A 288,358-nucleotide genomic window follows, 5' to 3' on the forward strand; every position below is an offset into this window, starting at 1 on the left:
CAAGCATTAAGCATTTTTAAGTGAGATTTATTAGTTTCCATTTCTCACTTTTCCACTCATCTCGGGTGAAACAAAAAACAAAACCCACAGAAGATGTCACTGAAAAAAACTGCCACTTTAAAAACAAGCATTTGCAATGCAATAGGTCTCGCATTAATTAAGTTTGAGCTATTGGCATTGCTAAATATTGCAACACCAATTGCAATAAAAGTCTATACATTTTAGGCCAAAAAAATGTGAATTCATTTTTGTAGCAGTGGTGGCATGCTGCGCTTTAGATTAATATGTTTAAAAGTAAAGTGCGCCATACTGCGATTGCTACAATAGTTAATTGTGGATGCGTTAACAATTGATGCGTGCACTGACGGCCGGTGGTGTGTGTGCCTGGTGGAAGTGTGCACTGCCGGCTGGTGGTGTGTATGCCTGGTGGAAGCATGCACTGATGTCTGGTGGTGTGTGTGCCTGGTGGAAGTGTGCAATGACGGCTGGTGGTGTGTGTGCCTGGTGGAAGTGTGCACTGCCGGCTGGTGGTGTGTGTGCCTGGTGGAAGTGTGCACTGACAGCTGATGTTGTGTGTGCCTGGTGAAAGCGTGCACTGATGGCTGGTGGTGTGTGCCTGGTAAAAGCATGCACTGACGGCTGGTGGTGTATGTGTGTGTGCCTGGTGAAAGCGTGCACTGACGTCTGGTGGCGTGTGCCTGGTGGAAGCGTGCACTGACGGCTGGTGGTGTGTGTGCCTGGCGAAAGTGTGCACTGACGGCTGGTGGTGTACGCGATCATGGTCCTGAGGAAAGTCATACTGACCCCCTGAGGCAGCAAAGACATTATGGCTGAAACATAGCTACCTTTATAAAGGATGTGAGAGGTCATTAATTCCTTGCCATGCATCCACCACTAATTTTTATCTTGGCTAAGGGCACCATTATTAGAAAAAAAGATACACTACGTTGGAGGGTAACCCAGAAGACAATTTTAATTCACTCCCTCATTGTCTCATTTGAAGTAAAGAAACAACCCCCCCAAAAAAAACTCTGCTGAACTCAGGCGTGAGGCGTCGAACTACACCTGTGATGTGCTAAGTGTGTCGGTGGGACGTCCGGCGCTGAAGAATGACACCAACCAGGTTGGTAAGGACCTAGGTAGCTTTCTCGCTGCTCTTTGATTAGGGGTCCAGTAATATTAGCCACTTTCTACCCACTCATAGCTAGTCTCATTAATATTACTGGTAGAAGCAATGAACCAAAGAAGCCATCAAACAGCTTTTGAAAAGACTGCAAGTAAGAATCAATAGGTCTGAAAAAGTATCTGAAGATCTGCAATCCTGGGCCTTTTCTTTACTACATGTAGATACATGTGCTTTAACTGAACTCTGACCAAGTTTCCGCCATGGAGGACAGGGCTGCAGAGGTTGTATCGCAATGGCATATATTGCTAATACACTAATTGATGTAAACCCTTTTTCCCATCCCTTGGTAGACATGTTTCACAGCAAACTCTAGATGTAAAGGATAAAAACTGGAGTCATAAAAATGAACTGCTAACAAACACAACAAGAATTGGCAGTCAACATATTTGGCTCGAGCAACAGGAATGCACAAATGCTCTTCTCATATTATGCCCAACCTATCGCCTTTGTAAATGCTTCTTTTACATAGAGCTTAGTGACAGCCTTGTGGTTCTGTGGCACTGCAGGTAAGTTCAGCTGTTCAGTGTTACTTATTTTATCAACCTTAAAAGAATGAAAGGCTAAGTTGCGAAGTTCAAGCTCAAACGTATTGTGCCAGCAAGTGCATATTTTACAGATTTCCTCACCAAATATTGACCCACTGAACCATTGCAAGATATTAACAGGCTTGCTGCCTTGCTCATAGGCCTCACAGTTGGTAGTTATCAGTCCAGAAGATAGGTGAGAATGCCTCAAGTTATGCCAGCAGCGTCTGCTCAGTGCAAACAGAAGCAGTGCTGTCCATTGCACTTGTATATACGCAACACTTCATATTGGTAATGAGGCACTGAAGTGCACTTGTTGATGGCAAGCATGATACTCCAGGTGATTGCTTGGATGAAAAGTGTTTCTTAAATGGATTATTTGGGTAGTATTTCAATGCTGTGCTTGAGCACCAGAGGTGTACTCTCCAGTTATCATTACAAGCTGAGCGAAACAGGGTGGGATATTTACCACAGGCGATAAAAACCATTACTGTAGGGTTAGGTGTTTGCTGCTTCAAACGTTCAGCGCCAGTGCTGAACGTTCGAAGAAACTGGTGCGGCCGCATCGGCCGTTGGACGTGCGCAGCACCAGGGAGATAGCTCGCGCGACGTCTAACGGCCGACGGCAGCAGTGAACGGGTTAAAATACTTGGTAAATGCTGCTTAGTCCTAGTTTTCAACAAGAAAACAACGCACAACAGAATCGTTTTCCAACACACCAAATTGCAAACGTTTTGCCTTTTTTCCCCCAGCCATTTTCCCCTGAAACATTTCAGCAAGTTGACTTGTTACTGTTTTTTTAGTGTAAGAGCTAAAGTACAGCTCAAAGACCTAAATTTGGATCATTGTAATTAATCCCGATAATCTTAGTTTAAAAATAGCTATACCGTATATGCATATATTTTACACCAAAATCCATCAGGAAAATGTTCTAAAAAAACAGAAGGGATCCCAGGTTTAGGATGTTCTTTTGGATAGATTTTAGATTTTAATTTCAGATTCCAGTTGTACTGGAAAGTAGAATGTGAAAAACGTGTCAGGACAATTTCACCCACTTACTGAAAACAGCAGTTCTTTAATAACATGTTAAACATCACCCCAAGCTGTCGCTTGGGAGTAACCTTCCACCTGCCACAACTGTGGTTCCCCTTATTTCCCTAGAAAAACTAGAGTTAGACCTCTACTTTTTCTGGTAAAGATTTCAGGGTTGTACTTATTATATTGAAAACGAATACAGAAAACGACAAGGAACATACCTCCAGATTCATCAAAGTCCTGTTTTGCGAGTGCTTAATAGCGATTTTTAAGGAATCGCTTTTAAAGACTCGCAAAACGGGATGCATGTAGAAATCGCAATATTTTTTGCGATTTCTACTGCTTCCTTATTTGCGATTCGCTAATTGCTAATCGCAAATAAGGAATGGCTTTCCCATTATTCCTATGGGCCTAAAGGCCCATAGGAATGAATGGGGAGTCATTCCTTATTTGCGATTAGCAATTAGCGAATCGCAAATAAGGAAGCGATTTCAAGGGTGCCAGGGTGTCCAAAGGACACCCACCCTGTAGCACCCCTGAAATGGAAATGTACACTGGTGTTGCGCACACACATGTCCAAAGGACATGTGTGTGTGGAACATACAACTTAGAAAAATGCACTGAAGTGCATTTTTCTAAGTTTTTGCTATTTACCACGTAGTTAGACTTCGCGGTAAATAGCGACCCCAGATTGCGAATTTGCAATTTTAAAATGGTTCATGAATTGCATTTAAGGAATCTCAAATTGAGATTCCTTAAATGCAATTATTCGCAACTTAGCGATTTCTAGATTTGCGATTTTTGCATTTTGGGATGATGAATCCCAAATGCAAAAATAGCGCTCGCAAAGGGCCAGATTCTCAGAATCTGGCCCTTTGCGAGCCGATTATGGCTTGATGAATCTGGCTGCTAATCCACAGGTAGCAATGCCATGGTATTACCTTAACAGAAAACAATAAAGCCAAAAGTTTTTTTTTCTGTGTATCTTCATACATGCAAGCTGCATACAGACACACATGCACCAAAACAGAATCCACTTGACACACATACAGACACCTATTTTTTTACAAAGTCAAACAGGCAGAAGCACTTGAGCACAAACACTCATAAACAAAAGATATCAATGCACACAGGCCAATAGTCAAAAACCAAGAGACAGGGTGGTGTTGTGTATTAGTGGTAGCAAGATGCAGGTGATGTAGAAGAAACAAGGGAGGAGCACCGAAGCAACACAGGGAAGGAGGACATTGAAGCAGCATATGAGGACAGGACAGACGGGGAAGCAACACAGGGGTTATTGTAAAGGAACACACAGGATACAGGTTGGGGGCCAGAAGACGGAGGGCATGGGAAGGCAATGGCGAGAAAAACACACGCCAACACAAATAGGGTGAGGTGAAGAACTCGGGCAACAGATAGCAACACAGACTGCAGATAGAGAAAAGTAGCCTACGGAGACGGTAAAAACACATGCACTCTCATAGAGTGCTTCACACAAAAGAAACAAGACAATAAAAGTGCTAAGTGGAACGGTCAACACCTGCAAAGGTCTGCGGATGTTCGTGTTTATTTGTGACTGGATACAACTGACACTAGGAGTCCGGGTCCGAAATTTTCTACCAACACTGGGCTCAGAGGTACACAGTGGGTTAACCATTATGTTTCACAGCATAACCACTGCCGAAGTATTGCAACCGTTTAAGGCAGTTTTCCAGACCCTTGCAGTCCACATGAGGAGTGTTTCTCTGGTTCCGACTTACTGGGCAGAGTCACACAAAGTGTGAAATAAAAAACGTTGAAATGTCGCAAAGAAGAACCGTCAAACATGGAATCAGAGAGCTTGACAGCTCTGTGTGAGCCTGCACAATGAACTGAGTTCCAGCCTTGCTCTACATCAACCAGGGTCCCCAAGCTCAGTGTCAGACAGTGAACTGAAGTCCTGTTCAGGGTCGGTCAGTGAGAATACAGCTTGTTTTGGGTCACTGCGATAGCTTGATCTGGCTGGCGTCCGAAGTTTGGTTGATGACCATCTTGCCTAGGGTTAGAGTCACTCAGCGACATCATAGTCAGTCATGGGCACCACTGTCTTTCTGGCCACATAAGACTTTAGAGGATCGATTATCTTTGAAGGATTCCAACTGGTGCTCTCACGGGTCAGACGGTAGTGGGTTTTCATTCTGGCTCGTGGGTAATATTAGCGCTTTACAAACTGCGCCAATGTGCATTCTGCGTAGTTTGTGTCAGCGCTTTACCATACCGATGCATTACGAATACTGACCTGAGGGTGGCACTTTAGATACAGTACCTGTGCCGGACCTGTTGGCTTCGCTGCTGGTCTGTGAGGGGTGTGACGGTGTTTCTGGTACGGTCTGACTTCCAGCATGTGAGGAGAGTGAAAGGATGTTAGTGGTGTGAGAGTGCTACTGGTAGTGCAGGACTGTTAGTTTGGGAGGCGTGTGAGAGTGGTGTCTGTGAAAGGGGTGTGAGAGTGTTTGAGAGAGTGTGAGACTGTTAGTCTATGAACGGTGTGCGAGTGTTCTACGTAGTGTGAAGGTGTGAGAGGGCTGTTGCTAGTGTGAGACTGCTACTTTATGAGCTGTGTGCAAGTGTTGTTGGTAGCGTGACTGCTAATTTGTGAGGGATGTTATAATGGTGTTGGTAATCTGGAACTGATATATTGTGAGAGAGTTATGAGAGGCTGTCTGTAGCGTGAGGATAAAACAGTGGTGCCAGTAGTGTTAGGTTGCTACTTTATGGGTTGTGCGTGTCACTTGTGTGAGACTGCTACTCCACGAGGCTATGTGAGTGTCTTCGGCAGTGTGATTCTGCTAGTCCCTGAGGGGTGCAAGAGGGTTGGCAGTGTCTGGCTAAACCCCACCTCGCTGGAAGGAACAGTGGGTGGGGGCGGCGGACACTCTCGGCCCGAGCTTAGCCCAGCCCTCCCCTCCTCACCCTGATGGAATGCAGCTGAAGACACGCGGACACAAACATGAGCATCACCACCCCTTGTTGTAAATAATTTTGTCCACCCTAAGCGTGGAAGGGTATACTCAGATGTGAGTCCCTTGCTCATTGCACCATCAGGATTCAAGCAAGCCGGGCCGAAGACGCCTGAAATGGCAGAAACCGGTCCCCGGAAGCTTGTTTCCTTCCCAGTGTAAGAATTGGCTTTTGTAGTCTGGTCTGCCCTGTTCCCATGATGCACTGGGCCAGGGACAGACTAATTTGCATACAGCCAGGTTCTGAAACTGGGATGGTGCAATGAGCTAAAAAACGGTGTTGGATCTAGCCCTGATCTCTTGACTGGGTGAGAGTACTCTGCTTTATTCAGAGACTCTGTCCATCACCACCCCTTGTTGTAAATAATTTTGTCCACCCTAAGCGTGGAAGGGTATACTCAGATGTGAGTCCCTTGCTCATTGCACCATCAGGATTCAAGCAAGCCGGGCCGAAGACGCCTGAAATGGCAGAAACCGGTCCCCGGAAGCTTGTTTCCTTCCCAGTGTAAGAATTGGCTTTTGTAGTCTGGTCTGCCCTGTTCCCATGATGCACTGGGCCAGGGACAGACTAATTTGCATACAGCCAGGTTCTGAAACTGGGATGGTGCAATGAGCTAAAAAACGGTGTTGGATCTAGCCCTGATCTCTTGACTGGGTGAGAGTACTCTGCTTAATTCAGAGACTCTGTCCATCACCACCCCTTGTTGTAAATAACAAACATGAGCACAGGCACAGAGCGTTCCCGCCTTTTGTGCAGCAATAATTCCGATGTGTGGACGGGGTAAAACAAGTTCTGATCAAGGGAGGCCGAACTTCTTAAGCTTGAATGAGGTCAGGAGTAAAAACAGCAAGCAAATGCCTAGCGCGATCGGAAAAAAAAAGTGGTGATGCGGGTGGAGTGCACGTGCATCACCGCAAGTGCTACTTTGCCGGCGATCAGCTTGTTATAACGCGCATGCGTGCGCACTCTTGTGCGCGTTCTAGCAAGCTGATCGCCGGCAAAGTAGCATTTCTCAGAGCTACTAAATGTCTCGGCCGAGACCAGCGCATGCGCTTGATCAGGCCGAGACCTAAAAACTCCATTAAGGTAGTGTGCGGGGTTGGGATGAGAGTGAAGGGGGATTGTACAATGCAAATAAAGAATTGAATAGTCAGGCAGATTCAAGCATGACATTAGGAATTAAAGATGAGCACTTTAAGCAAAAACAAGGGTTGTGATAGTAGTACTTTCTCAGCCCTTTATCACTGAACATGGGCTTGAATGAATCAATGATGCGGAGTCACCGTCTGCTGGTCCATTGCTGAAGATGCAGCGCTCAGCTGTCTGCTCAACAAGATCTGACCCTACTCTTTCCAAATGGACAGGGCTCACAAAAGATCCTAGCACACTACTACGAAATACAGTTACTACGGCACAGTAAACACACAAAAACTCATCTACATGTCATGACTTTCAATTAAAAAACTTTTAAGTGGAAAACAATTTTAAAAACTTTTTAAAAATGCCCAGCATGTCTGGAAAATTCAGGAAAATATTGAATGCTTCCAAGCAAAGGGTATGTGACTTGTATCCGATGGGGCAGAGCTCCACCCCCTGAGCCTGGTCAGTGAATCTGGGGAAATTATTATTCAATCCACCTACTAAAGCAACTTTCGTCGACAACTGATCTGGGGCCTTTATTCAAAGCTAAACCACGTGACATGCATCCCACCAGAAACCGAGTTGGTGGGTCTGTACTACAATAAGTCTTTGAGGAGTGCATCTGAGCCAGAGTGATCACTGGGGGAGTTGCCTAATTTCCATGCAGGTGTGGCCTGATGTAAATGAGTAAATATTTTGCCTCTGTACCCGTGCCATATTACAGATGTGGGTGCAGAGACCATTAGGACGGACACAGAATGTGCACCACAGAAAGGTACCACATTGTCAGTGCGTCCCGAGAGACTGCCCCTTAAAATGGGGGGAAAAGGGTCCCATACCTCCCCTGCTGGGAGATCACTGCTCACCCCGCCCCCCTTTCGAATGCAGGTCAGTTGCTGCCTGCACAGTGAAAAGCAGGCTGGTGACTTCAATCAGGCAACCTGCCTTCCACCAGTGCTGGGTCCAGAGTTTATAAGAGTTTGCAGCTGCGGACAGTGTATGTACTGTAATTGGGAACACTGTTCTGGCCTGCTCCTGACACACCAAGTTAAAGATGCGCAGTGACGTAGAGCAGGGAGTGCATCCTATATGTAACATCAGCCCAGGTGTTCTGTGACAAGTACTGAAGAGCTACAGAAATACTCCTGATAACACGTTTTGGGTGAAAACAGAGGAGGATTCACTACTACTCGGCTTAACCCCTTCCGTGCGGGGCTGTTTCCCCCACTGTGCTGGGGGCGGGCGCGTACAGCGCCCCCATGCTCATGACGAGGTCAGCTCGTCATGAGCTACGGCGCTCCGGTGCTCATGACGAACTGAGCTCGTCATGGCCACACCCGTTCCAATGGAATGCTCAGCACTGCAGGGGAATCAGCCCAGCATGCGAGCGCTCCACGGAACGGGCGAGGTCATGACGAGCTGACCTCGTCATGAGCACTCAAAGGGTTAAGAGCAGGTTGCAAAATTCAACCCAATCTCAGGAAAGGAAGCAGCATCTATTGCAGTCAAAATCTCCAAAAATCTTCATTAAGAAAACAAATCCCCTGACAGTGAAAGTATTCAGTCTTTACATATGGGTTACAAGATGCAGAGACCATGAGAAACCCACCAACACATTACATTAATCTGTTATAAAAGAATTTATTTATAAACTAATCAAAGAAATGGGACCCAGTGGAAAACCCAAATACAGACAATAGGCCAATCGAATTGTCACAAACTACTCAGACAGAAACTAAAGCCTAGTATTTGTTCACTGTGAACCATTCCACATGCATGCAACTAGCAACGGATGTATGTCAAAATATAAACTGCAGAAATATCGAACTACATATATATCAACTCCAAAATATCGACTACCACTACACTGTGATGGTAACCCACCACAGGGGGGGAATAGATGTACTACTCCAACTCCCCATCTACTTATTTGGAAGGTGAGGTAGTCGATATTGAGGTGTCGACGTATGCGCGTGTCGATATTGATAACTTATGGGCAGATTTACTGTTTGGTAGACAGGGTAATTAATAAGAAACGTGTCAGGGTACCCTGTTTACCAAACTTACTGTCTGCGGGCCATATTTTGGATCAGGGGAATAACAAACTCTGGGGCATTTTATCAAGAACAGACAATAAAATTATCGCCGCTTGATCGGCAGGAAACTGCCGCTAAAGCGGCAATAATGGGCTTGATAATATGCCCTTGTTAACTCCATAGCAGCCCAGGTTCTGGTGTTAACCTGGCCTGCAATGGGAATTCACAAGGGCATATTAACAAACCCTTTATCGACGCTTTAGCGGCAGTTTCCTGCCGATAAAGCGGCGATAATTTTATCGCCTGTTCTTGATAATATGCCCCCCTATCTTTCTGAGTTTTTTTTAAAAAAAAGCAAAAACTTTGGTACGGTTTGGTGTTTGGTCCTCAAAACTGACCGCAGCACGACTAACTTAACGTTGCACCTTGACGGGAACCGCCATGACATTGGTCCTATCAAAGTACAAAGATCACGCGCGGGCTGGCGGTGGTCTCTAAACTAAAGTTGAAGGGTAGTAGTCTATAGTGGAGGCAGGCGTAATGCCCTCCCCCACCCTGACAGACTGTACCCCATCCACCAAACTACATCAGGCCCTTAATATATTGGTACCACAGGAGTAAACAGACAGAAGGTCAGAGAGAACAAAGTACAGATTGAAAGGGGATGGGGGGAGCACAAGCAGACCTGGGGAGCACAACAAACCAAACTTGTCAAAAGCATCACCTCAAACAATAGGAGCTACAACTCCCCATAAAATATCCTAAGTTTGAGGAACTCTAGAGCTGCTACTGAATGACTTCTGCTGCAGGATGACTGACTTCCTAAGCCTTGTAAATGCACACACCTTCTGTAGTCCACTGTTTAAACCCCAAGATTTGGCATAAAAAGCAGCAGAACACTTGTCAGGCTATTACATCATTAGTAAATCAGAAATCCATATGTACAGTGCTTATCATAACTGAAAACCCATCACTTGTACACCACAGGTCAAGCCAATGAAACCTTAATGAGGTGAATGGTATTTCAAGGACCAGAGAAAGGCACTGTAACTTATGAGGATCAACAAACAATGTCCTTTTAAACGTCCATGAATCTTTTTAATAAGGTAATGCTAACAGACACAACAGACTCAATGTGTGAAACATATGTAATGCAGTTTAGTAGCACATATCCTCCTTTGTGGGCTAATGTGTTGGCCAGCGTTATTCATCGTAACTTCTTTCAAAGCCACTGGTCTTACCTTAAATTCACAAATATATTGGTACATTGAGTAGGCCTAGGCACAATTTTAATGACACTACTGAAGTTTACGTAATATCTAACTTACGCATTCCACGAAATTCATGAAATTCCGCATTATGTTATTACGCAACATTTTTGCATGCAGGGGGCTCACTCCCAAAGAAACATCTTGACAAGGGACATTTTCTACTCCATCCAGGTTCCTGCCAGTATCTTGCAGGGCTTTTATTTTTCTACATGAAGTACATGTTCCTATGAAATCAATCACATGAGATACCCACAAACACATTTTGCACCTAAAGTGTAACTTCTCAAGCCTTTTGTGGAATTTTATGAAATAATTAGGCTAATTCACCCACTCCTTCATTGTTGAAGGTGTATTATATGTTTACCAATGCAAAGCCATAATGTAACCAGGACTCAGAGCCATCCACTTCCATATCCTCTTTTTCACCTCTATCCTGCCATGGAAGTGATTTGCTGCAATACAATCCTTTTAACATTTATTCAATCTATTCAATCTAAACTCTCAAGTATTTCATTGGACTGCAGACACAATGGCTATGCTTTTTTAAATAAATAATATACTATATTGTTTCCACGGTTTATGTTTGACAATTTGTCCATCAGCATTGTAAGGGGGGATGTAAAAACAAAAATGATTGACATGTGCTTAAGCCAACCCTAATTCCATTATTGATATTTCCAGTTCTTGGGCAGAGGGTGTGTGGAATAGCAATTACGGATGGTTTGCACTTCCGGGGAGGGGCAAAAGCTGATTTGCATGTTTTGACCTCTTTCTGCAGGGCACACACAAACTAAAAAACAAGCATTGCTACTCATTGGATTTGTGAGTGGGCACGAAGTGCTGGATTAAGCATTTCCATCCATCTTTTGTATTGTCTCAGTGAGTTGCCCTAAGTCACAGGGGTATGTGTCATGGCGGCCATGAGCCCCGTCTGCCGTAGAGTTCCAAGGCATACATCACTGGCAGGACCCAATCAGCCTGAAATGTTTGCCTGAAAGTAAAACCACCATCTCTACCAGGTTGCCCCCACAGTCTATGAAGCGGTTAGTAACTCTGGTGATTGCATTTAGTGACTCATACTTTCCAAGGACCTCTCTAAGTTAAATTAACAATTTACTCCAGTATAGAGTCACATCTTTGCATGGTAAGAGGTTATCTCCTGCTCTTCTGTTGTCTGATGCAAGGCAATGTCTTGCTATAATCTGAGGAAACTAACTGAAACATCAACGAGAGCCATACTTGGCAATTTCCAGAAAAGATCAGGGAGCACAATTACTAGAGGACAGAAAGTGAAAGTGTTGCTCTTGAGAGTACCACAATTCAAATTCAACTTGAAGGGAAGGGAACCTACACCATTCCGGTGCTTGGGGACAAGGTTCAGAGCATCAAGCACCAATCACGACCATCTAGTAGAATTGACTATTCACACACTTTGCTCATTTCACATTTAGAGGTGGTCTGGTCTACAGAGAAAGGGCGCGGTTGACCAGCAAGCCTCTCTGCCTGATAGAAATTGTGGTTGGAGCAGAGTCAGTCGTATATAAGCTGGTTACAGGCATTTGGCCGAATCTGCCCGGTCCTATCGGCTTGGCAAGTCAATCTATTGATCTACAAAAAGGTCATCCTGGGCTCTGTCCAATTGTTCATGGGCTAACAATCGAAAGACTAAGAATGAATGAGTTACTCACTGGCAGGAGACGGGGTGCTACAGTCGCTGCTCGGCGGGCGTCCCTGCACCCTATGGTGAGGCGGAAGGGATAGACGTCGAATGACTTGCGGGAACATGAGCGGGTAGGAGGCCGCTGGAATGCCATTCATGATGCCGGTCACTGTAAGTCCGTGGCATGCGTGGCTGCGTATCGCCATGGCAGTTCCATAAGTGAGTAAAACACGTACTGTTAGAAAACCAAACTTACTCCAGTCTAAGAAGGGAGGATCCAGATATGTGGGAGGATCAGAATTAAAATAACGCAGGCATATATGTCAGCAGATCTAATTATAAGAAGAGCAGAAAGGCATGGTAGTGGATCCAGTGACAAAGAGATCTTCCAGGCATGCCGCGAAACCGATTGCAGCGCAAGCATCAGGGCATGTGACCAGGCCAATCAGAAAGGGAGCATCCTGGCAGGTGAGTAGTTAAATCAGAAAGGGAGCATCCTGGCAGGTGATCAGTCCAATTAGAAAGGGAGCATTCTGACAGGTGAGCCGTCCAATCAGAAAAGGATCATTTTGGCACGCGAGAAATCCAACTTAGAAATTGAGCATCCTGGCTATTGAGCAGTCCTAATTAGACAAGAAGCATCCTGGGATCCCAGCAGTCTCAATTAGAAAGAAAGCATCCAGACATTTGAGCCAATCCACTTAAAAAGGGGTCATCCAGGCATGGGTGGATCCAAGTACAAATGAAGAAGCCAAACATGATGGTGGATCTGATGGTGTCAATGGCACCGGCACTGAGCCTGACTGCACCTGCTGAAAAGTATAATTTACAGGCTGCACCAGTGAAGGGGTCAGCTCAAGCTTTCAAGACTCAAAGGCCCACTCAAGTGGGGTTATATCCATTCATTGAAGTGAAATCCTAAAAGAAAACAGAAAAAACAATATTAATCTCTTCTAAGAAAATATGCTAGTAAGAAACATCAGTAGAAAATCTATGTGCAGACTTCTTGGATCAGAGCGGGTAAGAGGCTATTCCCAGGGGATGGCAATGTTTGGGAGTTAATGGGGTGAAAGAATGAAACAAGAAAAAGGTTTTCAGAAGATGGGTGATGCAAGAAGACCTAAGGAGGCTGGGCGAAGGTTCTGAGTAGGTTGGCAAGTTAACCAGAGATCAGAGAGATAATGGCAAGCAAAGGGGTAAAGACACTGAGTGCAATATATGGGAAATTAAATTGCAAACCATTGGACACAATGAGCCAACTGAGTAACAGGACGGGGAATTGATGAAGAGCAGTTGAGGTATAATAAACTACAAACTAATAATAAAGTATGGATTAAGAAATGAATAATGAAATGTGAGAAACACCCAAAGAAAGTGAGCCACATTTATTTAGACACACTATTCTCAAAGTCTGTAGAAAAGGGCTGTCTCTTCAAAAAGACAGAAACTCAAATCTACATGACCCTAAAGGTTCTACGATAAGAAACCAACAAACCGCATATGGCCATACTAGAACTCTTGATTATGAGGATGTCTTACATTACTGTAGAGGCCAGACAGCCCTACATTGGGTTCTGGGCATTCTTTCAAACTAGAAACCAATATGTTGGCTCTGGAGGCACTCTAAGTAAAGAATCCAGACTGTTCTGCCAAGTCTCCCATGGAGAAGCCCTCTCACCAACATGTGCCCATGCCTACTTAAGACCGCAGGCTTCCATCAACAAAAAGATGTAAACACACATTTTGTTTTTCTCTGTTTACAAACACATTCTAAATTGATTGACCAGATTTAGAGCTCTGCCTTGACACAAACATAGCAGAATGTATATGGTTTGAATAGGGCCTTGCATGACAACTGCCTAACAATGTAACGGAACCGTTGGCCCCTAGAAGTTTGGATTGGCAGTAATTAGTTGTTGGGGAAGTTGGTTGCCAGATCGCTAAAGTGCTAGATGGTGGATGGTGATAGGATGGGCTCTGTAGGTGGTCAACTGGCAGAATGGTTGTGCAGCCAGTCATTGGGCTTTGGGGGTTGTTGACTCCTAATGAGGTTGGGTGGGGGAATAGTGATTTGCTAGGTGATTATGCAGTTCATTGATTGGATGATTAAATCATGTATGGTTGGTTAGTGGAGCAGTTGCATGTTGATGCGGTGTAATAAAACAGAAGGGGGTTAACCAGCGGGTGGGAATGCACAAGGGTTCTGGCTCATGGAAGTTTGTGTCGGTGATTGTTTTCCGAGCAGGTGGATGAATGACTGAAAACTTGTGCTCTATGATCTTGCATAGGTTATGTACTACAACAAGCATGCTATGAACAAAATAGCCCACCATTGCATTAGCATTTGCTCAGAAACATGGCACCCCACAACAACTCCACAAACATTTTACCTGCTAATTACTCCACCCACCAAGAACATAAAAATCCATCAGCTATTCCCCAAAACCCTCAACCATCTAACCACTACACAACACCCACAAAACATCCAACCACTATTAACACACTACAATCATCCATGGAATTAACATGCCTACCTTGCATCCAATCACCCCAACAACATAGTACATAAACTGCAGTGAGGATTGTAGAGTGAACTAAACAAGTGCCAATGAGATATGAAATAGTATGAAAGTCATGAGCTTGAATGTTAGAAAGGACTTTCATCCTTCCCAGTTTACTAAACATAGCACCAATTCACTGGGTATCAGTACGACCTGTAACTTACAGTACTTAGAAACCAGAGAAACGCAGTTTGAAGCCCTATATAAAAGGTACTCATGTTATGGTCAATCACTCATTGTTACTAATGTACTCTAAAAGCAGTGGTGGCCGGCACAGTTAAGAGCGGTATGGGGGTGGGTAAGTCGACATACGACGGGATAAGTTCTATTACATTTTTTTTTTAGTGATCAACCTTGCATTCGCCGCATTGCCGACTCGGCAATGCGGTGAATGCACGGCAAGTGGATTTTTTTTAAAATTTCATTTAATTTATCCCATTGTATGTCGACTTCCCCGCCTCCCATCCCATCCCATCCCACCCCGCCTCACCGCTCTTACCTGTGCCGGCCGCCACTGTCTGAAAGTGGATGAGTACACAAGTATATAGCAGCCTCAAAGCAATGCAGTCACCTTCAACATGAGAGGGGGATCAGTGGATGTCAAGGAGAATCGTTCGTGTAATTTTATCATCATCTCCTTAGCGAGAAGGATGAGGTGTGCACCTCTGCAGAGGGATGTATGACGGTACAACCCGGGCTATTACCACGCGTACCGTTACAACGCGTGTTTTACAACGCAAGTCGTTACCACGACTTGCGCTGTAGGGTGCGGACTTAGGAATAGTTTAATTTACTATTCCAACACGAGTCCCCATGGATAGTAGGGAAGGTGTTGGAATAGTAAATTAACTATTCCTTGTCCTTAAGCGCCCTCCAGCGCAAGTCGTGGTTACGACTTGCATTGTAAGAGACGCGTCGTAATGGTAGTGCGGGGTAACATCCGCGTCGTAAACGATGTTCCCCCTGCAGAGTAATAGGTACCCCTCAACAAAGGAGCACTAAAGCAGGTGAAATGTGTTTACCTTCAGCAGAGGCTGGATGGTGGTGGAAACTATGTACAAATTAAGGTCCCATGAATGTGGAGGAATGGAATAGATTTCTCATTATTCTTTCTGAGAGGTGTCTTATGATGGATCGCGACTTTCAAAAGCATTATCCCTATTATGTTAAAGTTTGATCCTCAGTACGCTTGCCAGATCACCCGCCAACCAACTTGGGTAGTATGGCGTCTTCCATACACTTTAGTGTTTACCTTGGGTTGTGAATCAAAATATTATCCATGAAAATATTGTTTACATAAATATCCCCCTGTTGGGTCTAGATTCTCTGTTATAAAGTCCAATGGGGCAATAATTTTGTAGATGTATGTAGCACATACACATATTTGTAGTATGCTCATCCCTAGTGCCCTCCACATAAGTGGTGTGACAACACCTCTTGCTCCAGACAATACCACTTCTGATATCTGTACCTCATCATTAATGGTGTTCAACTATGTGGCATGTTTTTCAACATAGCTCGCCTACATATACTTGTGGCTTATCTTCACAGATTACATTCGCATTTTATTCACTGACAAATGTTATTAACAAATGTATTATTGCTGCACAAAGGTTGGATCATTCACATGAAATGCTACTACTCCCAGTGGAAGGCTTTGCAAACACAGTGAAAAATACAACATGGAAGGTCTGAGGAAACACATGATTTAATGTACTGCAGGGTTTGAATACAGAATTTAGTTAATAGAAGAAAGACAACCATTCAAGCATCTAATCTTCATTAAAATGGAGAGGGCCAGTTCAACTGGAAGATGGGGCTTGACTTCTTCTAAGAGTGCCCTAGCCTTGCCATGTGATATGGGAAACCACAGTACATAAAAAACAGCTACTCAACCAAGGTACAGTTCAATGCCACCTAGAAACAAGCACTAGCATGTTCTGTGTGTGGATTACAGGAGTACACTTTTATTTACTCTTATATGCCATTGTGAATCAGCCCCGAAACATCCAAACTCCCCATTAGTACAAATATAAAGTGGACGCTGTCCTTTCTATTTGTGCGAATTGTTTATAAATAATCTGTTAACATTCCCAATTTATTCCCCTTTTAGATGTTTTTGGAACAATTTATAAAGGCATGTGAGAGTATGTAAATGAGTACTACAGGAGTACTACTTTACATGCTCCAAAATGCCATTGTGAATAGGCCCCATAGATTTGGACAAGCAAAACAGAAATTTAGCAGAGGCTTTGCTAAATGAATTTGAGGTAAGCTTCATGAAATATCCCAAAAATATTTAGTTTAGCAGTGTAAGTTTCTATTTTTTTTTTTTTACACAAATTTGTATTGATTTTCCAAACAACCAAAAAGGGGTTCTGGTTACATACTCCAGATAGGCAGTAAAATCACAGTGCAAATCAGGTTATTTATGGCACAGTTGAAGCATCATATGATGTCCATGCCGACTTTTCAGGCGCTGCATACAGTCATCACGGCAAATATTTGCAATCAATGAAAATTCCCATCCCCAACTAACCCTCCACCTTTCTCCCACCCCACCCCCTCCCAGGTGTGTCATTTAACCCCTTCCCTGCTGCAGTCGGCCGTTGGACGTCGCGCGCGCTACCTCCCTGGTGCTGCGCATGTCCAACGGCCGACGCGGCTCCGCCCACCCTTTAGAACGCCCGCACCGCGGCGGAAAAACCTCCGCGGTTAAGTTGTTAAGGGCAGGCTGCAAGAAGCCAGCAGAACTGTTATCTCAGTGGGGCGACTAATTTGAATAGGAGGCTGCTGCAGCTGAGTGTCACCTGGCTTGCTTGTCGAGCACCACTACTAAACGTGGGGCTACAGATTGAGGTGGTCTTAGACCTGCTTAGGCCTTAGTCCATGGCTGCCACAGGGTCAACTACAGATGGGTCATCCCTCTCTGCTTCTGGAGATTTAATTGCCACAGCGAGCACCTCCCGAGCTCTCGCCCGTTCCAGGGCCTTTTCACTCTCGGTTCGCTTCGCTATAATCACTCCCTTACACTCTGCCCACTTTAGGAACTCTGCTTTCCACTTTGCCATGCTAGGGCCCTGTTTCGCCTTCCAATGGGTGGTAATGTTCCCTTTGACCAGGAGCCGACCCAGATCTATAAATTTGCTAGAAAGCAGTGTAAATTTCTGTGGGCCTATTCACAAAGGTAAATTTACAGATCAGTAAATCTACACATGTAAATCTCCTCTTAAATATTGAGTAAAATTCCTGCTTTGTCTATTTATCATTTCCAGATGTAAATGTACTCAAAAGTGAAGACTTTTCTACAATCCCAGAAACTAGGAGGTGGAGATTCATTTATAACTATAAACTTACTGATAGTAACTTTCCAACTGTATTTTACATTTCTGCAATTTTGGAAGAGATTTTCGTCACCGGGCTAGAGATCTACCTAGGTTAATGTATAGGGAAAAGTTTATTAAACTTTTAGAATTTTTTTATGTTAAACATTAATGTTAAATAAAGGTATACATTAATTGTAAGCCTAGAACAAATTAAATAAAATGGTCTAGTTTTTTTTAACTTAATTGCAGATTAAATAAATAACTAAGGTTAATATACTAAATTAATTTAAAATATATTTATGTAAGTATTATTCATAATAAAAAAGTCCACCAACAGTAAAATGTTTAGGTGTATTCACTATGTGCAAAACATTAATATACATAACATTAATAACAGATACTTTTAAATATTTATCTTATAGTCAGAAAAATCTATTTTTAATTTTGAAAAGTTAATGAATACATTGGATACAATTAAAACATTAGGTTTACAATTGACTAGACTACTTTTAATATTAAACTCTGGGTCTGAGCTGGAGATCATTTACTACTGTTTTGGAATCTTTGAACTGTAGTAGATTGAGAAGTGTAATTTGTGTATAGAAATGGGCTTTCTCTTTTATACAGGGGTGTCTAACCCTCCTTAAACCCTCTTTAACCCCCTCTTACCTCACCTTACTCCTAAAACCCCCCACTTATTTTGTACTAAGTATACCTCATTTTTCACTACTCCCTCGGTACCTCACACATTTATTACTAAGTAGTGAACTTACTTGTGTGCAGATCTCCTCAAAGAAAAGTTAGAAGAGGTGGAGATTTACACTCATAGGTTTGTGGTTAACATTTTGTTGTACTTTAGTAGTACTATTGTAGTACTACATAATTTAGTTTGTGAATTGGGCATTCTTCCAAAGTAAACAGAATTTGACGATAGATAAGGGTATCTAGGCCAACTGTTATGCAACAGTACTTCAATTTGAAAACAAAATAATCTAAAATGGAGACAAAGACAGATAGAGCTGCTGAGTGTTGAGGACATTTATACTGGATCAGGAAATAAGCAGTTCCCCTTAGGGAGTCTGGTATAAAACAGTGGAGACAACAGAGAACTGTTGTAAGGTGGAATTTACTCGGATACAAAAAGCAGCTTAAGAATCCCATGTGGCTGCTGTAGCAATCTCTTCAAAACGGAACCTCACTCAATCCGAGACGAGGAACTACCTGGGACTTGTGGCCTAGGGATCTTAATAGAAAAGTTGAATTATTGCTGCAACTGTTGACGAACAATTAAGATGCTTTGTGCGGAGTGAATACTTGTTTCCATCTTGTTCAGTTACATTGTGCTTATTGACCAGTCTGAACAGAGTTTTGATACATAGTAAACTTGTAAGAGAATGTGGGGATGAAAAGATACGACTGATCTTTCTGTGATTTGATGAGGAACAAGCAAACAAAATGATGGTGACGCCAAGGGAACATAGAGGATAAGAGAATAGGGAGAAGGTGTTCAAGTGTTAGCTGTTGGACCTCCCTGAAGGTAATGACTGTCACAGGAAAAAGATGGCTCCCAGTGGTTCATCAATTTTTTATCACTTATGTGGATTACATTGTCGGCTATTTAATGTTATTTCTGAGCTCCTTCCCTTCACTGGCTTAATGGAACTTGACGGGGCCCCCTAGAAGGTGCTTTAAAGTGTCCTCTCCAGACTCAATCGGGAGCTCCCCGGCCAGAGTACTGTGTTGAGGGCCCCCCCCTGGAGCTTGGGGCCACCCCGCACAGCGGGTGCTGCGGGGGCCTGTGTTATGCCACTGCTTCCCTTCTTGTCACCTCCCCAGCATCTGACTGCTCTCAGGTGCCTTGTAAAGAAGGCCCCTGATGTGGTCTCATAACCAGGGATGTGGTACCATAACGTGTAGGTAACATCAGACGACTCGACAGATGATGGCGAGGGGACGCTAAATATTTATTTGATGCTCCCTCGTCGTCGTCTGTTGCATCCCCCATTCCTCGCCATCCCGCCCCGTGCTCTTACCTGCACAGGCCGCTCCTGCTCAGAACTAACTTTCTGGTCTTCGACTTTTCTGTTGGCTTCAGCACTGGACCAAAAATCGTAGTGATGGAGAGCGGTAATTTCTTCTGGTAGTTTCTCAATGCAAAACCCTCATGCTACCTCTAATTTACCGCTCAAAAGGTGTTGGGCCCTTCACACCATGTATTACCTTCAGGAGACTTTAAATAAAGATGAACAGTCAAAATACAATTATTATTGTAAGCCAAAAAAGAGAGTTGTTGAGTATTTTAAAGGGTTTTATTTTCTTAGTCAAAAAGTTAATTTTTCTCTGACCCTTTATTCATTAGTAAAATATCAATCAGGTTACAGAATTTGGAAAACAGTAAAAATATCAATAATACAGAACACATTACAGTCTGCATATAAGCATTACATGTAGTTATGAAAATTGTGGCGCAAAAGTCTTAAAGAGTTTCTAAGAAAAATAGTCTTGCAAAGCTAATCAGTACTTAAATAGTTTGCAAAAATATGCTATTAAGAGAAATAAATGCATAAATCAAATAAATCTTTTCAGACCTAATTAATTAGTCAAAACATAAACTTAAAGTTTAGCATCTAATCCTATCCTGATCCACTGCACTCTCTGTCTGTCTGTGTCTAAAGAGGAAAGCAGCCCGCCCTTCACAGGCCTCAAAGGAATGTGGCATGAAGTGCCAAGATATGACGTGGAAGCAAAAAACCTCCCCCTGACACTCCTCGGACGCAAGCCCGCCCTTCAGCAATCTCCCGGGACGTTTCTCGTACCTAACCCATAGAAGCCAGCTGAGCTGAGAAAAAAGAAGAAGTGCCAGCCCCCATCCAGAGAGGACAGTATTTATACCATAATTATTGGCAGAGTACACAAAGATGTAACATTTTTCAGTAAAACCTTTACGTGATTGGTCAGTCATGATGCATGAGGTCAGACTTCCCTGACTCATTCTAAAAACCTGACTTCACTAGTCTTAACAAAAGAAGCATACATGAATAACTACATTTATAAACATTTGCAACATTTACTAGGAAAAATGTTTCAATCTAATTCATCCTTCCTTCCTTCTCAGCGCAGTAGATGGACACTTTTAACTAACTGGTACATTGGCACAGTTACAAAAATTCAGGTTGTCCTTGACTTTTTGTCATGAGGAAAGCTGCCACAGTCTGCGCATGCTCCCTTCTCATTAAATTGCAAGCCATAGCCTTGATGGATTCACAGGCAGCCATGTTTTGTGTAGGCCCCAAAAATAAAACAAACACAAAGATAATATTAATTTCATGTAAATCAGTCCATTATGTTTCCCAAGTGCATTATTAATTCACACACACATTATAAAAAGAGGTGTTATTAACTGAAAATGTTTATCAAAATATGCAACAAGTCAAAGTCTATTAAGACAGGAATAATACATCTAGATTACATGGATGAGCTGGGAAGAGAGAAACACATTCTATTAATCTTCAAAGCTAAAAAGGCCACTTTTCTCTACACTGTAAAACACATGTTAATTCAGCAAAACATTTTCACACTGAAGTGAATAGGCCTCACTTTCATGTTTTTCATGTGCCATGTTTTTAACCTGCACCAAAATGTGCGTTGCAATTTAAATGCAGCCTGTCTGAAGCACAAAAAAATAAACAATGCATGACTGCAGATGAAATCTGCTCCATCAAATCCACCCTTCTGATAATTCAAATCATAATAAAATGATTTATAATTCATCACACATATTTAATTTCACAAGTGAAAGTTTTTTTTTTTGTTTTTTTTTAAATTGCAAAAGCTGAGCATATAACAATGTTACTTCTATTTCTAAGGCAAACACAAGTTTGGTCTGTAATCAGATCATATATAGCCAAGTTCAATTGTTTTAGTGCAGAGTTCTGTAAGTAGCTTTTTGGAACAGTTAGTCTTCTTTAAAATAAGTAACTAAAATAATAAAAAAGGAATTCAACATGACAGTTTCAGCATTTCTTTGCTCTGTGTCATCAGCTTGCCATCAGAATGGCTCATAAAGTGTGGCATTCTGTACTTTTTCCATGCAAATTAGACTACTTAGGTGCTGAGAAACTCTGGCAGAGCACCATCAATCCTTTGCACTTTTTCAACCAAGGCCTTTCACTCTTATTTTCATTTTGATCAGATTCAGATGTTTCACCACAGCATCTCTCAGATCAAAACAGTTGCACCATCCATTATGCAGATCTTGTGTAGCAGCTGCAATCTGGTGAGAAACTGCACACTGTACATCAACCAGACCTACACAGCAATGGCTAGTGTTCTCCTCAGTGTTTTCCACAAGTGCATTTGCATATGCATTTTCAAGCCACTTTAGTGTTGCTGAAACACAGTCTTTTGCAAAAGGTAACTCAGTGCTGCCATTGTGTTGCTTTATTATGCGTGACACTTCAGGCAGATAGCTGCAATCCATTCCTTGTCCAATCTGTTGTTCTGCACTCATTACTTTTGAGACCGAATTATGATCTGATTTCAGAGAAACTGGCAATCTATACCTGGGCATCAGTCTTTGCAATAACACTTTTGTCACTTTGCAGTTGTCATTTTTTTCAAAAATAGTTCTGATGCAACCCTGTTGTGCTGCCTCAAAAACATTTTCTTGAGCCTCTTTTAATTCAACTGTGAAGATTCCATTGAATGTACATGCTAACAGAACACAAATTTGTCCAACTGAATTAGCATTTCTCTCTCCCATGACTACAGTGACTCCCAATTGAGCAGATATACTGCATGTTATGGTAAGGGCAATCAATTTTGAATTTTGGGCTGAGGTAATTACTAAAAGCCATGAAGCTTTGACAACCTCATGTATAAGGAGCACAGCATGTGCTGCTTTTAATGTGTCACCTTTTAAACATGGGCCATCTACAAAATGGACATTGTTGGGCTGACTCAGGTGTTCATCCTTAAAGTCTGAATTTGGCTTTATGCATATTTTCATGATATTTAGACACTCATATTCATTTTCATCATAATCCAATTCATTTGCTGACATTTCTGTGAAGTTAGGGTCAAGGGCCATTGGGCAATACATCACAGACCTTTGAAAACATTCATCTTTTTGAATAAGCAATGAGAGAGCGCAGCCCTCCCTCTCACTGCAAATTAGTGTATTTTCTTTCAAATAAACTTTCATTCCTAGTGCTGGGGCGCGCCATTTTTTCTCTTTCAACTCTAGGAATGCTTTTGTGCAGTTGTTGTCCAATGGAAGCGGATCAGACACACCTGAGTGTGTCAGCCTCAGTAAAGGCTTAGCCACTAGGGAAAGGTTTAGTAACCACTCTCTACAGCAGCCAACCATTCCCAAAAAGTTCCGGACTTCTTTCTGAATCTGAGGTGTATTCATCTTGGAAATTATTTCCACCTTCTCTGGTGACACCTTTCTACCTCCCTTTCCAATTTTGTGTCCCAGACATTCATCTTCTTTTTAACAGTACTCCTGACTATTCTCATGCAATGGCACTGTGACATGAGCTTTGCAAAAATCAATAAAAATAAGCCATTCTTCACCACATGGAATGTGAAAAAATATATTGGCTGGATTCGGTACCACAGGACAACATGGAAAAAATATTCTTTTAATCTCCTGCACTATTCTGTTCTTTTTATTTGGTTTCTGTGAACCTGTGATCAGAAAGTTACATAAACTTCCAATCAATTCCATCAAAAATCCTTTTACTGGTAAAATTCCTGCAACTGATTGTGTTCCTGAATGCATGTCATCTGGTTCAAATTTTAATAAGACATGTTCTGCACATGTTATTAACCTGGCATCCTTCTCTGTGAACTCTCTTATTTCTGTGCTTAATATTTTTTCCAAAGCAGAAGGTAATTTTTCAACTGTCTTTTCTGAAAATAATGCTACAGCTGTCTCTTGTTGGGCCATTTTAAAATGTACATCCTCATCAGGAATCTGAAAAATAGCATTATCTGATGTACAGTAATCTGTGCTGCTTAATTTGCAAAATAATTGTTTTCCTGGTAGGCCTGAGTCACAGAAAACAGTTTTGCAGTTTTCCTCAAATGGGCCTATTTTTGGTGCACATTTTTCTAATACTTGGTTTGTAATTTCTTTCTTTAAAACTCCTGCAACTAAATCTGGACTTTCCACTGCCTTCACAATGGAATTGGTAAATTCAGAATTGTGAGTGTTAAAACTCTCATTTGCAAAAAGAGCAACCTGTTGGACTGGGTTCTGTTTTTGTCTCTGGAAACAATTCACATTTACTCTGGGCAACTTATTTAAATTAATTTTAGCATTTTCCATATTTTGTGGGACCATTTGTGCTTGACAAATTCCTGCCATTGGTACCTGTTTCTGAACTGACATTTGCATTTGCTTAACTGGCATATTTTGCACCTGCATTTCTCCATGTTTTTGTGCATCATGTTTAAATTTATTTTTCTTCTTCCAATGCTCAAATCTGTTATAAAGATGGCAAAAGGACACATTTTCCAGCAGTACAACATCCATACCTGAATTTGCACAAACCAAAACACCTTTACTTCCATCCTGTGTTCTTTTAATCTGTACCCAATCAACATCCTTTGCTGGCACTCTGCCCTTCAGGAAAGTAATCACTGCTATATTTTCCTCCATTACAACAGAAAATGATGGTGCATTCATGCAAACCCTTTCACTGTCTCCTCACCTGGCCCTTGAACAACAACTTGAGATTCAAACCACAATTTAGTCTGCATGGCAATGTAAAAGAACATTTCCAAATTAATGCACAACTCTTTTAAAAAGGCATCAAATCCATCAACTTGTGGGTACCACAGCACAATTCTGTCTCTCAATTGTGGGAATGTGTTCAGAAATGCTGCAAGTTCACTTTTATTCTGTGGCATATGAACATACATTTCTCCCACCTTTTCTCTCAATGAGTAAGCAAAAGCTTCTCCCTCATTCTGCTTATTCTTTTTCTCAATTATATCTGGTGGCTTCTTTTCCTTATCCATTTTCCTTGCTAGATCTGGTGGTTTCTTTTTCTTCTCATGTTTTCTTGCCCACTTGTCTCCTAATTTCTCAAACCCATTGCATTTAAACATACATTTTATTTCTGCAATGTGCAAATGCATTTCTGAAGAATACATTTTCTCATTTGCTTCATCATCCATGTGTACCCTGAAACTTTTCTGAAATGGAAAACTTCCTGAAACATCAGTTTTATATTTTTGAGCCAAATCTGTCAGTCCATTATGTGTAGTTAATGCACATACAGCTGTTTCCTTACTCAGGGAAATTAATTCTTTTTCCTGACACTGGTTCACATTTTCATTATTTAAACAGCAGGGACAGTTAATTTCTTCATGTTCACATGTTGAATTTAAAACACTAAGCTGTTTCTCTTTTTCAGGGCCTGTGTTAATATGTTCCCCTATGTTCTCTATCTTTTTAATTACTGCTGCTTCCTCAGAACAGGTTTGAAAAATCCCATTTTCAAATATATTTATTTTATCCTGGGCTGCAGATGTTGTAAATACCATTTTTCTCTCACCTTTCAGTGCTTGGTGTACTTTCTGTTCAATAATCTGTGTGTTCTGAGTTTCTGAAATAAACCCTGCCATAATCACTCCTTCTGCTGCCCTTTGCACCTTTTCACTAGGGCCCATATTAATTGGGACAGTCATAATTTTTCTAGGCATTATCTGTGCATCTGCAGTTTTCAATTCTTGAACTAAATCAGTCATATTTGAAGCAGTAACACCTGGAGGTATCACTGTCAGTACTGAATCAACAGGTAATGGGTCAATATAAAATGTCTGCACAGTTTTCTCAGTCTGTATTTCTCTCTGTTCAACAGAAGCAGTAACCCCTGTAGTATTTACTGGTGCACTATTTTCAGTATTTTTCATGGGAACCACATAAAGTGGTGGACACTCAGTTAACAATTCATCCACCATTTCATCCCCTGAATTATTTATTTGAAGCTCTTTATCATCATTAATTCCATTCTCCTGCATCTGGCGCTTTACCTTTTTATCCTCACTTGCTTTTTCTCTTGCTTTCTTTTCCCACAGGCTTAAGGCCTCAAATTGTGCAGCTTTAGATGGTGTCTTTATTTCACATAACACTTCCCTTAATTTGTCAATAATTTGCAATTCAAAAGTACCATCTTTTGGAAACCTCAAAGCACCCTCTTTTTCAGTAATCTTGCACCATTGGTGAAACCACATACATGTGTTTTGTCCCAAACTGGTAGACATAAAATGCACAGGTGTTCCTTCAGGGGCATCACCAATAAAAAACGAATTTTTCACTTTACCTCCTAACAGCTTCTTTAAACCTTCAAACAGTTTCATTTTTGCAATAGTTCAATGCAACTTCTTTTCTCCAAAGCTGTCAGTGTCAATTTTGGTCAGTTTTACTCCTGCCACTAACACTCCACAAAATCTTACTTCAATATTTCTCTTAATCAATAACTCTGTTAGTAACAACATAAATACATTCGCTACTCTGTCTATTGTGCTAAATAAAGGATAGATTTATATTCACTGCGAGTAACACATTCCGCTTACCCATCACAAAGTAAGACTTTCCGTTTACTCTTCAAACACTACAGGTAAATCCCTTCCGCTTACCTTTCACTCAAGCTCAGAAGAACCTGCTACTCCTTTGGACTTATCCTTCAGGATATATCTAAGGCCAAAGTTTCACCAGCGAACCCTTTTGCTATCAATCAAGCTCAGAAGAACCTGCTACTCCTTTAGTGTGACCCTTTCTAGGTGATATCAGACCAAAGTTTCACCAGCGAACTCTTTGCTATTAATCACTCACACAGAAAATAGTCCCTAATTTAACACTGCCAGCCCTCCTTAGCTTCTCGGTGTTATTCCAACAGACGAGTAACCTCAGTGCAGTGTGGCTTCCATTTACCACCCGCTATTCCTTCCCGGGATTCCACAGGTGTGCATACCTGCGTGTTCCAGACAACACAGAACAAAACACTAACTTAACATGAAGAGTTAAAACATGTAATCAATAACCAAAAAAATTATGTCCTATGAAATTACCAATATAATCAATAACACCATCAATTCAAAATGAGCAAAATATCACCAACAGTAAAAAATCCTTACTATTTTCAACACCTCAAAAAACATGCTAGCATATTAACAACATTTCACAACCCTATTGATACTCACACCACTTCTTGCATCACCTGCCAGTACTGCTTTGCCAGTCTTCAGGTTCTGAGCATTGGAGTCAGGAATCAGGACTTGGACATTTATCTAACTTGGGCAATTATTTTATTTCCCTCTTAAGGTCAATGATCCATTAGTTGAGTAGTTGATGGTGAAATCAATAATTACTAATCACCAAACTAATCAATAATAACCATCCTCTGCTTACCAAAAACTGATGGAGAGCGGTAATTTCTTCTGGTAGTTTCTCAATGCAAAACCCTCATGCTACCTCTAATTTACCGCTCAAAAGGTGTTGGGCCCTTCACACCATGTATTACCTTCAGGAGACTTTAAATAAAGATGAACAGTCAAAATACAATTATTATTGTAAGCCAAAAAAGAGAGTTGTTGAGTATTTTAAAGGGTTTTATTTTCTTAGTCAAAAAGTTAATTTTTCTCTGACCCTTTATTCATTAGTAAAATATCAATCAGGTTACAGAATTTGGAAAACAGTAAAAATATCAATAATACAGAACACATTACAGTCTGCATATAAGCATTACATGTAGTTATGAAAAATGTGGCGCAAAAGTCTTAAAGAGTTTCTAAGAAAAATAGTCTTGCAAAGCTAATCAGTACTTAAATAGTTTGCAAAAATATGCTATTAAGAGAAATAAATGCATAAATCAAAAAAATCTTTTCAGACCTAATTAATTAGTCAAAACATAAACTTAAAGTTTAGCATCTAATCCTATCCTGATCCACTGCACTCTCTGTCTGTCTGTGTCTAAAGAGGAAAGCAGCCCGCCCTTCACAGGCCTCAAAGGAATGTGGCATGAAGTGCCAAGATATGACGTGGAAGCAAGAAACCTCCCCCTGACACTCCTCGGACGCAAGCCCGCCCTTCAGCAATCTCCCGGGACGTTTCTCGTACCTAACCCATAGAAGCCAGCTGAGCTGAGAAAAAAGAAGAAGTGCCAGCCCCCATCCAGAGAGGACAGTATTTATACCATAATTATTGGCAGAGTACACAAAGATGTAACATTTTTCAGTAAAACCTTTACGTGATTGGTCAGTCATGATGCATGAGGTCAGACTTCCCTGACTCATTCTAAAAACCTGACTACACTAGTCTTAACAAAAGAAGCATACATGAATAACTACATTTATAAACATTTGCAACATTTACTAGGAAAAATGTTTCAATCTAATTCATCCTTCCTTCCTTCTCAGCGAAGTAGATGGACACTTTTAACTAACTGGTACATTGGCACAGTTACAAAAATTCAGGTTGTCCTTGACTTTTTGTCATGAGGAAAGCTGCCACAGTCTGCGCATGCTCCCTTCTCATTAAATTGAAAGTCAAAGCCTTGATGGATTCACAGGCAGCCATGTTTTGTGTAGGCCCCAAAAATAAAACAAACACAAAGATAATATTAATTTCATGTAAATCAGTCCATTATGTTTCCCAAGTGCATTATTAATTCACACAAACATTATAAAAAGAGGTGTTATTAACTGAAAATGTTTATCAAAATATGCAACAAGTCAAAGTCTATTAAGACAGGAATAATACATCTAGATTACATGGATGAGCTGGGAAGAGAGAAACACATTCTATTAATCTTCAAAGCTAAAAAGGCCACTTTTCTCTACACTGTAAAACACATGTTAATTCAGCAAAAGCATTTTCACACTGAAGTGAATAGGCCTCACTTTCATGTTTTTCATGTGCCATGTTTTTAACCTGCACCAAAATGTGCTTTGCAATTTAAATGCAGCCTGTCTGAAGCACAAAAAAATAAACAATGCATGACTGCAGATGAAATCTGCTCCATCAGTAGGATTCTAGTCAAGTTTTTGACCCTCCCTGCGCTTCAAACCGTGAAGCTATATAATGTTAAACACGAGTAATCCAAATACGTAAATCCCCAGTGGGTTTCCGTTGTATAAATACCATGCATACATGCCTGATTTGAAATGAGTACCTTAATATATTTAGCAACCAAGAGCTATGGAAAATCCCAGACATTAGAGCGAGCGGTGGATTGTCCAACACATGATAACGTATCATCCAAGTGAAAGCTACACTGAAGGGTTTAGGGAACTCAGCAGTTTAACCAAACTTGTGTCATGCTCTTTCCAAAAACAAGCCATAATTTATCCAAAAGTTTCATTCCTCAAAGGAAAAAGGAGTATGGTCCCAAAAAGCCTGGTGGGGTATTGTAAGTCATGTGAACCACGGAATACTGTTATGCGCGGTTGTCTTTGACTATGGGAGTAACTGGGAGACAGTGGTAGGGACTATCGCTGTTTTCCAAATGCGATAAAAGCAGTGTCTGACACTGCCCCAAACCTACCGAGCTTTTGTGGCAGAAAGGCTCCTATTTCCGTGTGGACCAGTCCACTTCTAGTCGTCTTGTTTCCATCTCTACTTTTGCGACCTTCTTTTAACCCACAGTGCTCTTCAAAACATGAAGTATATTCCTTCAAAATGTTGGAAAATATCTTTAAAAGTAGGGTTCTCATTTCACTTTGCAATTCAAAACCCCATTTCCTTCATGGAATTTATGGTCTAATGTCCTAACGATATACTCCTAGCTTAAGTGAGCATCTATTAATCAAGAGAATACATTTTTCAGACTGTCTGAAGCCAGGAAACATGGTCGTAAGATTGTGTTGAGCCAGGACCGATCCTCACATCAACCAGACTCATCTCAGCTGGCTTAATAAATGATTTAGGACTAGGTGTAGGCCACAGATCAGATCAGGAATCACGACTGCAACAGGGGTATTTGTTACTACTGCTCCTAAGTGTTTGGCGAGACCATCATCGCTGGACCCCCCCATACGAAGGGTCAAAGGGGACATTCGGTGTAGACAAAAAATAGCTCTCTTAGGGGCATATTACCAAGGGCCTTATCGCCACGTTAGAGGCACTTTTTGCCTCTAAAGCGGCGATTTTTTTATCACCCTATCAGCAAGCTGTCGCTAACAAGCGTTAGCGACAGCTTTCTGGCGATAGCGGCCAGTTTGGGTGCCACTTTGCATGTCAGCGATATTCATCGCTAATGACATGCAAGGTAGGTGTTCCCGACCAACAGACCTAGTAAACATCAGCTAACAGGCCTATCGCCTATTAGCAAGGAGGCCCTGGCCCCAGTTAGCGACGTGAAAAGTCGCACTAACCGGGGTCATTGCCGGTTTTTTAACACCTGCTATTTTTCTGACTTCACCATACCTAACATGGGGGTGGATTATGCTGATACGACCACAGGGTCGTATCAGCAAGGTTTTCCCCCTTCCCCATGTAACATCGCTGGTTTTGTCGAGATGTTGGCCCATCCCTCCCGCTATCGCTGGAATATATTTCACCATAGCGCTAATTGTTGCTAATACAGCGTTAGCGTGGCGATATATTCCAGCAATAGCTGGGGATGAAAATGCTTGTGCTAAGCTCACTCTGCGATATTTTTCGCAAATTCTTGCTAATATGGCCCTAAGTTCTCCTGCACCTTTAACAATCACGAACAATAGGCTTCTAGAATGTTCTTTGTTTGATGATGTCACCTAGTAGTTTGAGACCTATTTTGACAACATTCACCGAATGGCCCCTTTAAACGTCCAGAGAATGTGTCTCAGCCAAACTCTCATTGCCTAGTTCGTGGGAGTCTCCGTTCGGGTTGGTTCAGACCCCAAACACTTCCCGCCTCTTGATGGCTTTCACAAACTTCAAGAATGTGTCAGCACACTGATGAACCGGGGGTGTGAAATAACGTAGCCTTCACTACTTTTAGATTGGAACTGAATTGAATTTAGACCCCTTCCAAGCACTCCTGACGCCTGTGCACAAAGGTAGAAGCAGGTTTTGAAGCCTTTTCTCCGGGCTCCGTGTTGTGGTGTTTACCGGTGGGTACCACTGGTGGATACTGTAGATTACAGTCCGTGCCCCATGGCATCGGTCAGTCTGGCCCCCTGGCACTGCCAGCCGGCCTGCTTGAAAGGGCCAGGGCGAGACTGGATTTTTGGTCGCGTCCCAGCCCACAGGACCAAGAAACGGTGCTCTGTACCTCCATTCTTTAGTCAAGCACTGACTACTGCAACGACTGATGCACGCAGCAGGTTCACAAAATGGGGGGGGAGAGCCTCTTCGCAGTAGAGCCCTCTGCCCTAAAATATTCTGTCTGAACATTTAGGGTGGGAGAACATATTCGCCCTTTTGTAAAAAAAAATGAAACACCAGGCAATTAACTCATTTCTAATATGTTGCTTGTTTCTAGCGCCAAGACACCCATTGGACAGCTGTTCGCGCTTAAGAATTCATTGTTATTCATTCATCTTGGGAAAGCAGCTGGAAGCTGTAGGATGGGGGGGCTGAAAAAGGGGGCAGGAGTCATCGTGGTGTTATGTGAAAATGTGGACACCTCACTGAAAAATCGATTACAGTCCCTTGCGCCACCCGTAAGTCACTTTTCCCATAAAAATGACGCAAAAGTGGCGCAAGGCGCTTGTAAATAAGTCCCCAAAAATGTACTGATGACCTGTAGTGAGACTCGGGGCATATAGTAAACAGGGTTGGGGTGAGGGGGAAAGAGATACAGGTCTTTCTTGCGCGGGAAATATGTGATTTTGAGTAAAGTAGTAAGGGGACCCTGGACCCCGTGCAAACAGGTTAAAAGCCCCCCTCCTGTCGAGGTTTTATAGTGGGAGGAAGCTATAGCTGGGACGCAGTGGACTCTTTGCCTCCCTGGAATCGGTGCCACCATACCCGCTGCACCTTTGATAGCTAGGCCCCTGGGATTTTACGTTCGCGAAGCAGACAATCTTCCCTCCAAGCATCTAGGCGCTTTATAAACATTTCTCCTGTCGACGTCCATCTTCATTCGAGCTTGTGACCCACAGTTCACCCCATGATCCCTGGAGTAAGTGCATGAACTCACTGAGCTATCTCGCCAGCACGCTCAAAGATGAAATATGCTCTGCATTTTTAATTCCGGAGCTTTGTTTAATTTACATTTTATTGTCAGACGTTGTACAGTAAAAAAGTATAAAAACAGCTGCACAGTTTGACGTTTATTAGACTTGCAGTCGAGTCTCCGACACCGCGGGACCCCGCCGGGCTCCGGAGCCGCATCGGTGTTAAATGTATAATTAATACGGACTCTGTGGAGCACACAGGTTTTCATTGCGGAGAAAATGCACCGCTGTTACTTACTTTATACGTGTGCCATTCAGAGGCCGTAAAAAAATGAAACTGCAAGAGGAAACACCTGCGCTAAACAAAATCTCAGTGTGGAGGGCGCCTCGTTCTCCTGCTCGCTGCGCTCAGGGCCAGTGACGAGGCGAGCACGTGCCACGTGCAGCACGTTTTACACCTCTTGGCCACAGTCAAAGCACCCCTCCCTCACCTGGAGTTTGAGGAACCTCGGGAGATATTGTTAGATGTGCAGCCTTGTCACGTGATGCCCAGCTCCGGCGAACATAAATCAGTAGGGGGTCTGTTGGCTTAGAGGACCAATGCAAAAGACACACAATTGATGGACGGAATGCATAACAAATCAAAACATTCACCACAGTCAAGAGATCTGGGTTAATTCCATTGCTCTTTTGCTCACCACGCCACCCCAGTTTTGACCTGGCCACATGCAAATCAGTCTTGACCCTGTGCCTCATTGGAACAGTCCAGCCCGAACTGCCAAGCCAGGTCCTCCCTGGACCGTAATCAAGCATCCTAGGACCGGTTTCATTGGGTTAAATCCATCGTTCTTTTGCTCACCGTGCCACCCCAGTTTAGACCTGACCATATGCAAATCAGTCTGGACCCTGTGCCTCATGGGAACAGTCCAGCCTGAACTGCCAAGCCATGCCCTCCCTAGACCGGAAACAAGCTTCAGAGGACAGGTTTCATTGGGTTAAATCCATCATTCTTTTGCTCACCATGCCACCCCATTTAGAGGACTAATACACCCTCTGTAGGGGCCTCCTGTCTGGCCCAAAGAATGAAACTGTGCCCAACAAGCCAAACACTAACCATATTATATTTAATAACTTGTGCCTCATCTAAAATGTCCTTTAAATCGTGCACCTCAGTACACAATGATATGAACTCGCAAGCCACACTACATTAACTATAACTCACACCATCCTTGTCCATGCACTGCTTATACAGTGGTTAATTTGTAAAAAGTAAGTGCCGGGACTCTCGTCAGGAGACAGCTTGCACCAGCCCCTGTCTGCTCTTCCCACTGCCTAACACAGAAACAACTACTGAATCAATCACAAATGTGGATTGCACCACCAATTTAGAGTTCCAGAATGGTTATGGCCTTCCAATAGTCGTAATTCCAAAATTCTTTTATTCTTCACATCAAAATTGTTAAAACAGCCAAACAGCCAACGCAACAAGTTTTGTCCAAATTCCGTGGACTTCCTCACGGCTGTGGAACATACAAAACATTTAGTGTATAATACAACAAATACAACATTTAAGGACAATGAAAGTAACATGTTCATATATACAAACCACCTCAGTATTTGGACCAAAAAATCACGTACAAAAACAGGGACAATTTTGACACTTAAACAATCAACTCGGGACATTGTATAATAACTGAGTGGCAAGGTAATGGGAATAGACAAAGAGGAAAAAGAAAAGAGAGTACAGAGGGATAGTGGTGAGAAGAATGGACCATCCTATATCGTGCATTCCACGTTTGTGATTGATTCCGCATTGGTCTTTGTGACTGCTCTCGAAACAGCGAGAGTGGTGGGTGTGCACACACCATGATCACAATACTTGGAACATTGGACTTATTGTGCGGGATTCTTTTTGGGGAGGTGCGTTTCATGTGCATTTTTATGTGCCTTTTTTGGCTTGTTGTTTCAGCTTGGTAGTGTACAGAAACAACTACTAACCATGAAACCTCAAAAGTAGGTAGACGATGTGGTGTAATGGGCAGAGTTGCCGACTTCGGAGCTGCGGAACCAGGTTCGAATCTTGGCGTCGGCTCAACATCTTGGAATTCTGGGCAAGTCATTTAACTCCATGCGTGCGGCTCATTTTCCCGCTGTGCGCTGAAGTTTGCAAAAACCCGCGGTTCATGACGAGCTGAGCTCGTCATGAGCGTACGAGAGGTGTACCTCATGACGAGCTGAGCTCATCATGAGCGTCGAAGGGGTTAATCTCTCTGTGCCCACCAAAAATGAATGTGTCCTTAACTGGTGCTCAAGCATCGGTGTTGATGATAACGTCCTGGTGTGAGCACCAAAAACCACCTCCTCAAATTAAGCACTGCTTTCATATGACATCACTTATAGCATGTTAAATGATAGCATTCCTAACAGGACACAGGGCATTTCCAATGCAATCATTTATGAGAATGCTGTGCATGGAAGCAGGTCGAGTTATAGTTAATGTCGTGTGGATGGCGAGTTCACAACATTGTTTGGAGGTGCGCAAGTATGGGACATTTTGGATGGGCACATGATATAACTATAGGTTTTGAATTTCTAATGTTATTACAGTTTAAGTTGGTTAAGTACAGAATGAATAAAGAGCATTTTCCTAACTATAACTAAGCTTTAACCTTTGTTTTTTCAATTTTTTCAATTATATTTGGCCACGGGTGAAGAGGTCCTGGGGGCCTGATAAGGCTTAGGGAGGGGGGCCATATGACTCCCCTCCCCTCTTAAATATGGCACGACCCCGGGGATTGGGGTCCCCTAGGGTCTATAAAGGATCGGGGGATGGGGGAGTATGTCCCCTCCCCTTTTATTTACATTTTGACCCCAAAGGAATGGGTCCTGGGGCCTAATTAGGCTCAGGGAGACGAGCTGGTTGCCACCTCCCTTTGTTAATTACTTGTCCCTAGGGGACGGGGTTCCTGAGGCTTAATAAGGCTCAGGAGGGGGCTGCACGCCCTCTCTCCTTTGTTTAGTAGATTTGGCCCCTCCGTATGGGGTTTCTGGGGCTTGGTAAAGTTCAGAAATGGGGGCCATACATCGCCACGCGCAATGACAGGCCTTGTGTAAAGTGGGGACGGCTGCCAGTGGGGGCAGTTGTCTGCCTCCGGGTGTGCTGACCACAGGGTATGGCCACAGGCCAGGCTCTGTTGCCAACCCCTGCTGTGCACAGCCAAAGGCCAAGCACAGCATGGTGTTAGCTGCCTGTGGGGGGGGGGGAGGGGGTATGAGTGTATTGCCAGGGGTGGGCTGTTTGTATGGTAATAAAATATTATTTTACGTGAAAAAAACCTTGGAAATTGACTAAAAAAACCAAAAGTTAAAGTAATTATAGTTAGGTGAATCTCATTGAGAGCATTAACGTTTTAAACTAAAAAAACACAGACATGTACTAATTTGCGCACCCTCCTGGCACTGCTCACGACCTCACATATTACTTCACTCATGACATGTTCTATGAAATCATTTATGACATCACTTATGATATTTTAAATGACATCATTGATGGCAGCATTGATGACATCTCAAATGACATAATTGATGACATCACTGCTTCTTTGTTCCCAGCCAGACCTTCCACACGGATGTATGACATTTCAACGCATGCTTTTACAACGCATGCCATTACGATGCAGGCTTTACAAAGCAAGTTGTTACAACGACTTGCGTTGGGGGGCGCTAGATAGTGAATAGTTTAATTTACTATTCCAACTCCAGTCCCCGTGGATAGTAGGGAAGATGTTGGATAGTAATTAAACTATTCTCTATCCTAGAGCGCCCCCCAGCGCAATGCGTTGTAATAACTTGCGTTGTAAAAGTTGCGTCTTAATGGTAGTGCGTTGTAAAAGTTGCGTTGTAAAGGATGTTCCCCCTTCCACACTGTTACTCTGCTGAACCTCCCTAAAATGTCTAGTCCAAGGATGTGATAAGTCTACATTTCTGACGGCCATTTTTTGCTCTAGTTTCTGTATACTAGTAAAATTGGTGACTTCTACACTATGGAAAAATTCACACAGAAAATTGGTACTTCCTACCTTTATGCATTTTCTTACATGACATTTCCAGGGCATGAACACAAAAATCCAATGCACATGTGATGAAATTAGAGACTTTTCTTGGCTTTTTATTTGGAAAATGATAAGAACTGTGGGCTGGACTGTGCTATCAGGCTTTGCACTTTCCAGAGAGTATAAAGCTCTTTTGAGCATCGAACCAACGCAATTTGTAAGGATTCTATCTGCCAACATATGCCTTGGAACATGGGTTTCTTGGTAGTAATGACCCATTTCAGACCCAGTTGGTAAGCAGCCATCTGAAGAGTCCTCAGAAAGTGAGTAGTTACTCTCCTCTCTGGCATCACTTTGGCCAGGTAGCTATGGGTGCAAGATGCCAGAAAGATGGATAGATTTTTAGGATTTTTTACTATATTTTGCTGCTTTTATTTGAGAATGAGAAGTTATTAAAAAGCTGTCTGAGCCCAGTGGTGCCCCCTGCAACATCCAGCCACTATCTTTCAACTTGAAATGTCATACACCCCTGTAGACAATTACCCTGTGGTAGAGCCCAATCTGATAAATTCACCATTTAACTAATTCTTATTGCGGCCATAACAAGGGGGCTTTTTGTATCGCCCAGAATTTAAAAAAAGCATAGCTCATCAAATATGAGGCCAATATGGGCCAGAAAGGGCAGGTGTTGTTCTGTTCCCTACCAGGCCACTGACTTCAGATTTTTTCACTTGCACCTCTGAGTTAATATTGAACATAAACCTTACCCTGGGATATTATTGCCTACTCTACGTAGCTTAATGAGCACCATTATTTCTATCTGGTTAGGAGGTCCTTTCAAGATTTTAATTGGCAATATCGTAGAGGGGACTCTTACGATTGAATCGCAGCTGAGTCGAGACTTACTTTGCAGACCGCGAACCGACTTCGATCCAACCGCTCAAAAAGAGTGATTCCCAGACTCTGGAATGAGAGTACTCAAAGACAGCCAAGATATATCATACACAAAAATGCCCTTTTGGGGCATCTCACTCCCTGTGGATCAAGCTGCTTTCGTCTTCTTCAAGGCTACCCTTGTGTTGGGGCCAAACGCTGTCATGGAGCCCAGAGTGCCGCGTGTTCTCCAGCGATACTTCGCTTTCTTGCCTGTATAGAACAGCGCGTTCCCCTAAGAAGCCAAAGGAAATAAGGATCTGCCCAACAATAGCCCAGATGTCAATCAAGCCTACGCTTTGAGAGCCGCTGAAAGAAGCCGACGCCGCAGCTGCGGCAGCCTTGACTATGAATGCGCCTGGAACATGGCTGCATTCTTTGCATGTGTTATCACACAATGCCACTCAATTAACTGTGACCATGAGGGAGTGAGAACAGTGAGAACAGTTCAGCAGTAACCTGTTCAATCTAGAAACTTACTTCTATGTCTTAGGGCTGACTTTTTAGAGCTCTTTATTCTTTGTAGTAATAATATGATAGCTCAGTAGATTAATGCATTCATTATAGAGCTCTGGGTGTAATTTGAATGTTACCGGCTTGGCTATGAGCTGGTCTGCTTAATTTCTCATCTTCTGAGGTAGATAAAGTAGGTTCTATTGAGATTTATATTTAATAATTGTTATCAATGCCCAGAGATGAGACAGTTTGTATATATATATATATATCAGCAAAAATCTTCAAAACCTCCTCCATGGCGAAATGAAGAGACAGACCCCTTGCCTTCAGGCAAGGCAATGTTTTTATTCTTGCAACCTTTCAAGGACATATATGTATATATATATATATATATATTTTTTTTTTCCCACACAAGTTACCCCTACGAGGAGAGCATTACCCAAGATCACTCCATTATCACAGGTAAGTTTCCAACATCACATGCTCTAAGTGTTGCCGACGCCTTTCGGGCAGAGAACGCCCTTCATCATGGCAGGATGTGAAGAAATGACGGCAAACAAAACCACACCAGTGAGATCCTTCTTTTATTTCAATCAACACCAAAATGGATGATACCGCTGCATTCTGGGACCGGTAGTTGATAATTATATTCTCACATTTTTAAGTGGGAGGTGTGGCCTCTATGCCTAAATGACTGTCGCGCCGCTGAAGAATGCAATGAGCACGAAACGCGTCTGGCGTGAATCGACAGGCATGCTGTGAAGTGGATACGCCCGCCGATTCGGCTTTTACCTATTGAAGGTTGCTGCAGAGCATGTCAGAGTGCATCCCCAACAGGTGGGAACCTTGGAGCTTTGATTTATACACGGCCTCCCAGCCGCGGGAGATGCACCACCCGGAAATTTGGGGCCACGGAGCGCCGAATCACGGAGTCTCAATGTGGAGCCATCCATGGAGGATTGACAAGCCGGATGTGCGAGTGGAGGCCCATTGGCGGGCTTGAAACTTCTCAGACAGCGGCACATACCTGAAGCACACACTATAAGACCCACAAACCAACGCTGACTCATTTGAGTTGCCCATTGGAGGGCTCATATTTTTAAGTGGGAGGTGTGGCCTCTATGCCAAAATGACTTTTGCGCTGCTGAAGAGTGCAATGAGCACGAAACGTGTCCGGCGTGAATCGACAAGCATGCTGTGAACTGGATCCGCCTGCCGATCCGGCTTTTACCTCTTGAAGGTTGCAGCAGTGGATGTCAGAGTGAGTCTCCAACAGGTGGGAACCTTGGAGATTTGATTTATACGCGGCCTCCTAGCCGTGGGTGATGCACCACCCAGAAATTTGGGGCCACGGAGCTTCGAATCACGTAGTCTCAATGTGGAAGCATCCATGGAGGATTGACAAGCCGGATGTGCGAGTGGAGGCCCATTGGTGGGCTTGAAACATCTCAGACAGCGGCACATGACTGAAGCACACACTATAAGACTCACAAAGCAATGCTGACTCATTTGAGTTGCCCACTGGAGGGCTCATATTTTTAAGTAGGATGTGTGGCCTCTATGCCAAAATGACTGTCGCGCTCCTGAAGAGTGCACTGAGCACGAAACGCGTCCGGCGTGAATCGACAGGCATGCTGTGAACTGGATCCGCCCGCCGATTCGACTTTTACCTCTTGAAGGTTGCTGCAGTGGGTGTCAGAGTGCGTCTCCAACAGGTGGGAGCCTTGGAGCTTTGATTTATACGTGGCCTCCCAGCCGCGGGAGATGCACCACCCGGAAATTTGGGGCCACGGAGCTCCGAATAACGGAGTCTCAATGTGGAGGCATCCATGGAGGCATCCATGGAGGGCGGGTTGCCCTGGTCGCAAGGCGACCGGGGCGGAAATGTGGCGGATGGTCTTTCCGTCCGCCGTGGACCCCCAGCCATGTTAATATGGTGGTGAATCATTCTGGTTAGCATGGCGGGCGGATTGCCCCTGCCAGGTCGGCGGTGGCTACCGCCAGCCTGGCGGGGCAATCCGCCCGCCATCCTAATGGGCCCCTAAGTGTTTTGGGACACACTGGCGCCAAAGGATTTTAATGTCTCACACTATCTAGGGTTGGTCCCTATCTGGAGCCATGGTGATCAACAAAGGGATGGACTGGTCTACTGCATGGAGCATTTACCAACTGCACAATGTATTCAATCTTTTCTCCCAACACTATTTTTCAATTTTGGCCCATGCAAAACTTTATTTTCCTATGTACAAAGACCTTTAAGGAATTGCAAAAATGCTATTATTATGCAGAAATCGCATTTTTTCCATTCCCTAAATAGGAAATCGTAAATAGGGATTTCCTATTTGCAGTTTTTGGCACATGTCCAAAGCATTTATTAAACGCATTATGAGCATTTACGAAATGGAATTACCAGTGACTTAAAGTCAATAGTAACCATGTGTAATTTAAAAAAAGCACCCCAAGATGCTTTCCTTAAAGTGCGATATAGTGCACACCTGCCTAAATGGGGCATTTGTGTGCTCTACTGTGCATCACTGTTTATGGGGTGCATTACGCGGGGGCCTTAAGCCCATAGCCATCCTTGGTTTAGCATTTCCAAAATAGAGATTTAAAATCTATTTTGGAAATGTAAAACCGGCCCATTGGTATGAATACCATGGGATTTCCTGATTGCAATTTCCAAATAGTGATTCCTACTCGGCAAGACTCGCTATTAGGAAATCGGTAAATTCATACATATCATTTCTCATTTCCTGAATACCTATTTTTATGGAGCCGCTATTTAGAAATGAAATGAAATGAAAAGAAAATGTATAAAGCGCGATAGTTGCCCTAGGGCGTCCAAGCGCTAAAGCTAGGAAATGCACAATTGCATTTTTGTACATCTGGCCATAGCTGATTTTGCCAAAGTCCTCCCACCTCGCTACATCTTTAAGATGCTGAACATTATTCTGCTAGTCAGAGCAGATGATAGCTACATAAGCTCCAGGTCACATACTCATTTCTTGCCTCGTTCTCTCTGCTGGTCATTTTTATGCAATATGATGACAGCTTGAGTTGTACATTTCCCATAGGTTTGGTTCACTTAGTTAATTCATTTGCTTTTCAGTCTTAAATGGCGAATCTTCATTCACTGAATCACAATAAGTTGATATTTTGGGAAGAGGTGTGGTGCAGCAGCCAGGCGACTGACTCCGGAACACGGGAGCTTACGGTTCGATCGCCGGCAACAAGTTAGCCCAGCACCATGTGACTCTGGGCAATAGCTTGTTTTATCTTCCCGACGGCCCCCAGCACTGGGACACCTCGTCTGAGGTACCTGCGTGCTTTACCAAATGCTTGAATTAATGCTATTATTATTCATACATGAAAATTGAATTTGCCTCTAGATTCTTAGTAATCCTATGTCTGGGGATAGTGGTGGGAACATGGTTGCTCCCAAGGGGGTGCAAAGCGGCAACAAACAATTGGGTGGGAAGCAATGCCCAAAAGCATGCCATAAGATGCTAGGGGCATATTAACAACGGCCAGCGATAATTATCGCTGGCCGTTCTTAGCAATAATTATATTATCGCAGGGTATCTCTGGAATTTATCGCCCTGGTAGCGCGTTATTAACAACGCGTTACTCCAGGGCGATAAAACTTCCAGAGATAGTGAAGTTATCGCCCCTTTGCAGGGAACATCACTGGGTTTCCAGCGATGTTCCCTGCAAAACGGCGATAACCTTGTGATACGACCGTATCAGCATAATCCACCCCCTATGTTAGGGATGGCTAAATTAGGATTTTAGCAGACGTTAGATTTGGCGATGTAAACATCAGCAATATTTGCAAGGTAGTCCATCCGGGGTACGCCCAGTAACACCCATTTTGCATCTCATTGGAGATGCAAAGGGAGGCGTTGGGAAAAAGGGTGCTAACATGCGATTATGCAAGTTAGCACCCTCTTTTAAATAGGGCACTAGTTTTATCTCTGCTTTTTTGGCTTTGTAAGCCAAAAAAGCAGAGATAAAGCCATTGTAAATATGCCCCATAGTTTGTGGACAGTCAAAAGGACAAATTATATAACTCCCAAAAAGGTTTGATTATGTGCTCAAGTGAGGTGGAACTAGCATCTGGCCCCATACCGTGCCCGCAGGGACAGGGAAAGCTGCATTTCTGACAAAGAACCAATTATACGGGTTGAGTCTGCTAATGCACATCTCCAGTACATTTCCTTGTATGGGTTGTCTGCCATGATGGGTGTGGAGGAGGAATAGCATGGAAGGCAATCTACAATGTGCACAGATTTCCAGGCACACTTACCACCTTTTTGTCAAAACACTTACAGATTCCCAGAGCCGTTTCCATAAACAGTTTTAATTTACACATCGATGGCATACTTATGAGTCCGAAGACACATTTGTGATTGAAAAATGATTTACTAACATGCACTTTTTCTTTGAATAAAACCTGGGCCATATTATCAAGGCGGGCGATATGAAATTATCGCCGCTTGGCTGCAAAGCGACGATAATTTCATCGCCCTATTAGCAAGCTGTCGCTAACATCAGTTAACGACAGCTTTGAGGCGATAGCGAGCAGCTTCGGGCCCACTTTGCATGTCAGCGATATTTATCGCTAATCATATGCAAAGTGGGCGTACCCAACCTGTTAGCGACTGAAAGCAGTCCCTAACATCGCTATCGCCTATTATCAACGCAGGCGCAGTGATAAAAAAATTTGTGCTAAGCGCAAATATCGCTGAAAACGAACGCCTGCTCAGACCAGTTCTTAACCTGTCTATCCAATGGGAGTTGGATATTCAGGTTAAGACCCTATTGGCGTTAATGCCTGAACATTGCTGGATTCCCAGCAATATTCACGCATTTCCGCTATCGCCGGATATTTTATCGCTTTAGAGATAAACGTTGCTTATAGCACGTTATCTCTGCGATAAAATCCGGCGATGCGCGGCGCTAAAAAAAATATCGCTAAGCCCATTTAGCGATAAATATCGCTAGTTGTTGATAATATGCCCCCTAATGACAGGAAAGCCCTAAATAGTTACTTTTTTTCAATAGTCACAAACTTCTCCTCCCATTCTCAATGAATGTTTGGAGATTTACCCTGGTCAATGTCAGGAATACATACGTCTACTTCCAGGATAAAGAAGGAACAGGAACACCCCCATAACTGGTGGTGGTGTGCAAAAAAATCCTCCTTGGAGAGAGAAATGGTGACACTGAATGAATCGGAGACAGTTTCCAGTTCATAAATGTACTGCATTTACTTTTATGGAGAAGGAAATGCCTTTAGGTTGTAAATGGAAATTTAAAAAGGTTTTTTCAGCCGTGTCTCTTGCAGCTTCCCATGTGTACATATATTTGAGAACTAAAAAAGGACTTATGAGGAAACCTAAGGGAGTAAATTTACCTTTTATGAATTGGGCCATTAATGTCAGATCTATGCAAAGCACAGTAGGAAACCTATGATCGTTCTGAGAATATTCTTTGCATCCTCGACCAATATTCGTATTGTTTGTTTTTTCGTCTTGATATCTCTGCAGCCTTCGTTGGTCTTTGCATGTCACTTATCCTAACAGTATCCTCTCATTTTATGTAGTGGTACCCAAAGCTTACAGAACACTTTTTTGCATAAAACCAAGCATGAGCATATCCCATCCCATATCTGCAAGCAGAGCATGAATACCGTTTACTTTTTTGGGGGGAGTTTTAACTTGACCCAAAGGTATCAAAGCGCTTTACATGCGCACCTGTTGCGATACAGATGGACACATTCATTTTTTGTTAAGGATGGGGAGATTAAGTGATTTGGCCAGAATCACAGGATGTTGAGCGTCCCTGCCGAGACTAGAGCCCGGTTCCCCAGCTTCAAGGTCGACCGTTCTTGCCATAAGGCCACATCCTCTCCCCACTTAACAGGAAGTCATCCTAAACAGAATACCAGAATTTAATGTTAACCCCTTCCATGCGCGAGCACTACCTCCGTAGTGCTGTGCACGTCAGTTGGCCAACGCGGCCCGCCCACTCCGCTGAACCGCCGCACCGCGGCGTAATTGCCGCTGCGGTTAAGCGGTTAACAGAAGTCTCTACAGAGAGAGTCCCTAAGGTGCAAAGTCAATGAATTGACCTGGTCCAATGCTCCAAATTTGTGGGGTGTGGTGCTTCTCCTTTGGGGAACATCTGAAAAGGATATTTTTCTTGACGCCTTTCAGCAGCTACCCTCGAAACCCAACTTGCTCCGAACCAAGTCCCAGACCACCATTGTCAAGCTCCCACCTGATGGTTCTTCTGAAAAAAGACAAACAAAATGATGGTCACAGTGGTTCACACAAGGCCATCCAGATGTAGTTCTACTTGCAGGATGTAAATGTAAATGTAAATGTACAGGAATTTATATAGCGCAAATCACCAAGCGGTTTCTAAGCGCTTGCTTAGGGAACCCGTCCTGGTATTCCCCTGTGAGATAACCCCGGCAGGGTATCCGCAAGGTGAAAGCCAGGCATCCCGCCGCGAGGGGCCGTTGTGGAGATTAAGCAAGCTATTGCCCAGAGTCGCAGAGTGTGAACCCGTGAATCGAGTAGGCACCGGAGCAAGAATTGTCGAGTCCATGGACATTTTAGGACTCAAGACCCTGCCGAGCCGGGAATTGAACCCTGGTCCCGGGCTGACCTCTGCTTCCAGGTCTGCCTTCTCTAACCAGTGAGCCACACTTCTCCACCAGGATGAATCTATAGCTCTTGTCTTCATAACATTTAAAGAGGTTACTCGATCGTTTCTAATGGCAGGACGCCGTCATTCAGAATCACCCTTTTACACGTGTCATCAAAATGAATTAAAGTCCTACGTGAACTTCATTTAAGAGTGCTGATATTAAATAATCGGTTCTCTAAGTGCTGTATACAAGGTCAGTCTTTTATAGTCCAGGGTGTTTCATATTTTTTTTTTAGAGTTTTATATAGCGCAAACTAGACCCAATGATATCAAGTATCAGAGCGCTTTACATGAGCACCTGTTTAGTTACATAATGACACATTCATTTTTGTCAGGCACGGGGAAATAAATCCGTATTTGTAAAGCGCGAACTGCTCACCCTTACGGGTCTCAAGGCGCTGGGGGCCATCGTGGAAATTATCGCCAGGAAACTGCCGCTAAAGTGGCGATAATGGGCTTGATAATATGCCCTTGTGAATTCCAATAGCAGCCCAGGTTCTGGTGTTAACCTGGGCTGCTATGGGAATTCACAATCCGATAAAAGCGGCGATAATGTATCGCCCTTTCTTGATAATATGGCCCTAAGTGAGCTATTGCCCAGAGTCACATGGTGCTGAGCTGAGCTGCCACTGGAGCTGGGGATCGAACCGTGAATCCTGTGCTCCAAAGTCAGCTGCCCCACACCTCTCCACAAGATGGAAATGAAGTGATTTGCCCAGAATCACAGGATCATTTATCATTAACCGTTCTTCTTAGGTTATTCTGCTGCTCACAAGAGGGACGGTGGGAGTCTAAAACGTTACCAGGTTACAAAGTAAGTTACCCCATTGTGTTTGCGACGGAGTACCCTGTCTGCCAAACTCAAAATCATCCCCTTAGCTTTATATGCTCCCTATAGATACGTACCACATAGTTCGTGTGTTCAAGCCTTCACATACTCACACTCTGCACATTAAAATTAATAAAGTTGAAATTTTACTGAATAGGTTTGTGCTTGATTCAAGATATGCCTTGAGATCGAAAGTTGGGAATCTAGAACAAACGTAAAGGACTAGACAATATGATCATGGTGGGGGGTGGGGGGAGAAAATAAGAGAAACTCAGTCTTGAAAGGGTTAAGTTGAAAAGGGAAGGCTGGCATCCATCCTCCTATGGAGTGAGAAGGTCACAAAGTGTGCCAATGGTACCCAGCAGATACGTCTTCCGATAGAATGAGGGGCTGACCCTTTATTGATGGATCGCCTTTCTCTCGTCTGCCGTATGTCTCTCTCGAGGTGGTGATCCATTAGGGCTACCATTAAGGGTACCCCATAACTCAATATCTCTTTAGCGACCCTGTTCCAGGGCTGGAGCTCTATTTAAAAACGGGATGCATTCTGGGAGTTGTTTTCATGATTCACTCCAATTGCAGTAAAGTATCCTATTACAATGTGTACATTGAAAGCCTAGGACTGGAACAGGGCTCACTCGGTGTAAATCTAATGGAGATGCTCAGCATTACAGGCAAGATGGAAGCTTAAAGAGCAGAGTTATAGGTCCTTCCAGCATCTCTCCAAGCTCGTTTAATATCCTAAGATGTAGCACAACTGCTACTTTTGCCTTATCCACTTAAAGATGTGTAAACACCCTGAGAGCTTCTTGTGTAAGTGGGCACAAATCCATCTCATGCCTTTCATTCTTTGCAGCCGAGCTGGGATCCTTCAACTCTGCCCTTTGTTGTGAGACGAATCATAACAATGTCTCAGATATGTCTGGTTAAATTAGGTATTGGCTGCTCTAAACAGTTCGAGCATGCTTCCCTGGGACATGTTCCAATGTCTCTTATTATTTTAGTTAGATTTGTTTTGTTTCATTCCTTCTTACATAATTCTTGTCTGGTTTTTTTTTACATTTAGTATACTGCAAGATGGGTATGTTTTGTAAGGTGAGAATTTCTGGGTCTAGTGGCACAGCTATTTAATTTAATACGTTTTAAAAAAACAATGGTAAAATAGTCGTGCGTTTTGTTTGCTTTCTACACCTCCACCCCCTTGTCGAATAATGTTTTGAATCGCACCCCTGCTATTTCGTCCCATTCTGACACCCCTCGGTTGTGACTTCTTTCATTGTGGATTTCGGAATCTTTTCTTTTGTTTGCGCCTTTACTGTCCTGACTGACGTCACTACTCCAAGTGCTTTGAAAAATCTCTCTGTCTGCGTTTAACTTTGGAGTGTGTGAAAATAGTTTTTTGTCAGATTCGTGACTTTTACAGAATTGTTGCTAATTTCTCCAATTTTGCAACAAGGTCTGGTCTTGGCAAGCGTGCAATTTTTTTAATTGTACTTTTATTTTTTTGCAAAAATATGCAATGCAAAAATGTTAAAAATATAAAAATAATGGGTGGCCCGTCGGCCCTGACTTTGAAGTACATTACTTTTCAGGCAGCTGCGCACGTGAACCGGGTAATTGCCATCACGCACAGTGCAAGAGAGCAAATGAATGAAGTGAGTTGACCCATTGCCTCATGTTGTATGCTGTGGTTGGCAAAATCAGAATGCGAAAGCCACTGGAAGAGGCCAGTGAATGAAGGAGGGTGACTGAAGGCCCCTGTCTGCATGCCTGTATATATGATCTCATTTTTATTATGATTGATTTTAAATATGAGGCGGGTGGGGTAAAAAAAAAAGTACAGCGGATGGGAGGTCCTTACAAGAAGCAGATTTTGCAGGAAATAAACTTTAAATATTCGGTTTTTTGACGAAGAATTGTCTTTCCAAAATAGGTTCAAGGGGGGAAATCTCCACTAAAACATTTTGCTTTAAATTTTTACTCGCATGCAAAGTGTGGTTAATACACTTTGCAGTTTTATAAAGTTGTGAAGTTTATCAGCATCTTAACACTTTTCAAAACTGGAAGTGAATAAAGTACATTCCAGGGTTCCATTTTCACAACTGAAAATGTATTCATTTTCACAACTGGAAATGTATTCAGAATGTGGAAACAATTCCTAGTTTACAATCCCAGAGCTTAAATCTAAGAAGGGCTTGCTGCAATCTCTGTGTTCACTAAGTATTGTACATTAAGTGCAAGTGGACTGCCATTGGAACACTTAGGGGTCGATTCCGATCTCGCTCAGAAGGCCAACAAATCGGATATGGCATTAACGGATCTGATTTGTGGCCCTTTTTCCTGACCTATTCGTACACTGGTCCGAACAACCACGTACGATGCGAAGTTCGCGTACGCGTCGAGCGTATCGTCTCCCAACCCGATCCAGTCTGTACGACTCGTACGCAGACACTTCATACAGCTCAATGGACTCTGTTTCCAAGCGAGCAAGTACGATGCACTATTCGGACAGCCTTCACGATTCGGTATGTCAGGATCGAAAAAGCTGCCGAAATCATACTTTTGTGATCCGTAGCAGACCCACTATCACCTGGAGCCCTCCGATTCAGACCTGTGGGGGTACCCATGGGTCCCACCTTCCCATGCATGCACAGTGTGGTGGGCACCATAGGATGCCTGCCACAGAGTTTACGCTTTTCCCTACCCACCCCTTTTTGCTAAGGGAGCCTGTGCATGCGTCCAGTATATAGGCTTCCACAGAGTTCAATGGGAGTCTGAGCGAACCGAGTCCGTAAGCATAAGAATGTGTCGTACTCGCTCATTCGGACTCCAGTTGCACTAATCGGTCGTAAAGCCCTATGGATCTGAGTTGTATGGAGGGCTTTACTAACGAGATTGGAATCGGGCCCTTAGGCGGATGAGCATCGCCCCACTGAGTTTAAAAGGAAAAAGAAAATGATAATAACGCAGCATTAATAACATTACTTTATTATAAAAAAAAGTTCTCTATGGAGCCCGAGTCAGGTTGGGGCTGGGCTGTATCACAGGGAGAGGGAGAAGGAGGAGTGGTATAATGTGGACTTAAGGGCGCATGACAGTTTTTCCAGCCATCTTGGGCCGGCCGAACTGCCATGCGCACTTAGAATGTTCACCACCCGGCTGTATTGAACAGCTAGGTGGAGAACATGCACAGGCTACCACTCCCTGTCTTAGCGCCAAAGTAGGCTGCTCAGACCAATCACAATGATGCTGTCATGCTGGTGACAGCAGCATCATGATTGGCTATGGGGAGCCTGGGAGCCTATTTGCTTCCTGTTTCATGCGTTGGATGGATTTAAAAAAAAAATGTTTTACCCTCTTTCCCCGCATCACCACTACTTTTCAAAAGCGGCCGCCACTGCATTAGAAAGACCTCTACTCACCTCACATTTCAAAATAAACAAGGAACAAAATTGTCTTACACAATCGTGTTACAGCAATAATTGAGAGTCTCGGTGGACCATGCCTTTTCCACTCAAGTGGGACCTGCTTCGCCTTTGCTGCAGCCCAGGCAGTACACATAGAATTTGTGAACTAAGACTACTCCCTCAGGTATTTTTTTTTTTTAAAGCAAGACAAAACTATAGTCCAGAGCAAACTGGCTCCACCCTCTTCTCCACAATAAGATCCTTAGTTTCGCGCAGTAATTTATGCAAATTCAAAACTGCCTATGAAATACCATGAATTCTCTCCTTAAGACTTACATTTTGACATTGATTTAATTTTTTATTTTTTTTGGGAGGAGGGTAACAATTTGCTTTTCAGAGCATGCTCCAGCGGATGAGGCGCGTGCTTGTGCTGCACCCACCAGACCGCTGTCGAGGTCAATCTTCGGGCATCTGAGGAGAAGGCGCGTTCAACAGAAAGATGGCGTCCCCGGTATTTACGACTGCCAATAACTGTGAGAAGGGAAGAGTGTTATCCACTAAGCACAGCAGGGACAAACACTGCTGACTGTGTTACCGACCTGCTTATCAGGCCTAGGTGCAGAAAAATACTATTTATGATTTAATTATCTCAGCTCTGCAGAGTTCTGCTGGGGCCCGACCTACAGTGTGTGATGTAGGATCTATCCATGGCCAGGAGCATGCCAGAGCAGAAGAAGAGAGCTTTGGTCCTGCAGAGGGCCTGTAGGCTTAATTCTCAGCTTCAACACACACTCTCTTTTTCTTTTTTTGTACGCTTGTTTCTTTAATGATGCGTTTGACTGTATATTTGATCTACGTTCCCATAAAACGTTGTGCATTATTTCCAGTATATATATGTTATGCATTTGAGCCTGAGGATGCAACGGCGAGGATGAGTGCTGAGCTTCACAAAACTCATAATTAAATTGAGCATAAAGTATGGTAAGGAAGGACAAGGCCAGCGTGCCACTGACGCCGGGTCCGCGCGGCTCCAGAAGAGCAAGTGACAGGAGAAGTTCTAGAACCTTGGTAGAAATAGAGGAACCAGTGTTTGGTCACCTTCCTGGACCTTCTGGGTTTACCTGTGCTCCAGCAGGAGAGGGAGGCACATGGAAGGGAGAACCAAAGAAGTCGCTCCTTCTGCCATGGAAGGTACGCGTAGCGCGTAGGAGTGAGAAGCAAAGATGGTGTCCGCTCTGCTCCAGCAGAAGTGGGGAGATTGAGACGTGGGAACCGATGATGGTGTAACCTCTTCTCCCAAGCGAATGGGGGGGGGAGGAGTGAGAACTAAACAAGTCACTCCTTCTGCCGCGGCGGGTGGGCCTGGAGTGTAGGAGTGAGAAGTGAAGACGGTGGCCCCTCTGCTCCAGCAGAAGTGGGGAGATTGAGGGAGGGGGAACCAACTCCAGCAGATGGGGAGAGGGAGTGTAAGAATCAAAGAAGATGGTCCCTCTGCCCCAGCCAGAGAGCAAAGCATGAGGAGGTAAGAACCAAAGACAGCATTTCCTCTGTACCCAACAGGAGGGTTGAGAGTGAGGGAGTGGCAAGCGAAGGTGGTGCTCTCTCTGCCCAATAGGAGGGGGTAGAGTGAGGGAGTGACAAGCCGAGGTGGTGTTCCTTCAGCCTAGAAGGAGGGGGCAGTAGAGTGCAGGAATGACAAGGGAAGGTGGTGCTTTTTCTGCCCAATAGGAGAAGAGTGAGGAAGTAACAAGCGAAGGTGGCGCTCCCTCGGCCCAGTAGGGGGTGGTAGAGTGAGGGAGTGACAAGCAAAGGCGGAGCTCCCTTTGCCCAGTAGGGGCGGTAGAGAGAGGGAGTGACAAGCGAAGGGGGCACTCCCTCTGCCCAGTAAGGACGGTAGAGTGAGGGAGTGACAGGCGAAGGTGGCGCTCCCTCTGCCCAGAAGGAGGGGGTAGAGTGAGGGAGTGACAAGTGAAGGTGGTGCTCCCTCTGCCCAGTAGGGGTGGTAGAGTGAGGGAGCGACAAGCAAAGGCGACGCTCCCTCTGCCCAGTAGGGGTTGTCGAGTAAGGGAGCGACAAGCAAAGGTGACGCTCCCTCTGCCCAGAAAGATGGGGTAGAGTGAGGGAATAACAAGCGAAGGTGGCCCTCCCTTTGCCCATTAGGTGGGGGGAGAGTGAGGGAGTGAAAAGCTAAGGTGGTGCTCCCTTTGCCCAGTAGGGGGTGGTAAAGTGAGGGAGTGACAAGCGAAGGCGGTGCTCCCTCTGCCCAGTAGGGGGTGGTAGAGTGAGGGAGTGACAAGCGAAGGTGGCGCTCCCTCTGCCCAGTAGGGGGTGGTAAAGTGAGGGAGTGACAAGCAAAGGCGGTGCTCCCTCTTCCCAGTAGGGGGTAGTAAAGTGAGGGAGTGACAAGTGAATGCGGTGCTCCCTAAGCCCAGTAGGGCGTGGTAGAGTGAGGGAGTGTCAGGCAAAGGTGGCACTCCCTCTGCCCAGTAGAGGATGGTAGAGTGAGGGATTAAGAACCGAAAGTGGTGTCCTTATGTGAGTTATTCGTGTGGATAGCGTGCTACAGAACCCGTGGGGCTGGACTAAGCCAGTGAACCATATGTTGGTGTGGAAAAATACAAACTGGGGGGGCACTACCAACCAGAATATAAGATCCTTAATTATTGCCCGGCGATGTCGCCTCTTGAACCCACACAGAAGTTAAACTATTGAAGAGGCAGGCGCTGGAGACTGGAAGGCAGGAAACAAGGTTTTTATTCTCTCCGGAGGAGAACACAACGAAACGGACAGAAGGTATCGTTCTGAGGTGCTCTAACTGCATCCCTGAGGCCTGGCCTCTTATACACACGTTTATCTGTTTATTGCATGTAACACATTTTCGTCGATACTTTGATGTACGGAAAGACATCCTTAGAATCCCCCCCTTCCCAGCCCGTTCCCACGCAAGATTACAGTGGAAGTCCCCGCCCCGTTCACAACAGGTGATGATCATCGCGCAGCTGGATATTCCGCCGGTCCACGGAGTGTGTGGGTTTCGATCGGATCTCGTGGGATGGGGGGGGGGCTTTGATCACCTCGGGGGTCCTTTGAGGAGGGAAGCTTTCTATTGTACGGGGAGGGGCAAGGGATTGGTATCGGCAGAGCTGGGTGCCGGCCTGGGAACGGGGAAGACAAACGGGCACACGGGGAAATGGGGTTTGCATCAAAGGGCCGGGGATCATAAATGGGAAGAGGGGAGGTGTCGCGCTGGGAACAGGACGAGGGTGCTGGGAACAGGACGAGGGTCTGGGGCAGGGCAGCGCTGAAGAGGGGTTTTATGATTCGCGGCAGGTGCAGGCAGGGGGGTTGCTAGCGAAGTTAGGAGAGAGAGAGACGCGCTGGCTCTCGGCGAGAGCAGGGAAGCCATGGTGTCCAAAATGGCGGCTGTTTTACGCGCACAAAAGGTTTAAGGAGAGCAAGAGGGCGCCGATAATGTTGACGGTTTTCAGCCTAACTTTTAACAGTCCTCCCTTTTCAACATATCTAGCCAACTTGCTTACTCAATGTCAATTTTCATCAAATTCCTAACTTCGGTATCATATAATGCCCTCATATGTTCGCTTCCAATGTCCACAGTTTTGGGAAAAATACAACTCGCACATAAAGAACACATAGGTGGCAAACATTGAATTCCTAAGCATAGACCACATATTACAACTACAGGAATCAGGATAATGGTGAGCAGTCTCCAGCCCCAGCTTTTGACGGTGTCCCAGAACCAACCACCAAGCGACCATTCTTCTTGCTCTTGGTGGACTTCCGAAGAGAGTCTGTGAAGATGTTCGATGGCTTTGTACACTGAGGGTGAGTTGTCCGGTATGTACGTACAACAGCTGGCCCCAATAATGCGGCATGCTCCTCCACGGTCCGCCAGAACTACATCTAGGACGAGGCGGTTCTGAAGGGCCACCAAACGGACCGCTTGGAGCTCGGCAGTGTTGTTGGCAAAGATGCCCGCTGTGATGTTCATGGTTGTCTCGACTGCCTGAGTCAAATGTCGGATGGCACGGCTGTTTGCCATCGGGCCCCAGAGGGGGACGAGTCCTTTCATAGCATCGAGGAACTGTGCTCCTGTCGAGTCGGCTTGCTCAACGTCTTTTGCTCGTTTTTGCCTGTGGTGATTCGCTGGGGCCACATAAGTTGGAGGAAGGACGAAGGAGATGTAGCAAGTGCCCCCCCAGCCTTTGGGGAGCCAGGTGTAGGCCTTCGTGCCACAGATGAAATACATGTTTGGGGATGACACAAAGGAAGGTGGATCCGTGGAGTCCAAAGTTCTGGTAAAGCGGCAAGCGCTGTGACCCACCAGCTGTGTCCCAAGTCCTTCTACACACATGTGGCCGGTGACGTTGATGACCGTCAGGGCTACAGTCAGAGTGGCAGCCGCTCGTTTCCGCAGATAGGAGAAGGTGGGTCTGGTTGGATTGTTGAACACCTGCATTTCGATTCGTTCTTTGGCCGGAATGTCCATTTGGATTGAGTCGCTGGGGGTCAGCGGGCAGAAGTGTGTCTTTGTCTTGTTTCGCCCGGTCCCATGAGAAGAATGTGCTGCAGCTCTGCTGGAGGTGGCATTTTCCGTATAGCTCTCTCGCAGGAGGATCAGCCAGGCAAGGCAGGAGCCGTGGACGGAGAAGGGTGAAGGGATGAATGGTATTGAATGTCCAGTGGCATGGGGTAGCAACCCACAGATCCAGCAGTTGGTGGGGTTGGTGGCAAGATTGTGCTGGTGAAGTAGCTGTACGAAAGAGTTGTTCCAAAACTCCTTTCGCCTCTCTCTTAGTTGAGGAGAGAGCGAAATTAGATAATGTTCCTTCATGGTGGTAGGCTGAGCAGTGGTTAGGAATGTTTCGTGAGCAGGTGCGTGTTCTTCCATAATCCAGAGCGTAGTCATGAGGAGAAAACAGAGGAGGATTACGATGAAGAGTGCAATTGTCTTTGAGCTATGGAGTCTGTCTGTTCTCGGATTTCTGTAGTGGGTATTTCCTGTTATCTCAGTCGGCTTCTTGTTTGGCGCTTCCATCATCTTCTTATCTGGCGCTTCCATCATCTTCGTCTTCAAGGTGCTCGGTAGTGGGCAGGACCACAGACTCAGTTTTAGCTTCTCTCCAGGTAACCCTTGGTAGTTTGGGTCGCCGTTCTGAGATTCTTTAACCTAGTCCGTGGCCTACTTAGCCGAAGCTCCCTCCTTTCGACGCAGGAAATACCCTTCTCGAGATGGCACAGTGGGGTCAGGATGTTTTGAAAGTTCAAGTGTCTCTGTATCAGGGTAGCAGTTCAACGATGGTCGGTCCCGGTTCAGGAGCTCTTCTTGGGTGTTGACGGTGTCTGTCGTGGCCAGGGCTGGAGAGACCTTTTTGCAGTGATGGGCGTGCAGCCAGTGTTTCTTCCCCTCCACTCGAAGTGCGGTCCGAGTGGTGATCAGCACTTGCCAGGGGCCCGTCCACCGGGGTTCCAAACTCTTTGATCGCTGAAAGTTTCGGATCAGCACGAAGTCCCCCGGCTGGATGGCGTGACCCGGACCCCTGGAAGCATCGGGGATGGCCTGCCGCACCTGCTGATGAAGGACAGACAAAGTTTCAGTCAATTTGTACAGATAATCAGACATTAGGACATCCGGAACGTCATGAATGGACGTTGGTTTCGGGGCAGACCAGACGCTCATGGGTCGACCGAAGACAACTTCATAAGGGGTTAAGTGATGTCGGGTGGGGGTAGAGCGCATCGATAGCAATGCCAATGGGAGGGCGTCTGGCCATTTCAGGCCCGTCGTAGCCACTATTTTGGCCAGTTTAAGCTTTAGTGTGGCGTTGTGTCGTTCGACCAGCCCAGCAGATTGAGGGTGGAAGACTGCGTGGAATTTCTGTTTGATACCCAGCCCATTTAGGATGAGCTGGATAACGTTGGCTACAAAGTGGGGGCCATTATCACTCCATAAAACACGACAGAGGCCATAACGGGGGAAAAACTCTTTTAACAGGACCTTTGCAGTGGCCATAGCGGTGTTGTCACGGGTCGGATATGCTTCCACCCATTTGCTAAATGCGCACACCACGACAAGTACATATTTCAGGCCTTGGCATCTGTCTAGCTGGATGTAGTCCATCTGCAGGACTTCAAATGGGTGGTTTGGGACCCCAAATCCCCCCCGGGGTACTACAGTTCCCTTCCCGGGGTTGTGTTGCAGGCATATTAAGCATTGTTGGACCAGGCGTTTGGCGGAATCTGGGATCTTGTCATTGTGCCAAACCCTGGAGACAAGTTCGATCATGGGGGCTGATCCTATGTGGGCTGGGGAGTGTGCCATGGATAATATGGGAATCAGGTATGAATCAGGTAGCAACCATCTGTTCGTGTCCTTTGTCCGCCAGCAGCCTTCATCGTCTTTCAACCCCACCCGTGCCCATTCAGTCAATTCGTGTTGTGTGCTAGCCATTTGTATGTCTCTAATTGTGTCCTTGGCGTCAGTCCAGTTTTCTGCTTGTGACCTGGTCACGTACATACGTGTTGTCGTTCTATTTTCAGCTGTCGTTCGGGCGGTGATGTCGGCTAGTGCATTTCCCTGTCCAATAATGTCTGTCACCTTCTTGTGTGCCTGGCATTTGATAACGGCAAGTTTGTTGGGGAGGAGGACAGCTTCGATTAAGGCGGAGACTAAATCCCCGTGCAGGATGGGTGTGCCGTGTGAGGTCAAGTATCCTCTCTCCCTCCAGAGGAGCCCAAAATGGTGAACCACCCCGAAGGCATACTGGCTGTCGGTGTAAATGTTCGCCGTGGTTCCTGTTGCCAGGATGCAGGCTCTCGTCAAAGCAATCAGTTCCGCTGCCTGGGCAGATCGCTGGGTGATGCGGGCTGTTTCTACTACAGTTCGAGCCGTGGTGACTGCATAGGCAGCGGAAGTGGTACCATCGGAGAGTTTGATGCAAGAACCGTCCACCCACAACTCCCCGTCGGGGTCAGGGAAAGCTGTGTCTCTGAGATCGACCCTACTCCTGGTCTGTTCGTCCGTAAGAGTCACGCAGTCATGTACGGGGTGCACATTGGGGTCGTTCTCTGGCAAGGGTAACAGAGTCGCTGGGTTCAGTGTGGTGCATCTTTTCAGAGTGATATGAGGGGCAAGCAAGGTTAGTTCGTATCCAGTCAGTCGTGCACTCGTCAGATGTTGCGTCTTGGTTTGGTTCAGGAGGGTGTCGACTGCATGGGGTACCAGTACCGTGAGGGAATTCGAGAGTACAATCCCCTCACTCTGTCGGATAGAGACTGCAGCAGCAGCTACAGCTCGAAGGCAGGCAGGCAAGGCTCTGGCGACAGGGTCAAGAGTGGCAGAGAAGTAAGCGCACGGTCGTTGCTTAGGACCTATGGCCTGGGTCAGGACAGATAAAGCGCACCCCTCCCTTTCGTGAGTGTAAAGGGAGAAGGGCTTTCTGTAATCAGGGGTACCCAGGACAGGGGCTGAGCAAAGGGCATCTCGTAGTTCTGTGAAGGAGGTTTGACACTCAGGAGTCCAAGGGAGTGGGAAAGGGACATCTTTGTTTAGGAGAGAGAGCAGTGGTTTTACAACGAGGCTGAAGTTTGGCAACCATTGTCGGCAGAAGGAGGTGAGGCCTAATAGGGAGCGGACCTGCTTCTGTGTTTTAGGGACAGGGGTGTCTAGAATGGTCTGGATTCGATCAGGGGTGAGTTTCCTTCCATCTTTGGACAGAAGGTGGCCTAGGTAAGTGACCTGGGGTAGGCAGAATTGCAACTTCTTCTTGGAGACCTTGTGGCCATTTTCCGCAAGGAAGTGCAAGAGTTGAATGGTGGCGGTAACCGCTAGAGGGGTTGTGTCGGCTGCCAAAAGGATGTCATCGACATATTGTACCAACACCACCCCGTCGGGTAACCGGACTTGGTCTAGTTGCCTTTTGAGGGCCTGGCTGTAGATGCTAGGGCTCTCCGTGTAGCCTTGAGGGGCTCGGCAAAACCTATATGAGCGGGATTTTAGGGTAAAGCCGAAGAGATATCGGCTGTCTGGGTGGATGGGGATGGAGAAGAATGCGTTCTTGAGGTCGATGACGGAAAAGGTGGTGGCAGTGGATGGAATCAAGGTCAGGATGGTGGTGATGTCTGAGACCACAGGGTACTGGGGTACCACCACTTTGTTGACCTCTCGGAGGTCGATGATGAAACGGTATGCTTTCTCATCTCCCTCTCCCTGCTTCTTGATAATGGGCAAGATAGGGCTGTTGCAAACGTTGCTAACCACTTCCTCTACCACTCCTGCGTCTATCAGTGACTGGATAATCATTACCAATGCCTTCTCGCCCTCTGGCGATATCCGATATTGGGGGAGTTTTGGGAGTGTTGCGTCTGGTCGGACAGTAATGTGCACTGGGTCAATTAACATACGCCCTACGTCCGAATCCGCTTTGGCCCACAGATACGGAGGTAGGGTGTCAAGCAGGGACGCGTCGACGTCGGTGATGGAAAACATGTGTCAGGGGGAACAATGTTTAAGCAGAACGGGGTTGTCGTAAAGAAACACTCGAACTCCATCTTGAGAACACCTAATCGTCGCTCGGAAGTGTTTCAGTAAGTCAAGTCCCATAATGGCGTCAGGGCTATTGGAGGAAAGCAAGAACGTGGTGTCGGTGGTGTTGTTTTCTACGTCAAAGAGAATCGGGGCAGACAAAGGGTTGGTGGAGGGCGTTCCATCGAAACCTGTCGATGTTATGAGTGAGCCAGACAAGGGTGCCCTTGGAATCAGTCGTTTAGATAACGCACTACGTGTTGCGCCAGTGTCTACCAGAAATGGAGACTTGGTACCCAGGACCTTAGCAGTGACATAAGGGCCCTGCTGATCAACATAGAGCTCGACTGGATCCCTCCCTCGCCCTTGGCTGTCCTATGCAAAGGTGTGAGTGTCGTCATAGTCAAATTGTTGATATTGGTTCTGTCTGGGTCGATCGAACGTATTCGGTCTGCTTGATCTGTCATTAGTCGCGTCATTTGGGGGCCCTCGTTGTGGTCCCTTAGGTCTCGGTCCGTTTGCTACATCCCTGGGGTCTCTGTTCCTGATCATTTCCAGGAGAACTGGGCACTGGGATTTCCAATGGCCAGTCCCTTTGCAGAAAGCGCACTGGTCATCTCTAAGGTCTGTGCGTCCACTGTAGGGAGTCAGAGTGCGGTCCTGGGGGAATGCAGTCTTAGGGACGTTTGTCTGGTAGTTTCCCCGGTATTGGTCTCGTCCTATAGTCACCCCTTGCAGTTTGGCAATCATCACCCTCTCTTTTAAGTCTTTCTTCTTTTTCTCTGTCGCCCTATCGTTTTCATTTTTCTGATGCTCATAATATTGGGCCATTTGGAGAATCGCTGTAGGTTTGGAGGCTGCCCAACTACTCTCGCTGGCCTGTAGTTTCTGGGAGATGTCCAATGATAGGCCCTTAACATAATTCTGGACAAACAGATGGTGTCCGGTTGCAGTGGTCATGTCCTGGCCGCTGTAATCGGAGAACACCGTTTCAAACCGGGAGAAGTATTCCGATACATCCTCCTGGGGTTTTTGGCGACAGGCTGTTACTATCGACCAGTCCACTTTCTTTTCTGGGATTAGGGTTTTTAATTTCTCTACGATTTTATCTGGGAGGTCTAGAATGGATTTCAACGGCTTTTGTCCTGGTCCCCGTTGTTTGTCCAAGTCATCGAGTTGTGGCCAGGTATGTCCGAACAGCTCAAGGTGGTCGACTTTCCGGATTTGCTTCCACACATCAGCTGGTAGACATAACCCGAAGAACAAGTCGATGTCAGCCAGGGTCATGATAGTTGAACCCAGGGCTGTACCTAATTCAGTATAGAAGGCAGTGGGGTTTTTACGTAGGTCGGGTAGAGATTTCCGGAAAGTCAGTATCTCTTGCCGGTCCCATGGCTGGTAGACCCAGTTGTATACTACCCTTCCCTTCGCATCTTGGTTGTTTGCATCATCGTGAGTCCCTGTACCCCGAGGAGGAACCCAGTAAGGGGCAGCCTCACGTATCGGCATCATGGTGTTAGATTGCTCGGTTGGCGGTTCGGTCACTACGGGGGCCGCGGATTTAGCTCCCGGCTTTCGTTCAGTGAGGTGGCGGAAAACCTCAAGCGTACGCGTAAGGAGGTCCGACACATCACACTCGCCCTCATTCCCGATATCGACCTTCCGGTACAGAGTCCTTAGGCTCTCGGGACCTTTGTCTCGATATCGGTCCTCGTATGCATTCAAGACATGATAACACAGTCGTACGGTAAAATGTCGTCTGTGACTCCCTGTATACGAGCTGAACATATCTGTGATGTACTCTTCATCATCCTTCCTTTCTACCAGTGTCCTTGCTATTTTGTCGATCCCCGCTCGCTCATCTTTGTCTAGCCTGTTTGTTCTTGCAAGGCCAGCCCCTCGAGTCTCATGCTCGTCTAACGTTGTCGTTGATGCAGGTTTTAATACAAGGGGTTCGGCTGGCACAGAGGCCATTGGGGCCGACGCTGCGGCGGTACCTTCGTTTGTACCTGGGGGTGGCGCGTGCTGCGCCAAGGGTCGAGAAGGGGCGTATGGAGGGGGCATGTAGATGATAGGAGGACCTAACAGCAGGTCCTCATTGGCTTGTCGTTTCGAGGGTAAATCAGGGTAGAGCATGGAGGGGGTTCTAACCGGACACTGGCTTGGCGTTTCCCTTTCTAGTTTCTGTTTAGCTTTCTCTCTTTCCTCTATCTCCCTTTTTAGTTTCTGAGCAGCTAGGTGGGCTGCTTTTTGCAGCTCTTTTTCCAACCTACTCTCAGTTTTCTTTTTACGCTGTTCAGTTTCTTTTCGCCACATGCCGAAGCTATCAAGCATAGTGGGTGTTGTCTTGTTTTTACCTAGGGCAGTTTCTAGCATTTTTATTTTATCATCATCGAAGGATCCTGTCAGGGGCCATTGACTTTCTTGACCCTGTTTTGTATATTTATGCCATAGTTTACTATAGGCAATAGCGGTCAATCCATGCTTCATGAACATGTCCTTATTAGGGGTGCCTTCCAGTGGGGCTGGATGGTCCATCTCTAATAAGCGGTCCGGGCTAAACAGGCTGCCAATCAATGGGGAGAAGACAGACATGACGGCTCGTAACGAGGGACTAAAAAGTCAGCACTGCCTATCTTATCACTAGGTGCAAAGACTAGACAGAATATTTCTATTCTACGTTGTTTGCAGGCAGTGAATACCTCATGGGTCACAATAACCAAAGACCAACAAATAACAATGGGGAGAATGAGTAGGTCCGCAAAGATCTGCGTTACCTACCTTTTTCGCTATCTGCAAAAACGGTGGTCTCTTCCCTGTTTGCAGACAGGGAATCTCCAGGAAACAATAATTTTGCGAACAACAGTTCAGTTTCAAGCAATTATAGGGTGAGGGAGAAAAAAATAAGCACGGCTGCTACCCTACCTATCCTCCACTGCTTGCAAAGAGAGAGACCTTTGTTTCTCCGTTTGCAGACAGTGAATCCCTCATAGATCAAGATAACAAAAGACCGACAAATAACAATGGGGAGAATGAGTAGGTCCGCAAAGATCTGCGTTACCTACCTTTTTCGCTATCTGCAAAAAGGGTGGTCTCTTCCCTGTTTGCAGACAGGGAATCTCCAGGAAACAATAGTTTGTGAACAACAGCTCAGTTTCAGGTGACTATTGAGTGGGGGAGAAAAATAAGCACGGTTGTCTGCCCTACCTATCCTCCACTGCTTGCAAAGAGAGAGCCTGTTGTTTCTCCGTTTGCAGACAGTGAGTCTCCAAATAAACAAAAAAGAGCAATACTAGTATTTAACAATCAAGCAAATTTTTCGCAATTTGTCGTGGTAACACGACCTTACCCGGACCGCATGGACAGTTTCCTGACTTCCGAATCCAGCGCCCGATCGTCCTCTCTTCTTCGTTATCCTCGCGGCACTCCTGATGGTTCCCAGTCAGGACCGTAGATCACTCGAGAGAGGTCTGTTCGGAACCAGTGAAGTTCGGATGATCGGCTGTCAGACGAGGGTCTATCGGACAGACGCGTTCCCGATCGTTGCAGTCGTTCACTTTGTCGTCAGGACCTCTCCCACTGGATCCATGGGTCGCTGATGGGCCCCACGTTGGGCGCCAATTGTGGAAAAATACAAACTGGGGGGGCACTACCAACCAGAATATAAGATCCTTAATTATTGCCCGGCGATGTCGCCTCTTGAACCCACACAGAAGTTAAACTATTGAAGAGGCAGGCGCTGGAGACTGGAAGGCAGGAAACAAGGTTTTTATTCTCTCCGGAGGAGAACACAACGAAACGGACAGAAGGTATCGTTCTGAGGTGCTCTAACTGCATCCCTGAGGCCTGGCCTCTTATACACACGTTTATCTGTTTATTGCATGTAACACATTTTCGTCGATACTTTGATGTACGGAAAGACATCCTTAGAATCCCCCCCTTCCCAGCCCGTTCCCACGCAAGATTACAGTGGAAGTCCCCGCCCCGTTCACAACAGGTGATGATCATCGCGCAGCTGGATATTCCGCCGGTCCACGGAGTGTGTGGGTTTCGATCGGATCTCGTGGGATGGGGGGGGGGCTTTGATCACCTCGGGGGTCCTTTGAGGAGGGAAGCTTTCTATTGTACGGGGAGGGGCAAGGGATTGGTATCGGCAGAGCTGGGTGCCGGCCTGGGAACGGGGAAGACAAACGGGCACACGGGGAAATGGGGTTTGCATCAAAGGGCCGGGGATCATAAATGGGAAGAGGGGAGGTGTCGCGCTGGGAACAGGACGAGGGTGCTGGATCCAGGACGAGGGTCTGGGGCAGGGCAGCGCTGAAGAGGGGTTTTATGATTCACGGCAGGTGCAGGCAGGGGGGTTGCTAGAGAAATTAGGAGAGAGAGAGACGCGCTGGCTCTCGGCGAGAGCAGGGAAGCCATGGTGTCCAAAATGGCGGCTGTTTTACGCGCACAAAAGGTTTAAGGAGAGCAAGAGGGCGCCGATAATGTTGACGGTTTTCAGCCTAACTTTTAACAGTGGTGCCAATTTATTAAAGGCGACTGACAGTTTACTCATGAATAAACGCCTGTAATTATGTGATCTACTAACACTGATGTCAATTAATTTGGCTTCTTAAAATTATTTGAAGGAATAGGCTGTTCCATTATTTCACTTAATCTTGGAGCCTTTGAATTTATGCATAAGCTCCTACGATTTAAATTCAGCATTTCCTTTTGAGCTTCATTCTACAGTGTCATTTTCCGGGTGGACTCCATACGATTGTTGCACCTTCGGTTGGGTCTACTTTAACAATAGATGTTTTATTGAAACTGGTACGGACGCTCATATAATTACCATGTGTCCTGATGATGACCATTTAGTTTCACTATAGTCGAAACGCCGTTGACGCCCATATGTGGCCGAAATTGAAGGGGACGCATTGTTTGCTTTGTGTTTTCTTCAGTTTTGTCCGGAACTTTTGATTTTTGTAAACCTTTTTTCCTCAGCAACTTGGCTAGTTACACATTGCACTGTTTACACATTGCTTTGTTTGTGGATTGTGTTGAGCGCCTTTTGTCTTATATGTTGTAAGATTGAATTATTTATTATTGTTAATAAAACTTTTTCTATGAATTGTATATATTAAAACATGGGTTTTCTCTTTTTTCTCCTTTTTCGCTTTCCTTTTTCCTTTTCTGTGACTTCATTGGTATAATTTTCCATATTCTTTATATTATAATGTTTTCTTTCGTTTTTTTGATTTTTTGTTTAAACTGTGATGCACGTATTGTGTTAGCTTGAACCCGTGTTAGGATTCTAGTATGTCCGAATAGGCGGTGGAGAGTGATAATGTGAATTTGTTTGGTAGATTTGCACCTCACGGCTGCTATTGAGTGAGAAAGAGGGACTCTGAGTAAAGAATTCCATCCAGCATCATGAATATGGCCCTCTGTCAACACAGTAAACACAGGCAGCACATTGCTACAAACAGAACAAGAGTACCATCTGACATAAATAGTTTGGCCTAAATATCTCCATTGGTCGCAGTTTTCTATTATTTACTCCAATGGGTGATATTTTTGTAAATGATATTTAGGACATACAATTTTTGTCTGGTATCATTTAGGCCACATTATTCTGGTACCAAATACTAAAACCTGTATAAGACTAGCAGGCTGACGGCAGCAGACTCTACAGGACACTTCTCTGGCCACTAAAATGAAACGTGGCTTGGCACTAAAATCCTCCCAGTAGTGGATAAAATACATCTGCAGGCGACCACCACTGACTTTAATGCGTGCACAATGCAACCTGTTTTTGACCTATTTTTACTGATCAGTATTTTACACCTGGCTTCATGAACATCATTTGGAGGTCACCAGGGGTTGCAGTTGCAACCCGTGGCATGCCCTTGTGACTCCTGGTACTGCCTATGTGATGCTTGATCTCAGAAATAGCAAACACAGCACCAAAAACACAGGGGTAGGTCCACACTAGCCTTCTTGTTTTTTGTCAATTTTTTATTATACTAATAGTGAATGACACTCCATTTTCACTATTACTGGAATTAAAAAGTGTAATGCCAGGAGCGGGGATTTGACTTCTGCTGAGAGCTGCGGGAAGTTAAAAAAAATGTGTGTGTTTGCAGGTGAGACTGTGTGAGAGAGAGAGTGTGGGTATTTGTGAGTGTGTGTCTTTATGTGTTAGCATGTGTGTGTGAGTGAACGTGAGAGACAGTAAGTGATGGCTACTAAGTGAGAATTAGTGAGACTGACTGTCAGTAAATGAGTGTAGGTCATACTGAGTAAGATTGAGCGAGGGAGGTAAATGTGACTGCAATGAGTGAGTAAGAATGAATTAGTGTGAGGCAGTGTTGGAGAGTGTGAGACTGGTTAAGAGTGAACGACAGCCATTGAGTTTTACAAACCATCACATTAACCTTTGTTTTTTTCAGTGAAAATATTTATAATCCAGAGGTAAGCTCAGGAATGAATGCCCAGCTAACAGTGGGGCTATGCTTAGGGGTCCAGACTCTCATTCACATATTCATTCGGTTCCCTTCTCCAAGAATTAATAACAAAGTAGGGCAAGCTATGCCGAGGGAAGGTTATGCTTCAATATTGTTTTCTTTCAGGCAGAGAAATAACACATTTTCGCTCAACAGAGTCTTGTTCACATAAACTTTCTTTCAAGGTACAGCGTACATATAAAGAAACAAAATCGAAGCTGGACTAGTGAGAAACTACGTAAAACCACCCAAGTGCACATAACAACAGTGATTGTTACTAAATCAAGATAAGTTCATGTACAATGTTATCACATGGATTATTTGTATACATATTTATCTATATCCAAACACTAATCAAGAAAAGAAAAGAATTGTCATAATAAATGTATGATAGTCAAGGAAGATAGAATGATCAGTTCCCTGCAAGTGTATTTCATCTTGCGTCATATATTTTCCAGTCCCAGCTATAGTAGCCATATTCTGTTCGCCAGCAGTCCAATTCATAGCCACTAATTGTATATTTATAATCCAATAAATTCATATTTAAGGTGGGCCATAGATATGGAAGAAAAATGTGGTGTGATTACACATCCTTGCAATATTGAATATAATAACAAAATATTGCTATTATAGCATATTATAACCAGTAAAAGAATATGCATACTTTGATTACACATGACTAGTAATACAAATCCTCCATTCTTTTTTCACAAATTAAAAGTTGTAATAATTCATCATTGGAATATGATTGGAAACAATATAAAAACATCAATAAGACTTAACTGAGAATTAAATCAATATATCGTTGGGTGCAAGATTGTCAACATAAGATTGAACATACATTTCTTGTCATTATCTGATAATTGTATCCACATAAAATCTCCCTGGTTTTTAAGTGCATTTTCACACAATAGATACATTCCTAGAATTGAAACAAAACAATTCATGTCAGTGAACAATCCATTTCATAAAAACATTTGAATAAGTCACCAACACCAATAAAAAAAACATTAAAACCATCATGTATGCATACATTCAAGATCGAACTAAAGATCATACATGGTGATTCTGTCATAGGTGGACATGCATTTCCTCATCCAGATTCACCCACTTAGGGGCCGGACATCCAGCCTCAAGGATAGATTCCATTCTACGGAGTGCCCAAGATCTGTCACCCCTCTTGGATTTTTTTAGAATAGAATCAATCTCAAAGCAAGTTATTGCTTTCCATTCACTTATATGCAAATCATTGGAATGTTGCGCCATGCTGTAAGTCATTATTAGTAATCAGATTCAGGTGCTCAAGGATATTTAATTTTGTATGAAAAGTAGGGGTGCCTCCATACCACTTATTGCAAGGGCATACTATAGCGTTTGCTCCATATTCTGGTTTACAGGTGATGGGTATAAGATTATCAATTCATGATTGCCCGTTACATGGAGCCCCAATTTTTTCTCAGTGTCCCCTAAAAATATTTGTAGAGATGCCAGTGATCATAACTCCTTCAACTTATCTATGGCCAGAGAATGAAAGGGTTGTGTAGTCCTATAGTGAAGGCTTTTTGTTTACAAAGCTGCAATCCAGCATGCATCTAGTCGCCTTGTACAATTTCTTTCAAAAGGGAGAGGCACCATGATAGTGGCATATACATGTATCTGGGAACGTGGCTCTCTTGTTTCCTCAATGCATGATCTCTCCTGAGCGGAGCTGTACGTCTGTCTTTGAGGTGGAACGGTAACAGGATTGTAATGTCTTGAGTATGCATCCCTATTGGAGTAGAAGCATCCCACTCCCTGCACAGATCCTCCAAAAATGGAACTGCTCCTTTCTTGAGGTAGTGTAGATATGCTCAGCTTGAAGCAGTTCTACGGTTGCTCAGAGGTCGCAATTTTGGGTTTGGTTGTACGTAACGCATCTGAAAATTATCGGATGTATTTAATTACTCAATCGTCCTTAAATTTCTACAGGTCAAACCTGCTGAAATTTATCAGCGGAAAAGCATATGGTATTTACTGTATTATGCAGATTTTGTTTGGTTGAAAACCAAATCTGCATGTTATTACCCACAAACTCATAATAGGTACTATTTATTGCACCCGATAAATAATATAACCCATGGTATTGTTATTCATAATGTGTCATAAGTAGAACCTATGATCATTATCAGGGCCTTCAAAGATCATTGTATTTTCTAATTGCAGTACTGCTTCGGCTATCTTATGCTGGGCTCTGCAACCCTATTGCTCATCAAATCCCATCAATTAGAGAGTAAAATTGTACTCTGATAATTTGCTGTGCTCAGGTATTTCATAAAGGTTATCCCAAAGCCTGCTGATAGAACGTTTCTGACAGTAACGTTATACATTCAACGCTCCATCATATAGCTCACTCCTCGTTCACTTAGGACTTATAAATGAGCTGTTATGTGTGCACCATTTGATTCAATGCCTATTATACTCCCCATGTTAGACTCATGTTTTTGATTGTTACCTTTCCCTATATTTGTAAAGCGCTCTGATATCCTTCGGGATCAAGTTCGCGCTATATAAAACTTTATAAATAAATAAAATAAAATAGTATGTATTAAAGCTCTACCCAAAAGTTGAGTGAGGGGGGGAGCAATATTTCTCTCCATTCTACATGAAAATGAAAATGAGTACAAATAGTAGAACTCTTTCTACACACAGCCTACAGCACTGTTTGTCTGAATGGAATTTCCAGCAAGGATGTCTCAAAACCCAGAGTTATGGTCTTTCACTTGCCGAGGCTAGGTTCTCCATCAGTGACTTCTTTACCAGTGTTTAGGATTGGCGTCAACCAAGACCTTTTGATTTTAAGAAAATTATATGTATAATATACTTAGCTAAAAGAACTTTCAGTCACCTCTCCCCATCTATAAGCTGTTGTTGTATCGTTCACATTTTGCTTCCGTCTACTACAATATGCAGCACGGAGCAATGGGTCAGCCGACTTCAGTCACTAATTAAATTTGCTTTGAGTGAGTGCATTTTGCTCTCTCACAATGAGCACATCTACACACAAGGTAGTTCCCTTCAGTGCCAGTGTTTTCGTTTCTACTATATAATTACTTTAGTGTTTGCGTTGTGTTTGGAGTCTGAGGTGAGAACAGGATTCTTATGCCAGATATGAGCACAGGCCACGTTCCCCAATTTATCAGTTTCTATCTCCTACCAATGCTGCTGTAAGTTCCTTTTGGAGTGTCTGACTACTGCTATTTTACTGCATAATAGATTGTGTCCATTTGAAACTGTTCTGCATTAAGTTGTCCTTTTTGTACTCGGTACACAAATCAAAAGCTTCAATATTAGACATGTGGATTTATAAGTGGACAACTCTTCGGAGCACTTTTATTCTGGACTCTATTTCCCTAATGGTTCTTTAATAAACTTTGCCTAGGAAGAAAACTAGCCCCCCCCCCCCTGCAAGATGCTGGAAGCCAATGGCAGAATGCTTGGCTTTTTTAGGTTTGTCTTGCCCAAGATCTTTTTTTTTTCAAAAATTATCTGTATGACATACTTACTCATAGGTTTTTATAGCTACACTGCATCCGTTTGTCTGTGGTTGTGTCATTCACATTTTACTCTAACCCACTTGACCATGTAACAAGGGGAAATGCATCAGCCATTGGTTGACTTCACTATGAGTTACTGCATGCTGCACTTTCACAAGACGCATATCATCACATAAAGTAGGTCCTTTCAGTGCCAGAGAGTACTATGGTAATGTATGCTCTTTTGTGACCCATTTTTTAAAAATCTTTAATCAATGTTTTCCTTTAGATTGACAAATGCCTGTTAGCTCTTGAAACAACAATGTTTTGCAAAAACCATGAGAAAACAAAATAAAAAATTTGAAAAGGCTGGCAGGCAACACCAGACCGATTGACTTTGCCAATGGTTGTTGTTGTCTATTGTGTCTACAATGGTTTCTGGTCTTTTTTACCGCCTGCCTGTGATGGTTTTCAGCCCTACTGTAATATCACTCGTGCTATGGCCTGCTTTCAAGATGGTCAGAGGGTTTGTTGCCAGCGTGGGTGATGTACAGAGCCCTCAATCACTCCTCTCGCACGGATGACGCACCAGCGCGTGAATGGGTGGATGACGTGTGCGTCCTTGCCTGTCCACGTGAGTCAGGAGTGGGAACGTTCCTTCAAGCTCTGAGAGATACATGTGGCTCGTGAGTGCCATTCAAAAATAAGTCTACACAACGCGGCTTTAAAGATAGGTATGCACAGCAGCGTCACTTCCGGTAGTTGCCCACTGACCTCACTGACGTGGGAGATGTGGGAAGGAGGAAGGCGGCCCGTGCTAGGGCAAGGTCAAAGGTGGCAGGGCTCTTCTGGGCTCCGCCTCCCCAGCTGTTTGTTTCATCTGTCTCTGCTTTGAAGACATTCTGACAGTGAGTCACTGAAGATGAATCTTACAACTGTGCATTATTTAGCATTCTTGTCGCCATGGAAGTGTGCAGCGCCCCTTAACATGATACAGCTTTGAGTTCTACAAGAACAACACATTTTCACCCTCAAACTTTACACTGTGGCCTGATGCTGCTTTGTTCATAGATATGTGCCGGGTTCTCTGCAGCATTAGGTAATGTTGTAGCCAATGTAAAGCAGCATTTATTTGATCAGGTCCCTGAATCTCACCTTTGCATCTTGTTTGAGTTGTGCTACGGCAAATGGACACCGATAATATCAAGATGGAAGAATACTATAGCGAGAAGAGAAGACAATATATTAAAACGTAATAGTCCTAGCTTTTATCTACATACCTTGAAGATGTATGTACCACATAGGTACATATTTGTGGAAATAGGTATAGAAAATCTAGACTTATTTACCTGTTGATATTTTTTCCTCGATCTTCTATCCCACTGACATTATGGGTTCGATCTTCAGGGTGCAAACCGTGTGTTTGCATCCTTGTGCGTAACAGAATGCAAAGACAAAAAAGTGGTGAATTCATCACTTTAAGTTGCGCCTGGATACCCTCGCAGGCGACAAGCAGCACTGTACAAATACCACTTGATTGACTGACTGTGTGCCACTCCCAGCACGATAGCTCAGTGAGATAAGGTTCCCTGCAGCTCACTGCACTGAGTGTTTATTCTGCCAAGAGAGCAGCCGCGGGCCGTGGAGGGAGTTACGGTGGGGCAGGGAGGCGGGGAGGGGGAGGGGCGGGGTGGAGGGTGCTAAAAACAGGCATATGGATCATTGCAGGTAAGTACACAATTTAATTAATAAAACGAAATTCGTAGCGCGCACAGCATGGCAAAAAGCAATGCTGTGCGCACTACGAATTTCGTTTTATTAATTAAATTGTGTACTTACCTGCAATGATCCATATGCCTGTTATTAGCACCCTCCACCCCGCCCCTCCCCCTCCCCGCCTCCCTGCCCCACCGTAACTCCCTCCACGGCCCGCGGCTGCAAGAGAGAGTTGTTTTTGTTGTGAGCCTATGTGGGAAGGATGTTGGTGCCAGGTGTGACAAGCCAGTGCGATACTTTTGTCTTGAATGCACAGAATAGCGGCTGAATGGAAGAGTTGTAAAGCCTGCTGCTAGGGGTGGGCGGAACTTCGTGGAATTCCGTGGAGTGAAATGAAAACTCTGCGAGATTCAATGGAGTTCCGCAAGCGGGCAGAAATAATCATGTTGCGCTGATTTTGATGCCGAGAGTTGTTCCGCACTGTTTCAGTTTCAAAGACTTTATTCGAATTAAATTCACAATTCATAAAAGTATACAAATAAAATCACAATTAAAGTTCCATCTTTGCCATTCAGAATTAAACATTACTAAAAATTGATTTTTAAAATTAATAAAAATTAATAAAAAAGAGTTAAAAAAGGATAAAACAATGGAGTCAATAAAAATACATAGTAGTTAAAAATACTTAATTAACTCTTGCTATCCCATGACCATGGTCCTTCTCACTCTTAAAATTGTGTTCAAGTAGAGGCTCACTGTGCTGATGGTAAAACAATCGTCTAGAGACCTGAGTTTATTACAGGCGTCTCTTGCTTTCCTTAGGCCCCAGGTTAACAGGAGGGGTTTTAAGATTTGTCGTCTAGAGTGGCTGTATAAAGTGCAAAAAAGTGTGCAGTGTATATTTGATTGGAATGATTTGTCATCACAAGGACACCGCCTGTTTACTCTCGCCCAGTCATTGCAGTTCGGAAATGATACAAGTCTATAAAAGGTTTCCAGGCGAAAGTATGTCAGGAGCCTACGATGCTGTAGGGGATGATCTATTACAAGATACAACTGAGGGCCCCTCTGAGATGTCACTTCGTCGTGGCTCATGACAGATTTGATATTCCTTTCACCCTTCCACCTTTGCAATTCCAAATGTTTCGCACTGTAAAACCAGCTCGAATGGCATGCGCCAGAGGGCTCTGCTTCTTTGCTACCACTCAAACAGATTTTCTACTCAAGTGGCAGCTTTCTCATCGTCAACGATTGCGACCACCTGACACTACCCATGTTGGGAGAATCTAACCGGGTGCCCTCCTAGCTCACGAAAATGGCACTAGAGTATGCTAATTCTCACTCCCCAACTTACAGTTGGCAAGTCGCGCACACAAAAACAACTCCGCTACACAGCAGTTGGCAGAGTTGGGCCAGAACTTCATGATACAAGTGTAACGCGGAGTGCTAAAACTCTGTTAACTGCCGGCAGAGCAGAATTTATCTCCCACTCCTAATAGCTACACACAATATTATTCGCGGTTAGCTGGTGCTTTTAATTCAAGCTGCAGGTCCTGTTTATGGATTTCATTATATTTTCCAATTCAGATCTGGTGCTGACTGCAGCAGTTGAGTCAATCTCTCTGTAAAGTCTTGTGGGTCTGGAACTATTAGCAGAAGCTGTCAAATCTCATTCCATAGAGAAAACAAGCATTGGAAAATCTAAAAATTCTGCCCACGGCAAGTCGGTGCAAGGGTTATATATATATATATATATATATATATAGATATATATATATATATATCTATATAGATATATATATATATATATATCTATATAGATATATATATATATATATCTATATATATATATATATATATATATATATATATATATATAGATATATATATATATATATATATATAGATATATATATATATATATATCTATATAGATATATATATATATATATCTATATATATATATATATATATATATATAGATATATATATATATATATATATTGTTTTACTGCAGCACACACCACATGCCAGTACCTAAAACCTGATGGTCATAAGCGTGCAATTGAAATTTTACATTTAAAAAAAATAGCCATCCTGAATAAATTTAATGGAACAGAATGGCATAGCATAGAAATGATAATTTCTGCTTGCTCACAAAAAGGCATTATTGGCCTTAAATGACCACGACCTTAAAGACATAGTTTAAAAAATAAGGATCTCTTAAAAAATATAAATGGCAAACGAGAGTAAGAAAGAGTAAGAACAAATAATTGGCAAAAGATTGGCCTACTGGCACTGACACTAAATGGTAATTCATTTGAGATGGATATGTCATGTGATCACGAAAAATTACATCACACACAGAATATGAGAGTTTAGGTATATATCAGTGCCCATAGATCAATCCAGGGGCGGCTCATCCGTTCTCGCGATGAGTGAAGTTCGCTACTTTAGAGAACTTTGCACAATGGGATAGTATCTTGTTGGAAATGGCAATTAACATTCCCAGGAATACACATGGAAGCATGCTTCTGGTGCAGGTGTCTTGACGGGGCGGGGCCGCTGCTGCAGCAGGGAGGAGTGGTTGGCTGGCTGTGCACTTAGGTTTAGTCTGCATTTCTCTTTGGCCTCCTGTCTTGCGACGGCCAGCCAGACATGCACATTTTAAAGCTCCCTAACCAAGATGTCTAGACAGCGGAGTTATAGAAAGCACAGGCCTCCAGTGCTCTTGAGAGCGCTGAGAGAGAGAGGCTGCTCCCACCAATGCTTGTGCTTCTCCCAGGCTGGTTACCAGCATGAGAGAAGCACCAGGATTGGTTATATGGGAAATGGCTGTAGCCTGCGGAGACTGGAGAAGACAGAAGTAGAAGACGGACCCGAGCGAGGAGTGTGTTGGACGTAGTGCAGCAGGCAGGGTAAGTGGCTATTTCTTTTTATTTATAATTGCCACTCACATTGCATGCATGCACCCACCCACCACCCATTTGCTCGCCCCCCCACTCATCCGAGTTAGTCAGTCAGTCAGTCAGTCACTCATCCGAGTTGACAACAGCTGCTTCCAGATTCCTGTTATATATGGATCAAAAGTTTAGTCTATTAAATAAAAATGATGAATTTGCTTTGTACAGCAGAAATGCTGAACTTGCAGATTAGAAGGTGCTCTCATATGTGATAATGAGGAAAAAGGCAGATCCATTAAATAAAATATGTGTCTAGGATCACACAATTTGAGGCCGGTTTACGAGTCAAGTACATTACATTCAGGTCTAGTAACGTGTACAGGTCTGGTAAACTTGTTATGATTTTTCAAAGCCAAGGGATGATGTTGCAGCAACTGCAAAGAAAGGCGAGCCTGGAAGGGATGGACTATCAGGGGGCTCATCATAGACAGGATGGAGGGCCAGAATACTAGAAAAGAGACTAGAGCAGGGATTGGTGTTATGTTTGCCAGACTTAGGGGCAATTTGGCCAAAATTGGAAAAGTTATGAAGGGAGAGATAATAGCAGCCGCGGCTGGTCCATTGGGGCGAAGGAGCCACACTCCCCTCCTTTTGCCCCTCATGAACAGTGTCTGTCAGCCTGAACAAAGGTCAGACTGACAGACACTGTTAATTTTAAGGTCAGGCAGCCTGGTGCCAGACATGCCCTAAGTGCACAGGCTCCTGGCTGCCTGAGCTGAACTTTGCTGGGATGAGGAAGTCACAGCTCCTGTGGGCGTGACCTCCTCAGCTTAGCAAATGTCACAGAGGCCCTCCCCTCAGTGACGAGGGGTAGCATCACTGATTGCCTCGCACTTGGGCGCTTCCGTTTTAAGCCTTGAAACGCTCAGGGTTGAGTGTCAATCAGTGACACTTCATCACGGAGTGGGGTGGGGTCTGCAGTCTCACTGACCCCATCCCACTCTCAGATGACATAGGTACTGCTGCCTTCCCTCATTTGCTCACATTAGGTCAGCCAATGAGGGTAGGCAGCAGTCCCAAGCCTCCTGGGACCTCCTAGGCAGAGCTGCAGGTAAGTGAGTGTGTTTTTTTTTTTAATTAATGTTTGGTGCGTGCGTGTATGTATGAATGTTTGGTAATGAGTGTTGTGAATGGATGTGTTTGTTTGTGTGTGAGCGTGTGTGAATGCATGGCTGTGAGTGTGTATTTGTGTGTGTGCGTGTGTGTCTCGTATGCCCCTCTCCCACATAAACTTACTGGCCCCCACTGGATAATAGGTGAAAAAGATGGGATAATAACAGAAATGATAGAAATGACAGGCTTGACAGGGATGAGGTACAGCGTTCAGGACCACTCATGCCCAGACACTTCCAGGAGACAACTCCAGAAGGAACCCTTTCTGGGGACAACAAGTATCAGCAGGGGACAACATGGAGAGAGAGACGGTGACCACAAATTTCATCAACCCCAGCCCATTGTTTTACGATGAAGGTATTAGGCATGCCCGAGGAGAATTCCATGTTTCCAATTAAGGTAGAAGGTAAAGAGATCAATTTTTTAATTTTAATATCAGCAGTGAGGACCAAGACGGCACCCAGCAGTGGCGAGAAAGTGACCATCATTGTAGTTGTGAATGGAATGCTGGTGCATAAAGAGTTAACAGAACCCCTACCAAGTTCTGTTGATGATTATAAAATGACCAGATTCACTTGTCACCGGATGCACCCATAACTTTGCTGGGGAGTGACCTCCACTGCAATATGAACGCAACAATATATTTTTCACAAAATGGTATTTACTTACAAGTACCTGAAGACAGGATAGAATTGGCTAATAGAGCGCTAACTGCTTTCAAATTAAGTGAGGATTCTGTGTTATGTGCACCCCCGTCTTGACTCTCTCTACACCATGAAACAAATGGACTCCGCTACAGGGAGATTTCTATAATGTCATGTTTAAAGAACTGTTTAAATATAGCTCTGACGTTGCGGTGATTTGGTCACTCAAATAGTGCATTTGACACTACCAGGGCCCGTACATTGTACTGCAGCATTTTTCGCAGGGTCAGTGCCTGAATGGTACGCCTCCATGGCGGAGGACAAACATATGTACTGGACAATGGAGTTGCTAGAAGACACATTGTGTGTAGGTAAGGAAGGGTGTGCAGTGAGAATTGAGGTAGGACTGCAGGAAGAAAGGTACTTTCAAGTGCCAGCTTCTGAACCACATGTCTGTAGCTGTAGCACAACACTTAATAAGAATGAATGATTTTACATCACTGGGAGTTCTGTCTGTGTTGGGAGAGGGTGAAGGATGATGTTGAACTTTGTACATGTTCAGAAAACACTGGGCTACAGTTTTTGATAAGCTTGAAGGGAGTATGGCATTACAGGTGACTAAAAACAAGGTTCTAGAAAAAGGGAATTGAGTGGTATGAGCATAACACAAAAATGAGGTAGGTTTGTTGAAAAAGTGCCCTCCCTATAAAGTGAAACTTAAGGAGAAGGGAGAATAACTTTATGTGCATCAGTACAGACTGTCAGCTCAGGCAGAGGAGGGAATAAAACATGTAATTGAGTCTCTCTTCTAACAGGGTATCGTTAAAAAGACAACAAGCCCCTGTAATAGTCCTGTTATTCCACTGCCCAAGGATAATGCAGGACAATATAGGTTCATACAGGATTTACGACAAACAAACAACATTATGGTTCCCTTACCAGCTATTGTGCCTGACACCAATATACTATTATCTTCTACACATGTAGAGGCAGAGTATTATTCATCATGGCTCTCTCCTCAGCGTTTTTCAGCATTTGAAGGAAAAGACAGACTGTCACCTCATCCTCGGTCTTTAGCAAATACATATATTTTTTTTAAATGACTGAACCAAGTGGGTATGAATTTCACTTGGCAATTAATAAAATAGGTGATTTTACAAAGTCAAACTGAATGGGAACCTGCAGAGTGCCAAAAAACATATTTAAAAAACCTGCCCCACAGGGAAAACTAGTAGCAAATGCTACATTAGCACTTAAGGAACTCTATAAAGTCAAAGAGAAATATTCCTTTATGCTGCCCATAGAATTTTGGGCCATATTCTCCCAAATACTTCTAAACCAGAAGCTTACAATGCTCAGATTTGGGCCATTTTCAACCACCTAGAGATTTTGGTGGTAGGTGGTGGCGATATGCCCTCACTATCACCCCACGCATGTCCTACCTTTTAGTTTTACTTGCTTCGACTCATCAGTTCTTGTAGTCGTTGATGCAGCCTAGGCAGTAAAATTGTTGCTGTTCCACCTCCGGCACTGAGCTTGTCAGATAACTTGGAACGGCGCTGCATTGCAAAGTGCGATGCATGAGACAAAATGTGTTTAGCATCATTAATATTTACCATGTAAAATCATGACAGGTAAAGTGTCCCAATCACACTTTGCCATGATTAAAATAATGAAGACAGGAGAAAGAGACAAATAATAATAATCCACATTTGTTAAGCGCACAATCACCCGTAAGGGTCTCTAGGCACTGGGGGCCGTCGGGAAGATTAAGCAAGCTATTGCCCAGAGTCACATGGTGCTGGGCTAATCTGCCACCGGTGCCGGGAAACAAACCGTGATCCCCAGATTCCGGAGTCAGTCGCCCTAGCCGCGGTGCCACACCTCTTCCTTGACAAAGGACAAAATATACCAATATTAGTCCTCGGAACCGTGTTCTGGACTGAATTTAGAATGTATAAGGTGGAGAAGCACAGGCATCTCAGATTCAATCTAGATTCGGTTGCAAGACCCATAGAGGCATCCATGTTTTGGTTCAAAGTTCTGGAATTCGCTTAGCTCCTACCAAACAAAAACCAAATCTGGCAGATTTCTAAACAAACTGAAGTGAAGTCTCTTCAAATAGGCGTTCCTCTCAACTAAAAGCCACTGGGTTCAAGTCCCCTTCGAAAGGGAGCACATCCCTTTGAGTTCAGTGCTAGCCTCGTAGAAGCCAGAACTGAAGTCCCACATGCTGCTTAGCTTAAAGTAACAGAAATATGATATGATGTGGCCAGACTGCATCATAGGTCTTTTTTTACTTAAAGATATGCACATAAAAACAAGTTAAAATAACTAAATCTCCTTGTGCATGTAAATTGTAGTGTGTCCTTGTGAGATGTAACTAACGCTCATGTAAAGCACTCTAAGTTCTTCCAGTCAACTTTGAGCTATATAAAACAATGTATGACTTGTGACGGGTGAGGAAAGGGACAGCAACGAACAGGGAAGGGGCAACCTGGAAATGGGCAGGCAGCGATGGAAGTGAAGCGGGGCTAGAGATGGGCAAGCAATGAACAAAATGTGGACCCTGGAAAGTAACTAAAATAAAGTATGTTACATGTGCATGACCAGTGGAAGGACCTTGGCTGCCGTAAGCAGTACTTGGTCCAAGCTCCACAGCAAGGACAAAGAAGTGAAGCCGAGCAGGAAGCTGGAGGCAGGAGGAGGCGCTGACCAACAAGAAGAAAGGAAAAAAGAGTAACGTGGGAGCCAAACAATGGTAAGTAAAGGTAAGAAATAGGTGAGCTCCAAAACCCTTTCAGATTTTTTTTTCATTACTAGAGATTTCGTAAGCACGGCACAAATGCAGTGTAGCCAAACCCTAAAAATGGAACTCCTTACAAAACAGTCACAAGTGCTGCAGAATCAGCTCTTTACAAAACATTTAAATAAATTAATTAATAAATAAATACACTGGGTTATATAATTGGACATTTATGTAGCGCTAGCCAAGAATAAATTATATACATTTCAGTGCCTCTGTAATGCCATGGCCCAGCCTGTTAAGTAAAAAGACATCCTATCTTTGAACCCAAGATGAGGACACCCTGGCTACAAGGTGGAGCTAGAACTTGTACTGAAAAGTTTTGGTATCATGTTTAATTGAATAACGTGTGAAATTAGTAGAAGGATCCTATCGAGATTTAACCCTGAAAGAAATGTTATGCTCATCGTATTAACTCATGTTAGGAATTGATAAAGACATTATTCTTGGCAAAAAGGATCCAAGATTACTTTTTCTCCCTGAGCCTGTTGTATCCAGGGTCGGATTGGTAAGGAGGGCACTCGGGCAATGGCCGAAGGACCGGTATCCAAGTTCCAGCTGTGGGCAGCTTTTTTGGGCAGCCTGGGGGGCTGATTTGGGTGGTGTCTCTGTTGTCGGATGCCGTCAGGGGCCCAGTGGGTGCCTGAATTGCCTTTCTGGGGGCAGATGGGTGTCCATTACCTCCCTTTTATCAACGGGCAGAGGTGTCATTCCCTTTCTCTCGCTTGGCTAGCCCATGAATGTATGCATATTGAGCGGGGCAGGGGGCCTGAGCAGAAGTGGCCTCACTTGTTTTCAGGTGTGTTTCACCAGTGTGAACTAATCCATGCATTTTTTTTAAATCTAAGGAAAGCTAAGAAAACATGCCTCTGTCAGGGATCCCCCCCTTCTTTTTATAAAACTTCACTGAAGCAGTGTTTTGCGGAAAGGTAATATGCAAATGTGGGCCACTTTTTTTTAGCGTGCCCGGGCCGATTTTTTATCCAAATCCAACCCTGGTTGTATCCTCCTCTGTTGTTTATTTCTATTGTCACTATAGGAAATTACTAATAAAACAAGTTCTCTCCACATTGGGCAACACCATGAGTAAGAACTTTTAGACTTGTGTCTACGAGTAATGTATTCTGCAAAGTTGCCTTATTTATAAATGTACATACTCACTCGGAAAGTATAAAGCATACTGGAGAATGAGTGGGGACCAACTTCACAAAGAAATACAAGCTTCACACTTGTAGCTTTTAACTTTGTTCGTATTTTTATTGACTTTTGGAGTTTCCAAAGATGACTAGGTGCTCACCTGATGGGCTTTGATAAGCAAGGGTTTCCATTTATGCTAGGGCAAGGGTATTTCTACATTCATGATTGTATGAGTGTGCATGCAAAAGTGCCTTGCATCAGTGCACTTGGACTTTGTTACCTTTTCCATTATGTGTAAACTATTTAATTCCCCCTGGAGAATACTGTTCAGTACACCTCCAACTTTTAGGGTTCTCATTGCCACCATGGGAAAAAACATACTTTTGACCTTGACAGCAGTAAATCTTCAACCATTTCCAGAAAAGGAATAGGCCCAGAACCCCCTGGTGAATACCCACGTACAGGTTTGTGGATACTTCCGAATTATCAGGGCATTGCCTTCGAGAAATTCCCACTCCCCACCCCTGGAGAAGATTCAGGGCCCGATTATGAGTCTGGTGGTCCACAGACCACCAGATTCACGGCGGCACAGCGATGGCGGTCTTCCGACCGCCCTTTTACAACTAGGGCGGTCGGCCCACCATTGCACTGTACAACTGGTGGTGCAGCAGTCTTGAGGCCGCACTATGCTTGGCGGACCACTGCTGCTCTGCCAAGCATATTACGAGTTTCCTCTCTGCCGCGGTTTTCATGGGGGTTCCTGCTCCATGGAACAGTGGCAGAGAGGAAACAAAGCAGGCCCTACAAGGCCGCCTTTGCCTCAAGGCCATGGGGTGCTTGCAGAGGGATACATGTTGTGCACCCCTGTGTGCAGGTACTGCCTTTGACCTTCCCATTGCAATGCCTATGTCATAGCCACCGCCAAAGAACCGCCTGCCAGTGGAAAAAAAGTCATAATCTGGCAGGCGGTGCATATATAGGTGTTGCGGTGCGGGAATGGGGCAGCGGCATGGTGGTCCCGCACCACCAAACTCATAATCGGACCCTAAGTTACATAAAAAATTGGTTGAGTAAATCTTTTTGTGAATGTAAAACCATGTTATGTGCATAGAAAAAGGGACTTTACAATAGGTAAAAAGGCTATTTGAACTTACGGCCACAAAACCTTTCCAAAGCAGCCATCAAATATCTATTACTAAGAGTATTCTGAGATTGCATCATAGTCAACCAGTGAGTGGGTGTTGGATAAAATATTGATTTAAAAGTATTTGGAGAAAGAAATGGGGGAAATTAAATATTGTGACATACACATAGAATGATGCACACATATTGTTGACAGCAATGTTGTTTTGTGAATTAAGTTATATTGTTGTAAATAATATCAATGTTTTTAAATTCGTTTTCACTAACGTAGTGGTTATAAATATAGTTTTTAAATTATTTTAATCTTTTTAGTTGATATAATAATTTTATGTGCTATGATTGGTTATATAAATCTTATTAATTGTTTTTAAAATATAGTTTGTCATTTGAGTTAGATTTTTTGGTACATTGTTAATAGTAGTTGATAGTGTTGTAACGGGTTTTTAAGTTTGGAGGGAAATATGTTGGGAAGGTAATTAGTAATAATTGATTAAGAATTCTCAAATAAATAACATTTTAATGTATGATTGATATTTATTATTTAATTTAAGTAATGCTGATATATTTTCATTATGAGATATTTATGGACTTGTTAGGTTTGTAGGGTAATTGATTTTTAATTATGTACAATGTGGAATATTGATTTATTTTACTTATAGTTTAGTTATGAGATGCTAGGTTTGTAAGGGTACAGGGTGGGATGTTAAGTAATAATATTAATTATTATTTTTAAATGTATTATTTAATTGAGTTCTAAACATGTAGATTATAGATACTTATTTAATTTAATTTAATTTTAGTTTTGGATGCTAGATCTGTAGAGATGTAGGGTGGGATGTTAATAAAGTAATAATTAATTAACAAATATTAATGGTTAATTAATTATTTAATTTATTTTAAATATGTAGTTATGGAATAGTTATTTTTTAGTCATGTTTTATCCGTGGGCTACTAGGTTTGCAGTGGCAGAGGGTGGGAAGGTAATTCATAATTTTATAACAATTATTTATTAATTAATTATTTTATGCAATAGTAATTATGTAAATTGATTAATTGTTTTAATATTTTACTGCATTACATTCATGGGGTTATTCATATATGTAATGTGCTTGAAGTGCTTTCCTTATTCTTGCTTAGACTGCAGTATGAATAGCAAAATTAACCTTTTTACAGTTTAGCACTGTAACTAATGTTGTGATGTTTGCAGTAGGATTACTACATTTCACCCCTGCAAAATGCAAAGCCTTCTCTACTGCTTCAAAGACTGGAGTGGGAATATTAATTTTCACCCCTCCGAAGTCCAACACTTTCCCTACTGTTGTACAGATTGGAGTGGGAATAGTAAATGTTACCCCTCCATAGTTCAACACTTTTCCTACTGTTGTGCTGTTTGGAGTGGGAATAGCACATTGTATCCCTCCGAAATCCAATGCTTTCCTTACTGTTGCACTGTTTGGAATGGGAATAGTAAACTTCATCCCTCTTAAGTCCAACGCTTTTTCCACTGTTGCACTGACTGGAGTAGGAATAGTAAATCTAACTCCAATTCTTTTCCTAATATTGTGGTGACCAGAGTAGGAACAGTAACTCTAACCGTTCCGAAGTCCAGCACTTTCCCTACTGTTGCATAAACTAGAGTGGGAATAGTACATTTAATATTTTTTAACTCCAATAATTTTCATCACATTGGTTAAATAGATTTTATAACATTAATTGTTTTATCTTTTTATATGTTATATTTGTTTTTATTTTTAATTTGATTTTCCTGTTTATATTAATGTTTATAAATGTGTTTTTGGGATTTTTCATTTTTTTAAAATATTTCATTTATTGTCTACTAGTTAATCTATTTTTTATTATTTAATTGCTTATATTTTTATATTTTTAGTGTGTGTGTATGTTTTACATATCTATATCTATCTACATATATGAAAATAAGAAGTAGAGAACTCTGGGCAGTTCTCAAGTTTAGGTGGAAAGCAGATCCTGTATAGAGCACTGTCAACACCAGGGACACTCTCGATCTGCTCACCTCAAATGTCTGTTTTTCTATCAAAATCTTTAAGCATAGGATTAGCAAAGTGCTATCCATGCGGAGATAGAAAAAGACACAGCCTTTTGCCATTTCTACAGCAAAGTCTTTAAGCATAGGACTAGCACAGTGCTGCCTTGCAGAACTGTAAAATGACAAAAGCCATTCATCACTCCAGGCACAGTATTACAGCTTTGAATTGGTAAAATACCAACCAAGCCAACCTCAAATGAGCGAAAGCAACCCCTGACACAGTGTTTCGCTCTAATTAGAGCTCTTCAGAGAGGTATAGATTTGTCCAGACACAAGGGAGCACCCAGTATAAGTCAAAACAAAACCCTTTCAGGCATAGAGTGACGCATAAATTATGCAAAAAAGAAGGAGAGAACTCTGGGTAGTTCTCAAGTTTAGGTGGAAAGCAGCTCCTGTTAGAGCACTTTCAACACCAGCGACACTCTAGATCTGCTCACCTCAAATGTCTGTTTTTCTATCAAAGATAGATAGATTATATACTTTTTTCACACATATACTCATTCTTTTAAACTGAGTTTGTCTGGGCGTCACAATTTCTGCAGATAAAGTCTTGTGAGATCTGGGCTCAGGATGTGGATATCTTTTATCCTGCTTTGCAAAACCTCCCATCTTGATTATGAATTGTCCTGGAGGCAGCTGTGCATCTATTTTGTGACACTTAGAAGCCTATAGATCCTACTCTTCTATTGAAGATCTCACACTAGCAGCCACTTGTTATCCCGATTACCTTCTAGCTCGGTGTGCAGAATGACGTATGATATTGTGCCAGGTTCCCTCTGGGACAAAATGATATCCTATGTTATTCCCTCATCCCTGAGCTCAGCCTATCTCGATGTTCAATGGTTCTATGCTCTGGCACATACTATAAGATGGCGCTGTCTTGCTCATCCTACCCCCAGACCTTTCAAACTCCTTGACGTAGCCTCAGATGGTTGAACCCCTCCTGTATACTTTTTCAAGAACTCTTAAAAATTGTTATTCACAGTTCAAGAATAATTCTTTCTGGCAATTTGTTATCACCCTAGCCAGCACATCTAAAGGGTGGACTGGTACTATGTTTGTATTTACTGTATGTGCCTTTATTGTAAAGATAATGACACTTTTAGTTAAAGTGATGTACAAAGCAAAGAAAAGTGCACTAGAGTTAAAAAATAAAATAATGACAGAAACATCTTTCAATCATTTGAATGGGTTTAGACCTGAATAGGGTTGATCTACTCATGGTGTGTACCGGCTGTTCCTTCCACAGTTCATGTGCTAAGGGAATGAACAAAAGAAAGCAGGATGAAGGACACTGAGCTGCTGGAACTACAATAGCTGATTAAGAGCTTGCAAGGATGAATATAACACAACTAGAGAACAAAATCCATTCAGAGGCAGTCGCTTAACATATTTCAACACAAAGCAGGAAGTGACCCCTAAATTGAACATGCAAAGTAGACATGTGTGAGGGTGCATATGTGATTGCTACAGAAAATAAAATAAAAGACGAACTTTGACGTTTTTGAAAATCTGGAGTTGTACAGTTAAATATTTAGGGAAATGGAACTAGAGAGAGCAACAGTAAATACAATAAGACAAAACAAAAGCTTGAATCAGAAGTTCAAAGAAGAGCAACCATTGGTAAAGCCAATAGGTCTGGCTTTGAAGTAATGTTACATGGTAATATGAAGCATTACAAAAAAAATAGCATGGGAATGGATGTGTATTTGTATAGAAGCAAAGAACTGAAGAAGGATATTGGATAGGATAAAAGGTCAGGTGTCAGATGCTTTGAAGCTTTGTTTACAACAGTTTGATAGTTAGAGGGCAAGTTTTAGGTGATAAACTTGGCCAAAACATAGGCTTGCAATAAATTAATTCTACATCAAAGGTCATATAGTTTTGTCTTTCTGATGTTAAGGAGATCCTGACTCAGGGGCGAGGTGTGTAGTCACTGTATTTGAAAATGATTAACTCTACAATCACACCTGATGGGAGCTTATAGAAAGCAAGCTGTGTTGTTGAAAGGCGTGGACATTTTCATGGCAGAGTCAGCCTATGGCAGACCAGATTATGAGGGAAATGCGAGACAACATTTTAATTTGGCTATTTAATGAGGGTGTTTGGTTGTTGTCCAGAATATAGGCAACAGACAATATCTGAGATGTATCCGCTTGGAGTTTCAGTCTCTGGGCACTGTTGTTGGCATGCAGAATTGCTGATGAGGGCATTTGTGAACTGTGATTGACACATAGGGCCTAATTACGATGTTGGAAGCTTTCCAACCAACACTGTATGTTTAAACTCCGACCGCCATATTATAATGACAGCGGTCGGAGTTTAAACCGCCCGGGGAATCTGATGCGGTGCTGACGGACTCAAGTAGCCGGTCAGCCAGTGGGAAAGGCCTCATAATCCCTTAAGGATCGCGTTTCTGCCATTGGGATTATGATGGCACTTTCCAACAGCAGTCCCATGTCGGCCTTTCCGACATGAAACACCTGTCGGAAAGTGTCTTTGGGGGTCGCTAGCATCGCAGATTTCAAGCTAGCCTGTCCCGTGCTCTCCATGTCACTGGAGTCAAGCTAGCCTAGCTGATGAGGGGTAATGCCCCAAAACAGGTCCCAGGCTGCTTGTTTTCCGGTCCAGGGAGGACCTGGTCTGGCAGTTCGCGTTGGACTGTGCCCATGAGGAACAGGGAGCTAGCTGAGTTGCAAATGGCTGGGTCAAAATTGAAATGGCGTGGCGAGCAAAATAACAATGGATTAAACCCAGACCTGTGACTGGGGGTGAATGTTTGACAATGTTCAACATTCCAGCCATCATCTTTTGTATTGCATTTTCACCCTAAGTGCCCAGACGTGGGTCCCCTGCTCTCTATGCTACTGGTTTCAAACTAGCCTGGCTAATGAGAGGTGATCCCCTGAAACCGGTCACAGGATGCTTGTTTTATGGTCCAGGGAGGACCTGGCTTGGCAGTTTGGGCTGGACTGTTCCCATGAAGAACAGGGTCAAAGCTGATTTGCATATGACTGGGTCCAAACTGGAATGGCGTGGCGAGCAAAATATGGCGTGGCAAGCAAAATAATGATGGAATAAATCCCAGATCTGTGACTGGGGGAGAATGTGTGACAATATTCAACATTCCGTCCATCATCTTTTTGTGTTGCATTTTTGCCTCTAGCAGGGCCCCATCCCTCCGTGGCCTCCGTATACTACCCTGGGGTCACCTGTGGTGCCCCCTCAGCATCCCTGCACTGTGTGCCACACGGTGCAAGGATGTTCGGAAACATCTATTTTTCTATGGTAGCTTATGCTGTGGGCGTTTTCCGCCCTCCACACAAGCTCCCATAGAAAAATTGATATTTCCGACTGCATTGTGTGCAGTCGTATCCAAATGATGCGGTCGGTCAGTTCCCATTCCGCAATAGTGTCGGCACCATTATAATCAGGGCCATGGTGAACTATGGTTGATACTGCCACATTATGAACTGTGATTGATACTGCCACATTGTGAACTATGATTGATGATGCAGCATAGTGACCAGTGATTGATGAGGCTGCATAGTGACCTGTGATTGATACTGCCACATTGTGAACTGTGATTGATCTTCTCACATATTGAACTATGATTGATAGAGCTACAATGTGAACTCTGATTGATACTGTCACATAGTGAATTGTAATTGATCCTGTCACCTAGTGACCTGTGATATTCACGGGGACACAGCTATAACCCTCCAAACACCTTGGATTGACTGCTGTGTCCTTGTATTTGTATGTGTATTCTCTTTGAAAATTATGCTTTGAGTATAATTCTGTTTCACTATGCATTTATTTGCTTGGTGGGGAACGAGTTATCCATTTTCATTTTATAATGTATAATTTTAACATACAGCAGAGTTTCTTCATAGCAGTGTTGTACTTCCTGGACTCAGTAGTAGCTGTGTGACCAGTATTCGGACAAAATATCAAGTTAAACATTTCGAGGCACACAAATATCAAATTTTTAATATTGTGATACACAAATATTGTGATGCAGGAATATTGTTGAAAAAAACATTTCCTAAGATAAGTAATATAGATGTAAAAAATATCTATGTTGTTAATAACATTTACAAAAATATGTTTGTTAATAACATTGTTTTTTAATAATCTTTTGGTATTTTATTAAATGTTTTAATTGTATATGTTATAAATTGTTTGAAGTTTGATCATTTTTTTAACCCTTTCTATGCTGATGACGGAACCGCTCAGTCATCATCAGCTGCGGTGGCGCTGTGCTGATGACGGAGCGGTTCCGTCATGGCCCTGCCGCCGTGCCTGCGCGGCGCGGATTCCGCGCCTGCGCTGGGCGTTCTATTGAGCGGGCGGGGCCATGACGGAACCGCTCCGTCATGAGCACAGCCCAACCGTGGCTGATGACGGAGCGGTTCCATCACCAGCATGCGGCCGCCCCGCCCCCTTAGCAATGTGGCGGAATAGCCGCCGCAGTGAAGGGGTTAATATAGTTTGTGTACATTTTTAGCTGGTTTTAAATTTAATTTAATTGGTATTTGTATTTTTTGTGTCACAGCGGGTTGTGGGGTTTTTAGGGACACATGGTGGGAAGTATATTAATACTCAATTGTAAATATTTTTCATTTTTTAATTGATAATTATGCAAATTGTGTAATTTATTTTTTGAGTTATATTTTAAGTGCAGGTTGTGCGTTTGTAGGGTAAAGGGTGGATAGTTAATTATAATTAAAAAATAATTAATTTGTAATTGATAATTAATTATGTAAATTGTTTAATTCATGTCCTTTTTTACAGTATATTTTAGATTGAGATTATGTAGTTTGTAGGGGTAAAGGGTGTGGAGTTAATTAATTATAATTAATTGATAATTACTTTTCAAAAATAATTACCGCCTTCATTCAGAATCATGATTCCAACTGCCGACCCGTCGGGATCAGTAGACCCTCTCGGAGGTGACAGTCCGTCCCACTACAGTCAAGGGTCCAACCGCCTGCATCAGAATGCGGCAGTCAGACCGAAGGGCTGTCTGTCGGTGGGGCTGCCACCGATGGCCTGTTGGTGGAAGTCACACCGGCATCGGAATGATGCCCATAGACACATACGTATATATGTGCGTGCTTAAATAAGTAGATATCCATTCAAGTTTTAACATATTTTTTCGACATACCTAATTTATATTATATTAATGTTAAAATATTTAAGATATACTATTTATATATATATATATATATATATATATATATATATATATATATATATATATATATATATATATATATATATATATATGTATATATATATATATATATATATATATATATATATATATATTGCAGTATTTCATCCAAGAAAACAATCCAGTAGATTCGGAAAGATGAATTGCGGACCCAAAGTTCTTTGTGCCATAATGCGTTTATTTTAGAGCACCCTGCATCGCCGCCATGACGCGTTTCAGACCCAATGGCTATTTGTTTCCCTCTACGGGATTTCAAGGGGTAAGTGACAGGGTTGGGCTCTCCCAGCTAAACGTATGCAGGCAACCTGGGGCATTTCGTGTCTAAGTGTCTGTCTATCTCATCGAGTACATGTGTCCAATAGGGTTGAACGGGTGGGCAGTACCTTAGAATATGAAACAAAGAACCTTTCTGTCTCCATCCTCTCCAACAGTCGGAGCAGTGGGTGGGGTCATCCTGGTGTAATCTCTCTGGAGTGTAGCACTAATAATATACAAGTTTAGTGAAAGTTTCAGTTAGGCCTACGTGCGTAGCTGTGTGGCGAGCCCTATAACATGCCCCGTCCCATTCCTGCGAGGAAAGATCCTGACCCAGATCTCTCTCCCACCTTGCCCGACCGGCGTGGTAGGTGTGAGTGTATCTGGATTGGACCATTTTGTAGAGATCAGAGATAAGTTTCTTGTCAGAGGGTCTTGTGATGAGCCAGCGCTCATACTGGGTGAGAAGCCACAATGCTTGTGCCCGATTGTCGGGTTGGAGGGCCCTATGTCGTACCTGTAAGCAGTGCAGACGCTCCGTTTCTGGGAGACGAAGAACAAACCGAGCACCATGGATTTTGTAAGATTGATTTTAAAGCCGGAGGCCCGCCCAAAGTTCTCTATTTCCTCCCAAAAACATCCTAAGGCGGTCGCAGGCTGTGTGAAGGTGGCCACACGTCATCCGCAAAGAGGCTTACCATATGAGTATCCCCACCAAAGCGAATACCAGTGATCCAAGGATGATCTTGGACCCTCTGAGTGAAAGGCTCCATGTATAGTGCAAAGAGCAGGGGGGACAGAGGACACCCCTGTCTAGTGCCCCTACTGATAGAGAACGGTGTGGCGGTGTGGCCATTCACCCGGACTGTGGCATTGGGGGAAACAGTAGTAATTCAAAATGCTTGTTCACATCTTCTCTTGAGATACCAGCATGTATCAGTGTCTGTTCCAGATATGGCGAGTGGACCAAATCGAAAGCCTTTTCCGCATCCACCGTCAATAACATGTACTCTCCAGGGATACGGGAGGCCTTTTCAATCAAGTGTGAGACTCTTTTGGTGTTATCGCTCGTCTGGCGCTGCGATATAAAACCGGTTTGATCAGCGTCCACTAGTCCCTGCATATGAGGACATAGACGAGCAGCCAGAATCCCAGTATATAGTTTCAAATCAATGTTTCACAGTGAAATGGGTCGATAAGACCCACAAGGTGTTTTATCGTTCCCCGGTTTTGAGATAACCACTACCGCTGCCTCCAACATGGATGCCGGTATTGCTCCTGGCTCGGCGAAGGAGTTAAAAAGCCGAGTGAGGAGGGGGGCCAGCGTGTGACAAAATTGCTTGTACAAAGCAGCAGTTTAGCCATCAGGGCCAGGCGAATTACCCGGTTTAAAGCAGGCTATGGCGGCTGTGACCTCCTCAACCCTAATCTATCTCTCAATGTATGCCACTTGGTCTGGTGACAAGCGGGGAAGACCATCTTGTGTCATATAAGAGTCGATATCCGGTGTCTCCAAGGGCTGCTCTGTATACAACTGTGCGTAAAATTCCCGGAATGTCTCGCCGATGGCCGAGTCATCTGTATATAGTGCTCCTGTGGGATCCTTGACCTCCCGTACTCAATCACGTAGTCGGGCCTCCCGTAGTCTGTGTAAGTTGGCATGTCCTGTCGGGGAAAGGGAACCCACTTGTCTAGTGCGTTGTGCAGAGCGGCCTTTGACTTTGTCAAACACTAAATTAAGGTCCCCCCTGACCAGAATCTGACGGTCCTGGGTGGCCATTGTCTCCAGTAGTACTTCACCTAGGAAGCGTTCTTGGCCTTCATTTGGTGCGTAAAAGGAGCCCACTGTGAATGTACGTCCCCCCACCATGAATTGATATGTGAGGAGCCTGCCCCGTATTTGAGACACTTTTTGCACCGGTCACCCCATACAAAATAAATAAAATGAAAAAACCCCAATAAGCGCAACCAGCACTAAAAATTGTTCAAACTTCGAACATCGTCTGTCATCCAAGGATGAGCAGAAAGGGAGTCCATCGGGAGCTCGCGTGGCCAAAGTCAACTCTTCCCTCCCCCTCCTCCACCCACTCATAATAATAAAGAAAGGATACAGCCATGTAACCAGGAGGTCTTAGTCAGTCAATGCTTTGGCCAAGGCCCCCGGCAATGCTTCCAAAGCCACCTGCTGCTCCTTCTTAATCACTGCAGGGTCTGAACGGCGGGCCCTTCGACACCGCTTTTGCTGCTTCCACTGAGGTCTTCCATCTCTGGAACCTTGATCACAACGAGCCCCTTCGCCCGCCCCCTCCGGAAGGGTGCTCCCGAGGAGCTTGCGAACTTCTTGCAGAGAGCGAAGCTGGAATAGTTTACCATTGTGCCGAAACACAAGGCGGAATGGGTGTGCCCAGGAATAAGGTATATTGCATTGTCTGAGGACGTCAGTGATGGGCCGGAAGGATCTACACTTCTGAAGGATAATTGCTGCAAGGTCCTGGTACAAGGAGAGTGTCTGATAGCAAAAATATATTTGTTGCAGGGAGAGCGCCTTACGCAAGATCTCTTCCTTGGTGTGGAAGTCTTGACCACTATGTCCACGGGAGGTGCCGTCACCCTGTGGGCGTGGTCCACTTTCAACGGAGTGTCCAGAGGATTACCCGGGATGTGATTAAACAACTCCTGGACATCAGCAAATATGTCCCCGACTTCTTCGTTAGTGCCCACTCCTCGGATCCTGATGTTGTGGCGCCGGGTGTGATTTTCCAGGTCCTCCAGATGCGACTGGTGGTCCACCTGTTGCTCGTGAATACGGCAGAATGCCTGTTGTAGGGCCGCCATCTCAGTGTCACGGGAGTCACTTTTGTCTTCCAATGTCGCCACTCTTTCCCCTATGTCATCCACATCTTTGCGGACCTCTCTAAGATCCGCGGGTAAGTCACACTTAACAGTTTGGAGGTCCTCACGCAGGGTCACCGATAGAGACTCCAAGAAGCCCCTTGTCACAGGAGCGTCCGGCGAGGTCGCCATCTGCGATGCTGAGGTCAAGTGGTCCGAGTCGCCAGACCCCCCCACTTTGGGCCTTGGCGAACAGGTCCTTCAAGGCGTTTTTTCTCCCTAGTGACAGATTTGTCCTTCTGACTCCTGGCGGTGGCCATAGTCAGGGTCCATTCCGCCTCTTACCGCACCTGAAGAGATGGAGCAAGGTCTAGGTATGTGTCGAGGCCGGGTGGGCTGGTGAGACAGTGCAGCCCCTCAATGAGCTGTCCCGGGGATGAAGAACAGGGATGATTTGCTGAGTCCAGGAATGCTCGGGAGTGGTTATCAGAGGACCTCACTAGGGGGACCCGTGTCCAAGTGACCGCAGCTGGGCATCAGCGTATCGCAGAAGCAGTGAGATGGGAAGGCTGCCCCGGAGTGGACGCCAGGCTCAAGATATGTGGGGAGGGTGGCCATGGCGAGGCGGGCCCAGGTCCTGGGCCTGCATAGTTGGCCCGGGCAATGCCGCACACCCCAGGAACACCCCCGCCGGGGGAGGACTGTCCTCAGGCACACTAAGTCAGAGGAGGCAGGCAGCAGGGGCCGTGAAGCCTAAGTTAGGCCAGGGGTCGGCCCAGGGAAGGCCAGCACACTCGAGGGAATCACCAATGGGGGCCACAGGACCGGAGGCCGACCTGCCCACCGATCAGCCGTACCCCATGCTGCAATATTGCCATCATCTGGGCCAGGGATATCGCCAGCACTAAGGAGCCGAGACACGCCGACTGCAAGATGGTGCCTTGTGCTGAAGCAGTCCGCTCTGCCCATGCGCCGCGATCCAAGCTGCAGCAGCCCGTCTGGGAATTCCTGTTCCATGCGGGTGCGTGGCAGGCCCATCACGGCAGAAGTCTGTGCGAGACCCCTAGGCTCAGCAGGCCCAGTGGGACGGAGGGGTACGCTGGGCTCACCTCATGGGCTCCGGTGGCCCAGCGATGACGTAGCTCCGCTGGCCCTCTTGGCATCGCCACACTTCCGGCCGCACTCTCCAAGGGGCCCCAGCTATCAGGCTACTTGGCGTGCCCCCTCCTAAGTCACAGGTCAAAGCCCCGGGTGCGTCACCTTCTCTTCAGCGCCGTCAATGAGGCCGCCAGACCCCGTTGCTCAAGGCCAGGGCCGCAGCGCCCACACGCTTCTCCTCGATCCTCTCCGGCACCACTCAAGGGGTATGGGGCGGGCCCGGGATCGCAGTCACCGAGACCTCCGCAGGAACGCAGGAATCACCCGGTAGGTCACCTGATGCCCTTTAGTACCCCGGGCAGCTCGATAGCCGGTCCGTGTGCTTTGAAGGCCAAAGGCCGATGCTGGAGATCGGGGGCGGAGAAGCAAAGACAAAACACGTCTTAGCTCGACGCCATGTTGGCCACAACCCCGTGCTCGATATTTTTGAGACAATATTTCTGTAGCATGATATTTATGGTTTTGATATTATGTCAGTGAACCATGTGACCTTGGCAATGCTCTTTCTGCTTGGTAGAGAGCTAAAATCCTTCCTTATTAGAGCTCAGCTGCCTCTTGATTAATAAACAATAGTATCGTAGCTTTACAATATGAGCACATTTATCTGGTTATAATACAAGCTCCCTCTGGCTTTTAACTAACAGTATTTAAGCTTAATAATATAAACACGTTTATCTCTTCATTATGCAAATTGCTTCTTGCCTGTTAACCAGCAGTCTTGAAAATATGATAATTTTAAGCGCCCAGACACCCAGGAGAAGCATCAGTGCAGAAGAGCCTATGCTGCTCTCCTGGATATCACCAAACTGGAGACAAAACATTGCAGGAAGGAAAAAAACATCATGCAAGCCTTAACTGTTCTTGCTCCCTTGGTCCGAAAGACCAACCTCATCGACACTAGATCTGCACCCACTCTACAGAAATTCAGAAAAAAGCCCAAAACACATCTCTTCCAAGAGCACTACTATCCAGTGCTTAATTTGTGAAAATAATCTGTGCCAGGGCCCTCGTCAGGAAGCACTGCAGCTTGCACTGCCCGTTTCCCCTGCCAGAGCTGCCTTAATGCCCTGCCCTACTTACAACCAAGTTGGATACAAAGAATAAAACAGCCCTGATGAGAGATCAGCGGCCTGATCTCGAAACGTGTCGGCACTTTCATACTAGGGTGGAATAAAATGTCATCTCTACGATACTAGGACCGGCTGGTCCAGCATTGATTGGTTTAAGAGCCATTAATTTGCTTATAATTCCCCCTAGGATTTTTTTTTCCTATTTTTCTCATTTTTTGATTGTAATGTTTGTTCTAATGTTGTTTGTGATGTATTCTTAGTTTTTTGTAATGTTTGATGCAAGAAATTTTCTTTTTGTACTGTGTAAAGAATTTGTTTTTCATGTATGTACAAAGTATATATAGGTGTGTAAATATTTAATGTATTGTTGTTTTCTGTCATATAGCTTGTCATAACTTGAAAAAGATAAAAAACATTGACACTAAGTAGGATGTCGAGGGGGATCACAATAAATTGATCTTTTCCCTCTTAATAAGCTTGTGAAGATTTTGTGGTTCGGGCAATTTGTGTTATATAGAGCTGCCAATGACAGCACCAACACACTACTAATCACCACATTCTTAAAAGCGTAACAATATTGGACCCCAAAGGCTATCAAAACTGCGTGGGTGGTAGGTATTAGTTATGGTGTATTGAATGAATAAACAGCTGTTGTACTTATCTCTAAATTTGGGTGACAGTGCCACCATGTGGCAGACTGTCATAAATGCCAGTGTTGACAATTAAGTGACGGTGTTGAACACCAGAAATCACTGGCTCAAATTAAGCACTGCTCTGACCTAACAGTCTACTTTTCCCCTTCCCCTATGATCTATCTTCCCGAGGCCATGATTCGTAGATTCACTCTCTACAAATACCGACCCCTACATACGTACGCACATACTGGACTCTTGAGCAAGTCACCCACTGCTCTCTGCAACAAAGCAAAGCCATGTAGGCAGTGATGATTATCATAGAAAAGGGTGCCGTGCACACAAAGAAAAACAAAATGAGCTGGTTCAGTACTGAGCGTAGATATAAGAACTGTAACGATAACAGGCAAGAACACATTGGAAAAGAAGTGGGTTTTGAGATTCTTATGAAATTTGAGATGGTCCTTCTCAGAGCGAAGATGGAAGGGGAGGGTGTTGCAGGCTTTTGATATGATCACAGTGGTACAAAAGGGGGTGGTGATGGACGGAGCATCTGAACCAATCAAACACTCACACCCAGTCAACATATCTTTTGATATGATCACAGCAAAAGCTCGCCTATCAGCAGGAGAATTTCCAATTTTCAGAATTCGAAATAGAAAAGGCACCCTAGAGTGAAGATATACAGCTGGAAGTGTAGTGAGAGAAATGAGAGGAAAGGAAGTTTTTTCCTGATGTACCATGTTGGGTTTGATGACAGAAATGGAGAGCTTTGAAAAGACAACTTTTGTGCACCGGAATCCAATGTAAATTGCTTGGATAAAGGAAAATGTGGTCCTCCACTGATTCTAAGAAGGAGGTTGGTGGCTGCATTTTCATTTGACATAAATTGAAGCCTGTTCCTGAGGAATGCTGGGAGGCCAGTGAAGAGAGCATTGCAGGAATCTAATTTGGATAGGATAAGAACCTGCTCTAAAGTTAGCTTTGATGTTTCTGCTAAAGATTAAATGCTTTTCTTAATGGCTTTCATCAAAAGACAGAAGCTTGAGGTAAGTTTAATTATATGAATATCAAAGTTCCATTTATTATCAAAAGTTATGCTCAGATTGTGGGCGGAAGTCACTGGAGAAGGGAATGGCCCTGAAGCAGGTGGAAGACCAGGCAGAAAACAGTCCAAGAACGGTGACTGCAGTTTTGATTGTCTTCAAAGAGAGAGAATGGGAATCCATTCAGTTAGTCACTAGTCGCCACCAACGTGTAAGCTGGTTTTGGAGCACAGATTATCATTTAGTCTGAGCATCAGCTGCGTGTCATCAGTAGACATGTAGAAGTGAAGACCAAACGGTTGGATCATGTCTTCCAAAGGAGATACATATATATTAAAAAGTGTGGGACTCAGGGAAGACCCCCGAGAGATTCTGCAAGTGTTTATCCTAAAAGAGGAACAGGGCTAGCGAGCCGGCTTGCTCACGATCCATTCGGAAGGAAGTCAACCATGAGAGCGCGGTGCCGGTGACTCTAACGTCTTAGAGATGATCCACCAGAATGCTGTGTGACACTGTTTCAAAGAGATCCAGTAAAACAAGTGCCGCGGCACCCCTTCATTCACAGTTATTCTGATGTCATTGACAACCACAGCCAGAACAGTCCCAGTGCCAAGACTGGGAATGAAGCCTGATTATCGACAGAGCAGGAAGTAATTTTCTTGGATGTAGGGAAACAGTTGCTGAATAACAATCCTTTCCATAAATTTGGCCACCAATGGGAGAAGGGAAATAGGACAGTAGTGGGGTCTTTACCAGAGGTACAATGATGGCTTTCTTCCACGAGTCAGCAACACTGGTCTTTCTTCCACGACTCAGCAACACCGGTCTTCACATTAGCCTGCAACACTGTGCTTTCTTCCATGAGTCAGCAACACTGGTCTTTCTTCCATTAGTCAGCAACACTGGTCTTTCTTCCATTAGCCTGCAACACTGTGCTTTCTTCCATGAGTCAGCAACACTGGTCTTTCTTCCACGACTCAGCAACACCGGTCTTTCTACCATTATCCTGCAACACTGTGCTTTTTTCCATGAGTCAGCAACACTGGTCTTTCTTCCATTCGTCAGCAACACTGGTCTTTCTTCCATGAGTCAGCAACACTGTCAGATGTAAGAGAGGCATGGCAGAGAGTGGGAAGTTGCAAGACTATGAAGGAGGCTATGACTGATAATCATCAGAGGACACTGGTCGAGCAGTGAGCTCAGGGAGGTATTTTTGTGCCTGATCACGCAGTTTTTTATAAATGCTTTTACTATCGTGGCAGAATGTTTGATGGCAGTAATACAGTGTGCAGTAATTAGAATCAGGCAGACAATGTTCTCCTCGCCTACTGTTTAACAATATCTTCATCAGGGCTGCATTCTTGATGGCACTGATTAGTCCCTCTCATTCTGCATAAATTATTTTCTTGAATAACCAACAGTTATAATTCAGAAGATATCGCTAATTGTTATCTTTAGGTGTGTGGGATTGTGAAAATATATCAATGGATTGTTTTATTTCACATTTCTTGACTTTGGTGATTCTTAGACATAAATCATGTTGCAAATCTAATATAGCCTTATAGCCCGCCATAGAGGGCTATACCAGCTATTAAAGGCCCTCTCCAGCGTTAAAGGCCCCGAGCCGAAGGCGAGGGCCTTTAACAAGGGAGAGGGACTTTATTAGCGGTATAGCCCATCTACGAAGGGCTATAAGGCTATTAGAACATTCTGCCACTAGAGGCTAGAATGTTCTAACAAAAAAGAACAAAGCCTTTTGGGAGCGTGAGGGGATTGGAATCCCCTCAGGCTCCTTGAAGCCTTTGTTCACATCCAGAGCTGTGAACAAAGAAACATTGGAATAATGGAGCTCCAGGCTTATACCAGCCATTGTAAGCCCGGAGCACCCCATTGTTTTCAATGGAGCTCCCAACATTCCAATGTTCTAATAAGCCAATATACAATTTGTTAAACTCTCTCGTATTCTTTTTCAAAGCATTTTTTAACTGGATTATTCAGAAAGTGTAATAGAAACCTAGTATTATGATTTTGTGTATTGGGCCTGCTTGTCAGTTCAGTTCAAATAACGTTATTCGATTCAAAGAGAATCATAAAAGTATGCTTGTCCAATAGTATAAATTAATAGGTGCATTTAGAGAGCGCACCCAGACCCCTGGAAGAGTCGTTTGGAGCTATTCCTATACAGAATATGTTTGCAGTTGCCCAGCTCACTTGTACTCGATGTCTGAAGGATGAAAGGCTAATTACACCCACCTCAGTATTCAAACATGTGTCCAGGAGGGCAAATACAGATCTCTAGAGTGGATGCTTTAGTCCACTGAGGCTCCAACCCTGACAGTGTTAGTCTATGATGGGGACATTTGTGCAGAAACCTTCCTGTGACGTTGATGCGCATTAATGGGGGAGGTAAAGTATTCTTACATGTCCACCGTACGCCACGTGCACCACGGGTATGCAGTAAGTTTGACGGGTCCAGGAGGCATGCTTGGACCACCTACATAAGTTAACACTACTGTTATTGTTGCAGTGCCCTTATTTTACATAATACAGCTAATTCTATAGCTACATGCCAAATGTCTTTCCTAGTGCCCTGCAGTAAAAAGAAATTGTGCAACACATTTATCCATACAAAATATTATTTTATTCTCTGTGAGACCCAAGTCTTTTTTTTGCCAAACTACATATTCATTTACCCACAGTTAGGAGCAGGTCTTTGGATTCTGGACTAATATATGTGTACAGTGTGCTTAGTGAAAGGAAACCCCTGGCAAGTGGTAGGCAAACATATTCAAAACCTTTAAATTAGACAAGAAATTTGCTGACATTCTAACCTGAGCCAAGAGAATAAGGTGGTTGCGAGATATACTGTCGTGAGCTCGGAAAAGCCCCCTCTCAGGGCATCACCCTGTTTGCTACCATTGCACCTAAAAAATGATCGCTTTATGACAAGTTTGTTTGACAAGAGACTTCTCCAAGCAGCACCTTCTCTAACTTCCCAGTTGGTGCCACAGGTCCACATCTTCCATGCTTCGAGCATGGCTCCCCCCTCCACTGGTTCTTTTACAGACTCCTACCAGCATCTTTTAACCATCTGCAAAATGGAGACGACAAATGGTGGGTGCAATGGAGGTCTTTGGGGGGAGGTGTGGCACATGGCCTATTTCCCGCTCTCAGTGGACCGGTAAGATCTGCAGACCGAGTGACCCGTGCAGGTGAGGTGAGGCGGGAGAAGAAGGAGGACAAGGAGCCTCAACACCCCTCTATAGGGGATGTTGTGAAGACTCAGGGCCCTCTCATTGAAACCGCTCGGTGTCTGCACACAAGCACAGAAGGGAGCAGTTTCTTCATTGATAAAGACATTGTGCTGCCTACTGCGCATGTCCTTTCTCAGTAAATCTGTCTCACTGCAAAGATTGTGGATGCTAACATCGCCCTACTTCATAGCCAACATATCAAATACCAAAATATCATCAAGGTTATTATATGCTGCAGGTAGAGGTTTACTATTCTTAACCTCTATGATAGGTGGCTAAAGATATATGTGTGCGTATGTATGCATGTCCCCTTATTAAATTGATTTGGTACTGGGGTCCCGGGGGCAAAAACTGCTCGGGAGAGGGGCCGCGCACCCTCACCCCTTATTAAATATATTAGGCTACAGAGTATGGAGTACCCAGGGCTGCAAAAGCATGCACCCTAACCTGTCCCATTATATGTTTTTTTAATTTTCACTCCAAGACAGGGGACCAAGTCCCAGAGTCTTGTAATGGCTGCCAGCATCATTTTTCCCATGTTGTTGCCAGCCAATCAGAGCGCTCGCTCCTGTGGAAGTAAGCAAGATGGCCCAAAGGAAAAAGAGATCTCTGGGCCAATCGGAACATTCTATTGTTAAATGTGTGCTCCCGTGAGCCTCTCTTACACCCAACCTTCCAGATATACAAATATCAGTTAGCAGGTACCACCTTTTTTTCTCAGCCCCCACTTGACTGATCACCCCGAACATTCCAGAAAGGAGCTAAAGTGAATTGGCTTTATTTGGAAAGTTTTGTGAAGATTTGTCAAATAGCACCAAAGTTATTAGCACACAAAAAATGAATATCCTATGGAAAAGCAATCCTAACTATAACTACCTAGTGGAGGTTGTTATAGTTAGGACCACAAATCCATAGAAAAAGCATTTTTTGTTTTGCTAATAACTTTGGCGTTGTTTGACAAATCTTCATGAAACTTTAAAAAGAACAGACTCCCCCACCTAAAGTCGCTCTTGGTGTGATCCATCAAGCGGGGTCAAGAAAAAGGGGGCTTCGCAAAATGCTTTCTCTCCATGCAATTTTTCATAGCAAAGTGAACAGCAATATCACAAAAGTTGCTCAATTGAATTAAACAAAATTTAGGACAAAGCTAGATCTTCATCAAGAAAGTATTGGCAAAATTTGCGAATTCGCCTCATGTGAATTCGCGTGATAGTGAATTTGCGGTCCGCGAAATCCGCTAATTTGCGATTTTTTTTTGCGCGTTCGCGGAGCTTTTTGCGTGTTCGCGGGGCTTTTTGTGTGTTTGCGGGGCTTTTTGCGTGTTTGCGGGATTTTTTCAGCGCGGCTACCGCGAGGTTACCCATGCGGTCGTACATGGGCTAGTTGCATGCTCGCGTTGTGCAATTGCGTGTTCGCGTCCGTTTTTGCGTGCTCGCGGACAAAAAGACTCGAGACCAAGCAAAAAAATCCACAAGCTTGCGAATTGCAAATTTTTTGACAAATTCCCGCGATTCACGGAACGAAAATTCTTCGAAAATTCGCAAATTCCACAAGCGGAACAGATTTTACGCCCATGCTTAAGAAAGAGTGCTTTTTATGATTTGGTGTAAATTCTTAAAGTAGTTTTTGAGGAATTAAGGTTCAAGTTTTGTGCATATTACACCCTGTGGATACACCACGGATCCCTTATGGTGGATCTGTAGATCCTGCCATGCTTTGATTGGTTGACCACAAAGATCCACTGTGGATCTGCAAAGCTGACAGCGGGATCCCATTGGCTGGCTGCAACCTGAACAAAAATGTTTCTGCCGTAATCTGAGAACTCAGGGACTCGGTGCCCAAGTCTTAGAACTATTTAGAAAAAAACATATAAGTGGGAGGATAGGAGTACCATGACCCCTCAGCCGTGTAGGGCGGGGTACCATATATTATTTTCACTGTTAAGTGGATCCACGGATACAACGCATAGCACAGTGTGGTCCATTAGAGAATCACAGTGAGTCCACGGAGTCAGGGAACTGCAAAATAAATAAATTAATAAAGGGGGTTGGGTGCCAACAAGGGTGATTGATATCTTACTTTACATTAAAAAAATATAGAAATTCAATGAAAAAAAACAAAAGTTAAAGTGATGTTATATTTAGGGATTGTAATAATATCTTATTTACATTGAAAAAAACATACAAAGTCACAAAAAAACAATGGTTAAAGGATGTTATAGTTCAGTGAAATTGTCAGTTAAAACATACCATTTTTAACTAAAAAAGCACTGAAATTCACCAGTTATAGTTATCTCAAGTGACTGTAACTCATTCCCTGAAGTAACTATAACTCGTGCCCTTGCAATGCACTGGTAATTATCTATGGCCAGGCCCTGTGCTTAAACACTTATCAGGCGGCTGTACGGCTTAGGGTTGGCTGCAAAGCCTGGCCTACAGCCAGACACAGTGTCCAATCCCAAGCCCAACGCATGACTGAACCCTTGCCATGCACGCCTTTGGCACGGTGTGTTCTGTGCATAGTAAGGTTTGGTGAGGTACTGGCCTCTCCCAAAAGACCTCCATACAGGGTAAAGGCTATGCATGTTAATTAGTAAAGTAATGTGGGTACTGCGCTGAGTCCCAGGGGACCATGACAACAATCTATTCATTTCTCTTTTTATTATGGCCTCTCGGACACCTCTATAAGGGCCAGGAGGTCAGGGAATGCCAACTGTGAGCCCTTATGTGCCTTTTTATAAAACATTTCCAGACTCGGGGACTGAGCCCTAGAGTCTTGTAATGGCAGGTGTAACATTTTTCTCCTTTTCATTCTGCCAATCACATTAATCAGTCCCACAGGACCAGCCAATCAGATCGCTTTTTGTTCATACCGACCCGCAGGAGTACCTCTGGATTATTGTTTCGTTAGATATCTATACATTTTGAACCTTAATATCTCAAAAAATACTGAAAAGATTTACATCAAATCACTAAACAACTTTCTTTCTGTGTAAAGATTTAGCTTTCTACCAAATTTGGGGTAATTCTGTTCAGCCATGTTGGCTATAGTTGTGTCTAAAGTTCCTATGGAAAACTGCATGGGGAAAATGCATTGTGGGACTCCCCGTTTTCTTGGCCCCTGCTGGAAGGAACAGCCAAAACATTCCAAGAAGAAGCTAAGATGGGTGAACCTTTCTTTTTAGAAAGTTTTGTGAAGATTTGTCAAACAGAGCCAAAATTATTAGTTGATCAGAGTTGTAAGTTAGTGCAACTCAAGTGTGATTCACTTATTCTTGGATGACTGCCCCTTCTGTGTATTGGAGTGCATGCAAACAGAGGGAGTCGGGCAACCAGTAGATATTTAGAAGCCCCGAGGATTATTAAAAGCACATCCAATGGGAAATAAAAGAGTTTAGTCAGATTCCCAGTGAATTGTATAACATGTATCCTCTTTGAAGTAAGACAACTCACAATACAGTATTTTTAACCCCTCGGCTGCGCCGCCGATTTTGCGGAAGTGCGGCACTTCCGTAAAACGGCTGGGGCCGCGTCTGCCATTGGCCGACGGCAGCACCAGCGAGGTAGTGCAGCCGTCGGCCAAGGGCCGACGGCAGCATGGAAGGGGTTAAAATAGATTGTCACCACTGTTTACCGCATCATTTCACCTGGAATCCCTTTTAAATCTGAATATTAGTAGGTCTGCATACCTGCCCTGCTTGACTCACCAAGATAGTAAGCAGTCTAACTTCACTTAACAAAGATGGTTTTGTTTCAGGGTGTGATACACCAACTAATGGGACAACAGCTGGCTCATTCATCAATTAAGTAGATCATTTCACCCACTCTCTGGTTCCATTCTTTTAGACAAAGTCTTTAATAGGGTTGAGTGGTGAATCCTCTGGACATCGCAAAGCATTCAGCCTGGATTTTATCTTTTGGGTACATGTTTTATGTTCATCCATCAATTTGATTGTTTCTGTCAATGAAGGTACTTCCCCAAGCTTTTGTATCCATTAGGGATACGTCATGGTTGATCTCTTGCCCGGTGTGTTATGTTTTTTTCAAGGAGCCCTGGAACACGTCTTCAAACCTGCGTACACCCCTCTACCACTCCCAAAAACAAACACCAGCTGCTGTGTAGAATTGATGTGTCTATTTATTATCTGGATCCCCAAGTGACTGTCCTAGCAATTGAGAAAATTACGCCTCCTTTGGATCTTCCTCCTGATGCCTCCAATACCCAAATTGCACAGAGCGGGTGGTGATTTAAGGAGTTTAATCAAAATGACAATATTGGGATCACACTGGCTTACTAAAATGATACTAGGTTTAGCACTAACTACACCTCTGGTTAAGGGAGTGCCTTCAAATTTTAAAGAAGTAGGATTAACTTACCCTTTTGATGATTCATTCAACTGAGGTTACGTGGTTTTCGGGACCGGACTCCATTTTGTTTTGCGTTGCTCGAGACGCCATTTTATGTTGCCGTGGAAGTAAACGAACGAACAAAGTTGCATGGGCTTCGTTGTTCACGTACATATTAACATGGCCTTTTCGACTTGCGAGTGACCTGCAAGATGCTGACCCCGGTCCCTGAAACTGACCCTTTCCCGAAGCCAATTTCTCTAGCTGATCGTTGTCTGAGTTTTCCAATCACTGTTCAGGAAATTGTTAATCTTTAGTTTCTTGCACATATCTTATCCTATTCAACATCTGAATTGCTCCTTTCCTTATGTCTTTTCATTACATGGGTAGTGCTTTCAATTATGGGTTTGTCCGGCTCGTGGTAATCGAATTTGGGTCAGTCCTAATAATTAACTCGTGGGTTGGTACGATGTAAAGTGAGCTTTTTGGAATGTAATAATGTATGTGAAATGTACTTGATTCGTCAGAATTTGCCTCAATGGGTGTGCATTTGTAATGGGATGAAAATGTTAATATAAGGTGATGTCTTGCTCTACGAAAATTGAGCAGTTTCCTGAGTTGTACACCGTGTTGTATCGCTTGGTTTACTGTTACTAGCGGCAGCTAATAAATTTGATCTTTGACGCCACCTAGAAGTATTCCGTGTCTCTGTAGTCCAAGACAGGTGAACTCGAAGACTTCGGGTGGCACTGCTGGGTTCTAAGAAAACCTGGTTCTTCAGTTGGCGCCCTACGTGGGGCGACATCAAGCGGTACCGGTCCAAGCCCGAGGATCGTGAGGAGCCACGTGAGAAAATTCCGGACGAAGGCCGCCACTTCATCGACCCCTGTATGTCGACGTGGACCGAAGGTATTTGCTGCGAGGCTTCCCGCTTTCCGACGGCTACGAAGGACTGCTGCCCTGACTGTCGCCCTGTTTTGGACACTCGATTGATCCTTTGTAGAGGGAGACGATAGACGGTCTTCTGGTGGCGTGACAGATATTTGGTTAAGTATAAGTGGGTCGCTCCCACTATTTTGTTTTGGTTCTTGGTTTTGATTCGGATGTTGCAATAGCCGAAGCCGAGGGGCTCGTATATTTGCGAGTGTATCGATAGTTGATAACCCCTTGAAGTTTGAAGATAGATTAGTGAGCTATAAGATGCCTGGTCTTAGCAAAATTAGGAAATGGTTTAGTTCTGGTTGCAACAGGGATTCCCGAAATGAGGATTCGTGTCCGATACCTCCGGTTGGAACTCCAACTTATGAGCTCTATTCAAAACACGGAGTGGGTCCTATTACTTATAATGAAGTGTGGGTCCGCTATACTAGGAAAGACGGTGTCTTACGATGGCCCCAACATGGTAGTTTCGAACTAAATATTTTAGATAATCTGGAAGTTGCGCTATTTAAGAAGAAAGCCTGGCAATGTTTGACTCTTTCCGCCTCTGGCGAAAGGAAGCCAAACAGCGAGAAATTAAGCAAGCAAAAAGAGATGAGAAAGATAAGAATATGTCAGTACTACAAGCTGCTAGGCAGTTTAAGGAAGATGGAGATGAGCGTGTGAGTGAAGTCTCAGATAGACAGCGTTGCATGGCCATAGATAAATGTTATCCGGCCTTGCCATCTTCTCCTCCGAAAGTGATTGAAGACCTTGAAAAAGATCCTTTGATCTCTCATTTACTGAGATTGCCACCTCCTTATGTGCAGGGTGCTACTGCGCCTCCGTTACCCCCGGTTGTTCCACCCTTTGTCGTTCAACCTCCTGCTGTTGTTCAGCCACCCGTTGTTCCCCAGATGGTTCTCCCTCCTACTGCGCAACCCACTCTAGGGTCGCAAGCTTTGCTTCCAGATTTGCCTCAACCTCCTTTGCCTTCTACTTCTGCATCTCAGACTCCTACTGTTCCTGTTCCTACTTTGTCTCAAGATTTTAATTTTCCTGTTTTTACGCCTACTTCTTCTCCTTCTGCTCGAAAACGAATGACTGAAACTGTTGCTAATCTGTTGTTTCCGTTGTTTGGGTCATTGGATATGACCCCTGTTTCGGAACGTAAGCAGAGTCGCAGTCAGCTTCCCAGTTCCGAGGAACGGTAAGTGTTGGATTTATTGGCTCGTAGATGGATTATAAATGCTTCCAGGTATACTTTGCCTGCGGTTATGGATGTTTTCTTTCAATGGGAGCCGTCTAAGCAAAGGTATGTTTTTGATGTAATGTGTACTTTTCTGGGTCAGGAATGAGAAGATAATAAGTTGGGTCCGATTCCACAGGATGTGCTCGATGTTCAGTCAGAGTTTGCTAAATGGACAATAGTAGAATCTGATGTTACAGATGCCGTAGAGACGATACTTGCTTTCAGATCTAGGTTACCGCCTCAGACATTGTACGAACCTGATTCCTCCGTTAGGAGAAAAGTGAAGCAGTATCCTATGAGAGAAGTTCCTCCTATATGGAGAGAGGCAGTTCAGGCCAAAGTTAATCAGGGTATTCAAGCTGCAGAGGCACATTTTCAGCGTGTATGGGTACATGTTCCTTGGAAGAGAGCAGAGGTCTTGGCTCTTAAGCAGACCTTACCTGACCCTCGTAAGAATCCTGCTGGTTATTATAAAGAATTGTCTCAGACAGTAGATGCGTGTATTTAGCTGACATAGATATGTTGATGGGTAATGTAGTCCCTCAACCTTTGTGGGCTAAGATTCGTCATGAGAATCATGCGCAAGAATTAGGAGATACGTTGGCGAATATTGTTGCAGCAGATGGTCGACAGGTGGGAGGTGCCAAACCTGAACCCTTAGTTGCAGAATTACCTGGTAGAATTATTAATTTGATGAAAACGATGATGCCCCCTCTACGAGTGAATTGGGATAAGTTAGCAGCATGTAAGCAGAAGAAAGACGAGAGTGTACCTGATTTCTTCACTAGGTTTGAGGAAACGTTTCTCGATCATAGTGGTCAGGATATGAGTACGGAAGGTGGTCAAAGGTTATTCGTGGACAAATTTGTCTTTAATTTGCTTCCCGAACTTTCTAATAAGTTGAAGGACTCTGAGAGTTCATGGGCTGTTTCTTCGTCAGCCCAGATATTGGCTACTGCACAATATTACGAAAATAGGGATAAAGATGAGAAGGATAAAGCGGAGAAGAAAACTAAAGATCTAAAGACGAAAGTTCTTTTGCAGCAAGCTTATCCGCCTCGTACGAATCAGCCTCAGTTTCAGCAACCTCCACAGTTTCAAAGATTGCTACAGAACCCTGAGCCTTATGCTCAGCGATTCTTTCCTGGTCCTAATCAGTGTGCTTATTGCAGAGAGGAAGGTCATTTCAAGAATAGTTGCCCGGCTTTGCTACAGCGTGCGAATGGTGTACTTGGTCCGAGAGGTCGTGGTGGTTTCCAGCAAACTCCTAGCAGTAGGGGACGTGGTGTGCTTCCCCAAAATGAGCGTTCCTCTTCCTTACAGAATTCTGCGAATTATTTTGATAGACAAACTGTTCCGAGTGGTCAGTCTGCCCAGTACTATGTTGAGGATTACTGTGTTGAAGGTGAGTGTGTTGGTTATAATGATAACTAGGATAGCCAAGGACAAAGTGAGGGAGTAGTGTCAGTTCCAGTAGACCAGAGTGGACCTTATGTTGCGGTGAATACATACGGTGTGGTAGAACCTTTTCTTTTGGATACTGGAGCGATGAAGAGTTCTATTATGCACTGTAAACTTCCTGGCGCACCTTTGTCTGGCTTGACCAATGTTTCAGTAGGATTTTCAGGCGCCCCAGTTCGTAATCCGGTTTCTAGTCCTTTGTCTCTGTCTATTGGTCCTTGTGAATTGGAAGCTCCACTTATTCTAACGACTGGTTGTGGTGAGAATCTGTTGGGTTTAGACTTACTGAAAAGATTGTATGCAACATTACATTGTTCTCCTTCGGGAGTACATCTTACTTTAGGTAAGAGAGTGATTTCTCCAATGTATTTGTCTAAAGATTGTCTTCCACTGGAATTGCGTTCGCTTCCTGATACGCTTTGGGCTACAGGTCCAAATGATGTTGGCCTTTTGCAAATTCCACCGTATGTTGTTACCCTCAAGTCGAATGCTAGGCTACCTCGTATTCCACAGTATAAAATATCGAGCGATGGCGAGAGAGCTCTTTTGGCGATCATCTATGATTTGGATGAGACGGGTGTGGTTGAAGAAACGAGAGGTAATGTATGTAATAGTCCTGTTTTGCCTGTTCTTAAGCCTACTGATTAAGGGTGGGCGTAGTTCGCGGAGTAGCGCTACGCGAAGCTACGCGAAGTGCACTTCGCATTACGCGAACTTTACGTAGCACTACGCGAGCTGCGTAGTAGCATGTTCGCACTGTGCAAGATGCGTTTTCAATGATTGCACAGTGCGGACAAGCATCCGGCACTGTGCAAGCATTGAAAACGGCATCTTGCACAGTGCGAGCTGTAGTTTTCTGCTGCTCGAGGAGATTATTACTCGAGCGGCAGCTTTCTCAACGCGAACAGGTAGTTTCTCATTGAGAGCGGTCGCGAGCATGCGCAACCACTCACAATGAGAAACCTGACCTCCTCGCGTTGAGAATCTCGCCGGGATGTCATTTTGCTTGCTCGCGGTCGCGAACATGACGATCAGGACCGCAAACAAGCAAAAAATGAGCGCTGCACTACGCTACGCTGCACTACGCATGTTCGCACTGTGCTACGTGCCGCTCGCGTAGTGCGAAGTTGCAAAAACTTCGCAAACTCCGCGAGCGGAGCGTAGTGCTTCGCCCACGGTTACTACTGATGCTTCTCAGCCACCTGTGTATCGGTTTGTGATCGACCTTCGAGAAGTGAACAAGATTGTTGTGCCACAGTTTCCCGTTGTTCCTGATATCACTGCTTTGTTGACTATGATTCCAGCTTCGGCTGCTTGGTTTTCTGTCATTGACTTGAAGAATGCTTTCTTTAGCATTCCAATTGCCGAGGAGAGTAGAGATATTTTCGGATTCTCTTTAGGAGGACGAAGCTTCTGGTTTAAGAGAGCTCCCCAAGGTTATTGTGAAAGTCCCTCAATCTATAGTCAGGCGTTGAAAACTCAGCTTGATGGTCTTGTGTTGCTTTCCGGTGCTACTCTTATTCAGTATGTTGATGATCTTCTGGTTGCTGCTGATGATGAAGAAATTTGTAAAGAGGCTACTCTTTCTTTGTTGCGGTATTTGTCTGACCTTCATCATAAAGTGTCACCTTCGAAGTTACGGTATTGCCGCCAAGAAGTGACCTACTTAGGTCATCTCTTGTCGAAGGAGGGACGGAGATTGACCCCAGAACGAATTCAAGCGATTGCGCAAATGAGCGTGCCATCCACACAGAGAGAAGTGCGTGATTTCTTAGGTATCACGTCATATTGTAGGCAATGGATCCCTAATTTTTCCCTACTAGCGAATCCTCTGTTAGCGCTGACTCTTAAAGATACTCTGCATCCTCTTCCTTGGTGTGACGAATGTCAGAAAAGTTTTTCTGTATTACGTGATGCATTGTGTTAGGCTCCGGTGTTAGGTACTCCAGACTATAGTAAGCCTTTCACGTTGTATGTGCACGAGAGAGAAGGTTGTGCATTGTCAGTATTGACACAGTGTTTCAGAGACAAGCAACGTCCATGTGCGTATTTTTCAGCGACGTTAGATCCAGTAGCTAAGGCGTTGCTGAGTTGTCTGAGAGCTACAGCGGCAGCTGCTGTTTCTATCCGACAGTCTGCTGGTTTGGTACTGGATAATACGTTGATTGTGATGGTCCCACATGCAGTAGATACGTTTTTGAACAGGACCAAGACACAGCACCTTACTAGTGCAGTCTGTCAGGTTATGAGTTGACACTGTTGGCTAGCCATGTGCATATTAAGAGATGTAATGTGTTGAATCCAGCTACGTTGTTGCCGATTTCTGTAGAGACAGATGCTCAAGAACAGCATGATTGCTTTTTTAGGACAGAGGAAGCAACGAAAGCTAGGGTTGACTTAAAAGATACGCCTCTTTAGAATGTTGATGGTACCCTATGGGTAGATGGTTCGTGTTTCAAGCTTCGGAATGGTGAGACGACTGCGGCATATGCTGTTACAACTTTGCATACAGTTGTTGAAACGGCACGTATAGCACAGAATTCTGCGCAAGCAGCAGAGTTGATTGCACTGACTAGAGCGTGTATATTGTCTTAAGGAAAGCGAGTGAATGTTTATACTGATAGTCAGTATGCGTTTGGTGTTGCCCAGAGTTTTGGATGTTTTTGGAGAGAAAGGGGATTCCTTACTTCCCATGGCACGAAGATTCAGCATGGGCAGTTAGTGAATGAACTTCTGGAATCACTTACTCTCCCAAAGCAGATTGCAATTGTGAAGTGTAGTGCGCATAAGAAAGTTGTGGATGATGTAGGTCGAGGGAATGCGTTTGCGGATGAAGTTGCGAAGGAAACGGCGAAAGACATGATGAGTCGAATGTATGTGGCAGGTCCTGCAAGATGGGTTGTGGAAAGAGGAATGTGTGAAGACACAATAGAAAGTGTGAAGATGATTCAGGCTGAAGCTACTGAGAAAGAAGGGAGTACGTGGAGAGAGAGTACGGGTATGTTGGATTCGACAGGTTGTTGGGTTGAGTTGTCGGAGCACCAGCGATGGTTGTTGCCAGATGCGTATGTGCTCCCAGTGGTTACGATGGCTCATGGAATGGCTCACATTAATTCGAAGGGAATATGCAAGTTGTTGGCTCCAGTATGGCAGAATGCTGGAATTCCGAAATGTGCTGAGAATGTGGTGAAGCATTGCATGATTTGTTTGAAATACAATCCTGGAAAGGGAACTCCAACTCCAGCTGGTCATTTTGCTCCTCCAACGTATCCGTTTGAGGTGATACAGTTAGATTACATACACATGGAGAGATGCAACAACCTGAAGTATGTCCTTGTGGTTGTTTGCGCCTTTTCCAGATGGATAGAGGCTTACCCCCTAAAGGATAATACAGCCTTGTCTACAGCCAAGGTTTTGCTCAAAAAGTATTTCCCTAGGTTTGGTTTGCAGAGAATTGCATGGTCGGACAATGGGAGTGAATTTGTGGGTCAAATCATGCTTTTATGGTTTTAATCAAAAAACCGAATAAAGCTTATCTTGGATAAGAAAGTGAATACTAAAATGAGAATATGTATCTTGATTCGTACCAAATGTTTTTTAATACTGTGTTTTCTAATGCTTTTGAATATTCCGTTAGCTTGTGTGGGTTTGATTTTCTATGTCACACAACAGACGCTTGCATCTACATCCCAACCTACTCTTTCTTTTCCTACTGTTTCTTCACATGAGTTTTATACGTTGCCTGAACATGAACAGACGCGAAGATCAGAATTTGTGAACAATTCGTTTATACAGATGTTGCATCAGCATCAGTTAGTCATAAATTCCACAAATTGTTGGGTTTGTGGTCTTATGCCACATACGACAGATAAGGGAATGCCATATTTGATTTTGCCTTTTTCACCTAATGGGTCAGTATGGGCACTCCAGTCGATGTTTATCTATGCGAATGAAGCATCTCCTGTGCGTTCCGTTAACGATAATGTGAGTAACAATGCCTTGATACGGGGAATAGTCGATATGATTAGAGATATCGACGCGTATAATGCTATCCCTAAAGATGAAGTACGAGCATACGTTGGTTGGAACAAGACGGGATATAGTATTAGTCTGACTGAAAAAGAGAGACAGAAAAGGTCTCCTATTTGGATTGTACCCCATCAAGGTCATTTTTGTCTGCAAGGTAATGGTCAGAATCCGAGAGCTCAGCTTGGTAAAAGTGTGTGTGTTCACACCTATGTTTATACGTCCCAGAAATCTCCACCATTTGTACATGGTTGCCTTCTGATTTTTCGGGCACATGTTATGTGGCATTTTTGCTTCCCCCTACATACACAGCTGCTTTCGATTACCATAAGACAAGATTTGGTAGAGGTATTATCGATGCGAAAGATACTGTCGCACAAGAAGTTGGAGACTTCTTTAAGGGTTTCCTACCCTTTTGGGGTCCTATGGCTAATAGTAGGAATATTCGTCAGCTTACGAGAGTGGTTGAGGCCACTATAAATGAGACTGCAGGTGCCCTTGGCAATATTACAGCTGAGCTTCAAGCAGATCGCCTTATGACATTACAGAATCGTTTTGTTTTAGATATTATACTTGCAGATAGAGGTGGAGTATGCAAATTGATCGGATCTAGTTGCTGCGTTTTCATACCAGATAACGCCCCGACAGTGTACCAAGCCATCTCGAAGTTACATAAGTTTGCTGAGTCTATACATGTAGACGAAGGGAACTGGTCGTTGGTAGGATGGTTTTGGGAACTGTTGTCCTAATGGGGATGGAAGATTCTGATGTTTCTTGGTATGGCTTTAGCGATCCTTTTCTCGTGTTGCTTATGCATCCAGTGTGGTCCCGCCATTTGTGGCCTTTGTGCTATGATCTGTGTGAAGAGACCCGTACCGAGAGAAGTAAAAGCTAATAAGATGATGTTACAGCAACACCTTGATGATCTGATGAGAATAGATATAGACCTGGATTCAGATTGACTTGAGTTTAGGTCATTGCCTACGTAATGGCAAAAGTAGGGTCTGAGGTTCCGTGGTTTTCGGGACTGGACTCCATTTTGTTTTGCGTTGCTCAAGACGCCATTTTATGTTGCCCTCACGTAGGCCGTGGAACTAAACAAATGAACAAAGTTGCGTGGGCTTCGTTGTTCACGTACATATTAACATGGCCTTTTCGACTTGCGAGTGACCTGCAAGATGCTGACCCCGTCACCTGAAACTGACCCTTTCCCGAAGCCAATTTCTCTAGCTGATCGTTGTCTGAGTTTTCCAATCACTGTTCAGGATATTGTTAATCTTTAGTTTCTTGCACATATCTTATCCTATTCAACATCTGAATTGCTCCTTTCCTTATGTCTTTTCATTACATGGGTAGTGCTTTCAATTATGGGTTTGTCCGGCTCGTGGTAATCGAATTTGGGACAGTCCTAATAATTAACTCGTGGGTTGGTACGATGTAAAGTGAGCTTTTTGGAATGTAATAATGTATGTGAAATGTACTTGATTCGTCAGAATTTGCCGCAATGGGTGTGCATTTGTAATGGGATGTAAATGTCAATATAAGGTGATGTCTTGCTCTACGAAAATTGAGCAGTTTCCTGAGTTGTACACCGTGTTGTATCGCTTGGTTTACTGTTACTAGCTGCAGCTAATAAATTTGATCTTTGACGCCACCTAGAAGTATTCCGTGTCTCTCTAGTCCAAGACAGGTGAACTCTAAGACTTCGGGTGTGTCCCTGGCACCGCTGGGTTCTAAGAAAACCCGGTTCTTCACAACAAACTAATCTACTAACTCTTGATTCTGTTTAATTTATTGTACTTGAAAGAGCACTGTCTATGTCTGTTCCTACACAAGATTTTTGTAAGCAATATTCACTACACAGTATTTATTTCAGAAGACATTTAGTTCACAATATTCTGGTAACACCTGTCCCCCATATGATGGCCACTAGCTCTAAGAACAATTTCTTTATCATAAAGCAATATTGGATTTGGCTATGACTTGGCAGACTTTAAGACAGTTGAAAACACTCTCAACCGACAGGATAGGAGGCTCATGCTTGGGACAAAGATTGGATTTATATATTTGCAGAGTGTGTCCAAATCCATGACCACTAGATACACGCTTTTAAAGATGTGTCTGGCTGTATGAATCACTCACTCACTGAGGACCATGGGGTAAAAATGCAAAGGGGCAGCAAGGAATTGCAGAACTACCTGTCAACTGTTGCTATGGTAGCTGCCCTTCTGGTGACTGTTCAACATTGGACCAATCGGTGGCTGCCTTAGATGTTGTCAGGCCTGGCTTTGACCCACGAGATATTTTGGGAAAGCTGGTAGGGACCTCAAATTCCATGTTCTATACTGTGCTTATAGGTAATTTCCTTTTGCATCCTTATTATTGTACACAACTGCTGTTACCATATTGTCCGTGCTCATCTTCTCTTTATTCGACTTATTTAAAGTGTCTAAGTGCTAATCTTTATCAAAATAAAATAAGTAATAAAATAAATATTTGAAAAAACTGAGGAAGTAACCCGAAGAAGTGATGATGTGCAATAGTTCGGGAAACACAAAATTAGACACTGGGTTTTCCTGACTCAGTTTTAACCACAAACAGGGCAGCCTAGACTGATTGAGAGGTCATGACCCTTGGATGGGAACAGGCAACACACGCGAGTTTCAGGGTTTCAGCCTTGCTGAGCCTCATCAGAACCATGGGACCTAAGTTAAGGAGCATCAGTTCTACTTAGAGTGACTTACTGAGAAAAAAACAACTAAAAATGTCTGAATGCTTGTTTCAGTTTCACCACTGGTAATTACTTCTTCATTTCCTTCCTCGTCCCATTCCTTACTTGATGAGTGAATGTGCTCATTCACTAATACTGCTCACCACTTCCTAAAGCTGTTTTCTGTTTCTATTCCTATAGGGGTCCACCCTCAAGCCCCCTCCCTCCTCCTAGTACTTCCTGATCTTTTTGGAGCCCTCGTCACTTCCTGAGGGCAGTGGGGGGTTTGCAAGCACAGATCCTTCGTTTCTAGGAGGAGCTGGAGACCTCTTATTAGTCTCTTCTACCAAGGTAGGAAAGTTCCATTTATTTATCTGTCACATGCATCCAATGTCACCTCATTCAGTAGTCTCTTAAAGAGAGTACGGACTTTTTACATCTATCTACTGAAAGTGGTGGTGCCTAAGGTCTCAGATACCCTCTTCTCAGGGGTTTCTTCCCTGTTAAAAAACACAAAACAAAGAAAGAAAATAACTACCCTCTTCTCAGGCCAATGATCTTCATCAGGTATCTCCTGAGTCTAAGAGGTCTGTGGTAGGAAATCCTGGACACAATAAAAATTAATTCCTTCTGAGCAATGACTCTACTCCCTGGCCTAAGGGGGCGGGATTTCTGTTACATTGTATTGTAATTGCATTTATATGGCGCTTACTACCCCTGATGAGTTGTCAAAGTGCTTTTTTGGCAAGTAGCACGCTACTCCGGTACCCATAAGAGATTAGTGTTAAATTAGTATAGTAAAATATGAAAGTAATTTGAGTGGTGGATAGGTTAGTCATTTATTTGGATTCAGAAGGATAGTGGAGGGATAAAAGAGGCGAAAAAAGGTTTGCATTTATATAGCACTTGTTACCCCTGATGGGGTGTTGAGGCACTTTTTTGGCGAGTATTACGCTACTTCGGAACCCATAAAGGATTAGTGGTGAATAATTAGTAAAGTGAAATAAGAAAGTAATTTTAGTGGTGGATATTAGTCAATTATTTGGATTGTGAATGATAGTGGAGAGGTAGAAGAGGGGGAAATGTTTGCATTTATATAGCTTACATGGACTTGCAGGGTGACACCGTGGACCTCACCTTTTGTATTTATTCTATGCAATGTGTGGCAGGTTGCCCGGGAGTCTGTATTGGCATTTCAGGTCAGAAGGTATTTTTGGGATCTATGTGAGTTTGGTGGTTTGCTTCCTTTCAGGTGCATAAGATAGATACATCAGGAGCAGGGCTTGAATATTTCCAGCCCTTTTTGTGTTTTTGGTGAATTCGTTTGGCTGATAAAGTGGTGTGTAAGGGATAGGACGAGGGAGAGGATGAGGAGGTAATGAGGATTACTGGTCAGTAATCCGAGCATTACTTTGGGCCACATTACAGTTGACTGCTTTTCACTAATGAACTATTTAAAAGAAAAACATCAGATTCAACACCAAGACGTATCTTAGAAATGACAATTTTTGTAAATGCCCCCCTCTCCTCACGTTTTTCAGGCTGACCAAGGTAAATGTCACCATTGAATAAATCCTCCTGTCTGGCGACGTCATCAGGTAACTCATCTGGTGAATGCACCTGCTGAAGAGATCAGTGGACCACCTGACAGTGGCAGCTTCCATTCGTGCTGAGACAGGCTCAGCCTTTCAACCGCCTAATGCGAGCGCCACCTCTTATCGCCGTGCGCCAAAACAGCACTTAATGCGATATGCGCAGCAGTTTTCTTTGTGTAAATGGTACACATACGTACCGAGACGGCAGCCACAGCCCCGCCTCCTAACAACCTGCGAGCACAGGTATGAACGCGCCTCAAACACTTACGAGCTGCACATCGCGCACTTTAAGTGACTGATGCCAGAAGGAGGCCATACCCCAGCCATCTTTCATCCTCCTGACAGCTGACACCCGACAAGCCTCTAATGTGGTGTTATCCAGTAAATCTCCCAGGACGACCTATGTGTGCAGGGCCCATTCCTCGCTGACAGCCCGGCAGACGTGCTGGGGAGGCAGATCAAAGCGCTATAAAGCGAACAGCAGCGGCGGTGTCTGCAGCCGCCGGGTCCTGCTTATTGCTTGAAAGCAGGGCGCTGACAGCGCCCCAGGAATGCACGTGCACGTGACCTTCAAACCCGACTCGGTGAAAGGGCATCCACGCGGTAAATGTATACCTTGGAAACACTCCGGCGCCCAGAGAGAATGACTTTGCCAACACGCCGTTTCCAAACTGACTTAGACTGCCTCTGCACACTCCCGAGTGAATTACTTGGTACAATCCAGAGTGACTGAAGTGGCACACTCCAGAGTGACTGACTTGGCACACTCCAGAGTGACTGACTTGGCACACTCCAGAGTGACTGACTTGGCACACTCCAGAGTGACTGACTTGGCACACTCCAGAGTGACTGACTTGGTACACTCCAGGGTGACTGACTTGGCACTCTCCAGGGTGACTGACTTGGCACTCTCCAGAGTGGCTGACTTGACACACTCCAGAGTGACTGGCTTGCACACCCCCGAGTGAATTACTTGGTACAATCCAGAGTGACTGAAGTGGCACACTCCAGAGTGGCTGACTTGGCACACTCCAGAGTGACTGACTTGGAACACTCCAGAGTGACTCACTTGGCACACTCCAGAGTGACTGACTTGGTAGACTCCAGAGTGACTGACTTGGCACGCTCCAGAGGGACTGACTTGGTAGACTCCAGAGGGACTGACTTGGTACACTCCAAAGTGACTGACTTGGTACATTCCAGAGAGACTGACTTGGCCCACGCCAGAGTGACTAACTTGGTACACTCCAGAGGGACTGGCTTGGCACACTCCAAAGTGACTGACTTGGTACACTCCAGAGGGACTGACTTGGCACACTCCAAAGTGACTGACTTGGTACATTCCAGAGAGACTGACTTGGTACACACTCACAGGCAGTCTTGATGACCTTTAGAGAAGCACCATTACTGTTCCTTGCACAGTAATCTGTCCGGTTCTGAAGGCCACATCTGGAGTATTAGACATAGAACATTGTGTTTAATTCTGAAGGTCATGCCTGGAGTATTCTGTTGAGCTCTGAATTCCACATCTGGACTAACCATGTTCTGGAGTTTACTTATAAAACATAGCGTTTAATTCTGAAGGTCATGTCTGCAGGGTTCTATTCCGCTCTGAAGCCACATCTGGAGTATCCACGCTCTGAAGGTTGCGTATAGAACATTGTGTCTAATTCTGAAGTTCACGCCCGCAGTTTTCTGTCCAGTTCTGGAGGTACTTATGGAGAATTATGTCAGAGTCTGAAATCCATGCCTATGTTCAACTCTAGAGTCCACATCTGGAGCATTGTGTCCATCTGAAGATGGCCTCTCATGCACTGTGTCCAGTGTCTCATCTGGAGGATTTTATCCAGTGTGAGCTGTGTGTTTAGTTCTGATATCACATCTGGCGCTGCATTTAGAATGTCATGACTAATTCTAGAAGCCACACCCGGAGTATTACGCCCAGTTCTAAATGTCATTTCTGGAGCACCAAGTTCAGTTCTAGGTTCCACATCTGGATTGTCATGCCTAGCTCCCTAGGCCAACTTTGCAGTGTTGTGTTCAGTGTTAAAGATCTCAGCTAAAATACTGTGCCTGGTCCTAGAGGTCACATCTCGAGCTTGTGTTCAGCATTGGTGGCCTCATTTAGAGCGCTCCATCCCGTTCTCGAAGAAACATCTGGAGAACTCTGTCCATTGCAGGGCACCACATCTGGAACACTGTACCTTCTTTGTCACTGCACAGCTGCAGTTCTCAGTCCAGTTCTCGGGGGCACAGCTGCAGAAGGTTAGCATGTTAGCACATGTTAGCTTTGATTTAGTCAATGCTCACATGTTAAGTCAGAGTGAAGCCATTTCAGACACGAGCTGCTGAACCCACAGGCCCTGGGATGGAATGCTAGACAAATGAAGTAAACTCATTCACATGTAAATGAGAGTGCAAGAGACACCTACAGAGGGCTGTGGGACTAATACAGCATAAGAAAGAGCAGGGCCAGACTAGGGACCAAAAGCAGTCCTGGCAAAAAGCTCAACCCAGCCCTCTCACTTTCTCTCCTGCTGATCTCCCTCTCTCGTCCCAGCATCAATTTTCTCGGACTACTTTCTCTTTACCTTCACCCCCTCTCACTTGAAGCCTCCCTTTGCCTGCTGCAATTAATTTCAGGAGCAGAGGAAAGTGACAAAGGCCCATGGAGCAGCTCTGGGATTTTAAGCCGGCCTCCAGCAGCTGCAGCGCCCCGGGAAATGCCCGGTGGAATAAAGGCCTGTCCGGCTCTGAAAAGGCGGGATTTTCGGCAGAAGAGACATCGGAGTTCACGGTGTAATACGAGAGAGCGAATATGTACCGATGTTTTCACAAAAATGTTCGCTTTCACCAAGAGAAGTGGCGGAGATTAAAACTGGAAAATGAATTCACCCGGGGGCATAATACCAAGGAATAGCGATATTTATCGCAAAATGCGCTTAGCGCATTTTTTTTATCGCTGGATATGTTAGCGGGGAAAACATGCTATTAGCAACATTTTTCTCCATTGTGCTAAAATATCCAGCGATTATGCATGAATATCGCTGAGAATACAGCGATATTCACGCATTAGCGACAAAATGCTCTTAACCATGTTATCCAACTCCCATTGGATAACATGGCTAAGAACTGGTCTGGGCAGGTGTTAGTATTTGGAGATATTCGCGCTTAGCGCGAATATTTCCATCGCTACACCTGCCTTGCTAATAGGCGATAGCGACGTTAGCGACTGCTTTCAGTCGTTAACTGTTTGGGTACGCCCACTTTGCATGTGATTAGCGATAAACATCGCTGGCATGCAAAGCAGGCCCCAAACCGCTCGCTGTCGCCTAAAAGTTGTCGCTAACATCGGTTAGCGACAGCTCGCTAATAGGGCGATAGAATTATCGCTGCTAAATCGGCGATATTTGCCTTTCGCCCCCTTGGTAATATGCCCCCCGGTTCCTAGGAAACCCACAGGGGGAGGAACCGTACTTCAAGGGCAAAGGTGAAGACGAAGACGGGGAACGAAAGTGGCCTCACCTTCCATCAGAGTCTAGGTTTCAATGGGCCCTTACAGACTGGCCTCGGATAGTGGCCCCTAGCACTCTAGGCGGCCAGCTAGATAGTCCACATTGGCGAGTGGTATGATGCCAATGGCCTGCGATGCAGGTCCGACCACCCGTGATGCAACATAAGACAAAACTGCCTTGCCAAGCATTATATTTTTGCCATACCCCAACATCTAAAAGCCAAAAATTACACTGTACTGGGAGATTTGAATCTCCATCTAGATGACGCCCAAAGTAAGACCTGTAAAAATCTAATAGATGACCTCATGGTATTGGACATGACACTACGAAATAGCGGTCCAACTCACAAAGCCGGACACTTGCTGGACCCAATAATATCAAATATGAAAGAACTTTCATGGCTTGACACCACGCCTGTTCTCTGGTCAGACCATTTTCTTCTAAGTTTTGCCATCTTGCTAGAGCCTAAAAAAGGTCCAATTTCGACTCCTACAGAATCATTTAGAAGAAACTGGAAATTCCTAAATGTGGAGGACCTGAACAATGCTTTGAAGGAAAATCATCCTAATCTGGATGGAGATATGGATAGCATTGCAGAGCAAACACAAAAGTGGCTAACTGGTGTCGTTGATACTTGCCTGCCCCTAGCCCGTTGCAAAGGGAAAGTCCATCGCCCTCCTACTCCCTGGTTCACAGAAGCCTTGAAGAAAGAAAAATCTAGCTGTAAAAACCTAGAGAGAGTGGCGAAAAAATTACGACCTTTACCAAAAAGAAGTTTACCGAAAGGCCAGAAATTGTTACCATTCAGCTTGCATGAAAGCTAAAGCTTGCTATGTCACTGATACAATTAACATGGCCGTAAACAAATCCCAGACTCTCTTCAACACGGTAAAAGAGTTAGCTGGGGAGAACGCTAGTGCAGAACCTACCCCTCTCAACACCCAGCAATGCCAGGATTTGGCCTCTTTCTTTACGAATAAGATCGAAAACATCGTCTCTAATATTAAAAATGCTAACAAGTTAACAGACAAGCAAGGAAATACCACCCTAGTCCCTAGAGTAAACTGCCATCTTGAAGCCTGGCCTCCTATTAAATTAGACATACTGAAGGAATTACTAAAATCAATCAAATCGGGCTCCCCACGTGACCCCATTCCTGTCAGTATTTTAAACAAATTAGAGGATGCTGCATTAACTCCCATAGCAGAAATACTGAACGTATCCATAGAGCAAGCTATAGTTCCTGCCCTATGGAAACATGCGATGGTCAGCCCCCTACTTAAAAAACCAGGCGCAGACCCAATGATATTGGCCAATTATCGCCCAATTTCATTGCTACCCGCCTTTTCCAAGATCCTAGAGAGGCATATCCACAAAGCACTCTCAACTTATGTAGAAAACAATAATCTCCTACACTCGTCTCAATCGGGGTTTAGGAGTGGTTTTTCCACTGAGACGGCCCTGCTCGGGGTCACAGAAAGGATCAGGGAGCTTATGGACGACGGCCAAACAGTAGCACTGGTCTTGTTAGATCTCAGTGCGGCTTTCGACACCATCTCTCACTCTATACTGCTGGACAGGCTGGGGGAGTATGGTGTCGAAGGCAAAGCTCTGGAATGGATTAGATCATACCTCTCCCTCCGTACTTTCCAGATCTCCTCCTCGGAAACCTGCTCTGAGGTATTCCATTCTCCTCACGGAGTACCACAGGGATCTATTTTGAGCCCTCTGCTTTTTAACTTATACCTACGTCCACTGGCCAATCTTGTAGAAAATGTCGGCTTAAGTTTAATGACCTATGCAGATGACTCACAAGTCCTATTCTCACTCTCCAAATCTGACATGTCCTCTCCATCTGCATTAAAAGTAGGCCTCCCCAAAATTTTTTGCTGGATGTCAGACAACCAACTTAAACTTAATGGAGATAAAACGGAGGTACTCCTGTTAGGAAATAACAAAGATCTTTGGAATGATTCCCATTGGCCACCATCATTGGGTAAACTTCCATCTCCAGCCTCGCAGGTTAGAAACCTTGGGGTCACCATTGATGACTGTTTATCCATGTCCCAGCAAGCAAACAAAGTGGCAGGTATATGCTTCACCATTATCAAATGGTTAAGAAAAATCATCTGGATGCTGCCGCCTACTACCCAGAAGACCGTGGTCAATGCCTTAGTGACATCTCGGCTTGATTACGGTAACATCTTATATCTGGGCTCAAATAAGGCAGTGATAAAGCGTCTGCAACTTGTGCAGAACGCCGCGGCTAGATTACTTTGTAAAATCCCCAGATCTGCTAGGATCACCCAACACCTCAGGGATCTGCATTGGCTTAAGGTCGAGAACCGTATTCATTTCAAAGCCTTGAGCTACTTATTTAAAATCAAAGCTGGCACTGCCCCCAAATATCTTCAGGCCCTTGCTAAGCCCTACCTTCCAAACCGTAACCTGCGTTCAGGTACAGCGGCAAACTTTGCAGTACCTAGGTTTAAAAGAGCCAGAATGGGCGGGAGATCTTTCTCCTACCTGGGGCCAATGCTGTGGAACACACTGCCCTCGTACATTCGCAAGGAGGAAAGTTATGTGAACTTTAGAAAGAACATAAAAACGTGGCTTTTTAATAAATAATTGCTTGGTCTGTTCTCTCCCCAGTGATTTCTGAGTGTTTTGCGTTTCTGGCGCCGGGAAACCCTTGGTGGGTAGCTGCGCGCCTTATAAATGCTATAAAATAAATAAATAAAATAAATAAATTGTTTTGATGTTGCTGTGTTTATCACCGAATCTCCAATTAATGAATTATCTGTGGCGCCTAGAAGCTAAGGCTAAAGTGTGAATGATTTCACCAGTGGTGCTGGAACAATTTTCTAAATGGGCGTGCTGCCATCAACATTACTTCACTTAAGTTAATAGGGATTGTAAAAATCCACGTGTCGCACTAAGAACAAGTGTCGCAAATGAGCCTCGCCCATTGAGCAGGTAAGTGGTAAGGGTGTGATTTTTAGTCAAAGCACTTTGAGGACAATGCTGCAAATAAATTACTAAAGCGAGGTGTGGTAAAACATATTCATTTGCAGACAGCACATTTTCAATTGAGATGGTTAGTTAAACTGCATCGACCATACAGTTTTACTGATAGAAACACACAGCGCACACAAAAACAACAATGTATGGAATTCGGTTTTCATGAATATTTTTCATTGGCGCATCAACAAGTAGACTGCCTTGATTTGTTTTGATCCTATTAAAATATTGCTTCCATCACACTTCAGAATTACCATAAACATGTTCTTCATTTGTGCTTTTCTAACTGGTGATATATTTTTAATAATTTGTGCAGTTCATTTACAGGTATTTACATTTTGTTGTGTGCAGAGAAAAAAATAGATCCTAAACCCTTTCCTTCCACACTGTCTGTAACCCAGCAAGATTACCACATAGTTCACTTTACAAACTCCTCTCACTTTGCAGTCCAAGAAAGAAAAATAAACATCATTCTCCTTGGTAAAAGAATAAGCAGCAATTTGAAAGAAGAGGTAGCCTGGCGTTTGACCTTTATCTGACCACACAGCAAATATGTCAAAAAAACAACAAAACCTAAATGCATTTTTTTTGCTCATTCATCATCTGAACTCCAGCATGGTTAAGAGGGGATACTGCTGCACCCCAACCCCTTAACAACTTATTACACCCCTCTCAGTCCGGCTTCCGCCCGGGTTTTTCCACCGAGACTACTCTCTTGGGCGTGACCGAAAATCTACGCTTGCTTCTGGATCGAGGGGAAACGGCCGCACTGATATTGCTCGATCGCAGTGCGGCATTTGATACCGTATCCCATAACATCCTCATCAGAGCCCTGCGAACATTAGTATTGGGGGTATAGCCTTGGATTGGCTCTCATCCTTTTTGAAGGATCGGACTTTTCAGATTTTTTCCCATTCATCCACTTCTAAAACATATTCTTCCCCACACGGTGTACCCCAGAGTTCTATCCTGAGTCCTCTTTTGTTCAATCTTTATGTTACCCCCCTGGCTCATATTGCTCAAAGGTCTGGGCTGAATTTATTTACCTATGCCGACGATTCTCAAATTGTTTTTTCCCTATCCCACGCTGACCCTACTTTGCCATCCCAGCTGTAAACAGGACTCAGCGACATAGCCTGCTGGATGAACAGCAACCTGCTTAAATTAAATGGCGGGAAAACTGAGGTCCTGGTGTTGGGTAACAAACCAGATCTTTGGAGCCAGAGGCATTGGCCCTCTGCCATGGGTGCCCTACCGGTTCCGTCTGAACGTGTGCGTAACCTCGGAGTGACCATTGACAAGGGGTTATCCATGAAGGACCAAGCCAACAAGGTCGCAGCCACCTGCTTTACCATTCTGCGGTGGCTCAGAAAAATATTCTGGCTTCTCCCCTTGGACACCCGGAGATCGGTGGTGGACGCCTTGGTGACCTCCAGACTGGACTATGGCAACGTGCTCTATCTGGGGTCCACCAAGGCGGTCACTCGCCACCTCCAATTGGCCCAGAATGCCGCTGCTCGGCTCTTTTGCGGTTGTCGAAAAACGGACCATATTACGGAACGTTTGAGGGAACTCCATTGGCTCCGCATCGAAAGCTGTGTAAAGTTTAAAGCTCTCAGCTACATGCACAAGATTAAGGCTGGTGTAGCTCCCCGTTACCTTCAGTCTCTTGTTAAGCCCTATATTCCTTCTCGCTCCCTTCGCTCTTCTTCTCAACACCTATTTTGTGTACCCAAGTTTAGGCTGTCCAGAATGGGTGGTAGTGCCTTTTTTACTCTAGGACCCAAACTTTGCAACTCCCTCCCTTTGGCTATTCGTATGGAGGACAGCCATGCTTGCTTTCGAAGGGCAGTGAAGACCTGGCTCTTCAATCAGTAGCTTTCCTTGTTCTGGGTCAGGTTGTTTTTTGGTCAATTAGCGCCAGGAAACCCTTTCGGGTAGCTGTTGCGCTTTACAAACTCAATAAATAAATAAATAAATAAATAAACCCAGCTCCCTACTTCCAGCATCTATGGATTTCACAGGTGTGTGTGTGGTAGCTGTACTGTGTGAACCTAGCGGAAAGGCAGTGGAGTGCTGCACAAGGTCAAAGGTCAGGATGCAGTCAAGGAGTGATTAGAGTGCTAGCTGAGATCTGAGAGCAGGGGTGCACTGTTCCTGCGACATGACGTACTGATCTGTAAAGAGGTGGTAGTGGAACCCTGCTGTGACATGACCGTGTGGTCTTTAAAGGGGCAGCATTGGACACTCCCTAAAGCATAGGAAAAGAGGTGTGTCTGCGACTCTTTCTTATTTGAGCAGTGTTGGAAGGATAGGCTGCCAGAACCAGGATGCGTAGATGTGTATGTTGCCTGTTTTGCCTTGAGATCCATCACGGCCGAGGTTCTGCACTCTTGCTCATTGTAACTACTTCATTGGAGTTCAACTGTTGTCACACCAAGGGTCCAGGACAGAGGAGGATCTCTTGGGGATAAACAACTCCAGCAAAGGCCTGCAGGACGCTGGCATTTCCAGTTGCAGGTCAGATGGATAGATGCAGGAAGCCGCTGGAGCTTGTTATGTCCCTGTTGCTCATGAACAGGAGGTTGGTCAGCTGAATGAAGGGCATAGGCAAAATGTTTGGGATTGACACTGCAGAGATGGTCAAGTCCAACACTCACAAACATTCTTTTAACAGCTTCAGCAGCCATTCCAGTCAGAACACTGATCAACAACTCCTTAACGACAGGAGTTCTTGCAGAAGACTCAAAAAGGCATACATACTTCCATTTCATATTAAAGAAAACAAACCTGGACCCGCAAGACCTCAACAATTAGTGACCAATTGAAAACAAACTATTTCTAGGCAACCCTATAGAAAAAGCAACCTTCACCAAGATATGAATATTTATTCATGATACCTCTACAATTTTTGACATCCAAACAGGATTTCGTCCAGTAAGAAGCACCGAATCAGCCCTAATCTCCATCTGGCACAACCTTTAAAAAACTTGGTAGACCAGAACGGATTTGCTGCACTACTGTTCGTGGACATTTCAGCTGCCTTTGACACAGACGATCCCGACACATTGATCCTCAGACTCAAGGAATCCCAGCAGATACTGCTCTCACTTGGATCTTGTATTGACACGAAGGAACACATGTGATTCATACTTCTCCTTCCTCAAACCCTCCCCCAGAAATGCACCCTTTCTTTTCAACATCTACATGAAACCAGAACTGATCAATGTTTTTGTGTTCAGTTGCTATAGCTACGAAGCCAATACACAGATACTTCTTGAACTGAAAACCCCTAAGGACATTGGAGACTCAAAAATCTCCAAGTTGTCTCCGGACACTGTTGACCAGTGGATGGCCTGTAGCCACTTCAAACTGATCGCCTCCAAACTGAAAGGCTCACCTGTTGTGGCTGGAAAGCTTATGTTCAAGGAACAACCACAAATTTACTCAAAGAGTTAAGAACCCTTGGAATAACCATGGACTCCAAGCTGTCCATGAATGCCCAGGGGATGAGCTGTACACTTCAAGCTTTCTTATCATGAACATGTTGTGATGCATTTTCCTGCTTCTAGGATTCCCCCACGAGGTCCAAGCATTAATATCTCTTGTCCTTTCACAAGTAAATGACGCTAAGTGTCTGTATCACAGCTCACCTTTACAACCAGGAGAAGACTACAGAGGATTCAGAACTCTGCTACCAGACTACTCCTACACGTCAAGCCGTAAGCCCATATCTCGCTTGCCTTGAAGGCCGTCTACTGGTTACCTGCTGCCAGAAGGCCCTCTTTCAGGCAGCTTTGTATCCACCCACAAGATAATAGATGGCAACAGGCCAATTAGGGGAAAAAATCACAAAATACATCTAACACAAGAATCTACACTCTAGACTGGCTTGCTGTCTCAAAATCCCAGCATACAAGAAACATGAAAAGAATGGCGGTGCATCTTCTCTTTTGCAAATGGCTGAACCGTGGAATTTGTTACCACAAAAAATAGGGCCTATTGAGAAGCAGCTCAGCTGCAGAAGACTAGTCAGGAGCTTGCTCTTTCCTCCATGATCTCAATACTTACAGCAGCACAATCCACAGCAATAGCATGATCAAGACTATAACAACAAATGAACCTCTGCTATGCATATAACAATGCATGTCTATAAATAGCTTAAAATGTATATATGTCTATGCATATAGGTATTGTAATGTGTATGTTCATACAAGTGTCAATATGGGCTATACTCTGTGTAGGTATGCACAATTTATGCGTATAGGCATTGTAATGTGTACGTCGATTCAAGTGTCTATATGGGCTATACTTTGTATACGCACAGTTTATGCATGTAGACATTGTAATGTATATGTCCATGCAAGTGTCAATATGGGCTATATTTTGTATAGGTATGCACAGTTATGTGTATGTATCTGTGAAGGCATATGCATATATATGTGTATCCGAATATGTATCTGTTGCTGAGTGCATATGGGTTTAGGCTTTGTATTGAGATGTATGTGTTTACATGTGCAATTATGTGTGTATATATATGAGTATATATGAATATGTATATATGGCTAAATTATTGTATGTGCGTTGAAAACATATATATTTTAAAAAGGAACTGATGCATAGGACAAAGCACGCATTTTCACGCATTACATGGAGAGGCATGTCTGGGTCTGGCTACATGGCTGGGTTTGCCTATTTGCATGTACATGTGTCTATGTACATGAGTTTACGCATTTTATACAGATATATATGAATTATATAAACATAAAAGAAATTGATGACACTGCATGTATTTTCAAACATGACAGAAATATGTATGCCTGGGTATTAGTGGATGTTATGTATCTACATGTGTACTTATCTATTAACTGAAAATAACAAAGGTTAAAGTAACATTATAATTAGGTATGGGAATACTATTTTACTTTTACTTTAAATTAAAACAAAACTTCAGAAATTCACTGAAAAAACAAAGGTTAAAGTGAGGTTATAGTTAGGTGACAATGTCAGTTAAAACTGAACATTTTAGACAAAAACAATCAATGCAATTCGCCAGTAATAGTTTATTGAGCTAATGAGAACATTCTCCTTTCACCCTACGAATGGAGATTTTCTAAACAACGTGAATGAAAGGCCATTTGCAAATTCACAATCTCTTTGATGAGCAGGAACAAGAGAGCAAGAATTTTAAAATGTGCTGAGGAGGTGATGGTGTACCAATGTATTATATGAAATAAAGTATTCCCCATCAGCAGTAAAGCGGACGGTGCATGTAAAATGAGAATTCCATACCCTTATAAAGGAACTCATCCTTGTACTTCTATTCTACTCAGTCAGGAACTCCCTGGTCACTTGCAATATCAGTATAATATGCTTTGTACTTATACATGCCAATAAAATGTCATCAACTGAATTATTGCAAAGATATGATCTTGTTTACTGTCACTTCAATTCAGTTTTCCCAGAATGCCTTTCACCTCAAAACACCGTCATCGTGGAAACAATTTGCGTGGAAGCAGCTGCGATCCATGACAGCAGAAAACCCGGAAGAAATAGAGACATGGCCTGTGCAAGTGTTATCACTTTTATAGCAGCCAGTCCCCCGAAGGGCCGGCGGCGAGCACGTTATTGCTCGGTAATGTACGGCTTTCATTAGGCGCCCTCCCTCAGCAGCCATCGCGGCGTTTTACGCGCAGGTTTAATTGTGCGGCTGGAGTTCGAACAGCGCGGGCTGCGTCCTTGTGTGCGCGCGAGGCACCTCCGATTGATAGTAATGGTCCTTGGCGGGGTGAGAGATGTCCAACATGTTAATTATTAAGTTAAACACAAGTAGGGCCTGTACATCTGTCTTTCAGCAAGTACTCCATTTTCCCGCTGCCAGTGTCGTCCGCAGATCGATACGCAACCCAAGAATCATTACATCTGCGCTAAAAAATGGCTGCCTGACAGGCGGCGCCCGGAGACGTCACTACCGCTTCTGTCCAGGGCAGCTGGGTGGAGGTGTAGGAAGCATTTTCTTCAAAAGCGAAAAGCGGAGAATTACTTGGATTCTATTGACCTCATTAATAAATAGAAAGCAATGCTATTTGTTTCCACAAATGTGTGCGATTAACTCTTGTTAACAAGAGGCATGTAAGCCTGGAGTGGGACACAACTATTCACAGAAAAAGCATTATGAGCCAGCCTTGGTCAGGCATGTGTAACTCACATCTAAAGCAACACAAGAGGATGATGGCTAGAATGCTGAACGTTGTCAAACATTCACTCCCAGTCACAAATCTGGGTTAAATCCATTGCTTTTTTGCCTGCTACTCCATTTCAGTTCAGACCTGGCCACCTGCAAATCAGTCTCGACCCTGCTCCTCATGGGAACAGTCCAGCCTGAACTGCCAGGCCAGGTCCTCCCTGGACCAGAAACAAGCATCCTGGGACCGGTTTTGGGGTATCACCCCTCATCAGCCAGGCTATCTTGAATCCTGTGGCATAGTGAGCAGGGCCGGACTGAAGCCACTGGGTTTGGCATCGCAACCTCTCCGTATCACAAAGCTGGATTTTGTGGCCATTGCGATCACTTAGATTTACCACCTCGCCTTGACCAAGGTTTGCCATCAGACTTGGTCACTTTTTGGTTTCTTGAAATCATTTAGTTGGATAAGTCTAGAAGCCGTAGCCGGGCAGGCCCCTGCAAGGACAGCGCAGGGAGCAGCACGTGGGCCTCGCGCTCTGGGCCATGCACACCTGCTGACGCTGTGGGTGGGTGTATAGGGCTTGGCCCCACAGCACTGCGGGTGTCTGTGCAGGGAGCAGGGTGTGCACAGTACAGTACACATTAATGCAGCACTGTTGCTGTATGAGCAGGGAGCAGCGCGTGCATAGTACAATACACATTAATGCAGCACTGCTGGTGTCTGTGCAGGGAGCAGCGCGTGCACAGTTGAATACACATTAATGCAGCACTGCTGGTGTCTGCGCAGAGAGCAGCGCATGAACAGTACAGTACACAATAATGCAGCACTGCTGGTGTCTATGCAGAAAGCAGCACGTTCACAGTACAGTACACATTAATGCATCAGTGCTGGTGTCTGTGCAGGGAGCAGCGCGTGCACAGTACAATACACATTAATGCATCAATGCTGGTGTCTGTGCAGGGAGCAGCGCGTGCACAGTTGAATACACATTAATGCAGCACTGCTGGTGTCTGTGCAGAGAGCAGTGCGTCCACAGTACAGTACACATTAATGCATCAATGCTGGTGTCTGTGCAGGGAGCAGCGCGTGCACAGTGCAATACACATTAGTGAAGCACTGCTGGTGTCTGTGCAGACAACAGCGCGTGCACAGTACAGTACACATTAATGCAGCACTGCTGGTGTCTGTGTAGAGAGCAGCGCATGCACATACAACAGGCACTCATGCAGCACTGCTGGTGTCAGCGCAAGGAGCAGCACGTGGGCCTCACGCTCTGGGCCATGCACACTTGCTGATGCTGTGGGCGGTTGCATAGGGCCTGGCTCAGTGTGCACAATCTAGTGTGGGTTGGGCTGCAGCCGTGCAGTCATTGGCCGCAGGCCCTGTACACGTGCTCTTGTGGTTCTGAAGATTCTGGGTTCATGTAATGGTTCTGGACTCGAGAATTAAAACTTCGTCGAAACATGACGATTTTGGTATCAAAAGACCGAGAATGACGAGCACACCATGTACATATATTTTCAGCGTATTCGAGTAACGATGCCTCCTCGAAATCGTCATTATCGTCCAGAACCCTTGGCTTCCATTTTTATATGTGTTGCCCTTTACATAGGCCTCAATCCAGCCAAATCCATTCCACAAGGACACGTACTCCTTAACCACTTGGATGCTAATGACAAGGGTAACTCGTCATGGAGTTTCCATTGATTTCAATGGAATTTACATTGACCCCATGAACATGCCATAGCATCCAAATCGACTTTCCTGTGACCTGTGCAAGTTGGAACCATTGCCCCAGGCCGGACTCGTTAGGTCAGTTCCCTTCCCAGTGGCCGAACAAGATAGCATCAAGGCTCAACAAGCCATAAAACCATTTCAGCGCACACACCTGCCGTATCTTGCTCACATCTACCTCTGCTCCTTTGCTTCACTTTCTTTATGGTGGGGAGGTGCCCGTTTTTATTGGGGGTCCACCGGTATCTGATGTAATGTTGGGCCTTGCCGGGTGATTTGTTGTAGGCAGCACGAAGTGAAATATGGACATGTCATCATGACTCTGCTTTTTCATTGTATTGGAAATATGTTAACGATTTACTTTACAACCAAGAATGTTTTGCCTGAAGCCTAAAATTGTGTATAAGAAGAGAAGCCTAACTTTGTAAAATGCGACAGTCTCCTGAGAATATACTTCCCCGTGTGTTGTACTTCTAGGACACTTGTTACCTTGGTTGCAGCCAATAAATCGATCTTTGACTTCACCTAGAAGACTCTGAGTTTCTGTGGTCTGGATCAGGAAGAACCCGAGGTCTCTGGGTGTACCCTGACACCGCTGGGTTACCGGTGTCTGTGCCGGTTCTGAAAAACCCAGTACCTCACTCTCCTGCTTTGTGTACAGACTCGGGCTGAGCTCTGGTAACAGGACCTGGGCTCAGCCGTAGCAATGCTGCGATTGGCTAGCGGACACTGGTGGGCGTGCCTTACGTCTCATGCCCTGTGCAGTCTGTCGTCACCGCCTTTGTCTCCCCCTACACGCCCCAATGTTCTCTACACTGGCACGTACGAGCGGTGAAGCTCATCAACAGTATCTGCGCACCCATTGGCACGAGAGTGATCAGCCCCCTGCCCACTGCTCGACCATTCAGAGTGCGGTAAACCAGCGTTCCCCGGCTCAGTCAATGAGCGGGTGCCCTGCGGAGGCCGCTGCTCCGGACGCGTCTTCAGCACTCTACCTGTGTCGCAGCACCACGTGGAGCTCGGAAGCGGCGCTGGGCAAGGGTTTCAACCGTCACACACGGTGAAGTCAGCATCCGGGCCTGAGACACCGACGCAAGGCTACGTGACGTAAGTGCGCACCAGTGAAGGGATGGGGCAGAGGGGCTGCCAACGAATCAGAGAGCCGACTGGCTGAACATCGACATGCCCTTGGGACGGCAAGTCTACAGCGTATCTTGTTCACGCTGCCTGCCCACGCCGTAGGCGCTCTGATTGGTTGACAAGGTCCACCAATCAAAGTGCTTATTTGGTAGTTGCCAACGAATCAGAGACACGACTGGCGCGTGCAGGCAGCGTGCGCAAGACACGCCGTAGACTCGCTGTCTCAAGGGCGTGTCAAAAAAAATATATGGCGGTAACAAAAACTTGCTGCACACCAATCACATCAGAAAGTTTTACATAAATATCAACATTGCCCAATTGAAAGCATGGGCGTTAACAGAAGTCCCTCTACACAAAATATTTTACACCAATAAATCTCTCTATGCGAGCACCGCATGCGTGCTGCAACGCTAGGCGAGACCTAAAAATAAAAGACCCATATCTTTAAAGTAGGCTTGTGGGAAATGTGAATAACGGCAGCCTTATTAGCCTAGTTTTTGTAATTTCAGATAATGAAATGTACGTGATTATGTCACGTCATGTAATTACAGGAAGACATTTTAATGTGAGATGTACCATTCAGCTCTCTTTTGAACGCGAGCCATTTTAGGTCGACATTTTGCCAGAGCGGACTGTTTGTATAATTTGTGAGCACGAGGCGAAATCCAAACTCAAGTAGCAGTGTTTTGAACATAATCAGCAGTTCCTTTAAAGTGGGCTGTCAACGAATGTTATAAGTAGATTTTTTACCTGAGCAGAACGTTCATGAAATATTTTAGTACAAAACTACAAATCTGAATGCAAGCGGCAGTTTTTTTTTCATCATGAGAGACCGAAAATCAGCACGAAATTATATTTTCGAGTTTAATTTTTACACAGACTGTTTGGGTAATTGTTTTCAGCACAATAAGTATTTCATACTTTCTCACTTACTCACACTCACTTGCAATCACCTTTACTCTCACTCATCCTCACTTTTTCCCTCTCGCAGTTACACTTACTCACTGTTACCCACCCTCACCCATTCTCACTTACACTCGCTAACACTCCCATAAACTCGTTCTTACTCATTCATCCTTACTCATCAACTCTCCCTCACTTCCAATCACTTTTATTCTCACTCATTCTCACTCACATGGCTCCTCGTACTCACTTACTGGCTCTCTTCCACTCACTTTCAATCACACATATAGTCACACCTGCTTCCACATACACACACTGTCTCTCTCACACAAACTCTTACCCACACGCATGCACATGGTATACCTTAAAAAGTTTTTTTTCAACTTTCTTCTGCTACCAGTGAAAGTGTCATTCCAGCTCCTGGTGATTCCTTTTTATACACTAATAGATGATACTGCACTAATATTCACTATTAGTGCAAAGAAAATAGGGAGAAAACAAGGAGAGCAGAGCTCCAATAATCGTAAGAACAAGCTGCTCAAGTTTCTGGCGCTCATTTTGCCCTTTTTGATTCCAAGGATCCACAAATGACAGCTAGGTGTCACCAGGGGTAAGACTGGGGTGGCAGCTATGACTCCTTGAAACCCCTTAAGATTGTCCATGCTAGTAGCCATTGCACCAATATACATGAAAACAACTGAAGATGAGAAAGGAACAAAACTTTTCCATCTGGCCCTTAATGCCTTAATGAACTCCTGGGACGAGACAGGTAGAAGATAAGGCGCCTTCATCAGGCCTGTCCGGCAGCAAGATGGATGATGGACAGACTTCTTCAGGTCTATCGAAGTAGAGCAAGCATACGTGACCTTCTTGGCCAGACGCCTTGGCCAGAGCAAACCACTTGAAACCTTGTCTTGTGACAAGAAATAGTAGTGTTTCAAAAGAGATGCCTTCTTGTGACCAAGGGCCCGATGTTGGAGCCCTAATACCGGTCGGAAACGTCTGATTTCGGCCGTTTCCGACCGGTATTAGGGTTTTCTAATGTAGGAGCATGCTTTACAGAATCGGTATTTTACCGAATCTGTATTTACAGATTCGGTAAAATTACCGAATCGGTAAATACAGACTCGGTAAAAATACAGAGTCTGTAAAAGCACATGTAGGTAGCACATCTTTGAGTGCCGCAGGCCTTTCAGATTCGGTATTTTAACACCCAATCCAATTGGGTGTTAAAATACCGAATTCAGGTGTGCATGCACATGTGTGCATGCACACCTAGCCATGTGACAGACAGACATGCCTTTAGGGCATGTCTATGTGCCACATGGCGCACATGCCTATTTTTGGGGTGCCAGAGGGTGTCAAAGTGACACCCCCTGCACCCTTGCAAAATTCGGTATTTACCGATTCTGTAATTACAGAATCGGTATTGCCCATTGATTCCTATGGGCTTCAAGGCCCATAGGAATCAATGGTCAATACCGATTCGGTATTTACAGATTCGGTAAATACCGAATCTTAACGATTCTGTATTTACAGAATCTGAAATACCTACATCTCCCCCCTTCATATTTACCGACTCTTAAATACCGAATCGGTAAAATTCGGTATTTAAGAGTCGGTAAATATGAATTACCTACATCTGGCCCCAAATGACTAGAAGGAATCCCTCCAACATCAGTTACCAGTGACCATTGTTCGGTAAGGAAAGGCAGAGGACCCTAAGGAAAATGATGACAAATGTATCCATGGAGGATCCATCAATGCGCAGGTCAATCCCAAGTGTGAATCAACAAGTTCCATCATTTTTGCTCCAGGATCGTAAGAGAAAGACAAAGCATAAAAGAATTAACCTCAGGATAAACATCTGAAGAAGGATCACAACAAAGCACAAGCCAAAGAGGACAATACGAGCAGTGGTGACTCCAAAAGGGACCAAAATCCAACAGTTCAGGGAAGGCCTAACTCTTGTGATAAATGCACCTTTTATTCAGATGGAGAGTGCCAATGGATCAAGGTGGGAGGTGATGGAGCAGGGGAGAGACAACATTTTATGTGTACCCCTTCTAAAATCAATTTTGTATAACAATAACAGAATAAATGGTGTGATACATAAAAATTAATCAACAAAACGCACTTAGACATTTTAAATTACACGTGGGAAACTAATAGCTATTTGCAAGGATAACGTACTAATAATTGTGAATGAGTCATATTAATATAGTGCTATATTAATATACTTATACACAAACAAGTATGTGTGTTTATGCTTCTTATAGAGAAATTATATGTTGTGGCAAAAGAAATAAACTGCACTTGGTAAGTAAAAGAATGCTATTTGCGTTGCTTGATGCTAGGTAACAACTAACTGGGAATATTAGAATGGTGGAAGGTAAACAGAAGTCAAAGTCTAATTTTCCGTTTGTTTTCGCATTAGTTCTCATTGAGGCCTACACGTCCTGTTTGTTGAAAAATGGCTGGTGACAGAAGCGTTGACATCAATCTGAGAGAAAAGGCCTCCACGCATGAGCGTCAATGTAAGCCGAGTAAGCAGAATGGCTGGTACGCAAAGTGAGCGATGTCAAGATCAGCTTGGCCTAGGACACCGAAGTGTGCCAAAGGATGTCTGCAACTAAAACTGTGGGAACGGAACAAGTGATGAAGAAAAATTACAAATCGTGTAACGAAAAAGAGAATGACAAGCATAAATCGGAGATGAATGTCAAGAGAAAATGTTAAAGATGACATTGCTAAATGAAAAACTGGTTTGGGCAAGGATGGAATGAGGTGATCATCACCACCCCTCTAATGAACCAATCAGAGTAAACTGTGGACCCTAAAAGTTTCAATTTTAAGTTAGTTAGTGAAAAAGGGTATAAAAGAGCTTGTCGAAAGGGTGAAAAAAGCTTACTCCACGGATTTTATTTTGCACCTCGACATGCTGTCGGTTTGAACAATTTTATGGTGTTAGAGACTTTGAAAATTTTTGGAATTTAACTTTTGATGGAGCAAAGAAGAATGATTGAATGCAGCGTTTTTATTTGGGAAGGGAGGCATTGAGAAGAAATAGAGAGGCAGATTGGGAACTTGTGCGACTCTGTTATTTTTCTAAGCACAGATTGCTAATGTATTTTCCTAAATTTTCATCTTCTTTAACATGTACTAAATAAATTGATTTAATTTTGCTTCTCTAAATAAATCTTTAAAAAGCTGTTTTCCTTAAATGGAGTAGATAAAATCAATATAAAATTTAAACTCGAGTCTGGTTTTAATTTTAAGAAATGTCATGAGAATATAAAATTGCTAAAGTTATAGGATTACTATAATTAAGCTGGTCTTAGTCTCCATCAACTAATTTCTACTAGATGATCCATTGACCAAATAGTGGAGTACCTTGATGTTAAGTTTTCCAGGTAACATATTAGCATAAGTTTAATACTATATAATATGTATATAAGTGTATAAAGTATAAATCCTAGGTACCCGGCTAACAAGCAGCTCACCTCCTTTGTCACTGATTCAGGAGTAAAAGTATGTGTGTGTGTGTGTGTGACTCGCGGTGTTATGGGCCCCACCGATGAGTAAGAAGTAACTGCTCCTGTGTTAAGTGAAATTAATATTAAGGGTTGTTGGAGAGCCGCACTGGATCAGAGGCAATCACGCTCCAGAGATCCAATAACCTCAGGTTTCCCCAGAAAAGAATCCATTTGCAGAAGGCAAAAGACCACTACTGCCATTTGTACAAACAAATCACCTGACCAAAGCCCACACGGGACTTTTCCACTCATAGAGCCTGCTCCAACTCCTTTACTATTTGACATAGCGGTTGTTGGTACAAGAAAGAACGAGCACATTCACTGTGATAGGTTTTTATACCGAATCTATATATCACTTCTTCATCTTTTGAACACACCGGTCAATCATTGTCCATGTGCTGAATATACATTTAAATTAAATTGATTTTTTATATAAATAAATAAACAAGCAGCTTATTGGCATGGCATTTATTTATTTGGGCGCTTTATAAAGATGTATGCACCTCATTGCTGTTGCGTCAGAGTGCTGAAGGTCTTACCGTACAAATATGCATCCATCAGCAATATGCGGCGTTGGGGAATTAACACAAAGCAGGAGTCTTCCCCTGCTTTAGGAGAACCTTTTCAGGAGTCCCAGGGCAGGCAGTGATTTCTTGTTTCAGATTGTGTCAATCAAAGCTATTTACCACTAGTGTCCGGGGACTTATCCTTAGTACTAAGTACACCCCTTTAGCACCTGCCCCTCAGGGTAGTGCAGTCGAGCATTCCAACACTTACTCAGGGAGGTGATGTGGAGTTAGAGACTCGGTATCTAATAAATCAAACAACACAAGTTAATAACTTAATGGACCTGATTCACAAAGGTAGATGTACAATTTTGAGTAGGTTTGCACTTGTTGTAGTAACTTTACTACTGTTTTGGTATTAAAAAACTATGAGTGTACTTTTACTACTAGGAATTTTGCAAGTGCAATTTTACTATTAGCAAAATTTGCAGTAGTAAAATTACACTCGTAGTTTTTGGATATCAAAACAGTAGTAAAGCTACTACAGCAAGTGTAAACTTGTACAAAACTGTACACTTACCTAACGTTACTACTGTTTTGGTATTCACAAACTACGAGTGTAATTATACTACTAGTAATTTTACAAGTGTCATTTTACTAGTAATAAAATTACACTTGTATTTTGTGAATACCAAAAACTATTTAACTGCCTAACAGCAAGTGTAAACTTATGCAAAAGTGTATATTTACCTAACTTTACTGCTGTTTTGGTATTCACAAACTACGAGTGTAATTTTACTACTGGTAATTTTACAAGTGTCATTTTACTACTAGTAACATTAAAAATAGTATGAAAGTTACTAACAGCAAGTGTAAACTTCTACAAAAGTATAAGTTTACCTTTTTGAGTAGGCCCAAAGTCTCTAGCCAGATCTTGGGGGCATATTATCAAGGCAGGCAATATGAGATTATCGCCGCTTTAGCGTCCGATTTCGGCCGCTAAGCAGCAATAATTTTATCGCACTATTAGCAAGCAGCTCTTAGGCGATAGCGAGCGGTTTGGGGCCCGCTTTGCATATCAGCGATATTTATCGCTAATGACATTCAAAGTGGGCGTACCCAACCTGTTAGCGACTGAAAGCAGTCGCTAACATCGCTATCACCTATTATCCACACAGGCGTAGTAATGAAAATATTCGCGCTAAGTGTGAATATCTCCAAAACCTAACGCTTGCTCAGACCACTTCTTAGCCTGTATATCCAATGGGAGGTGGATATTCAGGCTGAGTCCCTCTTAGCGATAATGCCTGAATATTGCTGGATTTCCAGCGATATTCACGCATTTCGCCACTATCGCCGGATATTTTATCGCTTTGGAGATAAACGTTGCTAATAGCACGTTATCTCTGCGATAAAATCCGGCGATGCGCGGTGATAAAAATCACTAGTTGTTGATAATATGCCCCCCTAGTCTTTGAAAAAGAATAAAGTACTCTATTCAAGTCACACACAGCGTAGTGCTATACATAATATTTCAGAAAGCAGCAGATTGCACTGGGTGTTAATCAGAAATTACTGGGGAGTCAACTCAGTCTGTTCCTGGGAGATACCTCGTATGGTGCTCCTTACAAAACCGTTCACAAGTAATCTCAGTGATACTTCCTTGCAGGGGAGTGGAGTGTGGTGAGTCTTTGGTGGAGGCCAATATGGGCCATGCGCCAACACTGGCGATTAGCCCCTCTCCATTAATGTGGACATCATGAGGTGCTAGAAGAGAAGGTGGGAGAACCTGAGAGTGCTGGTATAGAGAGACGAGGACGCATAGGGACAGGAAGTAATGGATGAAAACAGTTGCCCGCTCCCCTTGCCTGGAGTACAAATGCCCCAGTACATCTATAAAAAACCCTGCACCCTCACCATACACCAAAAACATAGCTGCCAAGGTTCCCATGTCCACTAGCTAGGCCAGTCCCGTGTTTTTACATGAATTCTGGGACTTGTAGTCGTATTTAACCAGTACAACAAGACCCAGGATTCTAAGAAAGAAAGGGACTAGACCAATTAGTCAAGCATGGACCTGGTAAGCTTGTCAGGCATGCAACAAACACTATACAGCCGTACATGACTAGATTGCAGTACAAGGGTACCTGTGCTAGGTTATTTTATTGGAAAACAGGGGACCCCTATATAGTTAATGGACTAGCTATACATAGGAAAGGAAATCTAGTAGGAAAAGGTCTATAGCTTAGTCAAAAGTGGCTGTAAAATACTAAGGAAAACCCATGGACTAATGTCACACAGCTATGGCCTAAACATGATATACTTGAAGACTCATGATTTGGATCATATTTCAATTTATTGGTTTAAAAAAAAAGATATGAAATTTTGGGAAAGTGATATAAAAGATATTACTGAACAATTATTTCAAACATGTGTTCTTATTAATTGTTGCAAATACACAAAGAAAAAGAACACAGTACAGACTAAAACATAGACACAAATGATGGTGGCAAGGCGGTAGTAAGACTATGCGCGTTTCGGCGAGATCGCCTTCATCAGGTCACCGTCTTATCGTACTGTAAAAACAGGAAAGGACCAGAAGTGCGGAGGTCAATAATAAAGAACCGAAATGACGGACAGTAATGCCTCGATGGATCTGTAAAAAACAGGAAAAGTCCAGAAGTGTGGAAGTCAATAATAAAGAACCGAAATGACGGACAATGATGCCTCGATGTCCAAAAGTCGGGCACACAAAAACTGTGATGTCAATACATTTCACCAAGATATAAGGTGAAAAACCGACTCTCAGCTCAACGAGATTCCACTTCAAAGCGCCCAAATATGCAGGTCCTGATATAACAATATCCTCGATAGAATATTTATGGGACATAAACGTAAGGAAGCTCTTGTGTCGAAGGCTGGAAAAGCTGCCGTGTAGATCAGTGACAGGACGATGTGCTATTGATACAAAGGGTAAAGGGTCTATGGCTCCAGCCGTTCGAAAGATAAACTACGAGTACCTGTGCTAGGTTAAACAGCACTGTTTTAGTCATGCTGTTTGGTTAATTTGCATGTCTACTGTACAAAAATGACCAAAGGACTGAATGGTGTAGAGGATCTTCCACAGTATTGGAAGAGGAACACAACAGAGGGGATACGTCCTCCCAACTCAGTAGCAACAATTCAAAAAAGTATCCCACCCAATAGAGATATCGGCTAGGCACAATCCTCTAGTCAGGAAGTCTCATTCGATGTTGCTAGTATGAATGGGAGCAATTCCTTTTTATATGGTAACCATCACACACTCTAGTAGTGTCATGCTTCATCATCGGGTTCACCCTGGCTCCTAAAGGCCAGGGTGGGCTCAACCGTATTCCAGGGAGCACTTTAGAGAAAAAGGCCAGGGGGTTAAAGTTTAAAGGTCCTACCGGTACTCCAGGTATCCCTTTAATATGGAGTGATAGGGGATATTAAAACAAAAATGGCAGGGTATCACGAGGATAAAATGGTCCTATGACCTACAAGCATTGCCAACATGTTTCAGCCAATGAAAGGCCCCTATGGGTCCACGTCTTTCATCAGGGCGAACAACAGAAAAAATTCCCTCCCTGGATACAATATAAAGCAAGTAGTGGAGTAGAAGACTGTTCCACTGTATTCGCCTCATGCGTATACTTATACTTAATGTGGGTGTTCAGTCTTGATTCATCCAACCCAACTTAGGCGGACTCCACATGTCTCAAATAAGTGCAAAGAGACGGGGCAGTCCTGTAGTCAGACAGTCATCAAGGATCCTGACTCCACAATACCACCTACTCGGCTCTGCATCTCCCGGCGTGTGCCCACGCCTGGAGTACCGGGAGGATCTTTAAACTTTAACCCCCTGGCCTTTTTCTCTAAAGTGCTCCCTGGAATAGGGTCAAGCCAGGGTGAACCCGAAGATGAAGCATGACACTACTAGAGTGTGTGAGGGTTACCATGCAAAAAGGAATTGCTCCCATTCATACTAGCAACATCGAATGAGACTTCCTGACTAGAGGATTGTGCCTAGCCGATATCTCTTATGGGTGGGATACTTTTTTGAATTGTTGGTGGTTAATTTGCATGCCATAAAATGCTTCTTTTTCTGTTCCTCACTTTGTCATGTGTGAGCATGCTTGTAGGCCAGCCCAGACATACTGTACGACTTTCTTAAAGGTGACAATTTCCCAGGGCCCCAGTCTTTTACAGGGCCCTTCCCGGGACCTGCCATATCTTGCTCATGGTTCTACCAGATAACCTCAAATGCTGAGTGAAATTTTTTTTTCAAATCCTATTTTGCTTTTTTAAGTAGGTTTTGAAGGTGTGGAGGGTGGAAGTCCAATACTAAATGTTTGTAACGGGGTCTGCTCTTATGTTCTTCTAACTTAATTCAGATTTTAAAATAAAGAGTCCAATAGACAAAGATAAGTCGGATAAGGATTTAAGCAGTTTACGGGAATGGTGATGGTATGGCCTTGAGTTATAAGGAATACAATACCCTATGCCTTACATTATAAGGATGTTGAAAGTGACCTTGGATATTCATGAACTAAGAAAGTAACTCACCCTTCAGCCTCACTCCTTTATTTGGTCATCGAATTCTGAAGAACCGGGTTTTAGAACCCAGCGGCGCCAGGGACACGCCCAAAGTCTTCGGGTTCTCCTGTCTTGGCAAACAGAGACACGGAATACTTCTAGGTGGCGTCAGAGATCAAATTTATTAGCTGCAGCTAGTAACAGTAATCCCAGCAATACAACACGGTGTACAACTCAAGAAACTTTTCAATTTCATAGAGCAAGACATCACCTTTTATACACAATATTCTCATTATAAATGTACACCCACTGCGCAAAATTCTGACCAATAGGACACATTTTCTAACTGAGTATCACATTAACAAAAACCCAATTTACAGTAACCCAACCCAAAAGTTAATTATTAGGAATGTCCCAAATTCAATTTCCACAAGCCGGACAAACCCATAATAGAAAGCACTACCCATGTAATGAAAAGTCGTAAGGAAAGAAACAATTCAGATGCTGATTAGGATAAGATATGTGCAAGGAAACTAAAGGTTAACGAGGTCCTGAACATTAAGTGGCAATCTCAGACAACGATCAGCCAGAGAAATTGGCTTCGTGAAGGGTCAGTTTCAGGTGAAGAGGTCAGCGTCCTGCAGTTCACTCACAAGTCAGAAAAGGGCCTGTTTAATGCATACATGAACAATGAGGCCCATGCAACTTTGTTCGTTTGGTTACCTCCACGGCCTACGTGAGGGCAACGCAAAATGGCGTTATGAACAATGCAAATAAAATGGAGTCCGGTCCCGAAAACCACGGAACCTCAGACCCTCCTTTTGCCATTACGTAGGCAATGACCTAAACTCACGTCAATCTGAATCCAGGTCTATATCTATTCTCATCAGGTCATCAAAGTGTTGCTGTAACATCATCTTATTATCCTTCGCTTCTCTCGGGACTGGTCTTCTCACACAGATTGTAGCACAAAGACTACAAATGGCCGGACCACACTGGATGCATAAGCAACACGAGAAAAAGATTGCTAGAGCCATACCAAGAAACATCAGAATCTTCCATCCCCATTTGGACAGCAGTTCCCAAAACCATCCTATCAACGACCAGTTCCCTTCGTCTACATGTATAGACTCAGCGGACTTATGTAACCTCAAGATGGCTTGGTACACTGTCGGAACGTTATCTGGTATGAAAACGCAGCAACTAGATCCGATCAATTTACATACTCCACCTCTATCTGCAAGTATAATATCTAAAGCAAAGCGGTTCTGTAATGTCATAAGGCAATCCGCTTGAAGCTCAGCTGTAATATTACTAAGAGCCCCTGCAGTCTCATTTATAGTCGCCTCGAAAACTCTCGTAAGCTGACGAATTGTCCTACCATTAGCCATAGGCCCCAAAAAGGGCAGGAAACCCTTAAAGAAGTCTCCAGCTTCTTGTGCGACAGTATCTTTCACATCGATAACACCTCTACCATATCTTGTCTTATGGTAATTGAAAACAGCAGTGTATGTAGGGGGAAGCAAAAATGCCACATAACATGTGCCTGGAAAATCAGAAGGCAACCATGTATATGCTCTGTCGTGACAAACAAAATACGTGCCTTTGGCTGGCATGAACGGTGGGGATTTCTGGGATGTATAGACATAGGTGTGAGCACACACACTCTTACCAAGCTGAGCTCTCGGATTCTGACCATTACCTTGCAGACAAAAATGACCTCGGTGGGGTACAATCCAAATAGGGGGAGACGTTTTCTGTCTCTCTTTATTTATTTATTCTATTTGTATAGCGCATTATCACCGATTGGTCTCTAAGCGCTTGTACTTGAGAAACTGATCATTACAGAAAAACAGGCAGCCGAGTTATATCACACCCCACGCTTCTCGAAAGAGCACCGTTTTTAACATTCGCCTGAAAGGCAATAGATTTGGTTCCTTCCTTAAGCCTGATGGTAACTTATTCCAGGCTGCCGGCAGGGTAGTTGAGAAAGCACGTCCACCGAGGGTGGTCATACGGTAGCGCGGGCTTACCAAAAGAGTGTCCTCAGACGATCGCAGGGTCCTTCTGGGGATGTACTGCACCAGTCTGGCTTTGATGTAGCTAGGCGCGTTGCCATAGACCGCCTTATGTGCGATGCACAGACCCTTGAATAAAATCCTCTGCCTAATGGGAAGCCAATGTAATTGGCATAAAAGAGGAGAGGCATGCGTGCTTCTGGATTTTCCAAAGATCAGTCTAGCTGCATCATTCATCACTATTTGCAGTCTCGAAAGTTGTTGCTGGGGGAGTCCAACATAGAGGGCATTCCCATAGTCCAAGCGTCCTAAGATCATTGCGGACACCACCGTCCTTAGCGTGGAAAATGACAGCATTGGAGAGACTTTCCGGAGTTGCCTTAGGAGGGCCACACATGTGCCTACCACCGACGACACTTGGTTTTTCATGGATAGATTACCATCGATGTGGATTCCCAGGCTTTTCACCACGCTTGCTGGTGTCGGGGTCCTACCCAACTCCTGAGGCCAGAGGAGATCGTTCCAGGGATTGCCCGAGATGGTAATGGGCAATACTTCGGTCTTCTCTGGGTTGATCTTCAAGGAGTTGGAGGACATCCAATTACTCGTGAATTTTAGGATGTTATGTAGCCTAGCTTGGGCTCCAGGTGAATCCTCAATTTGAATGATGATCTGTGTGTCGTCGGCATAGTTGTAAATTTGGCACTCCATCTGATTTAGAGCAGAAATCAGTGGCTGCAGATATATATTAAAAAGGAGCGGAGAAAGGGCAGATCCCTGCGGCACTCCACATGTAATAGCCGCTGGTGTAGAGACCAAATCTGACAGCTGGACTCTCTGCGATCTTCCCTGCAGGAATGAAGTTAACCAGCCCAGGGCGGTCCCCCCGATGCCCAGATCTCTCATGCGTTTCAACAGTAGGTTGTGACTCACCGTGTCGAATGCAGCTGAGAGATCTAAGAGCACCAGGGCCCCGGGGATCTTTTTGTCAGCTCTACATCTTAGTTTGTCCAGGATAGATACCATCACCAGCTCCGTGCTATGATGTTTTTGAAAGACGGCCTGATTTTGCTCTAACAGAGCGTTGGTCTCCAGATGTTTTGAGAGATGTATCAAAACATGCTGCTCAATCATTTTAGCTAAGAAAGGTAATTGAGAAATGGGCCTATAGTTTTTTTGAATTTTAACGTCAGCCTCCGGTTTCTTAAGAAGCGGGCTCAACCTATCCTCTTTGAAAGAAATTGGAACCTGTCCCATCTCTAGGGATCTATTGAAGAGGGTAAGTACATCCTCTTCAAATCCTGACATCGCGAGCTTGAAAACACTGGGTGGGCAGGGGTCTGCCTGAGAACCAGAGTTTACTCTCTCTGCCAGGCTGGCCAGCGTCTCCTTGGTAATCAAGGGTAATGTGTTTATAAAGTGGTGTACCTCTGGGGGATCCTGTGTAATATGTAATGGACAATCAAACATTGGCATCCGGGATATTTCACCCTGGAGGTCTTCAATTTTTCTTATAAAGAAATCCTGGAAGTTCTGGCAATCTTCCTGGGAGAACTCTGGTTTCTGCTCTTTGATGTTTCTCAATTCCTTAAGTACTTTGAAAATTTCTTTCTGCGGGACCCGAGCTGTCGCTATTCTGTTCTCAAAGAACTCTGCTTTGCGAGCTAATATAGCCTTTTTGTAGTGTGCAAGCTCCTGCACATATAGGTTCCGGGTATTGATATTATAGTCCCTCCTCCAGGCTCTCTCCACCTTACGGAGCGCCTGTTTCTTAGCTCTTAGAGTTTCATCGAACCAAGGAGCCCCCATCCCTCTATCCACCCATTTCACCTTTTTTGCTGGAGCAACAGCATCAATAGCATTCTTCAATTTATCAAGTAATTTTTGACTGCCAACCTCAACATTCTCATTGGCTATATTTAACTCGGCTGAGTTTAATAGATGTCCAACCAACTCTTCCTTATTGATGTTATTCCATCTTCTTACCATTTTCCACACAATTCTCTGTCTATTCCCTACCTGGTTAATCTGCCTCTGACCTGTGATTAGATAGTGGTCCGACCAAGCACACGGTACAATAGTAATAGGGTCTGGCCCGGGATCTGTGATCCATACCAGATCTAATGTATGACCTTTTTTATGGGTAGGGCCGGTCCCTATTTGACACATACCTAAGGTCGTTAAAGCCTCTTCAAGGTGAAGTGCTTGCCCTGCCTTTGGGGAGAGCTCCCAATGGAAGTTAAAGTCTCCCATAATCATCAAGTTCTCATACCGGGACCTGAGGTCATGCACGACCTCCAAAAAGTGATCCAGAAAGGTTGGTTCAGCCCAGGGAGGACGATATAACAGTAAGATGACCCAACAAGTGGTGCCCCTCTCAAATTTCACTCCCAGAGCCTCTGCTCCACCAAGATTTTCCGCACATACTCTTTCTATCTTCCAGCAGTCTTTATATAAGAACGCTACCCCCCCTCCTCTCTTGGTGCCCGTACGATTGAGGCAAATAGCCTCAAAGTTCAGGGGGAGAGAGGCCACCAGATCAGGTGTTGAAGTTTCCTCCAGCCACGTTTCTGTGACCCCAAGGATATCAACGCCACCGTCCTGTAAGAGCGAAAGAAATTCTAAATTATGCCTCTGTAGGGAGCGAGTATTTAGCAGACCATACTTCAAGGTAGTATCCGCCGCCTGAATATTTATTCCCTCCTTCGACCGTGGGGACTTCAGTAGCCCTTCCTGTCGTAAAATAGCTATACAATCCTGAGTAGGCTGAACATCAGCCCTAATAAACTGTAATAACGAGGTTCTACCATATCTAATTAAATGGCCAGGGGTTGTGGCCCCTGGGCCCGGCTGAGCGTGGATGGGCGTAGATGGGCTCGCCTCTGGCGCTCCCACGGCGCGCCCACTGCGTGTCAACGCTGTGCGCTGGCATGTGGCTGGTTTAAATAGACGCCGTACAATAGCCGCCTGACAGCTAGAACGCTGCCCCAAAATGGCGCCCAAGGAACGTCCCCACTATCCCCAAGATGGCGGTAATGTTTGTGGCTGTGGCGAGAGACCCGCTAAACAGCGGTGAGGGCACAATTTAAAATGCAGGTAAGCGAGCATACACATTAAAAATGTACCGTGAGAAAAGCAATTTCCCACCTATTAAAATGAATCCTAAAAATGTAATGCCTTAGAAATGCGCGCTGCAAGCTGAAATAAAGCGCTGATGACCTCTAATTTAAATACTTCTCTGCGAGCCTTCTCTGAGCGGTTCGGTTTCATTAAGTTCATTAAGGGGTATATTACCAACAACTAGCGATAATTTTTGTCTCTAACTTGTTTAGAGACAAAAATTATCGCCGCACATCGGCGATTTTTATCGCAGATAAACCTTGCTATTAGCAAGGTTTATCGCAAATGCGATAAAAAACGGCCGCAATGCATGAATATCGCTGAAAAGTCAGCGATATTCATGCATTATCGAGCAAATGCTCTTAGCCATGTTATCCACCTCCCATTGGATAACATGGTGAAGAACTGCTCAGGGCAGGTGTTAGCTTTTGGAGATATTCGCGCTTAGCGCGAATATCTCCAAAAGTTGGTAATAGGAGATAGCGATGTTAGCGACTGTTTCCAGTCGCTAACATCTTGGCACGCCCACTTTGCATGTCATTAGTGATAAATATCACTGACATGCAAAGCGGGGCCCAAGATGGGCGCTATCTCCTATTAGCTGTCACTAACTGGTGTTAGCGACAGCTTGGTAATAGGGAGATAATTTTATCTCCGCTTTCTTGGCTTTTAAAGCCAAAAAAGCGGAGATAAACCCCTTGATAATATACCCCTTAGTCTTTCTCTGTCAGACTAATGCTATATCTCGTCTTGTTCCAACCAACATATGCTCGTACCTCATCTTTAGGGATAGCATTATATGCATCAATATCTCTGACCATATCTACTATTCCCTGTATCAAGGCATTATTATTCGCATTATCTTTGACAGAACGTACAGGAGATGCTTCATTCGCATAGATAAACATTGATTGGAGTGCCCATACTGACCCATTAGGCGAAAAAGGCAAAACCAAATATGGCATTCCCTTATCAGTCGTATGTGGCATAAGACCACACACCCAACAATTCGTGGTATTTACAACTAACTGATGCTGATGCAACATCTGTATAAACGAATTGTTCACAAATTCTAATCTTCGTGTCTGTTCATGTTCAGGTAACGTATGAAACTCATGTGGGGAAACAGTAGAAAAAGAAAGAGTAGGTTGGGAGGTAGATGCAAGTGTCTGTTGTGATGCATAGAAAATCCAACCCACACAAACCAACGTAATGTTCAAAAGCATAAGAAAACACATTATTAAAAAACATTTGCTACGAACCAATATACACATTTGCACTCTGAAATCAACTCTTTTAACACCCATGTTGGACTCAAAAGACTCCATCCTCTAACGTGCTGCTCACGGCAATTTTCCTTCTTCACTTAAGTGTGCGTCAAGATCATACTAACGACCCTAAACCACAGACCTTGTGTCTATACGCCGCTCAACCCTTAAGAACTTATACCGTGACCCTGCAGCTGAGTCCGGATGGTGACTCGAAAAAGAAAAAGTAAAAAAGTCTCTTGATCTGACAAGGTGTAATTCACTATATAAAAAATTCCAATCTTTATTTGTCCATAGCAATAGGCTTTCTTGGCCTCAAATCGTAGCGTTCTTTACCAGGTACAGTAGGATCCTTAAATAAAAGTTCCTGATTGGTGGTGTCGATCTTTAGATGAGGAGGCACAGCAGCTTGCAGAACATCATCATCCTCGCGCTCTGATCGTGTACATGTCAAATGAGCATCACTAAAAGGCACAAATCTAGGAACTCTCTCACAATCTAAGTCAGCGATTCCATCCCTCACCCACTGATCATACGGTAAGGGCAACGGAACTTTTTTCGTATGGGTGGCATGCACCCAGTTCTTTTTACCAGCTACTCTAACAGCAGTTCTAGTGACCAGCAATACCAAATAGGGACCAGTCCATCTCGGCTCCAAATTCTTGGATCGCTGAAAATTCTTCGTCAAGATAAAATCACAAGGTTAGATCGTGTGCCCTGGATCTGCAGTAGCTGTCGGCAAACTGTCATAGACCTGTTGGTGGAGAACACGTAATTTAGCAGTCAAGTCATGTAAGTAATCCACCAACATAGGGTACTCAAGGTCACTGTATTTTTTAGGACGAGGCACACCCCAAACATTCGCTGGACGACCAAAAACTATTTCGTATGGGCTAAGTCCCACACGAGAATGCACTGTCGTCCTTGTTGACAAAAGAGCCAACGGCAAGGCATCCGGCCATGTAAGACCAGTGCTCGCTTGAATCTTAGCTAATTTCAGCTTCAAGGTACCATTGTAACATTCAACAAGTCCAGCAGACTGGGGGTGATTCGCTGCGTGGAACTTCTGCCTGATACTCAAACCAACGCATACTTTCTTCATGATTTGACCCACAAATTCACTCCCATTGTCCGACCATGCAATTCTCGGCAAACCAAATCTAGGGAAATACTCTTTGAGCAAAACCTTAGCTGTAGACAAGGCAGTATTATCCTTTATGGGTAGGCCTCTATCCATCTGGGAAAGGCGCAAACAACCACAAGGACATACTTCAGATTGTTGCATCTCTCCATATGAATGTAATCTAACTGTATCACTTCAAACGGATACGTCGGAGGAGCAAAATCACCTGCTGGAGTTGGAGTTCCCTTGCCAGGATTATACTTCAGACAAATCATACAATGCTTCACAACATTCTCAGCACATTTAGGAATTCCAGCATTCTGCCATACTGGAGCCAACAACTTACATATCCCTTTTGAACTGATGTGAGCCATTCCATGCGCCATAGTAACCACTGGGAGCACGTACGCATCAGGCAACAACCATCGCTGATGTTCTGACAACTCAACCCAACAACCTGTCGAATCCAACATACCCGTACTTTCTCTCCACGTACTCACTTCTTTTTCCGTAGCTTCAGCCTGAATCATCTTCACACTTTCTATTGTGTCTTCACACATTCCACTTTCCACAACCCATCTTGCAGGACCTGCCACATACATACGGCTCATCATGTCTCTCGCCGTTTCCTTCGCAACTTCATCCGCAAACGCATTCCCTCGACCTACATCATCCACAACTTTCTTATGCGCACTACACTTCACAATTGCAATCTGCTTTGGGAGAGCAAGAGATTCCAAAAGTTCATTCACTAACTGCCCATGCGGAATTTTTGTGCCATGGGAAGTAAGGAATTCTCTTTCTCTCCACAAACGTCCAAAACTATGGGCAACACCAAACGCATACTGGCTATCGGTATAAACATTCACTCGCTTTCCCTCTGACAATACACACGCTCGTGTCAATGCAATCAACTCTGCTGCTTGCGCAGAATTCTGTGCTATGCGTGCTGTCTCAACAACTGTATGTAAAGTTGTGACGGCATATGCTGCAGTCGTTTCACCATTTGGAAGCTTAAAACACAAACCATCTACCCATAAGGTACCATCAACATTCTCAAAAGTAGTGTCCCTTAGATCAACTCTAGCTTTTGTTTCTTCCTCTGTTCGAAGAAAGCAATCATGCTGTTCTTAAGCATCTGACTCTACAGAAATCGGCAGCAACGTAGCTGGATTCAATACATTACATCTTTTGATGTGAACATGGCTAGCCAACAGTGTCAACTCATAACCTGACAGACGTGCACTAGTAAGGTGCTGAGTCTTGGTCCTGTTTAATAAAGTATCCACTGCATGTGAGACCATCACAATCAACGTATTATCCAATATCAAACCAGCAGACTGTCGGATAGAAACAGCCGCTGCCGCTGTAGCTCTCAATCAGCTCGGCAACGCTTTAGCTACCGGATCTAACGTCGCTGAAAAATACGCACATGGGCGTTGCTTGTCTCCAAACTGTTGAGTCAACACTGACAATGCACAACCTTCTCTCTCGTGAACATACAATGTGAAAGGTTTACTGTAGTCAGGAGTACCCAATACCGGAGCCGAACACAATGCATCACGTAATTCAGAAAAACTTTTCTGACACTCATCAGACCAAGGGAGAGGATGCGGAGTATCTTTAAGAGTCAATGCCAACAGAGGTTTTGCTAGCAAGGAAAAATTAGGGATCCATTGCCTACAATACGAGGTGATACCTAAGAAAGCACTTACTTCTCTCTGTGTGGATGGCACAGTCATTTACGCAATCGCTTGAATTCGTTCTGGGGTCAACCTTCTTCCCTCCTTCGACAAGAGGTGACCTAAGTAGGTTACTTCTTGTCGGCAATACTGTAACTTGGAAGGTGACACTTTATGATGAAGGTCAGACAAATGTCATAACAAAGAAAGAGTAGCCTCTTTACAAATCTCTTCGTTATCAGTGGCAACCAACAGATCATCAACGTACTGGATAAGAGTAGCACCAGTAGGCAACACAAAGCTATCAAGCTGAGTTTTCAACGCCTGACCATAGATGGAGGGACTTTCACAATAACCTTGGGGAGCTCTCTTAAAGCGGAAGCTTCGACCTCCTAAAGAGAAGCCGAAAATATCCCTACTCTCTTCAGCAAACGGAATACTAAAGAAAGCATTCTTCAGGTCAATAACAGAAAACCAGGCTGCCGAAGCAGGAATCAGAGTCAACAAAGCAGTGATATCCGGGACAACAGGAAACTGTGGCACCACAATCTTGTTTACCTCTCGAAGGTCAATCACAAACCGATACACAGGTGGCTGAGAAGCATCAGTACGCTTAAGGACAGGCAAAACAGGACTGTTACACACATTACCTCTCGTTTGTTCAACTACACCCTTCTCAACCAAATCATAAACAATTGCCAGAAGAGCTCTCTCGCCATCGCTAGAGATTTTATATTGGGGAATACGAGGTAGCCTAGCATTCAACTTAAGGGTGACAACATAAGGTGGAATCTGCAAAAGACCAACATCATTAGGACCTGTAGCCCAAAGTGTATCAGGAAGAGAACGCAATTCTAGTGGAAGACAATCTTTAGACAAATACATCAGAGAAATCAATTTCTTACCTAGGGTAAGATGTACTCCCGAAGGAGAACAATGTAATGCCGCATACAATCTTTTCAGCTAATCCAAATCCAACAGATTCTCATTACAACCTGTCGTCAAAATAAGAGGAGCTTCCAATTCACAAGGGCCAATAGAAAGGGGCAAAGGATTAGAAATCGGGTTACAAACTGGGGCGCCTGAAAATCCTACGGAAACATTGGTCAAGCCAGACAAAGGTGCGCCAGGAAGTTTAGAATGCATAATAGAACTCTTTGTCGCACCAGTATCCAAAAGAAAAGGTTCTGTCACACCTGATGTAGTCACTTCAACATAAGGTCCACTCTGATCTACTGGAACTGACACTACTCCCTCTCTTTGCCCATGGCTGTCCTAACTATCATTATAACCAGCACTCTCACTCTCGACATAATAATCATCAACATAGTACTTTGCAGACTGACCACTCAGAACATTCTGTCTGTCAAAATAATTCGCAGAATTCTGAAGGGAAGAGGAACGCTCATTCTGGGGTAACACACCACGTCCCCCACCCCTAGGAGCTTGCTGGAAACCACCACGACCTCTCTGACCAGATATGCCATTCGCACGCTGTAACAAAGCCGGGCAACTATTCTTGAAATGACCTTCCTCTCTGCAATAGGCACACTGATTAGGACCAGGAAAGAATCGCGGAGCATAAGGCTCAGGCTTCTGTAACAATCTCTGAAACTGTGGAGGTTGCTGAAACTGAGGCTGATTCTGACGAGGCGGATAAGCTTGCAGCAAAAGAACCTTCGTCTTTAGATCTTTAGTTTTCTTCTCTGCTTTATCCTTCTCATCTTTATCCCTATTCTCATAATATTGTGCAGTAGCCAATATCTGGGCCGACGAAGAAACAGCCCATGAACTCTCAGAGTCCTTTAACTTATTAGAAAGTTCGGGAAGCAAATTAAAGACAAATTTGTCCACGAACAACCTTTGACCACCTTCCGTACTCATGTCCTGACCACTATGACCGATAAACGTTTCTTCAAACCTAGTGAAGAAATCAGACACACTCTCGTCTTTCTTTTGTTTGCATGCTGCTAACTTATCCCAATTCCCTCGTAAAGGAGGCATCATATTTTTCATTAGATTAATAATCCTACCAGGTAATTCTGCAACTAAGGGCTCAGGTTTGGCACCTCCTACCTGCCGACCATCTGCAGCAACAATATTAGCCCACATATCTCCTAATTCTGCCGCATGATTTTCATGACGAATCTTCGCCCGCAAAGGTTGAGGAACTACATTTCCCATTAACATGTCTATGTCAGCTAAATTCATAATACACGCTTCAACTGTCTGAGACAACTCCTTGTAATAACCAGCAGGATTCTTACGGGGGTCAGGTAAGGTCTGCTTAAGAGCCAAAACCTCTGCTCTCTTCCATGGAACATGTACCCATACTCGCTGAAAATGGGCTTCTGCAGCCTGAATAACCAAATTAACATTAGCAGCAACTGCCTCTCTTCATACAGGGGGAACTTCTCTCATAGGATACTGCTTCACTTTCCTCCTAACAGAAGGATCAGGTTTGTACAATGGCTGAGACGGGAGTCTAGTTCTGAAGGCAAGTATCGTCTCTACAGCATCAGTAACATCAGATTCCACTATCGTCCCTTTGGCAAATTCTGATTGAACATCAAGCACTTCCTGCGGAATCGGACCCAACTCATTATCTTCCCATTCCTGCCGCAGAAAAGCACACATCACATCAAAAACATACCTTTGCTTAGGCGGCTCCCACTGAAAGAAAACATCCATAACTGCTGGCAAATTATACCTGGGAGCATTTAAAATCCATCTACGAGCCAACAGATCCAACACTGCTCGCTCTTCGGAACTAGGAAATTGACTACGACTCTGCTTACATTCCGAAACAGGGGTCATATTCAGTGGCCCAAACAATGGAGACAACAGATTAACAACAGTTTCTGTCATTCGTTTTCGAGCAGAAGGAGAAGAAGTAGGCATAAAAACAGGAAAGTTAAAATCTTGAGACAAAGTAGGAACAAGAGCAGTAGGAGTCTGAGATGCAGAAGCAGAAGGCAAAGGAGTTTGAGGCAAAGCTGGAAGCAAAATATGCAACCCTAGAGTGGGTTTCGCAGTAGGAGGCAAAACCATCTGTGGAGCACCGGGTGGCTGAACAACAGCAGGAGGTTGAACAAGAAAGGGTGGAACAACTGGGGGTAATGGAGGCGCAGTAGCACCCTGCACATAAAGGGGTGGCAATCTCAGTAAATGAGACATCAAAGGATCTTTTTCAAGGTCTTCCGTCACTTTTGGAGGAGAAGACGGCAAGGCCGGATAACATTTATCTATGGCCATGCAACGCTGTCTATCTGAAACTTCACACACTCGATCTTCCTCATCTGACTTAAACTGCCTAGCAGCTTGTAGTACTGACATATTCTTATCTTTCCTATCTCTCTTTGCTTGCTTAATTTCTCGCTGTTTGGCTTCCTTTTGCCAAAGGCGGAAAGAGTCAAACATTGCCGGCCGGGCTTTCTTCTTAAATAGCGCAACTTCCAGATTATCTAAAATATCTAATTCGAAGCTACCATGTTGGGGCCATCGTAAAACACCATCTTTCCTAGTGTAGCGGACCCATACTTCATTATAAGTAATAGGACCCACTCCATGTTTTGAATAGAGCTCATAAGTCGGAGTTCCAACCGGAGGTATCGGACACAAATCCTCCAATCGGGAATCCCTGTTGCAACCACAACTAAACCATTTCCTAATTTTGCTAAGACCAGGCATCTTATAGCTCACTAATCTAGCTTCAAACTTCAAGGGTTATCAACTATCGATACACTCGTAAATATACGAGCCCCTCGGCTTCGATTTTTGCAAAAATCAAATCAAAACCAAGAACCAAAACAAAGTCGTGGGAGCGACCCACTTATACTTAACCAAATATCTGTCACGCCACCAGAAGACCGTCTATCGTCTCGCTCTACAAAGGATCAATCAAGGGTCCAAGACAAGGCGACAGTTAGGGCAGCAGTCCTTCGTAGCCGTTGGAAAGCGGGAAGCCTCGCAGAAAAGACCTTTGGTCCACGTCGACATGCAGGGGTCAATGAAGTGGCGGCCTTCCTCCAGAATTTCCTCACGTGGCTCCTCACGATCCTCGGGCTTGGACCGGTACCGCTGAAGTCGCCCCACGTTGGGCGCCAACTGAAGAACCGGGTTTTAGAACCCAGCGGCGCCAGGGACACGCCCAAAGTCTTCGGGTTCTCCTGTCTTGGCAAACAGAGACACGGAATACTTCTAGGTGGCGTCAGAGATCAAATTTATTAGCTGCAGCTAGTAACAGTAATCCCAGCAATACAACACGGTGTACAACTCAAGAAACTGTTCAATTTCATAGAGCAAGACATCACCTTTTATACACAATATTCTCATTATAAATGTACACCCACTGCGCAAAATTCTGTCCAATAGGACACATTTTCTAACTGAGTATCACATTAACAAAAACCCAATTTACAGTAACCCAACCCAAAAGTTAATTATTAGGAATGTCCCAAATTCAATTTCCACAAGCCGGACAAACCCATAATTGAAAGCACTACCCATGTAATGAAAAGTCGTAAGGGAAGAAACAATTCAGATGCTGATTAGGATAAGATATGTGCAAGGAAACTAAAGGTTAACGAGGTCCTGAACATTAAGTGGCAATCTCAGACAACGATCAGCCAGAGAAATCGGCTTCGTGAAGGGTCAGTTTCAGGTGAAGAGGTCAACGTCCTGCAGTTCACTCACAAGTCAGAAAAGGGCCTGTTTAATGCATACATGAACAATGAGGCCCATGCAACTTTGTTCGTTCGGTTACCTCCACGGCCTACGTGAGGGCAACACAAAATGGCGTTATGAACAATGCAAACAAAATGGAGTCCGGTCCCGAAAACCACGGAACCTCAATTCCTTCAACTTGCAATATCCCTATAATGCTTTATCCCATGAATCACTGAATAGTGGAAACATGTTTTAGTACACTGTCCACTGGTACAGGTATACTTATTATTAGATATCGACTAACAGGGCACAAACTAGTAAAAGGTGCAGGTAATAAGGCAGTGTTTGCTTACAGTCGCTGAAAGGTGCTTTACTATAGGGTGCTAACATAATGACTCCCTGTGACATGAGAGCTTCCTGGACTAGCATCGCTCGGCAAGGAGCCCTGCGGTGTCTTTACATACTGCTGTATCGATCGGTTCTTTGTAAGCCTCTGCAATCAATTACCTTCTGCTTGTAAAGCACGCTCGTAAACACATGCGTGATCCCTTGAGAGGCTTGGTGCAAATGCGGCGCACCGCTGTGCTGGTCTCTTTGGCTAAACCCTGCCACTATGTTCTTAGGGACCCGGATGTTGAGCCTCCTCTATGCGCGCTCTGCTGCGGGCTGCACTTACATGTGCTTGTTGGGAAGTTTCCACAGCTGTAGCCGGAGCACAGGAGTAGCCAGACAGATGAAATATGCCCTACTTTTAAGAGTATCCTGAGCTGAACTTGGCAAGTGAGTAAAGCAGGCTGTCCAGGGCTCCCTAGTGAGGTGTAAGGACTGCCACGTCTTGAAGAAATGTAAGAAATATTTAAATCTGTGAGACAAGAGGGTGCATTTCTCAGCTTGTTTGCCAAGAATACGTCATAGCGCTAAGGGCATTTCTGAAATAATGTAAAACATAGAGGGCTTTCTACTGAATCTGACCTTCCCAGAGTGGTTGGGGGAGTCTCTCATACTCAAAAAAAGTTTGAAAATTAGGATTTATTGTTCATTTCACAGTACAAATATAAAAGTAATTGGCAGAAAAACAATATGCTTAACAGGTAGTTATGATTAGGCGTTTATGAAATATTCTCATACGAGTGTGGTGTGCCAGTCAAGTCTCAAACGACTGGCACATTGCAGTCCAGTTTCCCTGAAATGTTGCCTGGGCAGGCACAGGGTTTAAAGGTAGCTCACATTGTCTAATACCCAGTTTCACGAGGCCTCCTACCATTATCAATATGAAACGGATGCCATGTTTTATTTACCTTCATTTTTATCTTCCTTGATTTTTCTACCCTGCCCCTACTTGGTGGAGCAAAGCACTAGAAATCATGACTTGGGGCAAGAAATGGGAGTATTTCAAAATCGATGCCTTTTTATGACTAAGTTGACCCCTCTAATATTTACCAGTGACCATTGTGCAGAGAGGAAAGACAGAGGACCCTAAGAAAAGTGAGACAAATGCATCCATGGAAGATCCATTTATGGGGCAGATCAATCACAAGTGTGATTATAGATTATCCCAAGTGTGATTATCCCCAGTGTGATTATAGATTATCCCAAGTGTGATTATAGATTATCCAAAGTGTGATTATAGATTATCCCAAGTGTGATTATAGATTATCCCAAGTGTGATTACCCAAGTGTGATTATAGATTATCCCAAGTTATGTTATGTTATGTTATGTTATATTCGTATTTGTATAGCGCACGGCTACTCAAAAAGAGTGTCCCGGCGCTTTTGAATAGGGAGACCTACAGCATCATAACACAACAACAGTAATAAAAAGCAAAGGGAAATACAGAAAAGAACCGAGAGAAGACAGCAGAACAGCCTAAAGAGTAAACAGCCAGGTTTTGAGGCCTTTTCTAAATGCAAGCAGACTGGTAGCTCCCCGGAGTTCTAGCGGCAAGGTGTTCCACACCTGCGGCGCCAGCAGTCCGAAGGAGCGACCTCCAATGCGGGCTCTCTTCACTCGTGGCACTGCCGCCAAGAACAGAGATTCTGACCTGAGAGAGCGAGCGGGATGGTAGAATACAATTCTCCTTTGGAGATACTTTGCTCCCACCGCATGGAGAGCTTTATAGGCCAAAGTTAATGCCTTGAAAACAATCCGTTTACGGATGGGCAGCCAATGTAGAGTCTGCAGCAAGCCCGCAGCACTGGCTCGCCTATTAAGGCCAAAAATGGCCCTCGCGGCCGCGTTCTGCACAACTTGAAGCCGCTGCAGCAGGTACTCTGGCAGGCCCAGGTAAAGAACGTTGGAATAATCTAACCTAGAGCCGATCAGCGCCTGCACAGTCAGCTTCCTATGTTCCTCAGACAGAAGAGGTAGAAACCTCCGCAGCATCTTAAGGAGGCCGAAGCAGGTGCCCGTCACACCAAGGATCTGGGCTCTTAACGTCAGACCCCTGTCCATCTTGACCCCCAAATTCTTGGCAATTTGGGAAGAACAAGACGGAGGAAACATGTGACTGGGCCACCAAGCTTGCCAGTCTGGCTCCGTCGCACACCCGAAGAAGAGTACCTCGGACTTATCGGAATTGCACTTGAGGCTGTTCAGCTGGAACCATTTAAAAACAGCCCCAAGGCAATCCCGGATACTCTCTCCATCAAAGTCTCCTCCCCTCTTACAAGAGAAGAGGAGCTGGGTGTCGTCGGCGTAGGATACGATCTGGGCCCCAAACGACTCCGCCAGTGCCGCCAGAGGGGTCATAAAGATGTTAAAAAGGGTTCGGGCTCAATATAGAGCCCTGTGGGACCCCGACTCCCAAAGGCGGCATCACGGCGGAATCTGGGGAGGCCCAGACCGTTTGCCGGCGGCCAGCTAAGAAGGATGAAAACCAGCTGAGCACCGTCCCCCGTAGGCCAATCTCATAGAGTCTTGCGAGAAGGTCGTCATGGGGGACGGTGTCAAAAGCCGCCGACAAATCCAACATCACCAGCATGGCTTTGCCCCCAGTGTCCAGAACCCCTTTAATGGTTTCTGAGACCTCTAAGAGCGCGGTCTCTGTACTGAGATTCGGGCGGAAGCCGGATTGGGTGGTGTGCAGAATCTCGTGTGTTTCCAGAAAATCGGAGAGCACCGTGTGTACATGCTTCTCCAAGATTTTCGTCAAAGCAGGCAATAAGGAAATAGGCCTATAATTGACCGGAGCCTTAGGGTCAAGACCAGGCTTCTTCAGCAAAGGAATGACTGCTTCCAGGCCTGCGGAACCACTCCCTGGCACAGTGAGAGATTCAGGAGTGGATTCGCCAGCGGGATAATTACTTCCGCCATTTTTGCCAAAAATTTGGCCGGGCAAGGGTGATTTAAGATTGCCCATGAGCGCTAAGGAAGCAGGGGCTGAAATAGGTGGAAAGACGGCCAGCACCGGACCTAACGGGGCCGGAAGGTGCAGATCATCCTCAGGATTGGACAGCCCCGCGAGCGCCACCAGTGGAAAGGAATCCTGGATATGTTTAATCTTGCTGGTGAAAAAATTAGCAAGATCCAATGCCCAGGATTTGGAGGGCATATCTTGAGAAGTATTGGACCGCGGGGCCATGAATTCTCTCACTATGGTAAAGATCTCCTTACAGGAGTTGGAGGCAGCTTCTATCCTCCCTGCAAGGTAGGCTTTTTTTCCAAGGCGAATGTCTCGGTGATAGGCCAAGTGTGATTATCCCAAGTGTGATTATAGATTATCCCAAGTGTGATTATAGATTATCCCAAGTGTGATTATAGATTATCCCAAGTGTGATTATAGATTATCCCAAGTGTGATTATCCCAAGTGTGATTATAGAGTATCCCAAGTGTGATTATCCCAAGTGTGATTATAGATTATCCCAAGTGTGATTATAGATTATCCCAAGTGTGATTATCCCAAGTGTGATTATAGATTATCCCAAGTGCGATTATCCCAAGTGTGAATATAGATTATCCCAAGTGTGATTATAGATTATCCCAAGTGTGATTATAGATTATCCCAAGTGTGATTATAGATTATCCCAAGTGTGATTATAGATTATCCCAAGTGTGATTATATATTATCCCAAGTGTGATTATCCCAAGTGTGATTATAGATTATCCCAAGTGTGATTACCCAAGTGTGATTATAGATTATCCCAAGTGTGATTACCCAAGTGTGATTATAGATTATCGTTGATATCCTTTGGGCAGATCAACCCCAAATACATTATACATTCTCGCTGAGAACATTCCCAGCACTGTCAAGGTGGAACTACAACAGGTTATGCCAGATAAGGATACACAAGGGGTCCCATATCTTAGATAATCGACGAGGCTTGGAAACCAGAGCTAGCTCACAGGATTCAGAGACATTAAAGTTTCAAAGACCAGACAGATCCTTGTGGGTATTCCAGTAATGTAGGCTCTCGTCTCACACAGCACTCCTGATAATATCATAAAAAAAGTTATCAAAATATATGAATTACGAAATAACAACCATAAAAGTAAGCAAACTCTGGTACCAAGGAAACAAAATCAGCAATATGTGACCTCAACTCAGCATGAATTATCAATCCAACATCAGTTCCACACATATTATACAAATTACACAAATTTGAAGCTAAACAGTTCTTCTCAAATCAAAACGTATTTTGACTAAATTAATTAGATTCTCTCAATTAAATGTATATAGGTTTAAAAAAAAAAAGAAAATTCCTTAACACCAGTTTTGTCATTTGTAGTAAATCCTAATGCCCCCCCATGCCAGATTGTCATTTTCATAACCTGTTCTACTCGCTCATGAGGAAAGAATCACCTCTCACGCCCATGCGTCACAGCAACAATCACATGCCATTAATATCCATCTTATATTAGTGATATGGATGCCCACTTTTCGCCAGGATGACCTTGTAGTATTGCCCACCCCATTTGCCAGGGATGCCCACCAGTGAGCCTGCTGTGTCCACAATAATGTTGCGGATACTAACCACAGCTATCTTACGCCACTACCACCACAATGCCAGAGGCGGCTGTCATGATGCCCAGAACGTCATGATAGGTCGATGACGAACACACGAAGCCTGGGCCGCCATATTTCTTTGAATGCCCAGAGAATGCCAAGAAGGGCCAGCAATATGCCAGGATTGCCATCTCAAACTCCACAAATATCAAGTCATCTCAATCTCCACCTCCTAGTTTTTTGAAAACCTCAATTTCTTAGTTTCACTCATTTCTATTTTCCAAGTTTGTCTCCTGCCTGAATTCCGACTTCTCTTTTTCTCACTTTATCTCTTAGTTTCCATCTTATCTCCCCAAACTATTGTTCCTGCTCCACTACACATACTCTTTTTATGAATGCTTCTCATTGGACGCTTATCTCATTCTTTTCCACATCCCCTTACTTCTTATTTTCAATCCCACCACTCTGCTTCTCATCTGTTTCACCCTTTCTCATCCCAACTCCCCATTTCTACTGTCTCAATATTCTCTTCTGACCCTTGCCTGCCTTTATGGCTATCTTCATCTATTTTGTAGCATCTTTTACTTTTTATTCTTTCCTACAAATGCTTTGTCATCTTCAATTCTTGAGCTGTTCTATTTAATTTTTCTCACTCCTGCTTTCCATCCACCTCTCCCCTATTGTACTCCCCCTATTACATTCATTATTGTTGCACCCTTCTCCGTTTATATGTTTTCTTTTTTCTCTTTCATTTGCCCTTGACTTCAGATTGCTTGTCTGTTTTCTGCTTCATTTCTTTCAACCTTGAACTTTCTTTTTACTAACTTCTTCTTTCAAACGCACTCTCTTCTTATTGCCCTAATCTTCCTTTAATATTTCAGCAATTTGCGCATATTTTATATCTTTTTCGTTTTGCTCTCCTTTATTTTTCCCTTTCCTTCAGTTTAGTCTTTTCCGTCTGTCATTTTATCTTCCTCTCATTCTTTCTACCACTTTCCTTATTATAGTCCTTTCTTCTTCTCCTGCATCTGTCTTTCTTTTTTTCCATCTTTGTTCCTGTTCATTTCTTGCAGTCGACCAGGGGACCGCATTTTAAGGTCAGAAAGGCCACTTGCCTTCCCGGGGCCCTACTTTGAGTATGTATCACTGAAAGGTATTAGGGTTATTTCCCACTCAGGCACAGCTTCTCTCTAATTGCCTCGTGCCAAGCCACGAACCCCGGAAGAAGGGAGCCCAGCCTGGAAGACGTACTCCATTCATATCAATGAATGTTAAAGCAGTCCATGAGTTTACCCTAAGAAGAAAAGCAAAAGGATGTACTCCGATAAGAAAGGCAGAGACGTTTCAATCAGCAACTTCAGAGACATGAGAGAGGAATAAAGGCAGATGTGTGAAGGAGCCTCAGACAACCTGTCATGATTAGTACAAAAAAGGAGGTGACAATATCCTGGATATCTGTGCCTGCAGGGGCTTTATATTCCAGTATTCTATTGCGCAGGTAACTTTTTCATATATTTTTGAACATTTGAATAGCATGAAAGCATTAAAAGATAAAATCTCATTTTAACTGCATGGGCATGTGACCCTTTGATTTTATAAGCGCCGTCTTTGGGCTGCTTCTGTACAGCGCGCTGAAAACCGTCTTTAGATGCTCGGGTTCAAAGAGCTCCGTGTTAAAGATCAGATACGACGCGGAACATTTAAGGCACCTTCCGTGACATTCCGCGTGCTCGGGGGATCACTTCTTTTAATCTGCGGCTCGGGACGGGTCCCTTCTATCTGAAATCAGCTCTGCTGTGACAGCGAAGGAAGCTTGGCAAAAACATAGCATACCATCCCATATAAGAAAGTTACGTACTAAGTTAGCAGAGGCAATAATAAGCACATTGTGCATGGCCTTTACAGTGAGTGACCCACAGTAGAATATCAGGAGTTTACTTAGAGGAGGAGATAAACTGTGTTGTTAATGGTCAGTGCATTGCCATTGTAAGAGCACACACACGTGAGCAGGTACGAAGGCATCCACACATACGACGTTTGTTTTGGGTGCGCAGGTCGATGTTTGCTCACTCGAAATTTCAATCACCCCAGTCTACAGGTTTTTGCAACGCTCTCTTGCTTAAATTATTTTTTGTACTGGTAAAATCTGCAAATTACGTTAAGGAATGGGCGTCGCAATGAGTGAAGGAAATAGTAAATTTCAAGCCATGTGTGATGGGAGCTCCTTGGTGTCTCATATGAACTACTGTGAAAGGGCCTGTGGCATTAACAATATGCCTGCTGCTCCTGTCAGTGGGAAGCTCCGTTGCTGAAAACCCTAAAAAAAATCACGCCCGCGCCACTGCGAGCCATATGTATTCAATTATCGCGCCCGTGACTGGGCACGATAATTGAAGACATATGGGCTTTGGTGCGCGTAACAGACACCAATTGGCCAATGAGCAGAGCAATACGCCCGCCTTTGGCCAATTGAGTGCTCTGTTTTAAAAAAAACACGCATGCAAAGCCCAATAGCGAAACCCAAAAGGAAAAGCACACGCACGAGCGTGTGCCATTCCAGGGTCCGTTTTCAAACCCCGGACAAAAGGGCTCGCCTGCGCGCGCAGTGTTGCGCACTGCATCGCAAGGGGCGAGCCCTAAAAAGGGACAAGAGTAAATTGGCCACAACTAAATATTTTGGGATAACCACACAAAATTCTCCCTCCTCCACTCCATGCATTAAGTGAAAGCGCGGCATGGGGCGCTTTTAATTAAAAAAACTTTGTTAACATGGATATCGCGAGCCGTCCATAAAGAAAGACGCACGGTTGCCATTGTTAAAGTGAAAGCGCAGCATGGAGCGCTTTAAAAAAAAAAAAAGACTTTCTGTCTTTTAATTGTTAAATAAAAAAACGGCGCTGCCACTATATTTAATGAGGAGGGGGAGCAGGTGTTATCAAATATAAAGAGCTTCTGTTTATAATTACGAGGAGAGGGAACAAGCATGGGCAGGAGTGAGTTCCTGAGCCTAAAAATGCCTAAACGAAAAAAGAGTGCTCAGACAGTAATAAATAATATGACGAGTACACCACATGTAAGAGGGGCAGTCCTCAGGGTAGGTTACAAAAGAAAACAAGCATTTACAATGCAATAGGTCTCGGGTTAATTAAGTTTGAGCTATTGGCATTGCTAAATATTGCAACACCAACTGCAACAAAAGTCTATACATTGTAGGCCCAAAAAATGTGGATTTATTTTTGTAGCTATGGTGGCATGCTGTGCTTTAGATGAATATGTTTAAAAGTGAAGTGTGCCATACTGCGATTGCTACAATGGTTAATTGTGGATGCGTTAACAAATGATGTGTGATGGCTGGTGGTGTGTGTGCCTGTAGAAATTGTGCACTGATGGCTGGTGGTGTGTGTGCCTGGTGGAAGCGTGCACTGACGGCTGGTGGTGTGTGTGCCTGGTGAAAGCGCGCACTGACGGCTGGTGGTGTGTGTGTGCCTGGTGAAAGCGTGCACTGACGGCTGGTGGTGTGTGTGTGCTTGGTGAAAGCGTGCACTGACGTCTGGTGGTGTGTGCCTGGTGGAAGCGTGCACTTACGGCTGGTGGTGTTTGTGCCCGGTGAAAGCGTGCACTGACAACTGGTGATGTGTATGTCTGGTGAAAGCGTGCAGTGACGGATAGTGGTGTGTGCCTGCTGAAAGTGTGCACTGATGGCTGGAGGAGTGTACCTGCTGCAAATGTGCACCGCCTACAGCACCACTCAACCCCCAACGCGTACAGCACTGCTCAACTCCCAATGCCTACAGCACCACTCAATCCCCACCGCGTACAGCACCACTCAACCCGCAGCGCCTACATCACCACTCAACCTGCAACGCTTACAGCACCACTCAATCCCCACCGCGTACAGCACCACTCAACCCGCAACGCCTACATCACCACTCAACCAGCAATGCCTACATCACCACTCAACCCGCAACACCTGCAGCACCACTCAACCCGCAACGCCTACAGCACCACTCAACCCGCAATGCCCACAGCACCCCTCAATCCCCCACCGCATACAGCACCACTCAATCCCCATCGCGTACAGCACCACTCAACTCGCAACGCCTACATCACCACTCAAACCCACAATGCCTACATCACTACTCAATCCCACTGCGTACAGCACCACTCAACCCGCAACGCCTACATCACCACTCAACCAGCAACGCCTACATCACCACTCAACCCGCAACACCTGCAGCACCACTCAACCCGCAATGCCTACAGCACCACTCAACCCACAACGCCTACAGCACCACTCAATCCCCCACCGCATACAGCACCACCCAATCCCCACCGCGAACAGCACCACTCAACTCGCAACGCCTACAGCACCACTCAACCCGCAACGCCTACAACAACACTCAACGCGCAACGCCTTCATCACCACTCAACCCGCAACGCCTACATCACCACTCAACCCACAATGCCTAGCTAACAGTTTCATTTAAGTACAATGCACACACTTCTAAAGTATTCATGTATTATTGAGCAAGTAACTGAACAAACAAAACTGTGAATGACAGTTGAATAATGCTACCCAATATAAAAAACAAACTAGAACCTGCTTGTGCAATTTTGAGCAACGTAATACTCTCAATGGAGCGAAAAATAATCAACACCTGTTAATTTCCTCCAAACATGACATTCTAAACAGCCATTGGTAAAAACAGGTCTGGGGTTACCTTTGCCAATGCTTATTTTGTTACGATTTTTAAAACTTTATTGTTGTGGTAGCTGCTGGGCCTTCAACAACATAAAAAAACAGAAACACCGCCGAAAAGCAAAAATATTTTTTCGGTCTCAAAAAGTATACTATGCTGTAGTGGTTCCTGGCACTGAAGGGAACTCATTTGTGTGTGGTTGTGATCCTCGTGAAAGTGCAGGATACCGTCACCTATAGGCAAGGAAGTATGCAGTAAATTGTGTGGCAGGGTTGACTAAATTATGAAGCAAGAAAAGCCAAAATATGTGACATATTTTTTTTATTGTATTAATCTATTATAGTGAAATTTTTACATATGGCAATACTGTCTGGGCAAACATTACACATTATTAGTACCAGTTTAACAACCAAAATACATTTAAAAGCAACTGAAAGATGGCCAGTAAACCTTTGAGAAGGATCTTCCAACGCGGTTAAACACATATCAACACATTTTTAGTAACTTTTGATCCATTTGCTCTAGAAACCAATTTATTTTTTGTTAAAATGTGCAGAAAATGCACCAGATAATAGATTATGAGGCAACTGTGGCGAATCCTTTACTATTGCTTAATACTGTAATAGACAAAAGAAAAGGTCAAAGACGCAACAACAAATCAGTGGATGATGAGGGATGTCTGAAAGACCCTTTGGGTAAGTACACTGATTATATAATTTTAGTAAACTCAAAAGGTCTTGGTTAATACCACACCAAAAAACAAAAATAACATCCTGTGACTCTTAACTGAACCCTGTTGCATGCTTGTGAGATTTTCTTTCACCGGTATTGAAGAACTGGGCTCTCAAGTACCCAGCGGCGCCAGGGACACGCCCAAAGTTCTCTGGATTCCCTTGCCTTGGTATACAGAGACACGGAATACTTCTAGGTGGCGTCAGAGATCAAATTTATTAGCTGCAGCTCGTAGCAGAAATCCCAGCAATACAACACGGTGTACAACTCAAGAAACTGCTCAACTTTACAAAGCAAGTCATCCCTTTTTATGCCAAACATTATGCTTCAGGCAAACATTCCTTGTTTACAGTTTAACCAATCACATGTTTCTACAGCAAAAGGTATTGCATAACGACAAACCCATTTTACAGTTGTCCGGCCCATGATCAATCATTGAACAGATCCAACATTCTTCTTTAGACAAGCCGGACAAAACCATAATAAAAAGGACCACAACCCATATCATAAATAAGGGTGGGCGTAGTGGGCGTAGTGGGGCTTTGTGAAGCTACGCAAAGTGGGCAAAACACTACGCCCACCCATGCACTTCGCGTAGCCCCACTACGCGCCACCCGCCTCCCTCCCGCCCTCCCTAAATGCTTACAATAATTTATGAAATAATTATAAAACCACTTACCTTGTCCTGCCGCGTCCCCAGGGCTCCCGCTCGTCATTGCGCCGCCGGCGCGCGCGTCCTGGATGCTAATGCGCATGCGCGGGCGGCCGCGCATGCGCATTTCTCACGAGAAATGCGCATGCGCGGGCGGCCGCGCATGCGCATTAGCATCCAGGACGCGCGCGCCGGCGGCGCAATGACGAGCGGGAGCCCCGGGGACGCGGCAGGACAAGGTAAGTGGTTTTATAGTTATTTCATAAATTATTGTAAGCATTTAGGTAGGGCGGGAGGGAGGCGGGTTGCGGGCAACTTCGCTACGCCCACAAAGTGGGCGTAGTGTTGCCTGCTTCGCCTACTTTGCAAAGGGCGAACTAGGCAACACTACAAAGTTGCCCGCCCACCCTTAATCATAAATAGATCATAAAAGAAGGAACAGAAAACAGATAGAAGTAAGATAAAGCATGTTTGTGTGCAGTAAAACTTTACGATGTCCTGTGCTCTGATCCTTAATCTAGATCAGCTAAAGGGCAGGAAATGGTTTAACAAGGTCAGCTTCAGGCAACAGGGTCAGTTCACTCAGGTCAAACAGAAGTCAACACGAACTCGAGCTAAGGTGTACGTGTACCTAAAAGACTAGTTCATCCACAGTCATCGGCCTATGTGAGGGCAACCACAAAATGGCTGCCATACACAAAATGGAACCCAAGGGTTCAGAACGAAATCCCTAAATACGTAGTGAATCCATCGGTCTAACATGACGAAAACACTCATACTTGCTGCACTAACTAGTTACGGTTCTCTAATATCAAATTCGTAACAAAACCATGCCATTTATAAAACGGGTTCAGAATTCACGGAACCACAGTATACAAAGTCCATATGTTTACATGTTCAATTCCTTGCTCAACAGCAGTATGTGTTTTAGTGGGCGAGTTATTTTCACTGCTGTAAAATGTAAATGCGCCCTGACATTTTAACTACCCCCGAACTTCATCTGCCCACTGAATACCAAGTTCAAAACGTTAATGTCCTTTTAATAAGTAGTCTCCACTTGCAGATTTACAATGAAAATTATATTAATTGTTGCATGTGCTGTTTCGTTTCCAGATTAACACAATCTAATAAACAGGTCAATCAGAAAACAGGCCCAGGATTCCGCTGGGAGCACCCGAATGTTTCATGGTAAAACTTCATGCGAGAAAATAGAATAAAGATGGATTCATCGCAGATCTGTCGGCGCCAGCCTGACAGGAATGAGTCAGGCCTTCCCAGACAAAACAAGAGGCGGGTAGCGCGATTCACACAAAAACACAGTAACGGTCGAGTTGGCCAGCACATTTTCTGACTTGGACTAAAAAATATTATAACACTCGCCAAAACAGGTGCCAATCCAGTCGTAATTTTTTAAACCATTTAATTATTTACCTTTCATTGGTCCTTTTGCCTTTATTTTAATTCAACATTATTTACCAAGGCAGTAAATAAAGTTACAAAAACTACTTTTCAGCCTTCCCCCTTCATTTCTCTATACTTTGTGACGTTTACCTTGTGCCTGAAGGCACCGTTCACAACATATGTTCATGGGTACATCTATGCTTGGTTAATCAGATATAAGTTGTATGATCTACTGGTCGACCCCAACAACTCAGAAACGATAAACGCATAAGGAGTGGGGAACAGGAAACACAGACATGATCGCGACACAACAAACAGAAATGGGTCTCTAAAGACAGGAAGCCAGGCACTGCAAGCACACAAGAAAACCGGCCTGCGAGCAAACACCATTACCCAGGAAAAGCAAACGCAAATGGACTCAAGCACACGAAGCACAGGTAAACTCAAGCACAGCAAAGGCGAAGGGTCCAACGCACACACACACATATCACACACTCACACAGAATCACAGAATATGACACAAATTAACCCAGGCATGGGAAATGTAAACGCATAGGAACGGTAAATAGACACAGGCTCTAAGAACAGCAAAAACATGGTCAGGCACAGCAACACCGAGGGACATGAGCAAAGCAAACATGCAGGGACATGTATAAACAAAGGACTCTGGGGAAAGCAAAAGACACAAACCACAACATAACAAGCCTTTGCTATACGCACAGGAAAGACATGTTAACACAAGCATAGTAAATCATCATGGACACAAAGCAAATACATTGGCATATATATAGCACATATATATGGACCCAGGTGAAACAAACACACACATACTCAGGTCAAGCAAGCATCTACTGACACAGTTACACACAGGAAATAAAGCACTGCAACCAAGAAGGGACTAATCGCGAAAGCGATCCTATTGTAATATTAGAAAATAAAAAAAGCCTGCGAGTGGTGCGCATACGCACGCCACTGCAAAGCATATGTCTTCAATTATCGGGGCCGCGTCTGGCCACGATAATTGAAGACATATGGCCTTTGGTGCATGTAACAGACACTAATAGGCTATGGGTGGAGCTACCCGACCACCCATGGCCTATTGAGTGTTCTGTTAAAAAACTACACGCACGCAAAGCCCAATGAAAATGGACCTAGGAAATAACACGCACGAGTTGTGTGGAATTTCCAGGTCCATTTTTAAAACCCCGAGAAAAGGACTCTGACTGCGCGATCACTGCTGCGCAGTGTACGCTAGGCCGAGACCTAATAAGGAGGGTCTAGCGAGCATATTAATCAATGAAAAGCAGCCATTTACAAAGGACAGTCAAAGGAGCCAATTAGAAAGATGGGTGTTGCTTAATGCTCATATTCTGAATATAGCATGTTTAGAAGAGACAGCGCAAGCACTGCCTAGGCGAGACCTAAAAACTTTTACTTCTTAGCGATAGATCTAGATTATGTCAAGTCCCTAAAAAAGTTGGAAGCCATTGTCACCTTTTATAATAATTTGATAGTGACAAATCTTAAGGTTTCACATTCATTTGCAGATGTTACAAACAGGCAGCAATAAAAATATAAAGTCGACTCCTTGGAATGATTCCAGCCATTCAAGGGTTGTGACAGCCTTGCAACTGGGAACATGTTCTGTCAGGGGAGTCATTTAAAATGATGACATTGTGTAACTCAAACGTTCATTAAAAACACTTTCAGAAATCATTGATCTCCTAAGGCATTATTCCACTAAAATCCTCTGGCTTTGAAAAAGTGACATTATGCATCCTCTGACCAAAGTGGCCTGACATGAAGTCACCATATGTTTGAAAGGAAGGAGACGTGGGCACAATGGCACAAAGTGGCAAAAGCTTAATCAAGGTCTACTTGTAAAAAGTCACCAAGTGCTCCAATTTCCAAGTTCCATGCTTGAATTGTTCAATCCAAACAGGCAATTTCTTTGAGTTCTGTGACTTGTAGTCCTGGTTTTCTAATGGGTTCAACATGACTACAAATCCCAACATGCCATGAAAACATCTAGAGTGGATGAATGGACGGAACTGGGAAACTTGAGTGCCATGTGTCAGTAGTCAGCTCGTCTAAACCCACGGGATTGAACAGCCGGGCTTTGGATCCCGCCAGCAGCTAAAAAGCATCAGCCACCACCATAAGAAGTCCAGGATACTGAACCCATAAGATGAACCAGCAGCCACAGTCTGCATCACCAGGAGGAGGGTGAAGGGGTGGGCGACAGAGCTCGCAAGGTTGTGAAGTCCATGCGTGAGTAGTTCATCCAGTGGAGTTTTCTCTGAGAATTCAGCGACTTGTAATTCCATGTGTTTCATTATAAATCGTGGACTACAAGTACCAGAATTCAAAGAAAATCCTGGGCAGAGTGAGTTATACATGAATCTGGGACATTTGAGAGCTCCAAAGCAGAGCTTTGAAGTTTTGAAAATTCTTAGGTGAACTAATTGGGATAGTTGATGAGATCACAGGAAGTCAACTTAAGAATCAACATCTGTTAAATGAAAGAACAGTCAAATAAATGTAAAATAATAGGCTAAGACAAAACTACACTGAGATAGAAGAATACTTGGCAAATTTTGAGCAATTGGATGTGTCCAAAGCGGCTCATCCCAGCAAATGAAGAAGTCCATAGGGGGTCCTCTGGTGGCGGGGTTGCTTCCTGAACCTGCCACAACTCACAAGAGCCTCTCTGCGGAAAGCAGAGGTGTTTCTTTAGAGATCAGATTCCAGCCCTTGTGAGCAGGTGGGGCATTTAGTGAGATCTCAACTTGACCTCCAAATGCGTGAATCTCACTTGAAATGAGTGAGTTAAGGCCTCTGCTAAAGGGGTGCAGGTTGGGTGATAATGCCCCCACCACCAAAAGCACCCCTAGTTAGGTTGCCGCACACATTTTTGTACAGTACCGGGTTCTTGGAGATAGATTTGCCTCAGTGGAATCGGTGAAGATCTCTTACAGACCATTGCTTTTGCAAGGCCGGTAGGGCTGGGTCAGAATTGATTCAGTATAAGGCCTTTGCTTGACAAGTAACATTGGCACGCAACAATGTTCTCGGACACCAAGGCTTCAGACTGTGGTGTTCATGTGAAAACCTATTGTGTTCTGGGACTTGTAGTCTTGGGTTGCTTCCCATATTCAATTGGACTCACAAGTGACAATGATTTATAACAGACAAGTCAAAGGCCGAAAGTAGTGCCCTGCCCCACGGAGGCAAGTGGACCCTACTTCCTGCCCCACAGAGCCAAGTAGACCCTACTCCATGGCCCATGAGGTCAAGTGGACCCTACTTCCTGCCCCACTGAGCCAAGTAGACACTACTCCCTGCCTCATGGAGCCAAGTAGACCCTACTCCCTGCCCCACGGGGCCAAGAAGACCCTACTCCTTGCCCCATGAAGTCAAGTGGACCCTACTCCCTGCCCCATGGAGCCAAGTAGACCCTACTCTTTGCCCCACGGAGCCAAGTAGACCCTACTCCCTGCCCCATGGAGCCAAGTAGACCCTACTACTTGCCCCATGAAGTCAAGTGGACCCTACTCCCTGCCCCATGGAGCCAAGTAGACCCTACTCCATGGCCCATGAGGTCAAGTGGACCCTACTTCCTGCCCCACTGAGCCAAGTAGACACTACTCCCTGCCTCATGGAGCCAAGTAGACCCTACTCCCTGCCCCACGGGGCCAAGAAGACCCTACTCCTTGCCCCATGAAGTCAAGTGGACCCTACTCCCTGCCCCATGGAGCCAAGTAGACCCTACTCTTTGCCCCACGGAGCCAAGTAGACCCTACTCCCTGCCCCATGGAGCCAAGTAGACCCTACTACTTGCCCCATGAAGTCAAGTGGACCCTACTCCCTGCCCCATGGAGCCAAGAAGACCCTACTACTTGCCCCATGAAGTCAACTGGACCCTACTCCCTGTCCCAGGGAGCCAAGTAGATCCTTCTCCCTGCCCCACAGAGCCAAGTAGACCTGACTCCATGTCCCACGGAGTTGAGTGAACCCTACTCCCTGCTCCACGGAGCCAAGCAGACCCTACTCCTTGCCCCACGGAGCCAAGTAGACCCTACTCCTTGCCCCATGAAGTCAAGTGGACCCTACTCCCTGCTCCACGGAGCCAAGCAGACCCTACTCCCTGCCCCATGGAGCAAGTGGAACCTTCTCCCTGCCCCACAGAGCCAAGTAGACCCTACTCCATGCCCCACGGAGCCAAGTGGAACCTACTCCCTGCCCCACAGAGCCAAGTGGAACCTACTCCCTGCCCTACGGAGCCAAGTGGACACTACTCCCTGCCCCACAGAGCCAAGTGGAACCTACTCCCTGCCCTACGGAGCCAATTGGACACTACTCCCTGCCCCACAGAGCCAAGTGGAACCTACTCCCTGCCCTACGGAGCCAAGTGGACACTACTCCCTGCCCCACAGAGCCAAGTGGAACCTACTCCCTGCCCTACGGAGCCAAGTGGACACTACTCCCTGCCCTAAGGAGCCAAGTGGGCCCTACTCCCTGCCCCACAGAGCCAAGTGGAACCTACCCCCTGCCCTACGGAGCCAAGTGGACACTACTCCCTGCCCCACGGAGCCAATTGGACCCTACTCCTTGCCCTATGGAGCCAAGTGGACCCTACTCCCTTCCCTACGGAGCCAAGTGGACCCTGATCCCTGCCCTACGGAGCCAAGTGCACCCTACTCCCTGCCCCACGGAGCCAAGTGAACCCTACTTCTTGCCCTACGGAGCCAAGTGGACCCTACTCCCTGCCTGACGGAGCCAAGTAGACCCTACTCCCTTCCCTATGGAGCCAAGTGGACCCTACTGCCTGCCCCACGTAGCCAAGTGGACCCTACTCCCTTCGCTACGGAGCCAAGTGGACCCTAATCCCTGCCTCACGGAGCAAAGTAGACCCTACTCCCTGCCCCACGGAGCCAAGTAGACCCTACTCCTTGCCCCATGAAGTAATGTGGACCCTCCTCCCTGCTCCACGGAGCCAAGTGGACCCTCCTTCCTTCCCTACGGAGCCAAGTGGACCCTACTCCCTGCCTCACGGAGCCAAGTAGACCCAACTCCCTGCCCCACGGAGCCAAGTAGACCCTACTCCTTGCCCCATGAAGTAATGTGGACCCTCCTCCCTGCTCCACAGAGCCAAGTAGACCCTACTCCCTGGCCCACGGAGCTAAGTAGACCCTACTCCTTGCCCCATGAAGCCAAGTGGACCCGACTCACTGCCCCACAGCGCCAAGTAGACCCTACTCCTTGCCCCTCAGAGCCAAGTAGACCCTACTCCTTGCCCCACGTAGTTGAGTGGACCCTACTCCCTGCTCCATGGAGCCAAGCAGACCCTACTCCCTGCCCCACGGAGCCAAGCAGACCCTACTCCCTGCCCCACGGAGCCAAGTGGACCGTACTCCCTGCCCTACGGAGCCAAGTGGACCCTACTCCACGGAGCCAAGTGAACCATATTCCCTGCCCCACGGAGCCAAGTGGACCCTGCTGCCTGCCCCACGGAGGCAAGTGGACCCTACTCCCTGCCCCACGGAGCCAACTGCACCCTACTCCCTGCCTTACGGAGCCAAGTGGACCCTACTCCCTGCCCCAAAGAGCCAAGTGGACCCTACTTCCTGCCCTACAGAGCCAAGTGGACTCTACTCCCTGCCTCACGGAGCCAAGTGCACCCTACTCCTTGCCCCACAGAGCCAAGTGAACACTACTGCCTGCCCCACGAAGCCAAGTGGACCCTACTCCCTTCTCTACGGAGCCAAGTGGACCCTACTCCCTACCTCATGAAGCCAAGTGGACCCGAATCCCTTCCCTACCGAGCCAAGTGGACCCTACACCCTGCCTCACGGAGCCAAGTAGACCCTACTCCCTGCCCCACTGAGCCAAGTAGACCCTACCCCTTGCCCCATGAAGTCAAGTGGACCCTACTCCCTATTCCACGGAGCCAAGTGGGGCCTTCTCCCTGCCCCATGGAGCCAAGTAGACCCTACTCCTTGCCCCATGAACTCAAGTGGACCCTACTCACTGCCCCACAGAGCCAAGTAGACCCTACTTCTTGCCCCACGGAGTTGAGTGGACCCTACTCCATACTCCACAGAGCCAAGCAGACCCTACTCCCTGCCCCACATTAGCCAAGCAGACCCTACTCCCTGCCCCACGGAGCCAAGTGGACCCTACTCCCTGCCTGATGGAGCCAAGTGGACCCTTCTCCCTGCCCCACGGAGCCAAGTGGACCCTACTCCCTGCCCCACGGAGCCAAGTGGACCCTACTCCCTGTCCCACGGAGCCAAGTAGACCCTACTCTCTGCCCCACGGAGCCAAGTGGACCGTACTCCCTGCCCTACGGAGCCAAGTGGACCCTACTCCCCGGAGCCAAGTGGTCCCTACTAATTGCCCCACGGAGCCAAGTTGACCCTACTCCCTGCCCCACGGAGCCAAGTGGACCCTACTCCCTGCCCCAAAGAGCCAACTGCACCCTACTCCCTGCCTTACGGAGCCAAGTGGACCCTACTCCCTGCCCCACCGAGCCAAGTGGACCCTACTTCCTGCCCTACAGAGCCAAGTGGACTCTACTCCCTGCCTCACGGAGCCAAGTGCACCCTACTCCTTGCCCCACAGAGCCAAGTGGACCCTACTGCCTGCCCCACGAAGCCAAGTGGACCCTACTCCCTTCTCTACGGAGCCAAGTGGACCCTACTCCCTGCCTCATGGAGCCAAGTGGACCCGACTCCCTTCCCTGCAGAGCCAAGTGGACCCTACTCCCTGCCTCAAGAAGCCAAGTAGAACCTACTCCCTGCCCCGCTGAGCCAAGTAGACCCTACTCCTTGCCCCATGAAGTCAAGTGGACCCTACTCCCTACTCCACAGAGCCAGGTGGAACCTTCTCCCTGCCCCATGGAGCCAAGTGGACCCTACTCCTTGCCCCATCAACTCAAGTGGACCCTACTCACTGCCCCACAGATCCAAGTAGACCCTACTCCTTGCCCCACGGAGTTGAGTGGACCCTACTCCCTGCTCCACGGAGCCAAGCAGACCCTACTCCCTGCCCCACATTAGCCAAGCAGACCCTACTTCCTGCCTGATGGAGCCAAGTGGACCCTTCTCCCTGCCCCATGGAGCCAAGTGGACCCTACTCCCTGCCCCACAGAGCCAAGTGGACCCTACTCCCTGCCCTATGGAGCCAAGTGGACCTTACTCCCTCCCCTATGGAGCAAAGTGGACCCTACCCCCTGCTCCACGGAGCCAAGTGGACCCTACTTCCTGCCCTACGGAGCCAAGTGGACCCTACTCCCTGCCCCACGGAGCCAAGTAGACCCTACTCCATGCCCCACGGAGCCAAGTGGATCCTACTCCCTTCCCTACGGACCCAAGTGGGCCCTACTCCCTGCCCCACAGAGCCAAGTGGAACCTACTCCCTGCCCTACGGAGCCAAGTGGACACTACTCCCTGCCCCACGGAGCCAAGTGGACCCTACTCCCTGCCCTACGGAGCCAAGTGGGCCCTACTCCCTGCCCCACAGAGCCAAGTGGAACCTACTCCCTGCCCTACGGAGCCAAGTGGACACTACTCCCTTCCCCACGGAGCCAAGTGGACCCTACTCCCTGCCCTATGGAGCCAAGTGGACCCTACTCCCTTCCCTACGGAGCCAAGTGGACCCTGATCCCTGCCCTACGGAGCCAAGTGCACCCTACTCCCTGCCCCACGGAGGCAAGTGGACCCTACTTCTTGCCCTACCGAGCCAAGTGGACCCTACTCCCTACCTGACGGAGCCAAGTAGACCCTACTCCCTTCCCTATGGAGCCAAGTGGACCCTACTGCCTGCCCCACGGAGCCAAGTGGGCCCTACTCCCTTCGCTACAGAGCCAAGTGGACCCTACTCCCTGCCTCACGGAGCCAAGTAGACCCGACTCCCTGCCCCACGGAGCCAAATAGACCCTATTCCTTGCCCCATGAAGTAATGTGGACCCTCCTCCCTGCTCCACGGAGCCAAGTAGACCCTACTCTCTGCCCCACAGAGCTAAGTAGACCCTACTCCTTGCCCCATGAAGCCAAGTGGACCCGACTCACTGCCCCACAGAGCCAAGTAGACCCTACTCCTTGCCCCTCAGAGCCAAGTAGACCCTACTCCTTGACCCACGTAGTTGAGAGGACCCTACTCCCTGCTCCACGGAGCCAAGCAGACCCTACTCCCTGCCCCACGGAGCCAAGCAGACCCTACTCCCTGCCCCACGGAGCCAAGTGGACCGTACTCCCTGCCCTACGGAGCCAAGTGGACCCTACTCCACGGAGCCAAGTGAACCATATTCCCTGCCCCACGGAGCCAAGTGGACCCTACTCCCTGCCCCACGGAGCCAAGTGGACCCTACTCCCTGCCCCACGGAGCCAACTGCACCCTACTCCCTGCCTTACGGAGCCAAGTGGACCCTACTCCCTGCCCCACGGAGCCAAGTGGACCCTACTTCCTGCCCTACAGAGCCAAGTGGACTCTACTCCCTGCCTCACGGAGCCAAGTGCACCCTACTCCTTGCCCCACAGAGCCAAGTGGACACTACTGCCTGCCCCACGAAGCCAAGTGGACCCTACTCCCTTCTCTACGGAGCCAAGTGGACCCTACTCCCTACCTCATGGAGCCAAGTGGACCCGAATCCCTTCCCCACAGAGCCAAGTAGACCCTACTCCCTGCCCCACTGAGCCAAGTCGACCCTACCCCTTGCCTCATGAAGTCAAGTGGACCCTACTCCCTACTCCACGGAGCCAAGTGGAGCCTTCTCCCTGCCCCATGGAGCCAAGTAGACCCTACTCCTTGCCCCATGAACTCAAGTGGACCCTACTCACTGCCCCACAGAGCCAAGTAGACCCTACTCCTTGCCCCACGGAGTTGAGTGGACCCTACTCCATGCTCCACAGAGCCAAGCAGACCCTACTCCCTGCCCCACATTAGCCAAGCAGACCCTACTCCCTGCCCCACGGAGCCAAGTGGACCCTACTCCCTGCCTGATGGAGCCAAGTGGACCCTTCTCCCTGCCCCACGGAGCCAAGTGGACCCTACTCCCTGCCCCACGGAGCCAAGTGGACCCTACTCCCTGCCCCACGGAGCCAAGTAGACCCTACACTCTGCCCCACGGAGCCAAGTGGACCGTACTCCCTGCCCTACGGAGCCAAGTGGACCCTACTCCCCGGAGCCAAGTGGACCCTACTAATTACCCCACAGAGCCAAGTGGACCCTACTCCCTGCCCCACGGAACCAAGTGGACCCTAATCCCTGCCCCACGGAGCCAACTGCACCCTACTCCCTGCCTTACGGAGCCAAGTGGACCCTACTCCCTGCCCCACGGAGCCAAGTGGACCCTACTTCCTGCCCTACAGAGCCAAGTGGACTCTACTCCCTGCCTCACGGAGCCAAGTGCACCCTACTCCTTGCCCCACAGAGCCAAGTGGACCCTACTGCCTGCCCCACGAAGCCAAGTGGACCCTACTCCCTTCTCTATGGAGCCAAGTGGACCCTAATCCCTGCCCCACGGAGCCAACTGCACCCTTCTCCCTGCCCCACGGAGCCAAGTGGACCCTACTCCCTGCCCCACGGAGCCAAGTGGACCCTACTCCCTGCCCTACAGAGCCAAGTGGACTCTACTCCCTGCCTCACGGGGCCAAGTGCACCCTACTCCCTGCCTCACGGAGCCAAGTGGACCCGACTCCCTTCCCTACGGAGCCAAGTGGACCCTACTCCCTGCCTCACGAAGCCAAGTAGAACCTACTCCCTGCCCCGCTGAGCCAAGTAGACCCTACTCCTTGCCCCATGAAGTCAAGTGCACCCTACTCCCTACTCCACAGAGCCAGGTGGAACCTTCTCCCTGCCCCATGGAGCCAAGTGGACCCTACTCCTAGCCCCATCAACTCAAGTGGACCCTACTCACTGCCCCACAGAGCCAAGTAGACCCTACTCCTTGCCCCACGGAGTTGAGTGGACCCTACTCCCTGCTCGACGGAGCCAAGCAGACCCTACTCCCTGCCCCACATTAGCCAAGCAGACCCTACTTCCTGCCTGATGGAGCCAAGTGGACCCTTCTCCCTGCCCCATGTAGCCAAGTGGACCCCACTCCCTACCCCACAGAGCCAAGTGGACCCTACTCCCTGCCCTATGGAGCCAAGTGGACCTTACTCCCTCCCCTATGGAGCAAAGTGGACCCTACCCCCTGCTCCACGGAGCCAAGTGGACCCTACTTCCTGCCCTACGAAGCCAAGTGGACCCTACTCCCTGCCTCACGGAGCCAAGGTTACCCTACTGCCTGCCCCACGGAGCCAAGTGGACCCTACTGCCAGCTCCACGGAGCCAAGTGGACCCTACTCCCTTCTCTACGGAGCCAAGTGGACCCTACTCCCTGCCTCACGGAGCCAAGTGGACCCTACTCCCTGCCTCACGGAGCCAAGTGGACCCTACTCCCTGCCCCACGGAGCCAAGTGGACCCTACTCCCTGCCTTATGGAGCCAAGTGGACCCTACTCCCTTCCCTCCGGAGCCAAGTGGACCCTGCTCCCTGCCCTACGGAGCCAAGTGGACCCTGCTCCCTGCCCCATGGAGCAAAGTGGACCCTACTCCCTGCCCCACGGAGCAAAGTGGACCCTACTTCCTGCCCTACGGAGCCAAGTGGACCCTACGCCCTGCCCCCCGGAGCCAAGTAGACCCTACTCCCTTCCCTACGGAGCGAAGTGGACCCTACTGCCTGCCCCACGGAGCCAAGTGGACCCTACTCCCTTCTCTACGGAGCCAAGTGGACCCTACTCCCTGCCTCAAGGTCCCAAGAAGACCCTACTCCCTGCCCTACGGAGCCAAGTAGACTCTACTCCTTGCCCCATGAAGTCAAGTGGACCCTACTCCCTGCTCCACGGAGCTAAGTGGAATCTTCTCCCTGCGCCACGGAGCCAAGTAGACCCTACTCCTTGCCCCACAGAGCCAAGTGGACCCTTCTCCCTGCCCCACAGAGCTAAAGTAGACCCTACTCCCTGCCCCATGGAGCCAAGTAGACCCTACTCCTTGCACCATGAAGTCAAGTGGACCCTACTCACTGCCCCACAGAACCAAGTGGACCCTACTCCCTTCTCTACGGAGCCAAGTGGACCCTACTCCCTGCCTCACGGAGCCAAGTGGACCCTACTCCCTTCCAAACGGAGCCAAGTGGACCCTACTCCCTGCCTCACGGAGCCAAGTAGACCCTACTCCCTGCCCCACGGAGCCAAAGGGACCCTACTCCCTGCCCTACAGAGCCATGTGGACCCTACTCCTTGCCCCACAGAGCCAAGTAGACCCTACTCCTTGCCTCACAGAGCCAAGTAGACCCTACTCCTTGCCCCACGTAGTTAGGTTGACCCTACTCCCTGCTCCACGGAGCCAAGTAGACCCTACTCCCTGCCCCACGGAGCCAAGCAGACCCTACTCCCTGCCCCACGGAGCCAAGTGGACCCTACTCCCTTCTCTAAGGAGCCAAGTGGACCCTACTCCCTACCTCACGGAGCCAAGTGGACCCTACTCCCTTCCCTATGGAGTCAAGTGGACCCTACTCCCTGCCTCACGGAGCCAAGTGGACCCTGCTCCCTGCCCCATGGAGTTAAGTGGACACTATTCCCTGCCTTATGGAGCCAAGTGGACCCTGCTCCCTGCCCTATGGAGCCAAGTGGACCCTACTCCCTTCCCTACGGAGCCAAGTGGACCCTACTCCCTGCCTCACAGAGCCAAGAAGACCGTACTCCCTCCCCTATGGAGCAAAGTGGACCCTACCCCCGGCTCCACGGAGCCAAGTGGACCCTACTTCCTGCCCTACGGAGCCAAGTGGACCCTACTCCCTGCCTCACGGAGCCAAGTGTACCCTACTGCCTGCCCCACGGAGCCAAGTGGACCCTACTGCCAGCCCCACGGAGCCAAGTGGACCCTACTCCCTGCCTCATGGAGCCAAGTGTACCCTACTGCCAGCCCCACGGAGCCAAGTGGACCCTACTCCCTGCCCCACGGAGCCAAGTGAACCCTACTCCCTGCCTCACGGAGCCAAGTGGACCCTACTCCCTGCCCCACGGAGCCAAGTGGACCGTACTTAATGCCCTACGGAGCCAAGTGGACCCTACTCCACGGAGCCAAGTGGACCCTACTAATTGCCCCACGGAGCCAAGTGGACCCTACTCCCTGCCCCATGGAGCCAAGTGGACCCTACTCCCTGACCCACGGAGCCAACTGCACCCTACTTCCTGCCCTACAGAGCCAAGTGGACTCTACTCCCTGCCTCACAGAGCCAAGTGCACCCTACTTCTTGCCCCACAGAGCCAAGTGGACCCTACTGCCTGCCCCACGAAGCCAAGTGGACCCTACTCCCTTCTCTACGGAGCCAAGTGGACCCTACTCCCTGCCTCATGGAGCCAAGTGGACCCGACTCCCTTCCCTACGGAGCCAAGAGGACCCTACTCCCTGCCTCACGAAGCCAAGTAGAACCTACTCCCTGCCCCGCTGAGCCAAGTAGACCTACTCCTTGCCCCATGAAGTCAAGTGGACCCTACTCCCTACTCCACGGAGCAAAGTGGACCCTACTCCCTGCCTTATGGAGCCAAGTGGACCCTGCTCCCTGCCCCATGGAGCAAAGTGGACCCTACTCCCTGCCCCACGGAGCAAAGTGGACCCTACTTCCTGCCCTACGGAGCCAAGTGGACCTTACGCCCTGCCCCCCGGAGCCAAGTAGACCCTACTCCCTTCCCTACGGAGCGAAGTGGACCCTACTGCCTGCCCCACGGAGCCAAGTGGACCCTACTCCCTTCTCTAAGGAGCCAAGTGGACCCTACTCCCTGCCTCAAGGTCCCAAGAAGACCCTACTCCCTGCCCTACGGAGCCAAGTAGACTCTACTCCTTGCCCCATGAAGTCAAGTGGACCCTACTCCCTGCTCCACGGAGCTAAGTGGAATCTTCTCCCTGCGCCACGGAGCCAAGTAGACCCTACTCCTTGCCCCACAGAGCCAAGTGGACCCTTCTCCCTGCCCCACAGAGCTAAAGTAGACCCTACTCCCTGCCCCATGGAGCCAAGTAGACCCTACTCCTTGCACCATGAAGTCAAGTGGACCCTACTCACTGCCCCACAGAACCAAGTGGACCCTACTCCCTTCTCTACGGAGCCAAGTGGACCCTACTCCGTGCCTCACGGAGCCAAGTGGACCATACTCCCTTCCAAACGGAGCCAAGTGGACCCTACTCCCTGCCTCACGGAGCCAAGTGTACCCTACTATCTGCCCCAGGGAGCCAAGTGGACCCTCCTCCTTGCCCCACGGAGCCAAGTAGACCCTACTCCCTGCCCCACGGAGCCAAAGGGACCCTACTCCCTGCCCTACAGAGCCATGTGGACCCTACTCCTTGCCCCACAGAGCCAAGTAGACCCTACTCCTTGCCCCACAGAGCCAAGTAGACCCTACTCCTTGCCCCACGTAGTTAGGTTGACCCTACTCCCTGCTCCACGGAGCCAAGTAGACCCTACTCCCTGCCCCACGGAGCCAAGCAGACCCTACTCCCTGCCCCACGGAGCCAAGTGGACCCTACTCCCTTCTCTACGGAGCCAAGTGGACCCTACTCCCTAGCTCACGGAGCCAAGTGGAAACTACTCCCTTCCAAACGGAGCCAAGTGGACCCTACTCCCTGCCTCACGGAGCCAAGTGGACCCTACTCCCTGCCCCACGGAGCCAAATAGACCCTACTCCCTGCCCCACGGAGCCAAGTGGACCCTACTCCCTTCCCTATGGAGTCAAGTGGACCCTACTCCCTGCCTCACGGAGCCAAGTGGACCCTGCTCCCTGCCCCATGGAGTTAAGTGGACACTATTCCCTGCCTTATGGAGCCAAGTGGACCCTGCTCCCTGCCCTATGGAGCCAAGTGGACCCTACTCCCTTCCCTACGGAGCCAAGTGGACCCTACTCCCTGACTCACAGAGCCAAGAAGACCGTACTCCCTCCCCTATGGAGCAAAGTGGACCCTACCCCCGGCTCCACGGAGCCAAGTGGACCCTACTTCCTGCCCTATGGAGCCAAGTGGACCCTACTCCCTGCCTCACGGAGCCAAGTGCACCCTACTGCCTGCCCCACGGAGCCAAGTGGACCCTACTGCCAGCCCCACGGAGCCAAGTGGACCCTACTCCCTGCCTCATGGAGCCAAGTGTACCCTACTGCCAGCCCCACGGAGCCAAGTGGACCCTACTCCCTGCCCCACGGAGCCAAGTGAACCCTACTCCCTGCCTCACGGAGCCAAGTGGACCCTACTCCCTGCCCCACCGAGCCAAGTGGACCGTACTTAATGCCCTACGGAGCCAAGTGGACCCTACTCCACGGAGCCAAGTGGACCCTACTAATTGCCCCACGGAGCCAAGTGGACCCTACTCCCTGCCCCATGGAGCCAAGTGGACCCTACTCCCTGACCCACGGAGCCAACTGCACCCTACTCCCTGCCTTACGGAGCCAAGTGGACCCTACTCCCTGCCCCACAGAGCCAAGTGGACCCTACTTCCTGCCCTACAGAGCCAAGTGGACTCTACTCCCTGCCTCACAGAGCCAAGTGCACCCTACTCCTTGCCCCACAGAGCCAAGTGGACCCTACTGCCTTCCCTACGGAGCGAAGTGGACCCTACTGCCTGCCCCACGGAGCCAAGTGGACCCTACTCCCTTCTCTAAGGAGCCAAGTGGACCCTACTCCCTGCCTCAAGGTCCCAAGAAGACCCTACTCCCTGCCCTACGGAGCCAAGTAGACTCTACTCCTTGCCCCATGAAGTCCAGTGGACCCTACTCCCTGCTCCACGGAGCTAAGTGGAATCTTCTCCCTGCGCCACGGAGCCAAGTAGACCCTACTCCTTGCCCCACAGAGCCAAGTGGACCCTTCTCCCTGCCCCACAGAGCTAAAGTAGACCCTACTCCCTGCCCCATGGAGCCAAGTAGACCCTACTCCTTGCACCATGAAGTCAAGTGGACCCTACTCACTGCCCCACAGAACCAAGTGGACCCTACTCCCTTCTCTACGGAGCCAAGTGGACCCTACTCCCTGCCTCACGGAGCCAAGTGGACCATACTCCCTTCCAAACGGAGCCAAGTGGACCCTACTCCCTGCCTCACGGAGCCAAGTGTACCCTACTATCTGCCCCAGGGAGCCAAGTGGATCCTCCTCCTTGCCCCACGGAGCCAAGTAGACCCTACTCCCTGCCCCACGGAGCCAAAGGGACCCTACTCCCTGCCCTACAGAGCCATGTGGACCCTACTCCTTGCCCCACAGAGCCAAGTAGACCCTACTCCTTGCCCCACAGAGCCAAGTAGACCCTACTCCTTGCCCCACGTAGTTAGGTTGACCCTACTCCCTGCTCCACGGAGCCAAGTAGACCCTACTCCCTGCCCCACGGAGCCAAGCAGACCCTACTCCCTGCCCCACGGAGCCAAGTGGACCCTACTCCCTTCTCTACGGAGCCAAGTGGACCCTACTCCCTGCCTCACGGAGCCAAGTGGACCCTACTCCCTACCTCACGGAGCCAAGTGGAAACTACTCCCTTCCAAACGGAGCCAAGTGGACCCTACTCCCTGCCTCACGGAGCCAAGTGGACCCTACTCCCTGCCCCACGGAGCCAAATAGACCCTACTCCCTGCCCCACGGAGCCAAGTGGACCCTACTCCCTTCCCTATGGAGTCAAGTGGACCCTACTCCCTGCCTCACGGAGCCAAGTGGACCCTGCTCCCTGCCCCATGGAGTTAAGTGGACACTATTCCCTGCCTTATGGAGCCAAGTGGACCCTGCTCCCTGCCCTATGGAGCCAAGTGGACCCTACTCCCTTCCCTACGGAGCCAAGTGGACCCTACTCCCTGACTCACAGAGCCAAGAAGACCGTACTCCCTCCCCTATGGAGCAAAGTGGACCCTACCCCCGGCTCCACGGAGCCAAGTGGACCCTACTTCCTGCCCTATGGAGCCAAGTTGACCCTACTCCCTGCCTCACGGAGCCAAGTGCACCCTACTGCCTGCCCCACGGAGCCAAGTGGACCCTACTGCCAGCCCCACGGAGCCAAGTGGACCCTACTCCCTGCCTCATGGAGCCAAGTGTACCCTACTGCCAGCCCCACGGAGCCAAGTGGACCCTACTCCCTGCCCCACGGAGCCAAGTGAACCCTACTCCCTGCCTCACGGAGCCAAGTGGACCCTACTCCCTGCCCCACGGAGCCAAGTGGACCGTACTTAATGCCCTACGGAGCCAAGTGGACCCTACTCCACGGAGCCAAGTGGACCCTACTAATTGCCCCACGGAGCCAAGTGGACCCTACTCCCTGCCCCATGGAGCCAAGTGGACCCTACTCCCTGACCCACGGAGCCAACTGCACCCTACTCCCTGCCTTACGGAGCCAAGTGGACCCTACTCCCTGCCCCACAGAGCCAAGTGGACCCTACTTCCTGCCCTACAGAGCCAAGTGGACTCTACTCCCTGCCTCACAGAGCCAAGTGCACCCTACTCCTTGCCCCACAGAGCCAAGTGGACCCTACTGCCTGCCCCACGAAGCCAAGTGGACCCTACTCCCTTCTCTACGGAGCCAAGTGGACCCTACTCCCTTCTCTACGGAGCCAAGTGGACCCTACTCCCTGCCTCATGGAGCCAAGTGGACCCGACTCCCTTCCCTACGGAGCCAAGAGGACCCTACTCCCTGCCTCACGAAGCCAAGTAGAACCTACTCCCTGCCCCGCTGAGCCAAGTAGACCTACTCCTTGCCCCATGAAGTCAAGTGGACCCTACTCCCTACTCCACGGAGCAAGGTGGAACCTTCTCCCTGCCCCATGGAGCCAAGTGGACCCTACTCCTTGCCCCATCAACTCAAGTGGACCCTACTCACTGCCCCACAGAGCCAAGTAGACCCTACTCCTTGCTCCACGGAGTTGAGTGGACCCTACTCCCTGCTCCACGGAGCCAAGCAGACCCTACTCCCTGCCCCACATTAGCCAAGCAGACCCTACTCCCTGCCCCACGGAGCCAAGTGGACCCTACTTCCTGCCTGATGGAGCCAAGTGGACCCTTCTCCCTGCCCCATGGAGCCAAGTGGACCCTACTCCCTGCCCCACGGAGCCAAGTGGACCCTACTCCCTGCCCTACAGAGGCAAGTGTACCCTACTCCCTGCCTCACGGAGCCAAGTGGACCCTACTCCCTGCCTCACGGAGCCAAGTGTACCCTACTCCCTGCCCAATGGAGTTATGTGGACACTATTCCCTGCCCCACGGAGCCAAGGGGACCCTACTCCCTGCCCTACGAAGCCAAGTGGACCCTACTTCCTGCCCCACGGAGCCAAGTGGACCCTACTCCCTGCCTTATGGAGCCAAGTGGACCCTACTCCCTTCCCTCCGGAGCCAAGTGCACCCTGCTCCCTGCCCTACGGAGCCAAGTGGACCCTGCTCCCTGCCCCATGGAGCTAAGTGGACCCTACTTCCTGCCCTACGGAGCCAAGTGGACCCTACTGCCTGCCCCACGGAGCCAAGTGGACCCTACTCCCTTCTCTACGGAGCCAAGTGGACCCTACTCCCTGCCTCACAGACCCAAGAAGACCCTACTCCCTGCCCCACGGAGCCAAGTAGACTCTACTCCTTGCCCCATGAAGTCAAGTGGACCCTACTACCTGCTCCACGGAGTCAAGTGGAATCTTCTCCCTGCCCCACGGAGCCAAGTAGACCCTACTCCTTGCCCCTCAGAGCCAAGTGTACCCTTCTCCCTGCCCCACAGAGCCAAGTAGACCCTACTCCCTGCCCCATGGAGCCAAGTAGACCCTACTCCTTGCACCATGAAGTCAAGTGGACCCTACTCACTGCCCCACAGAGCCAAGTGGACCCTACTCCCTTCTCTACGGAGCCAAGTGGACCCTACTCCCTGCCTCACGGAGCCAAGTGGACCCTACTCCCTTCCAAACGGAGCCAAGTCGACCCTACTCCCTGCCTCACGGAGCCAAGTGTACCCTACTATCTGCCCCACGGAGCCAAGTGGACCCTCCTCCCTGCCCCACAGAGCCAAGTAGACCCTACTCCCTGCCCCACGGAGCCAAGTGGACCCTACTCCCGGCCCTACAGAGCCATGTGGACCCTACTCCTTGCCCCACAGAGCCAAGTAGACCCTACTCCTTGCCCCACAGAGCCAAGTAGACCCTACTCCTTGCCCCACGTAGTTGGGTTGACCCTACTCCCTGCTCCACGGAGCCAAGCAGACCCTACTCCCTACCTCACGGAGCCAAGTGGAACCTACTCCCTTCCAAACGGAGCCAAGTGGACCCTACTCCCTGCCTCACGGAGCCAAGTGGACCCTACTCCCTGCCCCACGGAGCCAAGTAGACCCTACTCCCTGCCCCACGTAGTCAAGTGGACCCTACTCCCTTCCCTATGGAGCCAAGTGGACCCTACTCCCTGCCCCATGGAGTTAAGTGGACACTATTCCCTGCCTTATGGAGCCAAGTGGACCCTACTCCCTGCCTCATGGAGCCAAGTGGACCCTACTCCCTGCCTTATGGAGCCAAGTGGACAATACTCCCTTCCCTCCGGAGCCAAGTGCACCCTGCTCCCTGCCCTACGGAGCCAAGTGGACCCTGCTCCCTGCCCCATGGAGCCAAGTGGACCCTACTTCCTGCCCTACGGAGCCAAGTGGACCCTACTGCCTGCCCCACGGAGCCAAGTGGACCCTACTCCCTTCTCTACGGAGCCAAGTGGACCCTACTCCCTGCTTCACGGAGCCAAGTGGAATCTTCTCCCTGCCCCACGGAACCAAGTAGACCCTACTCCTTGCCCCACAGAGCCAAGTAGACCCTACTCCCTGCCCCATGGAGCCAAGTAGACCCTACTCCTTGCACCATGAAGTCAAGTGGACCCTACTCACTGCCCCACAGAGCCAAGTGGACCCTACTCCCTTCTCTACGGAGCCAAGTGGACCCTACTCCCTGCCTCACTGAGCCAAGTGGACCCTACTCCCTTCCAAACGGAGCCAAGTCGACACTACTCCCTGCCTCACGGAGCCAAGTGTACCCTACTATCTGCCCCACGGAGCCAAGTGGACCCTCCTCCCTGCCCCACAGAGCCAAGTAGACCCTACTCCCTGCCCTACAGAGCCATGTGGACCCTACTCCCTGCCCCACGGAGCCAAGTAGACCCTACTCCTTGCCCCACAGAGCCAAGGAGACCCTACTCCTTGCCTAACGTAGTTGGGTTGACCCTACTCCCTGCTCCACGGAGCCAAGCAGACCCTACTCCCTGCCCCATGGAGCCAAGTGGACCCTACTGCCTGCCCCACGGAGGCAAGTGGACCCTACTCCCTTCTCTACGGAGCCAAGTGGACCCTACTCCCTACCTCACGGAGCCAAGTGGAACCTACTCCCTTCCAAACGGAGCCAAGTGGACCCTACTCCCTGCCTCACGGAGCCAAGTGGACCCTACTCCCTGCCCCACAGAGCCAAGTAGAACCTACTCCCTGCCCCACGGAGTCAAGTGGACCCTACTCCCTTCCCTATGGAGCCAAGTGGACCCTACTCCCTGCCCCATGGAGTAAAGTGGACACTATTCCCTGCCTTATGGAGCCAAGTGGACCCTACTGCCTGCCACACAAAGCCAAGTGTACCCTACTCTCTGCCGCACAGAGCCAAGTGGAACCTACTGCCTGCCCCACGGAGCCAAGTAGACCCTACTCCCTGCCCTACAAAGCCATGTGGACCCTACTCCTTGCCCCACAGAGCCAAGTAGACCCTACTCCTTGCCCCACAGAGCCAAGTAGACCCTACTCCTTGCCCCACGTAGTTGGGTTGACCCTACTCCCTGCTCCACGGAGCCAAGCAGACCCTACTCCCTGCCCCACGGAGCCAAGTGGACCCTATTGCCTGCCCCACGGAGTCAAGTGGACCCTACTCCCTTCCAAACGGAGCCATGTGGACCCTACTCCCTACCTCACGGAGCCAAGTGGAACCTACTCCCTTCCAAACGGAGCCAAGTGGACCCTACTCCCTGCCCCATGGAGCCAAGTAGACCCTACTCCCTGCCCCACGGAGCCAAGTGGACCCTACTCCCTGCCCCATGGAGCCAAGCAGACCCTACTCCCTGCCCCACGGAGCCAAGTGGACCCTACTACCTGCCCCACTGAGCCAAGTGGACCCTACTCCCTTCTCTACGGAGCCAAGTGGACCCTACTCCCTGCCTCACGGAGCCAAGTGGACCCTACTCCCTGCCCCATGGAGCCAAGTAGACCCTACTCCCTGCCCCACGCAGCCAAGTGGACCCTACTCCCTTCCCTATGGAGCCAAGTGGACCCTACTCCCTGCCCCACGGAGCCAAGTGGACCCTACTCCTTGCACCATGAAGTCAAGTGGACCCTACTCCCTGCCCCATGGAGCCAAGTGGACCCTCCTCCCTGCCCCACGGAGCCAAGTGGACCCTCCTCCCTGCCCCACGGAGCCAAGAAGACCCTACTCCCTGCCCCATGGAGCCAAGTAGACCCTACTCCCTGCCCCACGGAGCCAAGAAGACCCTACTCCCTGCCATACGGAGCCAAGTGGACCCTACTCCCTGCCCCACGGAGCCACGTGGACCCTACTCCCTGCCCCACGGAGCCAAGTGGACCCTACTCCCTGCCCCACTGTGCCAAGTGGACCCTACTCCCTGCCCCACGGAGCCAAGTGGACCCTACTCCCTGCCCCACTGAGCCAATTAGACTCTACTCACTGCCCCCACAGGGGCAAGTGGACCCTACTCCCTGCCCCACAGAGCCAAGTAGACCCTACTCACTGCCCCCACAGGGCCAAGTGTACCCTACTCCCTGCCCCACAGAGCCAAGTAGACCCTACTCACTGCCCCCACAGGGGCAAGTGGACCCTACTCCCTGCCCCACAGAGCCAAGTAGACCCTACTCACTGCCCCCACAGGGCCAAGTGGACCCTACTCCCTTCCCTAGGGAGCCAAGTGGACCCTACTCCCTGCCCCATGGAGCCAAGTAGACCCGACTCCCTGCCCCACGGAGCCAAGTGGACCCTACTCCCTGCCCCATGGAGCCAAGCAGACCCTACTCCCTGCCCCACGGAGCCAAGTGGACCCTACTGCCTGCCCCACTGAGCCAAGTGGGCCCTACTCCCTTCTCTACGGAGCCAAGTGGACCCTACTCCCTGCCTCACGGAGCCAAGTGGACCCTACTCCCTGCCCCATGGAGCCAAGTAGACCCTACTGCCTGCCCCACGGAGCCAAGTGGACCCTACTCCCTTCCCTATGGAGCCACGTGGACCCTACTCCTTGCACCATGAAGTAAAGTGGACCCTACTCCCTGCCCCACGGAGCCAAGAAGACCCTACTCCCTGCCCTACGGAGCCAAGTGGACCCTACTCCCTGCCCCACGGAGCCAAGTGGACCCTACTCCCTGCCTCACGGAGCCAAGTGGACCCTACTCCCTGGCCCACGGAGCCAAGTGGACCCTACTCCCTTCCCCACGGTGCCAAGTGGACCCTACTCCCTGCCCCCACAGTGCCAAGTGGGCCCTACTCCCTGCCCTAGGGAGCCAAGTAGACCCTACTCCCTGCCCTAGGGAGCCAAGTGGACCCTACTCCCTGCCCACAGAGCCAAGTGGACCCTACTCCCTGCCTCATGGAGCCAAGTAGACCCTACTCCCTGCCCCACAGTGCCAAGTGGGCCCTACTCCCTGCCCTAGGGAGCCAAGTGGACCCTACTCCCTGCCCACAGAGCCAAGTGGACCCTACTCCCTGCCCCACAGAGCCAAGTAGACCCTACTCCCTGCCCTAGGGAGCCAAGTGGACCCTACTCCCTGCACCACAGAGCCAAGTAGACCCTACTCCCTGCCCCCACAGTGCCAAGTGGACCCTACTCCCTGCCTCATGGAGCCAAGTAGACCCTACTCCCTGCCCCCACAGTGCCAAGTGGACCCTACTCCCTGCCTCATGGAGCCAAGCAGACCCTACTCCCTGCCCCATGGAGCCAAGTAGACCCTACTCCCTGCCCCTCAGAGCCAAGTAGACTCTACTCCCTGCCTCATGGAGCCAAGTAGACCCTACTCCCTGCCCCCACAGTGCCAAGTAGACCCTACTCCCTGCCTCACGGAGCCAAGTGGACCCTACTCCCTGCCCCATGGAGCCAAGTAGACTCTACTCCCTGCCCCATGGAGCCAAGTAGACTCTACTCCCTGCCCTAGGGAGCCAAGTGGACCCTACTCACAGGGAGCCAAGTGGACCCTACTCCCTGCCCCACAGAGCCAAGTAGACCCTACTCCCTGCCCTAGGGAGCCAAGTGGACCCTACTCACAGGGAGCCAAGTAGACCCTACTCCCTGCCTCATGGAGCCAAGCAGACCCTACTCCCTGCCTCATGGAGCCAAGCAGACCCTACTCCCTGCCCCCACAGGGCCAAGTGGACCCTACTCCCTGCCCTAGGGAGCCAAGTGGACCCTACTCCCTGCCCCACGGAGCCAAGAAGACCCTACTCCCTGCCCTAGGGAGCCAAGTGGACCCTACTCCCTGCCCACAGAGCCAAGTGGACCCTACTCCCTGCCCTAGGGAGCCAAGTGGACCCTACTCACAGGGAGCCAAGTGGACCCTACTCACAGGGAGCCGCTGCTGCAGCTTTTCCAGAGCCCCTGGTCTCATCCCGCAGCCGCGTTCAGGCTGCGGTATAACGCTGCTTTTCTCTGGAAAAGGAATCTGCAAAAGATATTCAGCGCTCACACAGTGACAGCCGAGATCTCCTGGTGAGCACTGGAAACTCAGAGTCAGACAGACACAGAAAAGGAAATGGCAAACTACAAGTCCCAGAATGCACAGAGGAACGTAGCGCTGGCGGCGCTACATGCATGAGCCAGGAGAACTTGAAATCTCTGTATTTCTGGCTGCAGCGCCTTCTAACTGTAACGATCAGGATACAGAAATAAACCAGCAATATTTGCACATCACTCACTGCCACATTCATGCGGATTCAAGCGCTATAGATGCCAGATGTGACCGTTGTTGCATATCAGGCTCATCTCCTCATCGGGTCACCCTCATCGGGACAAGTGAAGCCGAAAAAATGGGAATGAATGTGCGTGACCCACAAGCACTGGAAGCACTGCGCTACTATCACCAGCTCACTCATGCGGCTCCGAGATGCTGTCAGATGTCTTTAACCCCACGCTTCGCGCGTGGGGAGCGTTGCCCCCCTGCACGGAATCATCATTCTTTAATGGTACTCACCAGTATGTGTGTGTCCCTCCGCGGGCGCCAGGGTACCCCCACACAAGACAGAGTTCGCAGCATCCAGGGAGGCGCCGCAGCCGGGCACGCGTGTCCGCGGGAGCCTCGCGGGGGAGATGTCGACCCTTCAGCGCATCCTGCAAGAAGAGTGAGATGCCCTTCATCCTCGGATGCTGCTGATGGAGGCGCACGCGGTGCAGCCCGGGGAGGGCGGCTCTCCTCGTGCTCTCTGCATCCCCGGGCTGCGAACACCGGTCACCAGGCGGAGCTCTGGCGGCGGCGGCAGGTGCCCGGTGCCCACAAGAGCCGGGGGCATTCAAAATGGGCAGTCAATAACCACTCGCGCGCCTAGAAGTGGGCATCGAGGCGCACGCATGCCTCGTCACCGTTGGAGTATTGCTGTATACAAGTAAAGCATTTTTTAAAATCCAAAACGATCTGCAAACATAGGTAGTTATCAGGTATACGAATGAATGGTTTAATGCTTGAAAGAATGCATTGTGGGCACAGTTCTGCACCTTGAATTGCCCGCCGGTGCTCCTGGCTTGAAGCAGCCGGTGCTCCGAAAATCACTGAATTTCTTTATTTACAGAAGCGCTGGACTATCGTGTTTATATTCGGACTGTTTTTTTTATTACGGCTTTTTATTTGAGGTGGACATGTAGCTCAGTGGGTTAATGCGCCAGCTGAATAGGTCAATTAGTGAAGCCTCAGCAGAACGGACTCCATTTCTCATCTATTTAAGGATGATAAAAGGAGTGAGCTTGTTGACACAGTAGCAGCAGCTCCTACTGTGTCTGGCTTCACCAGTGAGGTTTACACTCACTGAAACACACATTATTTTCATAAAATTAGCATATCAGCTGGCCTTGATGTATCGGCCAAGTCAATAAATTGAGAGAAGACCCCACAAGTTCCAGGGAACAGGGTACTAGGGACAATGTAAAGTCAAAGGACGATCCCTGGACAAGTTAATATAAGAGAATCCTATAACACTCACTAGCAGTATATAATTAAAATAATATCGGGATCACTGATCACAGACTAGTTTGTAACGTTCACAGTTTTTTTTATTAAAAAACATATTTATTAAAATTTCAGTATGAAGTCAATTATACTGAAAACATAAAATATAAAAAAGAAATTCTTTTATATACACCAACACACCACAATATGCAATGAAATTAAAAACAAAAGGACATTATCATGTTAAACTATACAACACAAAAATTTAACAAATACACATTTTCTAAATAGGCAACACACTTTTCATCCTTGAAGAAAAAGATAGACGAAGGAAAGGAGAAAACCCCACATGCAGGAAAAATACCTAATATTTTAACAGATAATTCAATTCAACCGCCTATAAAGTGATATACTAAGATTTCTGGTATTACAATATGCAAGATATCCAGACTCCACTTGTCATCTATTTAAGGATGATAAAAGGAGTACCATTGAGCTTGTTGACACAGTAGCAGCAGCTCCTACTGTGTCTGGCTTCACCAGTGAGGTTTACACTCACTGAAACACACATTATTTTCATAAAATTAGCATATCAGCTGGCCTTGATGTATCGGCACTGGGGGGTTAGATTAGAGGTTCAGCACCCGTATCATTCAAGGCCCTGTTTTATACAATGCATGCAGACATTCTGTCGGTTTACTGAAATCTTCATAGGCAAGCACTGAATCAATCAAGTGACTTGTAAAGCAAGACTACTCACCCGTAAGGGTCTCAAGGCACTGGGGGGAGGGGACTGCTGATCTGTGAAAGGTACTGTGGTACTGTGGAAGCAGGGCTCAAGTCGGGGTACCACGCGGGTGGACGGTGTCCCCCCCACTTATTTTACCGGGAGCTCGATAACTGGAGCAAATGGAGCCACCCATTCACTTTTTGGCCTCTCTGGGGCAAGATCAGAGCCCATTCAGAACGCTGCTCATGCGCTTCTCTGATACAATCGCATCTATGGGGGGAGCGAGGGGAGGCAATGAGTCTGATGCTGCAAGCCACCTTTCGTGATGTCACTTCCTGTCGTGACGTCAGCGTACCCCCACTTCTGTTTTTTAGGACTTGTGCCCTGAGTGGAAGAGCCAGCTCTAGAGGTCCTTCCTGTATTGGGGCAGAGACGGCGATTGCCTGAGGTGGGACTAGGATTCTAGGACAGGATAATCAGAATATTGATCACTAAGTAATCTGTACATTACCTCCCTTACCCAGTGCTTAATTTTAGCCGGTGTTTTCCGGTGCTGAGCACCAGCACTTATTCATCAAGACCGGCTCATGAGCACCAGTGAAGGACACATTCATTTTTGTTGGGCACAGAGAGATTATGGGATTCTCCCAGAATTACAAAATGTTAAGCCGACACTGAGACTCAAACCTGGTTCACCAGCTTGGAAGTCGGCAGCTCCGGTCATTAGGCCACACCTCCTCCCCACTTCTAGGATTTGTTGGTTCTGTGTTAGGAAGCGCTTACAGGAGAAAAGGGCTGGTCAAAGCTGCCTCCTGACAAGAGCCCCAGCACTTCTGTTTTTTACAAATCAACCACTGCCTTTACCCTTCCCTCATCCCAGTCTTTACAAATAAAGAGAATTTTACCAGAGCAGAATCTTGCAGCTCAATGCACAGGAAATAAACGCCCAACTCCAAATGACACACCACCTGTAGTTTAATCAAGGTTTAACTCCTTCCCACAGATGTTTACTTGAAAGTAACAGCCACAAGTACTCTGCCTGCAGACTCCTGGGAGAGTTGCTCTCCCACATTCAACCTGTAGTGTGAAATGAAGGTGGGGGTGCCGTCCAGGTGGCAGCTTTGCATATGTCTGGCATGAAGCAGCCATTCCACGAGTGGACCAACCTTGCACCAAACCCAACATTCAGAAGAGACTCTAGCAGGGCCTGTAACCAGCAGAACAGGAAAGATAAATGTAAACAGCAAGAACTGCATCTAAAAGATGCCAAGAATCCTTCTCAGGCAAAGAGGGAGAAGGAAAGGAAGAAGGAAGTCTAATTTTATGTTTCTGATGAAAAGAAAACATTAACTTATGATGAAATTCTGGCACAGACGTAGCACCACTCTGCCAGTGAAGATCCATAGATAAGAAGATCGAACGGAATCCTTACTCTAATAAATGAATGAAGGGGCTTGTACCGAGCACAGCTACTCAGCAAGTGTCCCGGCGCTATAGTGCGTACAAAAGTAAGGTCCAGACATTAGAGGGAGAGAAGAAATTCTTTATTGTTGATTAATAAAAATCATTACAAACAGAAATAAAGAGAGGAAATAAAATCCTTTGGGTTGCGACAAAGCTTAATTATACCAATTTGATCTAGCTAAAATCATGTCTTTGCATATCATAATATATGTAATGCATTAAGTTGAAAATAATAACAAGGTACATTATATTTCGGTTCAATATTTCATGCCAATTACATAAGACATCACTTCAAATTGGGAATAAAAAATAAAAAAAATGATCTCAATAGAATAACCTACACTTCCCCAAATTATAAAATGTATATCATAATTAAATTACAATACTTAAGGTGCAATTATACAATGACTTACATTTAGCAGCAATGGTTACAGTCCACTTGGTTATACCATCCGTTCCATCTAATGGCGTATTTTTTGATAACAGCTACCCACCTACACTACCCCTAATTTAAAATCCAAATTTAAAAAACCTTATTAAAATAAAAATTGCTACAATAGACCTGCACCATTTTTGACATCTAGCAGCAATTACTAAAGTGCACTTGTGTGGTTGCTTACAGCTAGCAGCAATAATTAAAGTGCACTTGTGCAATTTCTTAGGCAAGCATCTAATATCAAAGTCACATTCTGAAAATATTTTTTTCCTGCGATAAAAATAAACTTTACATGTTCCCAGAGAGACAATTACAGACTAATAAAAAGAAAAAAAAGGAAAGAAAAACCTTGTCAATGTTTTACTTCTAGCAGCAATTATTAAAGTGCTCTTATGGAATGACTTACTTCTAGCAACAAAACAAAAGTGCACTTGTGCAATTACTTACATCTGACAGAAAAAGAAAAGGAAGTTTAGCATTTTTTTCATTCCTTTTCCCCCCTTTTTTCCTTTAAAACTAAAAAAAATAATCCAATTATGAATTCTCTAGGCAAGCATCCCATATCAGATGTCACACTCTAAGGAAAGCTTTTTCTCTCCTACAAGGATGTCCTTTACAAACTGGGTGGTCAGTTGAGGCGAGTTCCCAGAGAGACAAGTTATAAAGGCTTGACGACATGTTCTCACCAGACATAATAGGCTCACTTATAAGGGCAGAGGTAATGGCTACCATGGAAAAAAAAATTTAATGTCAAAAGCCTGAGGTTGACTTCTGTATGAAGCTTGGAGGGAAGGGAGAAAGCTGAAGGGCGCTGACAGCTAAATGTAAGTCCCAAGCTAGGACCATTGAGTGGAGAGGAGGGTGACGGGGAGAACACCCCTGCCTAGATTCTCCATCTCTGGAAGGTCCCCCAAGGAGCCCTTACAGCTTTAAGTCCTGTCCATTGGACACAAACAATACCCAGTGCTAGTCCCAAGACAAAACTACCATGTTCAAACAAAACAAAAACTGCTATTGTTCACATTTATAGGAACTGGAGGATCAATCCAGGCAACAGGATGAAACTGAAGCCCAGTAACGGTTGTTCAATCCCCAAGTAGAAAGTCAGAAGCATTACAAAGCCCTCCACGACCAAGGACCAGCAATCATCAACCACCACTAAACTTCCACCAACCATCCAGAAACCTTCGCTCTGCCTTCCTTGCCCTCGCACAGACAATGCAGGTTTGCCGTCGCGACAGCAGAGGGCGCTCCTTCTACCACCTCACCGCCAAGTCCTGGAACACCCTCCCTCTCCACCTCCGAACATCACCCTCGTTGACAGACTTCAGAAAGAGACTCAAGACCTGGCTTTTCGACTGAGCCCAGCAAGCTATCGGCTGGATACACCCACGGTGATAGGCAGCGCTCTACAAGTACGGATTGATTGATTGACTCTTTAACTGAAGAAGCCTGGAGACAAATGTGAGACCCCTTCTATCAAAAACTAAGCTGGAAGAGGAAGATGGTCGGAAACCTGTGAGAGAGGAAGGCTCTGGAGAGAGCCAGGGTCCCGAGGGAAGAGGCATTCTGGAACTAGAGCCATGAGCCCCAGAAGAGGAAACCATCCCGTGGATCGCCACAAAGGAACCACGCGAAGGAGCTTCGATTGTTCTCTGCAGAGTTGAGGCAGAAGCCTGGGGATCAGATGAAAATGAGGAAACACACAGACAAGAGGAGGCCAAGGATACATCACAGCAACCCTACTCCCCATGATGTGGGAATTTTATAAACTCTCTATTTGTAAAAGGGACAAGATACTTCATAAATATATTTGTCCCATAAAAAAAAAATCCACTGGTCACTTTTGGTGTCAAGTGAGGTGACAATTCGTGGCAGAGCTCTCATTAGTTCATAGATCTTATAATAGCCCGCTGATTATAAAAAGGCTTACATTATATCAGGGTTTGGGTTCTAGGAAGGATGGTATTTTGCTACCTTTCCACAAATCTACACATACAAAGTCCGCAAGGAGGCAGATAATGGTATTTCAAGGTTTGGGATGCCCTGCGGATCTGTGTATGCCCTCAAAGTTACATTTTTAAGGGGGTGAATGAATTCCTCTTTGATCTCTTACCGCACTGGAAAAGGTAGAAAAATTTACTCCGACAGAAGTAGGAATTCAACCTTTTCCAGAGTCAAGGAAAAAGAAGGTGTACAGAAAGTGAATCTGCAATCACTTAGCAGGTCTTCACTTTAGAAAACATGCATGTCTATTTGCTCAGGAAAAACGGAAATCACAAAAGTTTGCCATGAGTATCGTATCCAGGCCTACTTCTGGAATATCTTGTGAATTCCTGAAGGTCGATTTGTAAATCTCCACTGGGGTATCGACATCTAACCACACGTGCGGTCTCCCCCTGCCGCAGACTCTCCAAATGTGCATTATAGCGCTCTAGCTCCGCCTCCGTGCTCCTGTACAGTGGCATTATGGGGAAGTGAGTCTTTTCCCATCAATAAAGCAGCAAGCTGGCAGTTGTCTCCCTGCACTGCGGGACGTCCAACCGCTCTTTAAAGCACCATAGTGCGCCCTTCCTGCTTCTGCGGATTGGCACTATGGGGAGTTGAGTCCTTTCACCTACAATAATGCAGCATGCTTTCAGTGGTCTCCCCATATGGAGTGAAACTCACTATTAGTGTCAGACAATCCTCTTTGGGAGATCCATGCTGGGGTACTGTAAATTTTCACCCAAAGGGTGTGTCTTGCAAGTGGGTTAGGCCTTCTTGTCCAGGGGTCAAAATAAACGTGAACACTTGTTGTCCTTAATCTCCAAGATAATGTCTTGGGCATAGGGCCATAAGGACTCCACATCCCTGCCCCAAACCTCCCTCTTTTAAAACTGAGAAAGACAGCAGGGCATAAGAGCATTGCTGGAGCTGGCTAAGAGGTCCACTTGTGGGGACTCAAATCTTTTGCCTACTGCCAAGCTAAGATGAAACAGTGGAATGGAGAAAACACCCCAATAGCTGGTCCCCCACAACATTCTGCACCTTCTGAATGCAGAAATAAGGGAGGGCCAATGAGTGATGTTGGGCCCAACTCGTGATTCAGAATTCCAGAGAATGAAAAAGAGCCAGAAATCCCATCCCGAACTTTTTGATGATAGAGGCGTTCGTAACTTTTTTTTTAATGGAGTTTTATATAGCACGTACTTGACCCAAATTATCGGGTATCAGAGTGCTTTACATAGCACCAGTTGAGTTACATGAGCTCGCATTCATTTTTTGTTAGGCACGGGGGGATTAAGGGCCCGATTCACAGAACTAACTTAAGACAAAATCCCAAACTTACTACTTTTGGTATTCACAGAAGTTAGGATTTTGTCTTAAGTTTGTCTTAAGACAAACTTAAGACAGACTTAAGACAGATTTAAGACAGACTTAAGACAAAATCCTAACTTAAGTCTGTCTTAAGTTTGTCTTAAGACAAACTTAAGACAAAATCCTAACTTCTGTTTAATACCAAAAGTAGTAAGTTTAGGATTTTGTCTTAAGTTAGTTCTGTGAATCAGGCCTTCTGTGATTTGCCCAGAATCACAGGACATTCAGCGTCATTGCCAAGACTCGAACCCAGTTCCCCAGATTTGAGGACAACCGCCCTAGCCGTTAGGCCAACTCCTCTCCCAATAACTGTGTTATCCTTGATGAATGGTACCTCTTGGCCCCTGAAATGAGGAGTAGACAATAGGAGAACCCAGCATACTGCCATCAGCTCCCCCTTGTTGCATAAATAAAGACTTTCTGATGGAAGCCATTGTCCTGGAGCTGGCAGTGAGTTATTCCATTACCTGGATTGCTGGCATCTGTGTCACTGGTGCCAAGGGGCACAAAGGAGCCATCTTTTGAGACTTGCTGTAGCCAGAAGTCCCTATTGAAGAACATCTCAACTGCTGACGGGCACAGGTACATAGGGCCCGATTCACAGAACTAACTTAAGACAAAATCCTAAACTTACTACTTTTGGTATTCACATAGGCATTTAGTAGTAGTAAAGTTAGGATTTTGTCTTAAGTTTGACTTAAGACAAACTTATGTGGAGAAGTGTGGCTCAATGGTTAGAGCCACAGACCCTGATGCAGAAGTCTGACCCGGCTGACACCGCCTCGGTGGGTCTTGGGCTCAATTTCCTCGGACCTGATAATTCTCGCCTCGGTGCCTATTCTAATCATGAGTCCCACTCTGCAACTCTGGGCAATAGCTTGCTTAATCTCCACAACGGCCTCAACAGCGCTTGGATGCCTGGCTTCACCCTGGGGGTGCCCAGGAGTGGGCACTTCACAGTGAAAGGCCAGGAAGGGTTCCTCAGCGGTATTCGTACAACTGCCGAGATGCCTCCGGGTAGCCGTGCGCTATACAAATACGTATTTATCATTATCATTTGAAATTCACAAAAAAGTACATGATTAACATAATGTGTATTTGTGAAGCACACGTTCCCTCAGAAGGGTATTATGGCGTTGAATAACAGATGTTTATTGTTACCCAACAGTACTCATTTTATCGACCACAGAAGGTTGAAATGCTGACTCTACCCGCCGGAATTTGTACCTGTGACCATGAGGTCAAACACAGGCCCCTACAGTGGGCGCATTAGTCCCCATAGCCACTAGACTCACCTCAGATTATGCCACATTGTGTTAAAAACTTGTCATGAATGTGCCTTCTCTGGTGAAAATTTACCACTAAAACACAGGAAGTACGCAGATGACAAAGCAAGAACCACTATTGTGAACAGTGCTTTTCTACTTTTTTATAGCATATAATACATCCTCGTGAGGATGCATTTCCTGGTAAAATGCATGTCTAATGCTAGTTTTGCGTAATTACGCATAATTTCACGTGAATTTGCCAACATTTCGCAAACGCAAAACAAACAAGGGCTGGCTCTAATCAGTAAGGCTGAGCCGGATTATCAAATAACAAGAACAAGGTGCCAATACTGATATCAATAATTCAAATCACAACTGGTCGTCCAAATCAAGAAAGGCAATTCAAGAATGGGAATCGCTATTTAATAGCAGTTTATTTCAATGTTAATACAAAACACTCTTTTCTAAATTCATTACATAGTAAACAAAGAACATTGAAAGATTTATAGGACACACCACACTACCATCACTTAAAAACATCCATTCCAAAACTCAGGCATATCACAGTCAAACGAATCAACACACTCATACAGAAATATTCACACACGTTGGAGAGACTACTAAGTCACAGTAAAAAGGACCTAGGTCTGCTTCTGTTTTCAAACTCAAAAGTGAAAAGTCACTTTAAACTAGTACATTCCTATGTCTCTATCATGTTTGATGACAACCAATAACTATGAATCACAATAAGGTAATGTACAACATGGAGCTCCAGGTTCAATTATTTAAACACCCAGATACTCAAGCAGACCAACTAGGAATAGGCCTACGCGTTTCGAATCCCATGTCATTCATGAGAGATGCTACTCAGGGCCTCGACATATCTATGAGAAAAAATGAAAGACATACAAAAAGCAACGTTAGAGAGGAAGTGTTTGGAAAAATCAAAAGACACAGCAAGAACACTACATTGCACTACTACACCAGCCTCCGCAATCAGCTTACCCGAGTTACTCGAAGCATAGAGTGTTCCTTGGTATATACCCAAACTGGTGGAAAGGGGAGCCACGAAGGACTAATTTTGAGCCTAAAATGAAAGGGTGTCTTTTATTATAATTCTGCACGAGATGTCTAATTACATGCTGGGTTGCGTTATAGAAGAGCCGGAAAGAGATGTAAGCTTGCCGGTGATAACATCAATGGTTTCGCGCTTGAAAATACAAAAAGGGGGTTTGACGACAGTCGATTGGCCTGTAAGATACGCATTATGAGATTCAATTAAGTCAGGGTTTGGTATAGGGTTGACAAACATCAACGATGTTCGTACATAATAGTATACTCACCAATTGTACAGTGTTCTTTGGCGTGCGAAGGACGGACTCAGTAGACGTTTTTACCTGCAGAGGTTTAACATTAAAGTAAGCGTTAGCTAGGGGCAATGCTCCATAGCAGTGGAGAAGAAAGATTTATTGCGGGACTCTCTTACCAAGTCCCATGTTCCTCATATCTTCTATTTCCCGATGCTGTTACTCAAAGCAATATGTGGTGACACGGCCTGGGGATGGAAATACATGGCCAAATTATTAAACGTGATAGGAGTAATCTTTACGATTTCGTATATAACCACACCAGCGAAGCGTGTCTTACCACTATTATTTTATGTGGTTGTTTCGGGACCGGTATTGATGTATGCAGTAATACGGTTTTAACACTCCGTCTGGAATAAGATAGACATCACGTCATCTAACTGAACAGATGCGCGCTGAAGAATCAAAGTTCAAAACAAGGAGTGGTTCTTACCGCTAATATTTCATGCAGTATTTTCGGGGCCGGTATTGGTATAAGCAGTCGTACACTCGGTCTAGAATAAAGTTAACATCACGTTACCTAACTATACAGGTACACATGGGGAATCAAAGTTAGGAACATAGAGTGGTTCTTACTGATTAAGACTATTGGCGTTTTACGGGCAGTAGGCGGTCCTGCAAAATGTCCAGAATCTTCTCTCTTCGACGGCACTTCTACGGGAAAATAAAGTGGATTCATTGCACCATCAGGATTCAAGCAAGCCGGGCCGAAGACGGCTGTATTGCCAGAAACCGGTCCCCGGAAGCTTGTTTCCTTCCCAGTGTAAGAATTGGCTTTTGTAGTCTGGTCTGCCCTGTTCCCATGATGCACTGGGCCAGGGACAGACTAATTTGCATACAGCCAGGTTCTGAAACTGGGATGGTGCAATGAGCTAAAAAACGGTGTTGGATCTAGCCCTGATCTCTTGACTGGGTGAGAGTACTCTGCTTAATTCAGAGACTCTGTCCATCACCACCCCTTGTTGTAAATATTTTTGTCCACCCTAAGCGTGGAAGGGTATACTCAGATGTGAGTCCCTTGCTCATTGCACCATCAGGATTCAAGCAAGCCGGGCCGAAGACGGCTGTAATGCCAGAAACCGGTCCCCGGAAGCTTGTTTCCTTCCCAGTGTAAGAATTGGCTTTTGTAGTCTGGTCTGCCCTGTTCCCATGATGCACTGGGCCAGGGACAGACTAATTTGCATACAGCCAGGTTCTGAAACTGGGATGGTGCAATGAGCTAAAAAACGGTGTTGGATCTAGCCCTGATCTCTTGACTGGGTGAGAGTACTCTGCTTAATTCAGAGACTCTGTCCATCACCACCCCTTGTTGTAAATATTTCAGTCTAAAGGAGGCAGGCCTTTCTGGTGCTCACCAGTATGACCCGAGGTGTTGGATACATTATACAGAACACAGTTATAATTTATAAATTTCGGACAGTTCATTTAAGCCCGACACAGCCGTGTCGAACTTGACAATAAGTAGCGCTTCCCTTTTGGATAATTTGAGATTCCAATCGCCCCCACGGGGATCCTTTTCTACTTTAGAAATCACAGTCCACTTCAAATCACTAAGTTGATGTTGCATCTTAGCCCAGTGATTTACCAAAGGTGCGTTTTCTACCTTTCTTTTGAGTCTTGATTTATGTTGGGAGATGCGTTGGCGCACTTCTTGATTGGTTTTGCCAATATAAAGGCGATCACAGGGGCAGTATATCCCATACACCACAAACTTGGATTTGCAGTTGCTGAATGTCTCGTGTTTCCAGGATATGCCTTTGTGCTGGAATACGGTCCCTTCCACTGTGGTCTCACAACACAAGCATGTTCCACATTTGTGGTGCCCTAAAATTGGGGCCAATCCCATCATTTGGCGCAGGGATGGTTGGGTTTCTAGTGGCATCGCTGCTCGCACTACATGGTTTGCAACACTATTCTCTTTTTTAAAAGCCTTGTTTTCTACCTGTATTATTGAGCACCCTCATAAAACGGTGGTCTTTATAATTTTTGTTTGAAAATCGTCCGCCCCCAGATTGTGCATTCAACAGTGGTTGCCATTCCATTTAATGTAATCCAAAAAAAATAAACCCTTATATATATAAAAAATCTCTTTACACCAACTGATGGCCAGATAGATAACATCGACTCGAGCGAGACCACACCCATTGTGGGCATCGCATTTTTACGTGTTCTGTTAAATTGCACGCTACCGCGTCTGCTTGTAACACGCATGCGCGAGGAAGTAGTGCCCGTGTAGACGCCATTTACATCGTCGTGAGGTTTTGACCCAGGGTAAGTAATGCTTCCCATTCCCTACCCGGTTCATTAGTAATGCACCGCCGTAACAGCTATCCACTTTTTTTTCCCGTAGAGGTGCCTTCGAAGAGAGAAGATTCTGGACATTTTGCAGGACCGCCTACTGCCCGTAAAACGCCAATAGTCTTAATCAGTAATAACCACTCTATGTTCCTAACTTTGATTCCCCATGTGTACCTGTTTAGTTAGGTAACGTGATGTTAACTTTATTCTAGACCGAGTGTACGACTGCTTATACCAATACCGGCCCCGAAAATACTGCATGAAATATTAGCGGTAAGAACCACTCCTTGTTTCGAACTTTGATTCTTCAACGCGCATCTGTTCAGTTAGATGACGTGATGTCTATCTTATTCCAGACCGAGTGTTAAAACTGTATGACTGCATACATCAATACCGGTCCCGAAACAACCACATAAAATAATAGTGGTAAGACACGCTTCCCTGGTGTGGTTATATACGAAATCGTAAAGATTACTCCTATCACGTTTAATAATTTGGCCATGTGTTTCCATCCCCAGGCCGTGCCACCACATATTGCTTTGAGTAACAGCATCGGGAAATAGAAGATATGAGGAACATGGGACTTGGTAAGAGAGTCCCGCAATAAATCTTTCTTCTCCACTGCTATGGAGCATTGCCCCTAGCTAACGCTTACTTTAATGTTAAACCTCTGCAGGTAAAAACGTCTACTGAGTCCGTCCTTCGCACGCCAAAGAACACTGTACAATTGGTGAGTATACTATTATGTACGAACATCGTTGATGTTTGTCAACCCCATACTAAACCCTGACTTAATTGAATCTCATAATGCGTATCTTACAGGCCAATCGACTGTCGTCAAAACCCCCTTTTTGTATTTTCAAGCGTGAAACCATTGATGTTATCGCCGGCAAGCTTACATCTCTTTCCCGCTCTTCTATAACGCAACCCAGCATGTAATTAGACATCTCGTGAAGAATTATAATAAAAGACACCCTTTCATTTTAGGCTCAAAATTAGTCCTTCGAGGCTCCCCTTTCCACCAGTTTGGGTATATACCAAGGAACACTTTATGCTCCGAGTAACTCGGGTAAGCTGATTGCGGAGGCTGGTGTAGTAGTGCAATGTAGTGTTCTTGCTGTGTCTTTTGATTTTTCCAAACACTTCCTCTCTAACGTTGCTTTTTGTATGTCTTTCATTTTTTCTCATAGATATGTCGAGGCCCTGAGGAGAATCTCTCATGAATTACATGGGATTCGAAACGCGTAGGCCCATTCCTAGTTGGTCTGCTTGAGTATCTGGGTGTTTAAATAATTGAACCTGGAGCTCCATGTTGCACATTACCTTATTGTGATTCATAGTTATTGGTTGTCATCAAACATGATAGAGATATAGGAATGTACTAGTTTAAAGTGACTTTTCACTTTTGAGTTTGAAAACAGAAGCAGACCTAGGTCCTTTTTACTGTGACTTAGTAGTCTCTCCAACGTGTGTGAATATTTCTGTATGAGTGTGTTGATTCGTTTGACTGTGAGTTTTTGAATGGAGGTTTTTAAGTGATGGTAGTGTGGTGTGTCCTATAAATCTTTCAATGTTCTTTGTATACTATGTAATGAATTTAGAAACGAGTGTTTTGTATTAACATTGAAATAAACTGCTATTAAATAGCGATTCCCATTCTTGAATTGCGTTTCTTGATTTGGACGACCAGTTGTGATTTGAATTATTGATATCAGTATTGGCACCTTGTTCTTGTTATTTGAACATCTCACAAAAGCAAGTTATGGGTTTGCAGCGCGTTGTGTGCATAAGAATTGTGTCTAATATGCTCTTGGTGTAGTGTGTGGTTTGAAATAATCTTCAGATGTTTGTGATGTTGAGGTGGATGGCCACCACTTAGACTATCTTTATCGTTTGGTGCTTTGTTGTGCACGTGCTGGTGCAGGGACTGTGTCTCATGAGTGTCGTTGATGTAGGGCACCATGAGTATAACCTGATATAAAAGACCTGTTGAGGTGGGGAGCACCTAGCCAGTTATATGGCATTGAGCATTGTTGTGTGTGTGTGACAGTGCATTATTATTATTATTAGTATTATATTTAATTTTATACAGCGCACAGCTACCCGGAGGTTTCCCGGCGCTAAACAAAAAGAGAAAGAACGGGGTAGTTGCAAAAGGACGGGCTCTAGAGAACATAAAGGGTCTATAGGTTAAATAACCTGGTCTTGAGGTCTCTGCGGAACCTTAGATAGCAGGATTCAGAGCGTAAGGAAAGAGGTAGGGTATTCCACAGGGAAGGAGCCAAATAAGCGAATGAGTGGCCGCCAATTCTGGCTCTCCTAATACGAGGCACCTGATATCTATGTTGGGTAGACGAACGAAGAGTGCGGAGGGGACAATAGTGTTGAACCAGAGTGCTTAAATAAAGAGGGGCATTACCTGACTTGATACTGTGCATGATGCAGAGGGCCTTGAATTTAGAGCGGTTTTCAATTCGGAGCCAGTGTAGGCTACGCAGAGAAGCAGAAGTGGAAGAGGTTCTGGGGAGATTGCAGAGTAATCGAACAGCCATGTTTTGAACCGTCTGAAGTTTGCGAGTCACCTCCTTGCATGCACCCAGAAAAAGAACATTCCCATAGTCCAGCCGAGATGTAATTAACGCTTGGACTACGGTTTTCTGGGTGTCATGGGGAAGCATCCATATGATCTTTCTCAGCCACTTGATGATGGTAATACAGGTGGCTGAGACCTTGATCACATGTTGCCTCATCGACAGCTGATCATCAAATATGATGCCTAGGTTGCGAGCTGTTTTGGAGGGAACAGGTAGGGGACCCATTTGCTGGCCAATGGTGAGGACCCCAAAGTGTGGTATTGTGGCCAAACAAGAGAAGCTCGGTCTTATCCCCATTTAATTTTAATTTATTGTCCTGCATCCAATTAGCTATGTTATTGAGACCAGAGAGAAGGGATGATGTAGTGGAGTTTTGACCTGTGGAAAGTGAATAGATGATCTGAGTATCATCGGCGTAAGAATAGATGATGAGTACGGCTTGCTCCGCAATGGTGGCAAGGGGTCTAACATATAAGTTGAAGAATAGTGGACTCAAAATAGAGCCCTGAGGGACGCCATGAGTGGAGTGATGGATTTTTGAAGCTGAGGAAGGGGAGAAAACTTGGAACGTGCGGTCAGAAAGATAGCTGGCCACCCAACCGAGAGCTGAGCCACTGATGCCGATGGACTTAATGGCAGTAAGAAGGATGGAATGGGAAACAGTGTCGAAAGCGGCACTCAAATCCAGTAGGATGAGTGCCACAGTTTCCCCTCTGTCTACCTGGCATCGAATGGTCTCAGAGACCCCAAGAAGAGTAGACTCGGTAGGGAAGCCAGCTCTAAAACCAGACTGAGACTGATGGAGGAAGTTGCCTGCTTCAATGTAAGTGGTGAGCTGTTTGTTAATGTGCTTTTCCAGGATTTTGGAGCAGACCGGAAGGAGTGAGATGGGACGAAAATTAGCTGGACTGTTGGGATCAGCATTGGCTTTTTTTAGTAGGGGCACAATCATCGCGTGCTTCCACGTACTCGGGACCTTGGCTTCTCTGAGTGAAGCATTAAGGAGTTCTAAAAGTGAGTGCATGAGAATCAAGAGTTAAAAGGATTTGTGGGGGCATGGGATCCAAGGGGGAGCCAGATTTAATGCAACCCAGAATATTCTGCAGAGAAGTGATAGTAAGAGGGTCCCATGCAGTCAGCTGAAGCGGGGAGGGCGGACACATTTGCGTCTTTGTTTCTAATTCATACAAGGGTGCAGACATGACCGGCTCAGGAGAGGATGCATTGTGAGTAGGAACTCCAAAGTTAGTATAGATGGTCTCGATTTTGACAGTGAAGAATTCTGCCAGGGAGTTACATTGCGTTTCATCCAGGAAGGGAGCTTTGGGCAGACAGGACATGCCCGAAAGTTCCTGCACCGCTTTAAATAAGGCTTTACGTCGGTTCTGAGCATTTAGAATGGTTCGATTAACATGTTCCGCCTTGGCTATGTTACAAAGGGAATGTATTTGGGAAGAGCATCTTTGTAAGTTTGTTTGGCCCCAGGATCGTAATAAGCGCACCATTTCCGTTCCAACTTTTTACATATAGATTTCTCATTTTTTAATTGCTCAGTGAACCATGGGGCAGGGGGATGATGCAAGTTGTGTTTATATTTGCGTAGGGGAACACATGTATTGACCGCGGAGGTAAGCCAATTTTGTAAAGCAGTCTCCTCCTCAATGGTGGCCATGTTAATAGAAGGTCTGGTATTTTTAAGACAGGAATTCAGTTTTTTGGAATCTAGATTCTTCCAATTTCTACCAGCTCTAGGAAGCATGGAGTTTCCAGAGATATTCGGTGCACAGTCAATTTTTATAGAGAAACTAATTATGTAGTGATCTGACCAAGGAATGGGCCTTGGGGGTTTACATGCTATGCTGTCTAAGTTAGAAAAAATGGGATCCAATAGGTTTACTGCCTTGTGAGTGGGGCCAGAGTTATGCAGAGAAATATTAAGTGCAGCTAAATCTTGTATAGGGTGTGTACTGGTGAGGCAAGATACGTCGTTAAAATGTAAGTTACGGTCTCCAAGAACCAGGAAATTAGTAGAGTGCAAGAGTAGTGGAGGAATATAATCAGGAAATGAGGAGGCCCAAGTATTGGCCGTGCCAGGTGGACGGTAGATGAGAGTGCCCGAAAGAGTGTAGTTAGGGGAGAGCAGAAGTTTAAACAGGCCGGCTTCACAGTTAGGAATAGCTAAGTCTTCCCACTTGCAAGAATAAATTCTTTTAAAAATGATTGCTATACCGCCTCCCTCCTTTCCCACTCTATTTTTACCTACGTAAGTGTAGTCATCGGGGAGGGCAGAGGCTATATCAGGGCCAGAGCTGTTGTTCAGCCAGGTCTCCGTAAGAAACATAGCAGCTGGTTGAGTGGAAGTGATAAGGTCGAAGATGTCATTCCTGTGCTTCGGTAAGGACCTACAATTTAGGCTGATGAAGGTAAGGTCAGCAGGGGAATTAAGGGGTTTGTGCCGTAATGAATTTTACAGAAAATTAGAAGAGGTTATATCAAGCAAAGAGGGGAGGGATGATAAGGATAAATTGCACTCCAGGCAGCTTAGAGGGGCAAGGTGGCAGGACAGAGGGGGGTGAAGCAAGCATTGTAAAGGCTTGAGACTCCTCAGGGCCTCACAGGAGTACGAAAATGTGGCTTTTGGAGAGGCAAGGGGAGTGGCCCCTAGTCCCGTCTGGTCGCGGACGGGCGCAGACAGGCAGGCCTCTGGCATGACTCCGGCGCGCCACCGTCGCGCCCGCTGAGCGAGTCCGCTGCGCGTCGGCCAGCACATCGGTTATGTAGGGAGGAGGCGGCAGGAAGACTAGACCGCTCCCCCCGCTTCCGCCGGAAGTGAGTACAAAAGAGAAAGCAAGACCTCCCTCCACACCACGAGCTCGGCTCGGGGAGGAACGGGGAGTGGGAATACACAAACAAAATACGGTGACAGTGGCACAAAATTAAGGACACATAAGGATTTTAAAATATACACGCAGTGCAGGTGCCTGGTGAAGTGCCCCTCTGCCCTCTCACAGCAGCGTGCACCCCAGGAGCTAGCAGTGCTCAGGAAACAGTTTAAAAATCAATGGGTCGCAGTGCGAGCACCTCAATCGTGCCCCCTGCCTGAAAAACAACAAGATTTAAAAACAAATACGGCGCAGAGTGACACCTAAATCGTGCCCCTGCAAATGAATAATTGGGATTTTCGAATCTGGTAGAGTGCAGCAACACACGTACCCTCTCTCAGTAGGTCATTGGGTTGTATCCATTATGTCTTATTGACGTAGTGAGAGGTATGAATATTATTTCCTATAGATGTGCTCTGCAGGACTAGTGCACTGATTGTCAGTGCTGTGGCCTGCGGGTCTGGTGTCTTTATGGCAGATTTGTGTTGTAAGGTCTTTCCTTCTCTTCCTCCTTTCCACCCTGTCTACCCTCCTTGTTCAGTCTGGGGACATTTAGAATGTTGTTATTAATTCATGCTGGTTTTGAAATGTGGATAATCCTTTGCATAGCAGTTCTGTGCATGGCTGACCCTGAGACAGGGTGGTACTGCACACAGGATAGAATATGATGGTAGTGGTGTATGGCACCAGGCTTGTGGCTGACGGTGGTACTGCGCTGCCAGCCCAGACTCTGAAGGTACTGGTGCACTGTGCCAGGTGTGTGGCTCTCCCCACAGGCTTCTCACCTGCCCACATATATTTACATTACATGTACATTTTAGTCATGGGTCGATGAGGTAATTCTCAGATTCTTTAGTGATCATTTTCCTCCAAGAAGTAGCCACTCAAGAAAGGCAGTAGTTCAGAAGAATGGACTTGTACACTTCTAGGTTAGTGAACACACTGCAATATCAGAAGGGAATACACGTCCTGTCAAATTAATACAACTGGTTTAAAGCCATCTGTCAGACGTAGTCAGTACCTGCTAGAAAAGTAAGAATACATATTTTTAAGGTGGGCTGAATTTGCGTAATCGTGTTACACAAATCTCTGTGAAACGGTAAAAAATCTCCGCGAACACACAGAAGTTCCGCGAACACGCGGAATTGCTTGTTCGCAATGCTTTTTTCCTGTTCGCAATCGCTGTTTTCGTGCTCGGGGGGAAATATATCGCGAACACGCATTTTGAGAACGCGAACAAGCAGAACATTTTGCAAAGTCGCGGAACGCAGAATTTTGGGCAATTTGGCGTTCTCCACGGAATGCGAAATTACCCAAATTCTGCAAATTCCGTGAGCGGAACGGAATTTACCACCCAGGCCCAACATATTTGGCCGATGGTTATTTTCAAGTATTAAAATAATATTGTTCCCACATTTTATGTGTGTGATAGTGTGCACACCCACCAAGTCTACATGGGGAATGTGACATCTCTGACTGAATGTGCAAGAAGACCTGCATTGCACCCACAATACCGGTGGCGCCTTGGCGCAATTCTTAGTTCTAGATGCCTAAACAATCCTTAGAACTAGTGGGTCTTCCAGCCTTCAAGTTCCAGAGGCCCATAGACTTGGTTTGGTCAGATGTGTGTGAAGTGAGTTCTAGAAGGTCTGGTCCTGATGAGAAAAAGGTTTTTCCTCCTTTTGGACCATGTTTGATACATGGTCCATCTAGCAGATGGGATTGAGCGGGGTTTCGAGCAGACACATGAACATGGGTCCACTGCATAAAGTAGGATGAAGCTGGACTATGAAGGTATCTGAAGACCAAACAGCAGGATTTATACTGGATCATTCTCTTTCCTCAACCATCGCAGGGATCTATCGGCTGCTATAGCGTGGTCTCTGAGCTCAGAAGCATCCAATCCAGCACTTTATTTGCATCTCTTCCAGTACTCACTGCACTACTTTCATTAACAATGCGTAAAAAAACAATTGCTGTTATTACATCAGTCAATAGTCATTTTATGACCTTATGATGATGAGGAAGGTCTATGTCACTCTTGCCTTTCACAGGTTGAACCTACATCTAAATTTATAACAATAGAACATTCACACGACTTATAGGTTGTTTTTAGAAAGTAAAGCATTTTGTTCTGCACCTAAAATCTTCACATTTGCAATACTAAGTACCTACAATTGTGTTTGTCAGATATGAGAATGTGCAGGCATTATTTTGTAGTTCAAGAGTATGTTCAGCAGGGAGTGGAGGTCTTTCATCCCTAGCTGCCTGGTGTCATTTCAATCCGCTGTCGTTTGTGCATTCAGAAATTGATTTTCAGGTAGAAATTGTTTTAAAAATACAGCAATATATCACTGATATTATGCCGTAAAAATCCCGAAGACAAATTCTATTTGAGCATGTTAGGTTAGCCTGTCTGCATTTGGCCTTTAAGCCGCTTGTTATTATGTTTCACAGAACTTGTGAAAGTGCCAATTTATCCAAAAGGTGACTTTGCTAACACCTGGGGTGACACGCGTCTGCTACAAGTTCCCTGTTATCTACATTTCAAGGTCTGATGATGAATGTGCAAAATAAACATCTAGTCCTAGTGACATATTTTCGCCAGGCTGTCTCATACTGGTCATGTCTCGGATTAATGGAAAGTCCCCCAGTGTAGGGTAAAAGTCAGTGGTCAACGCCTTATAATCCATGTGAATTAATCACTGAATCAGAGAAGTCTTCACTCCAGGGTTTCAGAAGAGGTCCTGACAGACGGCCCAAGCATCCATTCCTATGCTGAGAGTTGATACAAAGAGGAGAGGGCTGAGCCCAGCTGATGTGTGTTTTCCATCCTTGGAAACACTCTTGAAGACAGATAACCGCAGCTGCCCTGCTGTGAACAGGTATGCAGTGTGCTGAATCCCAGGAAAGTATAGAAGCAAGTTAGCTACTCCACGCTCTCATGGTGTAGCACATAGAAATAGTCTTCAGGGTGTTAGGCTGCTTGGAATATTACAATCGTTAGAAATGTTCACATTATTTTCGTTGCTTGTTACATGCATTAGTGCTATTCTAATTATATTCTGTGTGGTTATTACCCACATAGTAAGCACCATTTATGTCTCCTATATTGAAGCTGCACCACCTTCCAGATATACACAGTCAAAATATTTCATATTGAGTCCATATTGAAGAGATGATTGTGATTCTTTCTTAAGTGCTTTTTATTTTTCTTTATATTTAAGCCACAGCCGACGCGTTTCGTTCTGCGAACAGAACTTCTTCAGGCCATTCATAAATCGTTTGAAGCAAATCAATGGTATAGAGCTATGAGGCGAAATTTCCCTCCAAGTAATAGGTATTGGTGTTGTGCTTCTAAATCTTGTAATACACTTGACCTCCTCAAACAACAATCCTTGTGCTCCAAGTAATATATGATGATGTGATAATCAATTCCAAGTATCCAGTCCGTTTCTTATGTCGGATCCAGTATGCAGTATACCGTGTCAGCGGGGCCTATACGCCCAAAACCGATCTCTCCAGCGGACCAAGTCCCGCCCTTATTTCGAACCATAAAAAACACATACTAAGCACCAGGTTGAGACTGTTGGACTACGCGCTTACACATATATGTAGTGTCTTCCCTGAGTGTAGTGCTGGTGTCTACTGTTCTAAAGAACAATATTGGGTTTGAATTACCACTACGTCCCTGATCCCTTCACAGACCTGTTAGTAACTCAGACAGCATGGACACGACAATGGCAAGTATGCCAAGTGGAATTGTGTTAAAGGCCATCTACCATGTTATAACTGGTGTTTGGGGCCTTTGACAATGTTACAGCCTTCGGAAGCGGATTACATTGTTTAAGTATTTGCCAAGTAACAACCACTGGGCAAATGGTTTTCCATGTAGGAGTAAGGGCCATATGTATCAAGGCCAAATGCGTTCGCAAACGCCGAAATTCGCAGAATTTTGGCGTTTGCGAACCCATTATCGGAAAATGGTATGTATTAAACAATTTGGGTACAAAATAAGGAATCGCAAAATTTGCTATTCCTTATTTTGCGATTGCATTTAAGGAATCGCAAATTACCACCAACTGCTAGTTGGTGGTAATTTGGGAATTCTCTTAAAAAAGCATTTTTTTTAAAATACAAAGGTGCCATGTGACGCTCATACATGCCCTTAGGGCATGTGTGTGCGCCATATGCGCACACATGTCATTTTCAGGGGTGCAGCAGGGTGTTCTTGAGACCCCCCTGCACCCTTGAAATTATTCTCAGTTTGCGATTAGCAAATTGCGAATCGCAAATTGAGAATAATTTCACATTCATTCCTATGGGCTTCCTGGCCCATAGAAATGAATGGGAAATTATTCCTGAATTGCGATTAGCAATTTGCTTATCGCAATTAAGGAATCTTTAGAAATCGCAAAAAAAAGCGATTTTCTACATACATACCATTTTGCGATTTCTAAATAGCGATTCCTTAAAATTCGCTATTAAGAAATCGCAAAAGGGTATGTTGATACATATGGCCCTAAAAGAGGTGCAAGTATTGAGCTCAGTCCCCGGGGCAATCTACCACCCTCTTGAGAAGCTGGCATATGATCAATGGTTTGCAAGCACAATTGTGGTCACAAAGCATTGATAAATGCCATTGCCATATGAAAGGAGAGCGGTGACCATTTGTTGACCTCGCAATGAGTGCACTGTGATTGACAAGTCTTGCAGGTAAGCTCTAAGAAGAAGTACAGAAGTCAGAGTACAAGAACACAATGGAGTCACAGATAACTTATGTTAGAAAAGAAAGATATTGTTAAAGGGAACAAATAAAAAACAAGAAACTGTGCAACGACACAACTTTAGACCAAAACAGAGCACAGCACAATATACATGCCAGCAGACCATGCAACAACAATCCCCAGCCAAAGTAGCCTCCACAAAACAACAAATCCAGAAGTCTCCCTCAGGATGCAGCATACTGAATTACACAGTTCAAGGGAAGCTGGAACAAGCACACAAGTACAGCCACCAGATGGCATTGTTAGTTGAAAGGATGAGCCAATTCAGAAGCCAACAAATAGATAATATAATTGGATAAAAGGATGAGCCCATTCAAAAGCCAACAAATAGATAATTTAATTAGATAAAAGGATGAGCCCATTCAGAAGCTAACAAATAGATAATATAATTGGATAAAAGGATGAGCCCATTCAAAAGCCAACAAATAGATAATATAATTAGATAAAAGGATGAGCCCATTCAGAAGCCAACAAATAGATAATATAATTGGGTAAAAGGATGAGCCCATTCAGAAGCCAAGACATAGATAATATATTTGGATAAAAGGACGAGCCCATTCAGAAGCCAACAAATAGATAATATTATTATATAAAAAGAAGAGCGCAAGTCAGAAATCTACAAATAGAAGGCACACGTTCAAATTCCTTAGCCACGAGATAACAACTTCACAAACAGAACTAAGGAAGATTTAACAATATCCATCAAAGGAAGCACAAAAAAGGCAACAAGAACATTGAGCACAGAAATAAGGAGGTGAAACAAAAGATGGGAAAGCTGGAAAGGACGATGCCTGCCCTAAGTGAACCAGTGGAGGACACTGATTGGTGTATTCAGTGCCTTAACAACCAGAACTTCGGATCCCTCAATTAAATGTACTAGTTTGAGGAGAATACATTGAAACTTCGAGAGTTTTTTCTTTTGGTCCTTTTTTTTTAAGATTTATTTTAATATGTTATTTAATTAGTTTGTTCAAGGTAAACGGAAAATGCAACCCAGCTAAACTTCATAAAGCTCGTGAGACTGGATTTTAAACTGTGATGTCCCATCTGAGGAGCACACGTCATGTGTATTTTAAGCTTTGACTTCCTATCTGAGGAGCACACTTCACGTGCATTGTAAGCTGAAACTTCCCATCTGAGGAGCACACTTCATGTTTGCTTTAAACTGTGACTTCCATTCTGAGGAGCTCAGTTTACGTGTATTTTAAGCTGTGACTTCCCATCTGAGGAGCACACTTCACGTGTATTTTAAACTGGGACTTCACATCTAAAGGGCAGGCGTCATGTGCATTGTAAGCAGTGTATTGTAAGCTGGGGCTTCCCATCTGAGGAGCACACTTCATGTGCATTGTAAGCTGTGACTTCCCATCTGAGGAGCACCCTTCATGTGTTTTTGTATCTATGACTTCCCATCTGACGAGCACACCTCATGTGTATTGTAAACTGGGACTTCCCATCTGAGGAGCACACTTCATGTGTATTAGAAGCTGTGACTTCCCATCTGAGGAGCACCCTTCATGTGTATTTGTATCTATGACTTCCCATCTGAGGAGCACACTTCATGTGTATTGTAAACTGGGACTTCCCATCTGAGGAACACACTTCATGTGTATTGTAAGCTGTGACTTCCCATCTGAGGAGCACCCTTCATGTGTATTTGTATCTATGACTTCCCATCTGAGGAGCACACTTCATGTGTATTGTAAACTGGGACTTCCCATCTGAGGAGCACACTTCATGTGTATCGTAAGCTGTGACTTCCCATCTGAGGAGCACACTTCATGTGTATTGTAAGCTGTGACTTCCCATCTGAGGAGCACACTTCATGTGTATTGTAAACTGGGACTTCCCACCTGAGGAGCACCCTTCATGTGTATTTGTATCTATGACTTCCCATCTGAGGAGCACACTTCATGTGTAATGTAAACTGGGGCTTCCCATCTGAGGAGCACACTTCATGTGTATTGTAAGCTGTGACTTCCCATCTGAGGAGCACACTTCATGTGTATTGTAAGCTGGGGCTTCCCATCGGAGGAGCACACCTCACGTGTATTTTAAACTGGGACTTCACATCTGAAGGGCAGGCGTCATGTGCATTGTAAGCAGTGACTTCCCATCTGAGGAGCACACTTCATGTGCCTTGTAAACTGTGACTTCCCATCTGAGGAGCACCCTTCATGTGTATTTGTATCTATGACTTCCCATCTGAGGAGCACACTTCATGCGTATTAGAAGCTGCGACTTCCCATCTGAGGAGCACACTTCATGTACATTGTAAGCTGTGACTTCCCATCTGAGGAGCACACTTCATGTGTATTAGAAGCTGCGACTTCCCATCTTAGGAGCACACTTCATGTACATTGTAAGCTGTGACTTCCCATCTGAGGAGCACACTTCATGTGTATTTGTATCTGTGACTTCCCGTCTGAGGAGCACACTTCACTAGTATTGTAAGCTGTGACTTCCCGTCTAAGGAGCACACTTCATGTGTATTGTAAGCTGGGGCTTCCCATCTGAAGAGCACGCTTCATGCGCATTTTAAGCGTTGAATTGCCGTCTGAGGAGCACACATCCTGTGTATTATAAGTTGTGACTTCCCATCTGAGGAGCACACTTCATGTGTATTTGTATCTGTGACTTCCCATCTGAGGAGCACACTTCACTAGTATTGTAAACTGTGACTTCCCGTCTGAGGAGCACACTTCATGTGTATTGTAAGCTGGGGCTTCCCATCTGAGGGGCACACTTCATGTGTATTGTAAGCTGGGTCTTCTCATCTGAGGAGCATACTTCATGTGTGTTTTAAGCTGTGACTTCCCATCTGAGGAGCACACCTCCCGTGTATTGTAAGCTGCGATTTCCCACCTGAGGAGCACACCTCATGTGTATTTTAAGCTGTGACTTCCCATCTGAGGAGCACACCTCACGTGTATTGTAAGCTGCGACTTCCCATCTGAGGAGCACACCTCATGTGTATTTTAAGCTGTGATTTCCAATCTGAGGAGCGCACTTCATGTGTATTGTAAGCTGGGGCTTCTCATCTGAGGAGAACACTTCATGTGTATTGTAAGCTGTGACTTCCCATCTGACGAGCACACTTCATGTGTATTTTAAACTGGACTTACCGTCTGAGGACTACACCTCACGTGCATTGTAAGCTGCGACTTCCCGTTTGAGGAGCACACTTCACGTGTATTTTAAACTGTGATCCCATTTGAAGAGCACGCTTCATGCACATTGTAAGCGTTGACTTGCCGTCTGAGGAGCACACTTCGTGTGTATTGTAAGCTGTGACTTCCCATCTGAGGAGCACACTTCACGTGCATTGTAAGCTGAAACTTCCCATCTGAGGAGCACACTTCATGTTTGCTTTAAACTGTGACTTCCATTCTGAGGAGCTCAGTTTACGTGTATTTTAAGCTGTGACTTCCCATTTGAGGAGCACACTTCATGTGTATTGTAAGCTGGGGCTTCCCATCGGAGGAGCACACTTCATGTGTATTGTAAGCTGCGATTTCCCATCTGAGGAGCACACTTCATGTGTATTGTAAGCTGCGACTTCCCATCTGAGGAGCACACTTCATGTGTATTGTAAGCTGGGGCTTCCCATCTGAGGAGCACACTTCATGTGCATTGTAAGCTGTGACTTCCAATCTGAAGAGCACACTTCATGTGTATTTGTATCTATGACTTCCCATCTGAGGAGCACACTTCATGTGTATTAGAAGCTGCGACTTCCCATCTGAGGAGCACACTTCATGTACATTGTAAGCTGTGACTTCCTATCTGAGGAGCACACTTCACTAGTATTGTAAGCTGTGACTTACCGTCTGAGGAGCACACTTCATGTGTATTGTAAGCTGTGACTTCCCATCTGAGGAGCACACTTCATGTGTATTTGTATCTGTGACTTCCCATCTGAGGAGCACACTTCACTAGTATTGTAAGCTGTGACTTCCCGTCTGAGGAGCACACTTCATGTGTATTGTAAGCTGGGTCTTCTCATCTGAAGAGCACGCTTCATGCGCATTTTAAGCGTTGACTTGCCGTCTGAGGAGCACACTTCCTGTGTATTGTAAGCTGTGACTTCCCTTCTGAGGAGCACACTTCACATGTATTGTAAGCTGTGACCTCCCATCTGTGGGGCACACTTCATGTGTATTGTAAGCTGGGTCTTCTCATCTGAGGAGCACGCTTCATGCGCATTTTAAGCGTTGACTTGCCGTCTGAGGAGCACACTTCATGTGTGTTTTAAGCTGTGACTTACCATCTGAGGAGCACACGTCATGTGTATTGTAAGCTGTGACTTCCCATCTGGGGAGCACACCTCATGTGTATTTTAAGCTGTAACTTCCCATCTGAGGAGCACACTTCATGTGTATTGTAAGCTGCGATTTCCCATCTGAGGAGCGCACTTCATGTGTATTGTAAACTGGGACTTCCCATCTAAGGAGCACACTTCATGTGTATTGTAAACTGGGACTTCCCATCTGAGGAGCACACTTCATGTGTATTGTAAGCTGGGGCTTCTCATCTGAGGAGAACACTTCATGTGTATTGTAAGCTGTGACTTCCCGTCTGAGGATCACACTTCAATTGTATTTTAAACTGTGACTTACTGTCTGAGGACTACACCTCACGTGCATTGTAAGCTGCGACTTCCCATTTGAGGAGCACACTTCACGTGTATTTTAAACTGTGATCCCATCTGAAGAGCACACTTCATGCACATTGTAAGCGTTGACTTGCCGTCTGAGGAGCACACTTCATGTGTATCGTAAGCTGTGACTTCCCATCTGAGGAGCACACTTCATGTGTATTATAAGCTGTGACTTCCCATCTGAGGAGCACACTTCATGTGTATTGTAAGCTGTGACTTCCCATCTGAGGAGCACACTTCATGTGTATTGTAAGCTGTGACTTCCCTTCTGAGTAGCACACTTCATGTACATTGTAAGCTGTGACTTCCCATCTGAGGAGACCACTTCATGTGTATTGTAAGCTGTGACTTCCCATCTGAGGAGCACACTTCATGTGTATTCAAAGCAGTGACTTCCCACCTGAGGAGCACACTTCATGTGCATTGTAAGCTGTGACTTCCCATCTGAGGAGCACACTTCATGTGCATTGTAAGCTGTGACTTCCCATCTGGGGAGCACACTTCATGCGTATTGCAAACTGTGACTTCCCATCTGAGGAGCACACTTTATGTGTATTTTAAGATGTGACTTCCCATCTGAGTAGCACACCTCATGTGTGTTTTAAGCTGTGACTTCCCATCTGAGGAGCACACTTCGTGTGTATTGTAAACTGGGACTTCCCATCTGAGGAGCACACTTCATATGTGTTGTAAACTGGGACTTCCCATCTGCGGGGCACACTTTATGTGTATTGTAAGCTGGGACTTCCCATCTGAGGAGCACACTTCATGTGTATTGTAAGCTGGGGCTTCTCATCTGAGGAAACCACTTAATGTGTATTGTAAGCTGCGACTTCCCATCTGAGGAGCACACTTCATATGTATTAGAAGCTGTGACTTCCCATCTGAGGAGCACACTTCATGTGTATTAGAAGCTGTGACTTCCCGTTTGAGGAGCACACTTCAAGTGTATTTTAAACTGTGACTTACCGTCTGAGGACTACACCTCACGTGTATTGTAAGCTGAGACTTCCCATTTTATGAGCACACTTCACATGTATTTTAAACTGTGATCCCATCTGAAGAGCACGCTTCATGCGCATTGTAAGCGTTGACTTCCCATCTGAGGAGCACACTTCATGCTCATTGTACGCGTTGACTTCCCATCTAAGGAGCACACTTCATGTGCATTGTATGCTGTGAGTTCCCATCTGAGGAGACCACTTCATGTGTATTGTAAGCTGGGACTTCCGAATCTGAGGAGCACACTTCATGTGTATTGTAAACTGTGACTTCCCATCTGAGGACCACACCTCATGTGTATTTTAAGCTGTGACTTCCCATCTGAGGAGCACACTTCATGTGTATTTTAAGCTGGGGCTTCTCATCTGAGGAGAACATTTCATGTGTATTGTAAGCTGTGACTTCCCGTCTGAGGAGCACACTTCAAGTGTATTTTAAACTGTGACTTCCCGTCTGAGGAGCACACTTCACGTGTATTTTAAACTGTGATCCCATCTGAAGAGCACGCTTCATGCACATTGTAAGCGTTGACTTGCCCCACACCCCTCCCGGAATGTGCTTATTAGCTCTTCTCCTGCTACCTACAACCTTGACTGTCCTAACGAGCTGAACCAGCAGCATTTAGCAACAGTTGGTTTCTTTCTCAGGAGGGTGCGGGGAGTAAATGGGCCTGTAAATGTGTGCCTTTAATAAAGCCACAATATGACATTATAATAGCGTATCGTGGCATAAGACTTGCAAAAAGGAGAATATCGCAGTGTTAATGTGCGCGTACCTAGCCAATAGTGTTTTAGTGACACCATGCTAATTACAATGTATCGATTATTAATATTGCATAATTAGGGAATCGATTCCAGTTCCTCAAACCCTCCTTTTAGCGTGGTGTAGCTAAATAAAGGCAAGTTTTTAATCCTCGAAGATCTCTTCATCAATAGCCATCATTTCATGTATCTCCTTTTGCAACATTTGAGTTTTAGTGGGGACAGGATTGGGCACGCATTGTGCAGCCATACGGGAAGCGCAGTAAGAACAGCAAGCAGGTCCACACTGTATCAAAACACAACAGGTGAATATTATACCAGCCGCGCCCCCCAGGATCAACAGCAGTTTCCATCCCCATGTCGACCCATTTTCAGTGTGCATTTAAGATGCAATGCGATGCAGTTTCTGGATGGCCAGATGGACCGAGGGGGCGGAGTCAGGAACATAAACACAGCAAGAGCTGCCGACAGAGAGTTCATCCTACAACCAAGTCTTATTCATTGCTACCAAATACAGTTGTATACATGCTTGTGGGTCTATGGCTCCCCGTCCCCCATTTGCTGTCTGATCGAAACCATAGTGTGCGTGAACGTAGTCTAGAATGATACTATGTTCATTCACATCAAAGTCCCTACGTTGTTCACCCCAGTGCCGATAAATTGCTAAAAACAGTTTGTACCAAGCCTCACAGCTACCCAAATAGGATAAGGGACGTGAGAGAAACAGATCGTGATTGTGCACTACAGTCGGCAGGAGCCCACAAACCCAACAATCAGTAGTATTGGCGACACTGTGTGTTTGATGAAGCATTTCAACAAATACGTTATTAGCATATTTCTGACGATGTCTTTCTTTGTGAGGAGCCAACGTAAACAGGAAATGCTCAGAGGGTGCAACAGTGGAGGGCAAAAGCTTCTGCAAAGGATATTCATGTTCCAAATATATAAACAAGCCTATAAACACAGCTACAATAATTGTTATAACCACTACAAATGCTACCTTGACCTTCGTGGTCCATGTAGAAAAACATTGGCTCATAAAAGGGTACGTATCGTGGGGCAATTGGGAATTCTTCTTCTAAAATAACACGACCAAAAGGGTACATTTCTAGCTAAAAGTCCAAAGTAGGCCTAGCAGTCGTCCTGCCAGAGGGTTCTTCTTTCCTGTGTCCGTTAGAGTCTCACAGGCAGACTCCGAATCTTCTTTCTGAACAGAGCACAATGATCAAAGTTCCAGCTCTCAGCGCGTTCAGTCCAGTGTCTCGCTCAGCCCCTCAGATCAGGCAAGACTAGCAAAACCTATCTTATGCAATTAAGTCCTTCCCTATCTCCTGAGGATGGGATCTGAGGTGCCGTGTTTTGGCTTTCTTGGCCGCAGGTTGTATCGCACAGCGCCCGGCACTTCTTGATCAGGAAAAAGTGTGCCAGGTGATTTTCGCACATGAGAACTTTCACTGGCCGGGGCGCTGAAAACAGGATTCAAAGCTTTTGCGGAATCGATCGAGACCAAGTCATCTGGTCCCGTCACCCCCTTCTCTAGCCTTGGCTCAACCTCACAGGCGTCGGAGAAAGGGACCGATGCATCAGCTCTTTCAGTTTCCTGCGTCAGAATTCCTCCCGGGCACTGTCGCTCACTGGGAAGCGGAAGTGGCAGCCTTTTGAGATGGGAGACATGTATCCAATGCTTTCTCCCGTCCACTTTAACCGCCGTCCGGGTGGCCAACAGAATCTGCCGTGGCTCAGACCACCTTGGAGCCAGACTGGTGTCACGTTCAAACTTTTTCACCAGTACCCACTGGCCGGGTTGTAGTGGATGACCGGGCCCTCTGGCAGCGGCTGCAGTACTGAAGCTACCTGCTGATGAACAGAACGAAGGTCTTTAGTCAAAGCATAGAGGTAATCAATCAACATAGGATATTCAATGTCTGCGAAAGAACGTGGCCTGGGTACCCCCATACATTAGCAGGCCTACCAAATATTATCTCATACGGGGAGAGGCCAGAACGAGAATGTGGGGTGACACGTAATGACATAAGAGCTAAGGGCAAGGTGTCAGGCCATGCTAGCCCAGTACTTTCCTGTATTTTTGCCATTTTAAGCTTATGGATGCCGTTATATTTTTCCACAAGTCCGGCTGATTGCGGATGCCGGGCAGCGTGAAACTTCTGTGTAACGTGTAGACCCTCGCAAATATGCTTAACAAGATCCCCATGGAAATGCCCCCCGTTGTCAGACCAGATCAAACGGGGCAATCCAAAGCGGGGCACAAACTCCTTTAAAAGGGCCCTTGCTGTGGCCATTGCAGTATTTTCTTTGGTGGGGTATGCTTCAACCCATTTGCTGAAAGCACACACCACCACCAGAACGTATTTCAAATTATTGACGCGCTCCATGTGGATGTAATCCATCTGGAGTACCTCAAAAGGCAATGAGGGAGGTGCAAAGTTCCCGCTCAAGACACTTTCCCCTTTTCCTGGATTATGTTGCAAACAGACCATACAGTATTGGACCAGCCGGACAGCCGAAACTGGATCCAGGAGCCCACAGATACCTTTTGCTCCTATGTGTGCCGGTCCGTGAGCCATGGTCACGACAGCTTGTACTAATGCATTGGGCAATAGCCATCTCTGTTTCTCTGTCAAATCAATCCAACAGTTGTTCTCGTCTAATCTTCCTACCTCTTCTTCCCATCTCTCTAATTCGGCGGGGGTGGCTTCCTTCTGCAGCACCCTAACACTTTCCATAGTATTATCAAACAATTAAGAGTCCTCCACCCATCTTGCAGAAGTATTTACAAACATGGCTGACATCGGTGTTTGTGCTGTCTGTTTGGCTACTTGGTCTGCAAAGGCATTACCCTCCCCCACTTCATCCACTATTGCCTTGTGTGCACTACATTTGATGATGGCTACCCTTTTTGGCAAGGTGAGGGCATGTAACAGTCGTACAACCAAGGGACCATTCTGGATTTTCTGGCCATGGGAAGTGAGGAAACCCCGCTCCCTCCACAGCCGCCCAAAACTATGGGCCACGCCAAAGGCGTATTGGCTGTCCGTGTAAATGTTAACTTCAAGTCCCTCGCTCAATTCACAGGCTCGCAACAAGGCCATAAGTTCAGCAGCCTGAGCTGAGCGGTGAGGTACTCGCAACGTTTCAACAATCGTTTTCAAAGTTGTGATTGCATATGCAGCTGTTGTTGTTCCATCTGCTAGTTTAAAGCAGGACCCATCTACAAATAACTCCCCGTGAGGGTCATCCGGAGGGGTGTCAGTAAGGTCTACTCTGCCTTTAGTTTCTTCCTCAGTACGATAAATGCAATCATGGAGATCTGTATCATGTTCACTCGTAGGGAGTGGTAACAGCGTGGCAGGGTTTAATGTCGCACACCGTGTGATCGTAATGCGTGGTGCAAATAATGTCAATTCATATCCTGTGAGTCGTGCGCTTGTAAGATGTTGCGTTTTGGTTTTGTTTAGCAATGTGTCCACAGCATGCGGTACCATTACAATCAAATCGGAATTCAAAACAAGTCCTTCCGACTGCCGGATTGCCACCGCGACAGCCGCTGTGGCCCTCAGACAGCTAGGAAGTGCTCTCGCAACATTATCCAATGTGGCTGACAAATAAGCGCACGGTCTTTGCTTACCACCAAAGTCCTGCGTTAACACTGACAACGAACAACCGTCGACCTCGTGTACATATAATACAAAAGGTTTACGATAGTCAGGAGTGCCCAAAACGGGCGCAGAACACAAAGCAGTTTTCAGAGAGTCAAAAGAATGCTGACATTCATCCGTCCAGGGTAGGGGTTCATGCACATCTTTCGTAGTCAAGTGCCACAAAGGTTTAGCAAGAAGAGAAAAATTAGGTATCGATTGGCGACAGTAAGAGGTGATGCCAAGAAAAACGCGAACTTCACGCTGCGTGCAAGGGACAGACATGTTAGAAATGGTAGTAATGCGTTCAGGTGTTAGTCGTCTACCCTCCTTCGATAGTAGATGACCGAGGTAGGTCACCTCCTGTCGACAGTATTGGAATTTCGACAATGATACCTTGTTCCCTTTGGCAGCCAGATGGTGCAACAACTTAACCGTAGCCTCTTTGCAGCCCTCTTCTGTGTCAGATGCAATTAGCAAATCGTCCACATATTGCAATAGTACATTGCCACTTGGCAGATCCAGATCATCCAGCAAAGCCTTAAGCGCTTGGCTATTTATACTCGGACTCTCAGTATAACCTTGGGGTGCGCGACAGAAGCGGAAGCTGCGGCCAGATAACGAGAATCCGAAAATCTGTCTGCTATCAGAATGGATGGGAATGCTGAAGAAAGCATTTTTCAGGTCTATGACCGAAAAATATTTGGCAGTTGGCGGGATCATGGTCAGAATAGTGGTAATGTCAGTCACCACTATCTTGTTAACAGCCCGCAAATTGATTACAAAGCGATAAGCGGCACCCTGCTCGCCAGCATCCAAGCTTCTTTTCAAAATCGGGAGAATCGGGCTGTTGCAAATATTAGCATTCGTTTCCTCCACTACCCCTTTATCTATTAAGTCCTGGATTATGCGCAGTAAAGCCTGTTCTCCTGCTGGCGCTATCTTGTACTGCGGAATGCGTGGCAGTTTTGCGCCTTGTTTCAATGTGATATGGACGGGGGCAATATCCAATTTACCCACATCCGCATCCCCCACCGCCCAAAGTGATGCTGGGATGCCGTCAAATTCAGGCGGCAGGCGTTCACCTTTCGCGAAGCATTGTTTCATATTATTTGCATCGGGTCTGATCGTCAAATAGACCCCATCCGCTGAGCAATGAATTGTCGCACTTAACCTTTTTAACATATCCAAGCCCAACAAGTTTTCCCCGCAATGTGAAGTCAGTAGTAGAGGAGTGTCAATGGTGGCAGGACCGATCGTGAAAGGGAGAGGTCTAGAGATGGGACTTACAACTGGGACTCCCGAGAATCCTACGGAAACATTATTTTGCCCGGACAGAGCCGCCCCTGGAACCAACGATCGAGCAACAGAACTGTTCATTGCTCCTGTGTCAATTAGGAAATCCTCAGAGGTCCCCAATACTTCCCCCTTCACATAAGGTCCCCTTTGATTGACCGGAATCGACACTTGGCCCCTACTCTGTCCTCGGCTGTCCTATGCGGTCGCATATGTGTCTTGACCGTCATGTTCATAGTCTTCATGATAGTACTGTCTTGTTTGGGGACGATCAAAATGATTATTTTCCGACTTGCCTGGTCTTTCTTCTCTGTGCATATCGCTGCGGTCAGGGCCGCCTCGTCCTCGCCCTCGCCCTCGGATCGTTCCGTTCTGGGCCAGCAAAAATGGACACTGTGCTTTCCAGTGTCCCTCCTCCTTGCAATAAGAACACTGATTTAGACCTATTGTCGGGGCTCCTCCCGCACCCCTGCCTGTTCCCGCCCCTCTCGACAAAGTTCCCCGGACTCCTCTCCCCCCTCCTTGTCCCCTCACTACTTGCTGCAACAGTACTCTAGTCTTAAGATCTTTACTCTTTTTCTCCACCTTCTCCTTGTTTTCGTTTTCCCTGTGTTCATAATACTGGGCCATGCTTAGTATTACAGATGGGGTAGAGGTAGTCCATGTACTTTCCGCTGCTTCTAGTCGTGCGGAAATCTCCGGGGCTAAGTTTGTAACGAATCTGTTAACGAACAACCTAGTTCCACCCTCAGTTGCCAAATCTTGCCCACTGAAATCAATAAAAACTTCCTCGAATCTTGTAAAGAAATCAGACACACTTTCATCTTTCTTCTGTCGACAAGCGGACAATTTGTCCCAGTCGACCTTTCTAGGTGGAATCAGAGTATGCATAAAGGCTATGATTTTTGCTGGTAGTGACGTTATTTCGGCCCTTGGTTTGTCCCCTGGTTTGCGGTCCTGATCCCAGCCCCTCAAATCGTCCCATGTCCCCCCTAACTCAGCATGATTAGAGTTGTGCACCTGTCGCCATATGTCAACGGGTACGAGCAACCCAAAGAACAATTCAACATCTGCTAAGGTCATTACGGCAGAAGCAGCTGCCTCGGTTAACTCTTTGTAGTAGGCGGTGGGATTCTTTCGAGGGTCGGGCAATTGGGATTTCAGGGCTAGAACCTCACTTCTCTTCCAAGGAGTGTAAACCCACTGTTCCTGGAACCTTGCTGCTATCCCTGCCCGTGTGATTGTCTGATTATCATCTCGTTGCTCAGGGACCTCAGGATGATAAATGGGATGAACTTCCCGCATGGGATTCTGAGTGGTCCATTGTGGACTCTTCAAGAACAGTCTTCTCCGGTATTGAACTAGAGTGTCTATATTCTTGAATACCTCAGTCGGAGCTAAACTAAATTTATGGGACCAGTCTCGAATATTATATAATATCTGAGGGGCAGTCCCGTCCTTGAAGCTGACTTTCCACGACCAAATGAGGGAGTTGGACATCTGAAATATCACGTGTTGCTGCATGACCGGCTCTAAATCCTTGACCGTACTCCATATGTCAGTCACAGAATACGCGTCGCTTCTTATCCATTTAACGGCCTGATCTTCTAATACCTCCTTCTCGCCGTATCCCACGGATGCTCTCGTGAACAGGCGTTTGCCGTCCATACCCCCAGCTGCCCCCTTCGGAGTCTGATCCGACTCGCTGGTCGTTGCGCAGACCGAGGGAGACGTCAACCCGGAAGTTGGAGAACTTAGTTGTATATGAGGAGGCACTAACATCTGCGTAGGATCGGGGATAAGAGTGGCCAGATCCCCTCCATGCGGAGAAGGAACACCAGCATATCGCTCAGGGGTAGCAGAGCTCTGTACCTCTGGTGCAGATGCTCGCGACCTGACCTCGGGCTGGACAGGGATGGCGGGATACACGCGCTGTGGGGCATACGGCGGAGGAGGCCTTGCTTCTAACAACTCCTCTATCTCATCATCTGGCCCTTCTCGAGTTACATAGCATTTGTCCACTTGTAATCTGAATTGTCTATCAGCAATGTCAATATTCTTTTCTATCTTATTTTTATCGTGGGCGATAGCTTTCTGCGTTATAGTCTGTCCTTGCTCTATTTTGTGGAGCTTTTCTAATCTAACACGTCTCCTCTTTGCCTCTTTCTGCCATTTGTTAAGGGTGTCGAACATCGACTTTCGACTTCGTTTAACGAAGAGACGCTCTTGTAAATATTGAATTTTCTTTTCATCGAAAGACCCAGTTTTTGGCCACTGCAGTTCTTCGTTATCTTTTGTATATTTGTGCCATAAAGAATTAAAGATAAGGTGGCCAATACCGTGTTTGCAATACATATCATGGCTGGGTGTCCCTTCTGGGGGGGCTGGTTGACTCTCGTCCAGCCTTACCTCGTCACCGCGGACACACCCGCAGCATAGCTTACTAAGGCACGGCATGTCCCTTAATTTTGTTGTACCTTAGCTGAAAAGGAATCAGGGTTAGTACAAAATAACAGAACCAATTATCAGGTAATCACAGTGCGTTCATCCGCATGGCCATGTTTTCATTCAAAACTCGCTCATGTCTTGCATTCTTCGAGTCTAAAATGCTATATTACAAAAACACAGAAACGTACGTACCTACTAAAAACAACACAAACAAATTCAATCAAAAAGGTGAAGCCCGTCGACTCCCACCTATGGAGAACTCTTCTGCTACTATTCAAAAGTTCCAAAAACGTTCCAACAACAGTCTCTTCCTCAGACTGCCTGAAGAAAGTCACACAGGTTTTAAACCACAAACCGGCCTACAGGCCATCCGACAGTATTCATGGTTCGCCTTCCGAACTATTCTGGCTGAGCCCGCGTTTCAAGCGCCGCTCCAGATTTGTCCGGGTGCTATCCAATCTCAACCATCGGCTTTCCCGAGGACAGTTCGGCCGAGCGAGAACCGCAGTTCCCCTGAGGCGTGCAATCCTTATCTTCAGTATTTCATATGCCAAAGGCCCCAGGAGCGCCCGCACGTGCAATCTCTCTATTGCCCCGTCGGACCTCCTGTCCAGAGTCCCTTCGTGCCAACAAGCCACCAAAGGCCAATTCAGAGTTTCTCCGTGACCATCGGCCACCAAATGCTAAGAACCAAATGTCCAGATCTGTATACGTAGTCCAACAAACAACGAAACACAACACTCACCTGGTGCACACAGGTCTGTTTGAACGTTCTCCACTGCCAACTCTCGTTAGGATCGACGTTGCTGGTTCTCGGGTCACGCCCGAAGGACTCCGGCGTGGGGCTACTAGCAGCCGAGGTCCTCTGGATCGGGAGGGCGGAGGAAACCCCGAATTCTCGTTGGTCCAGTCTGCAACCCCCCCGATCGAAAGCACCCCTTTCGTCGTCGTCTGTGATTACACAGGGACAGCCCCAACGCGGAGTCCCGGCGGAGTCGCCAACTGAAGTACCGAAAAAATATTCTACCACCTCCCAATTATAGTTACCGTATTACACAATCCCATTCCCTTTACCAATAATCAGTCGGTTGGCAGTGTAGAAGGCTCAAGCATTTATTATGACAAACAAACTCTGTCAGAGGAGCTTCCTGCGACCTCACCCCACGAGGTCCGCCAAGAAGACTGCTGGCACTCTGTCAGTACATCACATATATACAGTTACATTGGCATCAGCATAACCCAACATGGAAAAGTACAAGGTGGTTCAGGCTGGCACGGTAAGAAGGAAAGCCCATATATGGCGCACAATGGATTCTTGGTTTCGCTCATACTAGATTTAGCAAGGTCGAATGGTTGACTCCCTTCTGCCGTCCCAGAGACAGTCCACCCCACACCCCTCCCGGAATGTGCTTATTAGCTCTTCTCCTGCTACCTACAACCTTGACTGTCCTAACGAGCTGACCCAGCAGCATTTAGCAACAGTTGGTTTCTTTCTCAGGAGGGTGCGGGGAGTGAATGGGCCTGTAAATGTGTGCCTTTAATAAAGCCACAATCTGACATTATAATAGCGTATCGTGGCATAAGACTTGCAAAAAGGAAAATATCGCAGTGTTAATGTGTGCGTACATAGCCAATAGTGTTTTAGTGACACCATGCTAATTACAATGTATCGATTATTAATATTGCATAATTAGGGAATCGATTCCAGTTCCTCACATGTGTATTGTAAGCTGGGGCTTCTCATCTGAGGAGAACACTTCATGTGTATTGTAAGCTGTGACTTCCCGTCTGAGGAACACACTTCAAGTGTATTTTAAACTGTGACTCACCGTCTGAGGACTACACCTCACGTGCATTGTAAGCTGCGACTTCCCATTTGAGGAGCACAATTCACGTGTATTTTAAACTGCGATCCCATCTGAAGAGCACGCTTCATGCACATTGTAAGCATTGACTTGCCGTCTGAGGAGCACACTTCATGTGTATTGTAAGCTGTGACTTCCCATCTGAGGAGCACACTTCATGTGTATTGTAAGCTGTGACTTCCCATCTGAGGAGCACACTTCATGTGTATTGTAAGCTGTGACTTCCCATCTGAGGAGCACACTTCATGTGTATTGTAAGCTGTGACTTCCCTTCTGAGGAGCACACTTCATGTACATTGTAAGGTGTGACTTCCCATCTGAGGAGACCACTTCATGTGTATTGTAAGCTGGGACTTCCCATCTGAGGAGCACACTTCATGTGTATTGTAAGCTGTGACTTCCCATCTGAAGAGCACGCTTCATGCACATTGTAAGCGTTGACTTGCCGTCTGAGGAGCACACTTCATGTGTATTGTAATCTGTGACTTCCCATCTAAGGAGCACACTTCATGTGTATTGTAAGCTGTGACTTACCATCTGAGGAGCACACCTCACGTGTATTGTAAGCTGCGACTTCCCATCTGAGGAGCACATCTCATGTGTATTTTAAGCTGTGACTTCCCATCTGAGGAGCACACTTCATTTGTATTGTAAGCTGTGATTTCCCATCTGAGGAGCGCACTTCATGTGCATTGTAAACTGGGACTTCCCATCTGAGAAGCACACTTCATGTGTATTGTAAACTGGGACTTCCCATCTGAGGAGCACTTTTCATGTGTATTGTAAGCTGGGGCTTCTCATCTGAGGAGAACACTTCATGTGTATTTTAAACTGTGATTTACCGTCTGAGGACTACACCTCACGTGCATTGTAAGCTGCGACTTCCCATTTGAGGAGCACAATTCACCTGTATTTTAAACTGTGATCCCATCTGAAGAGCACGCTTCATGCACATTGTAAGCGTTGACTTGCCGTCTGAGGAGCACACTTCATGTGTATTGTAAGCTGTGACTTCCCATCTGAGGAGCACACTTCATGTGTATTGTAAGCTGTGACTTCCCATCTGAGGAGCACACTTCATGTGTATTGTAAGCTGTGACTTCCCATCTGAGGGGCACACTTCATGTGTATAGTAAGCTGTGACTTCCCTTCTGAGGAGCACACTTCATGTGTATTTTAAGCTGTGACTTCCCATCTGAGGAGCACACTTCCTGTGTATTGTAAACTGGGACTTCCGAATCTGAGGAGTACACTTCATGTGTATTGTAAACTGTGACTTCCGAATCTGAGGAGCACACTTCATGTGTATTGTAAACTGTGACTTCCCATCTGAGGACCACACCTCATGTGTATTTTAGGCTGTGACTTCCCATTTGAGGAGCACACTTCATGTGTATTGTAAGCTGTGACTTCCCATCTGAGGAGCACACTTCATGTGCATTGTACGCTGTGAGTTCCCATCTGAGGAGACCACTTCATGTGTATTGTAAGCTGGGACTTCCGAATCTGAGGAGCACACTTCATGTGTATTGTAAACTGTGACTTCCCATCTGAGGACCACACCTCATGTGCATTTTAAGCTGTGACTTCCCATCTGAGGAGCACACTTCATGTGTATTTAAGCTGTGGCTTCCCATCTGATGACCACACCTCATGTGTATTTTAAGCTGTGACTTCCTATCTGAGGAGCACACTTCATGTGTATTTTAAGGTGTGACTTCCCATCTGAGGACCACACCTCATGTGTATTTTAAGCTGTGACTTCCCATCTTAGGAGCACACTTCATGTGTATTTTAAGCTGTGGCTTCCCATCTGATGAGCACATTTCAAGTGTATTTTAAGCTGTGACTTCCCATCTGAGGAGCACACTTCATGTGTATTTTAAGCTGTGACTTCCCATCTGAGGAGCACACTTCCTGTGTATTGTAAACTGGGACTTCCGAATCTGAGGAGTACACTTCATGTGTATTGTAAACTGTGACTTCCGAATCTGAGGAGCACACCTCATGTGTATTTTAAGCTGTGACTTCCCATCTGAGGAGCACACTTCATGTGTATTTAAGCTGTGGCTTCCCATCTGATGACCACACCTCATGTGTATTTTAAGCTGTGACTTCCTATCTGAGGAGCACTTTTCATGTGTATTGTAAGCTGGGGCTTCTCATCTGAGGAGAACACTTCATGTGTATTTTAAACTGTGATTTACCGTCTGAGGACTACACCTCACGTGCATTGTAAGCTGCGACTTCCCATTTGAGGAGCACAATTCACCTGTATTTTAAACTGTGATCCCATCTGAAGAGCACGCTTCATGCACATTGTAAGCGTTGACTTGCCGTCTGAGGAGCACACTTCATGTGTATTGTAAGCTGTGACTTCCCATCTGAGGAGCACACTTCATGTGTATTGTAAGCTGTGACTTCCCATCTGAGGAGCACACTTCATGTGTATTGTAAGCTGTGACTTCCCATCTGAGGGGCACACTTCATGTGTATTGTAAGCTGTGACTTCCCTTCTGAGGAGCACACTTCATGTGTATTTTAAGCTGTGACTTCCCATCTGAGGAGCACACTTCCTGTGTATTGTAAACTGGGACTTCCGAATCTGAGGAGTACACTTCATGTGTATTGTAAACTGTGACTTCCGAATTTGAGGAGCACACTTCATGTGTATTGTAAACTGTGACTTCCCATCTGAGGACCACACCTCATGTGTATTTTAGGCTGTGACTTCCCATTTGAGGAGCACACTTCATGTGTATTGTAAGCTGTGACTTCCCATCTGAGGAGCACACTTCATGTGCATTGTACGCTGTGAGTTCCCATCTGAGGAGACCACTTCATGTGTATTGTAAGCTGGGACTTCCGAATCTGAGGAGCACACTTCATGTGTATTGTAAACTGTGACTTCCCATCTGAGGACCACACCTCATGTGCATTTTAAGCTGTGACTTCCCATCTGAGGAGCACACTTCATGTGTATTTAAGCTGTGGCTTCCCATCTGATGACCACACCTCATGTGTATTTTAAGCTGTGACTTCCTATCTGAGGAGCACACTTCATGTGTATTTTAAGGTGTGACTTCCCATCTGAGGACCACACCTCATGTGTATTTTAAGCTGTGACTTCCCATCTTAGGAGCACACTTCATGTGTATTTTAAGCTGTGGCTTCCCATCTGATGAGCACATTTCAAGTGTATTTTAAGCTGTGACTTCCCATCTGAGGAGCACACTTCATGTGTATTTTAAGCTGTGACTTCCCATCTGAGGAGCACACTTCCTGTGTATTGTAAACTGGGACTTCCGAATCTGAGGAGTACACTTCATGTGTATTGTAAACTGTGACTTCCGAATCTGAGGAGCACACCTCATGTGTATTTTAAGCTGTGACTTCCCATCTGAGGAGCACACTTCATGTGTATTTAAGCTGTGGCTTCCCATCTGATGACCACACCTCATGTGTATTTTAAGCTGTGACTTCCTATCTGAGGAGCACACTTCATGTGTATTTTAAGCAGTGACTTCCCATCTGAGGAGCACACTTCATGTGCATTGTAAGCTGTGACTTCCCATCGGAGGAGCACATTTCATGTGTATTGTAAGCAGGGTCTTCTCATCTGAGGAGCACACTTCATGTGTGTTTTAAGCTGTGACTTCCCATCTGAGGAGCACACTTCATGTGTATTTTAAGCTGTGACTTCCCATGTGAGGAGCACACCTCATGTGTATTTTAAGCTGTGACTTCCCATCCGAGGAGCACACCTCATGTGTATTTTAAGCTGTGACTTCCCATGTGAGGAGCACACTTCATGTGTATTTTAAGCTGTGTCTTGAAGGTGGCAGACTGAAATCAGCTGCTCACCCACTGAGCTATCCCTGTACTTGCAGGGTGGGGAGAAGAGCACACCATTCAGATAAGCAAAGAAATGTGAATATTTCGTGACACATTGTTGGTATTGTGGCTGTTACTGACTACATTCAAACACACCTTGGGAAAACAAACATATGCATTATTAATGGAATGTGCGGATTTGGTCTGTTTTGATTTCCTGCTGCCTAGTTTTTAGGGCTCGGACTCCTTCCCAGTGAAACTGGGAGGAGTTTGAGAACTAATGTTAAAGGAGAAAAAAAGAAGAAGTATCTCCTAGGGCCTTGGAGAGAGAAATTCCAGACATTCCTTAGCGTTTTCTGTCATCTGGTCAGTGATTCGTCTTCCTTGTGTTTTCGTTTTAATAGGCTTGAAGTGATAGGGTAAATGTAGTTTAGTTCCGCCATTTTGGGCATATTTCGTGCGTGCTCGCGCTAAGAAGTACATAAATTATAATTAGGAGCTGTCAGGGTGCCTCCGTTAGTGAACGGGCGCGTTCACAATTCTGCAGCGCTCAGCGCGCAGCTTCCTTGTTGTATTAGCAGCTGCTTAATGTATGTCCGTTTTTCGAGATTATATTTTATCGGTTTTTTGAAGATTACATTTTATCATACTGTGTTGTTTTAAAATCTTGCAATTCAGCCACAGAAAGCAGAGAACCCCACGCGCCTTTAAACCTGTAAGCAGACACTCGTCCTCCGTCACTAACCCTCCCAGACCTGAACTCCGTGCTAGTCCCTCCTGCACGGCCCCACCGACGCACCCAGTGTGCCTGAGCCCAGCAGCAAGCAGCCCCCAGCCGTCTATGAGTGGCTCCTTCCAAGCCTAATTTGTCAGATCCCGTTCTGCACAGCTGGGTGGGCAGCCCTCCAACAAATGGCAGCTGATAGCGACAAGCAGCAGGGAGGAGACACAACCCCCTCGGCAAAGCTGCCAGAGGCAAGTAGGCGTGGTATTTAGATGCCCTCTGCCACCCGGCACGGGCACAAATGGAGCTTTTTAAACACTGCTGAAAAGGTGAACGGGGCAAGAAGCCGGACGAACTCCGGATCAAGAATTCCACTGTATCAGCTGCAGCAATTCTACCATACCAGTCACAGTAGTACAATTATATATTGCGCACACTGATTCCACCCAGCTTTGTTCTGCAGAGACCTTGCCCTGATGCCCCAGAAAAATTCTTTAAACAGATTGTTTTCAATTGCGTTTTCCTTTGATTTAATTTTCTGAGTGGTGTGTGAGTGTCGATTACAGACAATTTGCAGAGAAATATGTTTGCTTTAACGTAACATCCATAAAAAAAGGTTATTTTAGATCTAAAACAGGACCACATGTGAGAAATGGGGGGGGGTCACAGAGATTACTTACAGTGATATTATTTCAAGATAATAATTTATTCTGCGTGCGTTGTTCGGGTGCAGGGGGAGGCTCTACGGACAGGAAAACATATTTAGACACAACTAAACAAAATCATGTATTCAGCCACAGAAACCCAAGGGCCCCACACGCCTTCCAAATTGTGAGCAGACACTCGTCCTCCGTCAATAACCTTCCCAGACCTGAACTCTGTGCTAGTCCCTCCTGCACGGCCGCATCCCAGTCCTTTACTTTACTTCAATATTGTTGTTATCTCCTGTATTGGGTATTTACTGGGTATCAGTGCTTCAAATGAAAAAAAAAATGTTGGTGCTTCTCAGAGGTGTGTTTCTTATAATTTATTGCAAAAGCTTTAACAAATTACCTCTAGCCTGGTGTCTGGGTTACACAGTAGAGAACCCACTGGATGAAGTGAACCCTACCCTTCCTGCCTGAGCCTCCTAACACTTACTCCGTACCTGTGAAATACCTCAGCGCTTAAACAATAAATGTACGAGCATTCTGTGCATTTAATCCCACCTGTGCCTTTTTCCTTGGCATCTTAAACCCCAGTGTTGGCCCCATGTTCAGTGTCAATCCTGGGCTCTCCATTGGCTCATTGTGTGATCGCTGTGAGGTTATGCTATCCTCCTCAAACTCTGTACCAGTTGGATTCAAGGTGAGGCGTCTGTAAAAAGTGGCCCCTGTACACTATACGTATGCCAGTGCCACAGAGCCTCTCCGAGGCCCCTTTTTGCCTCATAGGGATGCCATCCAAGGCGTTTGGGCACTTTTGTTGCTTTCCATTCCTTCTTTCCCTTTGTCGACAACCCATGTGTCCTCCGTACAAACCGGAATACAGACCACTCTATAAGCATTAGGTGCTGTTGAGTGCAGAGTGCTGTGTGCTGTTGAGTGAAGAGTGCTGTATGCTGTTGAGTGCAGAGTGCTGTGTGCTGTTGAGTGCAGAGTGCTGTGTGCTGTTGGGTGCAGAGTGCTGTGAGCTGTTCAGTGCAGAGTGCTGTTGAGGGCAGAGTGCTGTTGAGTGCAGAGTGCTGTTGAGTGCAGAGTGCTGTAGAGTACAGAGCGCTCTAGAGTGCAGAGTGCTGTATTGTGCAGAGTGCTGCTGAGGGCAGAGTGCTGTTGAGGGCAGAGTGCTGTTGAGGGAAGAGTGCTGTTGAGGGCAGAGTGCTGTGTGCTGTTGAGTGCAGAGTGCTTTTGAGTGATGTGTGCTGTTGAGTGCAGAGTGCTGTTGAGTGCTGTGTGCTGTACAGTGCAGAGTGATGTACAGGGCAGAGTGCTGTAGAGGGCAGAGTGCTGTAGAGGGCAGAGTGCTGTAGAGGGCAGAGTGCTGTAGAGGGCAGAGTGCTGTAGAGGGCAGAGTGCTGTTGAGGGCAGAGTGCTGTTGAGGGCAGAGTGCTGTTAAGTGCAGAGTGCTGTTGAGGGCAGAGTGCTGTAGAGTGCAGAGTGCTGTGTGCTGTTGAGTGCAGAGTGTTGTGTGCTGTTGAGTGCAGAGTGCTGTGTGCTGTTGAGTGCAGAGTGCTGTTGAGTGCTGTGTGCTGTTGAGTGCAGAGTGTTGAGTGCTGTTGAGTGCAGAGTGCTGTTGAGTGCAGAGTGTTGTGTGCTGTTGAGTGCAGAGTGCTGTTGCGTGCTGTATGCTGTTGAGTGCAGAGTGCTGTTGAGTGCAGAGTGCTGTTGAGTGTATAGTGCTGTTGAGTGCAGAGTGCTGTTGAGTGCAGAGTGCTGTGTGCTGTTGAGTGCTGTGTGCTGGTGAGTGCAGAGTGCTGTGTGCTGTTGAGTGTAGAGTGCTGTTGAGTGCAGACTGCTGTTGAGTGCAGACTGCTGTTGAGTGCAGAGTGCTGTTGAGGGCAGAGTGCAGAGTGCTGTTTAGGGCAGAGTGCTGTGTGCAGTTGAGTGCAGATTGTTGTGTGCTGTTGAGTACAGAGTGCTGTTGCGTGCAGAGTGCTGTTGAGGGCAGAGTGCAGAGTGCTGTTGAGGGCAGAGTGCTGTTGAGGGCAGAGTGCTGTTGAGGGCAGAGTGCTGTTGAGGGCAGAGTGCTGCGTGCTGTTGAGTGCAGAGTGCTGTGTGCTGTTGAGTGCAGAGTGCTGTGTGCTGTTGAGGGCAGAGTGTTGTGTGCTGTTGAGTGCATGCTGTTGAGGGCAGAGTGCAGAGTGCTGTTGAGGGCAGAGTGATGTGTGCTATTGAGGGCAGAGTGCTGTGTGCTGTTGAGTGCAGAGTGCTGTGTGCTGTTGAGTGCAGAGTGCTGTGTGCTGTTGAGGGCAGAGTGCTGTGTGCTGTTGAGTGCAGAGTGCTGTGTGCTGTTGAGGGCAGAGTGCTGTGTGCTGTTGAGGGCAGAGTGCTGTTGAGGGCAGAGTGCTGTTGAGGGCAGAGTGTTGAGGGCAGAGTGCAGAGTGACTGTTCCAGAGAGAGCAGGGTATGCTTGTGCGCTTACACGGTGCACTGACACACAGGAGCTCAAACAAAGAACAGCTGAGCACGTGTCTTGGGAGCTTCATTGAGGCAGCCGGCCCTTTGTGAGGGGAGCAGCAAGGAGGGGACGCCTCAACCAATCAAGCGCAACTACTCACAACCTACTGTACGATTAAAGCACAGGCCAAAGGGCAGAGCTAGGTCTTTTCGCATTACGTAGGGTGAGCAGTGTGTGAGTGTGTCGTGTGAGCAGTGTATGAGCGTGCAGGGTGAGCAGTGTGTGAGTATGCAGGGTTAACAGTGTGTAAGCGTGCAGGGTGAACATTGTGTGAGTGCAGAGTGCTGTTGAGGGCAGAGTGCAGAGTGCTGTTGAGGGCAGAGTGCTGTGTGCTGTTGAGGGCAGAGTGCCGTGTGCTGTTGAGGGCAGTGTGCTGTGTGCTTTTGAGTGCAGAGTGCTGTGTGCTGTTGAGTGCAGAGTGCTGTGTGCTGTTGAGGGCAGAGTGCTGTGTGCTGTTGAGGGCAGAGTGCAGTTGAGGGCAGAGTGCTGTTGAGGGCAGAGTGTGTGTGAGTGTGTAGTGTGAGCAGTGTATGAGCGTGCAGGGTGAGCTGTGTGTGAGTATACAGGGTTAACAGTGTGTGAGCGTGCAGGGTGAACATTGTGTGAGCGTGCAGGGTGAGCAGTGTGTGAGCGTGTAGGGTGAGCAGTGTATGAGTGTGAGCAGTGTGTGAGTGTGTAGGGTGAGCAGTGTGTGAGTGTGTAGGGTGAGCAGTGTGTGAGTGTGAAGGGTGACAGTGTGTGAGTGTGCAGGGTGAGCAGTGTGAGAGTGTGTAGGGTGAGCAGTGTGTGTGTGTAGGATGAACAGTGTGTGTGTGCAGGGTGAACAGTGTGTGTTTGCAGGGTGAACAGTGTGTATTTGCAGGGTGAACAGTGTGTGTTTGCAGGGTGAACAGTGTGTGTGTGCAGGGTGAACAGTGTGTGAGTGTGCAGGGTGAACAGTGTGTGAGTGTGCAGGGTAAACAGTGTGTGAGTGTGTAGGGTGAACAATTCCAATCCAAACCACATAATTCCACTACACACCACATGCATACACTCCATAACACATGGCTAAAAGACATTGCCATTTACAATGCCATTAGCTCTAACTCAAATAAATCCGAGACCTATTGCATTTCCAATGCTTGTTTAAAAAGTGCTTTCACCCAACCTAGTGTTTTCATGGATCATTGTATCCCTTATGTTGGAGTCTCAAGTTAGGTTCTGGTGAGATGTATCAATTCTGGAATGCATGTTATCGATTTTAAATAGTGCACAAAGCCTGCACACTGAGTCCCCGGTCGCTCTAAATGCATTATACATGTCTCAGAAGCTAGGAACATCTATTTTCGGTGCTGTGAAAAGACAGAGGATCCGGTAAGGGTGGAGGGATTGCTATAATCATGAAAGAACATGTAATAGGACGCACAGAACCAGATGTCATTCAGGGCTGTGAGAGTATGGGATTCATACTCAGCCTCGCCCCTATGTGCTCATTATCTGGAATGCTAATATACCCACTACCGGGCCCGTGTGGGGCGGTTATCAAATCCCTGACAGACATGGCGGCATTAAGGGCAAATTCCACTGCCAACTTTAATATTTTAGGAGATCTGAATCTACACTTAGAGGAACTCAGGAAAGGTGAAGCTTTTAACCTCGCACAAAATCTGCAGGCCCTACAACTCATACAGAAAGTCAGTAGCCCAACACATGATAAAGGCCATCTTTTAGACCCAGTATTTTCCAACGAAGAGAGGGGGGCATATTACCAACAACTAGCGACAATTATCGCTAGGTTGGCTTAGCGGCAATAATTTTATCGCCGTGTAGCGACTATTTTTATCACTTAGGAGCCTTGATATTATCAAGGTTTATCTCCTAAGCAATAAAAATCGGCCGAAATGCATGAATATCGCTGAAAAGTCAGCGATATTCATGCATTACCGAGCAAATCCTCTTAGCCATGTTATCCACCTCCCATTGGATATCATGGCTAAGAACTGCTCAGGGGCAGGTGTTAGCTTTTGGAGATATTCGCGCTTAGCTCGAATATCTCCAAAAGTTGGTAATAGGAGATAGCGATGTTAGCGACTGTTTCCAGTCGCTAACATCTTGGCACACCCACTTTGCATGTCATTAGTGATACATTTCTCTGATATGCAAAGTGGGGCCCAAGATGGTCGCTATCTCCTACTAGCTGTCGCTAACTGGTGTTAGCGACAGCTAGGTAATAGGGAGATAATTTTATCTCCGCTTTCTTGGCTTTCAAAGCCAAAAAAGCGGAGATAAATGCCTTGAAATATGCCCCCATATCTCTCTGTTGATAACCCTTCCCCAATCCCTGGGAGTCACCAAAAATTGTCTCCAATGAACAGTCAGCAAAGAAATGGGACTGATCATGGGCCAAACTGGACACTGGAATCTGGTCAAAGACACTTGCCAGGGAAAGCCCCAAAAGTGACCCTGACCCCAGTATAGCAACGACAATTTCAATCAATGGATTGAAAGGTCACTGAGTTCAATCATCCCTCACAAATGGAGCTCAAAGAGACCGACAGAAAAACGATCCCCATGGTTTACCCCAGAATACGGGAAGTAAAGCAGAACTGTAAAAAACAAGTGAGGGCGTGGCGAAAGGATTACTTCCCGGAGAAAAAACAAAAATAGAGAGGTGATTAAGATCTATCAAAAAGAAACTAAAACAGCCCAGGCCCAATACTTTGAAGAGAAGATCAACATGGCAGCCAATGCACCCAGGGAAATTGCAAGAATAGTAAAAAAGCTGTCACAATGACCACAGCCGGAAAAACCCCACAGAATCAGCCCCCCAGCGCTGTGTGGAATTGGCAGAATTATTTAACAAGAAAATTCTCCACATATATAATGCCTTCCCCCAAGCCACAGAACCAGATAAGCCTATGACAGAACCAGGAAGTACCAAAGAGGATAAGGTCGGCCTGATGGAAATTCCAACCCTAGATTCAAACACCCTCTCCAAACTTTTCACATCAGTGAAATCAGGATCACCATACGACCCAACACACGCACATGCGCTGCACAAAGTTAAAGAGGGGATCCTACCAGCTTTATTGGAAGTAATCAACTCATCCATAAATAACGCGATAGTACCATGTGTGATGTATATGTCATGAACACGGGGGCATGATCCGATATACCTCTGGGGAGGAGTTTGATCTCTAGTATGCTTTCCATACCTGTTGGAGAGGTAAGTATATAGTCAATTCACGATAGGCTATTATGTGCCCCCGAATGGTAGGTGTACTGGCGTTCTTTGGGATGGCGTGTGCGCCACATGTCCACCAGGCCGAGTGCGTCCAGGAATTCCCAGAGGGGTGATGAAGTCGTCCCTTGTTCCCTATGTGGGTGTCTGTCCAGTGTGGCATCTATTGTGGCGTTAAAGTCGCCCACTATGATTAACTCCCCAGGCGGTAGTGCTAGCAGAAAAGTACCAAGGGTCGGGAGGGCGAGATTGTGGAGCGCCGGAGGAATGTACACAGTGACAAGATTGTATGTTTGCCCTTCCCATTGACAGGAGAGTGTTGCGAAGCACCCTTGATCGTCTGTCCATGTCTTGGTTATTACCAGAGGGCAGCTATTTCTGATCAGGATCCCCACCCCTCTGGAACCCGATGTAAAGTCGGAGTGAACCGCCATTTTAAACCCCTATCTATCCAATGTCTTAGTGGCCGTGCCCACTAGGTGTGATTCTTGGATGGGGCGACTGATGGAGTGTATCTCTTGAGGTATTGTAATACTAATCCCCTCTTTATTTTATTGCACAAACCATTTACATTTGAGGATATTATAGATAGGGGGAGCTCAGTATGGGCGTGTTTTCAGGCTAGAAGTGTGCAGGCCAGGCGTTACAGCCCCCTGGGTATGTGAGTGATCGGTCGACATTGGAGTCGTTTTGGCGGGGTACCACCTCTGTGTGGCACCGTCCTTGTTGCAAATTGCATCAGCTGTGAGTGTTCTCTTGTAAATAACTTAAAATCAACAAATTCAAACTTGAACTGCACCCTCCCTCCATCCCCCCTCCCTGCTCCCCTGCAGGACGGATTTCCAACTACCCGCCACCCCAACAGTACAGAGTGCTTCAGTCCCATGAACAGTACTTGCGTGCGGGAGGGTATGAAGTCCGAGATGTCCCTTGAATTCCCCCATTACCCCAAATATATGTAGTATGTAGCAGTACGTGTATCAACATATTTCCATTGTAGCGTCCCAGTCTCTGTTCCATACCAGCCGGCCTGGTTTAGTTGCTTGGTGCTGTTCATACTTGGACATCAAGCCTCGCCGCCCTCTTCCAGCAAATCCCTCTGTTGGTGTGCGACCTTCACTGCTGGATGTGGTCTAACTTCATCTTCCCGCTTCCTGCTCTGGTGGGTCATGTTCCTCGACGTCATCTCTCTAGTTTAGTGAGGCCTCCCCCATCGGACGTCGTTGTGGTTGTCTCACCGGTCGTCGTGAGCTTCCTACCTGCCGCCAGCCCTCAAGCCAGTCATGGGCCTCTTCAGGTGCATCAAAGAACCAGGTTTTGTCATCAGCCACCACCCTCAGCTTTGCTGGGAACAACATAGCGAAGGTGATTTCTCTGCGCCTGAGTTCTTTTATCACTTCAAGGAAGCTCCTTCTCTTCCTGGTGACTTCTGCTGTGTAATCTGTAAAGAATGATACCACCGAGTTCTCTATACGCAGCGGTGGGGCCACTCGTGCCATCTGCAGAATGGCATCTCGGTCGCGGAAGTTAAAAATATGAGCCGAAAGGGGTCTGGGGGAGCCCCTGGCTTGGGACTGCCCCCAAGTACTCAGTGAGCCCTCTCGACCGAGAAAAAACTGGATAGTCCTCTCGGCTGGAGCCGTGTCTTGATGAGCTCTTCTACGTACAGGTCCATTGCTGGCCCCCCTTCGCTTTCCGGAATGCCCGTAATTCTGACGTTGTTGCGCCGAGAATGTCCTTATTGGTCGTCAAGCTTCGCGGCCATTAGCTTGTTTTCCGATTCCAGCTGGCTGACTTTCCGTTGCAGGGTGGTAGTGTTTTTGACGAGGGACGTCATTACATTTTCGACCTACGTTCCTCTCGTGGCCATTTTCTGAAAGTCGGCGCGAAGGAAGGAAACGTCTGAGGTTGATTCCACTGTTGTCTGGACGCTGGTGAGAGCGGACATAATATCCTGTAGTGTGACTTCCGACTGGCCCTCCTGCGTGAGGGTCGGTTCTTAGGAGGCAGTCTTGTTGTCAGGCGGGGCCAGGAAGTCTTTAGAGTAGGCAATCTTGTCTAGTTTGAGTTGCTGTGTTGTGCACTGGCCTCTGCTCCCCCATTGGTATCTGGTTGAAGGGTAACTCGGTGCCTAGTCAGAGTGTGGAGCGGTACTCGCTGCTGCCTGCCATGTGATTGTGTGTCACACTCGGCCTTTCGGTTTTCCCGCTGCTCAATGTGAGCAGAGTCAGTGGGGGGGGGGGGGCATCAGCGTGGGCCCCTGGCTTGGTCCGGAGGGGTCACGAGTGGTCGTAGTGCCCGGTGGTGGTCTGCGTCTTCTCAATCCTCTAGGTCCAGGTGCGGGCACCACATTGAGGGTTCGGCCGGCAGTGTTACTGGCATTGCCCATGGTAGAAACTGGTGGTACGCAGCGTTAATGGCGCGCTGCCTGCGATCTCAGGGCTTCTCTGCACCCACGTGCATAGCAAGGGCTTTCCTTCCAGTTCAATGCGTTGCACTGTTTGATCTGCTGACCCGCTGTACTCTGTAGGCAGGAATGGCACCCCCCTGTCTCTGCCTTGGGTACCTCTGTACATGAAAGGTGGTAGTCAGCTCGCATTCGGCCACCCCAGCATGATCCCGCCGCAGCCGCCGCTCTTACTTTGTCTCTTGCCTCCTGGGGGTGGCACCAGGGCCCACACCGTTCTCCAGGCTTTCTGCTGGCAAGGCTGTCTGATGATGGCTGGTCGTTTCGTTTTCTTGCCAGTATTTTGCAATAATTATAACACCTGCAGTTTCCGATTCGGCCGCCCGACCCGGGTGCTCTCCTGCTAGGTCGCTGCGTTAATCGAGGCCACTGCTGCAATCAGGCGAGTAGGCCTCTTCACGGACGCGCTTCTGGGGTTGCACAGGGTAGATATTTCGGCCTCCAAATGAGATCGGAGGATGCCCCACATGTTCTGGTGTTTGATTTCAGTCCTTGGGGGACAGTATTCTATGCGGATTGTGTGGCGAATTGCTGGGGGACTTCTCAGTGGTCTCGGAGCTCCTCCAGGCTGCGGCCATCACGCTCGGCTGCAAGTCACAACCCCCCCAGCATATTGTTGGTCTTGAATTATCGCAAACAATGTGAGATGATGGAGGAGTGCTGACATTTTTCAGACACTCACTCCCAGTCAGATCTGGGTTGAATCCATCATCGTTATTTAGCTCACTTCGCCACCCCAGTTCTAACCCAGCTATATGCAAATCAATCTTGATCCTGGTCCTTATGGGAACAGTCCAGCCCGAACTGCTAAGCCAGGTCTTTTCTTGACTGAAAACTAGCATCCTGGGACCGGTTTTGGGGTAACACCCCTCATCAGCCAGGCTAGCTCGAATCCAGTGGCAAAGTGAGCAGGGGACCCATGTCTGGACATATCTGCAAACGTAGGGCGAGCAAAGCAAGCACAAAGTTATGATGGACGGAGCGCTGAAACCTTTCAGACACTCACCCCCAGTCACAGATCTGGGTTCTATCCATCATCATTCTTTAGCTCACTTCACCACCCCAGTTCAGATCCAGCCATACAGGGTTGGGCTGTCCATAGCCGGCACCAGGCATTTTCTCGGTGGGCAACCAGGGTGGGGGCTGGTTTTGGGACCCTGGAGGGCCGTTTTTATTACCAGGGGCCTGCAATATCAGCCCCCTGTAACAAAATCGGTCGAAACCGATCCTTGCAAACAGCTCGGTCATACCCCCTCCCCCTCTACCTGGGGGCCGGCCAAGCAGTTTGCAGAGCCAAGGTCGGTTCAAAGTCCGTCCCTGCAGCCATATATAAATCAGTCTTGAACCTGTTCCTTACGGGAACAGTCCAGCCCGAACTGCCAAGCCAGGTCTTCCCTGGACCAGAAACAAGCATCCTTGGAACGGTTTCGTGATAACACCCCTCATCAGCCAGGCTAGCTTGAATCAAGTGACCAAGGGCCAGATGTAGGTCGGTCGGTAACGGCCGAAAATCGGTATTTTCGGCCGTTACCGACCGGAAAATCAGATTTGGTATGTAGGGCCCAGAATTTTACAGATTCGGTAAATTTACCGATCGGTAAATTTACCGAATCTGTAAAATACCGAATCGGTATTTATACCTATTCGGTATTTTTGATATGTAGGTGGGACTCTTCTGAGTCCCACAACCCTTACCGATTCTGTATTTTACCATCAAATATATTTGATGGTAAAATACCGATTCAGGTGTGCATGCACATGTGTGCATGCACACCTGTGCCATATGACAGGCAGACCTGCCCTTAGGGCAGGTGTGCCTGCCACATGGCCCCCGAATCTTTTTTGGGGGTGCTAGAGGGTGTCAAAGTGACACCCCCTGCACCCTTGTCAAAATCTGTATTTACCGATTCGGTAAATACTGACCGGTAATGCCCCATTCATTCCTATGGGCTTCAAAGCCCATAGGAATGAATGGGCCATTACCGGTCGGTATTTACCGAATCGGTAAATACAGATTTTTACCGATTCGGTAGCAGGAACATCTGGATGTTCCTACATCTCAACCCCTTAGATTTACCGATTTTTAATTACCGAATCGGTATGATTCGGTAATTAAAAATCGGTAAATCTATTTTACCTACATCGGGCCCTTAGTGTGTAAGGGACCCATGTCTGTGCATACCCTGCCAACTTAGGACGAACAAGGCAAACACTAAGAGATGATGAACGGAGCCCTAAATCTTTTCAGACACTCACCCCAGTCACAGATCTGGGTTGGATCCATCTTCGTTCTTTAGCTGACTTCGCCACCTTAGTTCAGACCCCACATATGCAAATAAGTCGTGACCCTGTTACTTATGAACTGGGGGTACGTGTTGTGATTGGGCAGAAGTTGCGTGCGTCAATAAAGCAGAATTTGTGTGCGTCCACAAAAAAAGTGCCTGACCTCCTCGCAACTGTTTATTTTGTTATGTTCAGGGCCACACAGGACATTTGCAATGGTATTTAAGTGTTTTAGGTAAGTAGATCATTTATGGTGTTTTTCTCTGACAGCAGCACAGATGGGAGGAGGACAGTCATTAACATATATGTTAGTTTACTCCTGGCTTCACAGTGTAATTGCCACTTGATCTTCTAACCTACACCAATATTATTCTAGAGTTCTTTGCTTCCACACTAATGCATATCTTTTCCCATGCTATTTACTAGTAATGCTTCACATTACCATACAATTTTCCTTTAAAGCCAGACGCATTGGCATTGCCAGTGCTTGTTTTTACTGTTGATTTCCCTGATATTAAAACAAAAATTGACTACAGCCAGCTCAAATTATGCTGCCTTCCACACCTTGCAAACCACTTTTACAACTTTCTTTACTAGTTTGAATCTGTCTCAGCTAACACAGCCAGGTTTAGGTGCACAATTCACTAGCGGGGGAAGAGGGTACTATTATTTTAGTGGCCAGATCTATTTTCTGTCCCAGTCTGACACTGGGTAGAGGTTAGTTAAAATGTAAAAAAAATGTAAATCCAGTGCTTGTATAGCCCACAAATCACCTCCAAAGGGGTTTCTCAGCGCTGGGGGCCGTTGGGAAGATTAAGCGAGCTATTGCCCAGAGTCGCACGGTGCTGGGCAGACCCCTGCCGCCGGAGCCTGGGATCGAACTGTGTTCCCTAGCATCCAGCGTCAGTCGCCCTGGCCGCGGCGCCACACCTCTCCCCTTAGTGAAAAGTGTTTCAATTTATTTTTGCCCAAGCCACTGTTTTGCTTCGTTTCACTGCAGGTTTATAAAGTATAGTCAGCGTTAATTGGAGGCATAATATTTAGTCTTCCTTTTAATCCATGGGTTCCATTGGTCTGTTTAATTGGACTTTTGTGCATTTGCTGCATTGGAAACAGCAGGTGTGTTTTGGTAATTACTTCATACTAGGGCTGCAGTAAACTTGCACACATGTTTGTGTACATTTCAATGCATATTGTTATATATACAAACTGCTGGACCCTTCTTCAGGAGGCCCTTGAGATGTACTCGCAGGGTTACAGGCCCCCTGGCAGGGGCTGCGCCTCGCAGCAAGGTCCACATGGGAGGCAATGAATGACAGAGTAAAAGGTGTGGATCCGCGGAGGCGCTTTGCGTAGAGCCCAGGGCCACGAGCCGGTGCCGCGGATCTCCAACACTAGCAGCACATTTGCATACTCATCAGTATCCTGGTCCAGCTTAGCGGGCTCTTCATTCTCCTCCTCTGCTTTGTATCAGGCTGTTAGAAGGCACACTCTTGCTCTTTGTGCCCAGAGTTCCCCTGATGTTGTACTATCACTATATCACCCTTGTAACATACTCTGCCCACTTCAGTGAGCTCAATACATCGCAGCAACCATTACATCTCCTGACACGCCTATCGCTGTAGGTAAGTGTAATAGAACGTTGTAGGTAAGCAAGTTTAAATGAAATTAAGTCAAAACTTTAAAAAAATAAGGGTAACATTTCATTACATAATAAAGGGGGTGGGGAGTTTAAAAGGTTACGCCTGCAAATATAACAATTATTATAGTCTTATCATTAAAATGCATAATTAGGATTAAAGTTTTACTTGTTTAAATAAATAAAAAAGTCCATACAATAGAGTTTTTGTATCCACAAGTGCATTATGATATTATGATTGTTGTTAATATTATGAAGACTATTATGCAAGTATTTACTGCATTTGTAATGCATATTACATTTAAACAACATCATACAAGGATAATATAATGTTACTGAATAGAATAAAATAATATTAAAAGTAATAAAGGGTCATAGTAAAAGGGTAAGGTTTGGAATAGTGAGAGTTAAAGTTAATATTACGGAAAGAGTAGTGAAAAAACAGAAATTGAAAAAATTAAAAAATAGTTTAAAGGTTAGGGCTAGAATTAGAGTTAGAGTTAATAATAATAATAAATTAAAATGAAATTAATTAGTAAATACATTAAAAACAAATATTGTTTAGTGTACGGGTCAGGGCTAAGAGAAGGACACTGAATATTAAAAATGCAATGTAGCACAAAATGTCTGTTTTTATAAATATTTTTCATTATACATTTCTTATAATAATTACAATATGTATATGTAATAGTCATTTAAAACTGTTGCAACTGCAGTTATGATAAAATAATTAACAATTAATTTAACACACAAAAGATGAGTAATTTGAGGGTCGATGTAGTTTGAGGGAGGTAGTGGTAAACACCATTAAAAACGTAACTGAAAGATGTAGCGGTCCTCAATGTAGTGACTATGATGTAGTGGTAGGTGAACATACTGACTGGCAATACAGTAATATACAACTGCCTGGACTTTTTTTAGGAGCAGCTAGTTGCCATAGAAGCTTAGTTAGTGGCATGGTACCAAACAAGCCATCAATCAGTGCTCGGGTTGTAGGTGCTTGCCCCTAGGATGTCAAGTTGTACCCCGATAAAGCAAGGTTTCCGTACTATAGCTCCTGTTCCACTGTCTCTCCTTCTCACTATTTCCACCAGTGCTTGGGACAGGGTAAAGGGGAACTCAGCTGTGTCCCCAATTGGATGGCACATGAAATAGTTTTGCTCTGCAGTGAACGTAAGAAGCTATTGTGGGCTTCTTTCTTGACAGACTAATCTCTTAAACCCAGGATCCAACCGCATTTAGACATGTTAGGGATTAGTTCACCATTTACACATGCATTTGGTGCTGCAACACAACCTTATATTAATACTTAGATGTCTTTATCTTGGGGAGCGTGGGTTAGGCGCCGTTGAAGATGGTTGCCTGTTAGCGGAGCTCTGTGGCGGCTTGAGAGGGTCGTGGACTGCCTGGCGGTGCCCGTATCGCATTTCACTTTATTCCGTGGTCGGTGGAGCCATGAAGTCTTGCGGTGCTGGGAACTACCTTTGTTTTCGACGAGGACGCTGGAAATTACTGTTGCGGCGGGCACGTTTCTTCGTTTGAACTTGCGCCCACCATTTTGTTCAATTGTCACTCCATTTTTCCTGTCTCACACAGAGCGGTGTTTTATTGGTCTCTCGCACACCTCCTTATAAGCAAATGCAGCCAATTTACTTCCAGTGAATGTAATTCCTGAAAAATAACAGTACCAGCTACTTTTTAGTTACTGTGTCCAACAGTGGAATTCATTCATTAAGTATATTATTAAGTGCCAGCACCTGATACTTGCACAAAGTAACCCACGAAGGAGGCAGAGGTTGCTGATGTTGTGGAGTGGCAAGTCAGGAAACAAATTCTTTATAAAGTGGTAGCATGGTAATAAGAAATCATGCACTTCATTAACCTCGTGAGTGTGGGGTTAATTCAAGGTCCTCCACGGTTCTCGGTGCTATACTCTTAAACCTTGGAATGTGCTGTGTGCTACTTAACAGAGAAACTTCCACTCATCCACTGAATATCACGTTGATTCTGAATTACTAGCAATGCTGCGACCAAGATGCAGACCATAGCTATCACCTGGTCAACTCAAACATAGTCATATCATCCCATTCACTGCTCTCCTCTACAGTGAAGGTCATTCTCTTCTCAGAGCCCACAGGTGCCATTTTCCATAACTCTGCTGGTTTTAACAAATCATTCAAACAACGGCTAGAAAGAACGTAGTGGCTATGTTGCCTTACTGATCATGAACTTTGGATTGTTTCGCCTTCGTGGAGTGGTGTGGCTCACTGGTTAGAGGCGGCAGACCCGGGAGCAGAAGTCTGCCCGGGACCAGGGTTCAATTCCCGACGCGGCAGGGTCGTGGACCAGGGTCAGCGGACTCGACAATTCTCACCTCGGTGCCTACTCTAACCTGGGGTCCCACTCGGCAACTCTGGGCATTAGCTTGCCTAATCTCCACAAATGTCCCATCAACGCTGGGGATGCCTGGCTCCACCTTGGGGATTCCCAGTAGGGACCATCCCACAGGGAAAGCCAGGACGGGTTCCCCAGCGGTATACAGCGCCGGGACGCCCCTTTGCTGGGGCAGCTGTGTGCTTTACAAGTATACGACATTTAACATTCCCTGGATGTTCTAACTGAGGTCAACTTTACTTTTACGGGACGAATGAAGTCTGTGCATCGCACAACTATTGCTACTTCCTCACCAGTGCTGTTAGCGGATTATAACCCCTTTAATATCCTTCACTCAGACATGGAGGACGTTGACTGCAATACTATGCCTCCCTCTATAGGAACTACGCTACTCCATATATCCCAATGGCAACCACCAAACCTACATCCAAAGTGAATATTTCCTGCTCAATTGTGGCTAGCAAACGTGTTAAAAAAGATCCTCCTTCACCAGTCACTTCTCCTCCTCCTAACTCTATGGATTTACTCCTTGAGGAGATCCGAGCGCTTACACCATATATGGAAGAAACTAATAAACGCCTTCAAAATTTAGAGGATAAATGGGTATGCATGGAAAATAGAATGATGCAAATGGAACAACGTATGGACTCCTTCCAAGCAGTGGCGATCAAGGTTCCTCCTATGCAATCGGAAATTACACATCTCAAGAAACAAATAGAAAATCTTGAAAATTGCAAAAGACATAACAACTTGCATATTTATGGGTTGGCAGAAGGGTTGGAGGGTCCGGACTCTATTGCAATCTTCAAATGTTGTCTTCCAAAGATTCTTGATCTACCGGCTTCTCCAATTCTAAACATTCAAAGAGCCCATCGTTTGGGTCATGAACCATGCACCTTATCATCACCCTCCAAGCCAAGAGGAGTTATCTTCTACTTTTTGGAATATACTAACCTATTGGAAGGTATTCAAGCAGCCAAACTTAAAGGTCGAGTCTTTTGGCAGGGTTTCAATGTTTTTTTCTCCCAAGATTATGCTAAATAAACAGCAGATAGTAGGAAGAAGTTTTTGGACAGTAGACCAGCTCTTCGCAACCTGAATGCTCCTTTTGGCCTCTTTCATCCCTATTTGTTTAAAGTGACTTATACAAACAAGACTACTACTATTGAGGATCCTTCGGTGTTAGAGCAGTTTTTGGTTACTTAAAGGGAAGAAGAAATGGATATCTCCAGGCTTTCAAATGTCCAGATTCTGTTGTTGTTTGATATTGTTGATTATTACCTGTTGGTTTGTTATAAGCTTTTACTGTAACTGTGGTCATTAACGGTTACTCATCTGTCTTTTTTCTTGTTAGCTGCAGTCTTCGTATTTGATCAACCTAGTCCACATCTTGTCACTGGTGTACCCTTCTCTCCTGATCCATCATGGGTTTCTCTGATCGGTTGTATTGTCTTCCTTATGTGGTGTCCCCAACCCCATTTCATCCCTGTCTTTTCTGGTATGGCAATATGTTTCTGATTTATATGGTCCTTCTTCTTCACGCTCTCTGTTTTCTCTTTATCTTCCTCCTTTCTCCTTTCTTTCTTCTTTTTTTCACTGATAATCTATATTTAGTATTCTATCAGTTTAGCTTCTTATGTATTAGTTACATGTTTTTCTTTCTATGCTTATTCTTATTCTTTTTCTTCTTTCTTTTTACATTCTTCTTCATATGTCTCTTTTTATACATTATTCAGCTTTGTTGATTTATTGTAAATATCCTTTTGATAATTTGTATTACATTTACGATTTTGATGTATTTCAACCACTATTGCTGTTTTATTGCACAGATATATTTCGTACTACTATATTATAGATGACTTTAAGATATATTTTACAGAATGTTAAGGGTTTGGGCTCTCCTATAAAACTTCAGAGCATTTTAACCAATCTTTCTCATTTAAAATGTGATATCACTTTGCTGCAGGAAATTCACATTCTGGACAAAGAAATACCTAAACTTAAACACCAATGGGGTGGCCATGTTTTTGCTTCCCCTGGCAATTGAAAACGTAATGGTGTTGGCATTCTGTGTCATAAATGGTTGAATGTACAAGTGACCACTCAAGATGCTGATAATTTGTAGATGGGTATCTACTTCTTTACTAATCGATAAAGTTCCCTTAATAATTTGTAATCTTTATGCTCCCACTTCCCCAGACAACACCTTTTGGCCTGACATCCTATCAATTTTGATGTCTTACAAAGAATGACTATTTTGTAGTCGGTGGGGATTGCAATATGGTCTTTGATCCCATCATTGACCGAAACACTAAATCAAAATGCATTCCTTCCTTCCTGCATTCTCAATTTACATCTGCTATCAAACAGAGACCTTTAGTAGATGCTTGGAGATTGTGTAAACCTACACTTCTAGCATACACGTTTTTCTCACCTGTACATCTTTCCCAATCTTGCCTCGACAATCTACTAATTTCCAAATCTCTTTCGCAACACTATTGGGTCCATATTAACCTCAAGCCACACAAGAGTCACCCTGGATTTGGATCTTTTGCCACTGTTTCATGGGACCAGAATATGCAGATTTAATAACTTTCTCTTATTGGATCACAACTTCACTCAAAGCTTTGAATCTTTTGCTAATACCTTCTTCCTTGAAAATGAGAACCCAACAATTTCTCCTCAAGTCCTTTTGAACACTTTCAATGCTGCCTCTAGAGATTTCATCACCTCGTTTGTATCTCGTAAAAGGAAAGCATCTTTTAATCAATTGAAATCGCTTACAATTCATACCAAGCAATTAAAAAAACTTATTTACAATGTAATTCTAAAACTTGTTTAGAAGAGCTTGTTAAATCCAAATTCACCTTTAATAAGTTATCCACGGAAACATTACGGTGGTCAAAACAAAGCTGGGAAACTGCTAGCGAGTTATATTAAAGTTAAAAAAGATGATACTAATATTAAGTATTTTCTCAATTCTTCTAATAATATGGTTTATAAGAATGAAGAAATTTTAAAATAATCTACTCCATTTTTTCAGAATCTTTACACCCCTAAATCCCCCACTTGTCAAAGAGATATTCTTCATTTTTTATCTTCAATTACTCCTCCTTCTCACTCCGATATAGATTTTTCATCATTAGATAACAATATTCAACTTCAAGATGTCTCAAATGCCATGCGTATTATTAAATGCTGTAAAGCACCAGACCCTGATGGCTTTACTATAGAATTTTATTCACATTTCTCCAAACTTCTTCTTCCCAAATTACATCAGCTTTTTCTCTTCCTTATCTCTCCTCACAAATCTAGTTGTTGATTTCAAGATGCTCTCATATGTCTTATTCCCAAAGACAATAAAGACCATACATTATGTAAAAAATGTAGGCCCATCTCCTTAATTAACCCAGACTATAAAATATTTGCCAAAATTCTAGCTCTTCATTTAGAATCCTTATTATCCCTTTTGATTGGTCATGAGAAATGTGGGTTTATAAGGGGTAGACATATTTCTGATAACACTCGCTTATTTTTTATTGTACTTCGCAAATCTACTTTTTGTACACATCCGCTAGCCGCTATCTCTTTTAGATGCAGAAAAGGCTTTTGACCGAGTTAGCTGGCCTTTTATTTTTTTCCACTTTGTCTTGGTTTGGTTTTGGAGCTTCTTTTATTAATTATGTTTCTGTGCTATATTTCTCTCCTACATCTGCTATCTTAGTAAATGGTCTTCTCTCTAATTCTTTTTCCCTCTAACGAGGAGTTCAACAAGGTTGCCCTCTCTCTACTCTTCTTTTTCTTCTTGCTCTTGAACCCTTTTTGATAAGATTCATTCAAATTTTCAAATTAAAGGTTCCAATTATCGTAATATTCAGCTAAAACGTTCTGCCTATGCTGATAACATTTTATTATTTATGTCTCATCCACAAACTTCATGACTAGCCTTCTTATCAGAGTTAGAACTTTTTGCATCCGTCTCAGGCTACAGGTTAAATCCAGACAAATGTGAAATTCTTCTATTAAACAAATTATGCTTTCATGCTGATTTCCTCTCGTCTCAATTTCATTGGAATTCAGCAATAATTAAATGTCTTGGTTAATGGTTTACTTCATACATGAAAGAGACTGTTTCACTCAACTTTAAGGAATTTCATGCAACTTTGAATTCACTTACTTCCAGTTGGAAACCCCTATTTTTGTCTTGGTGGGGTTGCCTAGTTACTATAAAGATGATGTTGGCTCCCATAATACTTTTTTTATGTCTCTAATATCCCAGTAAACATTTCTAATTCTCAATATAAATGACTTTACTCAATCCTGTCTAAATTCCTCCGGAAAAATAAAACAAGCTATTATGTCTGTTTAGAAACTCAAAAGACCCAAATACTTAGGGGGATTAAATTTCCCGGATTTCCTTTCCTATCATACAACTTTTTTTCCTTAGACCATCTTCTTTGTTATTACAGGAAGACGACACTTTCAATCTGCCCTTATGGACAAAGATTGAAAAGTTCTTCTTTTATCCATTTCCTTTTAATGAATTTATAACTATTACACATAGATCCCCATTCTTATCTCTTCCTATCTTAAATAACACTTGTAAAATTCTGCAACCTGTTTTTACTTCAGATCAAGACCATAAAAAACTATTTTTGCACTCGTCTTTTTGGTACAATAAATATCTTAAGATTAATACCAGGTGTATCTTTTGGAAAATTTGGCATGCTAAATGTCTTCGTTGGGTTTATCAACATTATCATGAAAATAAATGTATTTTTTTTCAATCTGCTCAAGCACACTTTGCTTTAAATGTCATGGTACTTATAGAGCGCACTGTCACCAGACAGTCACCTTGCGGTGTCGCCTATTCGGCTTCCTGACACTGATACTCATACCGCTGTGGAACCCCTCCTGGCTCTCCCTGTGTAGTGTCCACTCCTGGGCACCCCCACGGTGAAGCCAGGCATCCTTAGCGCTGTTGGGGCCGGTGGGGAGGCTAAGCAAGCTATTGCCCAGAGTTGCAGCGTGGGGCCCGTGATTAGAATAGGCACTGAGGCAAGAATTAACAGGTCCGAGGAAATTGAGCTCGAGACACCGCCGAGGCGGGAATCAAACCCTGGTCCCTGGCCTGAACTCTGCATCAGGGTCTGCCGCTCTAACCATTGAGCCACACTCCTCCTCCGCTTTACCTAACTCTTATCAATCTCGTTATACTTCTTTAACTTCTGTAATTCAATCAACCTACGATCAACTTGTGTCGGTCCCTACTTCTATATCTCCCAATCTTAAGATTTGTTCTCTTCTAGCTAGCTCTCCATCTGCATCTCAACTATAGAAACAGATACCTTCCCCTCCAGATAGTCGACCTAAAACAGAAGTAGAACTCTATTAGGAATCCGATTTTCAGACCTCCTTTTCTTTTTCTGTTTGGAATATAATCTGGGATAAAATTGGGCAAACCAATAGAGCAGCTAATACTACTCAATCTTTGTTTTTCATTTATTATAGAATCATGCACACACCTCTTTCTTTACACAACATAAACTCTACTATCGCCTCTTCCTGTTGGACATGCAATGCTAATTCAGTTGACTTGAAACACCTGCTATTCGAATGTTCTCATGCCTATAATGTTTGGTTGCAGGTTTGGCAACAAACTAATAATATTTTCCACACAAGTCCCTTTTCATTTTGTTAATATATTCCTTAGCAGTGTTTCTGAGGACTGGGATACACAATCTAAAAATTTTCACATACTTGATTTACTTCTAGCGTTTGCTTTCCAGCAGATTACTATGGCATGGAAGGATGTTACTAAAGTATCCTTTGGTATGGTGTCTGCTACAATCACAGACTTGACAGAGCATTTGTTACTCCAATATCCCTTGCTATCAAACACAATATTTTATGACCACCCATTACTCATTTTTTAGGTACGCCTGCTAGCAAAACAGGTCTTCATACTCCCCGGATTGAGGAGGTCCCTAAACCTCCATGAACTGTGTTCCATATGGTTTTTCATGATATTTAACAATTAACTCTCCTTTTCCTCTTCTTCTCTGCTATTTAGGTATAGCTACATTGTGGTTAGATGCTAATGAAATGTATAGGATGTCATTTCCTTATTCCCTATTTTTTTTATTCTTCATGTACCAATCTAATATTCCTAATATATGGACTTTATCTTTTATGTATTGCATTGTGTTATTATTATTATAAATACAATTCTTTCTTAAACTAAAAAAAAAAAGATGTCTTTATCTTATCCCACCAGCAACAGCTTTTATTTATGCATTTATTTGTGTTGGTCTGTAGAGTGCCAAGTGTCACATTGTGGTTGACTCAAAGTGCTAGCCCGCCGGGCAGGGGCTGAGCAGGTAGGAAATTTGGCAGAATGGTGGAGGTTTCTCTGATTGTTTGGGCAATGTTGGGTTTGGGGGGGTGTTAGCTACACTTCTGACACTATGTATGTGGTCTTGCAGTGATTTCAGAGTTTGTGGACCCTTTTTGTACAGTTCTGTGACTTCTCACTGACCATATCCATACATTACTCAAACTACTGGGGTACCATGCTGCTAAAAATACATTATTAATATCACCTAAATCAGTGGCACTCATGTTATACAGCTTAGCAGGTGGAAGGGTTGAGTTGGTTCTGCCTTGATGTGAGTCTGTGAATTACAGATCACAGACCTCTAAAGTTGGTGCATTAACCCACTAAACTACCTAAATCACAATCATGTAACACTATGCTGGAGTTTCCCTCTCTAGCTTTTTTAAATTTCTTTATTCAGTTTTCTCATAAAATCTAACAAATCATGAAAGAACCGAGGATATGCAATAATCACGTAGCACATATGAATGCGGCACCTTGCATAGCACAAACCCCATCTTTGAACCTTCGGTGTACAGTCCAACACAATAGTCTGTTGTTTAGCTTGGGAGAAAGAGAGCAGCATCATTGGACCAAGTCTAAGGCGAACTCTAGCTGACGCTGCTCTTAAGACACTGGTTTTATTTTTGGTATCCAGGTTACCGTCATGACAGCAAGCTTGCCAGAGTTTCACAGTGCATTTCCAACCAATCAGGCGTACTAGTCAGCTCCCTTGCATAGCACCTTCTATGCAGACTTGTGCTCTAGCTTCTCCAAGTTGTTGTCCCATTTGATGTATCTTTCTCCATAGGGAGCACCGTATCTGGGACTGGACCATGGGGGTATCTCTGCTTGCCCCCATTTCATGGAATCTTTGGGTGGCATTTCATGACCCAGCCAGGCCTCCCACTAAACTTTGAGTGGGAGGCCCGATGTATCAAAATGTCATGCAATGCAATGCAACAAGATGACTTCCAGCACTGCATGATAGAGAGAGTAGGAATGCACCTTTCTACTAAGATATGATGCATTCCTGCTCTCGCCCTGCACTGGTGTGCAGAGTTCCGTCTAGCACCAACGCAGGCACACTTGTGCCATGGTGTAAGTGTGCCAGTATTACAGGCAGGATTGTTCTTGCACAAATCCAATCTTTTGAGGCATTTTCCTCTTTCTCTGTCTGCTGCAAAATGCAGCACATGTAGAAAGAGGAAATAACAAGAGAAATTATGATGTTTCTTCTCGTTACACCTCTGTTAAGATGGTGTAGCAGTTTAACTCAGTCCCAGGTTACTAATCTAAGTAAATCTATAATTGCATCAAAATCCATCGGTGTAAGCATGGTAACCCTGATGCTCCACCATGGAACACCTTCCCAGCACAGAGTAACCCAAAGCAGCGATTTGTGATTTGTCCTACCATGCATTACTCTGGATTTACTCAGCCACACAGAGCCAATCAAGGTGGATTTGCATTGTTCAGTAAATCTCACTCTAGGGCCTGGATTGCCTTGCGTCACTTTGCTTGTTGGCTTTGGTGATGGAGAGGTATTGTGACAGCGAGAAGATGAGTTGGGTTTCACCAGCGTGGGAGATGATGTTGAGTTGGTGCGATCAGATTTTTTTGGCCAGGGGGTCATGTACGTGTTTAGGAGGGTGGGGCAGAGGGGCGATCCTTGTGAGATGCTGCAGATGTTCTCCTTGGGTTCTGAGGTGAAAGCTGGGAGACAGATTCTCTGGATTCTTCCGGTGGGGTATGAGGAGATCCATTTGAGGGCATCACATCACATTTTGGCTATGTGATATGTCCAAAGCACATGGGATTTTTCTGTGGAGGCCCTCTCTTTGGCGGGGTTCCTGGTGCTCATGCCGCTATGCTCAATCTGTCGCTTTTTATGATGCATGGTTTTGACATTTCCAATTATCGGACTGCCTCTTCAATGTTTTTGTACATATTGTTTTTTTGTATGTATGATTGTTGTATGTATGATGTTTGATATTTTTACTTATGTATGTTTTCTATGTATTGTTTACAGCCCTGAGGAAGTTAAATTCTCATGAACGAAATCCGTTGGCTGTTTTTATGGAAGACAACAAAATTCAATAAAGGAGATTTCAAAGATACACAGAATTGTGGACTCCCTAATTATTGGGTGCACCATTCCATATTATCATTTTTCATATGTTTCTGCTTAGCAACAGTATAACAAATCGGCTAGTACTGAGGAAAGACTGCACCAAGCTTTGATTGATTTAGGGAATTGTGTGGGATGTGCGGATTCAAATGTCCGCCATTGTGCTGGTTCTCTAAGGCAATGATCTGATTGCTTTACTACACTGTCCCTGTGTCAACAATGCCGACAATAAGGGCATAGTACTAGGTACCTCCATTATTGTGCATGACATCCGACATAAAACGGGCCAACACTGTGTATAAATGGAATTTTCCTAGACCTGGTGCGTACAGTTCGGTCGAATTCTCAAACAACCTCATCTTCCTATCTTCCACTAGATTATCCCACACCCTCAACCCAGACTCCAACTTAATGTCAGCATGATACAACTTTTTCAGAGCCTTACACTTAGGCAAAGACCATATCAGTAGTTCGGCGGCACAAGGTACAGACATACATGACAACTCACACAGTTCTACAGTGTGATACACAATATCAGCTCCCTTTACACACTCAGACGGGGAGGAGCCTATATCACATGGTGGCAAGGAAAATATGTTTTCGGAGGCTTTGAATTGCCAGCATCCGTTAAGGTGTGTGAAAACAACCCAGGACACCGGCATTAGCCCCAGCAAGCTTTTATAGGTCGCAGCTTACCAGAAGGTGCAGCTGTCTGGTCTGTCTGGTCTGCTAAAGACATTTTGGGGAGATTCAGAAAGTTGACCTAGGAATGCATTCTGCCCATTGCTTACCATTGGCTTTGTGGTTTGTAACTCACATTTGCTTGCTTTCTATTTGCTGGCTTTATTTGCCTTAAACTGTCCAGCTTGAGTTAATCTCTCCCTGTGCCCAAACCTTGTTTACTGTATTCTTTCACAAACTCGCTTTCTGTAAACATGCCTTTAAATCTTGTTCTTATCTTCTCACATTTGCTGGGCATTCTAAGACAGCGGTCAAATGTCAAGCTTTGTCTTCCAAGGGAGCTTGGTGTTTACCTTTCTTTCACTGACATCAAAGTGAGAGAATGTTTGTGACAATCCATCCAGCTGTGTACCCATGTGAGAGGACAGGCTGTGAGATGCTATTTTCTCTAGAACACAACAAAAATGAACTGTGCTGATATTTCAGAAGAAATCAGACTGAGAAAAGTTGAAATGAAGCACATTTTTTTGTAATTCTAAAGTGTGGTGGAAATAAATATTTTAAAATGATCAAAACACATCAATACACTAGGTAATGAAATTTCCGCACATTATCATTTGTTCACAGTAAAACTGTATGTCTGTGCAAATGGTATGGCCATTTAAATTGGAAACGTGTTGTCTGTAATGACAGGCTGCTATCACACCATACATCCTTCACACTATGCCACTCCACTTTACACTGCTCCATTCTACGCCATGTCACTCTATAACACTGCTCCATTCTATGCCATTCCACTGTATGCCATGCTACTCCACTTCACGGCACTTCACTGTAAGACACTCTGACACATCTTGCCATTCCACTCTCCACTCTCCACTCCAAACCCCCTGCCACTTCAATATACCCCGCTCCAATTCAATCTACCACATTCCACTCCACTCAATCTACCTCACTCCACCCAATCTACCCCATTCCACTCCAATCTACTCCATGCCACTCTACCCCATCTACCCCACTCAACTCCAATCTACACCACTCCATTCCACCAAACTCCAATCTACCCCACTCCATCCTAATACACGCCAAATAACTTTACTCCACTCCACTCCACACCAATATACCCCAGTCTACCTTACTCCAGACCAATCTATATCACTCCATTCCAATCTACTCCACTGCAATCTATCCTATTCCAATTTACCTCAATCTACCCCATTCCATTCCAATCTACCCTACTCTAATCCACACAATCTATTCCACTCCAATGTATCCCACTTCACCCTAATCTACCCCTCCACTCCAATCCACTCCACTCCAATATATCCATCTCTACTCCAATCTGCCACAATCTACCCCACTCCACTCCACCCATATCTACACCCCTCCACTCTAATCTACCCCAATCCAAACTTCCACACTGTACTACCCTCCAATCTACCCCACTCCAACCTCCACTCCGCACTATCCAACTCCACTCCATTGTACCACACTCCACTCTACCACTACTTACCTCACTTCACTCTACCCTACTCCAATCCACTAATTCTACCCCACTCTACTCCACTCCAGTTTGCCACACCCCACTCCAATCCAACCCAGTCCACTCAATCCACCACAATCTACCCAACTCCAGTGTAGCCCAATCTACTCCACCCCAATCTTCTCCACTCCACTGTACTACACTCCACCCCACCCCACTCCAACCTACCCCAACCCATTCCAATCAACCCCACCCACCCTACCCCCAATCCACTCCTAGCTACCTTACTCCATTCTACTCCAATCTACTCCACTTCAAAGTATCCATCCCAATCTATCCCACTCCAATCTGTCCCACTTCAATCAACCCCACCCCCACTCCATTCCAGTCTGCCCTACTCTAACCCACCCAATCTACCCCACTCCAAGTACCCACTCCACTCAAAGTCCACCCCACTCCCTTCCACTCCAATTTTCTGCACTTCAAACTACCCCAATCCACCCCACTCCACGTTACCCCAATTTACCCCACTCTAAACCAATCTAGCCACTCCATGCTTTCCCACTCTACCCCACTCCATTCCAATGCACCCCAACCTAATCAACTCCAATTTAGTCTACTCCACTCTACTTTAATCCACACTACTTCAAACGACCCCAGTCCAATCTATGACAGTCCAATCTACCCCATTCCATTCCAATATACCCCAATGCCTTCAAATCTTCCCTATGTTAATCCACCCAATTTGCTCCACTGTAATCCAATCTACCTCACTCCACTCTGATCTGCCCCACTCCACTCTACCCCACCCCACTCCACTCCAATCTATCCCAATACACACCACTCCACTCTTCCCCAATTTACCCCACTCCAGTCCAATCTACCCCAATATACCTCCCTCCCCTCCACCCCAATCTACCCCACTCCTTTCAACCAAACTTTTATCTACCCCAATCCACCCAAATATACTCCATTCCAATATACCTCACCCCCTTCTACACTAATCTATCCCAATCCACTCCACTCCCATCCAACCCACTCCACTACAATCTACCACACCCCACCACAATCTACCCTAATCCACCCCAATTAAATTTACCACAATTCAGTCCACCCACTCCAATCTACCCCACTCCAATCTATCCTACTCCAATCTACCCCACTCCACTCCCATCTACCCCACTTGACTCCACCACAATCTACTCCAATCTACCCCACTCCAGTCTGCCTCACTCTACCCCAATATATCCCACTAAAATCTACCCCATTCCATCCCACTCCACTCTAAACCAATATACCCCACTCCATGATACCGCAATCTGCCCCAATGGCAGTTCTGTACAGAGTTGTGACGTCCGTGTGCATCCGTGTGCGTACTTCTTCCAACACCACAGCTCCCCCAGAAGGAGAATAGGTGGAGAGGATGTGGCACAGCGGGCAGAGCTGCCAACTCGGGAGCTGGGGATCCAGGTTTGAGTCTCTGCATCGGTGCAACATCTTGTGATTCAGGGCAAATCACATAATGCCCCCTCCTCCCCGTGCCCATGAACAGTCCCTGGATACCCTCACAGGTGATAACCTGTTCTATTTAAATCTAGTGGCAGCTCCTCGAGGGAGTGCTGCAGGGCGGTGGGGTTGGGGAGGGGCAGGGTGCGGGGTAGTAAACTCTGGCAACGGAGTTAAATAAGTAAATAAATAAATAAAATGAATTACATTGCGCGTGCTGTATTGCAGCGATGCAATGCAGCGCGCGCAATAATAATTAGTTTAATTTATTTATTTACTTACCTCCGTTCGGCTGTATGCCGGAGTTTACTACACCCCACCCTGCCCCTCCCCCACCCTGCCCTACCACCCCGCAGCACTCTCTCGAGGAGCCGCCACTGTTTAAATCTACAAAAAAAAAATTATGTGTGTGTCGGGGCAAGGAGCAGCCCAATGTACTGGAGTGTCACTCTCAGTGAAGGAAGACAGTTAACAATTCTTTATTGCAGTAACCTGATTGTTTTATGGCAGAGCCTTTGAGAAGTCCTGCACACATTTCTAGCCCAGCATGTTGCAGAACACCGTTATAACCCCCTCTTATAGAGTTGTGAGCAGGCAGGGCTCTTCATGTAATTTACTTTAACAAGTTACTGTTAACTGCTATGTCTCCCCTGTGCTATATAACAGTAGTGGATTGCTGCCTTAAAATGTAAACATAACACGCAATTTCATTTTTATTGGGAAAACATTAAGCAAAGGAGATCACTTTCTTTTTTTAATATTTTTTTTATTTGGTGAAAACGACATCAGGTTACGATAAAACAGTGAGTGCCAAAAACTGCAATATACTGATCAAATAAAAACACAGCAAAAGTCATAAATTCAGATTTTCACTCACTGTGCTTGTCAATAAAATATTTAGGACCCAGTTCAGAGAAGTTTTTGTAATTTACTTGTGCAAAAACTAATCTTCGTACGGAAATTCCTCAAACATTTCTGCATGCTGAAGGATTGTAACACAGCGGGAAATCCACCCACTTCCTGGTAGATTGTGTACGGTGGTAATTCTGCATGTAAGGGTGGGGTGAGTTTGTAGGCTGTAAAATGTATTTAATAAATTTGTTAAATAACTTTTACACGTCCATATTAATTATTAAGACTATTGTATATGTACTTAATGCATTTTCTTAGATACATATTGCATTGAAATGACATCATACGACAATGAGATAATGTTATTTGATATAATAGCATCATTTTAAGAATTATATAGAAACATAGTTTGTGGGTTAGTTTGGAATGGTATAACTATACATTTTAAATATATTCATCAAAGATGAAGGATAGTGTTAGGGAAAGAGTAAGGCTAAAACTTGAAATAACGTAAAGAATTGTAAAAACCTGGGATTAGTACTAGGGTTAGCATTAAAAATAATAGTATATTCAGAATTCAATTCTTTATTAAATAAAGTAAAAAAAGATCGATTAGTGTACCATTAGAGCTAAAAGAAGGATACTGAAAAAAATGAAATAAAAAATAGTATATCATATGCAAGAAATACAGTACAAGGTTAGCTTATGAATAATAATAAAAATAAAAATATATAATATGCATTTACAATGGTTACAATTGCAGTTATGGAAGAACAAGTAATTAGCAATTCATTAGCAACAGAGTTTTTTATAGGGTCCATGTAGTTAGGTGAAGGTAGTGGTAAACACCATTAAAAACTTAACCGGACAATTAGTGGTACTCTATGTAGTCATCATGTTGTAGTGGTAGATGATCTAGTGAAATACACACTTCTATTTATGTATGCATTCATTTTTGTTCGTCAGTAGATTGCTAAATGTTACCTGGTGGTCACTTCAAAGTGCTAGCCCGCCTGGCAAGCGTTGAGCAGGTAGGAAATTTGGTAAAAAGGTGAAGGTTTCTCTGATTGGGCGGGCGCTGTCGCTTTGGGGGGTGGAGGGAAGGCGTTAACGCGTAAATCTGCCACCATTCATGTGATCTTGTAGTGCTTTCAAGGTTTAGCCACCATTTTTGTGCGGATCTGTACCTTCGCACTGACCATAACATGCAACGCTCAGTCTATTGGGGTAGCATATTGCCATAAAAATACATTTTTATATCCAACTCAGTGGTGTTCATGCTATACGCCTTTAAAGGATGGAAAGGTTGAGTTGGCTCTACCTGGATGTGAGCCTGTGAATAACAGGTCACAGATTTCTGAAGATCGAGCACCCACTTAACATTTTAAATCACTATCATATAAAACTGTGCTTCAGTTCCACTCTTAGTGTAGAAAGGCAGTTTGCATACTTCCTTGCAGAAAACTGCTCTTTTTATTGCATATTCTTTAAGACCTCCTGAAAAGATAACGTGTTTGTCCATCTCATTGTAGGACACCATTAGAAAACGCCCTCCTCCTTGTTATGGAGTTGTGAGTATGCAAGGCTTTTAGTGTAACTTAATTTAACAAGTTACTGTTAACTGGTATGTTTCCCCTGTGCTAGATTATAGTAGTGGATTGCTGTTCTGTAATGTAAACATGGCATGCATATTTATTTTATTCGTATAACAATAAGTAAAGGAGATCACTTTCTTTTTTTATAATATATTTGTATTTGGTGAAAACAACATCATGTTACTATAAAACAGTAAGTGACAAGAACTGTAATATACGTATCAAATCAAATCACAGAAAAAGATGTAAATTCAGACTTTCATCCATTGATTTAGTTAATAAAATATTGAGAGCCCATTTCAGAGAAGTTTTTGTAATTGTAATGTGCTAAAACTAATCTTCATACAGAAATTCCATAACCACTTCTGCATGCTGATGGGTTGTATCACAGCGGGCAATCCACCCTCATGCTAGTTTATTGAGTACAGTTGTAATGCTGCATCTAAGGGTGGATTAAGTTAATTAACAAACTTTTAACATGTTTTCCTCCTCTCTGGAAATTTACTTTTGCAACAAGTAGAGGAAAGGGGGTTTATTGGAGGGGTTGTCTCCACAGGAAAGTATGCATTCTATCTAAATAAAAAAGGAAAAGAAAAGACAAACAAATCTGCTCCTTTTTGCCATGCTTACCCCACCATGTGGACATTCGACTGGCGTACTACACATCGAAAGACCAGGAATACTCCTGGCAATCTATGATTTGTTTATGTTTTCTTTTGCACTGTCCTGGAAAACTATGAATCCCTAAAATGTGTATGAACAACTCCCTACAAAGTAAATCTTCCTTTGATGCTTGGTTAATACTCAGAAAGGATAATGTGCAATTTACTACTCTGGATTTAAATGTCTGATCTGTTATTGGTACCCAGACCGCTGCAAAATGTACTCAACGGACAGAATTTACTTTCTCAACTGTATCAACTTGTTACACACTGGGCTTTCAGGTGGCAAAGCTCTTCACAAGAAACGTTTATTAGGCCATCCATGTATGTCTTCAGTGTCAAGAGACATGACATTCATGTTGGGTGGAAATCAAAGTTTGAAACTGTAGTTTTGTCTGTGAGGCTGAATGATGCATAAGAATGACTGGGGCATCTGGAAGATCAATTCCCTTCAGCAGCACTACTGGCTTAAGTCTCTGCCTAATGGAGTACCAAATTGGAAGAACTTAACAATAACGTCAGTGTAATAATCATCACCTGTTAGGAATCACAGAAGGCACAGAGGGGTCAAACAGGAAAAACATTCATGCGAAAAATTTTAAAGTGAGACATTTTTTATAGTCAGAGCGTATGTGGTTCCTGATACAAAGGAACCAGTAATGAGATAGTTATACGCAACATGGCAATCATAAAAATGAATGAGTATTTCAGGAATATTATGTTAAGCTGAAGGTCCCACATTGAAAGGTACAGTAGAGGATATGCCCAAATATAGTCCCCTTCTTGGTGTGTCAAAGGACTCAAGCTGCACCACACTGTGGTGGCCCAGATAGGCTGAAATCTTCTGTGGTTGCTTTTGTTTCTGCTAAACAGGGATACGGCCTGGGAGCCTGAACTTGACAACTTCAACTGGAGCAGGACTTAGGCTGATTTGCCTAGGGTTGCTCCTTTCTATAGCAGGGGTGGCTGGCACATATATGCACCGGAGAGGCAGACAACTAAGTGGTGGGTGGGTGGCATGCAGGCAAGGTGAGTGGCAAATAATAAAAAAATAAAGTCACTTACCTTGTCTGCTGCACGTCCGACATACTCCTCGGTCCCTCCTCTGTTGGTTCCATGGGCTCCAGTCGCCAGGAATTTTCACTAACCAATCCTGGTGCTACTCTCACCAGCATGAGAACAGCGCCAGGGTTGGATGGAGCGTCCTGGCTACACACTCCTTCAGGCCATTAAGGCCTGTGCTTGGTCTCCTCCCAGCTGTTTGAGAAAGCTGAGAAAGTGTGCATGTCACTTTGACCGGATCAAGAAATCCAGCCAAACTGACATGTGTACTTTGGAGGGTTCATCTTGCTCCTACAGTCCTCTATGCTGTCAATCGGCAGCAGTGGAGGGCACACATTCATTTATCCCAGCTGGCGGCTGCTGAGCAATAAACGTGAAAAACAAAATGACAATGAAATCATTTAATTGCCTTTTTATTTTTCACATCAGGCTCCTCTGCAGCAGGTGGTGGGGGGCGACACCCTCATGAAGTAACCACAGTTGGTCTGTAGAAGCATAGCGAGCATAAGAAAGATGAGCTGTATTAGAACCCACAGTAATTGCCAGTGGCTGAGGTTGATTAAAGCAGTCCACGTTTTATGTTTTCAGATTTTTAAGTTCTTCTCTGTAGGAACTACTACAGACATTAAGGTAGTACAAAACGTGCTTGTGGCACTGCAGCTACATGCATTGCAGGTGATGCATAACTTTAACCATTAATTTATACACAGAGAAAGCTGTCTCCTCTAGTAAGGCTCTGGTTTCCTATATGAAAGGGAAAAGTAAGAAATGTAATTTATTTTTGCCACTGTGCTGTCAGCCATCCTTTCACTATTTTTCTCGTGTCTCACTTTACCTATTCTCTCTGTCCTTCTCTCTCCCACTCTGTACTATCATCTTTCCCTTTTCTTTCTTACTTTCTTGCTTGCCCCCTTCCTTCACATTCTTCATTCCTACCTTTGCCTCTCTCGTCATCCTTTCTCTATTATAGTCCTTTTTCCCATTGTTCTTTCCTTCCTTCCTTCTTTCTTTCCTTCCATCCTCACTCCCTGTCAGGATGGAAAAAGTCATTTGCACGGCGTTGGAGAGGTTGCACCCCTACCATGCATTTCCCATGGCAAGTTTCTGGTAATTTTTATTTTTTGTGCCAGTGCAAAGGCAGTCGTGGGATTATCCCACACCACGTGCACTACTTCTCTACTGAGAGTGTACACCCTCAACTCACCTGGCAGTGCAGGACAGACATTGGTGACATTGGTGGCAGCAACAGACTGTGCTGGCATGATAGAGCTGTTTACCTTTCACCTGCCAGGGAGAGTTGTCCACTGTTCTCTTCTCTTTTTAAATTGTTCTGTCGGTCCTCGGGAACTGGATTCTTAACACCGGGTCCAATTCACAGAACTAACTTAAGACAAAATCCTAAACTTACTACTTTTGGAATTCACAGAAGGCATTTAGTAGTAGTAAAGTTAGGATTTTGTCTTAAGTTTGACTTAAGACAAACTTAAGACAGACTTGAGACAAACTTAAGACAGACTTAAGACAGATTTAAGTTAGGATTTTGTCTTAAGTCTGTCTTAAGTCTGTCTTAAGTTTGTCTTAAGTTTGTCTTAAGTCAAACTTAAGACAAATTCCAAACTTTACTACTACTAAATGCCTTCTGTGAATTCCAAAAGTAGTAAGTTTTAGGATTTTGTCTTAAGTTAGTTCTGTGAATCGGCCCCACCATCCATATGTCACTTCAATGACGCATGTCTGTTTACCTTATGAATGTACGGTAGGAGGTGTGTGATGTGTATATGCCACGTTTAATATTGGTGGCCCAGGAATCCATTTTGATTTCCTTCACATGGGTGGCTCATAAGATGGAGGCTGAAGAGAGCCTGCAAGACAGCAGTGTGAATTGAGGGCTTCGCCAATGCATTCCTTGGAACCTTTGTAGTGGACAAGACTCAACTTCATGGAGGGCAGCAGACAGAAATTCCCTCGGAAATGTAGGGCAAACCACTGCCTCCTTCCAGTTCAATTGTTCTCAGAAGTTTTACCACCTACCAGGTTGAAAAGTAGCTCAGTGAGAAAGCCTCTCCCTTTGGTGTGCCTTTGTCGCCGATTGTACCTGGCAGGGAGGTTTCCAGCCTCAGTTAAATTTCCTGCCTACAATAGAAGACTGTGACCCTCATTTATGGGGTTTTGGCGTAGGACATTGCCGCAAGTCACCTTGATGCACTGCCCTACGCCAAAGTGAAAGGCCTGGAGTGCACCATATTTTTGCAATACTGTGCATTCCTGTCCTTTCTCTTTGCCCTGGTGCCATTTTGGCAGCTTAGTGCCAACACAGGCACCCTTTCATCATGGTGGAAGAGTGCCTGCGTTGTTGGCAGGATAGGTTTTGTGCAGGTAGGGGCACCTTCCTGTACAAAAACAATCCTAAGAGGCATTTTCCTCTTTCTATGTGTGCCCCAGAGTGAAGCACACATAGAAACAGTGGTGTAGCAGACAGGGGTGTGGGGGCGGTCCGCCCCAGGTGGCACGAGTTTTGGGGGCAGTGGCCGGCACCCTCGCTCTTAGATTCGGCCGCTGCAGGCTGCAAACTCAGAGGCCGCCAAGGGCGGTCTAAGGCCTAGCAACGCCACTGCATACAAAGAGGAAAAAGGGAGGAGAAATAAAGATATTTCTCCTCATTTGGCATTATCTTGGGAGGCGTAAAGTTTTGGCGCTTTCCCAGGTTTACATGCGCTCGTAAATCTGGGGAATTCTCAAAATCCATTGGTGTTATGTGGGAAAACCCACCGCAACACTCATGGAGTGGGAAAACCCACCGCAACACTCATGGAGTGGGAAAACCCACCGCAACACTCATGGAGTGGGAAAACCCACCGCAACACTCATGGGGTGGGAAAACCCACCGCAACACTCATGGAGTGGGAAAACCCACCGCAACACTCATGGAGTGGGAAAACCCACCGCAACACTGATGGAGTGGGGAAAACCCACCGCAACACTCATGGGGTGGGAAAACCCACCGCAACACTCATGGGGTGGGAAAACCCACCGCAACACTCATGGAGTGGGAAAACCCACCGCAACACTCATGTAGTGGGAAAACCCACCGCAACACTCATGGAGTGGGAAAACCCACCGCAACACTCATGGGGTGCCTCCTGAGAGCAGAGTAAGGCAACGCAGCGCTTTGTGCTGCCTTGCCTAACTCCATATCTATGAGGCCATTCAAAGCCACGCATAATGGCTTTGCGTGGCCTCATAGATATGAGTTTGTGATTTGCGCCTCCGGAGCGTCAGAAAAAGAGACGCTTCGGCGACGCACGGAGCTCGTAAAAATGACCCTGTGTCCTCACCAGTCTGGGAGGAACATGCATAAGTCAGGAACAGCCTGGAACCAGTTCCAATGCAGAATCTGTGGAATACCCAAACTCTGACTGCAAATGTGGTAGTAGAAAACAACAGAAATGACCAGTTATTGTGCCAATATGTCTCTTCTCCAGCATGCAGGTTGCCACACCTTTGGAGGCCGAGAAACTGTTCTGTGTTCTGTGGTTTGGGCTGCTGACTGCTAAATACCCCTTTATATTCAGCAATTTAGTAATGACAATTATTCCTAAATGAAACGAATGTTTATTAAAACATTTGAAATAACTTCAATAGTAATATATTTGAATTATATTATTGGTTTAATTTATTATTAATTTATATATATACATATACATATATACATATATATACATATATATATATATATATATATATATATATATATATATATATATATATATATATATATATATATATATATATATATATATATATATAAGAAAGAAGTGACTCAAACAGATAGATTCACCAAAGAACAAAAATATATTTCCACCTACCTTAGACCCATAAATCTAAATTAGATTAAGATAAATATATATATATATATATATGCGAATTTCAATGGTTTTGTGTGAGTAAAATAAGGTTTTGTAAATGCTAATTCCTAACTATATATGGTCTATAACCTATGGTTTTTTCAGTGAATTTTCAAGGTTTTGTAAATGCTAATTCCTAACTATATATGGTCTATAACCTATGGTTTTTTCAGTGAATATATATATATATATATTTATCTTAATCTAATTTAAATTTATGGGTCTAAGGTAGGGGTAACGCTTCCACGCAAACATTTGCATCTGCTGGTTCCTGAGCAGTGCAAGTTTCAAGGTTGTCTCCAGACCCAGAAAGTCTTGCATTTGCAAAGGTGGGCGTTGTTCCTCAATTCACTCCAGGTGCCCTAAGCTTGACCGGCCCTAAATCCCACCCAGGAAGTACAAGAAGGTCGGCAACAGTGAGTCATTCTTTGTGAGGCGATGTCTGTCAGAGGTGGGAAACAGGGTTTGAAAAGTTATATGGGCAGACACTTATACAAAGTGTCCACCTAGAGGATAATCTGTATTAGTAAAGTTATGTGACTGACACTGAATATAAAAAGCATTGGAAATGCAATAGGTCTCGGATTTATTTGAGTTAGAGCTAATGGCATTGTATATGGCAATGTCTTTTAGCCATGTGTTATGGAGTGTATGCATGTGGTGTGTAGTGGAATTATGTGGTTTAGATTGGAATTGTTCACCCTGCACACTCACAGACTGTTCACCCTGCACACTCACACACTGTTCACCCTGTACACTCACACACTGTTCACCCTGCATACTCACACACTGTTCACCCTGCACACACACACTGTTCACCCTGCACACACACACTGTTCACCCTGCACACACACACTGCTCACCCTACACGCTCTCACACTGCTCACCCTGCACACTCACACACTGCTCACCCTACACACTCACACACTGCTCACCCCACGTAATGCGAAAAGACCTAGCTCTGCCCTTTGGCCTGTGTTGTAATCGTACAGTAGGTTGTGAGTAGTTGCGCTTGATTGGTTGAGGCGTCCCCTCCTTGCTGCTCCCCTCACAGAGGGCCGGCTGCCTCAATAAAGCTCCCAAGACACATGTTCAGCTGTTCTTTGTTTTAGCTCATGTGTGTCAGTGCACCGTGTAAGCGCACAAGCATACCCTGCTCTCTCTGGAACATTCACTCTGGACTCTGCACTCTGCATGCACTCAACACTCTGCACTCACTGTCACTCTGCACTCACTATCACTCTGCACTGTCACTCTGCACTCACTGTCACTCTGCACTCACTCTGCACTCACTCTGCACTCACTGTCACTCTCGCACTCTGCACTCACTGTCACTCTCGCACTCACTCTGCACTCACTGTCGCTCTCGCACTCACTCTGCACTCACTGTCGCTCTCGCACCCAATCTGCACTCACTGTCACTCTCGCACTCACTCTGCACTCACTGTCGCTCTTGCACTCACTCTGCACTCACTGTCAATCTGCACTCACTCTGCACTGTCACTCTGCACTCTCGCACTCACTCTGCACTCGCACTCACTCTGCACTCACTGTCACTCTCGCACTCACTCTGCACTCACTGTCACTCTGCACTCACTCTGCACTCTCACACTCACTCTGCACTCACTGTCACTCTCGCACTCACTGTGCACTCACAGTGCACTCACTGTCACTCGCACTCACTCTCGCACTCACTCTGCACTCACTCTGCACTCACTGTCACTCTGCACTCACTCTGCACTCACTCTGCACTCACTGTCACTCTGCATTTACTCTGCACTCTCGCACTCACTCTGCACTCACTGTCACTCTCGCACTCACTGTCACACTCACTGTGCACTCACTGTGCACTCACTGTCACTCGCACTCACTCTCGCACTCACTCTGCACTCACTGTCACTCACTGTTACTCTCGCACTCACTCCGAACTCACTGTCACTCTCGCACTCACTCTGCATTCACTGTCACTCTGCACTCACTCTGCACTCACTCTGCACTCACTGTCACTCTGCACTAACTCTGCACTCACAGTCACTCTGCACTCACTCTGCACTCTCGCACTCTGCACTTACTCTGCACTCTTGCAATCACTCTGCACTCACTGTCACTCTCGCACTCACTCTGCACTCACTGTCACTCTGCACTCATCTGCACTCACTGTCACTCTGCACTCACTCTGCACTCTGCACTCACTGTCACTCTGCACTCACTCTGCACTCACTGTCACTCTGCACTCATTCTGCACTCACTGTCACTCTGCACTCACTCTGCACTCTCGCACTCTGCACTAACTCTGCACTCTCGCACTCACTCTGCACTCACTGTCACTCTCGCACTCACTCTGCACTCACTCTGCACTCACTGTCACTCTCGCACTCACTCTGCACTCACTGTCACTCTGCACTCACTCTGCACTCTCACACTCACTCTGCACTCACTGTGCACTCACTGTCACTCGCACTCACTCTCGCACTCACTCTGCACTCACTCTGCACTCACTGTCACTCTGCACTCACTCTGCACTCACTGTCACTCTGCACTCACTCTGCACTCTCGCACTCACTCTGCACTCACTGTCACTCTCGCACTCACTGTCACACTCACTGTGCACTCACTGTGCACTCACTGTCACTTGCACTCACTCTCGCACTCACTCTGCACTCACTCTGCACTCACTGTCACTCTGCACTCTCGCACTCACTCTACACTCACTGTCGCACTCACTCTGCACTCACTGTTACTCTCGCACTCACTGTCACTCTCGCACTCACTCTGCACTCACTGTCACTCTGCACTCACTCTGCACTCACTGTCACTGCACTCACTCTGCACTCTTGCACTCTGCACTTACTCTGCACTCTCGCAATCACTCTGCACTCACTGTCACTCTCGCACTCACTCTGAACTCACTGTCTTTCTCGCACTCACTCTGTACTCATTGTCACTCTGCACTCACTCTGCACTCACTGTCACTCTGCACTCACTCTGCACTCTCACACTCTGCACTCACTCTGTACTCTTGCACTCACTCTGCACTCTCGCACTCACTCTGCACTCACTGTCACTCTCGCACTCACTCTGCACTCACTGTCACTCTCGCACTCACTCACGCACTCACTGTCACTCTGCACTCACTCTGTACTCACTGTCACTCTGCACTCACTCTGCACTCACTCAGCACTCTCTCTGCACTCACTGTCACTCTGCACTCACTGTCACTCTGCACTCACTCTGCACTCTCACACTCACTCTGCACTCACTCTGCACTCACTGTCACTCTCGCACTCACTCTCGCACTCACTCTGCACTCACTGTCACTCTGAGCTCACTGTCACTCTGCACTCACTCTGCACTCTCGCACTCACTCTGCACTCACTGTCACTCTTGCACTCACTGTGGCACTCACTGTGCACTCACTGTGCACTCACTGTGCACTCACACTCACTCTCGCACTCACTCTGGCACTCACTCTGCACTCACTCTGCACTCGCTGTCACTCTGCACTCTCGCACTCTCTCTACACTCACTGTCGCTCTCGCACTCACTCTGCACTCACTGTTACTCTTGCACTCTCTCTGCACTCACTGTCACTCTGCACTCACTCTGCACTCATGCACTCTGCACTCACTCTGCACTCTGCACTCACTCTGCACTCACTCTGCACTCTTGCACTCACTCTGCACTCACTGTCACTCTCGCACTCACTCTGCACTCACTGTCACTCTCGCACTCACTCTGCACTCACTGTCACTCTCGCACTCACTCTGCACTCACTGTCACTCTTGCACTCACTCTGTACTCACCGTCACTCTGCACTCACTCTGCACTCACTGTCACTCTGCACTCACTCTGCACTCACTGTCACTCTGCACTCACTCTGCACTCTCGCACTCTGCACTCACTGTCACTCTCGCACTCACTCTGCACTCACTGCCACTCTCGCACTCACTCTTGCACTCACTGTCACTCTGCACTCACTCTGCACTCACTGTCACTCTGCACTCATTCTGCACTCACTGTCACTCTGCACTCACTCTGCACTCACTGTCGCTCTCGCACTCACTCTGCACTCACTGTCACTCTCATGCGCACGGACAGAATTCATGTCCGTATTACTTCATATAGCACACTTGTTGTGCATTCATGCGCGTCTCGGCCAGCCTCATCGCTACAGGGAAGTGACAACGCGGAGGTATTCATATCATTCCTGGCATGGATAGACTGAGACTACAATAGTTTACTGGCCATCTGTCTTCCAACAAGTTCCCCTATCTGCGCTCCACTGTGAGCTCCAAACAAATAAGTACTGCTTGTGAAAATATCCCCTCCAGCAGCGCCCCCCTCTGCTCCTTGCCACCGCCCCCGAAGGTTGAGCTCCCCAGCTCGGCAGCAAAGCCCCCGTTCCTCTCCATGATCCCTGGCACTACCAGGCTAGGCATGAAATGAACCGAGAGTGCTGCACGCGATGGCGAGCTGACAGAGTGAGCTCCATGAAATGGATAAAAAAAAAAAAGAAAGAAACTCGAGAGTGGTGCACGAGCGTCCAGCATATGTCTTCAATTATCTCTGCCGTCACAGCCGAGATAATTGAAGATATATGGCCTTCTGGTGCGCGTAACAGACACCAATGGGCCATAGGCGGAGCTACGCGACCGCCTATAGCCTATTGCATGTTCTGTTTCTAAAGCACACGCACTCGAACACCAATGGCAATGCACATACCAAAAAAAAACCACGAAAAATCACGAGCAGCCTGGAATTCGTAGGTACGTTTTTCGAAGCCCTCACACAAGGACTCTGGGTCACGCCCACTGCTAACGCAGTGGGACGATAGGCCCGAGCCCTAAAAACCACTCCTGGGACTCTTTGTGAATCTCATAAAAGTTGGACATTTACTCCAAATCTAAACTGACCCCACTGTTCCTTTCTCTACCTCTATGTATTATTCAAAGATTGAATGATATCTGTAATGAGAGTTTTCTGCCTGGCCACTGTTAGAAAGGCGAACCCGGGGGAGGCAGAAGGTGTCTGACTGACCACCCCTAGGTCTACCCCTCCTTCAGAGAAGGGACCGAGCGATGTCGAGAGGCCTCGGACGGGAGGGCCCTCTCCTAGAATCGTACAGCAGAGTAACCACACCACTACAAATGTACACCACACGTAGATAGAGTTTTCAATCTTTATCGGGCAATAAATATCGTTTCAATATATACAGCAGATCCAGGGACCTGGAAAGTCTTGTGGCAAGGGGCGAGGTAGCGGGACAGTCTTATAGATGGTCGGTTGCCAGGGGGACCCTACGCACAGCTCTCAATCCTCGAGCTGGGGGGTTCCGGAAGGTTGGGCCGCGGCAGCGCCAGCAGGCTCCAAGATGGTTCAGCGAGTGTGGACCGCAGCAGCGCCAGCAGGTTCCAAGATGTTTCAGCGAGTGTGGACCGTGGCAGCGCCAGCAGGTTCCAAGATGTTTCAGCGAGTGTGGACCGCGGCAGCGCCAGCAGGTTCCAAGATGTTTCAGCGAGTGTGGACCGCGGCAGCGCCAGCAGGCTCCAAGATGGTTACAGCAAAGATGGACCGCGGCAGCACCAGCAGGCTCCAAGATGGTTACAGCAAAGATGGACCGCGGCAGCGCCAGCAGGCTCCAAGGTGGTTACAGCGAAGATGGACCGCGGCAGCGCCAGCAGGTTCCAAGGTGGTTACAGCGAAGATGGACCGCGGCAGCGCCAGCAGGTTCCAGGGAGCAGCAAGGGGAGTTCGTCTCAGGGTCAGCTGCGACAGCGTCAGCAGGGCTTCTCGACTCCGGGATACAACTGCCGTCCTACTCCGGGGCTGGCCCAGATATAGGTCTGGAGTCCTTTGATGTCCGGACCCTCTCGCCTGGGGGGTCAGAGGGGCCGGGATGATGGTGTCCAGACACCCAGCAGGGGGTGGGGCCAGCGCTCAGGGAGGCCGGAGGTCGATCGAAACCAGGCATCCGGGGACGGTTGGAGAGCCATCGAAACTCCCCTCTCCTTGTCTCTGGTTGAGTGGCCACTCTCCCACCCGGAGGGTTCTTGGTGCCTCGATGGCGGGCTCGCTGGGGCCGTGGCCGCGGCTGGTCCGAGACACGTGTCTGTGACGTGATGGGCCCAAGATGGCGTCGGGCCTGGAATGAGGGTCCGGGGTGGGCACCGGACCGGTAATGCTGGGGCGGCCCGAGTGTGCCGTGTCAGTGGTTGTGGGCCGCCGGGTGGCGGATCTGGTGGTTTGGAGGGCGTGCAGAGGGGTGCCCGAGGCCGACCCGGGCTGGATGGAGGGCCGATGTCGTCCGGGGCCCGCCATGCGGGAGGGGTCGGACCACGCCACGAGGCCGGGTCCAACACACGTCCCCTCCAGCTGAAGGCAGGGGAGAGTCACCCATCTTCTTGGGGATTCTCCTCGCCAAGGCGGAAGAATCTGGAGAGGCCGTCAGCGTTGGCGTGGTCGTTGCCAGGGCGATGCTCCACGGTGAAGTTCATCCCTTGGAGGGAGATGGACCAACGTAGCAACTTCGGGTTCTCACCCCGCATCTGCATCAACCACCGCAGGGGCCGGTGGTCGGTCTGTACTCGGAAGTGGGTGCCGAAGAGGTAGGGCCGGAGCTTCTTTAGGGCCCATACGACGGCGAATGCTTCCCTCTCGATGGTGCTCCATCGTTGTTCTCGGGCCAGCAGGCGCCGACTGATGAAGGCCACAGGAAGGTCGACTCCGTCAGAGTTCATTTGGGACAGTACGGCCCCAATGCCGTGTTCCGAGGCGTCAGTTTGGACGATGAACTCTCGGCTGTAGTCGGGGGCCTGGAGCACCGGGCGGTGCACATGGCAGTCTTTAGTGTCTCAAAGGCTACTTGGCACTCGGGGGTCCAGTGCACCTTCGGGGGTAGTCTCTTGGAGGTTAGTTCTGTGAGGGGCCCCACAATGCTCCCATAATCCTTTATGAACCGCCAATAGTATCCAGTGAGCCCCAGGAAGGCTCGGACGGCGGTCTGGGTGACGGGGGGCTCCCAGGCCTGGATGGCGTCGATCTTGGGTTGAAGGGGAGCCACTTGGCCGCTCCCCACTTGGTGTCCCAGATAGGTCACGGACCCTTGACCGATCTGGCACTTGCTGGCTTTTATTGTTAGTCCAGCCCGTTGGAGGGCCGTCAGGACCTTCCAGAGGTGGGTCAGGTGCTCGTCCCAACAGAGGCTGTACACCGCAATATCGTCCAGATAGGCGGCACTGAACTCTTCCAGCCCTGCCAGCACCCGATTCACTAGTCTCTGGAAGGTGGCCGGAGCATTCTTCATGCCGAAGGGCATCACGTTGAAGTGGAAGTGGCCATCGGGGGTCGAGAAAGCGGATCGTTCTTGTGCCCCTGGCGTGAGGCCGATTTGCCAGTATCCGGCCGTGAGGTCGAAGGTGCTGAGGTACCTGGCGGCTCCCAGGCGGTCGATCAGTTCATCCGTTCGGGGAATGGGATGGGCGTCGGTCCTGGTGACGGCATTCAGTCCCCGGTAGTCGACACAGAACCGCAGCTCCGGGGGCACCCCAGGGGCGGCGGCCTTAGGGACCAGGACGACGGGACTGGCCCATGGACTGTCTGAGGGCTCGACTACCCCTAGGGCTAGCATCTTGGAAACTTCGGCTTGGATGCAGGCCCAGACTCGGTCGGGGACTCGGTAGGCTCGGTGCCGCACGGGCGGACTGTCCCCGGTGTCGACGTCGTGAAAACACCACTGGGTGATTCCGGGGGTGAGGGAAAATAAGTTCGCGAATTGACCCAGCAGTTTCTGGCAGTCCTGGCGCTGTTTGGGTGTCAGCGCGGGAGAGAGGGAGACTCCCTCGACGGAGCCATCTTTCTCGGAGGTGCTCAGGAGGTCTGGTAGAGGCTCGGAGTCGTCCTCTGCTCCGTCATCGGTAGCCAACAACAGGCTCAGTTCGGTGCGGACAAAGTGGGGCTTGAGGCGATTGGCGTGTTGGACCCGGAGGGGGTTCCGGGGGGACTCCATGTCCACTAGGTAGGTGACGGGGCTCTTGCGCTCCACCACGTTGAAGGGCCCCGTCCATTTGTCTTGGAGGGCGCTGGGGTCGACCGGGGACATGACCCAGACCTGCTGGCCCGGCTCGAATTCAATGGACGAGGCATTTTCATCATACCAGCGCTTCATCTCCTCTTGACTGGCCTTCAGGTTGGTTTCGGCCAGTTCCCGGAACTTCCGAGTCTGGTTGCAGAGAGTCAAGAGGTATCGGAAAACATCGGGCGGCGTATCAGAGGCGGCCAGCTCCCAGCCTTCCTTGACCAGGCTGAGGGGCCCTCGCACCGGGTGTCCATATAATAGTTCAAAGGGGCTGAACCCCAGAGACTTCTGGGGTACCTCCCGGTAGGCGAACAGGAGGCATGGCAGCAGAACGTCCCATTTGCGCCGGAGGGGCTCTTCTAGGCCCTTGATCATTCCTTTCAGGGTCCTATTGAATCGCTCCACTAGTCCATTCCCTTGAGGGTGATACGGGGTGGTGAACTTATACGCGACCCCGCATTGTTGCCACAGGGACCGCATGTATTTCGATATAAAGTTTGTGCCCCGATCACTGACGACCTCTCGGGGGAAGCCGACTCTGGAGAAGATCCCCATTAGCGCCCGACCCACTACGGGGGCGGTGATAGTCCGGAGGGGGATAGCTTCTGGGTAGCGGGTGGCATGGTCCACCAGGACGAGTATGAAGCGGTGCCCCTGAGAGGTTGGAGGATCCAGGGGCCCCACGATGTCGATCCCTACTCGCTCGAAGGGAGTGGTCACCACGGGAAACGGTTAGAGTGGGGCCTTGATTTTCCCCCCACTCTTTCCGCTGGCTTGGCAGGTCGGACAGGTTCGGCAGTGGTTGTACACATAGCGGCGCATCTTCGGCCAATAAAAGTGGGTCACCAGGCGGTTGTAGGTTTTGTCCTGCCCCAGGTGCCCGGCGAGGGGCACATCATGTGCCAGGTTTAAGAGAAAGTCTCTGAAGTGGAGGGGGACGACTAGCACTCGGCCGGCCCCCTGCTCGGCGATCTTTTGTTCACTGTACAGGAGGTCCTGGTCCCAATAGATCCAGTGGGACCCCGAGGAGTCTCCTGTGGCTTGCGTGGCGGCTTGTTGTCGGAGTCCCTCAAGGGAAGGACATGTCTTTTGTTCCCGACGGAACTGCTCGCGGGTGGGGCCCCCTTCTTGGCGCCACTGGGCTAGTTCAGGAAGGGGCCCGAGCTCGGGAAGTTCTTCATGGCTGGGGCCCGGCGGCCCCAGTTTGGGTTCGGCCGTGGCAGTGGCGGGTGGCGGAGGTACCGGCCATTCAGGTTCTTCGGGCAGATCATCTTCGGTTGGGACGGCGTCCCGGGTGGACATGGATCTGGTCGTTGCGCAAACCCATTCAGGAAGGCCTAGCATCCCCAGATGCTCTCTTCGCTCGATCTGTGCCCAGGGGGAACTTTCCAGGTCGTTCCCTAGGAGGCAGTCCACCGGGGCATCGTCTCGGACGGTGACTTTCAGCATGCCGGACACTCCTCCCCACTCGAAGGGGATGAGAGCCATCTGGCACAGGCTCTCGGAATTGTCCGCTGACCGGACAGGGCACAGAACGTGGGGCAAGATTTGTTCCGGGGTCACCAGATGGCAGCGGACGGCGGTTATGCTGGCCCCCGTGTCATGGAGTGCCTCGGCCCGGCGTCCGTTGATGGTGACCCACTGGCGGTACTTCTGGGTGTTAATCGGAATCTGGTCTCGGGGGATCATGTCTTTGTCGCCCAGGGAAGCGAGGCACATAGCCGCGGACTCCCATTCTTCTGGTTCCATAGGGACCTCTTCTTCTTCATCCTTTTCTTCGCTCAGAGCAGCGGCAGTGATTTGTCGACCCGGGGGCCCGGTGGGGCCGGGCCGCTGGGTCATGGGGCAGAGAGGATCATTGGCATAGTGACCCAGCCGCTGGCATCTGTGGCCCCAGTCGGGCTGGATGGGCCCCCCTCGGGCTGGAGGCTGGTGTAGAGGAGGCGGGCGAAGATCCCGGTGGGAGGTCTCGCCCTCGGCTGATGCCAGACCCGCCGCCTCGCGGCCGGTGGTTCCCCGGGGACCCTCGTCCGTATTCTCCTGTGGTGTTCCGGTGGACGCGGTTGCTCGCCCACCAATCTGCTTCGACCGCTAGCTTTCGCGGCTCGGTCAACTTGCTGTCGAGGAGGTGCTGTCGTAGTTCAATGAAGCAGTTGTTGGAGAGGTGCTCCCATAACATCAGGTCGACCAACTGCTGGTAGGTAGTGACCTGACTGCCTTTGACCCACCCCTCGAAGGCTCTGCTAAAAAAGTTCACATATTCTACCCAAGTGGTACCGGGGATTTTTTTACAGTCTCGGAACCTCTGCCGGTACATTTCGGGGGTGAGTCCGTAGCGCGTGAGTAGGGCCGTTTTCATGTGTTCATAGGAGGTCATTTGGGTGTCAGGGAGTTCCAGCAGGGCGTCCCTCCCTTCGTTGATGAACTTTCCCCACAGGCCGGTGCCCCAATCCTTCAGGGGCACCCGATGGGCGGTCATGGCCACCTCGTAGGCTTTGAACCACTGTTGGATATCATCGTTCTTGTAGTATTCTTTGACTACATCTTTCGGTAGGTGAACCTTGGTGTCCACGGGAGGGGCCGAGGTCTTGGCCCCGGCCGCGCTATCTTCGTTGATCTTGGCCTTGATTTCTAGTTCTCTCAGGCCTCGTTCGTGTTCATATGCTAGTCGTTTTTCTTCGAGGTCACGTTGTCTCCGTTTCTCTTCTAGATCCCCCTCCAGCCGTAGTTGCTCGAGGGCTATCTTTTTCTCCGCTAGCTGGAGTTCTCCGTCTAGCCGGAGTCGTGCAAGCTCCACTTCGTGTAGCCGGTTGCGCTCTCGTTCTCGAGCGTCTTCATAGATGAGGTCCGCGTTTAGTGTTGCGGTTCTTTCCCCCGTCGAGGGTACGCTGGTTTCAGGTTGCCCGGTCGGGCCATTCTCCTCTTGGGGTGGTCTGTCTCGGGTTTCCACCCAGGCTTGTAGGGCCGATTTGAAGTCCTCTTTTGTGCTCAGGCCAGTGGTAGCGATACCCATGTCTTTACAGAATTGTTTTAGTTCTTTGTGGCTGTATTCTTCTATCTTCTCTTTCTGGAATTCGGCAGGTAGGTTGGTTCCTTGGGTCGTCATGGTCTCTGTGTGTTTTTCCATCGTAGCGGGTAGATCACTCTCTGTACGATTTTGCGTTGGCTCGGATCGCAGCGCCTGCCACCAATGTTAGAAAGGCGAACCCGGGGGAGGCAGAAGGTGTCTGACTGACCACCCCTAGGTCTACCCCTCCTTCAGAGAAGGGACCGAGCGATGTTGAGAGGCCTCCGACGGGAACGCTCTCTCCTAGAATCGTACAGCAGAGTAACCACACCACTACAAATGTACACCACACGTAGATAGAGTTTTCAATCTTTATCGGGCAATAAGTATCGTTTCAATATATACAGCAGATCCAGGGACCTGGAAAGTCTCGTGGCAAGGGGCGAGGTAGCGGGACAGTCTTATAGATGGTCGGTTGCCAGGGGGACCCTACGCACAGCTCCCAATCCTCGAGCTGGGGGGTTCCGGAAGGTTGGGCCGCGGCAGCGCCAGCAGGCTCCAAGATGGTTCAGCGAGTGTGGACCGCGGCAGCGCCAGCAGGTTCCAAGATGTTTCAGCGAGTGTGGACCGCGGCAGCGCCAGCAGGTTCCAAGATGTTTCAGCGAGTGTGGACCGCGGCAGCGCCAGCAGGTTACAAGATGTTTCAGCGAGTGTGGACCGCGGCAGCGCCAGCAGGCTCCAAGATGGTTACAGCAAAGATGGACCGCGGCAGCGCCAGCAGGCTCCAAGATGGTTACAGCAAAGATGGACCGCGGCAGCGCCAGCAGGCTCCAAGGTGGTTACAGCGAAGATGGACCGCGGCAGCGCCAGCAGGTTCCAAGGTGGTTACAGCGAAGATGGACCGCGGCAGCGCCAGCAGGTTCCAGGGAGCAGCAAGGGGAGTTCGTCTCAGGGTCAGCCGCGACAGCGTCAGCATGGCTTCTCGACTCCGGGATACAACTGCCGTCCTACTCCGGGGCTGGCCCAGATATAGGTCTGGAGTCCTTTGATGTCCGGACCCTCTTGCCTGGGGGTCAGAGGGGCCGGGATGATGGTGTCCAGACACCCAGCAGGGGGTGGGGCCAGCGCTCAGGGAGGCCGGAGGTCGATCGAAACCAGGCATCCGGGGACGGTTGGAGAGCCATCGAAACTCCCCTCTCCTTGTCTCTGGTTGAGTGGCCATTCTCCCACCCGGAGGGTTCTTGGTGCCTCGATGGTGGGCTCGCTGGGGCCGTGGCCGCGGCTGGTCCGAGACCAAGTGTCTGTGACGTGATGGGCCCAAGATGGCGTCGGGCCTGGAATGAGGGTCCGGGGTGGGCACCGGACCGGTAATGCTGGGGCGGCCCGAGTGTGCCGTGTCAGTGGTTGTGGGCCGCCGGGTGGCCGATCTGGTGGTTTGGAGGGCGTGCAGAGGGGTGCCCGAGGCCGACCCGGGCTGGATGGAGGGCCGATGTCGTCCGGGGCCCACCATGCGGGAGGGGTCGGACCACGCCACGAGGCCGGGTCCAACAGCCACTCTCTAGCGTTTATTGAAAAGTGTTACCATAATTGCGTTCTACACCCTGCTGAATAAAGAACATACCTGCTTCTCCAGCCCGTGCCTCATCGTGGTCACTAGTAACAAAGGGGGTTGGCTCTAATCAGTAAGGCTGAGCCCATTAGCTAAACAAGAAGACAGGAATGCCAATACTGATATCTGATTTCAAGGAACTATCTAACAGACAATGTAAAGATAACAATTCAATACACTTCAATGCTAATTAATAGCTGTTTATTTTGAAAAGGATTTTTTGTTTATGCAATTTTTTTAAGTTCAATGCAGTGATTCAAAATACATTTTATACAACAACAATCAATATAAGGACACAACAAGTGAGATAAAAAACCTCATACATACCATCATTCATAAAGTCTCAAAGCGTATCACAGTCAGACCTCTTCCATTCCAACATTCACTCAGTGTACTCCATAAATACTGGAGTGTCAATTTGACCAGTAGGTAAAGTATTAAGTCTGCTTTAGGGATTCGAAAGAATCTTATCTACAACTCAAAACAATACACTATACATAATGCATTTGTTAAACCAAACATGATTGGTAATACAGTTTTCAGTTTTTAGAATGTAATAGTGTTAGTCTAAGTGCAAGACCAATAAGCACCAAGACTATGCCAAGCTATTAATTAGCATTGAAGTGTATTGAATTGTTATCTTTACATTGTCTGTTAGATAGTTCCTTGAAATCAGATATCAGTATTGGCATTCCTGTCTTGTTGTTCATCGTGGTCATGTCACCTCATCAGACGATTTCCAGCGCTTCCAACCAGCACTGGGCAGTGGCTTATGGCAACAAGAGAATCTAAAGATGGACCAGGGTTATGTCTCAACAAACAGCTTGCCTGATATCAACTGTCTTTGGACTTTTTAATAAACACGTGGTGTATGGTTCCATGCTATAACTATGATGATAATCCACATGACCTTTGAACTTAGGTTAACTTAGGTAAGTGTTATATTGGGCGGTCCCTGGGGGGCAGAGGAGCGTACATCTGTCCCCGCTGGGACTGGCCTCCTCTAGTTAGGATAGGGGGCTATCCCCTTAGTAGTATCACCAAGCAGTCAGACTGAATCTCGAGGGCTAGTGTAAAGCATTTATGATCATATACAGTAATATCTTGCCACACTACAAATGGACACCACACCGGGTTTCTATGAAAATATAGTATCCTTTACATATCGATTTGACGCAAGGCCCAATGACAGTACACTTCCACAATAAGTCAGTTCGGGTGGGGTTCGAGTAGCTAGAGTGACTCGGTTACTCACAGTCCAAGGGTAGGGGTGCGATTCTCAAGGTTCGAGCCGCGACTAAGTCAGCAGGGCTCGTGAAGGGGAAATGCTTCAGGTACCGGAGGTGCAATGCTCAAAGTCCGAGCCGCGACACAGTCAGCAGGGCTCGGGATGGTCCAGAGGTACTATTCTCAAGGTCCGAGCCGCGACAAAGTCAGCAGGGCTCGGGATGGTGAAATGCTTCAAGTGCTGGGACCCCCTGCATAGCTTTTAAAACCTCACTTCTCTCCCTCCTTTCACCGCACACTCAGCAACATACCAGCTCCGCAGTCTCCTGGCGTTGAAGCACACCCGGGGCACACTCGGTGCCACTGTGGTGGGCCCGATGATGAAGCATGCCACCGACTAGGTCGGTGGGTGAGGGTTTTATAAGGAAAACAGTGTTTTTCCTTATTCCTTGTTGCATTCTTGACGTACCTACCTGAGTCTCCTATATCTTTCTAAACTAGCTAGTCCTTATTGATACATGTATATATAATCCAGGGGATTCAGCCTAGCCTATCTAGTCCTCTCTCTCTTATTGATCTAAGCAGAAATGCTTCAAGTACCAGAGGTACAATTCTCAAGGTCCGAGCCGCGACACAGTCAGCAGGGCTCAGGATGGTGAAAGGCTTCAGGTACCAGGGGTACGATGCTCAAAGTCCGAGCCGTGACACAGTCAGCAGGGCTCTGGATGGGGAAAGGCTTCAAGTACCAGAGGTACGATGCTTAAAGTCCGAGCCGTGACTCAGTCAGCAGGGCTCGGGATGGTGAAAGGCTTCAAGTACCGTAGGTACGATTCTCAAGGTCCGAGCCGCGACACAGTCTGCAGGGCTCGGGATGGTGAAAAGCTTCATGTACCAGAGGTACGATTCTCAAGGTTGGAGCCGCGACAAGGTCAGCAGGGCTCAGGATGGTGAGATGCTTTGCGTACATGAGGTACGATCTGTGAGCCACGACGGGGTCAGCAGGACTCTCTTGTGTCCCAAAAGCGATCTGCCCTCCAGTTCAAGGGTTCCCTAGTTATATCCCAGAAAGTCTTTGAAGTCTTTGATCAGGTAGGGTGTTCCCCTCCTCCCAGGTCTCTGTTGTCGGTCTTTTCGGCCAGGTGGCACCCTCATACTTTGAAGGAGGTAGGCCGGGGTGTCAGACGCTCCGCAAGGAGTGGGGCCGGCATTGTTGTAAGCAGGACACTTGCCAGGACTACCCCACCTCTCTGATCTGGCGGTAGCCAGCTACCCCCAGGCTGTGGGAGATAGCCCAGACATTTGACTACACAACTGGGGCCCACTACGAGTTTAGGAATCTGGACATTTCTCTGCAAGGGTCATTTCTATGCTCCGGTTCTAACCTGCATTCCTCAACAAGGATATCTCACATACCCCTGATGTTAGGGGCACTAATCTGGAGCTCCTACCATTTACTCCGGGTCAGATACACTGTTCGTGGTTATACTTTGAAAGGCAGCACTCGCACCGTGGCCCTGGTTAGCGGGGGTGCAGTACGCAGCGCGTGGTAGTCCAGCACAAAAAGAAAGGGGTCATAAGTGAGAGGGCGAACAAGTAGTTGGGGGACCCACGCCAAGGATGTCAGGTCTAACACCTGTCCCCCCCAGCTGAAAGGCGGGAAGAACTACCCATCCCCTTATGAGTTCTCCTCGCTAAGGCAGAAAATCTTGACAGACTGTCAGCGTTAGCGTGGTCTGCGCCAGGCCGGTGCTCACCGGTGAAGTCCCTCCCCTGTAGGGAAATGGACCATCTCAGCAGTTTTGGATTTTCTTCCTCATCTGCATTAACCACCTGAGGGGCGAGTGGTCTGTTTGTACCCGGAAGTGAGTCCCAAATAGGCATGGCCTTAATTTCTTGAGTGCCCAGACCACCGCAAAAGCCTCCCGCTCAATGGTCCTCCATCTCCGTTCCCAGGATAGTAACATTCTACTAATGAAGGCTACCGGTTGGTCTAGGCCTTCCTCATTCAGCTGTGAGAGGACCGCTCCGATGCCATGCTCTGAGGCGTCCGTCTGGTCAACAAATTCTTTTGAGAAGTCAGGGTCTCGAAGTACTGGTGCTGTGCACATGGCCGTCTTCAACGCTTTCTGACAGGTGGGAGTCCAAAGGACTTTTTTGGGTTGTCTCGTTGGAGGTGAGTTCCGTCAAGGCCCCTACAATGCTGCCATATCCTTTGATGAACCTTCTATAGTAGCCGGTAAGTCCTAGAAGGCCCTCACCTCAGTTTGGGTCGTGGGAGGTTCCCAGGCCAAATGGCTGCAATCTTGGGTTGGAGGGGCGCCACTCAGCCGCTCCCGACCTGGTGTCCCAAGTACACTACTGACCCTTGGTCAATCTGACATTTACTAGCCTTGATGGTGAGGACTGCTCGGTGCAGGGCCAACAATACTTCCCAGAGGTGTTGCAGGTGTTCGTCCCAGGTTGTACTGAACACTGCAATGTCATCTAGGTAGGCGGCGCTGAATTACTCCAGCCCTGCCAATACCCGGTTGACCAGTCTCTGAAAGGTGGCAGGGGCATTTTTCATTCCAAAGGGCATTACCCAAAATTGGTAGTGCCCATCGGGGCTGAAGAAGGTTGACCGCTCTTTCGCTCCTTCTGTGAGGGCAATCTGCCAGTACCCAGAGGTGAGGTAAAAGTTGCTGTGGTACTGGGCAGCACCCAGGCAGTCAATGAGCTCGTCGGCTCGGGGGATAGGGTGAGCGTCCGTCTGGGTAATGGCATTGAGTCCACGGTAGTCCACACAGAAAATCAGTTCAGGGGTGGCACCGGGCGCGGCAGCCTTGGGGACCAGGACCACTGGGCTGGCCCACGGACTGTCAGAGGACTCAATTACTCCGAGGGCGAACATTTTGGAGACTTCCTCCTTAATGTAGGACCTGACCCTGTCTGTGACCCTGTAAGCCTTATGCCTCACAAGCATGCTGTCCCCGGTGTTTACATTGTGGACACATCAACTGGTGACACTGGGGACCAGGGAGAAGAGGTCTGAGAATTGGCTCAATAATTGGCGACAGTCTCGCTGTTGCTCTGGGGTCAGGGAGGTGGAAAGCAAACACCGTCTACTGACCCATCTTGTTCCTGAGCACACAGGAGGTCGGGTAGAGGTTCTGTCTCCTCTTCCACTCCATCATCAGTGGCTAGGAGCATGCCCATTTCGGACCTCTCAAAGTGGGGCTTGAGGCGGTTTACATGATGGACCAGTAGGGAGTTCCGGGGGGACTGCAAGTCCACTAGATAGGTGACCTGGCTTTTGCGCTCCACTATCTTGAAGGGACCGGTCCACTTGTCCTGGCACATCTGGCAGGATCTGCAGTGGGTCTCAACATTCTGGCGCATCCGTGGCCAATAGAAATGCGTGACAAGCCGGTGATAGGTCTTGTCTTGCCCCAGCTGCCCGGCTAAAGGTACATCGTGAGCCAGGCCCAGTAGGAAGTCCTGGTAGCGAAGGGGTACCACCAGCACCATGGCGGATCCCAGCTCAGCGGACTTAGGCTCACTATATAGTAGTCCGTTCTCCCAATAGACCCAGTGTGAACCGGACTGATCACCGGTGGCCTGGGCGACGGCCTTCTGCCGTTCGCCCACGAGAGAGGGGCAGGAGTTCTGTTCCTGGCAGAATTCCTCCCTGGAGGGCCCACTGTCCTGCTGCCACTGGTTCAGCTCAGGTATATCCCTCAGTTCGGCTACCCGATACCCCGGTGGGTACCAGGGCCTCTTCCTCAGGGTCTATTACTTCTTGGTCCGAGGGAACCGACGGGTCCGGGCTCCCAAACCCTTCTTCCTATCCCTCTGAGGTAGGGCTCTGGGCCATTCTTCCAGGCTCCAGCCCCTGTTAATCATCTATTCTCGCGGCCATGGACCGGGTGGTGACGCACATCCATTCGGGTAATCCCAGCACCTCTAGGTGAGCCTTCCGCTCCACCCGAGCCCATGGGGAGCTCTCTAAATCGTTGCCTAGTAAGCAATCCACAGGTATGGTGTTGGACCTGGCCTCGTGGCGTGGTTCCCCCATCCCTCAGCACCCTGTTAGCCTAGCCCTGCACACAGAAACCCTTGGTCACCCGTTCCCTGTCCGCCCGCTCCCTACATGACCCTGCCAACGGGTGACCATCCCCGCATTTCCGCCATCCATCTTCCTGGTACCGGGCGCCCAGAACCTGCATCCCCCCCAGGGCCACCGGCAGCCATTACCCTTCCCAAGGTCCATGACTCCATAGCCCTTGCCTGACCCCGGCCCCCACGGAAACTTAGGCTTCAGACGCGCCATGCCCGGCTGGGGGGTAGAGGGCTTCCTGAGTGAGATAAGACTAAGGAGTTTCGATTGCACCTCCGGCCTCCCCTGGGAGACTGGTTTCTCTCACAACTCTGGCCTTCCCCTGTGGGCTGGTTTTGATCACACCTCTGGCCTCCCCGAGAGCTGGCTCCAGACCCTGCAGGGCGTCTGGGAATCCCCGGACACATCTTCAAAAGAATCAAAGGGCCAGCCGACGGGAAACTCCGATGACCAGCCCCGAGGCAGGAGATCTCCTCCTGCGAGGGTCCGGATATCAAAGGGCCACTGCGCTATATCAAGGCCGGCCCAAGAACTAGCGGGGAGTGGAATCCTGGACTAGAGAGCCCTGCTGACCTGGTCGCAGCTCAGCCATTTTGGAGAAGATCGAACTTTGGAACTTATCGAGCCCTGCTGACGTTGTCGCAGCTCATCCTTGTGAAGAAGGAACTGGAACCTCGGAGGCCTGCTGACCTCGTCGCGGCTCATCCTTGAACTCTAAAGACATTCGTGGAACATCCTGAGCCCTGCTGACGTGGTCGCGGCTCCCCTAGAAGCAACAGACACTCTGGAACGAGGGAACCGACGGGTCCGGGCTCCCAAACCCTTCTTCCTATCCCTCTGAGGTAGGGCTCAGGGCCATTCTTCCAGGCTCCAGCCCCTGTTAATCATCTATTCTCGCGGCCATGGACCGGGTGGTGACGCACATCCATTCGGGTAATCCCAGCACCTCTAGGTGAGCCTTCCGCTCCACCCGAGCCCATGGGGAGCTCTCTAAATCGTTGCCTAGTAAGCAATCCACAGGTATGGTGTTGGACCTGGCCTCGTGGCGTGGTTCCCCCATCCCTCAGCACCCTGTTAGCCTAGCCCTGCACACAGAAACCCTTGGTCACCCCGTTCCCTGTCCGCCCGCTCCCTACATGACCCTGCCAACGGGTGACCATCCCCGCATTTCCGCCATCCATCTTCCTGGTACCGGGCGCCCAGAACCTGCATCCCCCCCAGGGCCACCGGCAGCCATTACCCTTCCCAAGGTCCATGACTCCATAGCCCTTGCCTGACCCCGGCCCCCACGGAAACTTAGGCTTCAGACGCGCCATGCCCGGCTGGGGGGTAGAGGGCTTCCTGAGTGAGATAAGACTAAGGAGTTTCGATTGCACCTCCGGCCTCCCCTGGGAGACTGGTTTCTCTCACAACTCTGGCCTTCCCCTGTGGGCTGGTTTTGATCACACCTCTGGCCTCCCCGAGAGCTGGCTCCAGACCCTGCAGGGCGTCTGGGAATCCCCGGACACATCTTCAAAAGAATCAAAGGGCCAGCCGACGGGAAACTCCGATGACCAGCCCCGAGGCAGGAGATCTCCTCCTGCGAGGGTCCGGATATCAAAGGGCCACTGCGCTATATCAAGGCCGGCCCAAGAACTAGCGGGGAGTGGAATCCTGGACTAGAGAGCCCTGCTGACCTGGTCGCAGCTCAGCCATTTTGGAGAAGATCGAACTTTGGAACTTATCGAGCCCTGCTGACGTTGTCGCAGCTCATCCTTGTGAAGAAGGAACTGGAACCTCGGAGGCCTGCTGACCTCGTCGCGGCTCATCCTTGAACTCTAAAGACATTCGTGGAACATCCTGAGCCCTGCTGACGTGGTCGCGGCTCCCCTAGAAGCAACAGACACTCTGTTCATTCCGGACCGAGCCCTGCTGACCTCGTCGCGGCTCGAGGAGTACTCTGGTCCGGCTGGACCATCGACGCTACCAACACGACCTGGCTCGAGAAGAGTGAGTGGAGCAGCCAGTACGACCTCCACCTTCTGTATCCCCTGGCTCGAGGATTGAGAGCTGTGCGCAGGGTACGCTTCGTACTGGCCCAATATTGAGACTGTCCTGCTTCCCCCTTCTTACAACCGAGACTTTACGATCCCTCGATCGCTTGTAAATACGTGTTCATTTTGCCTAAATTCTACTGTGTGATAAAGAACTTTCTTACTGAAATCCACGGTGTGGTGTCCGTTCATAAGTGTGGTATGAGCTCAGTGTGTACGATCTTAGACACAAAGTCCTCCCCGGCGAGGACCTCACGTTAGGGCTCGGCAGTATTCCTGGGAGAGGTGGGTCACGGAGTGGCCGGGAGAGCATATCCTGCCCCTCTGGGATCGCCCCTTCTAACATATGGCAGGTCGGACAGCTACTTGCAGGGTGCTGGAGGCCCCCCCCCCCCCACTCAAAGGGAATTTGGGCCATGCGACAGAGACGCTCAGAGTTATCTGCGCCCACCACGGGGCAAAAAGCGTGAGGTACAATTTGGTCCTCAGAGACCAGGTGACAGCTGACCGCAGTGACACTTGCACCAGTGTCTCGGAGGGCTCCCGCCCTCTGCCCATTGATGGTCACCCACTGCCTGTATTTTTTTATGTTGGCAGGCAGTTGGGTTCGGGGGACCATTTCTCCGTCTCCTAAGGAGACAGGGACATAGCTACGGGTCCCCATTCCTCCGGGGTGTCTAACTCCTCCCCCAGTGCTAAATTGGCTACCTGGCGGGTGGGGGCACCCGAGGGTGCTGGTTGCTTGTACAGGGGGCACTGGGGGTCACTGGTGTAGTGCCCCTGTTGTAGGCATTTATAACAAAGGATGGGGGCCCTGGGTACAGGCCTACCGGTAGGGGCCTCGGTGGTGGTCCTAGGGGGAGGCTGGGAACGTCGTGGGTGGTTCCCGGGGGTGTTACGTTGGTGCCCTGGGGGCTCTCCCGCTGTTTACCCTGATTCCCCTCTCCTCGCTGCCAGGGATACTGCCCACCCGTGGCATAGTCTCCCACGGGACCTTTCTGGACCATTGTGCTCACCCAGTGATCTGCCTCCACCGCAAGCTTCCTAGGGTTAGTAAGTCGGCGGTCTACCAGGTGCTGGCGCAACTCTGAAAAGCAATTTACATAGAAGTGCTCCCAGGCGATTTAATAAAAAAGCTCCTCAAAGGTGGTGACCTTGCTGCCCTTGACCCAGCCTTCTAAGGCTCTGCTGTAGTAGTTCACCTATTCTACCCAGGTCGTGCCAGGGATCTTCTTGCACTCCCTGAATCTTTGTCTATACATCTCGGGGGTCAGACCATACCTCGACATTAAGGCGTCCTTCATATGGCTGTAGGAGTTCAGTACGGAGGACGGTAGGTCTAGCAAGGTATCCCTCCCCTCACTAAGAAATCTCCTCCACAATCCCGCTCCCCAATCTTTCTCAGGGACCCGGTCGGAGGTCATCGCTACCTCATACGCCTTGAACCATTGTTGGATGTCATCAGTCCTATAGTACTCCTTTACCACATCCTTGGGATGTGTACCTTGCCTTCTACTAGCGGGGGGGCAGTGCTGCTCCCCGGGGAAGCAGGCTCTCCACTCCTATTCTTGAGCTCTAGCTCCCGCAGACTCCTCTCATGTTCCAACTGCTATCTCTTCCCCTCGTCGTGGACCAGGGTCAGCGGACTCGATAATTCTCGCCTCGGTGCCTAATTTAACCAGGGATCACACTCGGCAACTCTGGGCATTAGCTTGCCTCATCTCTACAACGGCCCCCCACATTCGCCGGGGATGCCTGGTTTCACCTTGGAGATACCCAGTAGGGACCATCTCACAGGGATAGCCAGGACCGGTTCCCCAGCGGTCTACAGCGCCACGACGACTCAGGGCAGCAGTGCGCTTTACAAGACACATACATATACATATACATATACATAACTCATGGGCTCTGCTTTTCTCCCTATCGGCTAGCTCCTCTGGTGACAGGCCCCTGTCTGACACACTACTATGCGGGGAAAAGCTGCTCTCCCTCTCTCCTGCTCCCCTGGCCCTTCCCGCTGCCCATCTCCCATACCAGTTCCTTCTACGTGGGGTGGGGGATCTCGGGATGCTAACCAGGCACTTAGCACCTGCTGATGACCCTCCTTTCTGTTGAGGCCTGTGGTGGAGATCTTAAATTCTTTACAAAAATTCCTTAATTCCTTATGGGTGTAGTTCTCTAGTTGCTCTTCCTCAAAGCTCGGACTCGCGGCTGGTCCTGTAAGACTCATGTTGCCGTGGGGAGTTTCAATTGTACGACCAAAGATTACGTGGTTTTGTTATGGCCTGCACTTACTAGGTAGTGGGTCAACTAATCACTGCACATAAATCATAAATGCAAGTTCGGATCCAAAGCGCTGCCACCAATGTTATATTGGGCGGTCCCTGGGGGGCAGAGGTGAGTACATCTGTCCCTGCCGGGACTGGCCTCCTCTAGTTAGGATAGGGGGCTATCCCCTTAGTAGTATCACTAAGCAGTCAGACTGAACCTAGAGGGCCAGTGTAAAGCATATATGAACGTATACAGTAATATCTTGCCACACTACAAACGGACACCACACCGGGTTTCTATAAAAATATAGTATCCTTTATATATCGATTTGACACAAGGCCCAATGACACTACACTTCCACCATAAGTCAGTTTGGGTGGGGTTTGAGTAGCTAGGGTGACTCGGTTACTCACAGTCCAAGGGTAGGGGTGCGATTCTCAAGGTTTGAGCCGCGATGAAGTCAGCAGGGCTCGTGAAGGGGCAATGCTTCAGGTACCGGAGGTACGATTCTCAAGGTCCGAGCCGCGACAAAGTCAGCAGGGCTCGGGATGGTGAAATGCTTCAGGTACCAGAGGTGCAATGCTCAAAGTCCGAGCCGCGACAAAGTCAGCAGGGCTCGGGATGGTGAAAGGCTTCAAGTACCAGAAGTACGATTCTCAAGGTCTGAGCCACGACGAAGTCAGCAGGGCTCGGGATGGTGAAATGCTTCGTGTACAGGAGGTACGATTATCAAGGTCCGAGCCGCGACAAAGTCAGCAGGGCTCGGGATGGTGAAAGGCTTCAGGTACCGTAGGTACGATTCTCAAGGTCCGAGCCGTGACACAGTCAGCAGGGCTCGGGATGGTGAAAGGCTTCAGGTACCGTAGGTACGATTCTCAAGGTCCGAGCCGTGACACAGTCAGCAGGGCTCGGGATGGTGAAAGGCTTATTCTTAAATGAAACTAATGTACATTAAAACATTTTAAATAACTTCACTAGTAATTTATTTGAATTATATTATTTGTTTAATATTTATACATCTATATATATATATGTATATTTTATTTTTTATTTATTTATCTTAATCTAATTTAAATAGAGGATAACACTTCCACGCAAACATTTGCATCTGCTGCTTCCTGAGCAGTGCGAGTGTCAAGGTCGTCTCCTAACCCAGAAAGTCTTGCATTTGCAAAGGTGGGCGATGTTCCTCAACTCACTCCAGGTGCCCTAAGCTTGACAGGTCCTAAATCCCACCCAGGAAGTACAAGAGGGTCGGCACCAGTGAGTCATTCTTTGTGAGGCGATGTCTGTCAGAGGTGGGAAACAGGGTTTGAAAAGTTATATGGGCATACACTTATGCAAAGTGTCCACCGAGAGGATAATCTGTATTAGTAAAGTTCTGTGACTGACACTGAATATAAAGACCACTCCTGGGACTCTTTGT

This window comes from Lissotriton helveticus, chromosome 10, assembly GCF_964261635.1.
Source record: "Lissotriton helveticus chromosome 10, aLisHel1.1, whole genome shotgun sequence".
In the NCBI taxonomy this organism is placed as follows: domain Eukaryota; kingdom Metazoa; phylum Chordata; class Amphibia; order Caudata; family Salamandridae; genus Lissotriton; species Lissotriton helveticus.